The sequence below is a fragment of the Canis lupus genome, chromosome 7 (genome assembly GCF_003254725.2).
Source record: "Canis lupus dingo isolate Sandy chromosome 7, ASM325472v2, whole genome shotgun sequence".
NCBI classification, from domain to species: Eukaryota; Metazoa; Chordata; class Mammalia; order Carnivora; family Canidae; genus Canis; species Canis lupus.
The window spans coordinates 2,504,942-2,761,018 of record NC_064249.1 but is presented as its reverse complement, the minus strand read 5'-3'; the positions used below and the strand labels follow the sequence as shown (position 1 = coordinate 2,761,018).

At 45.1% G+C, this 256,077-nt stretch overlaps 2 protein-coding genes, 4 long non-coding RNA genes and 1 other non-coding gene across 21 annotated transcripts; 4 read left to right on the top strand and 3 right to left on the bottom strand.

Annotated features, from left to right (window-relative positions):
• The first annotated feature begins 22,420 nt into the window (after window positions 1-22,420).
• On the top strand, window positions 22,421-160,432 carry NR5A2 (nuclear receptor subfamily 5 group A member 2). 5 transcript variants are annotated; one of them, XR_004817455.2, is made up of 8 exons: window positions 34,099-34,255; window positions 38,161-38,279; window positions 39,837-39,978; window positions 42,826-43,472; window positions 95,506-95,625; window positions 105,744-105,891; window positions 157,032-158,621; window positions 160,251-160,432. XR_004817455.2 is itself a non-coding variant. In XM_025458635.3 (7 exons), exons 1-7 carry the CDS (start codon window positions 22,659-22,661, stop codon window positions 157,277-157,279), a joined length of 1,488 nt encoding a protein of 495 aa, XP_025314420.1. In that variant the 5' UTR covers window positions 22,421-22,658; the 3' UTR covers window positions 157,280-158,751. The 5 variants fall into 5 exon arrangements, 4 of the variants coding, with proteins under 4 accessions (XP_025314420.1, XP_025314419.1, XP_035575139.1 ...); XM_025458635.3 differs by lacking the exons at window positions 34,099-34,255; window positions 160,251-160,432 and adding an exon at window positions 22,421-22,722 and having other exon boundaries at window positions 157,032-158,751; XM_025458634.3 differs by lacking the exon at window positions 160,251-160,432 and having other exon boundaries at window positions 157,032-158,751.
• Window positions 50,155-66,881, bottom strand: LOC118355291 (uncharacterized). Its single transcript, XR_004817456.2, has 3 exons — window positions 66,826-66,881; window positions 62,985-63,061; window positions 50,155-50,659 (listed from the first exon to the last, which is right to left on the bottom strand). It is a non-coding gene; the product is annotated as an uncharacterized LOC118355291 (long non-coding RNA).
• On the top strand, window positions 69,098-71,012 carry LOC112667111 (uncharacterized). The gene is made up of 2 exons (XR_003141054.3): window positions 69,098-69,840; window positions 70,219-71,012. It is a non-coding gene; the product is annotated as an uncharacterized LOC112667111 (long non-coding RNA).
• Window positions 160,433-168,662: 8,230 nt separating the features above from the next.
• LOC112667109 (uncharacterized) lies at window positions 168,663-176,128 on the bottom strand. The gene is made up of 3 exons (XR_003141052.2): window positions 175,823-176,128; window positions 170,057-171,598; window positions 168,663-168,786 (listed from the first exon to the last, which is right to left on the bottom strand). It is a non-coding gene; the product is annotated as an uncharacterized LOC112667109 (long non-coding RNA).
• On the top strand, window positions 170,312-188,279 carry LOC112667107 (uncharacterized). 11 transcript variants are annotated; one of them, XR_004817559.2, is made up of 8 exons: window positions 176,722-176,982; window positions 177,154-177,279; window positions 177,668-177,921; window positions 179,286-179,497; window positions 180,234-180,551; window positions 180,683-180,759; window positions 181,339-181,483; window positions 182,140-183,901. XR_004817559.2 is itself a non-coding variant. In XM_025458627.3 (6 exons), the coding sequence occupies exons 4-6, from the start codon at window positions 180,248-180,250 to the stop codon at window positions 182,365-182,367; spliced, it is 609 nt and encodes a 202-aa protein (XP_025314412.1). In that variant the 5' UTR covers window positions 170,312-170,387; window positions 177,154-177,279; window positions 177,668-177,921; window positions 180,234-180,247; the 3' UTR covers window positions 182,368-183,915. The 11 variants fall into 11 exon arrangements, 5 of the variants coding, with proteins under 5 accessions (XP_025314412.1, XP_025314413.1, XP_025314414.1 ...); XR_007411750.1 differs by lacking the exon at window positions 179,286-179,497 and having other exon boundaries at window positions 176,724-176,982; window positions 180,234-180,507; window positions 182,140-182,502; XR_003141051.3 differs by lacking the exon at window positions 179,286-179,497 and having other exon boundaries at window positions 176,726-176,982; window positions 181,336-181,483; window positions 182,140-182,449.
• A 49,762-nt stretch (window positions 188,280-238,041) lies between these two features.
• On the bottom strand, window positions 238,042-249,244 carry LOC112667106 (uncharacterized). Its single transcript, XR_003141048.3, has 5 exons — window positions 249,109-249,244; window positions 242,199-242,384; window positions 240,459-240,616; window positions 239,258-239,658; window positions 238,042-238,335 (listed from the first exon to the last, which is right to left on the bottom strand). It is a non-coding gene; the product is annotated as an uncharacterized LOC112667106 (long non-coding RNA).
• A 5,501-nt stretch (window positions 249,245-254,745) lies between these two features.
• LOC112667128 (U6 spliceosomal RNA) lies at window positions 254,746-254,848 on the top strand. The gene has a single exon (XR_003141062.1). It is a non-coding gene; the product is annotated as a U6 spliceosomal RNA (small nuclear RNA).
• The last annotated feature ends 1,229 nt before the right edge of the window (window positions 254,849-256,077 follow it).

The window sequence follows — 256,077 nt, the reverse complement described above, 5'->3', positions numbered from 1 at the left end:
GGGGTGGAGGGGGATGCTCCTGGGTGGCTCAGTCAGCTACACATCCTACTCCTCATTTTGGCTCAGGTCATGATGTCAGGGTCATGGTCTCAGGGTTATGAGAAGGAGCCCCGCACAGGGCTCTAAGCTCAGTGGGGAGTCTGCTTGAGACTCTTTCTTTCACTCTCCCTCTGCCCCTTTCTCTGCTCTCTCTCTAAAATGAATAAATAAGTCTTTAAAAAAGAAAAGATTGGGATCCCTGGGTGGCACAGCAGTTTGGCACCTGCCTTTGGCCCAGGGCGCGATCCTGAAGACCCGGGATCGAATCCCACATTGGGCTCCCAGTGCATGGAGCCTGCTTCTCCCTCTGCCTGTGTCTCTGCCTCTCTCTCTCTCTCTCTCTGTGACTATCATAAATAAATAAAAATTTAAAAAATAATAATAAATAAAAATAAAAAAGAAAAGATTGAGGGTTCTGGATATGCTACAGTGTGCTGAGCTTTGTTCTCTATACAGACAACAAACATGGGCACTGGCATCTCCCTCTAGCTTGGCCTTATCTCAGAGAGAAAATGGGCCCAGCTATTAGCCAGTCTCTGGTGCCAAAAGACTCACTTGGGTCTCGAAGAACAAGAATAGGCACATGGTCTTCTCTTGTTTCTGTTTCTTTTCATGATAGAAAAATGAAAAGGAGAAATAATTTTTTAAAAAGATTTTATTTATTTATTCATGAGAGACACAGAGGAAGAGAGAGGCAGAGACACAGGTAGAGGGAGATGTAGGCTCCACGCAAGGAGCCCTATGTGGAACTTGATTGTGAGAATCTGGGATCCCGCCCTGGGCAGAGGGCAGATGCTCAACTGCTGAGCCACCCAAGCATCCCAGAAAATGAAAAATCTTTTTTTTTTTTTAAGATTTTATTTATTTATTCACGAGAGACAAAGAGAGAAGCAGGGACACAGGCAGAGGGAGAAGCAGGCTCCATGCAGGGAGCCCGACGTAGAACTCTATCCTGGGTCTCCAGGATCACACCCTGGGCTGAAGGCGGCGCTAAACTGCTGAGCCACCCGGGCTGCCCAAAAAGGAGAAATCTTAAACCAAATAGAACACCATGCTAATGTCTGCTAAAATGATTTGAGGATTTGGGGACTATGGGGTTACCATTAACAAATTGGAGGGGTCTTTCCCAAAAGCCTAATACTTGATATCTCAAACAATGATCCAAAGCCAAAAAAACCCCAAAAAGATCCATAGCACAGGCATAAAAGTGATATTTTTACTAAGAGAAAAGTTGAATCGCTTCAATGTATTAGTGCAGAGGGATTCTGTTTTTACAGGGTGGTTCTGGAACAGCAGATTTGATGGGAGTTGTCTGTTCTTTGAAAAATGTCAGGAGAGGACCTGCATTCACTGGCTTTCCGATGTGAAACAAGAAAAGACAATAACCAGGTTCTTAACATTAAGCCAGTGTAAACATGGATCAAATCGATTTCAGGCTCTGGGCCTTCCGTGTGGTGAGGCCGGCTTCTGGGAGGCCGTCACCTGGGGGTAGTCTTCCCCGGATCAGATTCAGAGGTGGCTGAATGTGGCCATTCCTCCTTCGGGGTCATCACTTTCACAATCTCAGGCCCGCTATTGATTTGTTACTCTGACTTTCACAACACAACCACTCATGCCTGAGTTTTTCCACCTCATTAAGTAATAATAGTAATAATAGTTGTCGTTACCTCATGGTAGGACGGGAGTGTCAATGAATGGAAGGGAAGTGTTGAAATCTTGGCAATCTAAAGAAGGCTGTTCCTCAGACTCCCTGGAACACACTTCAGAAGAAAGTATATACAACACATAGAAACCAAATCAACAAGCCATCCTGAGTAACATTAGGTGAGGTGTTATTCCAAAATTTAAAATAGGGGGAAAAAAGCAAGGATAAAAATTCAACACAAGCTTGTTTTCAAAGTGATAAAAATGTAAAATTTCAAGATAGAATTTTAAATGTTTTCAATACACACACACACACACACACCCGTGTGAGTCTGTAGCTATGTAATTAAGCTAAACCAAAAAGAGATTTACATTAAAATATTTAATGTAAATTACAAGAGCTATAAAGAAACATTCCTTGAAGTTATAAAGTATAACTTTTATGTTGAATGCACAAAGGTAATGAAATATTCCCTGATGGGCTCTGAAATCATTTTTCTCTACTATCCCTTCCAACGATCTGATAAGGTAGGTTTATAATTGCAACCAGTTTTTAGAGATGAGAGAACTAAAGTTGAATTAAAAAAAAAAAAAACCACATCTTCACAAAAAAGTTCAAATGCAAGCTCTTGAAATCCTATTCCCCGGTATTTAGGCACAACAAAAGAATTTGCTTTCAAATTGACAAGTTTATTGCAAATTGAACCAGAGGTTTTTAGATGTTTAGCTCGGGGTTCAAAAAGGTTTTAGAAAACTCTATTTCTTTAAGAAGCTGCATGTGAAAATTACATTTGAAATTATCTAATAAAACATTTAGAAAGTGTCAACATAATAGCAATTCCCATAAAACTTCAAAAGTTGTCAACACAATAGATCTTTTGTACCTCTTAGTGACTTTAGGACTCAGGCAGATCCTTCTAGTAATTCAAAATTGTCCAACCACCTTCTAGAACAATGAGTCATGCAGCTGAGGCTTAAGATGAGGTAAAAGTATTGTGAATCCCTAAATTGGGCCAACAGTTTTTTGGGGGAAGGGCATCTTTTGATGATGCTTTCACTGTTATCAAATAAGATAAAAACAAGAATGTCTTAATTTGTTATCAAGTTGCTTTGAAACTCATTCTTCAAGAAAATATTGTTAATCTTCTCACATGTGCAAGTATTTCTCAAAGAGTTTTCTGCCTGTCGCCTTCCACTTTTAAACTTAGGTAAATCTCACATGCTTCATTGATCACATAATTAAGGATGGGGATGTTCTATAGGACACATAACAACGGTATTTATAGATGTAAAATAGATGGAAGCCCACGATCCCTGAGGATGTCTTCTATGCTTTGCCAATCTCACCTAGTTCTCTCAAGCAAAGGCCAATCAGCAAAATCAATGACCCCACCACCCACCAAAAAAAGAAGGAAGGAAAGAAAGAAAGAAAGAAAGAAAGAAAGAAAGAAAGAAAGAAAGAAAGAAAGAAAGAGAAAGAAAGAAAGAGAAATTTCTAGAATCACCCCACTTCATTGCTTTCCCTACTTCATTTTATGCCATATCAACTTTGGTGTCAAAAGAAGGACTGCAAAGCAGCTTTTACCAAATGCAATTTCCAGCATGCTACCCAAGGAGATATTAGGATTTTGGTATTTTTTAAAATATAAATCTGTATGTAGGTTTTTAAAAAAAATATATTTATTTAGTTGAGAGAGAGAGCTCATGTGAGTGGGGAGACAGGCAGAAGGAGGAGAAAGAGAATCCCAAGCAGACTCCCTACTGAGCACAGAGCCTCACATGGGGGCTCAATCCCTCAACCCTGGGATGATGACCTGAGTTGAAATCAAGGGTCAGAAGCCCAGGGCAGTCCCGGTGGCGCAGCGGTTTAGCACTGCCTGCATCCCAGGGCATGATCCGGGAGACCCTGGATCGAGTCCCACGTCAGGCTCTCTGCATGGAGCCTGCTTGTCCCTCTGTCTGTGTCTCTGCCTTTCTCTCTCTGTGTGTCTATGAATAAATAAATAAAATCTTAAAAAAAAAAGGGTCAGAAGCCCAAATGACTGGTCACCCAGGCGCCCCATGATATATGTAGGTTCAGGATGAATAAATGATTGTTAGAATCAATTCAAATCAGGCTGCCTGGGTGGCTCAGTGGTTGAGCGTCTGCCTTTGACCCAGGGTGTGATTCCAGAGTTCTGGGGTCGAGTCCCACATCAGGACCTCTGCAAGGAGCCTGCCTATGTCTCTACCTTCTCTCTGTGTCTCTCATGAATGAATAAATAAAATCTTAAAAAAAATAATCAATTCAAATCAATATTTAATAATTTTCTAGAGCTAGTCAAAAACTTTGCCCTTGGAAGATGTGAGTGGTGAGCAAACAATGGGGAAAAAGTAATAACTAAAACACATTGTCACTATGTACCAGGCTTTCAGCATAATTAACTCAGTTAATCCTCACAATGACCCTAGAACAGAGGTGCAATTAATATCCTTATCCCATAGATGAGGAAATTGAGGCATAGAGAGGTTAAGTAACTTGCCCAAAGTCAGCTGAGCTTAAATCAATGCAGTTGGCCTGTGGAGCCTGCCCAGAAAACCCCAGCACTCGACTGCCTGTATTCACACTCACACTCACATATACACATACACATATATTTCTTTTTTTTTTAAACTTTATTTATTTATTCATGAGAGACACAGAGAGAGAGAGGCAGAGACATAGGCAGAGGGAGAAGCAGGCTCTGTGCAGGGAGCCCGATGCGGGACTTGATCCCAGGACCCTGGGGTTATGACCTGAGCCGAAGGCAGATGCTCAACCACTGAGCCACCCAGTGGTCCCGGCTTTAAAATAAAGTCAGCCCAACTGCTGAAACTTTCTGTGGCTGCTAGGAGTCCAGCCAGATAATCCAGATAACAGTCACAGTGTGGACAAGATAAGCTGGGACCAAGGAAATAGGATGTGACTACGGGGTTGCTTTTGTTGTAGTTACAATTTTTCATTATTTATTTCTTACGATGTTTTAGAAAATTTTTTTCTTATTTATTTATTTATTTATTTATTTATTTATTTATTTATTTATGTAAGTCATCTCTACACCCAATGTGAGGCTCAAACTCATGACCCCAGGATCAAGAATCATATGTTCTTCCAACTGACCCAGCCAGATACCCCATTGCAGCTAAAAATTTCTAGAACATTGTCCTGTGTCAGATGTATGGCTATCAGTCTTGGAAGAGTTACTCAAATAAGCACTTTGCGTGAATACGTGTGTGACTGAGCATAGAAAAAGTAAGTTGGAAAGGGATGGCAAATGGAAGAAGAGAAAGAGGAAAAACAGTCTACACCACAGCCTTGATATCCAAAATGGCAAACTTCAAAGTGGATCAATTGGGGAATAGGGTATCCACACTGCAAAAAACATTTTCCATTTTACAAAAGGAATATAAGTTTGCACTGAACAGCAAATACAGTGTTTTTATTTTGCTAAATTTGATTTACATCTAATTTTTTTTAAAGATTTCTTTATTTGAGAGAGAGCACGCGCACAGAGGCATGCGCGGCATGGTGATAGAGGTAGAGGCTGTTCAGGCCGACTTCCCACGAAGCATGGAGTTGGATGTGAGGCTCAATCTCACGACCCATGAGGTCATGACGCGAGCCAAAATCAAGAGTTGGATGCTCAACAGAGCCTCCCGGGCGCCCCTATATTTTTTAAAACAAATCTATCAAATAAAGCAAGCTGTGCCAATGCTTAATCACACTTGCAAATTTTGATCTGCATTATTTCCTGAGTTTTGGGAATTAGCCATCCCAGCTTCCAGGCTGTGGCCCGGTTTTATTGCTAAGTCATTTAGATATTAAGATTGACCTTTTCTAATTAAACATCTTTAGAATACAAGAATAAAAACACATTTGTGTGTTTAAGGGTATTCTAGGAAAACAGTGACTTAAGAGCTCAAATATAATCATCATTGCCTCTGTTATTCATTATCAGAAAGTACACACACACACACACACACACACACACACAACGTACATGTGTGATTTCTGGCTCTGTATTTGTCAGAGGTGTTGACCAGACTCTCTCTTGGATTTCCAATTTAAACGAAGGGGATGTTGTGAGATGCAAAATAATCATCAAAACAAAACCAAACAGAAAACCACTAGTGAGAAAACGAATAATCACAGAATTTTTTTTAACGTTCCCCGGTACTAAGGTTGAGTGAAACCACTTGATGAGGCAAAACTTTTATCAGAGGAGGCAGGTTCAAGCCTCCTGACAGAAGCAGGAGGGGGTAGTGGCTAAGGGCAAAGCCAATGAAACAGTTTTTTCCATTTACAATGTCCTCAGCCTCACGCAGCCTCACCAGGTGTCAGCTCCTCATCTCTGACATGGAAGTGATAAGAACTCACCTCACAAGCTTGTCGAACAAATGAGTTAATTCGTATTACGTCCTATCACAGCATCTAGACACGGCAGCTTGTACCTAAATGTTTACTCTTATTGCTGAGATAGAACATTGGAATGTTCAAGTGACATCGTACAGACCAAAGCCCCACATACGTTTTGGGTCTCCTCCCAGCCAGCTTCCCCCTGGATACTTTTTTTATTTTATTTTTTAAAGATTTTATTTATTTATTCATGAGACACACACACAGAGACAGAGACCCAGGCAGAGGGAGAAGCAGGCTCCCTGCGGGGACCCCAATGCAGGACTCGATCCCAGGACCCCAGGATCATGCCCTGAGCCAGAGGCAGATGCTCATCTGCTGAGCCCCCCAGGTGTCCCCAGGCTGGGCTTTCTTTTGCTTGCAGTTGAACTAAATCACGAGGGAATCAATATTCAAAAGGAGACTAACCTAAAGATATGCTGGAGAAAAGGGGGTGCAGGAAGGAGGGAGGGGGAGAGGACAGGAGTTGCTCAATGATGATTAATGATATATTTTCATCTATTTTTTAGTTGTAAGAAGAGCCTACTCTTGTACCTACATAAAAGCTGACAAACTTTGTATTGACAAGCTTTGTATGAAAATGTATTCATTTATTTATTTATTTATTTTATTTTGTGGGAAAAAATATTTAGTGCTCTCCAGACTATAGAATTGTGGACTTTTTCCATGGCAGAGACCAGAATCACTTCAATTTCTTTGTCAAATGCCTCAAGTTGACTGGATAGTCAAACTGGAAGTCAAATCTGGCATCGATCCCACCTTACAAAGTATGGAGCTTACCTTAGGCCTCACCATGAAAAGAAAATCAATGTCAATTGTTTAAACCACTGGTTCCCATTAACTGACACTCCTTTTTTTTTTTTTTAAGATTTTATTTATTTATTCATGAGAGACAGAGAGAGAGGGGCAGACACACAGGCCGAGGGAGAAGCAGGCCCCATGCAGGGAGCCTGATGCGGGACTTGATCCCAGGTCTCCAGGATCATGCCCTGGGCTGAAGGCGGTGCTAAACCACTGAGCCACCCGGGCTGCCCGTCACTGACACTTCAAATCTCTGACAATGATTAGCTGCAAACTACCCAAACCGGCCACAAGAACTCCCTATGAGCCTGAATTTGGGAGAGAACGTGAAAGTGTGTGTGCTTTTGATGAATGAAGGAGAAAACATTCCTCCAACCTTTCTCTAGTTGGGTGACCTCTTTGAAAGGGTCTAAAGTTCAGTCATGGGATGCCTGGGTGGCTCAGATGGTTAAGTGTCTGCATTCAGCTCAGGTCATGACCCCAGGACCCTGGGATCAAGTCCTGCATCGGGTTCTCTGCTCAGCAAGGAGCCTGCTTCTCCCTCTCCCTCTGCTCCTCCCCCTCCTTCTGTTCTCTCTTTCTCTCTCTGACAAGTAAATAAAATCTTAAGAAAAATAAAGCCCAATTTTATCAGAAATGGGAGGGCTGCAAAGCTATGATAAACCCCTAAAAATTCTATGCCCAACTCGGAATTCAGAGCTAAATAATGCAGAATCAGGGCCAGCAAGAAAGCACGAACATGTGGTGTTTGTAGATGCGCTGCAGTGAGCTGATCAAAATGCGCGGCCCCTGGGCATTACTGTAGCCCTGCAGTTAGAAAGCTCGGTGCCCTCAAGCTAAAAGCTGACATCTTGGGGCACCTGGGTGGTCCCGGTGGTTAAGCAGCCAACTCTCGGTTTGGGGCTCAGGTCATGATCCGGGTCATGAGATGGAGCCCGGCATCAGATTCCACACTAAAAGCAGAGTCTGCATGAGATTCTCCCTCTCCCTCTGCCCCTTCTGCTCACATGCACGCATGCACATGCTCTCTCTCTCTCTCTCTCTCTCTCTCCCAAAAATAAATAAATAAATCTCTAAAAATAAAATAAAAGCTCAAATCTTCATTTTAAAGCAGTCCTTTCATTCCTGGTACTCTAGACTGTGGCTTTCTCGAAGCTCACATATTTGGGATTTCAAAAATAGATTCTCAAGTGTTTTAACCTTTAGCTTCTCAACGTTTGAAGATTTCCAGATTCATAAGTCCGTTTAAAAATAAAATAGGTTTTGGTTTTGCTATTTCCCTTGTCAGAGTGTCCCTGCCTATTTCATCAACACTGCGCTACCCTCCACCACTGAACATAGGAAAATGCCATCTCTCATCCCACCTCTACTCGTGGCCCTCAATTTTCCTTTCTTTTCGCTGATGACTCCTAAGCCACGCGATGACAGATGTGACTGCAGATGGTGCAAGCCTCACGGCTCTGGATGAGAAAGGGCATGGCCGCTGCATCCCGTCAGCTCGGTCCACTGAAGCTGGGCTCTTCCCACCATCTCGCAGGGGGCAGTCTGACCTTCTCAACTTGGTTTCCTACTGCAGGGCTTTGTCTCCCCACAGATCACTGGATGGCCCCATAGAAGCGTCAATAACCATACGCCAGGCCACTGCAGGACAATACCGAGGGCCCAGCTGGCTCTGCAGTTCACCTTGGTGATTGACAGGACGCACTTGACCCTATTTGACAAATGCTGAAAGCAGGTCTGGTCCAAGCTCCGTAAAGGATTGGGGAAAGCAGGGATCCCTGGGTGGCGCAGCGGTTTGGCGCCTGCCTTTGGCCCAGGGCGCGATCCTGGAGACCCCGGATCGAATCCCACGTCAGGCTCCCGGTGCATGGAGCCTGCTTCTCCCTCTGCCTATGTCTCTGCCTCTCTCTCTCTCTCTCTCTATGTGACTATCATAAATAAATAAAATAAAAAAAAAAAATAAATAAAAATAAAAAAAAAAAAAAAAAAAAAGGATTGGGGAAAGCAGAGTGATGAGTGCGCAGGCCCTGGAACCAGACAGGCCCAGGAGTCAGGGCCCCATGCCTTACCAGCTGATGGGCCCTGGGCAAACAGTGCAACCTCACAATTCCCCAGTTTTCTCATCCTTAAAATAGTTCGGGGTGATATTTCCCCCAGGGAGGAATAAATGCACTTACACAGGGTGCTTGAAATGATTACATGAAAATCATATGAGACCTTAGTCCAGTAGCAGGGACTCAGAAGTTAGCCGCCAGTCGCCATGTAGACTGTCCCACCTTGCACTGTACCACCCAGGGAGCACCTCCTCCCTCTGATGTTTTTTTCCCCACTAAATAGTCACCCCAGTTCACACCACAGAGACCCTCACCAATTTCACTGCTCCTGTTTCTTCACATTATCTTCACTTTCTTCACCTTCTCTGTTTCCCTGACAGTTTAATCCCATTCCCCACCATCATTTTTCTTTGGTCTTTCCTTCTCTGTTGCCTCGAAGCACTTGCCTCGTAGGTTCTCCTTCTTGCTGCTATTCCTTCACCAGACATTAGCTGAGTGCCAACAGTGTGTGAGTCATCGGGTACTGGGGACAGTCACTGCACTGGGTCCTGGGGACACACACATACAGGACTCTCATCCTAGCAAACAAGTAAAGGAGACAATCCGTCATCACAATACAGAGAGGGAAGTCCTATGATAGAGTTAGATGCTGGATGCTGGGTGAACCAGAGGAGGAGCACTTTATTGAGACAGGAAAATGGACTGAGGGTCTGCTATGCGTCACATAGCACGTTAGCCCCTTGGAGCACATTTGTTAATACTCAACAACAGCGACAGGGGGGTACGTGCTGTCATCTTCATTTCTCCATTTTAGAAGAGAAGAAATGCTCATCCTGTTTAAAAGAGTTTCCCAAGAGTGAGCATTTCCTGAGTGCTCACCATGTGCCAGACTTAGCTATAAGCAAATATATTTCATTTTCTTTTTCTCAAGATTTTATTTATTCATGAGAGACACAGAGAGAGAGGCAGAGACACAGGCCAAGGGAGAAGCAGGCTCCATGCAGGGAGCCCAACGAGGGACTCAATCCCGGGTCACGCCCTGGGCTGAAGGCAGATGCTCAACCACTGAGCCCCCCAGCTGCCCAAGCAAATATATTTTAGTTTCTTTATTCATCACAACTCCCCTATACTAATACTATGTCCATTTTACTGAGGCACAAAAGATGAACAAAGTCAGTAAGTGACAAGATTATTTAAGTCAACAAAATACATATATACTGAATGTCCCACCACAGGAGAAGAAGTCATGAAGGAGCCATCTGAAGGACAGTGGCCCAAAATTAAAAAGCATATTTTAGAAAAACATATAACAAGATGGAAAAATATTAATTATATAATGTTTAATGTCTAAAAGGACAGAAAATGAAACTATCAATACGACACACCAATTTTGTCTCTATCTATATTTAAGTACTGCAAGACAGATGAAAAGATGAAAAAAATACTTCAAAATAAAATTTAAAATAATAATTAGGATCTCAAGATGTCAGGATTAGAGGTGATTTGTACATCTTTCCTGCATTTTCTGAGTTGTTTTAACCTCCTTATTTAATTTGTATACATATCCTCACGTACACGGATTTTTACGTAACTGCATAATGTGATGATATTCCCAAACTTTGTATTCTCCTTTGTGGCTTGGTTCTCCCACTCACATACCTACCTTGCTCTCTGCTCGTGCAACAGTAAATGCTTCACACAAATTCTTCCAAGCCGACCAATAAGGCTCTACGTAGCCAGTTTTAATGGCTGCATGATAGCCTATGAAGTGGAGATACTATGATATGGTTAGCCATTCCCCAATTGCTGGCCATTCCTTGTATTTTCATTTGTTTCCATTCGTGTGCCACTATTGGAGATGCACTTCAAGGGTGTATTTTAAAACACAAGCCTGGCTCAGCTCCAGCAGGATGAATGTGATTAGGTCATGGCACATGCCTTGGCCCCTCATGCTACCTGGGCCTCCTCCCAGGAATACCCTTGATACTTGGCAAACTCTAATTTGCCCTCAAAGATGTTCAAGCACCATTTCCTCTGGGGCGCTTCCTCTCACCTTTCACAGGATGGATTAGTGACCCCTGGGGGCTCCCCGGTGTCCTAAGTTCAGCTCTGATAAACAACTGTCATCATTTGTCTCTTTCTTCCAATGGAACGCCATGAGCTTGACTCTGTATCCCCAGGACTAACCACAGGCTCCAGCATATTTTAGTCGATGGAACAAATGGATGGGTGGATGAATGAACGAATGAAGAGATAAATAAAAAGGGGCATGAAACGTTATGATGTTTTGAGGAACTACAAGTAGTTTTTCGTAGCTAGAGCATACAGTGAATGTGAAAGTATGGAGATAGATCAGAGAATTTTTGCTTTTTTTTTTTAACGTCAGATCCTAAGGAGTTCTGTGTATTGGGGATCCCTGGGTGGCCCAGCGGTTTAGGGCCTGCCTTTGGCCCAGGGCATGATCCTGGAGTCCTGGGATCGAGTCCTGAGTCGGGCTCCCTGCGTGGAGCCTGCTTCTCCCTCTGCACGTGTCTCTGCCTCTCTCTCTCTCTGTCTCTCATGAATAAATAAATAAAATCTTAACAAAAAAAAGAGTTCTATCAAATTTAAAGAGTATGAGCTTGGGGTGCCTGGATGGCTCAGTGATTGAGCGTCTGCCTTCTGCTCAGGGTGAGATCCCAGGTCCTAGGATCCAGTCCCACATCAGGCTCCCCATAGGGAGCCTGCATCTCCCTCTGCCTGTGTCTCTGCTTCTCTCTGTGTGTCTCTCATGAATATAAATAAATAAATAAATAAATAAATAAATAAATAAATAAATAGTATGAGCTTTATCCTAAAGAGCATGACCATTGAAGAATTTGAAGCATCAAAATATCATTAATTTTTTAAAAAAAATTCTTCAGGCTGATTGTGGAAAAAAGCCTAGATTAAGCCAGAATAAAGACCAGGTATCATTAGAAAACAACAAAGTGAGAGACGATGAAGGCCATGGTACCAGTCGTTGGCCTAGACATGTCACATGTGTTTTCACTGAATTTTCTTATCATCCCAAGAGTCATGGTTCATGCTGGTCCCGTGCTAAGGAAATGATGTTAAAGGGGAGAGCTCACCAAGGGTCACCCTGTTAATCAATGATGTGCCCTGTCTGGACCTCAGGTTCCTCTGGCTCAAAGCCAGTAAGCTCTCGCTGTGGACGTTGCAAAGCAAAGGCACTGACGCTCCTAGAGGGGAGGGGATGCCAATGAAGATGTTAAGGAACATGAATGGACTAAGCTTGTCACCTGTATAGACACAGCAAGTAAATCAGAGGGAGATTTTAGAGTAACACCCACATTTCTGATGTAGTGGTGTCATTCATCAAAATTAAAAAAGGTGGGGCATTTGAAATGAAAGATAAGGAGTTCCATTTGGGACATGATGAAATTGAAAAGAACTAAAAAAAAAATCTAAAAATGTATTAGTATGTAAATAAATAATGCTCGAGAGCATAACTTGTTAGATTCATGGTAATGAAAATAACAGGTAAAAGTGAGATTACCTTTGAAACTCATTTTTGCTTTGCAGTTTCATAGAGAATAAGGTGACCTTTCTAAGAGCCTTCAACTTTTTTTGAGTAATCCTTTTGTTTTTTCTTTTTTAGGTTTTACCCTTTCTTTCTCAAAACATAATGAAAAATATAACATATGTGGGATGCCCAAGTAGCTCAGTGGTTGAGCACCTGCCTTCAGCCCAGGGCGTGATTCCGGAGTCCCAGGATCAAGTCCCAGAGTCCAAGGATTGAGTCCCACATCGGGCTCCCTGAGGGGAGCCTGCTTCTCTCTCTGGCTAGGTCTCTACCTCCCTCTCTGTGTCTCTCATGAATAAATAAATAAAGTCTTTAAAAGTATACATAATATATGTGCATTTATGCACCCTTTCCATTCTATCATTAAAAAAAAATTTTTTTAAGTCATCTCTATGCCCAATGCGGGGCTTAACTTCACAACCCTAAGATAAAGAGTTGCGCACCCCTACCTTATCATTTTTGATTAAACATTTTTTTTTCCACAAAAGGATTGAGAGGACAAAAAAACAATGTCTATTAAAATAACCGAAACACAATCAAGATAGGCTTATATGGCCACATAAAAGATTTAGCCATATAAAATATTTCATTCTAGGGGCACCTGGCTGGGTCAGTAAGTAGAGCACACAACTCTTGATATTGGGGTTGTAAGTTCCAGCCCTACGTTGGGTGTAGAGATTACTGAAAAAAATAAAATATTTTTTAAATTCCATTCTAAGGAACATCTATTGTTTGAAAAAAACGATTTCATTCACGTGATCTACCAGACAATGTTAGGTGATATATAACATTCAGTTCATGAATTAAGATCTATTTTGTGGCTCCTTTTTAAAAAAATAATTATTACATGATTCCTAGGGAAATCACTTGAAATGCTCTACAGATCCCTCTTCTAGAAAGTTTAGATAATTGAGTTATGTGCCTAAACGTTTTAAAAGGTTTTAAATGGAAACAAAATGGTACTGAGTTTACTTCATTTACTCTGAGTAAAGATATGAGCCATAAGTCATCAGACATAGATCTCAGATTGTGATAAACGTGGGGAACTCAACATAAGCCTACAGAAGAGTAAAGTCTTAAACATTTCAATTGCCAAAAGATTGACTAAGCCTCTGTTTAATTATTAGTGCTATAAAAAGTGAGTAATATTTACCTGGCCATAATAGTACTGCATAAAAGTCACTTATCTTTCCTGCCAGGTGCCACATTTCTCACAGTTATTAAAAATAATGAGAAGAAATCTTTTGTCACTTCTTTTCCAAATCTGCCATCTCACCGTCTTATATAATTTGGGAGTTAGGGGGTTGCTAAGGAAGCTGATTGAAAAAAAAAAAAAAGCACCAACTCAAGCCCAGATCCTACATGTAATCAGTGACAAATATCTTTGTTAGTGACAAATACAAGCAACGATGTACCAGTAAGCACTGGTTCCCAAGAACGACCCCATTCAGTATCTATGTCTTCTGTAAACACCTCAACACCTGGTGCCTCAGTCCACTTGAATGATTTGAATGAGTAATTTCGGGTGCTAGTTCTTAATAAACCCGAATCATAAACAAACTTGAAGGGCTTTTCTGGTATATGTTCATGTGCAATGCTCACCAGAAATCCCATTTTACAAGAATACCAGTTCCTAACAGACGTGTCATAATGTCTTGGAAGAGTATATTCAGGAAGTTTACAGAGACTGTAACTCATTAACTGAACTTTAACATCATCATGCAATATGGGTTCAGATGACATTGTTGAATGCCTTTTGGATTTTGGCAAAGATGCCTGGGGACTCATTAGTTATCTGTCAATCATTTACAAATCCTTTCTGAAATCAGTTAGCAAATAATGCTTTATCATTATAAACATGTATCTTTGAAAATGTGAGTCATTATAGGTACGCCATACTACCGAGTTGGGTGGGATACTGAGGTTAAGACAGAAAGCCCTCGTGGAAAATGCTCACATTTGCCAAAAGGAAATGGTTAGACTGGGACTTGATTGAGAAAAATAATGACCCCAAACTGAGGTTTTCATTTGTTTTTGTGTTTTTTCCCCAGCAGAGTCGGAATGTAAATTGCTTCTTAACTGTCACTGGGGCTGAGTACTGAGCACCTGTTATTGGTAACACACGTGAGTGTTACTCCATTCCCTCTTTCACAAAAATATGTTCATTTCTCACAAAGTACTGAGTATTTATTTCTATTTAATTGACCAGATAGATAAGCTTCAAAAGGCCAAAGTAACTCATTAATGTAATATTTCCTCTGCATGCCAGTAAGTTCTACAGAAAAGTAAGAGAGTGACAAATAGTAAATAATATTTTTTAAAGGTTCCTGTAGGAGTTATTGGGAACCTAGCGGTGCCATCCTCCTTCAACTTTTGAGTTTTTGTAAAACTCAAACATTTTGTAAAATAATTCTGTCCAATCAGAGGTGTGCCAACAAATCATAAAATTCAACCTTTTTGTGGTTACATGTTTTATGAGCCACATACAAAAAGGAAGAGAAAGCAAATCACTCTATGTTATTAAATTAGAAGAATCATATGAGATCTATAGGGAGTCAAGTAGTATCTGTGACCAGACGGAACAGGTGTCAAAGACAAAACGTGAATAAAGAAACTTGCAAAAATTCCATAATGAGGAGGCACCTGAGTGGCTCAGTGGTTGAGCATCTGCCTTCGGCTCAGGTGGTTGATCCCGGGTGCCAGGATCGAGTCCCGCCTCGGGCTCCCTGCAGGGAGCCTGCTTCTCCCTCTGCCTGTGTCTCTGCCTATCTCTCTCTCTCTCTCTCTCTCTCTCTCTCAGGAATAAATAAATAAAATCTTTTAAAATATAAATAAAATAAAGTTCCATAATGAAAGATATGTCTCTCCCCTAGGACTCTAAGTCACACGGTCCATACTGGTTTTTAAGGGCATTTAAATATGTATCGAGCTCTTTCTCTTTCCTAATCAGGACACTGAGCATTCTCATATGATCTCATTTTACTTCTCACAGCAACACTATTGGATTCTGTTGTCATTTTCACTTCTGAAGAATTTATAAGGCTTAAGGAAGTCAAGTATTACTTTGCCCCTGAGTAAAGGACAAAGCAGGGACAGGAGTTGTGAACTTTCTGATCCCAAGTCTCAGGTTCTTAACTACCACCTTCATTTATATCATGATCTCAGAATGTGTTCTCATGCTCAGATAGGTTGCATCCACCAAGTACAACTGCATGGTCTCCCAGGGAAACACAATTGCATCCTCAGAGTGTTGAGAAGCTGATGGACAATGCTAGTTTATGAATTGAACAATATGTTAAACATTTTGACATGTAGAAAAGAAGACCCATATATTTCCAAGTAGTTACAGGTATAAAATATGCTTATGAAAATATATGCCCCTTTTGAATTTTCTTTTTTTATTAAATATTTTATTTATTTATTCATGAGAGAGAGAGAGAGAGGAAAAGACATAGGAAGAGGGAGAAGCAGACTCCATGCAGGGAGCCTGATGCAGGACTCAAACTCAGGACCCCAGGATCACTCCCTGAGCCAAAGGCAGAGATGCTCAACCACTGAGTCGCCCAGGTGCCCCCGCCTTTCTGGATTTTCATCTAAAATTAGTAGTCATTGGTTGGGGCGCCGGGCTGCCTCAGTTGGTGGAGCATGTGAGTCTTGATCTCAAGGTTCTAGTTTGTTCCCCACGTTGGGTGTAGAGATTACTTAAAAATATGTAAAATTTTAAAGAAAAAATAGACAAAATAAAATTAATAGTCATGGACGTCAATAAAAATCATATTTTGAAATTCACTATATATTTAGCAGAAAAAATTAAATAATGCCTACCATGGTGTCAGTGCAAAGTAGACTGGGTTGGTTATGTGCACAAAAGAACTTAAAGCTCAGGGATCCCTGGGTGGCAGCAGCGGTTTAGCGCCTGCCTTTGGCCCAGGGCGCGATCCTGGAGACCCAGGATTGAATCCCACGTCGGGCTCCCGGTGCATGGAGCCTGCTTCTCCCTCTGCCTGTGTCTCTGCCTCTCTCTCTCTCTCTCTCTCTCTCTGTGTGTGACTATCATAAATAAATAAATTAAAAAATTAAAAAAAAAAAAGAACTTAAAGGTCAGAGGAAAAAACAGCGTGTTTACCAAATGCCTGCCCCACTGGCAGCCAGAGTCACCAATTTCCTCACTTCGTGTGAACCAGCACCAGTTTTAAACTACCCACATTCCATGAGCAGGTCTCTTCAACAAAATCTCACCTTGATGAGGCTGTGTGAATATTTAACTGGGGACACTTCCAGCACCCCTGAGGAGCACAGTCACGGCCTTGGCCACCGCTCACCCTGCCTTCCAGAATTCACCCAGACCTCAAGTCACCCAATCCCATACGGAGGGGAGTCTGCATCAGGCCGGGTTTGAGCCAACAACACAGCTAAAAGGCAGGGGACGGGGAGAGAGAGAAAGCCTTCTTTATTCTTATTTCCCTTCTATCTGGTCTCTCTCCACAAAGCATGTTTATCACTCGGAAGTTATATTCCAATATTTCAACTGAAATAAAGAAAGGCAAGAGGGAGAAATGAAAACATAACAGTACTCAGAATAAACAACAAAGAAAAAAGGGATCATAAAGTGTAACGTGAACCTTCAGACAGTGACCACTAAATCTATTCCATAATGTATGAAATTGTGTTACAACAAAAGTCCATATATGAAGTTATAAACTACCTGCATACACACATACACACCCCATTTGCTTAGTTCAAAAGAAGCGTTGATGTTAATATTGTTTAAAACCACCCGAAGGCTTGAAAATGTATCTGTGTGGCCTTTGATCACTGATAGAGGCAAATTCTCTACCCGAAACCTAAAAGAATAAAATAAAATCTAAAATTTAACAGTGAAACTCGCTAGAGGCATACGTTTATACTCTAAGTGACCCAGTAGCCTAATCCAATCGAGATTTCAGAGAAGGTCCCTTACCTCTTTACTGACCGTACAGTGACTGCAGGTGGCCGTCCCTTCCTAATCGAGGCCCTGCTCTCTCACTGCTAGCTGGAGAGAACAGGTGTCCGGGGGATCCTGCAAACGGCTTTTTCCTTTATGAAACTTTTTCTTCCATAGGAATGAAAAATTCGGACTTTCGCGTCATTGACACTCTGATTTAAGCAACTGATCTAATTAGATTATAATGTGGTCATTAAGGGAACATACATAGTCTCTTTAGATATATGTAGGCACCTTTCTATTCACTTACCTTTTCTTCTAGGGTCCTGGGCCAGAGATACAACTACGTGGGCACACCCCTCACCAACACCAAGTCTTTCTTTTTTTTTTCTTTTTTAAGTCTTTCCATCTAAAGAGTTTTTTTTTTTTTTAAGATTTTATTTATTTATTCATGAGAGACACAGAGAGAGAGAGAGGCAGAGACACAGGCAGAGGGAAAAGCAGGCTCCATGCAGGGAGCCTGATATGGGACTCGATCCCAGGACTCCAGGATCACATCCTGGGCCGAAGGCAGGCGCCCAACCGCTAGCCATCTAGGGATCCCCCTATCTAAAGAGTTTCAAGGGCTCAGAGAAACATTGTGGAGTTTTCCAACTTTATGGCCACGAAGACAATGAATAAAACTGTTCATCCAGAAACCAGTCTTCTAACCCACTGACAATGTATCCCCAAGGTACGTAGAGATATATTTTTAAATAATCTTGACATTTGTTTCAAAGAGATTAAAAGCCATAAGAACAGCTAAAAGCATAGGTTTCTGCGAGAAGGATCCAGTTCCCCCAGGTCCTGCGAATCCCTCACAATACACTGGGGACAGGCACCCCCAGTTGGGTATGGAGATGGGGAAGGGAGGGCCTATGAGAGGAAAAGTTTCTATTCACAGAGGAATCTCAATGTGCCTCTTTTTCAACATCCTGGGCTCATAGTATTTGACAAGAGGAGAAATCATCCATTTTAATTTAATTCCGATTTCTTCCATACCCACAATTTCACAGAAATATAAATACGAAAGTGTGTTTTTAAAACAGATGAAATTGGGGCACCCGGGGGGCTCAGCGGTTGGGCATCTGCCTTCAGCTCAGGCCATGACCGTGGGGTCCCAGGATCGAGTCCCACATCGGGCTTCCTACATGGAGCCTGCTTCTCCCTCTGCCTATGTCTCTGCCTCCCTCTCTCTCTGTCTCTCATGAATAAATAAAATTTTAAAATAAAATAATATTAAATTAAAAAAATAAAACAGATGAAATTAACAGACCATTTTGTTTTATGAAAAATTCCAAATGTTGTATTCTAACCATAGAACAACTAGGGCGTGAATATACGAGGTGGGTTGTAAAAGGCAATTACCACGTAACCCTTCAAGAAGACAGCTACTTCATAAAGCAAAACGCATCTCTAATCAAGCTGAGCCATAAGACGTGAATTTCTCCCTTAATGTACTGCTTGTAGTTCTTCAAGTTCTTCAAGTAACATTAAAGGCTCAAGTCAAAACATGATTGTTGATTCTAGGAAAAGTACCGATGTGATTGTTCAAATGGGGAGCTGACCTAGCTGCTTTTTAAAACGGAATGTTATTTTTACATTTTAAGAATGACAGACAGACAATCTGTGGTTATTTAGACATGAGTATGTTGGAGAAAATTCTCAAATATGAAGGAACCTGTTACTTCAAGAAAAAAAAAAAAACAGACTGATGGTACTTTTCCCTATTGATAAATTCAGGCTTACAAATGAAAATTTGGATTTAAGAAAATTTGTATATTCCGCTGTGAGTTTGACGACAGCTTTGCAGGATTTTAAAGACTTTTGATGAGATCACTAGTAATAATCACAAATAGAATTTTTGATACTCTATAACGAAATGTGTTTGTTGACATTTGGAAAGTTTGTCAGATTTGATGAACCTACATTTTCCAAATTACCAATGTAAGATGCAACAAAATCATGCATAGGTAAAGGGTGTATTTGAAGTATAAAATAAGTCAATGAATTTTAGAGTCATAGAGCACAGAAAGTTCACAATATGGTTTCAGATTCCACATTTCGACTAATCTTTAAGAAGATATTACTTGTGGAGTTTTGGTGTAGTTTTGAAGAAAAAAAATCCATAATTATCTGAAAAAATATTACAGTTATTGTAGTAGTCCTCCTTTTTCTTTTTTTTTATTATTTTTTTATTTATTTATTTTTAGTCCTCCTTTTTCTAACTTCATATCTTGAAGACCATATTTTCTAAATATACACTTCAACCAAGATAATATATTGCTAAGGACTGAACACAGAAGCAGATATGAGAACCAACTTTCTATAAGGTAGACATGAGGAGCGCGTGCGTGGCTCAATCAGCTAAGTGTCTGCCTTTGGCTCAGGTCATGATCCCGTAGTCCAGGATGAAGCTCTGCTTCTGGCTCCCTGCTCAGCAGAGAGCCTGCTTCTCCCTCTAGCTCTGCCCCTACCTCTGCTTGTGCTCTCTCTCCCTCTTTCTCTGTCAAATGAATAAATAAAACCTTAAAAAATATAGAGAGACATTAAAAAGACTTCTGAAAATGCTTTTTATGAATTATTTTATTTTGAAAAATGGTTATTTCTAATTCAGGGATCCCTGGGTGGCGCAGCGGTTTGGTGCCTGCCTTTTATTTAACATGTGTTATGCATATTAACATGTTTCAATAAAAATAAATTAGTATATTTATAAATCAATAACTTTTCACTTTCTCAATTTTAATTTTGAATACAATAAATACTCATAATTCACAGAAGTGAAAATATTTTGGGGTCCTCCTGTTAAGAGAAGAGCTGCTTTGCAGAGTCATATATCCTTTCATATATATCTATATATATTTTTTTTAATTTATGATAGTCACAGAGAGAGAGAGAGAGAGAGAAGCAGAGACATAGGCAGAGGGAGAAGCAGGCTCCATGCACCGGGAGCCCGACGTGGGATTCAATCCCGGGTCTCCAGGATCGCGCCCTGGGCCAAAGGCAGGCGCTAAACCGCTGCGCCACCCAGGGATCCCCTTTTCATACCTATATTATAGGTACATTTCTAGTATTGAGGTCATATTATTGTTTGATTATTCATTACTTTTTATAAATAATTTTTTATTTTAATTATTTTTTTTAAAGTAAGCTCTATACTCAACAACGTTAAGAGTCACATCCTCTACCCATTAAGCCAGCCAGGTGTCCCTGTTGTTTGATTATTTAAAAATAACAGCAGTGGTGCCTGAGTGGCTCAGTATGTTAAGCAGCTGACTCTTGGTTTCTGAGGACCATGAGATCATGGTCCTGGGATAGAGCCCAGAGTGGGGCTCTGCACTTACAGTGGGGTGGGCTTGAGATTCTCTCCCTTTCCTTCCATCCCTCCCCCTGTTCACTCTTTCTCTGTCTCTCTAAAATAATCAAATAAATAAATAAAACCTCTAAAAAAAAGAAAAAAGCAAAGAACTAACATGGATAATTATAATCGCCAAATCCTTTTTAGTTTGAAATGCTTGTACATCTAAAATACTTCACTTTCCAGCCTCCCCTGCAGCTAAAGGTAAGTATGTATCTGATTTCTGCATAGTGAGATATAAGCAAAGTGTTTATGTGGTACTTTCCTGAAATGTTCTTAAAAAGAAGTATGCGTTCTCTGCCCTTTCTACATACTGCTTCCTGGTATGGAATGATGGCTGGAATTCTAGCAGCCATTCTGAAACATGAAGACAAGAGATAAAGGATAGTAAAATGGAAGGAATCAGGTTCTGAACAACTTTGTAGAGCTATTGTACCATCCCTGGATTGTCTACATCTGACTTCTAAGAGAAAAATTAAGATTTTTTTTAAACCACTCTTATTCTGACTTTTCTATTATATGCAGTGAAATCTAATCCAAGAAAATATAATTTTGATGGGAAAAATGCTGTACATAAACATTTTGAGTTTTCTAAGTAGAATCTCTAAACAGAAAAATGCTGTACATAAACATTTTGAGTTTTTAAACTAGAATCTAAATACAATAGGAAAAATGTTTGCTTCATTCGAGAAATCAAAACAAACAAGAAAACACCAAACTGTTCCACAACATGGGAAAAGATATGCATTATTATAAGAATCCATAGTTTATTACCTTGAAGAACAATAAGGATCTTTAACAAGAACCTAAAACTACTGTTGGTCATTTTAGTAATAGTTCTTTCATGGCGAAGTAATCCAGATTTTTCCCTGTGGATTCAAGCAAAGAATAATAACTTGAAATCATGGAAAATGTATTTATACATTCATCACTTTGCCAGCACTAACCTCAAAGTATAAATTTTTTACTTTATTGGAGTAAAGAGATAGGCTGTCCTTTTCATCAACTGACCAGTGTACAAACAAGCCAAGATTAACTCTGCAGCTAATGAAGAGGTGTGATTAAAAAGTTGGTTGACAACACATGATTAAATAAATGACCATAAGATTGGAAATGCTACCTGTAGTATTTTAAAGTGTCAATCATATCTCTAGTCATCATTTAAAGAATTAATGTGTCCTAATGTTATCATCTAAAATATGTTTACAGAGGTCAGAAGAGCTACGCCTGTCCTCCTCTTTGCAAAGAGGTGATGACATCAAGAGGGTATGACACAAGCTTAAGTTTAGTTAGTAGATTTAAGTTGGTTTGGAGTTTTATCCACCAGGTATGATCTTCTGACCCCTCAGTTTTACAACTTTCCACTCTCTGTGCTGCATAGCACCTCTCCACTTGTGAGTTAATCATTTCTTTGCCATTATCTGCCAGGAGTTCTTATCTCTTTTGCTGTCACTTTATAACAGGGTCCTCTTATCAACTAGCATAGAGTCATGTGATACATCTAAGCCTATCAAAAGTTTCCATTCTTCTGATTAGAAACCATCATGTAACTGGATACATGGTTTACAGCAGGCCACTAATGCTGGAAAAAGTACAGAGTCCAGGGAAGGACTTACTTGTAACTTTTTGAATTCTTAGATTTCTTTTTTTTTTTTTTTTGCTACTTTTTTAACTTTCACTAAAGGTTACTGTAGTCTTGTGTGACCTCCCAAGGGCTACAAAATTTGACAAGCTGCACTTTTTCTTATACTCAATGATTTCTGCGTTAAACCAAAGGATCACCTATAATTTTACTAAGAATGTCTTCTAATTCGGATACTGGAAATTTGCAAGATTCTCTAAAGCACGGACTTACACCTATTGGTAAGTAGGAATTGCTCTATTTATCATCCATTTATTATTCTGCTACTACATTAATTCAAGTAATTTAAACTCATTGATGTATTTAGTACTATAAGCCATTGCTTCTCTTGTCTATTAAAAGCACATAAGCCCATGTATGTATCACACATTTATCTTTTTTTAAAAGATTTTATTTATTTATTCATGAGACACACACACACACACACACACACACACACACACACACACACACACAGAGGCAGAGATACAGGCAGAGGCAGAAGCAGGCTCCATGCAAGGAGCCCAAGATGGGACCGGATCCCGGGACTCCAGGATCATGCCCCGGGCCAAAGGCAGGCACCAAACCACTGAGCCACCCAGGGATCCCCCATTTATCTTGCTTAAAGTTAAAAAAAAGCAAATGGGTATTTCAATATTATTCATTATATCCACTGTTTTTGGACGTCCATTCATTAGTCTCTAACAGAAACAAAAATGCATAATATATATATTTCATCACTAATATTTTCTGATAATTTCTAATCAGAGATAATAAGCTACAATTTGAACAACTTGAAACGAGCTAACCATATGGAGGCATCATTGATCAAACGTTAACAAATAGCTTCAGATATTTGTAAAGCCTCAAGCCATACCACGCTATGGTGTCTCATTGATTGCAGACACTATAGAGTATCTTTTGTTTTTCTGATAAATAAAAGCCACGCAAAATCCACGTATTTTCAATATATGTATTTAATAAATAAATATATATGGAAATATATATGTATGTATATGCATGTGCACACACACACACCATCGTTAAGGATTAGAATTTAAGGGTTATTATCTGTTTCTCGAAATAATGGGCGTGGGTTGCTTTTATAAATGGAGGTAAATAAAGCTAATTTTCATTTCTAAGAAGAATAAAAAATATTAGTGTTACAGCAAGGATACATTCAATTAATCCTAAAAGTAAAGGACTAAAAGGAAGTGACTTCCAGTGGCCTGTAATTAATAGTCAGCTGGCAGTCAAGCCCTCCTTCCTTTCCCTTAGCGTTGGAAGGGCCTGTGCCCCTTCCTGTAGCACTTTCTTGGGCTTTGGAACTGGAATTTCCCTGCGAATTCGCAGGGGCCTGTCAGGAGCTCCCGAGTTCCAGCTCCGCTGCTGAAACAAGAAGCCAAATCAAGGCTTGGGCTTTTCCTCCTTCTCCCTTGATAACCAGCTGACTCCACTGAGTGCAGAGATTGCTTTTTTATGGGCCACTACACCCTATAGTATATCCATTGAGGAAATGGTAACTCCCCCCACCCACCCCCCAAAATATCTGTACTTACGAAAAAGAAAACACGAGGAAAGCAATCAGAGCGCAACAGAGAATCGGCTGCTCTGCAGATAAAAAGGAAATACGAGCACGAGCAGGGGAAAGAGAAACCCGAAGCATCTCAGATCTTTCTCGCCCGCAAACCCGCCGCGCGCGCTCACGCCCACCCCCTCCCGGCGGGACTGGCGGCGCGTTCCCGGGGCGAGAGCGCGCTGGAGCCGGGCGGGGGGGGCCTGGGGCTTGCGGGGGGTCTGCGGGGGGCTTGTGGGGCGGGGCCTGGGGCCTGCGGGGGCTCTGCGGGGGCGGGGCCTGGGGGGGTCTGCGGGGGGCTTGTGGGGCGGGGCATAGAGCCTGAGGGGCTGGGGCCTGCGGGGGGGGGCTAGTGGGGTGGGGCCTGCGGAGGCGGGGCCTGGGGCTGCGGGGGGTCTGCGGGGGGCGGGGCCTGGGACCTGCGGGGGGTCTGCGGGGGCGGGGCCTGGGGCTGCGGTGGGCTTGTGGGGCGGGGCCTGGGAGTTGCGGGGGCGGGACCTGCGGGGGGGCTAGTGGGGTGGGGCCTGGGGCCTGCGGAGGCGGGGCCTGGGGCTGCGGGGGGGGTAGTGGGGCGGGGCCTGGGGGCTGCGGGGTTGGAGCCTGGGGCTGCGCGGGGGGGGGGGCCTGCGAGGGGGCTTGTGGGGCGGGGCCTGGGGGCTGCGGGGCGGAGCCTGGGGAGCTGCGGGGCGGGGCCTGGAGGGCTGCACGGGGGGAGGAGCCTGGGGGCTGCGGGGGGGGGTCTGAGGGGCGGGGAGGGGGGCGCGGGGCCTGGGGGGCTGCGGGGCGGGGCTGGGGATCCCGAGGTGGCGCATCTGGTGGAGTTCCGCCGACTCCCCCCCCTCCACCCCCGGAGCTGCGGCGACCCGCGGAGGGCGACCCCGCCCCCGTCTCCGCGCCGCGTCCCAGGCACCGCGGGGGGCCCCAGGCCGCGGGGCCCGCTGAGGACGGAGGGCGGTGCGCCCCGGGCACGCGGAGGGCTGCAACCCACGGGCGTGGGGAGTCCGGGTCCCAGAGGGCCAGAACCTGCGCGACGTGGGCCCCCCCAGGGCCTGCTAAGTTCCGGGGGTGCGGCGCTCGGCGAGGCGATCCCCAAACCCTAAAGCTCCCGGCACTTCCCGGCCAGGTCCCGGGACGAGCAGATCCCAGCCAATTTTCCGGTCAAAGAAACCTCCTTCCGGAGCTGGTGCTCGGCCCGGGCCGGTCCAGACCCCGCGCTCTCCCTCTCCCAGTACCTGCGATTCCATCTGCGCCCGGGGTGGCCCCCAAGGTCATTCCTGGGGGCTTCTTGGCCAGACCAGGCACCCAACGGGCTGCCAGAGAAAGGGGACGTTGTGAGCCCTCAGTCTGAACAGTTGGGACTGACCCCGGCCCTAAGAGGAATTGCCTCTTGGATTCTGACTGGCCAGGGCAGGCCCGGCGACAGGAATCCGCAGGTGCAGCTGTAGAGGGTGCCGGTCTCTGCAGTGGCACTGAGGTGGCCCATCAGGATGGCGTGGGGAGGGGTTCACAAGACCGAGGCCAAGGCAGGTAGAGATCACTCAGGGTTCCCCACTCCACATTAATTCAGTTGTGTTGTACTAACAAATGTGCCTCTGTGCTGTCTCTGTGGGTCCTGGGTGGCCATGACATTCTCCTTCTCTGCGCACTGGTGGTTCCATGAAAACTGTGTACAGATGTCTGTACTCCTATAGAAAAGTGGGAATAAGACACCATTGCTCCCTCTGCCTACCTGCAAGATAGTCACAGTGTGGTGTAAAAGCAGCAGACTTCGGGTTATAACCAGATTGTTCCCTTAAAGTTAACTAGTTCTGGGACATTGTCCAAGTTCTTGGTTTCTGGCTTAGGTGGTTTTTTTTTTTTTCTTTTTCCCAAATGGGGCAATTTCACTGATGATATACAGTAGTAACATAAGAGAGCACAAGAGAGAAACAGAAAAAGAAAGAATAAAGTATTTGTCCATATTAACAAAAGAGCCAAATCTGAACGGCCTGAAAAATAACAAGTATTTAATGACTCTTCTGCAACGTGCTCAACATTATTGCTTTGATTTGTATTAAATTCACGTAATTCTTCAGATTAAGTGCATTTATGGACATTATACCCATTCAGGATGCTGTTGTATAATGTCCACAGGAAGTTGCGTCTGCATAGTTAGGAGTACATGATACACAATGCAAACACTCTTGAGACACTGTATAAAGTTGGTTATCTAGTCCTCTTAGCACTCTCAGAATCTGATTTTATTCCAGCAATAACCTCCAGTAAGCTCTGTGCCCATACTGATCTCTGAAAGTAGACATCATGCGGTAGAAAATGCCTGTTATGCCACCCCAAACTCTGGCCGGCTTTATTTGCAGTGCTGTTAGGAACCTCGGTCACCCAAATCCATGTTCTGATTCTTGCTGCTGGGCTTAGGCAGCCGGTTCCCTCCAGGAAGCTAAACTCTGATGCCTCTTCTCCTTCCCTGCCTCAGCCCAACTCCAACAGGGTGCTTCCCAAACTCTCCTTGCTGACCTTGATCTACAAGTTCTAACTGGAGCCAAAGGATTTCCTTAACATCACTTCTAATAAACCAAGAGAGACTTATGGAGGCAGAGAGGAGAGAGGGGCTTGGTAGAGCTTTTTTTCTTTTACTTAACGCCTCTCCCAAGACACAACGTCTAGGGTTATCTTAAATTCAGCCTTGAACTTGAGATGAGCTAGAGAAGGGCTCTGGGACAGACTCCCCCCTGAAGGCCCAGCTTCCCCAAGCACTTCCAGGGATGCTTTATGCAGGGCAGGAGTCAGACATCTTGCTCCTGAAGACTAGAACCTACCTCAGGATAAAGCTACTGCTTCGGGTTTCACTGCCCCACTCTCTACCTTATTGGAACAAAAACTTCTGTGAGAAATCCAGTTGGCTTCAAGGAGCTTTAGGAGTGTGGGGGCCTTGATGTTTGGGAAGGCCCCAAGGGAAGAGTTGAAATATAACCAGCGTGAGCTTGAGAGGTTAGGCCTGGAAGAACCAGGTGGACTCAACCTGACCAGACAAATTATTAAAGGCTGCCTCTTTTTAGTCTTTTGGGAAGCTCTGATATGAGTGTTTTTACGTAATAAGTAAGAAAAGACACACTTAACTTTTAAACTTCAAATAATCTGAATACAGGTGAACAGCAGCAGTTTGGTGAGCAGTTTTTTTTTTTTTTTTTTGGTGAGCAGTTTTATCTGAGGGTGTAATTAAGTCCCTGAGGACTATGTCAAGCGCTGCAGTTAAATTAGCAAGTACTTCCCACTGGAAGGATCTTATTTTAAATCGTTCTAGAATGGTTAGCGATTCCCTCCCTAGTTATTTTCCTTGCAGAAAGAGGAGTGTGGCTAAAGTTAGAGGAAAAGAGATGAATATAGAGGAGAACTGATATTTATTAACAGAATGATATGTTGCTTTACCGGCACTGTCTCATGCGATTATAAAGTTTGTTGACAATTTTACTGATGACAAAAGTGAATCAGAAAGGTCACGTGATTTGCCCAACATCACTTGCCCTGTCAGGGGAGTGAACTATAAACGGAGCTCGTGGATGTGATTCTGAAATCCATGCTCTTTCCTCAAAGTTGTGATGATTTGCCTTTGTTGACATAAAGGAATTATGATTAAAAACAATGTTTATCTACTCAGACTTTCTTCCAAAAGGCATCTTGGGTTTAAGAAGACGGTTTCGGAATTGGCTCTTTATCTTTCTTTTCACTGCACCGTGGAACTCAGATCCCAGCAGAATTCAGAAGGGTGGGATGGGGAGAGACGTAGGGGGCAGGGTGGAGCAGGGTGGGAGAAGAGAGCCTTGGGGCAGAGCTAAGCAGGTAGGAGGGCACCTTGGGTCTTGCGCTCTGGGTTCCTGGAGAGGACCTCTGGAGTCTGGGGGGGGGGGGGCGGGGAGTTTCGCTTGCAGTTATGGACTGTATGCTGGCAACTCCACAGCCGCTGACAGACCTGGGAATTGAGAGAACATTCGGGGAGCATCTATTTGTGATGGAGTTGGTGGGTCGGAGGAGGGCAGAGAAACCACTCAAAATGATTGACCGACTTCAGAGAGAAAAGGCCCTTTTCTTACCCTGAGGGCCAAACGGGATACTCTGAGCACACACAGCCACCCCCCCCCCCCCCGATTTTGGGTACTTTTGACAAACCGGGGCGTTTTCCTAGGGAGGTAGATGGTGGTCCCCGAGGCAGCGCCGGCTGCTGCAGTGGCTGCTGACCCGTGCCCCGACCTGGCCGTCCACAGCCTCGGCCCCCAAGCCCACCTGCTCCAGCGGCCACCTGCCCTGGACTGAATAGAAACCCCGTGGGAAGCCCGCACCAGGTGCCCCACACGCATCCCCAGTCTCCAGACGAGAAACCCTGGTGGTGGTGGTGGGGGGGGGACGGTCCCAAGCCTGTGTGATCGCGGGCCACCGCGTCCTATTCGTCACACTGGCCTTAGCTTGGGGGAGGTGCCGGCACCCCAAGCCTGCGACCGCGTAGCCCCCTCCTGGGGCCGCCTTCGCACCGCTGGCGGGAGGGCGAGCAGACCACCGCGAGCCCCCCCTTTCTTTTCGGGCCACCTGGGGTGGACAGACCCAGCTCCGCGCCCATCGATCCCAAGATCTGAAGCCCCAGCGCGGGGGCTTTCCCAAGCCCAGGGCCTCGACGGCGCTGAGCCCCTGCCCTCAGGTCCCCTGCAGTCCGGCCGGGCTCGCTGCAACGGTGGCCCTGAGGCCTCCGGGGCCCAGATCAGTTCCCAGTCCGGGTCGAGGCGGGGGCTTGGGGGGGGGGAACCCTGCATGCGCCCCCTCCGACCTGCAGAACACCGCTCCCGCACTGCGTGGTCCCCAGGACCTACGGGGTGGCTCCGACAGTGGCGTCTCGCAGTTTGGAGCTGGGCTGACCCACATCTCCATTTCAATGACAGAGGAAGAGCTAGATTAGATTGGACCACCTACCCAAGGGTATTTCCCCTCGCCAGCGCCCTGCTCCAGACCGGATCTGCCCGCCCACTTCGAGAAGGGCACCGGCTACACCAAAGCGGGGCGCGCCTGGACCCCTGGGTTGGGGCAATAGTCTCCAAAGAAAATGAAGCCAAAAAGTCTACTTGGGAAGCTCTTCTTTTTTACAGAGATGCAGATTACGATAATCCAGGCCCAACCCTCTGAAAACTTCACCTTTCCTTTAGGGCAAGGGTGGGAGGTAGGTTGGGGGAAGGGGCCGGAGGAGCCCAGATCACCTGGATAATTGCTTCACCTTGTCACTCCCCCCGTCAGTGAAGTTGGGACCACGATATATTGAGGTCCTCTCCTAGTGATCGTGAATCAATCCCCCTTTGGCTACCCCTAATCCACGTCTTTCCCGGGCTTGTGTGTCTAAATTGATGGCAATTTCTCCTCCTGCTCTCCCGGCTGGGGTGGATGAGGTCTCAAGTAGTTACTTACACATGTACCAGGAAAGGATCTTTTTTTTTTTTTTTTTTTTTTTTAACTAGGCAAGACTTCTCACCTATTCAAGTTTATTTTTTCAAAGCTTTGGCCAGTACGGTGCCCCTTGGTAATTTGTAGGTCTGTGCTGAAATTTAACCCCTCTCATCAAAGTGCTCTGGCCCCCGGCTGGGGGAGCCTGGAAAGGGGAGGGTGGGGGCGGATAGGCCAGCCCCCTGGGCTCAGGAGCGGGACTCTGGAACTCTAGCTAAACTTAATTTTCAGAGAAAGGCTAAAGTGGCTTCTGATGGGATTTTGTAGTGGGAGGGGCGGAGAAAATGAGGCCGAGCCCGAGTTTTCAGTAGGCTGATAAGCTCGCTTCTCTTTCACCTCTGGCTATCCGGGCCACTTGGTGGAGACTTTTTCGGAAAGCAAAAACAAAAAACAAAATCTAGGTTTACTTCTGAGGCTGAGAGTTAGACACATGCTACGAGAAGAGTAATGATGCTGGTTTCTTAAAAACACCAAAAAGTAGCAAAGGAGGAGGCCTTTGGAAATTGTCTCCAAGAATGCAGCTGTGCGAGTGCCCCCACCCCCACCCCCGACCCGGGCGCGCGGGATGAGTGGCACTTCTACGTGGGCACCTGTATTTTCCGAGCCCAGGGCACCCGAACCAGTCCTAAAAACCCGTGCCACTGCCCGCTCCCTTTGCAGCCTGCACGCGTTAAGCGCGGGGGCCGCCGGCAGTGCCCGGGTCAGGTCAAGGGCAGGCTGCTCCCGCTCGCTCTGAGATGCAGGCGCCGGGCAGAGGCGGCGGGTGACACGCCCGCGGGTGGGGGGTGCGGGCCGGCTGAGTGGGGCGCACGGCCCCGTAACGCTGAGCCTGGATAAAATATGCCAGGACTGCGCTCCTCGGGCTCATCAAGGCTGCGGGAGCCTCCCCGAGCCATCATCCTTTATAATTGCAACCGTCAATCAATGCTTTAAGACAAAGTCAGGACCGGGAAGGACGAGCCCCGGAGACCAGCCTCGTCGGAAGGAAGGGGGAGGCGCGGGGGAGGCGAGGGGCGAGGGGCGAGAAGTTTGCCAGAAGTTGGCAGAGGGATGCGGGGACGCAATCGGGAATGCGCACCGTGGCTGCGGCCGCAACCGCCTCCCCCGGCCCCCGGCCTCTGCTCGGTGGTCTGCGCCGCCAGCTAAGTCCCCCGCAGGGGTGGGGGGGGGTCCCTAAATGTGCGCCCACCGAGACGCCGGGTTAAGATGCCTCTGGCTGAGCGGGGGCGGGGGACTTCGGTGTTCCAAGCCGCTCGCGGGGCTGTCGGTGGGTCGGGACAGGGACAGGCCCCGCTCCCTGCTCCCACCTCGAATGCCTCCCCCCTCTCTCCGCCACTTGGCTCTTCTTCCTCGCTGCTGCCCCTGCAACCTAGCACCATCCTCAGGGGGCCCACCCGGGGCACCTCCTCCTGTCCCCCTCCTTCCGGGAGGGTGTTGTGGGGATGCCCAGGCCCATCCCGGGTCACCGCCAGGCTGTCGGGGGGCTCCGGTGCAGCCCGGCCCAGCAGGACTGGAGGGTCAGGGCCCCAGAACATTCAAAACGAGGGGACTGAGAGGGTGGGGGCAGGATGCACTTGCAGGGTGCAAGTGAGCTTGGTTGGTGCCGCCACCCCGCCCCCTGTGTCCTCCCCAGGGTAGGGGGTGCTTACTGCTCCCCTAAACTCCTTGAGGAGAAAACCGCTAAAAGGTGAGTTGTGCCCTCAGTCTCTGACTAGAACGGTTCCAGGGGGAGCTTTTCCGCCCTGTGCAGCGCAGACAGGGCTCTGGACGTCCCCAGGGGATCTGGGATAGGGTTGACCCTGGGGAACACTTCTCTCCCTGGAGCAGGAGGCCGGGAGCACCCACGTTTTCTCTCTGCTTGAGACCTCCTGCACTTTCCATGCCCCTTGGGTTCCCCGCCACAGCCTGGACGAGAGTCTCAGAACAATGCAAGGCGCCTGGGACCTGTCCTCTGTGATACAAGTGTGCATTACTTTTTTTAGAGGGTGGCTTTTTGAAACCGGCCCTTATGCACCCTCCCCCCTCCTCTGGTTTGGGGAGGGGATAAATGAACGTCAGCTGGCCCTTTGTCACCATCACTCCTGGTTTGGAGTGTGCGGGGTGAGACCAGACGGCCTTGGACTGAAAGGACGCTAGTAGGGTCTAAACACGCCCCTTCTGGGGCTGAAGCTGGGTTAGGAAGGTGATCACAAAGTTGGCCCTGGCTGGGTCAGGCTCTGCCTCAAGTCCAGGGGAGCATTTCACCATGCTGCAAATATACGTCAGGCCCTCTGTCTACTTTCAGCTCTCCTAACTTCTTCCTTCAGCTCTACCAACCAGAGGACTGTCCCTCTGGCACTGAGAGCCTGAAGCTTCTTCTGAGGTCCGAGAGTCTGGAGTCCCTCATAGCTGCCAGCCTGGTGTTTGTGAGGGTGCAACATAAATGTCCCCATAAGCTCTTTGACTGTAGTGAAGGGCACTCCTAAGACTTTCTAATAAACTGATTTTCAGAGTTCATCCGAATCCACAATGCACGGCACACAAATTGATTCTAGCCCTGAGAGTTAATTCCTTTCCTTTTCTGAACTATGTGCGTATTCGTATGTACATTTAATTCACGATGGTACTTAAAACAACTAGTAATATTGAAAATGGATCGACGGTGCTACTTGATACTATCACAGAAATCCCAGTGTCTCAAGGGTCACTAATTTTGGCAACTACAGCCCACTGCACTTTACAAACTCATGGACAGTCTGCCTCCTCCCAAGTCGAGACATTTTTATGAAGTTTGATGATGCCACAAAACTGAGATTTAAATAACTTAGCTTCTGAATATATATGGAAGAACAAAATGACAAAAAAAAAAAAGGGAGAAAAAAGAATTTAGAGAGCCAACAGCATCTGAATTGCCAGACACCAGTGGGTGACGAACAACTCATTTCATATAAAAGTGTAGATTAATCATGGCGATGATTGGAGTGTTTTTCAATTCATCAAATACTGGACTGGGCAGTTTGAATGTGTGATCTCTAGGCCATTCAAATAGAATAAATTCAGATCTTTTGAGATTCAAATTCACCCCCTTGTGGGTGGACTCTGATAATTACCCGATCTCACAGCAGACACTGCATAGGAGGCATTTCATATGCAGTCACGAGGCTGGAAAAAAAATGTTTTTCATCTTGTTGGGATGAGATCTGAAAACTTTGAAGATGTGGCTGGGCTGGTGGCCGAAGAGCTTACATAGCAGATGGTTCTTTAAAACTTTATTAAAGTCCTGGGCCTCTGGGCCTCATGTGGATTGTCCCACCAGAGACCCCAGAATGCAAAAGAGGAAAGCCTCGCGCCCCGGTCTTTGCACTGAACGTGGAAACACAGTTCAGCAAGATTCAGGCGGTCCGCCCGCCGCCTGCGCGCTGTTGGGCGGGAGGCGGCGGAGCGATTGCGGCGGAGCCGAGGGGCTGGCGGGGCTGCTGCGGCGGGAGAGGGCGCCGGGCTCGCGGCCGCGCGGCTGAGGTCTCCTCGGGGAGCCGGGCCGCGCGGCGCCCACGGCGGGGCCCTTGCGGACCGAAGGCCGAGGGGGTCCCGGAGCCGGGAGACCCCGGGGAGCAGGCCGGCTCTTTGGAGAGGCCACCCTGGGGCCGCGGAGGGCCGGCCCCGTCTCCCCGGGGGGTCCGAGCGGGTGTCTAAGCGGCCCTGCAGCCCCCGCCCCGCGCGCACCGCCCGCGTCCCTCCCGCGTCCCCCGCGCGCACGGGAACCTCGCGGGCCCGGCCTCCCCGCCTCCGCCGCGGCGCTCAGACAGAGGTCGCCTCGCGCCCGCGGGAAGAGCCGGCCGCCCGCACATCCCCCGCCCCAGGTCAGGGTGGGGCGGGAGGGGTTAGGGCGGGCTGCCCAGCTCGGGCCGGCGCGGGGCCGGGAGCGAGCGCCTCGTCCTCATTGGCTGGCGGCCGCTGTCCGACCGAGGCCGGAACCCGCGGCCCCGCTCCCCGGCATCCCCCCCCAGCCCGGCCCTCCCCGAGCCCCGGCTTCCTTACCTCCCCTGTCCTCCCCGGCTCGCCCCTGCCCTCGGGGCTGGGAGGACCGCTCTCGGGCGCGCGGGAGGAGGACGGGGGGCAGGAGAGGGAGGTCGGAACTTCGCGCAACTCCACACTTGCGACAGCGAGCGGGAGGGACGCGGAGAGCGGGGCAGGGGCGGGGGGAGGCGAGAGGGAGCGGGGGAGCGAGGGACCCCTGGCGATCCTGAGCCACAGGGCGGGCGCGGGGGGCGGGGGGGGAGGCGCCCGAGCCGTCCGGGAGCAGCGGCAGCCGCCGCGGCAGCAGGAGCGGCAGCAGGAGCAGCAGCAGCAGCAGCAGCAGCAGCAGCAGCAGCAGCTCCGCCGCCGCCTCCACCGCCCGCGCCCCGGGCAGCTGCGCCCTCCTCGCCGCCGCCCTCGCCGAGCCAGACAGAGGCTCCGGGACGCCGACCTCGCCGCGGCGCGTCTCCAGCCGTGCGCCCCCCGGCAGCTCGCCGGCGGCTCTGGGGCTGCGGGGCTGGACGCGGCTCGCGGGTCCTGAGCGGCCGCCCCGCGAGCACCCCCGGCGCCCCTCCGTCCCGCGTCCAGGTGCCGGGCCTCCGGACGGACGCCGACCCCCTGCCCCGCCCGCGGCCGCCTGGTCATGCTGCCCAAAGTGGAGACGGAAGCCCTGGGACTGGCGCGGTCGCATGGGGAACAGGGGCAGATGCCGGAGAACATGCAAGGTAAGGAGGCGCCGCGCCCCGCGCCCCCGAGCTGCGCGCTGCGCTCCCGGGCCCCCCACCCCCGGCGGCCGGCGTAAAAGTTTATGGCTCTTGAACAATGCGGGGCGGAGGTTTTCCAAGCCGAACCTAATTGGCCGCTTCTAATTAAGAAAAAAGCGAGGCTCCGAGCTCTATGGCAACCCGGGGTGCGGGGGTAGGGGTGGAGGTGGGGGGGGTAGCTTCGGGCTAAGCAGACTTCAGAATAAGAAGATCCTTCTGAGAAATGGAACGTCTTCCCGGAACCCGGAGCAGGTTCTCGGTCTCTGGGCGCAGGGGGACCGGCTCCCGTGTGCAGGGGAGCGCAGGGGCAGGACGCGGTGGCCCCCAGCGCCTCGGCTCCGCGGCGCCCGAACGCGCGTGGGCACCGCCAAGAGCCCGCGCGGTCGCTGGGACGCGCCGCAATTCGGGCAACTGGGGGACCGCGCGCAGGCCCGGGGGGGGGGTGGCGAGGCGACCCCAGGCGCGCCCTCTGCGCGAGCGTGGCCGAGGTGGTGGAGGGAGGCGCGGCCGCGGCGTGGCCTCGGGCCTCGGCTGCGGCCCGAGAGCGGGGAGGAGGATGCGGTCCTGCCTGTGTTCCCGGCTCCTCGCCGCTGACAGCGGCCGCCCCGAGCCAGCCGTGCTGGCGGAGCCGCGGCTGCAGCCCTGGAGGCCGAGCCCTTCGGAAGTTTCTCGCAGTTGCTCCGGGCCGGGGAGGGAACAATGCTAGGAAAAGTCACCGGCGCTCCTCCATCCTCGCCCCTGCCCGCGCTGCAGGATGTGCGGGCCGGCGGGCCTGGGAGCACGGGGGCTTCCTGCCATCCTCCCCCAACCCCCCGGAGCCGACTTGCAAGGGCCGGGGGCGGGGGGCGGGGGGCCGAGCCCCAGCCGGGGTTGGGTCGTGCGCCCCGCGGCGCGGGTGGGCGGCGCGCCTGCAGCGCTCGGGCCCGGGGCCCGGACGTCGCCCCGCGGGGCTGCGGCTCGGGGCTGGCGGCCGGCGGGGTCCCCGAGGCTCGCTCGAGGGCTGGCTGGCTGCTGGAGCAACCCGGCTGCCCCAAACGGGCACTGTCGCCCGCCCCTGGGGTTCCCGCGACGTGGGGACGCGGGGGACCCGGCGCCAGGGGCTCGGGCTGCGCACTCCGCGTCCGCGGCCGCGGAGGGGGACGGCCGGGGGAGACCGCCCTGGGGCGCCCGCGAGGCCGGCGCGAACTTGGGTCCAAAAGGAAAGTTTCTGCTCCTCTTTCCTGCGCGCGCGCGTTTCCGAGACACTCGGGGAGAGACGCTCAGAGAGACGCCGCATCCAGAAGTGGGGGAGGCCGCAGTGAGGGTCGCGGGGGCGGGGGCGGGGGCAGGGAAATGCCACCGCAGTCGTGTCCTTGCAAAGTCCGGGAGGGGCGTTCTGGACGCGACCTCCCGCCCCCAGGCAGCCAGGTGGCCTTCCGCGGTGCCCGGGCGCGGGACGAGGCAGCGGACGCTCGCTCAGCTCCGGGTTCGAAAACGGAGTGGGGAGGGAGGGCCGGGCGCGCCTGCCTCTCGGCCCCGCGGCCTGCACCCCGAGAGTGTCTGGGGACGCGGCCGTCACCCTGGCTCTGGCCTCCGCCGGGGACGCGCCCTGGTCCGAGCAGGAGGAGGACCCGCCACTGGGTTTCGGGACAGCGGAGCGCGCGCTGCTGGGGCGGGTTTCCCCGCTTGCCTCTCCGCGGCCTTGGCTTTACGAGGCCCCCCGTGTCCCCCAGTTCCTTAATTCAGGGACTCCTTTGCCCTGACGGATTCCGGGTACAGCACCTGGGAAACCGAAAGGTGCCCGGGTCTTGCACAGCGGCGAGTGCCCAGCCAGCCCCCCGGACTCTGTCTTTGTCCCAGAGGGTCCCCCGCCTCCAGGCCCGGTCCTTTTGGGGGTTGGATCCCCGCGGTGGGCACCACATCCTCCTGCACACGTTTGCCTCGCTGTGCCCCGTAGGTGCGAAGTTAGGAGTTTACTTTGTTGGGCGAAGGGGGAATAGAAAAGGACACAGAGTGCAGTTTTTCCCCCCAAGCCTAACACACGCAAGTTTGGGGGAGAGCTGGGGCTGCTCACCGAGTTCTGGAACCCTCAGCTCCTCCAAGCCCCGAGCTGCGCCAGCCCCGGGCGCGACCTCGTAGGGCAGGCTCGGCCGGGAGGACCGCGCCCAGCATCCCCGCACTTGCCTCGTTCGGAGCCCCAAGCGCCTGCTTCCACCGCAACATCTTTCACGGGGGACCCCTCCCCGTGTCCCCAAACTCGGGCTCACTCACGCGGGGTGAAGCCCCAGGCCAGGGCTCCGCGTCTCGGGAAGAGGCGTCTGGACTCGGCCGGTCGGTGCGCGACCTCAGCCTCCCGGTGGTGCCGGTGACCTCGCCTCTCCCGGGGCCCCTTCCGGAGGCCTGCAGAATCCATGAAGTGAAAAAGAACTTTATTATTATTTAAAGAAAAAAAGAAAAAAGGCACAGAAAAAGAAGGCGTCCTGGGCAAAGAGGCCGCATTACGGTGATGGAGTGGCCGGGAACTTCGGGGATGCGGTGGGGGCCACTTCTCTCTTTCCTTTTTGGTAAACAAATCAGAGGAAACTTCTGTCCGGCCGTCGGCTCCCCCTCCCCCCGGCCCCCCTCCGCCCCGCCCCCTGCAAATGCCACTGATTAACTTAAGCTGGGCCGTGCGTGTGTGCCTGTGTGTCGCCGAGCGAGGAGCGAGGGGCGAGAGGCGAGTGCACCCCGGGCTTCGCGGGACGGTGGCGGGGCGCGCGGACCTGCCCCAAGCCGCAGGTGCCTGCCGTCCGCGCTCCCAGACGGGGCCCCCGTGGGTCCCAGGAAGGGAATGGGGCGGGTGTTGGCCTGGGGTCTCCCGGCCACTGTCCTGGCCGCGCGGCTTACCCATCTTTCAGCTGCAAGGGCGCCTTGGCAGGGCTGCGTCCGGCGGAAGGCGGGCGCTGGGTCCCCTCCGCGGGCCGCGCGCGCGTCCGGAGGCCCCACCGCTGCGTAGCAGGGGTCTCGAGGTGTCGCCGGTTTGCACTGCTGATCCGCACCGTGGGAACTCTATCGCAGGGCCTGACTTGAGGGCGACGCAGGACCTGTCTACTTTGCACCAGACCCTCCTGTGCATCCTTCTCTTTTTTTCTCTGTCTTCCGGGCGCCCTCCCTTCTTCTCCTCCTTTATCATTATCCTTTTTTACAGATTTTCAAATGTGGAGAGATGAAAGTATGCAGAACAGCAGCCCTGTCCATGCGGAGCTGAAGGTTTCAATTAATCCAGCAGATTGGAACGTAGGGAGCGGCGGGCTGTGGTTCCAGGGCGGCCGCTGCAGGGAGGCAGGCGCCCGGGGCTTCAGGGCGCGCGGCGAGGCTTTGCAGGTCGCAGCCGAGGGCCTGCTGAGCCAGGGCTGGCAGCCTCGGACCCCCCCGCAGGGCCGGAGCGGGTGTGCCCGTTTCCCTCCTCCGGGCGCGGGGGACACTTTGGGGTCTTGACTTCAGGAGGCTTTAAGGGGAGTTCCAGGTTGTTCCCTTTCTGCCTTTTCGCGTTTCCACCCTGATTTGCTGCCTGGGGCGGTTGTGAAAGAAGGCGTTCCACAGTGGTCAGTTTGAAATTCTTAACAACAGAAGTTGGAATTCTTTTTAAGTTTAAAAAAAAAAAAAAAAAAAAAGAGAGAGAGAAGGAAGTGAAGTGCACGCTGGTGGAGTCCAAAAGATGTTTTATGTTCATTGCATAAAAATAGTTTTTCAGGGTGCCTAGGTGTTTTAAAAATATGTGTTTTTTATTTTATATTGTACCTGGGATGTTTGCCCACCAGTTAATTAACCAAAATGCTTTCTCACTGCAGGATTAAAACCTACCTAGTGAATTAATTAGCTATGTGTATACATTTCTTTTGTTTCAGTGTCTCAGTTTAAAATGGTGAATTACTCTTACGATGAAGATCTTGAAGAGCTCTGTCCGGTGTGTGGAGATAAAGTGTCTGGATACCATTATGGGCTCCTCACCTGTGAAAGCTGCAAGGTTTGCTTACACGTTGCTATGTGACAAATAGAAGGTTCAAAACCAAAATAAACCATTGGATTACTTTTTAGACCTAAATTTAGGCTGTCTTTTTTTGGACTCAATTAAAAATGAGAGAAAGAGTTAGTCTTAGGGAGATGATGTTTTGAAATATGTGTTTGATTTAATTCCAAAGGCAAAAAAAAAAAAAAATGTATGCTGTTTAGAAAACTTTGCCAGTCTCGTGGCTTTAAAATATTTTATGGTAGTAAAGTGATGTATCTGTAGAAAGACTTCTCTTTCTAACAGTCCTAAATATTGATTTTGCTTGACTTATATATATTTAAAGCACCGTTGTTCTTGAGAGGGAACATGACAAAGTATTTCCTAAATATATTTTAACTTCAGGGTATTCTGTGCTGCGAGTCTAAACATTTTTTATCCACAGATAAAAGTCTAAATTCTCAACCGTGTGATTTTTATCCTGATTTATTCCAAAAACAGTTTTTAAGATTTTTTGAAATTATATCATAAAGAATAAGAAACCACATCTCAGTTTATAGTAAGAGTGGCTTTCATAAATAAATTATATGACCTATTTAAATGCAAGAAGTTTTAACATGTAAAATGTACTTATATTGTTCATAATAATCTCAACCATAGATCAAGAATTTATCTTAGATCTTTTTGATATATTCCCAGTCAACTTGATACTTGGTATTTCTCAACATTTTTTAAAGTAGAAAGCTCAATTACAAATACTTAAACCATTGCCAGGAAAAATCCCTTCATTCTCTGTAACAAAGTAAGATCGTTTCACTTTATGGCTAGTAGGATAAACATAAAGAATGTACCATCCTGGTAAAGCTGTTATTGTATTATGAAGCTAACAAAATTTGTTTTTGATAAATTCTTTTGGGTGCAATACAAGAAAAGCACACTGCTAAAATTTAGCTCTCTGCTACACATGCTTTTCTTTGCCATTAGTTTCAACTTTTTTTTTTTTTTTACAGAGTTACAACTTGAATGTATTCCAATGGAATTATGAACACTTTCCCATTTTACTCTTTAAATCTTTTTGCTTTTAACATATCTAGTGCTGACATTTGTAAAAAAAAAAAAAAAAAAAAAAAAAATCTGGGGTGTTTTGCTATTCAGATTTTCCACTGGCATTTTACAATGGTTTGCCACTAAAATTCTATCACACTGCTTACAAACAGTACAGATCTCCATGAGCAACTTTCTGGAATATGAAGTTAATAAGAAAACAGATTTAAAAAGATACTGGTTAATATAGAATGTGTTTTTCTCTGACTGTTGAGATGAAATGGTATGTATCCAAATCTTCCTAAGATTTGTTGTAATTCTAGGAATATAACTCCAGTACTAGAAAAATCTCCACTTTGGCCCAGTGCTGTTTTGGAGGGTTGGTCTTGTTAAAGTGTAAGACAAACCACAGAGCCACGGAAGGGCTCATTGGTTCAATGAAAAGATTTATTGGTGATTTCCTTAAAATGAAACAATGGAAGAGACGGTGTTAGATTTATAATATGTCTCACTATTTTCTCTGTTTTGTAGGGATTTTTTAAGCGAACAGTCCAAAATAATAAAAGGTACACATGTATAGAAAACCAGAACTGCCAAATTGATAAAACACAGAGAAAGCGTTGTCCTTACTGTCGATTTCAAAAATGTCTAAGTGTTGGAATGAAACTAGAAGGTAAGTTTCTTCCAAAGACTACTGCCTGTTAAAATTCTCCAAGGACATAGGATTTAAAATAACATTGTACTTCCAATATGGTAACATTATTTTCCTAGTCTTTTAACACCATGGACAATAATGTAAGATATTTTTTTATGTTTTGTCAGCAGAACAGTCTGAGGATCATTTAAACACTGGTGAAGTCTACTAGGAAAAAAACTTATAAATATTGGAGTTTCCCTTCCCCCACCTTTAAAAAATTTTTAGTTTGGGGAGCAGATGGATTTGACACTAAAAAGGCCTGGTTAGGGATCCCTGGGTGGCTCAGCGGTTGAGCGCCTGCCTTCGGCCCAGGGTGTGATCCTGGAGTCCCAGGATCGAGTCCCACATCGGTCTCCCTGCATGTAGCCTGCTTCTCCGCCTCTCTCTGTCTCTCTGTGTCTTTCATGAATAAATGAATAAAATCTTTAAAAAAATAAAAAGGCCTGGTTAGATAAAAACAAGACTAAAGCTATTCAACTGAGAACAAATTTTTAAAATTTGCAAAACTTAAAAAAAAATACGTGACGTTTTCAAACCAAGGATGTTCTAGTAAAAAATCTAGTAGAAGTCTGATTTTAATCCTTTAAATTCTTCCCGTGTCACAATTGTTACTATTAATTTCATGACTCCTGGGCAAGAATTACAGCCTTTCATTGTGAAATGGAGTCTCTTGTGTGGAGAGTATCATTTTTGATAATGTGGGAAAACACGTTTCTTTTATTTTTTTTTTTAAGATAATGACGAAAGCTGCAAAATGAAGTTGAAAAGTAGGAAACATGAAAAATAATGAGCTATTAAATCAGTAACATTGGTTTTTTTTTTTTTTTTAAATTTTTTTTTTTTTTTTATGGTAGTCACAGAGAGAGAGAGAGAGAGAGAGAGAGGCAGAGACACAGGCAGAGGGAGAAGCAGGCCCCATGCACCGGGAGCCTGATGTGGGATTCGATCCCGGGTCTCCAGGATCGTGCCCTGGGCCAAAGGCAGGCGCCAAACTGCTGCGCCACCCAGGGATCCCAGTAACATTGGTTTGACAGGAATAAGATAGTGGTTCCCCAAAAGCCATGTTAAATTTTATGTTGTGAGAGTAGAACTGGTACTTACAATGTACAGATTGGCAGGGAGTAAAGTTATTATGTGATCACTGTAAATAATCTGTAGTTCATGGACTATTATGGTGTGTTGCTGTTTTTTAGCCTCCAGCCTACTGACTTTCCACAGATCAACTCTAGTGCAAATAAAAAATAATCAAGGATACACATCACTTATTTGCCACATACAAGCGTGCGTTTTATTTGATCATTGAGGCACAGGCTACTTTTGTTTGGAGCCTTCCTGTTATGTGGCTCTCAGACTTGATAGAAATGCTCAAAAGATTTCCGGCAAATCTGCTGAAGTGCTTGTAGATTCTTTCCCAATATAAGTAGCCACTTTGGTTATGATTAGAACTGTTAACTCTGTCTTGCTTTAGGAAGAGATTGAGAACAAGATCAAGAAAGAAATGCTCATTAATTTCTTTATTACCAATCACTTTATTATTTTCCAAACAGCCAAATATTGTGGGAGATGCATACTATAGTAGGAGACTCAAAAGGTAAAATGTCAAAGAATAAATATGGGATGCCTGGATGCCTCAGTGGGTAGAGCATGGGTCTCTTGATCTCACCGAGTTGTGAGTTCAAGCCCCACACTGGGCAGGGAGCCTACTGAAAAAAACAACACACACACAAGTAAATGTTGTGGTTTCAAATGGTGTCTCACTTGATTATTTCTTCTTCTTCTTCTTCTTCTTCTTCTTCTTCTTCTTCTTCTTCTTCTTCTTCTTCTTCTTTTTTTTTTAATGAGGGGAAAGGGTTGCATTTCTTTACCTTAAAAAGTATTAGTAATTGTAAGTCACTTGTGGGGCATAACTATAAACTATACTTCCTTAGCAGTAATATGGAACAGTTGAATATTCAATAAATTATCATCCAGATGAAAAACTTGCACAATATTCTAGATACCTAGCATTCACAATAAATTTTTAATAATAGACTAATCCTAAGATAAAAAGCACAAAAACTTAACCTCCAGCAATTTCAACACATCAGAAGCTGTCAGAAGTCACTGTTTTCTTTCTAATTGCCATTGGCCACTATGGGCTTGGAGACAACTGCTAACTCACTTATTAGACATGGTCCCAGAGTCCACGCAGCGCTGCAATGGTGGGCTTGTCTTGACAGCTTCTGAAATAAATTTGCTTTAATTATGTCCAGTCCTCCTTACCTTAGAAACAATAACTGGTGGTTATCTGATGTGTGCTCATCAAGTCCAGGTGAAAATGATTTTCCAGGAAGAGCATGTATTCAACCCTTTTGCAGCAAATTAGGCAAAACAGCTTTGAGGGAGGAAGATAGTCTAAGGGAGGCTATTCACAGTTGGATCCAGAAATGGGTTGATTTTGTCTTTTTTTCCTCTTAGCTGTTTGGGTTTCTGTAAAGAGAATTCTGGTAATAGAAACTGACACTCTTTCTTAGCAATCTGAAGTTATCTCCTGTGTGTAGGAAAGATTATGAAATTTAAAGGGTTACTATGTTCCTATGCATCCAAAATAATTTTTTTTTTTTTTTGATGACAAACACTTAAAGGAAAGAATTCATTAATAAAGAGGACTTGGCTTTTTGGGGAAGAAGGGGGAAGCTTTGTGGGCTTTTGTAATGCAACCACACACCTAACACCTGTGGTCAATTTTCAGCATTCCTAGATACTTGGAGAATGTTAATAATTTGCATCTTATTTATACCCTTACTCCTTTTATTTTTATTTTTATTTTTTATTTCCCCACAGCGGTAAGGGCTGACCGAATGCGTGGGGGAAGGAATAAATTTGGGCCAATGTACAAGAGAGACAGGGCCCTAAAGCAACAGAAGAAAGCCCTCATCCGAGCCAATGGACTTAAGCTAGAAGCCATGTCTCAGGTGATCCAAGCAATGCCCTCTGAGCTCACCATCTCTTCTGCAATTCAGAACATCCATTCTGCCTCCAAAGGCCTACCTCTGAACCACGCTGCCTTGCCTCCTACAGACTACGACAGAAGTCCCTTTGTAACATCCCCCATTAGCATGACAATGCCACCTCACGGCAGCCTGCAAGGTTACCAAACCTACAGTCACTTTCCTAGCCGGGCCATCAAGTCTGAGTACCCAGACCCCTACACCAGCTCACCAGAGTCCATAATGGGCTATTCCTACATGGATAGTTACCAGACAAGCTCCCCGGCAAGCATCCCCCATCTGATCCTGGAACTTCTGAAGTGTGAGCCAGATGAGCCTCAAGTCCAGGCCAAAATTATGGCCTATTTGCAGCAAGAGCAGGCCAACCGAAGCAAGCATGAAAAGCTGAGCACGTTTGGGCTTATGTGCAAAATGGCTGACCAAACCCTCTTCTCCATCGTCGAGTGGGCCAGGAGTAGTATCTTCTTCCGAGAACTTAAGGTATGTCACCAGCTGTTACCACTTAAAATCCCCTTTCAAGGGAGAGCTAACTCTGTTTCTACTTCATATGTTCTTGGTGTTAAAAATATGTTTTCCTTACTTTTCTCTGTATGACTTGCAGAGTAGAAGAATCTTAAGACCTTGACTTCAGGACTATTGCAGCTTCACTTTATGGGGTTTTTTATTCTACGTACCTCTTAGTTTTTTTGGGGGGGGCGTGGCATTTCATGTAAAGTACAGGAAATTTGTTTTTGTTTCTGAGTAGTGGAATGTCTTCACTTACTTCCTTTAACTCAGGTGGTTTACGGCTAGAAAGTTTAAGTCAGTGTGAACCAGCACCCAGTGAACTTTTTTTAAGAATTGCCAAGTAAAAAGCTGTATTATAATGATGCCGATTTAAAAGAAAAAATGCCGATGTTTAGTTGTGTTTAGACCCTAAAGAATGAAAATGATACCACTGGCTAGCAGTGTCAAATAGGTATTTACTACCTGTTTACCTTGACATTAGGTTGGTAAAGCCTTTGTTTTCAGAGCAGATTCCGATAGGATGTTTACTGTCATTGGATGGGGATTGGGCACATGGTGAGTGCTAGGCTACTTGGCTCGGGTTTTAGTTCTCATAATCTATGTCTGTCGTTGATTTTAATGGATTGGTACATTGTAAACACAGTACATGTTTGTATAAGGATCTCTGTTTAACTACATAATTATTTTATTTCCTGAAACTTAAGACTGAATTAATATGGGAAAGTGATATCGAAGTTCAGAACCTAAGAGTAGCTATCAAAGCATATTTGGTGGTCACCGGTTTCATTCTTGTTTTAAGAGCAAAGGTGAATCCTGGATTTGCTTTCTCAGTATATCTGTTACAAAATCAGTTTCTTCCTTTTACTGTCGTGGAGGCAGACACGGTGGCCAAAGATCTGTGGCTTCTGATCACCTAGGACTTTTGGAGGAGATTTAAAACTTCATTGAGAGAAGGACAATAATACAGAGCAGACTTTTAATGTATAGGGTGGCTGTTGGAAACTGCGTAGGTGGACTGGGGAGCACGAAAGGTGGGTGCAAATGGAGGATAGTGCTTTTCACGGCAATCTTTATTAAGCACCGCGATTTGTACAGGGAAACAAAAATGTTCTCTGAACAGATCCAAATAAGTTGATAGACTACTACCACCATGCTGTTAAGACTGTTAATGTATCCAGCTCTTTACTGTCTTGTCCTTTATCACTCCACTTAAAGATGACTGAGGGTGGAGACAGATACTGGGCTGCAGGGGATGCGCCGCATGCATCGAGTTAGCACAGTCAAGCCAGGTATTTTCTGGGCATATAACCACCCGATGATAATCAAAGCATTTTTCACTAAAAACAAAACAAACAAAACGTCCTGGTGTTCTTTCACTCCCAACTTTGTCCTTCCAGCCGGCTGGTAAGGCATTTGAAATGAAACGGAAAATGGTATAAAAATTTCAGATACAACTGAAAGTTGAAGAAATGTTAAAGTGAGAAAAGCACAACTGACCTTTGCAGGCAGATGGACTCACTTTGACTTATAGCTTTGCCATAACTCAATAACTGTGTCTTCATAGGCAGGATGTTGATCTTTAGGCCTAATTTTCTCATCTGTAAAATGTATTTGTGGTGTTTGTGGTTGCAGGGGGCATGGGGGGGGCATGACAATACTTTCATTGAAGAGGTTTTGCAAGGAATAAATGAGACTATGTGGGCAAAATATACTGGGAGCCTGGCATCTATTTAATACTCAACTAGTGTCATTTTTAAATTATTATTATTGTGATTTTATGACGAGTGTGTAGAGGCCTTACGTAATACTGTGATACTCCACATAAAAGCATCCAGTTGTGCTTTCTTCCTAGTTTGACAATGGGGAAACAATATTATCATATATGTTAATAAGAGTGATATAATTATATAATAAACAGTTATACCTACTACAAATTAAAGAGGTAAAATTTGCCAGAGAGTGAACTGGATCTAAGAGGAATGCAAAGTTGAGTAAGACCCAAAAATATTTCCTCTCAAGGATTTTGTGATAAGGCAGTTTCATAAATATCTATTTAAAAAAGAAAGACAGCTGAAGTTGTATTTCATCAATCCACAGGGAAAGAAATCATGCATATCGTTTACATGTCGAAAAGGAAACCTTTTGAGGGGAATATAGACAGCCACAGGTAGGATTTTTAAGAGTGCTAGGAAAGCCCTCTTCCTCTCCAAATGTCTCTTTTCCTCCCCCTGCAGCTAAATTCTACAAGATTCTTTTATAGGGCTTGAGGTTTCATATTTGGCTAAAATATAAATCCTTTGGGAAGGGAGCGTATTAAAGCATTATCATCATTTACATCGCTGCTTAGTGCCCTCGTCAGCCTGTCATGAAAAGACACTCTGAAAAAAGGAAAGGGAAAGAAAGTACAAACATTGGCGGGGCTGCTTCTAAGGGGTAGGAAGGTGCCCTCCAGGAAAGAAAGAGAAACTCGACCCACGTTCTGGTTTGCCTCGCACTTACTTTGAAAAGCGTGATTCAACCTACGTAGTCTTCGGAGAAGAAAAAGTAGAGCTCGGAAGAACTTAGGGGCAGTGTGAATACAGAACTGGAAGGTGACTGTTCACATGATTCCTTTTACTTTCGTTTATAAACTTACTTTGCCACAAAACAGAGCAAGTTGTTGGAAGGCAACACTGAGACATGGGCATTGCCATGCACTTACTTCTCCAGGGCGGTGGCTTTCAAGTTTGTAAACTGTGACCTGGGGTAAGAACGTATTTTACATTGGAGCTTGGTGTATCGAAACAGACCTCCGTCTCTATCTCTCTCTCACACACACACACACACACACACACACACACACACCCCGAACCGGAGTTTGACTAGACATTATGTGACCTCCTGCATGCCATGCACACTGATACCTTCTACTCTATTCTGCTTTTGTCTCATTTACCTCATGTTTTAAAAAATTTCCGGTCATCACTCCCTGAATTGGTTACATGACCCCCTAATGAGGCATGACCTGCAGTTCAAGCAACATTGCTCCGGAGAAGGGTTTGTGGGCCCTCCGTTGGGCGTGCCTACCTGGCATTGCTGAGAACAAGTCCTGAAAAGGCCTCTTTCCTCTGGCCTGGCCTCCAACACCTCCCTGGAACCTACAGCCCGTCCTTACCCTATCTTCTTACAAAAGTGGCGATTTTTAAATATTTGGGAAGATCGATGCTCCCCTTTAAACCTTGGTCTTTTTCTTGTTAACTTCACAGCAAAATGCCCATCAAGTGATATACTAATGGGACAGATTGCTTATACCTCTGTGACCCCAAGATGAAAAGTCCCATATTTGTTCCTGTAGAAGTAATAGGATAATAAGGACGTTTTGCAAATGACCTCTTGCACACTACAAGTTCCAAGTGGACAAGTTACACTCTCCACCAGGTATAAAAAGAGAGAACACAGGTTTCATCTGATTACTTTTGAAGGGGACAGAAGGCCAGAGTGAGTTTGATGGGTTGTTTGGGTTGTCGACATGCAAAAAAAGTGCAAGAAAGATATTCTGGTTCCTATTCAAAATATTGTAATGAGAAAGAGGAAATTACAGCTGCCAACTTCACAGTTAATGAAATGGCACATAAACAGCTCAAAAGAAAAAAAAAAAGACAGTCCACTCCTAGGAACTGTGCAGTTTAAGAGCTGGAAGATGATTGGGGGGGAGGGATGCAGGACACATCAGTGAGCTGTTTCGTTTTTCTGTACACCCGAAAGGGGCAATTCTAATTCCAATCCAAAATTCTGGCCTGATAAAGATGACACTGATACTATGAAACTAGTAGCTTTCTTTCTTTCTTTTTTTTGAAACTAGTAGCCTCCAAAACACGTGTGCATTGAAAAATATTCCATTCCCAGAAACCAGATTTTCCAGAGTCGGAAGACGTGGTGATCATTTGACCCACCTCCTGCTTTTACATAGTGAAGAAACTGAGGCAGGAATGGAACTGTGACTTGACCCAAGATGATACAGCTACTGCTAAGTGTCGGAATGGGGACTGGCCGATTCAGGCTCAGGAAAGCAGTACTTTGTCCACTCCCCCTCTCTACCCCCAAGACACACACACAAACAGGCAGTATAACCTTTGACTCTGAAAACACAGGCCTTTGCCAGGGAAGCTAAAGCAAATCTCTAGGTTATCAGAAAGTCCATCACTACCATCCAATTACTAAATCACTAATAATCAGTGAGACAGATTTTCTCAGAGCCCAGACGACCCCCTGGGAGTGAACTTTAGAAAGCTACAATAATTCTTTCGGCCTGCTGGGGCATCATTCAGGAGAGTGGACCTACCAGCTAGCACTTCTGAGCCTTGAAAGCGTGTCCGGAGCGTTCCTTACTACCTCGGCCTCTGCACAGAGTCTACACTCGCGACTCTGGTTCAGCAGCAGCGCATGGGCTGTGCTCCGCCCTTAAGGTGGCTAAATACGATTAGATCCTGGGTTCTGCTTGCTGCCGGCGGATGCGGCCTGGGCTACTTTTTAGGTCTATTTGTGAAAGGACAGCGAGACAGGGAACGGTGGGGGGTGTGCGGGGGCGGTCAGGCGGTGGACGAGCCCCTCATTACGGAGGTATTAGAAGTGTCTCCTTTTTTTTTTTTTTTTAAAGATTTTATTTATTTTTTTCATGACAGAGAGAGAGAGAGAGAGACCCAGGCAGAGGGTTAGAAGTGTCTTCTGAGGCCGTATCCTAAGTCCCATGCACCTTCCCATCCTTAAACCAAATCTGTCTTCTAATGGCCCATACTCCTGACTTTTTTTTCCTTGTCTTTTCCAAAATTAAGAGCAAATCCAGGACCTGCTCACACTGCTGAAAGGCCTGCCTTTGGGAGTCCAAGACGATCGTAGGTTTTCTTTGTTATTTCTCTCTCATCTCGGTCTTCAATATCTCACACACCCAGGAGCAGTGAGAAACTAATTCCCACTTTGTTGAACAACTAATGAATCTGGAGGATCTATTTGATCTTCTAATGAGACCAGATGTCTTAAGAGGATTCTGGGAATGGATATAGAAGAACTTCCCCTCGATGAATGATTCCGATACATGTAGGAAGAAAAAAAAAAATCTAAATTAATCCTGACTGAAACACATAACTAGCGTTTCTGTGGAAAATAGGTCTCAGAGACTCAGGGAGTTTGTGCCAAAGGAATTGAGCCTTGCCGAAGCCGGTTTCAGAGCGCGGCTTGGTCTAACGTGTGGAGGCTGGGGTAGGATTAAACCTTCCTTTTTCTCTGGTCCATCACACAAGCTTTCTGAGCAGAGTTTTTATTTATGTATTTTGAACATTTTAGAGCCCTTTTCCGGGCCTTTGTTCACCTCTCCCAGCCAATACAGGTTTGTAGTCTGAGATTTGATTGGATCTGCCCCAATTTCAAGGGTGTTCTTCAGTAAGCTTGCGGGGCCCTGTTCTGTGTGGGGGAGCAGGGTGGAGAAAGCGCCTACACAGGGTCCCCCCGTGTCCCCTGCTGTCCAGGCCCAGCACCCCCCACCCCCCCAGATGCTCCGGTGGCTTCCCAGAGTTGGACTCGGCCACTCCACGAACCTGGGTTCTCATCGCTCTGGATGCAAAGCACTTACTCCCGCAGGAACTGCAAAGCGATTTCACTCAAGAAGAGTCCTCTGTTTGCTTTCTCTCTGAAGGTGCATGAAAATGTTCATCACCATGTGACTTACTCATCAAAAGATAGCAGAATAGCATCTGTCTGTCCTACGTGGGTTGGCGAGGAAATGAGAAAGCCAGGTTTTCTTCCTTCCACCAGAGGGGTGGCACGGAACTCTTCTTCTGACTTTGTGAATTTGCAGAGAATATTAGACTTGGCGCTTTTGACTTGACAGCCAGGTCTCTTGGGGTGTCGGACATCTGCTTCCATGACTTTTTCCAGGCCGACCTGGTCTGGTTGATGGTGCGTTGTCTATTGTCACTTCAGGAATCCATTTTTTATTCTTTTAATTTTTATTTATTCATGAGAGACACAGAGAGAGAGGGGGCAGAGACACAGGCAGAGGGAGAAGCAGGCTCCCTGCTGGGAACCCGATGCGGGACTGGATCCCGGGACTCTGGAACCATGACCCGAGCCAAAGGCAGATGCCCAACCGCTGAGCCACCCAGGTGCCCCAGGAATCCATTATTTTAATCTTGTTCACTGTGCCCTGGATGAATCCACTTTTCTCCATCAATACCTGTTACTGCCATGGCTAGTTCTTTAGTGGGCAGATGAAAATGCCCACCTGACCGCAGAGGTAGGTATCCCTTACCTTCCCTGTCCTTTACAGGGACGTCCTGGAGGTACACCAGGCACCCTGAAACTGCTCTGTGTTAGTTCTTTCTATTAAGCTATGATTTCTATTCCCTGCCCTGACCCTTTAGTGTACAGTCAAATATAAAACAATCTATCACTTTCTCAGATCCCCCTGTTGTCCTTTGTAGTCAAGGGCCTCTCCCTACCCCATTCCTGCCAATCCCTGTCCTAATAGTTTGTGATGACTTTTTTTTTTAAAGTAAGCTCTACACTCAAACACGGGGCTCGAACTTACGACCCTGGGATCAAGAGTCGCGTGCTCTATTGACTGAGCCAGCCAGGCGCCCCAGTTTGTAGTTACTTTTTAAAAGTATTAACTTTGCTTTATTCCGTGAGCGTACGTCTATCAGCTGCAGACTCCGCTGAGACTCTTAAGTTCCTGAAGCTCGGTTTTAGTGCGGTGGTTGTACTTGGAGTTTCCACGCCAGCATCTCCCTCCACGGGAAGCCAGGGTGTTTGGTCGGAGCGTGGGGAGTGACGGTCATAGCTCCGTACTGGGTTTGCTTGTTCACACACAGATGAGCCTCCTGTTCCTATGAATCTATTCGTTACCTCCTAGAATCATGAGAAGAGGCCAACCTCTCATGAGGAGAGCATGAGAATAGCCAACCACACCTGAGAGATCCCACGTTTAGCTGCTGGGCCATCATCAGGTGTCTGAACACAAACCATGAGACTAGGAAGAAAATCGACACTGTGCTTGCTGTGCTCCAGGTCAGGTGGTGAAGGGCAAGAGAAGCCCCTTTTCTCTGTGCCGCTATTCGCCTGCCTATTCGCCTGCCGTAGCCCTGGGTGCTTTCAGGCCATCTTCTGGTTTGCTCCTTAGGACAGCCCTGTGAAGTGAGCACAGAATAAGGTCTCGCTTTGGTCAAAGAGTTTGAGTAAAGACTTGGACTATTGCTATCACACAGTGTGTTATTTGCAGAGGATGTGCCTGCCCAACCCTTGTCGTGCTTGGGGTCACAGTGGCCCACGGAGACATTGAGTTGCGTACTTGATTACTACAAATGTGCTGCCTTTATTTATCATTTTGGTGGGGAGGGGCAGAGGCAGAGGCAGAGGGAGAAAGAGAATCTTAAGCAGGCTCCAGGCACAGCACTGAGCCCAATGCGGGGCTCGATCTCACAACTCAGAGATCATCACCTGAGCCGATGTCGAGTCAGATGCTTAACCCATGGAGCCACCCAGGCCTCCCCCACCCCACCTTTTTTTTTTTTAAGATTTTATTTATTCATGAGAGACACAAGGAGAGAGGCAGAGATACAAGCAGAGGGAGAAGCAGGCTCCCTGCGGGGAGCCCCATGTGGGACATCCCGGACCCCGGGGTCATGCCCTGAGCCCAAGGCAGACGCTCAACCACAGAGCCCCCCTGCCAGGCGTCCTAAACATCTGACTCTTGATTTTGGCTTAGGGCATGATCTCAGGGTTGTGAGATCGAGCCCCACACCTAGCTGGACCTGGAGCCTGCTTCAGATCCTCTCTCTCTCCCTCTCTCTCTGTGTCCCTGCCCTCCCTCCCCTGCTCCCCCCAACTAGCATGCTCTCTCTTTCTCTAAAAAAAAGAAAAAAATTTCCAAATGCACATGGAAGTCTTTGGTAAACTGTAAAGTACTTTATGATTGTTGCCGTTATCATGGTGCCCAGATCTGTATACTCCATTACAATAGGTCTTAAAGGATCTCTCTTGCCCTTAAACTGTGCAGAACAGTTTATCTTAAATTGGCCCAAGGATACATAAATTCCTTTTCTTTTTCTTTCTCTTTATTTAAAAAAAAAATATATATATATATATTTTTAAAGATTTTATTTATTTATTCATGAAAGATACAGAGACAGAGAGAGGCAGAGACACAGGCAGAGGGAGAAGCAGGCTCCAGGCAGGAAGCCAGATGTGGGACTCGATCCCGGGACTCCAGGATCATGCCCTGGGCCGAAGGCAGGCGCTAAACCATTGAGCCACCCAGGGATCCCCCAAAAATATATTTTTTAAGATTTTATTTATTTATTTGTAAGAGACAGAGAGAGGCAGAGGCACAGGCAGAGGGAGAAGCAGGCTCCCTGTGGGGAGCCCGAAGTGGGATTCGATCCCAGGATCCCGGGGATCATGACCTGAGCTGAAGGCAGATGCTCAACCACTGAACCCCCCAGGCACCCCTATGATTTTATTTTTAAGTAATCTCTGCACCCGATGTGGCTTGAACTCAACACCAAGATTAAGAGTCACATACTCCAGCCACGGAGCCATCCAGGCCCTTCCCTCCCTCCCTCCCTTCCTTCCTTCCTTCCTTCCTTCCTTCCTTCCTTCCTTCCTTCCTTCCTTCCTTCCTTCCTTCCTTCTTCTTTATTAGAGGAGGACATTGTAGGAAGGAAAGTACTGAACAGTTCACTGAGTCGGTACCACAAGGGTGTCGGGCTGGCATGGGGGCAGAGACCTCCTCCTGGGCCTCTGAGGCCATTTGTGGCACCTGCCTGCAGGGGGCAAAGGATGAGGTGGTCAGACAGGCTGTGGCAGTGTGGTCTCCCACCTTGGGGGTACCTGGGGGTCCTAGGTTGGCCTGCCCAGTCCCCCCCTCCAGTGTCCAGCAGCAGCTCCTACTGCATAATCACTGGACACAGTTGCATCAGTTTGTCGGCTTGAAGCAGCTGCACCCCGTTTACAGAGAACAGCGGGGCCCTGCTCCCCACCTTACTTGCCCTCGCCCAGCAGGGTGCACAAATCGCTCCCAGATCTTGTGGAAAGTCTGCCCGGGTCAGTTCCTCATTGTTGGGGACATGGGGCTCCCTTGGTCCTTGGTCCGCGGGCCTCTTGGGTCCCTCTCTGCACGTGGTATCCACTGTCAAAGTCAGGTAATGGGTAAAAAAACTCTGGAAACATGACTCACGTGTGACACCCCTTAACACACTTTTGAAGGACTTTGCCCTCTGAACCTGTGAGGTAAAATTGGTCTTTTTATTTTCCAAGATAAGTGAAGAATGACTTTGCTCTGACTTATTCTTCTACAGCTTGGGAAGTAGATCATACAAAGCTTTGAGGGCTCAACATCCATTTGCAGAATGGCTGCATAGAAATGGGGCATTTCAGCTATTCTTCACTTTAAAGACATTCATCCTAACCCAAGAACACCACCCACACTCGGGAGCAGCGCCGCTCACTGCGTCGCCTCGTCCAGCAGCCGGGTCTCAAATGACCGATACTAAAAACCGGATTTCGTCTACACTTCCAGGTTCTCTGGGCACCAGGCTAAGCCCAATGGGGCCGGGCCGGCATCCCGGGGATGCTCTCCCTCTGTGTCCATTTCTTTGTTCTCCATTCCCCTTCATTCCATCCTTCCTTTTCTTTCTGTCCAGGCTCCTTTTCTCTTGCCTTTTTTTTTTCCTAAGATTTTATTCATTTATTTGAGAGAGAGAGTGAGCATGCACGGAGGGGAGGAGCAGAGGGACGGGGAGAAGCAGACTCTGCTGAGCAGGGAGCCCGCTGCGGAGCTGGATTCCGGGATCCTCCGGGATCCTCCGGGATCGGGACCTGAGCCCAAGGTAGACTCCTAACCGGCTGAGCCACCCAGGCTTCCTCTCTTCTCTTTTCTTATGCAATTTACTTTCTTCCTTCTCTTAAGCCTCTGGCTTCCTAAGGGCCATTACGGTAATTCCCCTTCCTTCCACCCTTCCTTGCAGGGGGTGTGATTCGAGACCCCCCAGTGGTTGCCTGACACTGCAGATAGTACCCAACCCTACATACACTACTTTTCCTACCTGGTAACATATAATATACAGACTAGGCACAGTGAGAGATTAACAACAAGTAATAGTAGGAGAACAATGGCAACGATGTACTGTAATAAAAGTTACGGGACTGTGGTCTCAATCTTACTGTGCCGTACTCCCTGCTCTTACTGTGCCGGAGGGAGAGCACAAAGTGCCTACGGGATGAGCTGAAGTGAGGGCAATGGCCTGGGCATCCTGGCATGGTTGACTGGAGAAAGCAAAACCGCAGAAAGCAAAACGATAGCTAAGGCGGGGGGGTGTTACTGTACTTTTTCGGGATTGTGGTTTGGAGACCATGTGGTTGCAAAGCCCCTGGCCTGGGCTATCTCTGCATTTTCCCTTCAAGTGAAATATGGAGCAAGGAGGACAACCTGAACGCCCAAGGTCCAAGGTTGGACAGAGAAAGCCAGAGAGAGTTGGGTAGATAGCTCTAGAATGGGGTGTCTTCAGTGGTACTAGTTGGGAGCTTCTCTCGGGTCCTCCCACGGTGCAAAGTGATTTCCACACGGTGGCATTTTCTTGGGGGGGGGGGGCAGGGTAGCAGGTCTGCTTAAATGGTCAGAAGAGACTGCTAGGCCCGCGTGTGCCCGTGCGTGTGCCCGTGCGTGTGCCCTGGGGCTCTCCCACAAGCACAGCTTAACGCTTCTGCTGCTGCCTAGTAGTAGGGAGGGCTTCTGTACAGGGCGAGGCGGTTCTGCTTGGGTTTTAGCCGCATCCCCGCAGTCCCACCGACTGTTGCCGGTCCTTGCCTCACTCTTAACCTCCTCCTTAGAAATCGACTTCGAGTGCGATGCTTCTGAGCTGCCCTGACCAGGTCTATGCATTTTTCATGTATGGTGTGCTCTGAAGGCACAGCCAGAAACCGTGTGCAGTTTGGGGTAGACACAACTATTGGGTCCTGCTGCTGTTCACGTCTCTCAGAAAACTTCAAAGAAAACCACATTATCTTGAATTATTTAGAAATGTCGCTAGGGTTACACAACATTCGGGATTAACTTTACAACCGAACTGGATCCAACTTCTAATTCGCTAAGAATGCCTTTTCTTTACACGACAGATAGAAAAATTGGCCAATAGGTCCAAAGTCTGTCCTTATTGTGCAATAAGAGCCTTGCAAAGGCGAAATGTAACCTCCCACCGGGGCCTCGGAGGGCGCTGGCCTCGGAGCGTGCATGTAGCTGGCCTTTCATCAGGGGTTCGTGGTGTTGGTTTTTAAAGTCTACAGCAAGACCCCCTCCTGGGAATTGACTATCCCGCTTCTAAATACCCTCCTGACGGAGTATTTTACCTGGGAGAGCAGTACAATTATTTCATTTTAAATTAAAAACATTTTTATGGGAATGAAACGTATAAAGACACAGGATACACGTTGAATTAATGCGCTCAAGACTCGGAGGGAGCCAGACTCCTCAGTGGGGAAGGCAGCACATAGGCATCGTGTCTTTACTTTTAAGCAGCATTAAATATATGTGTTTTTGGTAATCTGACAATCCTCAGAATGGTGTTTTAAATGCCGGTTCATTTCCTCTCGGTTCATCTTCCTGATTTTAGACAAGACACACCCTCATTCAGTCGCTAGAAAAGAATCCCATGCACCCAAGTGGTTCTCCCTGGCAGGTCTTGTGTGTATATATCACAGAGTTTTGAGGGCATATCCTGTTTTCAGACATGTTCTCTGAACTGTTGGCTCATTCGAAGGCCTGTTGTTTTATTTTGACCACTGTATCCTGCCTACACTGAAATCACCACAAATGTTTCTTTACCACACACATCCGATCATCACAGTTGTGCTTTTTTTTTTTTTGATCTGAAGTCGTGATGAACAAGAGGCTTTACTTGTTGCCTAATTAAAAAAAAAGAAACATACTAAATACTCCATTTCCCCTTGTAAAATAATGATAGAGATCAGTGTTTGTGCAGAAGTGTTGGCAATAGAATTCTTCAAAAGTTTTCCTTTGGGTGATGAAAAGCTGTTACATTATTTTCACTAGCTAATCAAATGTAATTGGGTAGCTTGAAGTGCCTTAGATTTTCCTTGTACAGTTATCAAAGTGGGAAATGTAACTCAGGGAGCTGATGAAAGGCGTCTCTCATGGCATTCTTTCAATTATAGATCTTACAGAGCGAATGAAAGAACAGGTCTGCTGCTAAAAAACTCAGACGCCTGAAATGCCTCTTAACGGTAACTGCTGTATTAGCTAGTTAACACGTTATTATATATTTTAATTGATTCTTGCTCCAGCTTTGGAGGAAAAAAAAAACCGTTCTGGATCCGTTAAAGTAAGGTGGAGGGGGATGCTTGGGCACAATCATATTGCTGTTTACATTAGGTTCAAATCGAGTCAGGCATTTACAGTGAAAAAAAAAATAGCCCTGGTTCACTTTCGTGGGGAATGACTTGCTTTAAAGGCATTCATATTTTGCACTCGTGTGTTGGGATTCATGGTTATGAGTGTTTTTAAAGGAGCCTTATTTGACCATCGAGAATTACTTTTATGGTTTTATCAATGAAATGTTGCAGTCTTGAAAACATAACTTCAGTGCAGCCATATATTTGAATGGGTGCAACTGAGGTAGTAGCTCTTGAAAAGCATCAAAACACACTATGTCTGCATTTCACCAGGAGGTTAGCATCTTTCTTTAGGGTTGAATCACACTCTCAGGCTGCCCCTAAAACACGTCTGGCATGAATAATTTGTTGTGATGTTGGATTAGGTCAGATTCCGGTTTTATATATTCATTAATTCACTTGTTCACTAGCTCATTCATCAAACATTTAGTGAGCCCCTACTGTGTGTCCATCGAGGCTAAATTGCTAGAGGTAAAAACCAAAGCAGTCCTCACTGGTTACACGTTAAGCCCTCCAGGGCACTTCTCTCAGTTGAAGTAGAATTCACTGGCGTTAATACAGCTCTAAAATACAATGGCAGATCCTACCCTGGAAATCGTGGGCAAGTCCTTGTGATGGGCATGCAAATGATCCTGACTCTGTTTAAACCAACGTTTAAGATTTTTTTTTTAATATTTATTTATTTATTATTTATGATAGACAGAGAGAGAGAGAGAGAGGCAGAGACACAGGAGGAGGGAGAAGCAGGCTCCACGCCAGGAGCCTGACGCGGGACTCGATCCTGGGACTCCAGGATCGCGCCCTGGGCCAAAGGCAGGTGCTAAACCCCTGAGCCACCCAGGGATCCCGTTAAGATTTTATTTAAACTGAAAAATACAATTTAATTCTCAAAGACAACAAATCGACCCTGGAGAAACCGGGCTTTAAGTCCCATAATGACTGAAACAGAGAGAGATTTGCCCAGAGTGTAGTGCAAGCTCTTTGGGAGGCACCAAATCCGGCCTGGGGTGGGAGGTGGGGGTATGATCTGGAAGGGGCGGTAACATCTAAGAGGAGTCTCCCAGTGGGGCCAGATGAGCAAGTGGGAGTAAGGGGGTCAGGGAGACGTTGCTGGCAGAGAACAGCTTGTGCAAAAATCGGAGGCCTTGGCATCATGCTTCTTGGGAACTGTGAATAACTCCAGTAGCTGAGGGCTGAGTGTGTGGGGAAGTGGCCTGAGGCACAGCTAGACCCCCTACCGCTAAGTGAGCAGGGCTACCCAGGTCTTCCTCCTCCCTGGGTTTTATTCAAGGCGGGGAAGCCACCAGCAGAGTAAGTACATGAGACCTGGGCGGATTGGAAATATTACACCATAGCGACTGTTGGACATATGTGAACTGTGTTATTTCCTGATTTTGGTTTTCGTCTAGATTCTCCTTTGTTCCCCAGAGTTTAGTTGGTAGTGCATTCCACTATTGTTTCTTCTAGGTGTCGCTTAAATTTTCTCGTCGTTGTTGCAAAGAAGGTACATGGTTGTTATCTTTCACATACTTATTATTCTTTCAAGTTGGCCTTTTGCCTCTAGGTGAATTTCAGTTATTGGTGACATGTATGTATTTGAGGTCTTGGTCTTTGTTTCATGTTTAATTTAAATAAACATGATGTTTTACTATTTCTTCAATATAACATATTTTTTTGACCAGGATGTTTTGTGGTTGTTTTTTTTTTTTTGAAGTTTAATCTCAGACTGATCTGTTGCTGTTTATGTCTTAGTCATTGATTTAATGGCATCAAGTTTATATATATAAATATATATTTATAATTGATATAATTAACATAATATATAATTAATATAATATATAATTATATTTATATATGAATATATATTTATATGTAAATATATATATTTTTAAATATATATTGAAGAGTTGAAGAGGGGCTGTCTGGCCCAATGTACTTAAAGTGATCACACACAAGCTTTTAAAATTCCTTATTCTTGGTCCTAGCTCCAACCTGATGAATCATTCCTTCCTTCGCTCAGCATATGTTCACTACATACCCACACTGCCAAGTCCTCTTCCAGACCAGGGGACATTGTAGTGAACAAGATAAACCAGGGTACCGCTTTTATTAGTGTTCACACTCTCGTGGAAGGGAAACAGATGATAAACAAGCCAATAAAAATAATGAGAACTGATAGCGTAAAAGAGTAAGTGGAGCATGGGGAGGGAGGGAGCTCTTCGTATCAGAGAAGTGATATGAAGAGCTGATACTTGAGCTAAAATCTCTAGCAGTAGAGAAGTAATGTTGCTAAATCTGGAGATACAGAAGTCCAGGTCCAGGAATAGCAAGTGCAAAAGCCCTGAGGTAGAAACTAGCTTGGTGTTTTCAAGAAGCATGAGGAGAGCCAAAGGGCATAGAAATCCGCGATTGAGGGGGAAAGTTCGTCTCGTAAGTAGGACAATTTCACGTGGTCCAGCTCATGGAGGGCTTAGATTTTTTTTTTTTCTGTTTGGAACAAGAAATTATAGGAGGATTTTAAGCAATGGACTGACTCCATCAAATCCTCATTATAAAAATGGTGCTCTGGTTGCAGGTGGGAAATAGGTTAAAGGGAAGTAGGGGATCCAGCAGGCCAGGAGAGCTATTATGATGGCTTAGAGAGGGCCGTGATAGTGGAGACGGGGAGAAGTGGATAGATTCAGGATATATGTTGGCACAAAGCTTCCAGAACATGCCAAAAAGGGTTTTGAGAGGAAAAGATGAGACAAGAAGATACCAGTTTTTGACTTAAGCCGTTGAGAGCCATTTCTTGAGAAAGGGAACCAGAATCTCTATTATCAAGGACTGCAGATGTTCTAGAGAGCTCCCTGAACACATAGTTTCAGATGCCAGAGTTGGTCCTTTGTTGTCCTCTTTGTGAATTACTGGTTTATTCTGATCCTTTATTTTTTTCTTAAGGTTTTATTTATTTATTTATCCATGAGAGACACAGAGAGACAGAGACACAGGCAGAGGGAGAAGCAGGCTCCCTGCGGGGACCCTGATGCAGGGACCCTGAGCCCAAGGCAGATGCTCAACCGCTGGGCCACCCAGGCATCCCCAGATCCCCATTTTTATTCAAGAGAACACAGCTAACCCACCCTATGCAGATAGAATTCAAGCTCTTCTGAAAGGGAGGGATTCTCTACCATCCTCGGCAATCTATTTCAGAGCTTAACAGACATTTTTTTATATACAACTTAAACCTTTTCTTGCTTATCACGTCACTCCCTCTGGGTCTGTCAATATGGTGAAAGCATGAGGTTACCCTCCACTTGATCCTAACCTTTTATTTAATTACTTGTTGAGTAGCTGCTAAATGAAAACCTAAAAATATTGTCATTAAGAGATCCAAACTTGTTTCAGTAATTCAGACAGAAGAGTCTTGTTCTGGTTTTGTTGTTAACAGTTGTCTTTTTTTTTTTTTTTAAAGATCTTATTTATTTATTCATGACAGAGAGAGAGGCAGAGACACAGGCAGAGGGAGAAGCAGGCTCCCTGCAAGGAGCCTGATGCGGGACTTGATCCCAGGTCTCCAGGATCATGCTCTGGGCTGAAGGTGGTGCTAAACCTCTTGAGCCACCCGGGCTGCCCAAGTTGTCTGTTCTTTTTAGGGAGAGAAGCGAGTGCCTAGGAGGGGTTTGGGAAGGAGAGAGAATCCTAAGCAGGCTCCGTGCTCAGTGTGGAGCCTGACACAGGGCTTGATCTCAGCTGATATCATGACCTGAGCCAAAACCAAGGGTCGACACTTAACTAGCAGAGCCATCCAGGCATCCCCAGACTTGTTAAGACTGGATCCCTGGGGCACCTGGGTGGCTTGGTTGGTTAAACGTCTGCCTTGCACTCAGGTCATGATCCCTGGGTCCTGGAATCAAGCCCTGCATTGGGCTCCCTGCTCAACTGGGAGTCTGCTTCTCCCTTTCCCTCTGCCCCTCCCCCTGCTCATACGCGTGCGTGCACGCTCTCTCAAATAAATAAAATCTTTTTTTTTTAAATGGATCTCTATGCTAATCAAACTGACCAGGTTGCAAAATTCGATCTGAGTGGCACACAGGGAAATTAATAGCTGAGAACATTTAGGGCTTGCCCCACATGACTTTTTTGTTCTAAGATTGGCTCTGAGCTGAAGGAAGATGGGAACTTTGGATCTCTTGTTTTAAAGGTGTAGAATGTGACCTTTAAAAGTATTTTGTCGGGATCCCTGGGTGGCGCAGCGGTTTGGCACCTGCCTTTGGCCCAGGGCGCGATCCTGGAGACCTGGGATCGAATCCCACATCAGGCTCCTGGTGCATGGAGCCTGCTTCTCCCTCTGCCTATGTCTCTGCCTCTCTCTCTCTCTCTCTCTGTGACTATCATAAATAAATAAAAATTAAAAAAAAATAAATAAAAGTATTTTGTCTTACCTTAGTATGGATTCTTTAGAAGAATTTGACCCAAAATTTGAGTCAGTGCCTGGACATAGGCCCAGTTTGTTTTCCTCCATAGTCCGTTTAATGAGGATAAAATTCCAATCCTTAAGTTGACTTTGTCCTTCTGAAAACTTTTCAACTTTCTCTCTATATTAACATCAACTACAGAAGGGATGGTCTTGTCAGTGCTTCTCTCTGCCCAGTGCAGAGCAGTGGGCAGTGTTTGGATTATCAGACAAATCCAGGGATTCAGGATGCTCGGGTGGCTCAACGGTTGTGCGCCTGCCTTCAGCTCAGGTTGTGATCCTGGGATTCCGGATCGAATCCCAAATCAGGCTCTGTGCAGGGAACCTGCTTCTCCCTCTGCCTGGGTCTCTGCCTCTCTCTCTCAGTCTGTGTGTCTCATGAATAAATAAATAAATAAATAAATAAATAAATACATAAATACATAAATACATAAATACATAATAAATAATAATCTTAAAAAAAATCCAGGGATTCATACAAAATTATAGATGAGCATGAATATGTCACACTAGAATTAATCACCCTGTTAATAGTAATGAGTGCTTTATCTATTAGAATCCTTCAATCTCCTGATATTCCAAAAGGTCTTGGTTTCCCATTACTTAGCGCCTTACTTACTTCTAGGCATTGGAGAAAAAAAAAGTGGTATTATTTTCTCTGATATCTTTGCAGTTGAAAAAACTTCTTGCCAGTTCATATATTAGCTCCAGTCAGTGGTCACTTGCCGCAGAGATAGACTCCAGCTCTATGGATCCTGAAGTTTACAGTTTAGGAAGTTTTTCTTTCTTTCTCTTTCTTTCTTTCTTTCTCTCTTTTTTCTTTCTTTCTTTCTTTCTTTCTTTCTTTCTTTCTTTCTTTCTTTCTCTCTCTCTCTCTCTCTCTCTCTCTCTTTCTTTCTTTCTTTCTTTCTTTCTTTCTTTCTTTCTTTCTTCTTCTTCCCTTCCTTCCTTCCTTCCTTCCTTCCTTCCTTCCTTCCTTCCTTCCTTCCTTTTTCTTTCTTATTTTGATTTTTTTTTGTTTTGTTTTAAAGATTTTATTTATTTATTCATGAGAGACACAGAGAGAGATGCAGAGACACAGGGAGAGGGAGAAGCAGGCTCCCTGCGGGGAGCCCGATGGAGGACTCGATCCTGGGTCTCCAGGATCACCTCCTGGTCCGAAGGCAGGTGCTAAACTACTGAAACACCCAGGGATCACCTAGGAAGTTTTTCTTGATGAAAGAGAATGTATGAATGTCTTCTATTTTGCAAATTTTGCAAACACAGATCTTGTGTGTACAATTGCTTGGATCCATGGAGACCCTAGAAAGTGCCCGAACACAGGAAGGTTTATGAAGCTGAAGCTTATTAGGTGCAGGTACAAGTCTTCTGATTTGCTCACATATACAAATACATGCACTTCTTTCATACCTATACATTTGTTGACTCATCACAATATGCACTTTAAATATTTTATGATTCTATGTCAGCCACTTTTCAATAAATAAATAAATAAATAAATAAATAAATATTGGCACCAAAGGAGTATGTGTTAATTTTTTTTAAAGATTTTATTTATTTATTCATGAGAGACACACACACAGAGAGAGAGAGAGGCAGAGACACAGGCAGAGGGAGAAGCAGGCTCCATGCAGGGAGCCCGACGTGGGACTCCTGCTAAACCGCTGAGCCACCGCGACTGCCTGAGTATGTGTTAATTAAATGAATGGACAGCAGAGCACCTTTGCGCAGACTTTTGGTGTGAAAAGTAGTGAGAGCTGGGATGCCTGGGTGGCTCAGCAGTTGAGTGTCTGCCTTGGGCCCAGGCTGTGACCCTGGGGTCCCGGGATCGAGTCCTGCATCACGCTCCCTGCATGGAGCCTGCTTCTCCCTCTGCCTGTGTCTCTGCCCGTCTCTATCTCATAAATAAATAAACCTAAAAAAAAAAATAGAAAAGTAATGAGAGCAAGAAGGCCGTCTCACAACTTCTAGGAACCAAGACGTATTTTTGCTAGTGTCTTGCGGTTTTTATTTGTAAGTAGTCTACAAGTCAAGAATATCCTTTCAATAAAATAATTAAGCAGAGATTTCTTTCTTTTTTTTTTTAAGATTTATTTATTTATGATAGACATAGAGTGAGAGAGAGAGAGAGAGAGGCAGAGACACAGGAGGAGGGAGAAGCAGGCTCCATGCCGGGAGCCTGATGTGGGACTCGATCCTGGGACTCCAGGATCGCACCCTGGGCCAAAGGCAGGCGCTAAACCTAGCTGAGCCACCCAGGGATCCTAAGCAGGAGATTTCATAGGTGCTTTCTGCATCATAACATTTAATAGAAACTGTTCTAAAAATTGAATGTATAAACAAGTGTGAATTAGAGCTGGTGTGAATTGCTGGGTTTTGCTCTGTGAGAAGCCCGCCTGATTAGGTATGAGCATGAGCAGAAATGAGGTTCAGCAGTGTCAGTCTGTGTGTTGGCCATCAAGTAAATGGGAGAATTCTGGAAGAATTTATAGGGAATGACGGAAACGTGGTGGCATACTTATCTTTTGAAATGAGAACCAAACTTCCTACTTTTCCTAGATAGATATCCTTTTATGAGGTGGACTACTTACCCAGATGGCTGACTGGTGAGAGTTTAGGGATCAGTGGCATCCTATGTAGAACCACTCTGATTAGTGTTCTTCGATTTCTAAATTAAATGTACCATACAAAACACTTTCAGAGAAGGGAACTCATATCCACAAAATACTATTTCAACTGCTTTTGAATTTTTGTTTTTTTTTTTTATAGCTTTGAGCCCTTATCCTACTTCACCTGAGGAAGTAGAAAAAAAAACCTTAATATATCAATAATTACCTTAGACTTGAAAGCACTTTGCTGCACAGATGCAATATTTCACAAAGGTTTCTGAAGTAAGGAGTATTTATTTAGCTTTAACTTTACCAAAACAAAACATTAGGTAAAAACACATTGAAAGGCACTTAAACTGACAACGGCACCCAGACTCTATTGTATTACATTTGAGTGTAGGGCAAATCCAGTTGTTAAATTATCCCATATTGAGAATTAGTGAATAAACATCTACATAATTGCCCCCACTTTCCCTGATCCTCTTAGTTGGATCAGTTGTAGAGCAGAGGAATAAAAAATATTTTTATTCAAAGAGAGCTTTTGAGATTGAATGCTATAATTAAATGCTGATTGTTTTTCTAAATAGACGATTTCAGATTTAAAAAAACCTAATTATCTCCATTCTAGTAGATTTTAAGGTTGTGATGAAAAGCTGAGCTGATATTCAATGAGACCAGAAGTGCCTGTACCACCTGTGTTACTCAGCATCTCACTCTGAGGTGGAGCCGATTAGAATGTTTAACAGATTTTTTCCCTGAAGATCTTAAAAGTTGATCGGCTTAAAAAATAGTCGATCAGTTTAAAAAACCATCTTCAGTTTGAATTTGTGATAAAACCGCATGTGCTGTGTAATAAAAGGCTGTATGGATATGGGATGTTGGTTGAGGTTGACAATATATATACTTTTTATTGCCTTAGATGTGGGGAAGATTTGCTCCGTATTTGGCATAACTGTTGATAAAGAAGTACTTACAAAGGGACAGGATGTAAGTAACTTATCAAAAATCAAGGTGAAGGAATAGCAGAAGTAAATGTGGCAAAATTAATCTTGCCACTTTTGGATGCTTCTTATACCAGAAAACCCATTAGCTTCAAAGCAGATTCCTAGGTATCACCACTTACTCTAGAAAGCAGTTTGGGGATGAGGGGAACAAAGTATGCATTTTTTAGCATTAAATTTTCTAACCATATTGCATAGTAATCAGATACCTTTTAAAATTATAGTCTATTGATTAATAAATAAACAGTAGATTAGCTATAATAGCAATTTTCCTTCAAAAGCAAGATGAAATTTGAGTGATTTGAGAATGTGCGAACCATGACACACATGAAAATCTTTTAATCAAAACACCCAAAGGTCAAATAATAAGTTTTCATATACAATTTTCGGGGAAACATTTTATGCCCCTCCCCCACGTTGAAATCTGTTTTTAGTTAATACGGAAATGGGAGTAAAATATTTTATCAAGCCTAAATATAGGCTTTTATATATTAAAAGAAAATCTATTTACAGGTAATTTGTTACTAAATAAAATCTTGGAGGAACACTTTAAATTACCAAAAAGGTAAGGTAACAATAAACACAGGAAATATAAATGAATAAAGTGTTCACAGAGTCATACTGCTTTCTGGACTATAAATAACCCCCCAACTCTGCCACTATTATTAGCATGTATGAACAAAAGAAGATTCCAGAAATAGAAAGGGGAAGAGCATCTCAGTGAGCCTTGTATTCCATGGCATAGGAAATGTTTCTAGCAAGCTCATGAATTTAGGGGGTTAATTGATTTTTAAAAAGGACATTTCCATGCTGTCTGTTTGCCAAGGAAATTCTTTTACTGGCATGTTTGTAAAATTGGCAGGCCGATGTTTCCTCTGGGTGACACAAGGTGTGATGAAGAATTTTATCTTTACTTCCTTACTAAAATCAGCACTGATGGCTTGCCTTTTTGTTAACTTATTTGGTTATTATCAGATGACATCTATGGATGATCAATCAGTGCGGTTCAAGTTGGAAGGTGGGGGGTACACGCTGGGCAGCCTGGTCTCAGTTTCACCGGGGCCACCAGTGAGCTCTATCTATGGCTTTGGTCAAAGCCTTTTATATGTAACCCTGAGCCACAGTTCCCTGATTGATGAATGTAGCAAACATACCTTGTCCCTGCTCACAAGCCACCCGTGGCAGGAGGGACAGGCTTGTGAACGCATAATCAGAATTTACAAAGAATGTATCATAGAGTTGATCCGTGCGAGAACACAGGGCAGAGGAGTTGTGTCTGTGTAACGGGCATTGGGGAAACATTTCTATTTTATTTTTTATAACAAGAGGACTCAACATGCATGAACATGACAGATCTACTTCGAGTTTCTGATTGTCTTATTCATTTGTTTCTGTTTGAGAACTAAATTATGAGTAAGATCATTTGAGAACCGATTATGAAACTAGTTGAAAGTGAGAGAAACACAAATTTCAAGTACTTTTGTTTTGTTTTTAATAGGTAGAGAGAGCAGAATTAATGAAGATTTACTCCTCCACATGTGAATATGTTTTCCCATAAGTAGTTACGGTAGTAATTATTTTTTAAATATAGTCATGGTTTGGTGATTTTCAGGATATGAAATTACACAGAAGTGGTATCTAGTAATAAGATTATTTTTTTTAAAAAAAAACATCAATTACTTATTCACAAGCTATAGGTGTATTCTGATGAAAGAGATCATCCTGTAGGGAAAATAAGTATTAGAATTGCCCCTCTCCAGTAGAAATTTATTATTTTCCAATGATCAGTGAGACAGCTCTGTGATTATTTCATTTAGCAATGTTTTTGTGGGCCTGCTATGTGCAATGTCAAACAAGACAAACAATATCTTCTAGAATATGTTCCAATGTCTGTTTAGAATGAAACGTTTAAAAAGTACACGCAAGTCAGATGTTGATTGCACATCCCACCTGGCACTTCCTAAATATGTGGCCCCATTTTTAACCACAGAAAAGAGGGAAGCCTCTTTGCTTCAGCAATATGCAAATTAATTTTGAGTGTGCAAGTAATTTGAGCAGACATTGATTTAGAATTACTGTTGTGGGTAATTTCCACTTCCATGATTGCTTTTGTTAAAAGTAAATGCCAATCAGAGAAAAAGTGTAAAATAGAGCAGAAATCTGTCCTATGCACTTGGTTATTGATGAGCTAGCATAAACCATATCCTTATACGTTCCACTGCAAAGGCAAAAGTCCCATGTCTATGTCCTGTGTCCACCTCTCCATTTATCCCATTCATATTAGCTTTTTCTCCAGCTGCTCTTTGCCTTCCTTTTTTTTTTTAAAATCATTTTGGACTAAGGTGAGGATATAACAGGAGTCTTTTTGAACCTTCTGTAACCAGGTTTTCAGAAAACATAAGCATGGTAGTTTGAATTTAGAACAAGTACAAGTGTATATAAAAGCTCTTCTGGTTTCATTTGATTTTTTTTTTTTTTTTGGTTAAGAAACAATAGTGTTTATTTACCCTGTTTGGCTTAGAATTTCTTTGGTATTCAGTTCTTTTAATTTTAAAAAGAAACTAAACTCAATAACATCTTTAAGAAACAAAGTAGTTTTCAGTTGAGGGTGGGTGAGGAAGTTATATGAAGATTGAGTGGGAACCTCAACCCAAGGACATAATAGACAAGAAACAATTTTTTTTCTCCCTTTTCTTCAGAAGTAGTCTTCCGCATGGTTTAATGTGCTAACATAACCCCGGTTCCAATATTTCAAAAGATACAGAACTTCCCAGCATGATGATAAAGTTTTCCTGTGTTCCAATAATAAAACCTCAACGTACCAGTGATTTCCAGTTCCTTTGTGGCTCAGCAACTTGTGAAGACCAACTAACTCCTAAGTACTCAGCCTGCAGTATCAGTGTGGGAGTCGGAAACAGATGTTCACGGGACAATGCCATTTGTTGTCACTGTCGATACTATGTGGCAACTTTCCCAAACGAAATTGTTTGTGGATGGAAAAGAATGTAAGCAGTGATTCATGCCCAGGAATTTTTTTTTTTTTTTTTTGGCTGCGGGCTAACCATATTTTATTTGTTTTAAATCATAGAACATTAGTGGATTAAAAGTTTTAGGATAACTTACTATTAGACTATCTTTTCCATTTTTTTTTTTTTTTTGGTCCAGCATTTCCTTCTAAAAGGAGTGCCTCATTTAGGTAGTTTACTGAAAATATTAAGTGTTTACTCTTAGTTGAGAATTCAGGTAAATGATTGACATGCCTTGTTAAGTATTTTTGTTCATAATTTGGAAGCATAGAGAATTTAAAATAATTAAACATTAAGTAGAAACACTTATGGATTAAAAAAAGAAACATTTATTGATAGGCAGTGCATGACCTTGGTTTGAAATTTTCATGAATATTACAAAGGAGAGTCCAATAACATAGAAGAGACGGTGGATTTATATGTACAAATGAAATACTAATTTATAGAGAAACTTAAAATGTGCTCCCAATGAAATAGGCACAATAAGCTACTTAAAAATTAGGCCCAGTGTATTATATGACACATACGCAAACCATCCTCTTCAGGAAGAAAACCTAACAAGAATTCAAAGCATAATATCTATCATTCTAGTGCCGTTTTTATAAAAACAAATTTTAATCCACAAATGAAAGTCTTTTAATGTTTATTCATAACAACAGATGCCTAAGGCCATAATTATAAAATGTTTTATGTTCCTTTAAATAACAGGTATCTCTTATAATTAGGTTTCTACATCACAGAAAAATTATTTTAAGAGACGTGAAACAAAATCTGACTTTTAAACAACAGCCAAAGGAAAGATTGCTATCACATGTAGTGGAAGGTTCCTAGACTAGGAAGCAAGAGTCTGGAGTTCTAGTTCCTCTAACTATCGCTTTAATAAATTGTGGTTTGTGCCTTTTTTCTCTTGCTTGGCCTTCTTTGTCTCACCTACAAGATGATGGGTCAGGCTGGATGGATGGTCTCTAGGATTCTTTCAGGCTCTCACAGTTTTTGATTCTTATTTAGTAATAAAACCTTTGAGACCTTCAATTTTACTTTCTAGCAGTCACTGTTAGGGATTTCTTTGGACCACAAACACCTTGGAGAATCCGATGAATGCTATTATTAATCTTGCCAGGAAAACTCATAAATAGAACATTTTGCATGCAATCCTAGGGCTTTGTAGACCCCTGGGAGTCTGGGGGTGGTCCCAGGTTAAGAACCCTGTGGCTCTCTAAAGAAGATTGGTATCCTCATGTTTCTGTGGCGATTGAAGACATATTTTAAAATGGTTCCAAACTTCAGCATCTGAACTTTGCAGTTATTTTTCTAAGGTCGATGGTTTTTACCTTCTAACCTTTCTAAGTTAGAAATTCGACATTGGTGTCAGCATGCTTGAAGAATGAAAACACACGTTAGTTGGCCAACGGAAGACCTGTAGAGTGCTTGAAAGAAATACTGTGTGCGCGCAGCTAGAGTATAGGGTTACAAAGGATGCCACTATATCCTGGCTAGAGTCCTTGCTTTGGGACAGGAAACAAGGAACTAAGGTATGCTTGCATCTCTAGCATCAGCAAACCCAAACTGGTTATTGTTGTGATTGTTGTTGTTTTTAATTGGTGAAGAATTCAAAAGTAAACACCCCTACCAAAGAAATAATAATGGGCCTGGGGAATACTGGAATACACAAAGTGACTGGAGAAAGTCATCATTTAAGTAATAAATACAAACAAGGGATGAGTTCTAATTCAGATTTAAGAATATGTGAATGGCTAATTTCCTTACCGTAGATCTCTCTCTCTATGTTTTTTAAACCATTCATGGGCAAGTCTACATTTTCCTAAATTATCATTTGGAGAAAGCTTTAGATTTTTAAAAGGACTTTCCTACACAGGAAAGTCATTTGCTCCTTCAGTTACTATCATTCTTTAATGCATAACACGTAACGAAACATGTGCGATTCATTTTAACGAATCGTGTTAAGTCTCAAGAATTTACTAAACCACTTATTTCACCTAGAATATGTAGGTGCTTTCGTAAAATTTCTTTTTTGCCTCCCTAAATTTTAAATTTTCGGGCTTTTAAATTCTCAAGCTGGAAATTCTTCATGGGCTCTCTTTCTCTTTCTATTCATTCTGTATTAAGGTCCAATTAGATAGATTTCTGTTGCCCATTTCTGGCCTTCACAGCAACTCTATGGCGTTACCGAGAAAACAGAAATCCTAATCCTGATGTTACAGGAAAGCCCCCAGTTCTACTTGACAGAAACGATTTCAATGAGGGAGTCCCGGGCCTACCTTTTCTATTTCACTAGAACAAATGTTCTTGGTATTAAGGGGAAATCCTTGGATACCAGATAACCCGCTCACACTCTGTGGAGCAGAGTTACTTAGAGCACTCTGAATCCCATCTTTGATCTCTGGCGATATTTTTCTCTGTTATGTCACAGAGGTCACCTGGCTCATGTGTGACAAACTGCCTGCATAAGTCACAGTGCCAGTGGCAGAGATTTGTAACCATGCCCCTGGTCCATTGCCTTTGAATTATTTCACAGGCCCGCTGCTTTACATTTACACTCTGTCGGAAGATGAACAGGGGAAGGGAGTAAAATCAAGGGCAGGGTCTCATCCTGAAGGACAAGAGGAAACAGGTGGAGGGTTAATGGCCCTGGAGCGATTCCACAAGCCTCTCAGGCTTGATATATGGGCCTCGGGCCTAAAACGGGCATTGGCTTTCAAAGATATATTATTTCATTTGAGGAGAGACATTCTGGAGTTCCTGCATTTGTCTGCTGATAGATGATCCTCTGTCCACAATTGGTTATGGCGTGTGAGTTTTCCTTGGGCCTGCTCCCGTACATAAAAATTTTGCTGAGCTCTCCAACCTTTCACATGCCTTTAAGAATGGGACGTGTGTAAGCCCGTTGGCAGGCTGTTGGATTTTTGTTGCTGCTATTTTAGTAGTTCCTTTTGAACCATGAGGCAAGTGGGGGATGAAAGACACTTCTGTTCATTCATACCTAACTTGATAAGAGTGGCCTTGCCCACCCAAAAAAAAAAGGGGGGGTGGGTGGGTGAAAGGGATATTGGGAATCAGATGTGTGTCATTCTGGTGAGATGAGCTCAGTAGGGTCTTCAGAAGTGGCTTCCATGAGAGATAGACACCACCAAACAGCTCTTGACTTTGTGTTTTGCCTTCTTCCTTAAGCTCTGCAGGGATGGCTTACTCCATTTTATTCTCGCCTTCAGAAAGTTTGAGGTGATTTGGGGTCGGGGGGTGCCAAGAGCTGGGGAAAGAAGCTTCGCAGAAAGAGATGATTGGTTTGCCCCCACATGAACCGCCGGGCAGCGCTACCAGAAATCTGTCTCACGGCTCCGACGTTACAGATGAATCGAATTGGTCACTAGATTGATGTGGAACCAGCCCCTCGAGTGAACCTCGTGTGGCCTTTAGAAAGTCGTCCCACGGAGTCGAAGACCGCAGGAGTCCCTCACGCCCCTGCTTCCACGTGTTCGTGCAGTGAACATCCGTGACAATCTTCGGAATTCTAGCGTGTCCTCGTGCAAGTGTTCTAAAGTCAGGGCTCAGCTGTGGCTCTGGGGTGTTTTTGTGAAACCTCTGACTTTATGGTTCCCGGGAATTGTTGCAGCAGCCCAGTCCGAAAGAGAATGCGTGTTTTTTTTGACAGGCCCCCAGTAAAGATGAGCCCGTGGCCCCCTGTCTGAGGCAGGGGAGCTCCCTCCCGGGGCCTTGGCGTGCGGGGAGCCCTCCCCACGCCATCTGCCTGTGGACACTTGTAACCAGAATAGCTTTGTCGAGGGCACACTCCTCACTTGGAGGAACTTTCCATTATCATTACGGACACGTCGGTGTTTATCGCAGTTGGTACTGGGCATGGGGTCTGCTAAGAGAGGCCCTGGTGCGCTTCCCAGGCCCAGCCCCCGCAGGAGGGTGCGGGGAGGCCTGGGGTCTGGCCATTGGCTCCTTAAAAGGCGCTTATCCTTTTCTTTTTCTCTGGAATATTGTAAAGCACAAGGTAAGCCAGCAGTGGAGACGAGAGAGGCGGGAGTACCTGCAGGAAGGAAATGGACCTGCTCTTCCTAAAGGGAAGGCTTCGGGTCACTCGTTCTGTAGGGAGCTCAGTGAGGACTGTTAGCAGGCAGGAGAATCTGCTTTTCCACTTGTTGCTGGGGTAAATGGATAAAAGGCTGCCAAGGACTTCAAGCCCCCAGTTGGGGGTCCCATGGATGAAATAATCCCGGCAGAAGGGCAAGTCCCAAACCACACGGGCAACGCTTTTCAATCCCAGAACGTAACGTGGTTGTTTTAGGCCTTTGTGCCTGTGACCCCCAAATACTTCGTTTTTCGTGTTTGAAAAGTTCCCAACTTTATACTTCGGTCGTATTTGCCCTTCTTCTGCGGTATTTCCCAGGCGGTAGACCAGGATCCTGTGGGTTATGTCATCTTTGCCTAAAGCAAAGATCCAATCAAAGGGTCTGACATAATGGAAGCTCATTCTGAATTAGTAAATAACGCCAGTGCCCTGCATCTGTCGGAGTGGCCCGGCTCAGATGGACACCTCCAGAAGCTGATCCATAGGAAGCCAAATACTTGCAAACAGTCTCTTAATTGCTCATTTGCAGTTGGACAAAATGCTAAACGCAGAAAGACTTCAAAGCCGATGGAATCTGCATTGAAAACAGGATCTCAATACACATAGTCGCTTATTGTTGCAAAATTAGAATAACAAATGTTCCCAGCGGGAAGCCAACATAAACTTGCCTGAGTATTATTCAACCTGAGACTTATTCAACTTTTTTTTTAAAACAGCAATAGAAGAGGCATACTTCTCTGTTTGCTATTCTATACCGTTCATTTTAATGATATATTTAAGTCTCCATCGCACTTTGTATTTTTACGTGTAATTACCCGTATTAAAAAAAACACTCATTAGTGTTCTGTTCCACTGACTTAATTATGCCCTTAATTAAATCTTGACTAACTGGGGGTCACTGCAGTGTCAGTGGGATTTGTCACTGTTCGTCAGCAGGTGTCTGGTTGCATCTATTTCGGGTTTTCCTATGGTTTGAATCTATTTAAGAGCTCGCCTTTTCCCTAAATGCCGGAGAAGGAGAGTTCTCATTGGAGGGAAGGAATAGCATATATTTGACAGGCAACTGCTCCTCAAAAGCCTGTTTGTAAGAAGACATTTTCGGTATTAGTTTAGGAAAATCTCTGGATTAGGGGAATGATGTTGGGTACAGCCGATGTACTTTTAAGAAAATCAACATGTTTACACCTCTAAAAATTATGATCATGTTTATGTATACAATTCTAAAAGTTCTTTAAAGAACAAAAAGTGGCTGTTTTGTTATGAGAATATCATATATGATGTTTTGTACCAGGCACCTTGTTAATGATGTGGTCGACATTTGTCACTGTAAAAATATAAAACAAATGCAAAAATAGGATTCGAGCTGAAACAGAAAAAATGTCTTTCATGTGTCTAATGTACACAGAAAAATCAATTCATTATTTGGAAGGAGTTTTAATAATATATTAAGACTGCTATACCTTCACATTTCACATTAGAATGTTTTAGACTCGTGATTTTAGCATTTACTTAGGAGAGATCTAATTCCCATGTTTATGAACATAATAGGCACCTAATGTTGATCTGAGTAATTGATTAGTCCAGTAAGGCTTTTATAATTAGTTGTCAGCTTTTCAACATAAGCCCTCAAAACACCTGCTGTGAATCTACAAAACTCTTACATTTATTAATCAGTTTTTAATCTAAAAATGTATTCAACCTACCTGAAAAGCATTAATTATTATTTTTTTTTTCTGGAATTAGGATGCCCCTTCTAACATAAGCCCTAAGAAACTCAACTCAGACTAGATGTCTCTGAGTTTTTCAGTCAAGAAAGTTTTAGAGTGTGAAATCCTCATTTTAAAAATAATAGCACTTGTTTTCACTTAAAGGTAAAAACTCACAATTTTTCTACCACTTGAGATGTTTTTCAAAACCCAGATTTTTAATAGTAACTTTAAATGAGACAATAGGTTACAGTTATCAGAATAAACAACGTACGATGGTATTGTGACCTTATTGTCATTGTATTTTATCACTGCCTGAACAATTTATTTTTTACTGGTTTACCTACAACCATGATAGGCCAGAGTCAGAAGGAATTTAAAAAGAAATGTGTACAATAGTTCACTTGACTATATTTATGAAATTCAAATCAATTCGTTTCATCCTAAACCATTAATTCCAGCTGTCTTCATCTTTTTTTTTTTCTTTTAGAGAGGGAGGGAGAGAGAGAGAGAGAGAGAGAGGGAGGGAGGAGGGCAGAGGGAGAATCCTAAGCAGGCTCTGTGCCCAGTGCAGAGCCCAAGTGGGGCTCCATCTCAACCCTGAGATCATGACCTGAACCCAAATCAAAAATCAGACACTTAACTGACTGAGCCACCCGGGCACCCCACCAGCTGTCTCTCCTTAAGTAACAAATATTCTCGTTTGTTATCCAGGGAATTCTCAGTGTGATTCTCATTTGACATTTCTTTTAAGTTTTCTTATCACTGTAAGTAATTTAAAATTGAAATATGTGAGTATATATGGTTTTTAAATGGATTCAAATGACAAGATGATAAGAATTTTTATGCATTCTATGGATTCCTGTATAGTCTTTTAAATGTCCCTGGAAAATGGGACACTGGGTCACATGTGTGATCACAAGTACCTACTGAAGCAACGTGACCTCTAGATTTCCTTATATCTATGCAGTTGATGTGATATATATACAGTTTAATTACCAGAGGATTGGTCAGGTATTTTTTTTAATGTGTTTATTTATTAGAGTTTGAGAGAATCTCTAGCAGACTCCTTGCCGACCGAGCACAGAGCCCAACATGGGGCTTGATCTCACCACTTGAGATTATGACTTAAGACAAAAGCGAGAGTAGGAAGCTTAACCAGCTGAACCACTCAGGGACCCCTGGTCAGGTATTTTTAAGATTCCTTCTCATTCAGTAAATACTTATCAAGTGTCAGTTTTGTGCCCGTTAACGTTTTAGGACTTGAGATTGTACACAAGGAGTATAGACAAAGCCTCTTCTCTCAAGGAGCATATTTTATTTTACATATATTGTAGTGATTATAAATGTTTTTAAAATAATTAGGCCAACATATAGGAAACATTTGTAATTTAGCAAACTAGCCTTGAAAACTGCAGGTGATGGAATATTTCTGCTCCTCCTTTAGAGCCTTCAGGAGACTTAACCAGTTCTACTCCACATATATCATGAGTTCAAGTCCATTCCCTGGTCATCTTCAAGGATTACTTTATCAGTTAGTGTTCCTTTCTGTAGCTCAGTCAAAGAAAAAAATGAACAAATATAAGGAGAATGATTTTTTTCAAAAACTTATGTAGGTAGTAACTTATGTAGGTAAACTAATCACGGAGAAGAGGTGGAAATCATATGAATAGACTGATTTTTAAGGCTCGATAGAATCTCTAAGAATCCTTTTTTCATATTACAGCTAAGTGATATAACCCATTTGTAGATTTTCAGTGAAGCTCATCTATGTGTGTAAATTTCATAGATGTACCATTTAATCTTAGGGAATTAATGAGTTAATCTTGTGCAGTTTCATTAAAAAAAATACACTAATCCTTCTGTAGTAACCTCTCAAATCCACTGATTTGATCGTGCAGTGATAGCAAACATTTTTGGCAGAACACCACAGAGTGTCATAGGGTACTCTACCCCTGAATACAAAATGTAACAGATAACATATAGACTCACCAAAAGAGGGTCCAGTTTTCTACCCACAAAATAGCGCTGTGGTTTCACACGGCTCAAATGTAGTATGTTAAGAATTGTGTCCCAGGGCCACACAGTGAGCAGTCTTACATGAGGTCAAAAGACGAGGAAGATGGGCTGGCGAAAGTGTCCAGGTTCTGTCCTGGGAGTAACACCCCCCTCTTGGGGGTGGCAGGAGGGCCAGAGCTGGTGGGGCCCGTCCCAGTTGGATGCTATTAGCTTCTTTAAGCTTCAGTCTCCTCATCTGTAGAACAGAGTGTCACTTATTTCTTTCAGAGGTTTTATGGGAGGTAAAGGATTTAACACAAATCAAGTTTCCGGGTGTCTATGTTTAGGAAATACCAATTTCTTCTTATCTTAATTGATGCTAGCTAGGCTACTGGCTGGCCACTGCTCTTAGGAAAGTGAATTACCTGTCATGTCCCTGTCTATGAAATAGGGAAGATGTATAATTTACACAGTATTTTTAAAATTAAGTGATAATTACAGAGTACATGGTCCCAGGACCTAATAAGAGATAAATTAGAAATGGTCTCTACCCAAGGGGCCAGGGTAGCTCAGTCACTTGAGCGTCTGACTCTTGATTTTAGCTGAGGTCATGGCCTCTCGGGGTTGTGAGATTGAGCCCCACTTGGGGCTCTACACAGGGCACAGAGTCTACTTGAGACTCTCTTTCTCTCTCCCTCTGCCCCCTGCCGTCACACACATGCACACTCTGTGTCTCTGGCTCGCTCTTTAAAAAAAAAAAAAAAAAAAAAGGAAATGGTCTCTATTCTCAAAGAGGAGGACATGTGTGTGAAAATACGTGTGACTATTCTGTTTTGGGGGGAAGATGCTAGAATGCTATTCCTTAACTTGGATCTCAACATTACCAAAAAGCAAGAATTATATTTCAGATACTCTACTCTGAAGAAACACCTGCTAAAGACCAACACAATTCATTGTTGAAACCAACAAATAGGTTTATTCTTGTGCATTTGATATTTGCTTTATAGTTAAATAGGATTTTATGAGACAGTTTTCTTTTTCCTTTTTTTTTTTAATGATGTTTTATTTTTAAGTCATCTCCATACTCAACATGGGGCTCGAGCTCACAACACAGAGATATAGAGTTGCACTCCAGCAGCTGAGCCATCCAGGCACCCCTGTCAGTTTTCTTAAGTCTCTATAACTCTCCCATTTCTCTTGGGCCTGACGTAAGGCTCCTTAATGCCTCATCATCAGCTGAAGATGAGGAAGGAGGAAGTAGATTGTGAGATGATCAGTGTCTCTAATCTGACTCTGATAAGGGTACTGAAGTGCTGGTTGGAGTCAGGATGGAGTCCTGTCCAATTCATGCACGTTTGTTCAGTGACTCTGTCTTCCTTCTATTGCTATGTCGCCTGAGGCTTATTTATGCCAAATAATTTTGTCTATTATTAATGGGAAGGTATGAGAGTGGAGAGAGAATGAGTTCTAGAAACTTTTTTAGAAAAAAAAAGACAAAACCCTCAGATAATTACATTAACAATATGATGAGTGCCTTAATAGAGGTCCCCAAAGGAGAGTAAAATCTCAACAATGTGAGTCTCCTTTTCTCTCTGTAACCCTGACCTGGGTTAAAATTTGGAACAAAGAAACAAATTTTGGGCAAACTTTAGTTTCTGAAGGAGCTGAAGGAGCTTCAGTCAGGTGATTTCTGACTGTGAGCTCTCACTTGCATCTGCCCTGTTTTTGCCACATCATACCCTTCCTCTTCCAATACAGATAACCCATGCACACATGAACACACTCCCTCCTGCACCAACACAGACACAGACTCCCTGCCATCAACACCTACTCCCTCTTCCACCCACACACATGCATGTGCGCACACACACTCATATCCCTCCTACACCAACACCTACTCCCTCCTGCCATAACACACAGCCACACAACCCTCTCAAGACCCATTCTCTCTCTCCCTCCCTTCCTCCCTGTCTTTCTTTGTTCCTTTCTTTCCTTTCTTTTCTTTCTTTCTTTCTTTCTTTCTTTCTTTCTTTCTTTCTTTCTTTCTTTCTTTCTTTTTCTTTCTTTCTCTTTCTTTCTTTCTTTCTTTCTTTCTTTCTTTCTTTCTTTCTTTCTTTCTTTCTTTCTCTTTCTTTCTTCTTATTCTATTTCAAGACCCATTCTCAAAAGAGGTCCAGATTTGTGCTGAGTTCAGTGCCCCTTCTGATGCATCTGCCTGGTTCAGACTGTTGATCTTGGGGTCGTTGGGTTTAAGCCCCATATTGGATGTGGAGCCTACTTTTAAGAAATAATGCCCTTCTTCTTATGGAGTCTGAGGGTTTCCTTCTCTTCCAATTTTCCCCCTTGAACTGCTCCTCTCACTTTCTCAATTCTATCATTGTTTTCATGCCATACTGGCATTTTATTCTTCCCTTTCCACTCAGTCCCATCCGTCACAGAGATGTGCAAGTCTCCCCTCCAACAAGGGTTAAAACCAGTGACCTGTAAGCAGGTCTCCTTGTCTTCACCATCCTGCTTTTTCCAACACGGTTCCTATGCCTTCTGCTCTACCTCCTCTTCATGGTGTCTCCAGGGCCAATCTTGTGTGGGGGATGGGGGATGGGGTGTGGGGAATGGGGGCTCTTAAATGGGGCCAGCAGGGAGGCTGTACTCCCACTTTCCATGGGAAACAGCTCTTTGGATTCTCAAACACTATGAGTAACCTCATCCATACGTTCTTTCTCAATCCTGCATCCTTGACATTCCTTCTGAAATAGACTTTTGGTCACTAATACTGTGTTTCTGATTTTTCCATGCAAGATTCCCTCATTGGCTCCTCTCCCTCTGGCCAACTTTTATGTATTTATGTACTTACTTACTTACTTACTTATTTATTTATTTATTTATTTATTTATTTATTTTTCCAAGAGAGAGATAGAAAGAGAGAGAGACAGAGAGGAGGAGCTGAGAGAGAGGGAGAATCCTAAGCAGACTCCACACCCAGTGCAGAGGCCAAGTGGGGCTCAGTCTTACAACCCGAGCTGAAATCAAGAATTGGATGCTTAACTGACTGAGCCACCTGGGTGCCCTCTACCCAACTTTTATTTATTTATTTATTTATTTATTTATTTATTTATTTATTTATTTATTTATCTATCTATCTATCTATCTATCTATCTATCTATCTATCTATCTGTCTATCTACCCAACTTTAAAATGGTATTTTTCTCTAATTCAGCTGCTGTTGTTTCCCTTCACTGCTCATGCTACACATTGTTTGAGATTTCACCATTATGCCCTACCTTCTCCCCAGACTCCACAGTAGCATTCTGAATTGCTTGCTGAACACATGGATGTCCATCACCAGCATTACCAACATCACCTCCAAGAGGCTTCTTTTCCTATCCTGTATTCTCCTAGAACACACTTCTTCCAGCTGTTACCCTAGGCTTTCTGATTTAATCAAGGAACTCTCAGCTTTTCACTGCATCTGCAGAAAAAGTTAAAGCTCTTCAGACAGTAACCCGTCACCATCACCTTTTCATCTCCCACTCCTTGACTACAGATGCATCAAACTAACTCATCTTTGCCCTCACTTCTTTGGCTCACCTTCTCTTTGCTTAGGTACCCTTCAGAACATTTATTGTACATGGCTGAGCTCAAATACCAATTCCAAGAAACTTCCTCAGTTGCTTGAGCCAGAATTAATCACTCTCTTTCCTATATTACTATAGCATTTTGTTCATTATTCTAATTTAGTGCATATATATATATATGTATATTTATTTATGTATTATATATAGAGAGAGAGATATCCATTCCACTACCACCAAACTCAAAGTCAGTGATTTGGGAAGTCAAAATGTAGTCATGGGATAACTTGAAATTAGGACTGTCTGACAAAATCTGGGACCTATGCTGATCTTAATACCCTCTTTCCTCCATGTTACTTGTTTATGTGTCTGTCTCTCCAGTTTGCCACCATCCCTTAACACTATTTTCTTCCCCAAACCCTAGCACAGAGTTCTGAACTCAGTAGTTATTCCATAAAATTGCTAACTTGTCAGAAATTCAATATGATATAATTGATATTGATTTTAAAGCACTGGTTCTAAAACTTTGATCTCAGGACTCTTTGCACTCTTGAAGACCTATAGTTTATGTGCGTGTTAACTATCAACATTAATGCAGCAGGAGTTAAAAAGGAGAAATGGGTAGAACACGAGAGTTCACAAGCACGCAATTCATTTGCCACCAAAGTGATGATGTCATTACATCCTGTAGCCTCTGTACAGTTTTGAGAGGTAGAGGGTCAAAAGGGTAAAATGGCAGCTTAGTGTAACTGGGAAAATAGTTTTAACCTCTTGGATCCTCTGACCACACTTGTAAAACCACTGATTTAAATATTGATGCCTTCATGGGTACTTACTCCTTCATAGGGATTAAAGCTTGAATGCCAACCAAATGCAATTCCCAAACTGGAATTTTCAAACCAGCAAGTAAGTGGAGTGTCAAGAGAGATGCACAAGATAGAAACCCTTGTCCGACTCCCAGTGGTTGTGAAGTTGCTCCCCTGGGCAGGGGTGGGGAATCAGCAGGGCTGGGGGCAGCACAGGTGTATGTGTTTATGTATGTATGGGGGTCACTGACAAACAGGCACACATTTTCCCCATGTGTGAAAATGGGGGCCCCTCACCGACATACATTCACACTCACTGGTGCCATCTGGGCTTTGGCCATTTTAAGTCACCACAAAAGGGCAGCTGGTTATCATTGTGCTCATCTTTTGAGGTCAGGATCTCTCTGGGCCTCCAGCAGCTACAGTTTCTGTCTGGTCACTCCTCAGCAGTAAGAAAATGAGCAGGGACACCACGTCCAAGCAAAAGTGTAGAGTTGTTGCTTTGATTTTCCTTTGGTGTTGAATTCTTTGTTCTATCACACTCCATCTGACTTTTTGTGGAAGAACAGTGATGTACTCTAATCATAGCTATTATTTATTGAACTCAAGCCTGTTTTAGGTTCTGTGTGTGTATTAGCTCGGTTAACTCTTACAACAAGGTGCAAAAACATTAAGTGTCAATATTAATCAGAATTTTCTGTTAAAGATTTATTTATTTATATTAGAGAGAGAGAAACAGCATGAGAGGTGAGGGGAGGAGCAGAGGGAGAATCTCAAACACACTCCCTGCTGAGTCCACCCCATGATCCTGAGATCATGACCTGAGCTAAAATCAAGAATTAGGCGCTTAACTGTGACTGAGCCACTCAGGTGCCCCAATGTTAATTAGAATTTGATTGAAGCTGGAATAAGACTCAAGGACTTAAATCATTTGCCCAAAGTTACATTTAATCTCTGGGCCTCTGATAGGCCTGGGTTTGCATCAAGTCTGTCTGATTCCAAAACTCTTACTCTCTGCCATTAGAATGATTATTCTCATACCAAATTCCTATGCCTAAAATATTGATGTGTGAGTGACACAATGTTTCTGCACACGCACATACACATGGGCTGGGCAGGGGGGATAGATATTTGTTGGAATTTACTAGAGCTTTTTATTGAAAGGGTGGTGTATTCAATCAGCATTGGCCTCACTGCTCAGCTTGTTAGGTGTGTAGAATCCTGGTCCCAGACCTGCTGAATCAGAACCTTCATTTTAACAAGACTCCCAGGTGAATTGTAGGCGTCTCCAAGTTCGAGAAGCATAGATCTTGAGCACAGTTGTATCTCCCTGAACTCTTAAGAGGGGATGAAATGAAGCCATTAGTAGGACATCCTGCTTGGAAAGATATACAGCACCATTAGCGAAAAGAATAAAAAAAAAAAAGAAAGAAAAGAAGAAAAGGAAACATGCTTTTTAAAGGAATATGCTTTGTTTTAAAAGCATGCATTTATGCTGTCTTGCTCCATAATTTCAAACATAATATACTAATTCTGCAAGACCTCCTACTCTGTACAGAAGTGCACTATAATTTTTGATAGTCCTCTTTGAGGTCTGCCTACAGTGTGCTTTATTAAAAGCAAGCCAAGACTGAAGGTCTCCATTCAAGAATGTGGTTTGTGGTGGAGTCTAATTTGTACCACTGGGCAAAGGTCATACAGAGGAGCTCGTTAATGCACTCACTCTGGGAGAAGATCAATCTCCATACTTCACCATATTGATCTGAGAGCTCATTGGCGCTTCCCTCCTTGAACTGATTAGCTCGTGTGTGAATGGAGATGGATAGCTCTCTGGGCCAGACGATTCCAGCAGGGCCACACCCATGGCAAGAGGTGGAGGTTTGAACATCCTCATTCAGGGAGTCCTGTGGTTCCTCGTGTTAGGATCTTCTGCTTGCTTATCAGTTTCTCTGTGAAAAGGGTTTTAAAAGAAATGGATTGCTTTTCTACTATGAAGAGTGGTGTTTTCCTTCTGTAGTTCTAATAAACCATGTGTGATCAACGTAGGGATTCTGTGTACGCGGTTGTAGGCAGATGCCTTGCTTTAAAGTGTAACAGTGACGTTACCAAGTTCATTTCTGAATTAAAAGACACCTGCTCAGTGTCATCTTTAGGACCTGGGAGTCACCCTGTGTTCCTTCTTGTCGAACTTGGCTTCCATTCCTATATATATATATATATACTCCTTTCATTGCAGAAGCACTGAGGAAGTAGGGGCTTGGTGAATCCAGCTCATAAAATGTCTATGTAACCTTTGTGTACTTCCTCCTTCAAGTAATGGGCCGTGTGAATTCAAGAAGTGAGGTAGAAGTAAGCCAACAAGCAATATTCACATTTTTTTTTTAAACGAGTAGATTCCAGATCAAGGCTGGACAGAAGCACAGTCAGAGTCCTCCAACTTCTAGACATGGTTTCCAAGAGAAACTGTGGGTATTGGGAAAACCGCAGCCCCCACGGCTCCCGACCTCATTATTTTCATTGCACTTGGTTGTAAGCTCCTTGAGAAGTGTTTCCTTTTCATCCCTGAATCCCTTCCAGCCCCAGCACAGTGCTTATGCACAGCAATGAGAGTTGGCTTTGCGCTCTGTAGACTTCCCTTAGACTTCATTTTCCTTATTTGCAAACCACATTTTGCCTTGAAAGAGCGAAGCTTGGTCTGAGGGAAGAAGACTTAGCCAAACTTTTGCAAAATGGAATTATGCTTCATTCTTTGGGTGGGCATTTCTAAAATTTACGTCTATGAAGTACCACTTTGAATGTTAAAATATAATAATTTTTTTCATATGAAAAATAGCCTCTTTAGAGCTTTGTAAAGATGACACATCTTAGGATATACCTCTCTGCCCCCTTCCTTTCTGAAGCCAGGTGGTCACAATAAGGAAGAGGGTACAGTTTTACCCCCTAGGCAGGCTCTGCGCGATCTCCTTTTGAGCAATTGAAATAGCAGTGAGACATCCAGACTGCTATGCCATGCCATGTTTAGCCTGCTAGTGAGAAATGAGCAGGCATTGCAGACCAAGTTGAATGGGGCCTCAGGGAACTGGAATAGGACAGTGCTGCACAAATCCAGCTAACCTTGAGCACCCGGCTAGACCCTGCATTGGTGGAAAATTTTAGGAATGCACAATGAATAAGTTATGATTATTATTTGGTATCTTCCAGCTTCCAAATTGCACTTAAGAAAGTTTTTAGAAATATTTTTTTGGCAGGCAAAAGTCCTAAATGGTCATAAAGAAATAATAGGAAAACAGTGCATGTTGGACCTGGAAACCCTTTGCTTTCTCACTTGTGTATAATGGCCAACATCATTAAGGGATGGACACGTGATGGACTAATTGAAAAAACTTATGCTCATGTTGCTGCATTTTTATTATTCCAATTATCGGGACTCCACCCACACCATAATACAGCTTTCTTAATACTAAACACAATACGGCACTAATTGTATGACCAGCTGTGTGAAAGCAGAACTGCTGTATGATTGATGTGTTGCAGTAACCCATCTCTAGGCCTGTATCTTTCTATACAATCTGGAAACTGTTGGCCTGTTCATTAAAAAATTAATCGGCTTCATGAGTTGGCTGAGTTACTTTCTTGTTTGATCTGAATCAGCCAGCCTACTACAGCAAAATAGTCAACGAGCTGACTCCGTAGACACAGCATGTCCTTGAACCGTCAAGAATGTGGTCTGTACGAGCAGATGCAGTTCTTCATCCAAAGAATATTCTCTCAAAGAACAGTGTTGTGTGTGGAAAATGTAAATCCTTTCTTCCTAGAACTATAAATAAATATTATGTCCACTTGCTGTGTGACCCAAACTTAATACTCAATTTAAGTAAATTCTGCTTGTGTTTTAGTTTGACTTATAGTCTGTGAAACCTAGAGGCAATGGAGATGGAATAGGGTTCCCTCATTCTCCCTTTTTTGAGGATGCTTACTTCCCCACCCTCTCTTAACCTCCATTAGAGAAGTTCTTCAATCCAAAAAGGTTTTCTCCCATTTTAACAACGAGCATAATGAAGAACGTGGAATTCAATACTTGGATTTCACATCTCAGTCACCTTTGCAGCAACTTCTAATCTGTGTTTCAGGATAACTGTGCTAGGCATCAAGTCTCTCAGATCTCAGTTTGCTGTCTTTCATCATTATATTCAGATAGAAACCCCAGAGTTGTAGAGTTTACTAAGAGTGATCAAAGGAAACACTATGTAAAGGGAAGACAGAAAGAGGTTGGCTTGGGACTGACCTAGAGAGTCCTGGCCTCATGGGGACATTTTCTTGCAGCTTGTGTAGGATGTTTATCCCTTGTATTTATTTATTTATTTTTTAAAGATTTATCCATTTATTTTAGGGGGGGGGGGGGAATGCACACGTGCTCTCCAGAGAGTTGTGGGTGGAGCAGAGGGAAAGAATCCCCAAGCCAACTTCCTACTGAGCATGGAGTCCAATGGAGGGCTCGATCCCACGACCAATGAAACCAGGATCTGAGCTGAAACCGAGTCGGGTACTCAACTGATCATGCCACCCAGGTGCCCCAAATGTTTACCCCTTTTAAATGGCCAGATCTGGGGAACTAAACAATTGATCAAAATTAGTACTGTATGATGTTGGTGAATAGTGTTTCCATGGCAATAATGTTCTTTGTTTCTAGGTTTCGGCCCTTTAGTGAGACTCAGGAGTCTTATACTCCACCCTGCCAAGCTGCAGGCAGTTGTAGTAGGGCACAAGCAACCAGGAGTTTTGCGATGGCCTTTGGTCTTCAGGGCCTGGGGCTAGGGCAGAAAATGGTCACCAAGCCTGTTCACTGATGACACACGGAGGCACCAAGAAGCTCGGTGCACCACTACAGGGCCAAAGGTTCTGAGGGAGGTTGTCCCAAATGCTGCTCCAGCAAGCACAACTGGGGGAAGGTGGTTTCCATGGGCTGCTGGCAGATTGCCACCCATTCTGTTGTGACCAAATGGACACATCCTGATAAAGTTATATGTGGGCTACTAGGAAAAAGGCCTTGGGATCAAATCAAATTAATATTTGCTTAAACAGCTTGAGAGAAAAATCTAGTCTATTGTATCATAATTTGTAGATTTTCCAAAATATTAAGGGCGTGTAATCTTATTTCTCTGGTTCCCTTCTCCATCTTGATTCTAGTTTACCCAGAAGAACCTCATTCTTACCTAATTCGGGGCATAAAACAGACCCCCGTGGAATTAAGTAAATGCCTGATCTTAACTCATCTTCCATCAAAGTCACCTTCACAGTCGTTCCCCCAAAATAGGAAAGATCATCTATCTAGATTTTATGTCCAGACAATTCCAAGGTTATATCATTCATTATTTATGTTTTTGTATTTCCAAAAGCCTTTATTTTTGAAGTCACAATCTTATTTAAGTTTGAAATAAGATTTAAAAAAAATATTTTATTTATTTATTCATGAGAGACACAGACAGAGAGGCAGAGGCAGAGGCAGAGGGAGAAGCAGGCTCCCTGTGGGGAGCCCGACACGGGACTTGATCCTGGGACCCCAGGATCATGACCTGAGCCAAAGGCAGGTGCTCAACCGCTAAGCCACCCAGGTGCCCCAAGTTTGAAATAAATCAAATCACCATTAATTTACTTCCTTGCAAGAAAGAAATGGAGACAGTGTTATTTAAAGAAATAAACTTCCAGAGAAAAAAAACACGATTGTCCTTCCTATGTGAAGAAAGCATAGTCATAGGGCACTGGGCTAGGATTCAGAATACCTGGATTCCTATTCTGTTTCTGGCACCTGAGTAACCTTATCTACATCACAGCCCACCTGGCCTGAGCTTCCTCTTCTGTAAAACAAAGTAGTTGAACTACAAATGGCTGCTAGGTCCTTTCAGCCTTGATCAAGCAAATATTACCTAAGCACCTACTGTCCTCCTAGGACCATGTAGGATTCAGACAGTATCAGTATGGGGGTGCCCTCAACTCAGTGGCAGGGGATGCCACTCCTAGGGCCCCAGACAGGACATCAGGTAGGAACTGTTAGTGTTGCTGGTGCACTGAGTTTGGAGCGCTGAAATGAGTATTTCCCTATATACACTATCGAGAGATTTTTCACGAAGCAGAAATTACTTGGTTTACCTAGCAATAACCCTCCCACACTGGGGGCTGACCCTTGACTCCTGGAGCTCTTTCCTCAACTGCTGCTGCACATCCTGTGAATCCATTTCTGAGTACCTCGGAAGGCATGGATTGACCTTACGCTGGGCTCTGTGACCTAAAGGGAGCGTGTAAATTGTGTGGAGAGAGTATGCTGTCCTCATGTCGCTGGGGGGCTGGGTGGAGGAACTCTCCCAGGAGCCTTTGTGCCCAGTGAGTTCCCATCACTGGATGGTCCTTAGGGACCTCCTTTTTGCCTCTGCCCTAATTTCAGTTGTATTTTTGGTGAGTGATATTCAGGCCACTTGGGTTCTTTCCTCCTTTCTTTGGCCAACTGCCTGATTGAAACAGCGAGCCACAAAGGACCCAAGGACATTTTAGCCTCTGACAACTCTTTTTCTGGCTTTGAAATGCAGTCTACAAAGGAAGAAGTTACGTTTAAGACCTTAAGGGAGTCACAGAACATGGTCACTAGAATATCCTCTGCTTTTCCGTTTCTTCCTCACACGTATTCATGCCAAGGATTTCAACACGTGCCCGTTTCACAAGGTGTGGGGCAGCCACAACGTTCCTCAACTTATGCCTTCATCACCCATGTCCAGATAATGGGCCCGCTGCATGCCTGGGGTTCTGTGGCTGGTGGCATTGTTGCCTTTAAGGCAGCGTCTGGACAATGAAGGATACGAATATTCCAAAAATGATAATCCTGTTCACGAATGCTTTCTGAACATTCCAACCAAGCTAAAAGAAAATATATTCATCCTTCAAGGCTTTTGTCTTCATTGCTTGAATAATATCCACCTGTGAGGACAGGACATGTGAGGAACATTGCCTTAATTATACAGAGGAGATTTCTGAGCTAGAGAACAGCAAACAGGTAGTGATCATAAATGAAACAACACCCAGCAAGAGAAAGCACTGGAAAATATTTCACATTAATGTGCCTTAAAATAATTTTCTTGTTCATCAACTTTTCCATCCCCTGAAATTTGTTCTTTTGCACTTCATTTTGCATCTCCTGTAGTTGACCTCCTTTTATGTATTTAGAGCTGGGTCCAACCAGCGTCATTAAGGTGTCTGCCTGCCGTGTGCCAGTCCCTGAGCGGGGCACATTCACAGCTTTATCGCTTAGCGAAAACGATGGCTGGGAGAGCAACCAAGGTTTAAGGAGCTTGAAATCTTTGCCAAAAGTCTCATGGCGAGAATGCCAAGAGAAGAACCTACATTTCCGAGCTGCAAAGCCCACACACTTCCTTCACGGGGTCTGATGGTCCTGAACTGTGCTATTAAGGAAGGGGCCTAAAATAAAGACATTCTCTCCGTTCTGGATTGTCTCAGGTTCTCTTTGGAAAACAGACCATCAGAAATTTGTGCTCTCTTGTGGCCTCTTAACGTTGCCATTGGCTTTAAAAGGAACTCTCTCTGTAAGGCTAAATATTGTGCGTGCTTGAGGATGTTGTCGGAGCCTCGCTGACTGCAGCACCTAGAATTCCTCCTCGGAATACCCACAGAGAAACTTCTCTCGGAGTCCAGTACGAAGATAGGCTGCTTTGCAAGGAACTGATTTTATCGCGTGCATTCTACAAATCATATTAGTAATGGTGCCTTGCCTGCAAGGAACCAAATTGTGGCCCATTTCCAATAACTGAAACAAGCTTTATGAAGCTGATTTTAGGGACTGAGCCTAGTCTTGGCTTCAGCTTGTTATCTTACCTTTATTTTCCTCTTATCTCCATTTTCTTATTTATTCCATTCACCTTTTATTATGTGTACATAAAAACTGCTTCAGATATTTTAAGGACATGTGACATTTTATACATACATCTGTAAGATAACTGAGTTATAATAAATCAATATAGTAAGTTGAGTTATATATATAACTCAAGTCGGTTGAACATCTGACCCCTGGTTTCAGCTCAGATCATGATATTGGGGTTTTGGACTCGAGCCCCAAGTGGGGCTCTGGGTTCAGGGGAGAGTGTGCTTGGGATTCTCTTTCTCCCTCCCCCTCTTTTCCTCCCCCTGCTCATACTAAATAAATAAATAAATAAATAAATAAATAAATAAAATCTTTAAAAAAAGCAGGAGAGATAAAAGCTGGGAAAATTTTATCCTTTGGTTTGACAAATTCTGAGACTATAGCTACTGTTCCATGCGAAAGAAATTGGCTGGATTCCATTATGTTGTCAGTGCGATACGTAATTCAAGTGATATTTAACATGTACATACACTGTGCAATATTATCTCCAAACCACAAAGATGTCTCCTATGTATGTAATCAGCTCACATTTATATAAATGAAAAAAACTCATATAGATTATCTGGCATTAGCACATCTTCGTACAAAATAATACCGCGTGTGGGGCGCCTGGGTGGCTCAGTCGGGTAAGCATGTCCCTTCGTCTCAGGTCCTGCTCTCAGGGTCCTGGGATCCAGTGCCACTCAGTGGGGAGTCTGCTGGTCCCTCTCCCTCCGCCCTTCCTCCCACACATGCTCTCTTTCAATCTCTCCCTCTCTCACTCAAAAGAAGAATAAAATAAAATAAAATAAAATAAAATAAAATAAAATAAAATAAATAAAATAAAAATACCGCATGTGACATCCCTGAGAAATAAGGTACGCCAGGCCTTTGAATGTTCTGGATAAATGAAACTTACCTTTGGATGCGTTAGACTGTGAAAGAAATAGAATTCGCGATGGAAGACCTCTAACACAAACCACACCATTCCCTGACTTCTTAAACAGCAGATTTGTTGAGCCTGTTTGTAATGACTCATCGTGGTTGAGAAGGCCTGCTGTTGGACCCTGGGTCACAGAGTGGGTCCCTTTGGGGTTCTATGGTTTGCGGCCTCTGACTGCCTTGCGGAGTGACTCCGGATTAAGTGGTCAAGAAGTAGAGGCCGGTCTGTTTTATTTTCCGTCTTCTCCCTGTGCTGACAGCTCTCTTACTCATTTCCCAACCGCACTCCACTCTTTCACTTGACCCCTAATTATGTGGAGGTGGGGCGGGTCTGAGGCGGCCCCACTCCCCAGGAGATTAGGGATGTCAGCTGTACGACAGCCATCGACCTCTCGTCACTCCCTCGGTTTCTGGACACCCCAGGCCTCCCTAGGCTGAAGGATCGGTGGGCACGTTGGTCGGTGACTGCTCCCCACGTGCACCGGTTAGGGAGGTCTGGTTTGGTGGCCATCTCAGAAGGGAAAAATCTAAGGAATTTGGAAGAGCTTCACGTCCAGGGATTTGTGTCTATGTGCTTCTCCCTTTCTGAAAGCAGTATCTGTGGTGACCGTGTATATGATGAATTAGAACAAAAGGGAGGAGCAAGGAGACTTACTGAGATCCTAGACTCTGTGGGCCGTTGGGCATGCCCAAGATGCAAGGTGCCCCGAGCGTAGATGGGAAGGGGTTGGTGGACGGAAAGCATGGGGCGGACGTCATACAGTGAAACCCCTCCGCCTCCTGCTTCCGTTACCTGCAAAGTTAGATCACAGGAGAGAGGAATCCTTGGCCTCTCCACTGGAGAAACACAGAAAGGGGCCGAGAGCCCTGGCTACATGCTGGCGGGCGCATCTCTGTGTCCTGGAGCCTCCGCAGCCCAGTTAGGAAGTGCACCGAGCGCGCTTGGTTCTCTCCAAGCAGAGGCAGCTCCTGGTCATAAATCTGTGGGGTATTGCAACAATTGACAGGGGAGTTTTACTGGCTGTTATTTCTCTTGTACAGTATTGTTTTTAGTGCTTGTTTAATCATTGCTAATGTGAAATCATTTCTTCTTGGACTTTGTAGCAGTTTATTACACAGGCTGCAGATAATCAGCAGTGTTCTTTATAAAAACAGTAAAGGATTAAAGTAGTTGTGTGTCAGCCTTGCCCAGAGCAGGTTCTCATTAAGATTTGGAAAGTTGATTTTGATTTGTCTTGGTTTTGATTTTTCTCTCCGTGCTTCTGAATAAACTTTTATAAATGCCACCAATTGTCATAAAAGGGAGCCTGAAAAAAAAAGGAGGTCCATTTAGAGGAATTTTTTTTTTCTTTTTGCCAGAAAGAAAAAAACAAAGCAAAACACGAAATAATAGCTGGACTTTATTTGTAATGATTGTGAAGAATCTTCACATCACTTAAAAATACTTTGTTCCAAGAGTTGTTCTATCAGGAGGTCCTGAGTTCAGTGATTCTACAAGGTTGAGTCCTGCATTTAAGTGTCCTTCTTCTCAGGGCACCTGGGAGGCTCAGCGGTTGGGCGTCTGCCTTTGGCTCAGGTTGTGATCCCGGGATCCTGGGATCGAGTCCCACATTGGGCTCCCTGCAGATTCCCTCTGGCTGTGTCTTCTGCTTCTCTCTCTCTCGTGAATAAATAAATAAAATGAATGAATAAATAAAAATGTTTTTAAAAAAAGAAAAAATAAGTGCCCTCTTCTGAGAAGCTTCCCTGACCCCCTAGGAGGTGAAGCAGGGTAAAGTGTTCCCCAGCTTCTTCTTGCACATGCAATTAGACAGACTTATCTTGACTTATACTTCCGCCTCCTGTCCTGGGGTGTGGGTTTCTTGAAGGCAGGGATTGTGTCCTAGTTGAACTCTGTGTCCCCTCAGTTTTTTCCACAAAGAACCCCAGACTTCATGATCAGAAGTAAGAAATGGTTTCCCTTCCACCGTTTTTTTTAAAGATTTTATTTATTTATTTATTTATGAGAGACAGAGAGAGAGAGAGAGAGAGAGAGAGAGACCTAAGCAGAGGGAGAAGCAGGCTCCATGCAGGGAGCCTGCTGTGGGACTCGATCCCGGGTCTCCAGGATCATGCACTGAGCCAAAGGCAGTGGCTCAACCTCTGAGCCACCAGGCATCCCTTCCCTTCCATTTTTATTTTTATTTTTTAAAGATTTTATTTATTCATTCATAGACACACAGAGAGAGAGGCAGAGACACAGGCAGAGGGAGAAGCAGGCTCCAGGCAGGGAGCCCGATGTGAGACTCGATCCCGGGTCTCCAGGATCACACCCCAGGCTGCAGGCGGCGCCCAACCACTGCGCCACCGGGGCTGCCCACCCTTCCACTTTTAAATCACCCATCCGTGTCAGTAGAACATGTCCCTAAGTATGTCTGTCTTCAAGTTTGACCACAGTGGTTCGTGATGTCAACTGTTCACACCCCCCACCCCTCTCCGCAGGAAGGAGATTGAAATCACGGGTTCAGTTGGCCAGACTCTTAAAAGCTAAAGGGGAGGGGGCAACAGAAAGGGTTTTGATAAGTCAAATGCCCGCTTGAGAAAGCTCTACACATTTTTCTTCTTCTAATTGTTTGCTCACACTCGCTGTTCTGATGAGAAAGCACGCGTTTCTAATGATTAACACACTCTGGGTGGTGGGAAGTGTGCTGCATTAACAATATGGGGCCTGTATACCTTTACACGCTCGTCGGTAACGAACGTCAAGATAAATAGTTTCTGCGATGAGTAACTAGGTTCCTGAGATAAGTCCTTCCTCCTATTATAGCTGATAACGCGGGACTGTCCGAGGCCGTGGGGCTGCCTGCGAGGGGTTTGGCCCCGATGGGAACGCGCCTCCGTGGGCCGCCCCAGGTGCTTTACCTGCAGCGCTAATACCTGGGGAGCCCTCTCCGAAGTGGTGGTTACTGCCCCTGCCACCGCCCAGCCTCTCATGTCAACAATAACTCTGTTTTCCAAAGGGGGAAAAAAAATACCTTGGAAATTGCAGCTCCTCTTCTCCCGAGGTGGGCCGGCCTCACCTGTCCTCTGGCGCCAGGGCCTGGGCTGCTGCACGCTCGCCAGTTGCGGGACGACGGGATGCAGGGCATGACCGAGTGTGGGGACTGATGAAGTGGCCCGTGGGAGGGGAGCCCCTCAGCGACGGCCAGAGCCAGGCATCCGGTGCCCGGGAGGAGGGGTAGCACGCCCGGCAGTCGGGGGCCGCCCCAGCCGTCGGGCCCTCGGGAAGGGGGGCTGCGGAGCCCCCGAGTCTGCACGGGCCGCAGAGTGCAGCGGGCCTGACCCCTCGGAGGCCGGGCGCCGCGGTGCTCAGGGGGCACGGGCAGACGCGACGGCAGCAAGCAGGTCTGAAAAAGCATCTTTAAAAAAAATTTTTTTTTTGCCGGGTGCTGTGGGAGGGCCTGTGGGAGCTCCAGCTGTAGGGTCCCCCCCCCACCCCGTCCCCACGGAGCACGGACGAGGCACAGGGATTACGGTACTTGGAGAAAACCGGGAGGTCACAGCAGCGGTCCTCGGTCAGACACCACCGAAGCCCCGATCCTCCGTCAGAGGCCTCAGAAGGCGGGGTTCTCCCTCAGACACCACGGAAGGCGCGGTCCTCCGTCAGGCACCTCGGAAGGCGCGGTCCTCCATCAGAGGCCTCGGAAGGCGCGGTCCTCCGTCAGCCACCACGGAAACCACGAGGAGGGCAACGGTACAAAATAAGAAACCACAAGCTACCAGCTCAATATAGGTAGTGGACACGTTCACCCATTCTTGCAATTCCTGAAGCAGCAGAGGAGCCAGGGAATATGCAGATTTAAAAGGCTTTCTATCTTCTTACTGCCTCTGGACGTAGGCAGCAGTGGACACAAGGGGGGGGATGAAAAAATATCGCACCTCTTAGTAAGAAAGGTGGAGAGGATGCGTGAAAACAGGACCTGCATTTCTTCTTGGCAGTTGGCCAGCACCCGTCTCTCTCTTTTTCTCTCTCTCTCTCTGTCTCTGTTTCTCTCTCTCTCTCTGTCTCTGTCTCTCTGTCTCTCTCTCTCTCTCTCTCACACACACACACACACACACACACACACACTGAGTTAGGCATAAAAATCTGAAAATGATACACCCCATTCTTTTTCTGACCACAAGACAAAATATAACCTTTGTTTGGAAGAAGTATCTTCAACATCCCCAAAGAGAAGAAGGCTGGAGAAGTCAAATTCTGTTTTAGGATTGGAACATGGCTTGGTGCTGGAAAACTGGGATATTTCTGTCATGTTCTAAATGAAAATAAAGGTGCATCATATGCAAACGAAGAGGAAGAAATCGCTTAATGAAATAGCTCCCAAAATTATGCTGGCCAGCAGATAATCCCCTGGCTCTTTCATCTTTCCAAAAGATGGGAGCAATAAATGCACTTTGAGGAGTCTGTATCCCCCCCACCCATTCTGAAATTGTTTGCAACATTAACGTGTATAATAATTGTTTTTGGGATCAGTCTCGGTGGGGGGAGGATTTTAGGTTTTCCTCAAAAGAGTGATAATTAAATGACCAAAACTTCCTCTCTCTCTCTTTCTCTCTCTCATACACACAAACCCAAAAAATGTACAGTGGAACCAAACTGCCATAACAGAGTGATCAGTTTAAAGCAAGATGCTGATCCTGTGTTTGCTGGAATGAAAATATGATAAAACCCAGTAGAGCAAAGTATACTTTGTTTAGCAATCACCCCAAGCATCTGCAGAGACAGTTCCTGGAATCTGCTCTGAGTGCTACAACATGTATGTTTTGGGGACATTTGCCCCAGCTCCTTGTGACAACAATTTATGGGGCACATTTAGGTGGATTTACATCAACTGCTGCCCAAAGCCTGACTTGTCACACCGCACAACACTGGAGATGTTCCCATAGAGAAGAACACGACCTCCTATTGTCACTAAACCACTAAGGAGTGTTGGGGTGAGCATTGTCCCCCGGGAGAGTAATTTTCACAAGGTAGAGCCTGCATTTGTCTTGTTCACCATTACGTCCCAGTCTGGCACTCATGCTCACCAAATAATCACTTCTTAAAAATTATCTATTTACTTAATGAGTGAAATACTTTTTTTTTTTTCGAATTTATTCATTTATTTTAGAGAAACAGAGGGAGAGAGTAGGAGGAGGGACAGAGGGAGAGAATCTTTAAGCTGACATCCACCGAGCGCAGAGTCTGACACGGGGCTCGATCCCACGACCCAGGAGATCATGACCTGAGCCAAAACCAAGAGTCAGCCACACAACTGAGCCACCCAGGTGCCCATGATTGAAATTCTTTTGGTCAGAAGAGACTAACTGGTTCAAATTCATTCTTTCTTTCTCAAGATTTATTTATTTATTTATTTATTATTTATTTATTTATTTATTTATTTGAGAGGCAGAGACACAGGCAGAGGGAGAAGCAGGCTCCATGCCAGGAGCCCAATGTGGGACTCGATCCTGGGACCCCAGGATTCGCCCTGGGCCAAAGGCAGACACCAAACCGCTGAGCTACCCAGGGATCCCCTCAAATTATTTCTAATGGAGATGTTGGAGGATGTGTTTTCCTGATCCCAGACCCTGATTGTAGTTTTGTGTAGTTTTAATACTCTTGCTTTTCTTCTTCTCCGCAGAAGCAATGTGGTATCACCAGGCAGGGGCCCTCTGTTTATTGTTTTTTCATTTGTGTGCTATTTTTTACTTTACAGAGGGGATTTCCCATCCACTCTCTTTATTTCATCCTCACAAAACCTATCTCATGTATTTTTAGGTGAGAAAATAAGTCTTAGAGAATTAAGTGGTTTGACCAAGCTCTCACAGCTGGAAAGTGTAGAAAACTGTGTCTTGAATCCTTCTTTGTACTATGAGTTCAATGCTCTCTTGACCACAATCACTATGTCCTGGACTCATAGAAATAAAGTTAGTCACAGGCTCCTATCACTGCTAATCAATGCTCAGCAGTTTAGCGCCGCCTTCCGTCCAGGGCCTGATCCTGGAGACCCAGGATCGAGTCCAGCATCGGGCTCCCTGTATGGAGCCTGCTTCTCCCTCTGCCTGTGTCTCTGCCTCTCTCTCTCTCTCTCTCTCTCTCTCTCTGTCTCTCATGCATAAATAAATAAAATCTTTAAAAAAAGATCGATGCGTGCTAACTTCCTAAGCATCAGCCAGCTATCCAGAGTTCCGTGGAATGGCCACTTAATTAATTTGTTAAAAGTAAGTCAAATTAATTTCATTTAGAAAATTCTCACACCTCTTGTAATTTGGAGATAGCCTAGAGCTTGAGAGAGAATTTTTTAGCCTGAGCCCTGTTTTCTCATCTATAAGTGGAAAAAATGGTACCAGTTCTGCTAACTTCAAAGACATGTTCTGTCCATCAAATCTAAGGCAAAATCCAAACATTTAGCAAACTACTACACAACATATCAACGTGAGGTGTTCTTTCTATAAATGAGTAGCGTAAATCTAAATATGGCCACCGCATGTGGAGAAAAACAGCGTCTTTGGCTGGTGGTTATTACAAAATGAAGAACGAACTGTTGTTACAAGTAGCCATGGCAATGGATCAATATGCTCTTCACATTCAGACCATCGATGATGTGAACTGTATGTGAAACGAGTGTGGTTTTTGTCACTGAAGAATGTGGTCCCCTGGAGAACGAGATGACATAAGAATAAAATGCTCACTATGACGCAGCACATTTCATTCTAATCCTCATGGCAGTCCTGTGAGGGAGGTCATGTTCTTGGTTCATTTTCCAGTTATGGAAATTGAACGTTTAGAGAGTTTGTGGGAAAATTGTCCAAATCATAAAGTAAATGTAGATTAGCCTCAAGACCATGGTTGATGATTGTTCAGTTCAAAGTCTAGCATAGTTTGGACTTCCAGTTAACTCTGATGACAAATAATGGCATGTGCCTCTATCTTTAGAAGCCATCGGTGCTGGCATGCTAATTGTCTTTTATATAAATCTTCTCAGTTTGGCAACTTGCTAGCTTGCTAATATCTATATACTATTTCAGCTGTGGGTCAATGTATTCAACTCTAGATACATAAGCATGGGCTATTTGGGGTCATTCTAATGGGGTCTACTGAGGACGGTGTGAGGCACCTGTACCTCCCACAAGCAAACTCTAATAGCGCTGTTAATGTCAGACCGATCTAATGGAGGGCCTTTTCCTAGCAGCTCATTGATTATAAATACTACTCTTAAGTATTCATATGTGGCCTAAAAAAGTATTTCTCCAAATGAAAATAATGATTTTCAGGAGCAGTGATGTAATTTCTGAGCATTTGCGCTATGACGACCATTGGCGGAGACTTCTTGCTCATAGTGAGTACTCTTAGGTAGAAAATTATGAAGAAGCAAAAAAAAAAAAAAAATGTAGCGAATAACAGTGTCATTCCTTTCTATTTCTTTTATAGGTTGATGACCAAATGAAGCTGCTCCAGAATTGCTGGAGTGAGCTCTTAATTCTCGACCACATTTACCGACAAGTGGTACATGGAAAAGAAGGGTCAATCTTCCTGGTTACTGGGCAACAAGTGAGTAGAGAGACCACCCCCGCCCCCCAAAAATGTCTTTTTATTAAGCATGTTCAGAATGGCAGGAATTTAACTAGGTCAGAAGCACTCTGGTGCTTTGAAAGGGAAAGATTGGCTGCAAATAATTTAGAAAAGCTGACTTGGTGCACTCTGTTCCTACACTGATGATTACGGTTAAACTTGTAAAAGCAAACATAATCACAAACATTCTGCTGCTTTCACTCTGCTGGGATTGAAAGTTGTGCTTTGAAGGGTCAAAACAACCGCTAAATCAGAATTCATGATTAGTACCCAGCATTTTTTCCTCACGTTTCTGCATCTACCACACTTGTTTTATCAGCTATTTAAAAAGCTTATAAATTGTGGAATCCTTACTATTTTGGCATCGTAGTGGTGGAAGAGACCGATTCAAATATCACATATAAACTAAATAGTTGGCAGCAAGGCAAGCAAGGGAAAAGGGATAAGAGTTCCAATTTTTAAGAGCCAGCCATTATTTAAAGGGAAAATAGAAAAAAAATTACTGTTAGTTCCTACTCCTTTCTGAGTAGATATCTGGTCAGCCAACAGATATTTATTGAATATCCAGTAGTGTTGCCCATCACTATTTTAGGGCTTTGGCGTGCACTAGTGAGCAACACAGAACAGGACGCTTCCCTCGTGACACTTAACATCGTAGCAGGGAGAAGCTGACTGTAACGAATAATTCCATAGCAAACCTATATATAAGACACGTATAATGTGTTAGAGGTCAAAGTGCTGTTGAAGAAAAGAAGAAAAGGGAAAAAGAGAAAGTGCCGTGTAAAATGGAATCAGCTCACATCCACGGGTGTATGTCGCATTGTGACCCAAGACTTTGTAGTGTAAATAAGAGTAGGTGGTTTCCTCTTATTGAGGAGGTGACCTTTTAACAAAGACTTGAAGGAGGAGAGATAGTTGTTGGCCTCATGGATAGCTGGGGAACAGAAAGTACTCAATGCGCCTAGGTCCAACTTTATAGGATTTTGGCATGTCCGTCCCATTTCTTAGCCTTCATTCGATAACTGATGTGTTATTAAAATAAATGCATGGAACATAGTGATTCCCTAAGTCCATTGGGTCATTTCTATTCAGGCATCGCTGCAGCGTTCAGTACTCCCGTACTTCAGTACTCGGGCACCGTGGTCTTTTACATCCAGCCGTAAATGTTTATGTGCTGTGAAACCACAGCAGTGCATATTTAAAAATGAAAGGCTGTCTCCACACCATTTGCTGTATTATTAATAAATCACATTTTCCCAATCAAATTAAAGGCAAGCGCGATCGCAGAGATTTTGCAAATTGGATCAATTCAACCATCGCCATCACTGTCTGGTCCCTGTTTTCTGTACATCTCATGAGAAAAGCCTTCTAGATGAGAAAATAAAGTCCCATGGGCTTGACTGCCTGTACTTTCAAATTTTTGTTTAGTGTTTTCGCCCAGTGACCCAAGTCTCGGGGAGGAAATGTACCCATTTCTAGAGTTTAGTCACTGGTGTGCCTCCCAGCCCCCTCCCCCAGCCACCCACCCCTGCCCAACGAGGAACTGCATTAGAAGGAGCCTCAGCCCACAAATTAATTTGATTTCATTTCCTTCTGAGTCTCAGAAATCAAATGGGTTTGTGCCGTTCTTTCTCCAAGCACTTCCATCCTTGCTCTTTAGAAATCTTCCTTATTTCACATTTCATTTTGCCTTAAGTGCTGTCCCCCGCTAAAGGTAATTACCATTTAAAAAGTAGAGAAAGTGCATTTCTTGTCTGTCTGATTTTCAAAACCAGGAACAGTCAGAAATAGATGGTATTTATCATCTTTAGTATCAATTATTGCTACTTCATGTTTTGCCATCACAGCAGAATAAAGAAGTCCCTAGTGGAGAACTAGTGCTTCCCTCACACCTCTCCCGCCCCCCAGCCTCTTCTAGCTCCCTCCTCTGCCCTTGTAGAGCAAGTCTCATTGTGATCAAACCCCTCCCCTACCTTTTTCCCTCCAATCCCATGGCTAGCCTAGTAATGATGCATTATAACCAGGCATTCTTATTTATGAAAATTATGGAACAAACCTTGTATTGTCTTTTGTGGAATAGGCTAGACAAAACATTTTGAATGTATCTCTGTGCTTCCTGTAATTAATTAATTTCTTTCTTTCTTTCTTTCTTTCTTTCATTGGCTTTATTAAGTGATTCATGAATTGGGCAGCATTCCATCTAGCAAGTAGGGAGATACTCCTACAATTTCTTTCTCTTTTCTTTTCTCTTCTTTTCTTTTTTGTGAAGGAGAGAGAGACTATTAAGCAGGCTTGATCTCAGGACCCTGAAATCATGACCTGAGCCCAAACCAAGAGTCCAATACTTAACTGACTGAGCCACCCAGGCACCCCCATTCTGCAATTTCTTTTCTTTTTTTTTTAAGATTTATTATTATTTTATTTATTTATTTATTTATTTATTTATTTATTTATTTATTCATGAGAGATACACAGAGAGGAGGGCAGGGACATTGGTAGAGGGAGAAGCAGGCTCCCTGCAGGGAGCCCGATGCAGGGACTCGATCCCGGGATCACGACCTGAGCCAAAAGCAGATGTTTGACCACTGAGCCACTCAGGTGCCCCCATCTTGCAATTTCTTAAATAAAAGTGAAAGAAGTACTATAAGGAAGACCTTTCAAAAACATGCAACCTTTGCAACAGAATGAGAAAGATATTTGAATGTGGAGTCCTAGACATAATTTACATCTCCATCTCCATGCCCCTATTTAGTGCTGAATATATTAGGCGCATGATAAATATTAGTTGCTGGTACTAAATTAGAACCATCCTATCCTAAGTTAAGAGCTTAATTAAAACAAGTTAACTTGGACTCCACACCCCAAGTATTCATCCCCAACGTGTTCCTACATCTCATCTGTACCTTCTTATACCTTCCCAGTTGCTTTCATGAGGCTGAGACACATTAAGAAGCTGCTTTTCACTGCAGTAGACGTGTACTGCTTCCCACCCCAAGATGCAGGGGGAGATATGTGAAAATGCTAGGTATAATCTTCTTAGAATGGTAAATACCTCTCTGATTGCAAGTGTGGGCAAACCTAGATTGTTGTTGTTGTTAAAACAACAATAACAGCAATAAATTATTTGAAGCATGCTAATTTTAGGAAGATGGTTAAAATAATGACGAGGACAGAAATGATTGTATGAAATGTAAGAGTAGAGCAATATTCTGGGGGGAGAGGAAAGATTCTCTTTTTTAAGATCTTATTTACTTATGAAAGAGAGAGCGTGTGAGAGCAGGGAGAGGAACAGAGGCAGAGGGAAAAGCAGACTTTGCATTGGTCTTAAAGCCCAGTGTGGGGCTCGATCTCAGTGCCCTGAGATCACGACCTGAGCTAACACCAAGAGTTGGTCGCACAACTGACTGAGCCTTCCAGGCACCCCGAGGGGGGTGAGGAGATATGATTTTTATTTTTTATTTTTTTTTAATTTTTATTTATTTATGATAGTCACACACAGAGAGAGAGAGAGAGAGAGAGAGGCAGAGACACAGGCAGAGGGAGAAGCAGGCTCCATGCACCGGGAGCCCGACGTGGGATTCGATCCCAGGTCTCCAGGATCGCGCCCCGGGCCAAAGGCAGGCGCTAAACCGCTGCGCCACCCAGGGATCCCGAGATATGATTTTTAAAAGGTAGTTAAAGAAAGCAAAAAAAAAAAAAAAAAAAAAAAAAAAAAAAAAAGGAGCAAACTTCTTTTACTTTATAGTCTAACAACAATCAAACTATAGGTGGAGTATATTTTCATTACCAGTGCAGGCTGCTTGCTCTCTGCTACGAAAATGGTGTCCACACGTGTGTGTGTGTAACACACATTAGTCTAGTTTAGAATCGAACTGACCTGTGTTCGAGCCCCCAGTCCACAGCTTACGAGCTCTGCCATCTGAGGAGCTGCCCTCACCTTTCAAGTTGCAGTGTCCTCACCTCTCCAGTGAGGGCTCTGGGAAATCTGCCTCTGAGAAGTGCGATGGGAATTACAAGGAATAGTTCTGTAAAGTGCGGACGTGAAGATAAGAAGCTGTCAAAACTAAGCTAACATGAAGCTGACATTTAGGACGTCAGCATCCCTATGAAGAAAGTGCTGTTTATTACTCTTATCATCCCCATTTTACAGATGAGGAATCGAGAACAAAGAGAGGTGAAGTAGGTGAGGCAAGGTCAAAGCACACCAATAAAAAAGGTAGAACTTTCTGATCGAGGCCACCTGGTGCCAAAGTTCGCATTTTTTTAAGACTTTATTTATTTATTTTAGAGAGAGAGAGAGAAAGAGCCAAGGGAGGAGCAGAGAGAGAGGGACAAGCAGACTCCACGCTGAGCACAGAGCCTGACACAGGGCTCGATCTCACCACCCTGAGAAACCAAGAGTCAGGTGATCATCCAGCTGAGCCATGCGGGCTTCCCAAAGTGTGTGTTCTTAACCAACGCACCATACTGCTTTTCCGTATGACTCTCAGATGCTGCAGAGCTTGCTTTCACCATAAGCTCCCAGTTTGGTCTTCACATAGTTTCTGTGCATGGCAGTTTCTGTGGAACTTCCAAGCAGAACATTCATTTCTTCTTTATTGAGCCTATATAAATATGAATTTTTTTAAAGATTTTATTTATTTATTTATTCATGAGAGACACAGAGAGAGAGGCAGAGACCCAGGCAGAGGGAGAAGCAGGCTCCATGCAGGAGCCCGATGCGGGACTCGATCCCAGGTCTCCAGGATCAGGCCCTGGGCTGAAGGCAGCGCCAAACCGCTGAGCCATCCAGGCTGCCCAAATGTTTTTGTTTTATTGATATATATGTATTTTTTGGTGTGACATTATAAACACATAATAAGAATAAATCACTAGAGATAGTTTAATGTGATTATCACTTAATGTTCTAAAATCATTTCTGCATTAAGAAAATGCTAGAAAGAAGAAAAAGGGTCATTCATAATGCCAACACCCTAAATCAACTGTTTCTGTTGAGTTTTCTTCCTAAATGCGAAGTTTTCTTACTTTTTTCCTAAATGAAATAGTCCATCTGCCACCGAAACACACTGACCTACTACCACAGATTTGTGCAGCGTGTGAACTTTGAGACAATGATATAGAGGCCTCGAGTCATGATGTGGATATCATGGTGAGAAAATTAAACAGCATTGTTTCAAAGGAACATGCAAAATACCCCAATGGCAGCTAAACGGTCCCCTAGAGGAGAAAAACAACCTGATTCATTTAATCTAGCAATATTTGCAAAGGCCTAATCATTGAAGGGACGTCAAAGATGGGGGGGGCAGTCTACACAGCCCTGCACTCAGTGGTGATAAGAGGAGTGATTTATCATCTAACGACTGAGCCTTGCCTAGTGCTGTGCACTGTGCACTTTCACAGGTAGGCCGCATGACACAGGTTCAGATAAGGTGGAAGGAAGGTTCAGAGGAGGAAGTGCAAAGGGAGTCAGATGGGCATTCCAAGCTGCCCAGATTCCATATCTAGAAGGAAGTGCCTTCTTTCTTTTTTTAAAAAATTGTTTACTTCTTTGTTCATGAGAGACAGAGAGAGAGGCAGAGACACAGGCAGAGGGAGAAGCAGGCTCCATGCAGGGAGCCCGACGTAGGACTCGATCCCGGGACTCCGAGGTCACGCCCTGAGCTGAAGGCAGACACTCAACTGCTGAGCCCCACAGCCGCCTGGAAGTGCCTTATTTCTAAAGTGACGGTGTTGGACCAAACTCTTTGCAGGTTGAGACAGACACCAGTGCTTAAATCCTTCTGGGGTTAGAGGAGCAGTGGACAAGGAATTTCTGGATAAAACTTTAAACTCCACCACCTTTTCCAGCCTCAACCAGAAGAAAAACACAGTACTCCCCAGTCATTCATTAGAAATTTCCAGGGTTGGGGATCCCTGGGTGGCGCAGTGGTTTGGCGCCTGCCTTTGACCCAGGGCGTGATCCTGGAGACCTGGGATCGAATCCCACATCGGGCTCCCGGTGCATGGAGCCTGCTTCTCCCTCTGCCTGTGTCTCTGCCTCTCTCTCTCTCTCTCTCTCTCTCTCTGTGACTATCATAAATAAATAAAACAAAACAAAAAAAATTAAAAAAAAAAAAAGAAATTTCCAGGGTTGCTTATAGAATTTTCCCAACTGCCCGGTGTGATGATTTCTTCTAGAATAAATGAGAATGTTTATGCTGAGCATTTTAAGGTTAAGAAGTAGCAATATTAAATATGCTTCCGTCCATATTATCAGCACTAGAGTCCTGGCTCAGGGTCAGCCTGAGCATGCACGTAGTGTTCGCACAATGCTTGAAAGCAACTTTGCCAGCCAGGGTAAGGAATGCAATGCCCCAGGTGCTGCTTGGCCCAGTATTCTGACATTTTCCTCCTGAATGCAGCTCATAGTAAATAACGTGATGCGTTTATTATGACAGAGAAGGAAGAAAGAGAGTAGACACATTTTTTTTTTAAATGAGGAGGATCTCCAGGGAACCGCTACTTGGAGCTTGAAGAGAAAGAAAAAAGTTAAGACAAAATAGCACAACTTTTCTCAAAAGTCCAGTGGCTAGTGTGGTGCCCAGCACATTATGTCGGCTCAATAAATGTTTGCAGAATTGGGTCCCTTCATAGTTCATCGAGAACTAGAGTAATTGAAATAATCCCACTACAAAGAACAGCCCGGGGCACCACTACCTAGCATTAAAATGAGGATTTGGTGCTTCACACCAAATTTCCTACTTACACTTGAGGTCAGCTACAATGCTTTCATTATGTCTTTTAATCAGACATCTGTATAAGCCTATGTTAAATAATCTTGTTAAGCAAAAAGGGAATAATGATTATCAGTAATATTACTAATAGTGTTATCAGTAACCTACTTAATAATTAGTATTAATATTATCAGGAATATCAAATTGATTCTGCATTTTTAATATATTCAAATTATAACAAGAATTCATTTCTCTCCAGTATTTTTAAAGTAACATGCACATAAAATATACATGTGTATGTGTATATATAGATACTTATATATATTTATATCTATATAGATACATATATATCTATATATACACACATAAAATAACAACAGAGTTTTGAAGTGGGATCACTTTAGTATTTGCATATTGTAGCTAATTAACAGCCACTGTAACATCATCCTAAGGGAAAGGTCTACTGGCAACTTATTCATTATCTCCTATTATTGTGTATCATATTAAAATGACAGGCATCTTACAATGTACAAGTCATCAAAAATTTCAGTTATTAGAACTAAAAGCAATTTAGCTAAAACTGTTTCTACCTTCATGATGAGTGAAATTTATCCAAAGGGGACATCGGCTTATAGTATTTCTTCAATATCTGCCTTGAATTTAATGGCACAAAGATTACATGTAAGAGAGCAATAAATTAATTTTACTAAGTACATAAAAGACAAGGCCAGCTGCTCCTGAAATGAGCACAAACTCTGCATTCAACAATGAAAATATAATTATGTTTGTAATAAAATATAAGGAAGTTGCAGATCTGTGTGCTGTATCAGGAATAAATCACCTATCCTCCTTCAGAGCCATGCAATCTGATAAATTATCCTTGAAGGAAATGTTATCGGGGCTCCCATTTAATAAGCATGTTTGAGCTTTCAAATTAGCATGTAAATAAATGTATAGCTATAAAGTTGTTGGTATGCCAATTGATTTCCTGAAGTTCATCTCACTAGAGAGCTCACTAAATAGAATCTTACGAAACAATTTCAGTTCCTTTCGGGGATCGTGCACTCTATTTTCAAGTATAAAGTTCTAGGACTTGCACTTATTACGACACACCTGTTGGAACCGCATACATATCGAATTTAAATTAACCCATCTTTTAAAACCTGAGGTTCTGGTTAACGATGTACCACATTTTTTGAGCCTGAAATTCTAGGATTTGAACTTACTGCATACTTGTTAGAGCTATACATATATCAAAACTCAGTTAACTTTATCCTAAGACAAATTTATTAATGCCAGCATATTTGTGGTTTATTTAAGTGCACTTTCCTGTTTGAAGGCTTCACTTCACTGATTTTGACTAACGTGTCCTGCGTGCATTCTGAGCTACCGCTGCAGTGCTTGCAACAAGTGATTCCAAGCTTAAATTGGTAGTATTATCCCAAGTACTGCCATTTCCTGATAATCCCAGAAGGGGGGTGGGGGCACCTTATTATCCTCTAGCTTAACTACTTTATTTAAAGATCAGGGCACTAAGGAATGGAGACTCCACATGACTTGCCCAAGATGCTCTGCTTGTAAGTGGCCGCCTTGGCCCAGATCTCCTCCTGTGTTGTCCCAATTTTCTTCGGCCTCCATGACCCTGTAGGGTCTTCCTGCTGTCATCCACTTACCTATCCTGTTTGCCTCTGTAGGATTTCTATTATTCTTATCCGGGGGCAGTTAGACCATGTATAGTTTCTAAAGAATTTAGGGCTCGGGCACCACTTTCAACTAAGAAGAACTAACCTGGCATAGGTAGTGCTCCTGTAAGAGAACTGGCAAAAGGATAGTTGAGACACCCCTTTGGGGGCTACCGGGCCATCTTAATGTGTGCCACAGTGTTCATCTGCTTGTCCCCAGCAAGGGGTCAGGTTGCTTGTGTATTGGGCCTTTCTTTCACATATTCTGGAACAGAAACCAAAGGCATTCTTAGAGCGCTTGATGTTTGAATTCAGTGGACAGATGCCGGCACCTGGACAAAGCAGGTAGGACAGTGCTGTGTGCTTGATACAAGAGCAAACCTAGAACACACACTAACTGTGGCTTTTTCATGCATAGTTGACTCTATATAAACTGATTGACACCTTTGGGGGTCGTCTTTCCACTGACTCATAATTTTTCTCACTCTTGGAAAAGGTTTCTGTACACCCAGTATTCTCTAGTTAAAGCCGAAAATTCAACTCATCATATTTACACAATAAAAAAAAAATCCATTCTGCCTTGTTTTTAATTGCAAATTCTACTCTAGGGACTAGTTCTCCTGCTTAGGAGGCAGCCCTGTGCCTTCTCCTAGAGAAGCAAGTGCAGTCAATTATGGTAATGAAATGTCAATAAATATAAAAATTTAATACAGTCTGCTCCGGGTGAGTGGCAGATGAGGACTTGCCTCCCAGACAAATTTGCTGCTGCTGCAAATATTAAATGCACCTAAAAGAGTATCTGGTTGCCTGAGAGCTCTCCAGTACAAAAAGGATGGGAGCATCAGGTACCAACTGGGCTTTCCCATTATGCTATAATTGCAGCAGCAAAGCCAGTACCATCATTGACAGCCATCCCAACATCTTAACTTATTATTATAAGCTGAACTTTTTATGTCCCCATGAATAATCTAAGATTGGTGCATTGCAGCACATTTTCTTTGAAATGAAGGAGAAAATAAGCCCTTTTTTGTTATGTTTTCCAAATCGAGAAATTCTTCTTCTTCTTAATAACATCATTGCTGTCTTCCGAGAGAAATGTGTTAATAATCAATATGAAAATAGTTAGTAGTTGTTGCTTTTCAGGAAGCAGCCAGCTAAAGAATAATCTAAATGCGAGTCTTTCATCATCCACAAGCATGCATTCTTCAACAATGACTGCTTTAAAATACGGTCTCTTAAGAAAATAAAAATGGAAACCCATCTCTGCCTTCACTTCCCTCACGCACAAGGTGATGTCATCATGTGTGCATAGAATGCCGTTCTGGATTCACTTCTTATGGATAGTATAGTTGTTTTTTTTAAAAACTTATTTTGTGAGAGTTAAAAATCTTAACCTTACACCATAATGTGATTTCACAGTTAAAAAAGATGAAGGTACATATACCTGTAAAATTTAGGTAGCCAAAATCTGTTCCCTACACAGCTTATCGAAATGATTAGATTTATCAGAATAATTGTGATATGTTTTAGAATGACAGCATGTCTCAAACTATTGTCATGGGGGATATCCCCTCCATTCCAAATCTAAAGTGCCATCCGGTTTTACCCACAATTCCTAAAAGTTTCAAATAAAAATATTGGTTTCTGATTCTTTTGTTCGTTTCTGATTCTGACAGTCCTTAAAACTGATTCTGTGTTGCAGGTGGACTATTCTATAATAGCATCCCAAGCCGGGGCCACCCTCAACAATCTCATGAGTCATGCACAGGAGTTAGTGGCAAAGCTTCGCTCTCTACAGTTTGATCAACGAGAGTTTGTGTGTCTGAAATTCTTGGTGCTCTTTAGTTTAGGTAAGGAATCCTTTTCTCATACTATAAACAACCAACTGTTACTAGATGGTGCCAAACTCTGAGTGTCTTGAAGTCCATACGTGCTTTTGTTCTACCAAGGTAATGCCTTCCTTTTCAAATCGCAAAATCTTCAAATGTGAATATATTTTTACGCATATATTTCGCCATGACTCATCGCCCGGGAGTACGTGGGTTGGGCCATGGAAAAGGAGTTATTGGCCTGGGGTCCTGAAGTTTCTCCCATAATGGACATAATGAGAAGGCAGCAGCCATAGAAAGCTGTGGCCCAAGGGGGAATGGAGCTCGCTTAGGAAAGACGCATGGTATCAAATTGTCGCCGTCCTTTCTGCTCTTGATGGTTTCTCTGTGCCTTTTCTTTTGTTAGAGCTTGCAAGCTACTGCTGTTTTTATTGTAAAATATGGATAGTAATTAAAAACCTGTTTCTTAAATCTCTATAAGGATTAACCAGAGAATGTTTGTAACCAGATGCATCACTATGCGAGTATAAAAGATGATGGTTGTCAAGGGGAAAGGATGCTTCTTTAGGAAAGCTTTGGAGAAGAAAGATAACTAAGCAAGACAGATTGGCTAAATCAAGGTTCTCAGTGAGTCAGTTGAGAAAAATCACCACTGCTTGGAATAAAAAAAGGATTAAGGAGATGGATTTTTATTGACTTCAAAGGAACAGATTTTTCTGCCTGTCCCATACTTGATTTCTGCATTTTGTTGGCTTAATAAAGCCAACTTAAATAAACTTTTTGCCAAGTCCATTTATTACGTATTGGCAGACAGCTGAGGGAGGCAACTTCCCCTGAATGAAAAAAAAATCCAGAAATCAGATTTACCAACATATGTTTTTTCTTTAGTCTTCAGTTATAAGATAGTTGTGAATTCATAGCCTAAGAAATAAAACAATAAAACAAACTGCAAAGTAAAACAGATGTGTCTACTCTCCAAATTTGGTACTTTCGTTTTAAAATTCCTCTTGACAGCACCGCACAACTGTTGCTAATAAAGGGATAGTTTGAAGTAATAGAACCAGAGTTAATTTTTCACATGTAGTCAACATTTAAAATAAAAAGAACGTTTTCATATTTTGGAAAATGTGATAAATATAGCAAAGAGAAATGTTACTGAAAATTTGAAAAGACAACAGAATTTCATAGATGTAGTGTTCAAAGGTTTACAATGCCAGGACTGGATCCTGTGTGGTTTCTGTACTAACCACTATAAATAGGAAAGTTCTATTCAAGTAAGTCTACATCTTTTCCTCATGAACAGTTTTTTAGAAAATCAAGAGGAAGATAGCACAGACCTACTTGCTATAATCTCAAAAATCATTCTGATTTATGGCAAGACCTTAGTCTTTTTTCAACTGGCACGTTTGATCAGTAATTAAATGGAAAAAGTGGTAATATATGTGTAAGAAATCTTACAGCATCTCAGTGATAAAATATTTAAAGAGAGCCATCTCACTTCAATGGTATTTTAAATTAGTTGGATAACTGCATTACATTTGAAGATGTAGACATTAACCATGGGCCATGTTTCGCTTTCATCACTTTTATCTTCCCTTTGTCATTTTTCAAAATTATCATGTTCTCTGCCAATACTATGGAAGTAGGAACTTGGGTGGGGGTTCTGAAGTGCTTTCAATCTGTGAACCTCACAAATTAGCATCCCGAGCCATGTATTTCATCCTGAATCATGTATTTACCAGAACCTCCTCAACCGCACACTCTTCTTATTTGAGTGTGTTGACTGTGTCAGGAGCCTGGGGACCACTGAGTAACAAACTCCACATCCCTTACAACTATGCCTGTTTATTGTCTAAGGAAATTATTAGTTCCTTATTATTTTATTATTTATTAATTATTATATAATAATATAATAATTATAATATAATATATATAATATTATAATTATTATATAATTAATTATTATTTTTTCTAAGGAAAAAAGAAAGCATAGCTTTCATATCAGAGGTAAACAGAGTTTGGGCCAAGAGTTTGTTTATCAAGAGTTTATGTTTAAAGTTCAGGGAGTTTCCAATTTGCATATGGAAAATACCCCCCTCCCAAGCGACAAATAACCTTTTGGGGGACAACTTTATTGAGATATGTGGGTAATTAACTATCAGGTCCCCAAACACCTGTTTGGCCTGTAATGGAACTGGAATCACAGCACAGCCACCCTTGAAAGCTGAGCCCAAGTCCAGAATCAGAACCTGTTGTCTCAACTGCTCATGAGCTTTGCACTGATCTCCCTCCAAGTTTGAAAACTGATGCGTTCTGATCCCTGCCCCCGCCTTGAGCCTCTTTGATCCTGGAGGGAAATGAGGACTTGTGGGATGATCAGAGATCAGGGGCTGCAATGAGAGAGGACTGTAGCAGTATCCTCTTGGTGGGAGATGAGACCGTGTTTACTTTACAGATGGAGTTGGTGAGAGCAAGTAGGACGTGAGCCCTCAGGGGACAACACTCTCAGCTGGAAGAATGGCTGGTGCAAAAGCATGAAGGCAAGAGAGAGCTAGACGAGGTCTAGAGTAGGAGGGGATCAACATGGTTGGAGGGAAGCCTCTAGTGTGGCCTGATGGCAGGAGGGGTGGGCAGGAGCCTGGCACGGAGGGCCTCAAGGCATTCTACAAACATGTACGGAGCACTTACCATGTGTCCGGTGCTGAGGCTCTGGGGACGCAGTGGTTCACAGGAGGAGGGGCTGTGATCTTCACTCTGTAGGCACTTGGCAGGTAGAGCCAGATGCTTTTTTAAAAAGGAGTGAGGTGTGGGTAACATTTGTTGATTTGCTTTTCTGGTAGTGATGTGGTAGTGATGTGGAAAGTGGACTGGAGGTAAACAAGGCTGGAAACTCTGTGTTTTGGGGTGGTTTTAACACTCCACGGGGATAGGAATGTGCTGACATAAACAAATCAGACGATGCAAGCCACGGGGTGTGACAGAGGTAGGAGGAAGAGGTCCTGCATGAGTCTCAGATTTCTGGGTGCTTGAACCAGGAGAGAAAACTCTAGAGGAGCAGTAGCCCATTAGTTGAGCCAAATCAAATTCTGGTAACAATCTTCCTCCCTTTCCTCCTAAAAGTCATTCTTCTCCATAGCTGATTTCTGATTCCATGAAAAGCTAATGATAGGACTAAAACTACATGTATGGTTGACTAAACATTTTCCATTCCATGGCCTGATTTTTTTTTTTTTTCTTCCTCGAATTGTATCCAGGAACAGATATCAATTGCTTAAGCTGGTTGTAAAAAGAAGAAAAAGTAGAAAAATGTCCCCTCTTTCAGAATGTTTCTGTATATAGTATAGTAGGCTCTGGGGGCCCAGTCTGCTAGTAATATTTTCTTAAAGTCCTATTAAACTTATATAAATTATAATATGTATATATTTATTTATATATATAATTTAAAATTTTTTCTTAATTATGAGAATATATAATTTGAGCCCTTTGATAACTTGGTAAAGAAGGATCTATTCTACATTGGCTTATCACTAACAAGGCAGAAATAAATCTCATAGAGGTATGTGGAATCATGATCCTCAAATAATGTCATTATTGCATGCGTTAAAAGCTGAACGGCATTCCCACAAACTTGATCTGAAAACAAATGCAGAACTGGGAAGTGGTGACCTGGCTTTGAGCTGCAACATCCTGAGTAGCATCATTCCACCTTAAGGCCCACCAGGAAAATTAGTGTGGCCTAAGTGCTCAAAGCAGCGAGTCATGAGAATGTGCCAACTAAGATGTTACTCTGGCCTTTGGATTATCTCAGCCTACAGACTCAGTGGCCAGATGCCGCTGGACTTGTTATACCCCAGGTGGCAAGAGGAAGGACTATAGGAATATTGTATCTTATTTCTCCTAATGAATGTCCTTGATTTGTTGTAAATTTTTCTCTTCTCTGACTTGCCAGTGTTTCTCAAACCATTCTTTTATGTTCAGCTGAGTTAAAGAGATTGTTACTCTCTTTGAGGGGATTTTTCCAGACTAAAAAGCAGCTAATATTTGCCCCAAGTATAGGCCCTCTCAGTGCACTGAAATGGGTGGAAGATGCTACTCTGCTCTGCTTCTGTGTGGACGGTGCTCTAGACTGGGTCTCCGTTGGGGTTAGAAATTGCCCTTCACTTTTCTCTGTATCCCAGGTCTCTGCCACCTTGCACAGTAGAAGCTTAACAAAATATTACTGATGAGAAAGGGTACATAAATGGATTTACTTAATTTTAAATTCAAAACAAAACTTTCACCAAAGTAGCTTGTGATGTGGTTGTCAATAGTAGGTTGTCGTATCTTAAGTGCAGGTTAGTTTTCTGAGGCTGGTTTTTTTCCAGAGAACTCTAGCTGATACTTCCTCAAAATTAAATCATTTCTGTTATCAGTTTGCATTCTCCCAGTGTATAAGGGGAGATGTTCATTTGTTAGCTCTTCGGGAAAGTGAACTTGCAGAAAAACTAGAAAGACTATTCACGACTAACAGTAGGTGATGAATGGCATATCTGTTCCAAGCAGAATGCAAGATCATAGGTTTTCAGCCCCTGGGAGCTGATAGTAGTTGGGGAATGTTGTACAACTTCTTGATAGTGATGGAATCCTGTCTACGCTAAAATGGCCGGATAAAATCAGATCATTGTTCATCGTGGTAGCTCTTTGTTTCACATCAAATTTCCAAATTTTGAATTTTGATCACACATCCAGGCAAGAGTCCTCCTCATGGAGGCAAACCCAGGGAAGATGAGTGGTGTTTGCCTTGGGGGAAATGGCTCAACTGGGAAAACCACTGTCTACGAGCTGCCCTACCAAACTGCCACCTGAGCCTTTTCGATAGAGAAGCACTGAATGTGCAATGGGCATTAAGTCGAGAACAAAACTCACTGCAGAGTTGTTTGATTCATCTCCAGATTTCATTCAGGCATTCTTCAGTGTCAGGCCACAACTCCTTGACTTTAAAAAAAGTTAAACATGTTATCTCCAATGTAAATTAACATCCAAGCAATTGGTGTAATGTCCCAGGACAAAACGATCTATTTGTGACTCGATCCACAAACTGGGAGGGGTTTTGAAAATGGAAGGATAACATTTTCAGGCCTTAAAAATCATGATTTGAAATCATGATTTGGAAGGAGAAAATGAAATACTTCTAAGGCAGAACAAAGTATGTTTCCCTGTGTCTGTTGTAGCTACTTTAAATATCTAAGGCTTACACTTAAAAAAAAAGCTCTACAGTCGTTCTTGTACTTTTAATGAAGCAAAGACTTTTTATCTATCAGATTAATAAACTAGAATGTCCATGAACACAGGAACTATATCTGTTTTCCTCCTAGCATACCACCTGACATATAAGTTTTTAATAAATATTTATTACAGGGCACCTGCGGGGGTGCTCGATGGTTGAGCGTCTGCCTTCAGCTCAGGTCGTGATCCCGGGGTCTTGGGATTGAGTCCTGCATTGGGCTCCCTGCATGGAGCCTCTGCCTGTGTCTCAGCCTTTCTCTCTGTCTCTCATGAATAAATAAATAAAATCTTTAAGAAAAAAAATAGAAATATGACCTCTCTGTGGTCACACTGCCTGTAATAATAAATAAATAAATAAATAAATAAATAAATAAATAAATAAATAAATATTTATTGCATTCATGAATGAAAGAAGGCTTCTCATTCAAACTTCTAAGTTAAGAGAAAGGTAATGGGAACTGGAAAAATTAGTAGCAACAACAAAAATACAGGCACAAAATTTGAAGAAACAGGTTAGCAAATGGATCCTATGGATAGGTATTAGAGAATTTATCTTTTTTAAAGAAAGTAAGGATATGTCCTCACATTATGAAAGATTCTTATAAAGAAAATAGAGACCAAACAGAGTCTTCCTTTGTGAATGAAATAATGAGTGGATTAGGTACTGATGATAGGCATTTAGGTTCTATTCGAATTAAAACACTCAAGAGTGTCTGATACCTTCTACGGCTTATCGATACCAATCAGCCGTAGAAGGAAGTGGAAGCAGTGCTTTTCTTTGATAGTGTTAATAAAACATCTGCTGGTGGGTAAATCCCTTAGTTTCTCTCTTAACCTTAGAGATGGTCTCCCTCCCATTTTGTAGTTGTAAAAACTAGGTAATTTGCCCAACATTTTAAGGCAGCACCAGATCTAGAACTAACATCCCCAAATGCTAGGCTGTGTTTTCTCTGTGACATCACATTGTCTTCTTCAGAGACATTTGAACTCATCAACCAAGTATTTTCAAAATACTACATAAATACTATATAGGCAAAATGATGTAGAGAACTAGGACAATTACTGGAGGAATATAGACCCCCCCCAAAAAAAAACCCAAAAAACAAAACCCAAACTCTCTTGGATAAGAACAGGAACCACTTAATGTGAATTTCTAATCTTCACTGAATATACTAATTATAAAACTTTTAATTATAAAAAACTTTTTTAATTATAAAACTTTTTACATTGCTTGGCTTTGAAATATATCATAAGTTGTTTTTGTTTCATGACAACATGAACTCTGGGTTTCAGGGATTTAGGAAGTTTGTAGAAAGCATTTGTCTCATAACTTCAGTACCTCTCTCTCCAAAGAATTCCTCCTTATGGTTTATTGTTGAGTTTTGGCATTTTCTTTGGCTTATTCGCCGGACTTTAGGAAAGTTAACTGATCATAAGCCTTCATTTACTAGTTTGCCTGTTTTGTCATCTATTTGAGCTCCTTATAATGTTAAAAGGAAAAAAATGAACAAACGTAACTCGATGATCATCCTCTTCCCTTTTGGTGGTTATTGGGCAATAAAAACCCTAAGATAGAAAAAGAAGAGCCAAAGGTGTCCATGAGGTCTGGGAGATAAAGCTCCTTGGTGGGGAGAGTTGGTCAATTCTGCTTTCAGGTAGAACTTTCCACTCTGCTGAAGGACCTCACCATACTCTGCTCATGCATTATGATGTTGACATTTTTAATACTAAATAAAATCGCCATGTCTACTGGCTGGAAAATGTGATGAATTTAGTCTTCTAGGTGAAGAAATTTGTTTTCAGCGATTGACTTTCCAATAGGCTTTGTTTTTTATATCATCGGTAGTTTTTTCTTTATTTGAATTTTTTTTCTGGGACACCTGGGTGGCTCAGTGGTTGAGTGTCTGCCTTCGGCTCAGGGCATGATTCTGGGGTCCCGGGCACTCAACCCCTGAGCCACCTAGGTGTCCCTTGTTTTCCTTTTTCTAAGTGTAATATTTCTCCTCCTGGCTTTCAGTATCAGAACCTGGCCAAGACACAGTGTCAGAGCTCCCTGCAGAGGTGCCTGGGTGGCACAGCCAGTTGAGTGCCTGACTCTTGGTTTTGGCTCAGGTTGTGATCTTGGGGCGATGAGATTGAGCCATTGTGGGGTCCTGCACCCAGCCCAGAGTGTCCTTAAAACTCTCTCTTCTTCCCCCTCTCAAATAAATCAGTAAATCTTTTTTTTTCCTTAAAGTTCCCTGCAGAGTAGTTGGTAAAGCAAAATGGCAACAGGGAAATGGGCTTTGCGTGAACCAAGCCCAAGTTCCCACCTCTGTACAGAGCTTAAGGCTGGATCACAATCCCTTGTGGGGAACTGTCTCCGCTGTGAGCACTGGCATACATACATATACACTTCGTTTGAAAAATGAAGGTTTTGAGATACCTGGGTGGCTCCGTGGTTGAACCATGGTTCTGCTTTTGGCTCAGGGCGTGACCCCAGGGTCCTGGGATCGAGTCCCAGGTCGGGTTCCCCATAGGGAGCCTGCTTTTCCCTCTGCCTGGGTCTCTGCCTCTCTCTCTGTGTGTGTCTCATGAATAAATAAATAGAATCTTAAAAAAAAAGAAAGAAAGAAAAAGAAAAATGAAGGTTTTATACATGGGTAAAGAATTGCAGAGCACCTATTGATCTCACATCTCACAATAATAAGAGACAACAAGGACCTGTAGGAATATTAAACACGCGGTCACTAAGGATGGCATATAAAAGTTTCTATGTTAAAATAACCCTGAAAGCATGGCAGTTTGGTCAGGGTGCCTCAAGGGAAGACTCTGCTTTCAGCAAGAGAGACGGTGATGGGGCACGATGGGGCGCATGGGTGGCTCAGTAGGTTAAGTGTCTGCTTTGGGCTCAGGTCCTGACCCCTGGGTCCTGGGATGTGAGTCCTGCATCGGGCTCCCTGCTCAGCTGGGAGCCTGCTTCTCCCTCTGCCCCTCCCCACTTGTTCTCCATCTATCTCTCAAGTAAATAAATAAAATCTTTTAAGAAAGAAAAAAAAAAAGAAGGAAAGACTATGATGACGCTACTGCCAGGCCTAATTAGTGTATCCTGTCTTGTGCTGAGGGAGCCTGCTCCGTGCATCCCCTCCTCAGCCCGGCTCGGCTGTTCGGCTGTTCGCAGCTGCAGCTCCGGGGAAGGCTCGCATCACGCCGAGGAGTGGGAAGGAAAACTGGTTGCCTAAACTACAGTTCCACCCACGAACCCCAGGCCAGTTGTTAGCGTGGCTTTGCAGTGTCAATCACAACAAGGTTTTTCAAAATCCACGTCCTGTGCCGAGGAAGTGCTTTCGCAGGATTGCTTGGTGTTCGGCCAGTTACGAGGTGGTCCTGTGCAAGAAAACCCCTTCTGGTCCGGCCTGGGCTGTCTCTCGACTCCCCTGCCCACTCCCCTGCCCGACTCCCCTGCCCACCCTTCCTGAGCTACAGACCCCTAGAGGGAGTGCGCGTGTCCACATCCTCCTGCTCCCTCCCCTCCGGCTTCTGCAGGAGCCCAGAGATGTCCTAGAACACACCCCAGGGATGTCCTAAAACACACCCCAGGAATGTCCTAGAACACACCCCAGAGATGTCCTAAAACACACCCCAGGGATGTCCTAAAACACACCATGGGAGAAGGGAATGTAGGATGTCGCAAAAAGAAAGAGGATAAATATTTCTGCCCACTTCTCCAGAGGCCCAGCAACTCATTGGGTCTGAGGTTTCTTGCCATCAGACCGTGTCTCCGTTCGTGTGAGGGGTGGGGGTTGCCTGCGACAGCAGGGTTCTAAGCAAAACAACAGGAGCAGAGGGGAAAAATGAATTTGCCTTTTTGCTCTTTTGCAATGTGCAAGCCAGTTAATGAAAGAGGCTTCCAATTCCAGCAGAGAACTCTGATCACACTGATCAGACGGTGTTTACGGTGCCTAAAGCAAAATGGACTGGTCGCTTTATAAGTCAGGATGGGGGCACGGGTACGGGTGGCTACAACGCAAGCCTACAGGTGACCTGGAGAAGCGACAGGGGCGTTCCCTTGCCTTAGTCTACCGCCTCCCTCCAGGAAAACTTCAGAAGGGTGGGACACTAACAGAAAATTGTACTTGTGCATTGCGATGTGTGTCCAGATATGAATTCGAGTTTTGAACCAGCACAACAGTGTGCGTAAGGGGTGGTCTTCACGCCACAAACATCGGTCTTCCCATTATGGGGTAATTGTCCTTCCTGAGATTGCTCACGGTATTTGCTTCATTCTCCCCTTCTTCTCAGTGCGATCCTACACCCACATGGCCTACTGCAGCCGCTCGGATTCATACACCGGTGCGTGTGCCGCCCACACACACGCGCGCACACACACACCCGCCCGCGCTCCCCGGCCTGCCTAGGGATGCGGTGCATTCATCTCACATCTTCACCCAAGTGCATTGGTTAAATTGTTGCTCATGAAGTCAGATGAGCAAAAGAGGCATCCCAGGGTTCTTTTGACAATTAGCATGCGGTCTCAGCTCTTACCTCCTTATATATGATATTCTAATTTAGGAAAACACTCACTAGACACTTGTCAAAAAACTATGCATATCTTCATACTAATGCCTGGCTGATATATATGCAGCTGAGGGTAATGCCGGCAAATAAGCATTTCCTAAAATTTATGTAATCATTTGAAATTCAGAGAAGATTGATTAGCATTCAGGGGATGCCACCGTTCAATATTTACACCATAGAGATTTGGCAGAAGCAAATAATGGCATATAAAGTTGATGCTTGTCTTAATTAAATGCAGTATAATAGGTGTTGTGTGGATTTTTTTTTTTTCTTTCAGTGAGCAAAGCAGTTTAGCAATGACCAGATATAATTCATTTTGGAGTTCTAACTTTGAACTTAATCAATACGTATTTACAGCGGTGGAAGAGGTGATTATCATTTGTTATCTGCTGGCCCAGGAATATAATTGCCCAAATAGCATTTATTTAGGCGTATTTCTGAATAGCTTCTGCCGAAAAATATTTATTATTTTTTAGCTGTTAATGCTAATATTGTCATTTTGCTAACTACTGCTATTTAGCGAGATGGTTTTTCAGAGATGTATTGGCCTGGCAGTCTGGGGCCAGCCAACAAGGAAGGTGACGTGACTGCTGACTGCTCTGGTTGACGCCCCTCCCTGCCTGAACCAGTGCCAGGTGCTCTAACATCGTGGAATGAAGTGGCTGTCCTAGTGCACGCTCAGAAGAGCCTAGTTAGGTAATGTAGTCCTCGCAGATCCTACACACCAGTGAACTGGACAGACACCCCAGGGCCTCTGGGTATTTTCTAGAATGGAGTCACTCAGTGACTCCAATATGAGGAATTTGTTACACCTTCTTTCTAGCTTCCTGGTAAAATCCAGTGAGTCCAGTCTTGAGTTCTGGCCGTGTTTGGTTAAGAGGGTTACGTTCCAAACAGACCAATTCATGCCAGGAAACAGGAACAAATAGGAAGTTTAAAGACCTTTCGGGTCAGTTTGAAATAGTGAATTCCCCAACATCTGAGTGTCCACTTGGCACTCTGGGTCCTCCTCTTCCAGAAGAGGTACAGTGCATCAAGTAGGGAGTCTAAAACACGACGCGCCATTGCAGCGCTGCATGATGAATAGGCCACTGCTTCTCTTCTCTTCCTTTCTCTTCTTTTCCCTCTTTCCCCCGAACCAATGCATGCTCCATATACATATTAGTCTCATCTCTCCTATTTTGTCAATGAAAAAGTCTTTCTTGGGGCACTTGGCTGACTCATCAGTAGAGTGTGTGACTCGTGATCTCTGGGATGTAAGTTCGAGCCCCATGTGTAGAGATTATGTAAACATTAGGGGAAAAAAAAAACCTTCCCGGGGATCCCTGGGTGGCGCAGCGGTTTGGCGCCTGCCTTTGGCCCAGGGCGCAATCCTGGAGACCCGGGATCGAATCCCGCATCGGGCTCCCGGTGCATGGAGCCTGCTTCTCCCTCTGCCTACTATGTCTCTGCCTCTCTCTCTCGCTGTGACTATCATAAATAAATAAAAATTGGAAAAAAAAAAAAAAAAAAAACCTTCCCAACCCTCGTGTTCTACAAATCTAACAGTGATCAGAGGCATGAAAAGAGTTGGGACACTGTGTGTGGGGTCCTCGGTAGGGGCTCTGGCACCTAACCCTCATGCCCGGGCTACCCAGGTTTTTTTTGTTTTTGTTTTTGTTTTAATTTTTATTTATTTATGATAGTCACAGAGAGAGAGAGAGAGAGAGAGAGGCAGAGACACAGGCAGAGGGAGAAGCGGACTCCATGCACCGGGAGCCCGATGTGGGATTCGATCCCGGGTCTCCAGGATCGCACCCTGGGCCAAAGGCAGGTGCCAAACCGCTGCGCCACTCAGGGATCCCGGTTTTGTTGGTTTTTTAAAGATTTCATTTATTTTATTTATTCATGAGAGACAGAGAGAGAAAGAGAGAGGCAGAGGGAGAAGCAGGCTCCGTGCAGGGAGCCTGACGTGGGACTCGATTCCAAGACCTTTGGTGGCACTAAACCGCTGAGCCACCCGGACTGCCCGCTACCCAGGTTTTTGACAGAAACTTTGGCCTCAGCCTTGAACAGACACCAAATCCTAGAATTTTAGCAACCACCTCTTGCTTCTGAATAAGGAAACTGAGACTAACAGACACCGAGTGACCTGCGCATAGTCCTGTGGAGCCAGGGCTCGCGCTGCAGTGCTTAGACCCCGCACACAGGAACAGAGCACAGACGTGGATCTCAGTAATTACTGAAACGGCAGTTTTGCATCACTTTTAAGATTAGATGTAGTTTGGGAGGGGCTGGGCATCCTTTTCCACTAAATCTAAAAATGTTATCATTGTGATGCATAAAGATAATTTCCCAGAAGAGCCAAGCATGCACATTGCGTTTTAGCATGTCAGGGCTCCGCCGCCCGTGCGGTGTCTGGGTGCCTTGAACTTTGGAGGAGGACATCTGGCCCGCAGTTGCTCACACTCGGATTCTCTCAGCTGCACTGGGGTCATGGTGCTCTGTGCCATCCAGAGAGGTCAGTGTGACCTGAGTGACCATGCCATCCCCACCTTGGACAGTGTGGCCTCATCCCTGTGGGGCACGGCCACATTCTAGTTCTGTGTTCCTGTCTTGGTAATAAATAAGAATTGATAACGTACTTGAAATAATCCTTTCTCTCTGCTATTTGTCCTAAGAGAAAATGACTATTACGCCGGTATTATTATCCATGTACGACTTCTTTTTCTAAGATTTTTTCATTTATTTTTCAAAGTTGTAGTAAAATAAATATAACATGAAATAAACCATTTTACCCATTTTACCATTTTACCCGTTTTTTTAGTGTACAGCTCAGTGACATTAAGTACATTCGCACTGTTTTACAACCATCACCATCATCCATCTCCAGAATTTCTTTCATCTTCCAGCATGAAAACTGCACCCATTAAATAATAACTTTCCATCCCCCTCCCATACCCCTGCAACTGCCGTTCTCTGATTTACTTGCAGAAATTTTTATTTAGAAAGTACTCTTTAGGGCTCCTGGATGGCTCGGTTGGTTATGTGTCTACCTTCGCCTAGCTCATGATTCTGGGGTCCTGGGATCAAGCCCTGCATGGGCTCCCTGCTCAGTGGGGAACTTGCTTCTCCCTCCTTCCCTCCCCCTGCCCATGCTCACTCACTCTCTCTCTCTCAAATAAATAAAAATCTTTAAGAAAAAAGAAAATATTTTTTACATATAATCTTAAAAGTTACAGTAATTTTACGGAACATGGCTAGATTCAGAATTTGGCTGATGTGCCCAAGGAGTGGGTAGGAGGAGTCTGGGCCCATGCTCCAGGCTGGGTTTTCTGATTCCAGACTTGTCGTCTCTCCGTACCACACAGGAAAGGAGGAAGTCTTAGAGCTTGGATCTAGGAGAATAATACATGGTAGCAAGAGAGGAAAAGGGGAGGCATTCAGAACTAGTTTCCTACTGTCCATATGGCTCAGTGACAAAGATGGCAGGCTTGAATTTAGCTTTTTTTTTTTTTTCCCTATTTGCATTCTTAGGTAACTTAGGTCACCTTGGTTTTCCCATCAGTAACATTGAAATAATAATGGCCTACCTAAAGATTGTCGGGAGAGGTTACATGCAGTAGTTGCTGTGAAGAACTTAGCACGACATCAAGCACATGGTATCAATAAATTATTATCATTCAAAGCATCCGTATTTATATCAGCTGACGTCCTAAAGGGAGGGTCCCTTATTGGAAAATATGTCTTCTCAGTTATGATCTTCAGTGTACAGATTATATGAAAAAGGCCTTCCTTGTGTCAGCAATAGCTGTTATATTAATTCAGTACCAAGTCATTGTTTAAAATCTTTGATCTACTAACCAAAGGAGCCATTATTGCCTTTGATATCTTGAAATATGTCAGAGGAAGCCAACTCAAGCCACTTCCCTTTATTTCATCTACCTCGAATCCCAAGATCAAACCAAAGTCAAATAATAAGTAATGAGTTCTCTTTCTAGGCTGGGGAGGCCCTAGATGATGATGAAGACCTGACAAGGTGGAGTGGCCAGGTGGACACCTGCCCCCTGGAGAACGTTTATGCCAGAAATTCTGCAACTCTTTCCCTTTAATTCTCTGGAATCGTAAATGTTCTAGAGTTAACCTTACCTTAAAAAGTTCAAGTTTTTATTTTTAAACTAATACACAGTCTCTAATGATTAAATAGAAATTATGACTTCAAACATCCAGAACGGAAGGTTTCACTCAGAGGAGGTGTCTACTTCTTTGGGAACTGACGTCCTGGGGTGACTTAATCTTTCCAAGGCGATTGTTGGAATGTGAGAACTGCAAACTTTTAGAGAAATTAATTTTGTACTTTATTTAACACACTTTCAGCAAAACAATATGATGCGTGATTAAAATAATAATTAGTAATTATATCATAATAATAACATTAGCAGATTCCCCCCTCCCTCCTATTACTGGTTTTAAACTCAAGGGACTGAAAGGTGGGAAAAGGAGTGAATACTGAAGCGTGAACTTGTGCGTGTTTAAAATGTTTGCACAGTTCTAAGATGGGGCACTTTGAGTCCAGAGTTCTAGGTTCTACCCCCTAGAAGTGGGGTAACAGGCACGGGGAGGGCTCAGCCAAGCACCTTCTCCAGGTTGTCTTCATCCTTACAGGGCAAACCTTAGACAAGCAGGTAGCCCTTCCTATTTTACTTCCCTTCTCGGAGAACAGAGATGTCCAACCTACACGAAATCCCCCGGCCAGGAAATAGTAGAACAGGGACTCCCACACTTCCGACTCCAAACTCCAGCTGTTCTCCACTACTCCACTTTTTTTTTTTTTAGAAAGATAATTTATTATAGGGAAAAATCCATAATTACCTAACATATGAAAAACTCCAGCTAATGAACTAGTTTCAGGAACAGGAGGGCATCACCTGGCTGCTCCGGTCACTCTTCAGCGAAGGCTGGGAGCAGATGTGCGCAGTGGCCTATAGGTAGGCACAGAGCCGCTCCAGCTGCCCACTGCTGCTTTTTTGATGAAGTGATTCAGTCTGCAAACCATCAAGCACTATACAGATGCTTGTCATTTATAAGGGAAACAACCCATTCTAAGTAGACCTCTTAGGAACCTGGAGGAAACCTGATCATTCTAGATCTTTCTTGAACGTCCCTTCTTAATGGTTAGCAGCGATGCCCTCTCACCAGCATCCCACTCAAGACTGCCCAGGGTGGTTTCATCCATGACTGCTTTCTCTTTACCAGTTTTGGGAATGGGATTGCAAGTTTTATCACCATAAAGTCAGAAAGCACTGTTGAAATTATAGGTACTTAACCGTTCATGCTGACTCCATGCAGATTGTAATGTGAAGAAGCATCTGGTGTCCAAATTCCTATCTTCTTACACATCTTTACTATGAACAGAATCTGATAATTTATCGGAGATGCTCAGCTTGGATTACTAACAGATTCTCCATTTTTTTTCTTTTTCATATTGCTAGCTTCAAACTAAAAGGACGAGGCTTAATATAATGAAAGAATAGGAAACGGAACAAATTTAACGATGAATTTGTGCATGTTTTTAAGTATTTTAGGAACGCCCAAATAAAAGTTTCAGCATGTAATCTTTAGTATGTTCTTGATACTTATGGTTAGGATAGAGTTTTACTAATTAGCAATTTCTTTTAAAATTACTTGAAAAGTTATTATTAGTCCTCACCACAAGAAACTGTAGGACAAATTGGATAACCACATGTGCTGGCATTTCTCCAGGATGACCCATATCAAAAGGAATCAGGGTCCCATGAATACTGTAACAGTATCATTTCTAATTATAACTTCAAGGAACTTCCTCCTACAAAGAGGTAGCTGCAGAAACTTATCTTACCTAAGAATAAGGCTTTTTAGGATTAAAAGACATCTTAATTTACCTTTCTTTGCTCCATGTTCTGTTTTCCAGATTTCTAGTTTGATTCACGTAGCCCTGAATTCCTTAAGAAATCCAGAGCCTGAATCATCATTTTCACTGATCCGTAGTATTTCATTATATGATGAAATCCACAATGTATTGATTCATTCTCCAGTCGATGGGTATTTATTATGTAAACAATGCTGAGGGAACATTTTTCTACATGTCTTCCTGTCCATACATTTCTGGGTAATCTTTTTTTGAATTCTAGAAATAGCCGAATTGTTTTCCACAGTGGCTGTGCCAAATTACATTCCTGTCCACAGTAACTGAGGGTCCCCAGTATCCTCATCAATACTATAAGTAAATCTATTATTATTCTGTCTTAATTTGCCTTCTGATTACCAGTGAGATTAAGGATTTTTTTGTTTCTCTGAAGTACTACCCACTCATGTCCTTTGCCCATTGGGATGTATGTCTTCTCTTACCGATTTGAAGGGACCTCTTCAATAGGTAGGTAGATAGCTAGGTAGGTAGGCAGGTAGATGGAAAGAAAAGATAATTGGCTTTTCATTTCATTTTCCTATGTATCTTTTCCATCAACAGAAGTAGCTGCATTCATCAATATTTTCCTTTTTGTTTGTTGCTTTTTGTAGCCTTTTCTTTTAATTGGTTTCAGGTACACAACATAATGATTTGAATGTGTATATTGCAAAATGATCACCACAATAAATCCAGTTAACATCCATCTCCATATATAGTTACAATATTTTTCTTGTAAGAAGATCTACTTATAATAAGATCTACTCTCTTAGTAGTTTTCAAATACACAATACAGCATTATTATCTAGAGCTATCATGCTGTACATTGTATACCCAGGACTTGTTTATTTTACATTTGTAGCTTCTTTAAGGAATCCTTTCTTATCTTTGAGATCATAAAATAGATCCACCTGTAGTTTTTTTTCAGATATATCAAAACCTTGCTTTTCAAATTTAGATCATTCATGTGCCCAGAATTTATTTTTGTGTCTACTATGAGGGAGAGATCTGGTTTTTATTTTATTGTGGTTTTTATTTTGTCTTATTTTCCTCACAGGTAGTCAGTGCGCTTGTCTTTCCCACTATCTTTAATGCCACATTTCGTATATACGCAACATCTCTATGTGTGTGGGTCTCTTCTTGGACTGTATTTTATTCCACTGGTCTATTTAATTGTCACCATGCTCATTCTACATGTTTTAAGTATTCTCATAAATCTTGATATCTGGTTGAGCATTTGTTCCACTTTGCATTTCAAAATAATGATTTCTGTGCTTTTGCTTTTCCATATGAACTTTAGGATTGGCTTGCTGTACTTCTAGAAAGAAGCTAAATAGGCGATTTGAATAGAATTCACCGTATTTAGAGGTTAGTGTGGGGAGCATTATTATCTTCACAGAATTGAGTTCTTCCCCTCCAAGAACATAGTTTATCTTTCCTTTAGTCATGTGCACTTAAGTACAGCTGCTTCAATAATGCCTTGTCATGTTCTTCCCGAGATATCATTTGTTATTAATTTATTCTAATTACTTTATAGAATTTGTTATGAGTGCAAACTTATTTCTAGGTATATCTTACAATTGGTTAATATACATATAAGTAATTTTTTGAATACATATTTAACTTGTGTTTAACAAACTTGCTGAGTTCTCTCATTTGAACTACTTCCCTTGGGCCTTGGACAACCATAGTCACAAATTCAGATTTATCGTTTGTCTTCCTGATTTCCTTTCCCTGTCTTATTTTGTTGACTAGACAGTATTGACTTGAAGCAGTGACAAGCACTCTTGCCTTATTCCAGTCTCCAATGGGAATTCTTCTAAATTCTCACAACTTACTATGAAAAGTTTTGTCTATTTTAACTAGTCTTCTTTTTAAACAAAAAACTATTGGCCCTGGTGATCCTTTATTTTTTCTTTGCCTTCCATTTCAATAAATGCTGTTCTTCATCACTCACTTTTCTCTTCTCATTCTAGCTTCTTGAGTTGAGTCAGCCCTTAAAATTGAGCAGTTCACAGCTAACAGTCCTATTTGGTGACCTATATTCAGTTCTAAATATTCTGCGATCTCTGTTGTGATTAGTTTTCTTAAACCATCATTCATTTAATGGTTTTAAAATTTAATGGGTCTTTAAATTTCTAAACAACTGGTCAGTTAGACTATCTTCATTTTTGGATTCTACATTAATTGCAGTTTAAGGCTGTGCATATTATTAATTCTTTGAAATAATCATATTAGAACTTCCTTTGTGGTGTTATCTTCAGTTAATTTTCATAAATGTGGTCTATGTACTAAGAAAAAACAATCTCAGGAGCCAAGTTTTATTTACTTGTATTATTCTTGATAATGTAATATCATCTTGGTGGATTATTTCTTATATTACTATAGTGTCTCTCTTTTCCCTTTTAATTCTCTTATCTTAAAATTGGCTGTCTGATATTAAGAGAGTTTTAACAGCTTTTTGAAATGAATATTGGCATGTTTTTTTCCTGATCTCTTTATTTTCAGCTTACTCACTTGAGTCAGTTGAGTTTCTTGTTTTCTATGATTTGGGTGGGTTTCCATATGACTAGAATTTGTGTGGGGTTTTGTTTGCTTTTTCTTTTAATCCAGTCTATAATCTCTTTTTAATTTCTAATTTTGACATTATTATAGACATACAGGAAGTTGCCAAAAAAGAAAAGTTGTACAAAGAGGTCCCACATTCCTTTCATCCAGTTTCCCTAATAGTAATGTCTTATATAACTACAGTCAATATAGAAACTGGGAAAATGACACTAGTAGAATCCATAGAGCTTACTCATTATTCAGTTTGCTTATATCACCAGTTTTACATGCACTCATTTGTGCTTGTGTTCGTCTGTAGTTTTTGCAGTTTTATCACATGTATAGATTTGTATAGCTACCAACACAGTTGGTGTTGATCTATCACCAACTGTGACCACAACCACCAGTTGTGGTCTATCACCACAAAACTCTTTGGCACTCTCTTTATAGCCACACCAGCCTTTTTCTCCTTTCTTAACCCCTGGCAGCCACTAATCTGTTCTCCATCTCTGGAATTTTGATATTTCAAGAACATCATATATAATCATACAGTTTGTAACCTTTTGCAATTGGCTTTTTTCACTCAACAATATTCCCTTGAGATCCATCCATGAGTGTATCTGTAGTTTTCTCCTTTTTATAACTGTATTGTATTCCATGGTATGGGTGTCCTACAGTTTGTTTAACTCTTCATCTGTTGAAGGATATTTGGGTTTTCTAGTTTGGAGCTATTACAAATAAATGTTCTATAAAGATCATGAACAGGTTTTATAAGTTTTCATTTCTCTGGGTAAATGCCCCGGAATGCATTTGTATGGTGGTATAACAAGCACATATTAATGATCTGTTTTTTAAGAGGTGAGTTTGATCTGTTTGGTTTTTTTTTGTAAAAGATTTCATTTATTTATTTATTTATTTATTTATTTATTTATTTATTTATTCATTCATTCATTCATTCATTCATGAGAGACACACATGCAGAGAGAGAGGCAGAGACATAGGCAGAGGGAGAAGCAGGCTCCATGCAGGGAGCCCGATGGAGGACTTGATCCCAGGATTCCGGGATCATGCCCTGAGCCAAAGGCAGACACTCAACCACTGAGCCACCCAGGCATCTTGCGAGTTTGATCTGTTTGCTGATTCTTTATTTGAAAATGATTACAATTTTGTCTCATCTTGAATGATAGTTTAGTTGGATATAAAACTTCAGGGTGACAGTATCTTCTCTGAACACTTGAGAGGTCTACTAAACGTCTACTGCCATTTCTTCCCAATGACTTTTAGGCTTTTCTCTTTATTGCTGATATCTTATACTTTCAGTACAAGCTGTCTAGGTATAGATTTATTCCAGAAGTACACATTTTTTTGGAGGATACTGGGATATTCTGTTATTCTGTTCTCATATTCTGCGTAAACTGCTCTGCTAACTCTTGTTTGACATGTTGGAGCCTCTCAATCTGTCTTCTGTGGTGCCCTTTTTTATGCCTCTCACCCCACCACCCTCATCTTAATGTGCTGCTTTTTGTGTTAATAACATTTTCTAGGGGTACTTGGCTGGCTCAGTCAGTAGAGCATTAGACTCTTGATCTCAAGGTTGTGGGTTCAAATCTCATATTGGGCATGGAGCATACCTTAAAAAGATTCACTCTTCAACTATATCTAGTCTAATATATATATATATATGTGTATATATATATATATAGTCTAACATATGTTACATATGTACATATATATCCCATCAATTAATTTTTGTATGAATAATTATTGTTTTGTTTTAAAAATTTCTATCAGGTTGTCATATGTACCTATTAGTGTTTAATTTTTGCTTGTGCAGTTACATAATTTATTTTTCTTTTTAATGAATAGTGTCCCTTTATCTCTTGAACATTATTTTTTTTTAAGATTTTATTTTTAAATTATCTCTACACCCAACATGGGACTTGAACTTACAACCCAGAGATCTAGAGGCACGTTCTCTACTGATGGAGCCAGCCAGGTGCCCCTATATATCTACTGAATATTCTGAGCAGACTAATTTTGAAGTTTGCATCCAAATCTTCCATAGAAACAATTTCTTCTGGAGTAAACTGAGGTCTTAATTGTTCTGTTGGCTTCTTCCTTAGCAGTATACATTTTGATGATTTTTCACATAATGATGTGCAAACTTGTATTGAGTGAGATTTTTGGTGGCTGTTAGTGTCCTTGTGTCTTTGTTTTGTTGCTTTTGTATCTCATTCCTTTTTATTCAGCATTTTGGTATTTGCTTCCATCTAACACAACAAGGTTCTGAGGTCAGAGTCAGGCCTTTATAATGGCATTTAGCGCTCTGCACTGTGGTGATTTTGGAGATAGGTAAGATCAGGTCACAGAGACAGCAGGCCACCTGCCTCAGTGCCAATCCAGGGATATATGTTTGCCCTGCCCCTTCCCTAGTTCTATGGTTTACCAAAAATAGGTAACTCAGATAGTAGATTAGGAAGAGTTTCTCTTTTTTTGTAGCTTTCTTTCACAAAAGGGGCAGAGGAATAGAATGCCTGCTATAGCCTTGCTCTCTACCTTGACTTCAAGCCAGTGCTACTTCTGGTTGCCTGATGCACAACCCTCTAGAAGATGGACTCCAGCTCCCATTCAGCATGACAACCTTGGCCACTGCCCTGCATCAATCTCCTGTTTCTTGCACAAATGTTGTTTTGGGGCCTGACTATCATTATTTTCTCTCTTTATGGTTTTCTGTCATTGATGTGTTTGGAACAGAAAGGGTGTGCCACAACGTTAACTCCTAAGACATCTCGACTGAAGCCCACCAGATCTCCTCTCTTTCTAAAGATCCTGGCAAGCCCACAGTCCTCCACTGCACACACGCACGCACACATGTGCACACACAGCTACAGAAGGCCGTAGCCCTATACGGTGAGATTCCAGCTCGCCTTTCCAGTTCATGTCCCACCGTCCTCTACTCCCTCCCTCCTCAGCATGTTGTTTTCTGAAGCAAACTCGACCCTTTGATATGCCTAGAACCTGTGTTGCGTCTTACTGTCTTACTCTTCCCCTTTTCCAGAAATGTCATTCAAAGCTTTCCACTGATGTTTCAAGCTCTGACAAACCCATTCTTTTCTCAGGGAGAAACTTTCCCAACTCCCTATTTGGGAAATCATTTTTCTCTCCTATTACCCCTTTGTGTTTTTCAACCTCTACTGTCCATCTGCCATAATCTAAAATGCCATTGTAGAACATCGTACCCAGTCTCAAAGACTTAGAGTATTTTTTCTTAAGAAACTACTGTGCCAGAAGGTGCCCACTGTGTACTTTAGTTACGTCGCAATCAATATGTAATTCCTCCAGTAATTATGATGTGAGCTAAAATTGGCTCATTTCATAGCTGAGGAAATTGAACTTGAGTAAGTTCCATAGGGTCAGCTAGTGGCCAATCTGGCTCACTCCATAGCCCAGGTTCTAGCCACCATCCCACATTGTTACACACATTTCGTATACCGAGGACTTGTGTAAATGCTGTTTTTGTTACTATGATGTGTAGTACGATGTTACTTTAGGCCACCACCGTTCATGGACCACCTGCCTCAGTATCACCTGGGTCCTTATGAAAAGAGCGAGTTCCAGGAGCCTCTTTCAGACCTACTGAATAGGAATATCTAAGGATAAAGCCCAAGAATCTGCATTTTGACCATCTCTTTAGGTGATTCTCAAGCATGTTGAGTTTTATTTATGTATTTATTTTTAAAAGATTTTATTTACTTATTCATGAGAGACACAGAGAGAGAGGCGGAGAAGCAGGCTTTCTGCAGGGAGCCTGGTGTGGGACTCGATCCCAGGATCCTGGGACCACAACCTGAGCCAAAGACAGATGCTCACCCACTGAGCCATCCAGGTGCTCCAGCATGTTAGATTTTAAAAGTAATTTCTAAACTTAGATGGCTCATTAAAGTTGTCAAGGAGGTGTGGTGTGGATAATAATGGCCAGAATTTCCTGAATAATGTCACTATTTTAACAACTTTTCAGATGAGTCTGGAGCAGTTATTTCACCACACTTTGTCTGAAAAATACTAAACTATTTAAATGTCTTAAACAGGTGGCCCATTAATAAAATTTGGACCTTTTTTTTTTTTTTAAGAAGATGCTCTAACTTCTAAAATTAAGAGAACCACTATCAAATGCAAATTTCAGTTCCCTCTAGAAATTTGGAATGTTTTATCACACTAGGTCCCCCTGTTACAGGTTTCTGAGTGACTTGATGCCCCAAATAATGGAAGTGACTGCAAGTAGGGCCTGAGCATATATCTTCTAGTATATGCTATACTAGAAGAACACAGTTTACCAAACAGATAAGGATGTCTGTCCCACTTTCAGAAGTTTGAACTTTCAAAACACATACATTTATGGGATAAATATACTGCATAAATGATTATAAGCTTTACTAAAGATCATTATCAGATATAATTTCATTCTTCAGGAATTTATTGAATATACTTTATGTAAACCCACACATACAAAACCTTGTGCTTTAATAAACAACACAATAAAAATATAAATGAAATGAAATTATAAATTTACTCAAATCTAAGATTTTATATTACTGTGTATTAATAAGGTTGTTGATTTTGTTTCTCTTTCTTCTTTTTTTTTTTTTAAGAGAGAAAGAGGGTGGGGAGAGGCAGAGAGAGAATCTTAAGCGCTAGGCATGGAGCCCAATGTGGGCTTATCTCACAACCCTGAGATCATGACCTGAGCTGAAATCAAGAGTCAGATGCTGACCTGACTGAGCCACCGAGGCACACCAAGGTTGCTGAATATTAACAATGAATTTCCTGTGTTCTTAATTTACTTCTAGAAGTACATCCGTGAGGTTTGCACTGGTATACAGAGAATTCTTCAGTCAATATGAGCTATCTACAACACTCCAAATGTAAATAAGGGAAAAGAATGGTTTGCCTTTCTGAATCCCTCCTCAATGGAGACTGTTGCTCTGAACGCTTAACTGAGACTACTTTAGGAAATATTCTGTGGAGACAGGCAAAAGGCTCTATTGTGTGTTTGCTTTAACATGATACAGCTGTAATTTTTAACAGTCTATATAAATAGCCATCAGTAGGTAGTATTTGAAACCACCTGCCATTCTTTAGCTCTGTCTCAAAGTATGAGAGCTTTTCTAAAGCAACTTAGGATATTATTTAAGATGTAATTTTTAATCATAAAAAAAAAATCCTTCGGGCTTTTAGATATCAAATATAATTAAACTAGGGAATAGTTAAGTCACTACTGTATGCAAATTGCTGGTGGATCTCTGAGAATCATGGTTCCCAAATTGGAGCTGAAACTCAATTAATGATCAAACTGCCCAAAATATTGTTAATACTTTCAAAAATTCATTGTAAAATTGCATATGTGTCTACAATAAGGTTGTAAATGCAAAATAACACAAAATTTCTTTAGTCTTTACATAGCTGTAACAAGTCAATACGCCTACCAGTAGTTGCCTCATGCTGAATAGATATCTGATTGGCAGTTATATATGTTTTGATTGGATATAAAAATGAGAAGTTGATTAATTACTTATTTATTAATCATGTTAGAAAAAAAGATTTTAAAAATGGGGGGAGAAAGCAGTACTATAGAGTTGAAAAAAAAAACAGGGAAGCACTGATCTATAAGGGGAAAGATCTGAATCAAAAATGGAGAAAATACATGAACTGTAAAGTTAAGCAAAAAAAAAAAACCCTACAATTTTTAAAAATGAAAACCTGATAACGTTTATTTTTTTTATTTTTAATTTTTTTTCCTGATAACGTTTATTAAAATCAGTTTCTGCATGAGTATTTTTTCCCCTTTTTTAATACATTTTATTTACCTCAATAAATAATCTATAAAAATTGATCATCAGGTACAGGAGAAAGTGGAAGTGAAGCCTCTTCACTTCTAATTATGACCCATCAAGTCAATCTGTCACCCACTGAGTCACGGGTATTTCCCAGCAGCCCTCAGCTCAGCACCCTCTCCTTCAACACATCGGAAAGTACCAGAGAGAAGATAAGTTTAAGGAAGAAGGACCTTTCTATGAGGGAGAGGTCCATGCTCAGAAGCCCCTAGCACTTGTCAGGAGTAGCATCCGAGGCCATTGATAGCAATATAATGGTGCATACTGAGAAAATCACACCTGCTGGCAGTGTGCATGTACCTTAACGCTAGAAGGGCAGATACCACGAGCCTCTCAGTGAAACGAAGCCCATTCAGCATTGCGTTTACATTCCCTCTATTACTTAATATAATACTAACCATACCATACTTACCCCTGCCTATATAACTTAACCTGTTTCTACCTGTGAACTCCTTTGATCATTTAGGGCCTGTCTAAATGTTGCCTCTCAGGCCACCCAGGTGGCTCAGTCAGCTAAGCATCTGCCTTCAGCTGAGGTCATGATCCCAGGGTCCTGGGATCAAGCCCCGTATTGGGCTTGCTATTCAGCAGGAGGTGTGCTCTCTCTCTCCCTCTGCCCTCCGCCCACCCCTAGCTCATGATTGTTCTGTCTCTCTCTCAAATAAAATCTTAAAAAAAATTTTTTTAAATAAATGTTGCTTATTTGAAGATGCTTGCTGCATTTCCCTATGCCGTTTTAATACTTACCTCCATGTAGTAATTGCCATGTGATTATCTATACTAGAATTTGCACCATTTGTTTAAAATCCATAACCCCAAAGCTTGGCTCACCATAGATATTCAAGCAACACAGGATGGTCAGATGGATGGATGGATGGACGGATGGACGGATGGAAGGAAGGAAGGAAGGAAAGAAGGAATATTCATTAATTAGAAGCCCTGTTAAGCAATTTGAAGAATTCTTTTCCATACTTTTTTTGTTATCCCAATTCACCCAGTCCCTAGAATGACACCTAAAAGGGAACGAAAATCAAATGGAAAACTAAGAAGTGGGGGATCCCTGGGTGGCTCAGTGGTTTAGCACCTGCCTTTGGCCCAGGGCATGATCCTGGAGACCCGGGATCAAGTCCCACATCAGGCTCCCTGCATGGAGCCTGCTTCTCCCTCTGCCTGTGTCTCAGCCTCTCTCTCTCTGTGTGTGTCTCTCATAAATAAATAAATAAAATCTTTTTTTTTTTTTTTTTAAAGAAAACTAAGAAGTCAAGCCACATTTTGTCATCTTTGGTAGATACTTAGTGGAGGAAATAAATGAAATTGTGCTATTCATACAAAGAGTTAATAGATAAACCGATTTATCCATCGCTAGCTTGTTTTTAGAGCATCAGTCTGGTGTAAAGAGAAAAACAATCCTGGACACTAGTAAGTATCATTTATATTTAATGCCTCTATGTTTATAGCAGTAAAACTCTAAATGATCATCAGCACCACTTAAAAATATGGCTCCTTGTTAAATAATTAATACATTTGATGGGGGCGAGCTTCCAACAATGCTCAAAGCTCCAGTAATTAATGGGCAGGTTATAAGATGCTTGTAAAATGGCTTAAACACTAGAAGTACGGCAGGGGTGTAACTGCTTCAGGGTTAACACTGGGTACGAATGCGGGGAAGGCCTCAGTAAGGAAGGCGGAGGTGGGAGGAGAGGGAGAGACATCTCAGGATGGCACACCAGTTGGCAGGTCTTAGTTCTTGATTTAAGGTTCTTTTAAAGGCTTTGTAAGGCAGATTGCAGGCGTTCCTGGTGCCCGAAACATTTTTCAGGGAACCTTTAATCACCTAAGAGCATCGGCCACGAGCCGTAGACTCTTGGTAACTTTTTAGAAGGCAGCAATTGCTGCCGGCAAAGGCCTCGTTTGCACCCTGACCCCAGACCCCAGACCCCAGACCCAGAGCACTCCCGCTCCCGACGCCCAAGTCCCCCTGGAGTCCACTCTTTCATTCCAGGCCCTTGGGAGTTCAGGGTTAATGGTAGCTCGTTTTACCCCTATTGTTTGCTGTTCTCAGAAAGGACCTATGCTCTGAGCTTTCTTGAGTCTATGACATTTCAGCTCTAGAAAGAGGAGGGAGGAGGAAAATGGTCTTCTGACTGCAAACCACCTGGCTGAAAGGTCCCCCGCTCACTCTCTCCGGGAGGGGAAAAAAAGAGAGAGAGAGAGAGAGAGAGCATTCTTTAGAAGATGAAACATTGTCTTGTGTCCTTTAGCCCTATTCTGGGCAGTCAGTCTGTTAGGACATATCGGGCGATTATAGGACAGTCTTTTTCAGGAAAGCCATGGGTTTCAAGTTAGCAGTAACCATCTATCAACTCCTAAGATTATGCCATGATTTACTGTCAGGGCATCATGTATTCTCTGATTTTCTGCCTCCCATGAAACATTGTGCTTTCCTTTTCTATTGATGTATCAACTATAATAGTTACAAGCAGCTACAGAAAAATCAATAGCGAGCTTTCATTACTGTGTACATCAAGTAAAGAGCCCAGGCGGCCTGCGCGCACCTTGTTAGATGCTCACCCGTGGCAGGTGCACAGCACGTGACCGGCTCTTTGCAGACTAAATGACAAATGGTGGAATTCGACAAACCAAGTGTAGGGAGTTTAAAAAATCTGACTCAATGTGAAATGGAAGAACCCAGAGGCGGGGGAGCGATCACGGGGCACAGACGCGAGGCCTAATCATGGTTCGGGCGGGGAGCAGCTTTTCGGGGCGCTGCGCCTGGCCCTTGCCCTCCTGAGGCCCTTTGGATGGTCACTGTCGCACTGGCTCCCCAGCTACTAGATGGTCTGTTCACAGAACATGTACCCCACCCCCATCACCTGCACTCCCCACCCAGCCGGGAAAGGGGGCTGCGGCCAAAGCCTGCATCAGACCCAGGAGTCCTAGATGCACAGATCCGCGGAGTTTAATTTTCTTTCAAAGCACATGTTGGAAAAAAAAAGACACACACACACACACAGGATTTTAAAGCAACAAATACCTTTATCTGCCTTTGGGAGCACATTAGCTACCAATTAGTGCATGTAAATCAAGAATGCTGAAAAACAAAACTTTGAGCCGATAGTCTGGGGGCTGTCAAGGCCTCAGGACTTGTCTAGCATTTCAGCATCAATTTGGAGGACGCCAAGAAGAGATTGCCAATGCGCATCCTAACAGGTCTGAATCCGAACCACGTGAGATCGTAAATCCCACTGAATTCCCAAAACCTACACACGGTGAAATGTATCCGGGTATGTAGGTAAAGTGTTGGCTGCTTACTGAGGGTAAAGAGTTCCGCAAAGGTTTTTTTTTTTTTTTTTAAGATTTTATTTATTCATGAGAGACAGAGAGAGAGGCAGAGACACAGGCAGAGGGAGAAGCAGGCTCCATGCAGGGAGCCCGATGCGGGACTCGATCCTGGGACCTCAGGGTCACGCCCTGGGCTGGAGACGGCGCCAAACCGATGAGCCACCCGGGAATCCCCTGCAAAGGTTTTTCACTGCTCACTATTACGATCCAGTTCCAAACCCCAGTTATAAAAGTTGTCTTGAGACGTGATATATTTAGCAAGAAAGGAGAAACTTGGGCCTTGATAATTTTTGCATTCGTGTGAGAGTCTTCATGAACTACAAAATATTTTTGGAAATATCACAACAATATTAAACAAAGAAAATAACCTTAAACAGCAAGACATACCCCCCCACCCCACCCCACCCCCCAGACAAAACCAGTTAAAAAGACTGATGAATCTGAGCAAGTGGTTTGACTTCTTTGGGGTTTCTTTGTTTTGGGGGAGGACTATGTCAATGACGAGCTTCTCAAATATTGTTTTCTTTCCTATTTTTCCCAATTAAAAAAAAATGTTTTTGCCTTCCGTGTTTTCCTGCAACCAGGAATGATGTAAGCATTTTTAATTTCCCTTTGCCGTTCTGACAAAAGAGTGAACTGTCATTCAGCTACAGGCGCTACATTCAGTGTTTGATGTTCAGAAAGGTTTGCTCCACGAGGACTGTGAAAAGATTAGTTAGCCAGAGGACACTGAGAAACGAGCAACAGGCTCGCTCCCCTTCTGCTCCACTGCCCCAGAGGAAGATCCGCCTCTCCCCAGCTACTCAGACAGCAGCTCCATCCACCAGGTTGGCCTTTTTATTTGCCAATATCCCTAACGATTAAAACTGTCTAGATAATACATATAATGCCAATCTCTAATTACATCCTTGCTTTCATTTATTTCTTTTTCCACTTTCCTGGTTGATGTTTTGCATATCATTTACATGAGGTGTTTCTTTTCTTTCCTCCTTTTTTTTAACCTACTTCAGATGTGGTTGTCCTAACTATAATTGGAGGTCTAAAAATAATAGGATATCATTTGGATGGTTTTCAACCAGGCATGATTACAGAGTCTCTGTGAACTAAGCTAACACTTCCCTGTGTGGCTCACTCGTGTTCTTTTTAATGGTTCTGTCATCTGGCAGCAGAAGCGCATTCTTTCCGCATATTTTGTCTTCCATAGTTAGAAAGAAATCCTTTCGTGACACTTTGAACCTTAATGCCGAACAACCTGGTGCTTTCCCTGAGCTGCCGAGGAGGATGTTGGCTCTGTGGTCATTGCAGTGGCCCAGTGCTGCCCTGGCACCCCACAGACCGAGCGGGAACTCCAGCAGGAAAGCCCAGAGCAGGATATTACGCACAGTAGGGGGCTTTCCAACCTTGCCATCCTAAGCCCTGTAGGGTCAAATTAATGGGGAAATCCAGAATGACAGCAAATTTGCCCGTCAACTCATACGGCTCCCCCATCAAGAGGTTGCTGGTCAGACATTTCTATACGTGTCCTAGGTGTTCAGTACATTCTTTAAATATGTATGATGAACGAATACATTTTAATCAGGAATTGAGAGTGTAGGAAGAATGAAGTAGCGATGTGTGGGGAAATAAAAGAAAGGGGGAGAGTATAAAGAAAAGAAAAACAAAGGAAGGAAGAAAGAAGGAAGGAAAGAAAAAGAAAGGTTAGTAGCAGAACATCAAACACTAAGCAAAGACAACTGTGATCATAGTTATTTTCTTCTCTAATCATAGAAGATTTGAATTTTCTTCCTAATTAAGAAAAAATGAAAGAAGTCCATGAGTCAAAAAATCTGTTCCAGAATTACACTGGCAATAAATATTCTATGATCCCGTTGCATCCCAAAATGGGTACATTATTGATGCAAATTATTGATGCATAATATTTTCTATTAAAGAAAGCATAATTGTGGATAGTTTTATTATTTCACAAGTGTATTTATACCTTCTGCTGCATTATTCCAGAAATACCTTTGCATCCGCAGGGGCTCCTGTCTGCTCTTGCCTCCTTCAGCTCCCCGGTGTGTAGTCCCTTCATTTTTGTCGCACAGTCCCGAGGCTGTTCGTGTGGAAGCACGATGAAGAGTCCTTGGTGCTGCGGGAGTGTTCTGTGACCCGCCTCACGGGTGGTGGCATTTCCTGTCCCTGACTTCCCACTCACCGGTGGCTGGTGGGCTCCCACGGCAGATTCAGGGAGGACACAGGCCTGTACTCAGGCAGAGTAACAGCCTCCAGCCCACAACAGCTGAAAGCCTTGCAGCGTGGGAGGGAACCTTCTGGCCTTGCACTGTTTTACCAAATAGTAGTAAACATTGGCCCACGTGAGTCACCACGGAGCAGTGGGTGACACCCGAGAGCCCAAGGGATCTACCCACACTTGGAAATAGGGAAGTTGATCATTAAAGACTCGGTTGCAACCAAACACTTAGGGAGGGTCTTAGAAATGGTCATGGACACGTGGTTGGGAGCTGCTTGGTCCATGCGCCAATGCCCATGTGGGTTGTCTCTGAGCGCACCCACACCCTCACCGTCGGGGTCTCTGCCTGGGTGATGGGAAGCTTTTTCAGAAGTTTAAACAGATGTCTTATTTTACTGACCCATCAGTGTTTCTGCACATCTGCGCATCTCAGAGGGACTTGCTTGGTAGACTGGGCTTTAGAGAGATACGTACCTTCATATCTCTGGAAGCGAGACTCAGCAGAGCTTCAGGAGGGTGGAAGGAAGTGCAGCCCGGGAGCTTTCTCCCCAACCTCCACTCCCGCCCAAAGTGCAGTCTCCAGAACACAAAACGGGTGTTACGGGCATGGAGAGCACAACTTTAGAATCCAGTGGACCTGGATTCTAATCCAGTCTCCAGTTCTGCCATCAACCAGCACAAAACTGGGAATAGTAAAAAAAGCAGTATCAACCCCACCAGATTGTCTTATGTACTAAATGAAATAGCAGGAAGACACTGAAAAAATGTTCATTGCGGAGGCACCTGTCTGGCTCAGCCAGTAGACCTGTGACTCTTGATCATGAGTTGAAGGCCCCATATTGGACATTGGGCATAGAATTTACTTAAAAAAATGAAGGTCTTAGCTGACATTATTGGTTAGTAGGCCATCAGTAATAATATAAGTGCCCCCTAGTTCACAAACTCAAAATGCTTAGGCAGCTGTTGCAAGATCACATATATTTTTGTACATCCAGCTGACCTCTTTTCTCCACTGTTTTTTTTTTTAAAGGTTTTATTTATTTATTCATGAGAATACACAGAGAGAGAGTGAGAGAGAGAGGCAGAGGCAGAGACACAGGCAGAGGGAGAAGCAGGCTCCATGCAGGGGGCCCGACGTGGGACTCGATCCCGGGACCCCAGGGTCAGGCCCTGGGCTGAAGGCAGCGCTAAACCACTGAGCCACCCGGGCTGCCCTGACTTTTGTTTTAATCAGAGAAATAAGTGTTCTTGGTTACGTACCAATTGGATGATGAGGGACTTGTTTGCTTTGAAATGGTGTCAGGAAAGGTAAACAGTTGCTCTGTTCACCTCATGCAATCTAAGATTTAGGCATCTTTAAAAGAAATATTCCTAGGGGCCCCTGGGGAACTCCGTGGGTTAAGCGTCTGTCTTCGGCTGAGGTCATGATCCCGGGATCCTGAGATCGAGCCCCGCATCAGGCTCCCTGCTCAGCGGGCAGTCTGCTTCTCCTTCTCCCTCCACCCTCTCCCCCCTGCTTGAGCTCTCTCTCTCTCTCAAATAAATAAATAAAATCTTATTTTAAAAAAATAGAAATATTTTTATATCCCAATGACATTCATAGAGTTTAAAGTGAACCTCAAAAGATACTATTTTCACTTATTATTAATTATGCAATAGTCTGGGAAAAAGACAGCCAAGTATATCAAGAATCTTTTTTTTTTTAAGATGTGTTTAATGCTTTGAAGAAATGTTTATTTTAAAATTTGAGAAATGGAAGCCCCTTGGTTTCCTCACAACCACAACGGGAGCCTCACTCTGGTTTGTCCACAGAAGAACCTCCCATAAAAGTGGGGGGACTCTGAAGCCATCGCTGACCGATCGCTGCAAATTGGCAAATATCACTGTGTTGGAGCTTAAAACAGTTATCTCTGACTTTCTCTGTTAGTGAGAGCTTAAGGACCATACTGAATCTACAGATGATCCAAAAATCCAGTTTTGAACATGTTTTTAAAAATCCTCAACTTCACAAAATGACAGCTGTTTGAATACCGACTGCATTTTGGGAAAGTAGGAGAGGTCCAGGGCTATTCTTAAGCTTGATGTGGGTCTCCTCGTTGAGCCACCATGAGGCTCCCATGAAGGGCATTTGGTGTTTTGTCTCTCGTCCTGGATATTGAAGTTTGAAAATCCCCAGGAGACAGTCAGGGTCCTGCAGGCAGATTCCAGCGAGGGCCTCCTAGCGGGCATGCAGCGGTACCCTGCGCTGCGGGAACGTCCGAGGACCGTAGTGCTCTCAGGGCGCCTTGGGTATTAACACCGTTCCTCGGGGGTGTGCGTAACCCCGCAGAGGCTTCGTGCCCGGGAAGAACCATAGCTGAGCTTTCTGTTACAGTAGCACTAGGTGGGTGGAGAGATTTCATGTTCAACAAAGTCCTCACCAGAGGAAGATGAGATAACTCATGAAGCAGACGCACTGTCCTACTTCACAATAATTACTGTGTGTGCTGTGTATACATATTTAGCTTAAGACTTCATTTTTAAATTTTTTAATTTATCAATTAATTAATTTTTAAAAGATTTTATTTATTTATTCATGAGAGACACACAGAGAGAAGCAGAGACACAGGCAGAGGGAGAAGCAGGCTCCATGCAGGGGGCCCAACACGGAACTCGATCCCAGGAACCCAGGATCAGTTCCTGAGCCAAAGGCAGATGCTCAACCACTGAGCCACCCAGGCGTCCCAAATTTTTTAAATTTAAATTCAATTTAATTAACATACAGTATATTATTAGGTTCAGGGTAGAATTTAGTGATTCATCCATTGCATATAACACCCAGTGCTCATTATGTCAAGCGTCCTCCTTAATGCTCCTCACCCAGTGAACATCCTCCCACCCGCCTCCCCTCCAGCAGCCCAGTTTCCCAGACTTAAGGATCTATATATTATTGGCTTGCCTTCCTCTCTGTTTTCATCTTATTTTATTTTTCCTTCCCTTATGTTCATCTGTTTTACTTCTTAAATTCCACAAATGAGTGAAATCATATGGTATTTGTCTTTCTTTGATTTGCCATAATACCTTCTAGCTTCATCCACATTGTTGCAGATAGCAAAATTTCATTCTTTCTTGATGGCTGAGTAATATTCCATCATATATGTGTACACACACACACTCCACATCTTTATCTACTCATCTGTTAATGGACATCTGGGCTCTTTCTATATTTTGGCTATTGTAGACATTGCTGCTAGAAATACATGCACATGAGGTGCATGTGCCCCTTTGAATCACTACGTTTGTATCTTTTGGATAAATACCTAGTAATGAAGTTGTTGGATCACAGCGTAGCTCTATTTTTAACCTTTCAAGGAAACTCCCATGTTGTTTTCCAGAGTGGAAAACCAGTTTGCACCAGTTTGCATCTCCACCAGCAGTCTAAGAGGGCTTCCCCTTTCTCCGCATGCTCCCCGACATTTGTTGTTTCCTGACTTGTTAATTTTCCCCATTCTCACTGGTGTGAGGTGGGATCTCATTGTGGTTTTGATGTGTATTTCTCTGATGGCCAGTGATGCGGAGCATTTTCTCATGTGCTTGTTGGCCATGTGTCTGTCTCCTTTGGAGAAATGTCTATTCATGTCTTCTGCCCATTTCTTGACCTGATATCTTGTTTTTTGGGGTGTTGAGTTTGATAAGTTCTTTATAGATTTTGGATACTAGCCCTTTATCCGATATGTCATTTGCAAATATCTTCTCCCATTCTGTAGGTTGCCTTTTAAGTATGTTGACTGTTTCCTTTACGGTGTAAAAGCTTTTTATCCTGATGAAGTTGCAATAGTTCGTTTTTGTTTTTGTTTCTCTTGCCTTTGGAAATGCACCTCCCCCCCCCAAAATACATTTTAAAAGATGAGGAAACTGACACTAAGAGCAGTTTCCTCATTCCAAGGTCAGTTGACTAGCACAGTATTCACAGATCTAAAATCACCTCTTTTCATTTCTTCCAACTGTGGAAATTCAAGAATCAGTAATTCCCCTAAATAATCAAGAGTTTGCTATAATGCGACTGTGAGAGCGTAAACATTTTCTGACTGCTAAGTTAATGATATCTGGGTGTGAAAGGGTATTCCTATTTCCTTTCCTACACAGGGCTTAGAATTGAGTATAGCATTTCATAAAACAAATAGGATCAGATCTGAGATATTTTAGTATCATTACTATCTGACTTAGCAAAATCCACAGTTGCACTTCAAAGAAAGATGACTTCCTTTGCAAAATATTTGAAGCTCTTGAAAGTTCTTAGACTAATCTTGCCTGTTATTTTCTCTGCCACATGGTTAAGCAAATACAAAACAAATTGGTAATATGGATTTTCTGTCTTTCATATACAAATACATATCCCTGAGCAATTGGATGAATTATTAATTTATGTCCTCCAAATTGATAAGTATTTGGTTTTAATGATCTTGTTGGGTCATCAGTTTCCCTTACGTCTTAGTTCTTCACCCCAAAGACCTCCCTTTCTTTTTATAGTCCAAATAATTCAAAATAAGTATTGGTCATCTGAATGATTTTTCCCCCCTTCATTTCAATTTCTGATCTTACTGAGCAGGATATTAATAAGCCAAGGGAAATGATGTAATAATAAGTAACTAGTGTATCTAGATCTTGCAGAGTAGTCTTGGATATTAGAACAGGCATATATAACCAATGATTCTCATGAGCATAGAGCTGCAAGAATTTTAATAATTGTGATGTTACGTTTTAGTACAAGTGGAAACAGAACAACACAGAGCCTACAATAAATCTCTCTAATTCAGAACAATTCAACTTGGCAACAAAAAAAGCTGAATTTAACATGTATTTAAAATTGTAATATTCAATAAGCCTACATTATTATATAGGCCTTAAAAGGCCTTAAAACGTTTGAAACTTGGACTTTAAAATAAACGACACATTAATAATACTGTTAATTTCCTGAATTTCTGCTTCTGCTGCTGGTTTTAGGCAGAATTTCTCATGAGTTCTCAGAGTGTGAAACAGACAAACATCTGTAAACTTCCAATCAAAACTAAAACCTCGATACAGTGTCTGAGTTAGCCTAGAAGTCAAGTGTTGAGTTTTAATTAGTGAACCAACAATAAACACCGTAGAACATTGTGGTAATGTTTTCCATATTCGATATTTCTTGCTGCTTGGGAGGCAAACTTTCATACTCTGTATACATCCTTGTATTGACTTGACTATAATGTGTTTCATTCTTTTCAAATAATCAATACTTACTCTTTAAAATGACACGCATATTATATTCCTATCTCGGTTTCAAAGTTCTGTTGAAATGAGTGAAATTAGACCCGGGGAGGCCCTGGTTCTCCGGTTGTTGACTTCATTCGTATCTGATCATACCAGGTACGTGTCCATAGGTGGTATTACAAGCAACTCATTGCAAAGATGCCCTGCCCCCCTACCCCCCAAAGAGTGACATTACCCAGGGGATTTGGGATAGGGAGCACAGCAGGACAGTGATGGCCACATCGGCATCATTTTGGCACTAGGGAGTCCTACCATTTCATGGCCTTGGTGCCAGAGGACTGAGTTCACCGAAAGATACTATGAAGTTTCCTGTCCGATCCACAATGTGCATCAAGGGATAAGTCCTAGAAGTTGTATACAATAAACTGACCATTTGGTAGAGACTGTTGAATGCCTCTTCTCAATAATTCTGTTTTGAAAATATTTTTTTTAAAAGATTTAATTTATTTCTTCATGAGAGACACATAGAGAGAGGCAGAGACACACCCAGAGGGAGGAGCAGGGTCCCTGCGGGGAGCCTGATGTGGGACTCAATCCCGGGCCCAGTGAGCCGAATGCAGATGCTCAACCGCTGAGCCCCCAGGAGCCCAGGTGTCCCTTGAAAAGAGTTTTCAAGAGTGTTCTGCTCCTCTTTAGCTTCCCATAAACCTTTCCCCTTCTCAGCCCTGTCCCTCTTCTGCGTGGGCAGTATCCCCCCGTGCCCTCCGGGACCTGGAGGACAGGCCCTGCCCGCCTCCCTGGGCAGCAAAGCCGACCGCCGAGCCGCTCCGGGCAATGCAACTGCACTGCGGCCTGTGGACCACCAGCCGTAGCCTTAAAGAAAAGGATTTATCTCAGATGCTGAATTATGAAGGAGTATTGATTGTAGGAGTGGAAATATCTAGACGATTATATCTTTTTTTTTCTTCTGGACAAATGCTACAGCGTGGAGAAAGGCTTCACCTATTTATTTTGAATACAGTACCTTGTGTACGCCGCGTGCATGCAAACTCTTAAATGTTACCTTTTTTTCACCCCTTAGAAATAATAATCTCGGGAAAGTCAATAAGAAAGTTGTAGATCATGACCGACGCTAAGTAAGTCGAACTGCATTGGGCGCTCAGCCACGCTCACACAAAATAATATTTTAATTGGCTAAGCTAATATTTGATCCAAGTTCATAAAAGTTTGAAGTCAAATAATTAAATGCAAATACAGTCTTCATCCCAAAGACGATAAGAATGCCTTTAAGCTAATATTTTTAACAAGAACTGTTCGACAGCGTTCTCTTGTAAATTTTATCATACCTGAGGCAGTTTTCCTCATTCGATTAGCTGGAAAGCTGAATTTATCCCGAGGCAAACCAGACATCTAGTACGGGCTAAATTCAACAACTGGAGCTTAAATTTGGCTTAATATATCCCCACTTGGATCTGCCTGTTTAATTCTCTTTCATATGATAACGTTGGTTTATTCATAGTCTTCACTTGCCACCTGAACAAACTGAACCTCATATCTTATTCTCAGAGAATAAGAAAACTTTGCAAAAACCACAAAAGTCCCTGGATGGAAATCAAATGCAAACTTAGGAATCAAAAAACTGTGTCAGGACGTGACTACAAGAACGGAGGGAAGAGCTTTCCTCGCAGAAGGACTGCTTTTTATGAATGTGGACATTTTATATTCTGAGGGGACAGATGGTCCTAAAACCAGAGAAGGACCCTGGCCTGCAAGGCCGGCCGGGGCAGCTGCACCTGTGGGTGTCACGCGCTGCAAAAGCTACCTATTGCCAAACGTTGTATATATTTGCCCTTAGTAGTAAGTCGGTTTTGACACCAGCTTCATTTGAAATTGCGGGGGAGCCAGACCATTGCCTCATCCCAGGCCCCTTCAAATGTTGTTTCCCTGACTCCAAATATTCAAGCAGTTCCCAGCCAGAGACCTTATATTTTGCCTTTCATTCTCCAAGCGGTTTAATGTGGTTTTTGCGATCATCTGCTATGGAGAGGTTGATGAAACCTAGGATCTATTTTAATTCATGTTTTTAAAATAACTCTTTTTAGTAGAGCCTTCCTTCCTCATCTTTATCCCCAAGACTTTTGGAAAACAAACTGCAAATTCATACTTAGGAGGAACATGTGAAGATGTCCGCTGTCCGCTGAGGCGGCCCCTCCACACGGGACAGCCTGACAGGTGCAGAGTACCGCTCCGTAACACCAGACAAACCCCGTGGTTCCCCTTCTAAGTCCTTCAACTCCATTTTGAATCAAATTAGACTTTTTTTTTTTTTAAGATTTTATTTATTTATTCATGAGAGAGACAGAGGCAGAGGGAGAAGCAGGCTCCATGCAGGGAGCCCGACGTGGGACTCGATCCCGGGACTCCAGGATCGCGCCCTAGGCCAAAGGCAGGCGCCAAACCGCTGAGCCACCCGAGGATCCCTTTTTTCTAGAGATAAATTATGGGAAATGTGTTCTCCTGTTCCGTTGGACGTTGGTTACGAATGTGACAAGGTGAGGAACTCTAAAACTACTTAAGCGTTGAATAGCTGGGACTGTTGGCACATATAAGGGCTCAGTATCTTGGGGGGGGGGGTTAATTTGCATATGCTTTATATTCATGGGAGCTTCATTCACATTAGCAAGCCTAACAGTACATGTACTGGGCGACTCGTGCACGTGGTGCTGGACTCACGTGCTTGGGAGATAAACGTGGGACGGGATCACTGCATTTCGAGGGACCACAGCCCAGTGGGGCACGCGGGGTGCACACCAGTGCCCGGAGGAGCTTGCAGAGCCAGAGGGGAAGATTGATGTGTGGATAGTGTGACAGCACGTTCTTTCATTCGACCAGTGTGAAACAGCGTCTAGGCACTGGGCGAAGCCTGGGCAGGAGGTGGGGGTCACCGTTAACAAGGTAGACCTGTCCCTGCTCTCAGAACTGACCGCCGGACGACCTCTGGGATAGGCAAACAGAGTGTGCTACACGACCAACCGACGGGCTCCCAGGGGGGCTTCCTGGAGGCAGCGATGTACTGGCTCCTGAGAGATGCGGGCCCAGTGATCGGCGTAGGGTTTTTTTTTTTTTGTCATAAAAACGTGAATTTTTTTTTCTTTTACAATGGTCCCAAAAATATCTTTATTTTTTTCCAATTCAGGATTCAATCAAAGAGAGTACATTACATTTACTTGTTATATGCTTGCTTGTAACCTTTAATCTACAGTAATAACCTCATGTCTCTTTAAATGACATTATATGACATACTCCAGTAAAGCCATCAAGGTATACAAATTTCTTTTTGTGAAGGTTTTTAATTACAGATTCAATTTCTTTCAGTCAAATATTCAGATTGTCTAGTTCCTCTTTTGGCAATTTTAGTCATTTTTGTCATCTTAGTGCTCTGAATCTGTCAAAAGCTCTTCTCTTCTTCTCATTCTCCTCTTCTCCATCCAGCTTTCCTCTTCTGGAATGGACAGTCACCTCTAGGAAAAAGTGGCCCAAACACCAGAATCACATTTTCTGGGTTTACTTATGCTTCCAGGTCTCAACCCCATAATTCTTCATTGCTTTGGTAGACTCTATTTGTTTTGCAGCCTGCAATATATCGTTTAAGTCTTCATTTACACTTTGTATCTCACTCTTCTCCAGTTTTTCATTCAAAAATTTTACTATCTTCTTCCACGTCACGTCCAAATCTAGAATTTGTTCATGAAGTTTAGACCACTTCACCTTTAAGTCAGCCACTTCTTCATTATAATTATCTTGCTTGGTGACATTTGAAAAGGAGCACAAAGTCCTAGGAAAAGAACTAGGCCAGGAGAACGAAGAGGGGCACCGTGGCTCAGGACTTGAGTGTCTGCCTCCAGCCCAGGCCGTGACCCTGGGGTCCTGGGATTGAGTCCCGTACTAGGCTCCCTGCAGGGAGCCTGCTTCTCTCTCGGCCTGTGTCTCTGCCTCCCTCCCTGTGTCTCCCACAAATAAGTGAATAAAATCTTTTAAAAAATAAAGAAAATGAAAACTGGAAAGACTGAGCTCAGTTTTAGACATGGGGAGTTTGAGATGCCCACTCGCCCCGGGGAAGAGCGGCCCAGTTCGCAGCTGTGTCGACAGCACCGGAGCGATTCTGCAGCCCTCAGTATGGGTCGCTGAGGGAGCTGGCGAATGTGTGAAACGTAGTTAAAGGTCCTACACATAGAAAAGTCCACATGATTCAAGAAAAACAGGCAGGCTTGGCACTACAGTCAGAGCACGCAGCCAAAATTCCCTTTTGAATCTTTCCCAAGAAAACACAATACATAATGGACTTGGTGCTTTTTGCTCACTGTTGTGAAATAATTCCACGAGAAATAAAAATAAAGTCTGCCGTGAATTTGCTACGGAAGAAGAGTAGTATGTCAAAGGCAAAAAAAGAGAGAGAGAGAGAGAAAACAAAAAGAAAAAAAGTTTTGGTTTAGGGCAAAGTGGCTTTTAATCAAGAAAACTGTTCATTCCTCACATGTTTACCGGGGTCCCGCCCACCCCTGATCCATGGGGGGAAGTGTTCTGAGACCCCTAGACGTGAATGCTGCAAACTATGGATAGTACCAAACCCTTACATATACTACATTTTTTTCTAAAAATGCATACCCGTGATAATGTTTCATTTCCAAATTAGGCGCAGTAAGGGATAAACAACAATAGCTAATGATAAAGTGGAATAATTCCAACAATACACGGCCGTCAAAGTCGTGTGACTGGGGTCTTCCTCCGTCTCAAAATACCATGCGGCTCCCGGTCGCCCTTCTTCCCGCGACGATGCGGGGTGATGCAGGTGTCGGGGGGACATGCGAGGTGGCCGGCACGGGGACACTGCTGTCGCAGGAGCTGTAGGATGATGCAGCACCCAGGTGACGGGACGCGAGGTGGTCAGCACGGGGACACTGCTGTTGCAGGAGCTGCGGCGGGCAAGGAGCCACCTGCTTCCAGGCCGTGGCCCACTGCGGAGCAGAGCCTCGGAGGCCGGGGAAGGCCCAGGGCCCGACGCTCGGAGGTAGCCGGCAGTTTGAGAAATTCGAAGAATCCACAGTCCAGTCCCTAAACGAGCAGCGGGGAGGCCGCCGGGCTTAGGGAGGGAGGGGAGCGGAGCCTGGGTCGTGCCCTGGCTGGGCCGCGGGCCGCGGGCGTCCCGGGTGGATGCGCTGGCAGCCTGCGGCCTGTTGCCCCGGGTGGCCTGCCTGTTGCCTCAGTGCTGCTGCCCGAGCCTTCATTGTACCGAGTCGAAACCCTCACGGCCTGTACTCCGGTTAACATTTTTTAATTGTGGTGAGGGGCACCCGGGGTTCTGGGGCTGAGCGTCTGCCTGCGGCCCAAGCCGTGACCCCGGGTCCCAGGATCGAGTCCTACGTTGGGCTCCCGCAGGGGGCCTGCTTCTCCCTCGGCCTGGGGCTCTGCCTCGCTCTGTGTGTCTCTCGTGAATAAATAGGTAAAATCTTAATTTTTTTTTTATTTTTAAATTGCATTGAAATACACATAACAGAAAGTGTATTATCTTAACCACCTGCCAGCGTACAGTTCAGGAGTGTTCAGTACATTTACGTTCTTGTGCAGCCAACCTCCCCAACGCTTTTCACCTTTGCAGAACCAAGACTCTGTACTTCATAAGCAACAACCCCCATTTCCCCCGCCCACCCCCCACCCCCAGGTCCTGGCAATCGCCATCCTACTTTCTATGAATTTAACTCTCAGGTGCCTCAGACAAGTGGAATCACATGGTATTTTTCTTTTTGCGACTGGCTTATTTCACAAAGCACGATGTCCTTGCAGCATCTGTTAGAATTTCCCTCCTTCTTAAGGCTTCTTAGTATTTTGTTGGATGTGTAGACCACGTCTTGTTTAGCCATCCTTTGGCCAAAGCTTCTTTCTGCCTTTTGGCCATTGTCAACAATGCTGCTATGAACCAATATCGGAATACAAATATCTCTTTGATATATTATATACATTTTATTTTATTTATTTTAAAGATTTTATTTATTTATTCATGAGAGACACACAGAGAGACAGAGACACAGGCAGAGGGAGAAGCAGGCTCCCTGTGGGGAGCCTGGTGTGGGACTCGATCCCAGAACCCTGGGGTCACGCCCTGAGCCACACAGGCATCCCTATCATATATATTTTAGAGAAAAATAAGGCAGAGTGAGGACACAGAGTGTGATAGAGTGAGGCAGAGCTTTTGCAGAGGGAGTGGCCAGCAAAGACTTCTTTGAGGCCAAAGTGTAGCGAAGCCATAAGTCCTGCACCGGGGGAAGAAGCATGCAGAATAAGGAAACAGCAGGTGCAAAGGTCCTACGGCAGAAGGAAGTCGCGGTATTGAAGAACAGCAAGACGACCAGTGTGGCGGGAGAGGAGTGAGGCAGGCAGGTAAGGAGGGTTCCCGAGGTAGGCGAGGATAAAGGATCTTGGTTTCCTTCTGAGGAGGAACTGTGTGTAAACTCACGGACCAGCGTTTTGTTCAAAGTAGGTAAGTACGGCCTGGGTCTTCAGTTCCATGTTATGTGCACCCAGGGATGGACGCCTGGCGCGTGTCGGGCTGCAGGAGTTGGTTGCACACTTGAGCCAGCTTTGCTCCCGTGCGTGCAGCAGCTCCGTCATTCCTCGTGAAGGAGGGAGCTGCTTTAACGTCCATGAGTTCGGTGCTGTGTTTCTTTGGGCGCGTTGTGTCAAAGCCTAGCTGTGTACTGAACAACGTTTGAAATGATTAGTCGGGGGATGCCTGGGTGGCTCAGCGGTTTAGCGCCTGCCTTTGGCCCAAGACGCAATCCTGGAGTCCTGTGATCGAGTCCTGCGTGGGGCTCCCTGCGTGGAGCCTGCTTCTCCCTCCTCCTGTGTCTCTGCCTCTCTCTCTCTATATCTATCATAAATAAATAAATCTTAAAAAAAAAAAAAGAAAGAAAGAAAGAGAAAGAAGAAAGAAAAGAAAGAAAGAAAGAAAGAAAAAAAGAAAGAAAGAAAGAAAGAAAGAAAAAGAAAGAAAGAAAAGAAAGAAAAGAAAGAAAAATGATTGGTCACTTGGGCCCAAAGCCACCTTGGAGAATTGACATACTTTGCAGACGTTGAGCAGAAAAGCTGGTGATGGCCTAATGGGGTGATTGCAGGGTACTGCCTGTGCCTGTTGGTTGACGATCCAGTATCTTCCTTTCATGGTCACCCACTCGCGGGCTGTTAGGGCTGTTAGAGCCACGGGTGACAGTAGAGACCATGGCCCACTTGAAGTTCCCAGGTGAGGAAGACGTGAGGCCCCAAATAGTGACACGCTCATGATCTCACAGAGACAGAATTGAGACCCAAAATAAAGACATTTAATTAGGGAGAAATTTAAATGTTCTCTGCCTCTTGGGGATGACATAGCATGAACAAAAAAAATTGACAAAAGGGCAGGCACTGCTCCAGGTGACATCCTTGATGGGACGATATTTCCCGAGCCTGCGCTTCTCTGGCAACCATGTGTGAGGCTGGGGAAACTGGACTTCGAAATCAGTACAACCGAATGAAAATTCTTTATCTGAAATTTCAGAATCGGTTCCATTTTCTGGAATATTCTTTGTGATTGAGGGTGGAATAAACTTCCAAGTAGTCGCTGTGCCTTCCATTAATTTTGGAAAATTGCAGCGTCAGAGATGGTTCTTTCCATGAAACTTCATGGCAGGGAAGATGAGCAGATGGCTGTTTGGGATGCATACTGGAAGCAAATGGATTAATCCGCAAACTTTAAGATTTTATCAGTATGTTTTATTGGTAAAATTTTCAGATTTTATCATTAAAATGCTAAGAAATAATGCCTTGTGTGAGTATGTAATACTTGTACATGTTTAAAGTTTATTTGTGTTTAATTCATATTTTACTTTTCCGGGATCCTAAGAGACTAAGAGAATTATTTCCCATATTTTGCAGATAGAAACACAGGCATGGAGGGATTGAATGACTTGCTTGACAGGGCTGGTCAATGAGATTAAATCAGTCCAAATTCCTTTTGAATGATATTATTATAATCACAAAACCAAGTGCTTCTTTAACTATGTAAATGGAACCCTACTGAACCCTTTTTCCAAAATGCCAGCTATGAAGCAGAAAGACACTGTTATTTCTTAGCGCCTCCACCTCAGAGTCCCAGTGGAAAGGGCGGCGCAGGGATTGCCCAGAAAAGACCCCATGACACTCAGTCGTACCCTGCCTCCGTGGCAACTGCGATTTATAACAATGATCTGTGGCACTGAAGATGTTAGAATTCCTTCAGCATCATCAAGGATAAATTAAGGGATGAGCCATATCGATATAAATGTCAATAGCATATTATTTCGTCCTAATTCTCTGGAAACCGCTCATGTATTATGAGACCCTTTAGAAAATGAACTGTTTGATTAACCAGGACATCCCATTCTCCATCCTCAGCAGGTGGCAGATCCCGGCAGGACTGGCCCCAGGGTTCGAGAGCTCTAGAGCCAGGGAGCCGGTTACGATTCCGGATCTGCGTCTTAGTAGCTGAGGACGGAGTTACGTGACCTGTGTAAATCTGTTTCTTTATCTGGACAGTGAGGAGAACACTACCTTCCCAACAAGATCCTTTACGGTGTTAAATGAGGAAACACGTAGAAAAGCCTGTGCACATTGACCAGGGCTTGGAAATGGTAGCTTCTCCCTCCCCGCGTCTGGCTTACTTTGAGATCTTAGAAAAGCTATTTAATCTCTGAGTCTTCATATCAAAACACCTGTAATACCTTCTCAAGAAAGAATCTTTTAAAAGTTAGCCTTCTCCAGAATCCCACCACTAGGCCCCTTTCTCTCTCTAAACATTTTCTCACCAACCCCTAGAATTTCATCCTACCCTGGTCCGTTGAGGAGTCCCGAATCCAGGCCACCAGCCAGGCCTCTCTGCTGAGATCTGGACCCTCACTTCCTGCCGTTTCCTCCGTATCTACTAGTTGCCTAAAGTTCAACATGGCTTTACCTAGACTTTTTTTTTTTAATGTTTTTAATTTTATATAAGTCTTTATTCATTTATGAAAGATACACGGGGGTGGGGGGCAGAACACAGGCAGAGGGAGAAGCAGGCCCCATGCAGGGAGCCCAATGCGAGACTCGGTCCCGGGTCTCCAGGATCACGCCCTGGGCCGAAGGCAGATGCTAAGCTGCTGACCCAGGCGTCCCTTTACCTAGACTTTAAATACCGCCCTCTCATAGGCTCTTGTGCCTCTTGCCAAAAGGAAAGCCACCACCCTCCTCCCTTGACAGACACTCAGAAGTCACCCAGGACCTTCACTGTCTTCCCACTCTCGATTAATACGAGGCCAGCAAGCCCCGATGTGCCAGCCATCGCTGCTGCCTTTCGAGTCCATCCCAGCCCCACGGCCCAGTGGGCTTCTCCCCTCGATTCCTGGGACAGCCTCCTGACTGGCCCTGCCATGAACTGCCGCCCCTGCCCCTCCTGCCTATACCAACCCCTTCTCCACACCTGGGAGAGCACTCTTTCTAAATCAGAGGGCTGACCGTTCCCTTCTTAAAGTCATTCAGGGCTTCTGTGTTGCTTTCAGAACAAAATGCAGCCTCTTTGTGACATGTGATGTCCTTCCATCTGGAGCTCTATGGCCCACCCTTATCCCGCCCCTCTACTCTCCTCCTGCCCCGCAGTTAAGTCCCTTTACCGTGTTCCAAGAACCTCTTTGTGCTCCCCGTCCCTGAAGCTTTGCCTGTAGGAAACTTCCTGCCCCACATCCCTGGCCTTTTCCTCCATGTGCTGCCCAACGCACTCTGATTCATTTCTCAAGACCCCTCAGTTGTGACTTCCCCCCGGGAACCCTTCTTATCCCTCAGGCCCTGGGTCAGGTGCTCATCCTGAGTGTGCCCAGGGCACCCACTGCTTCCTCTAGTACATGAAATAAACTACTTGACACAGAGATCGTGGGTTTTATTACCACACGGGTGCCCGTGTCTTTAATACCCGGCACAGGGCTGTCACGGTGAATGGATGAGCGAATGAATGGATGAGTGAATGAATGAATCCATATACTGCACATACATAAAGGTGTAAGATGATCAATAATGCATGTTAGCGTGCCTTGGAAGCTCCGAAGCACCCGGAGTTGTAAGGGCTTGTTCTTTCTGTGTACATAAATAATGCATATGCTACTTGTCCGCAGTCCTGCACGCGGCTCCTGCCAAAGAGTTGCATTTTCTTGTTAGCAGTTTGCATATGAAGGCACTGAATCATATATATTCTGGTTGCTAAAAATAGCTCTCGGGTTAATCAGCATACGTGCACAAGCACGTTGTTGGAGGGGACTTAGCAGTGATGAATTTAAAATCCTGAGTTGGACGTTTTGCTGCAAACAGGATAGAATTTAATCTTGGACATCAGCACTAAAAACACCTTGTCCTTGCTTCTCCAACCCCTACAGGGCCCTCACTCTTTTGTCAAGTGAACTTTGTTCATGGGAAAAGAATTGGCAGATTGCTCTCAAAGTTCTTACGAAATTAGGCGTATAAATTATTTAAAGAGAGCCCTTTAAAGCATAATTTTAAAAATTAATCCCTCACAGAAAAATCCTTTCCTTTCTCTGTTCCTGGCTTATCAAAGGAGGAGGGTCTTCTGAGGACAAAGTGTATACCAATTTACGGATCGTCCTCCTTCCACAAGCCTCAAGGAAAAGAAGCGTTCTCCAGGTGCAAAGTGGTACCTCTTTTCCCCCCACATTCGTATCTTTTAAAGGGCAAGATAAAATTGTTTTCCCATATGTGGAAAATTAACAAAGGTAATTATCTTCTCCGCAAAAGACAGAACACTCCATTTGAGCCCCCAGCGCCCCCAACTCCCCGGCCCCCTTGCTCTGCAAAGGACCCATCCCTGGGAAAAAAAAAAAAAAGTGCTGAACAGGAAGATTTACAGGCTGTGCCATGTGGCAGGTTCCAGAGAGGCAGAAATCAGTATCCTCCGCTTCAGAGTGTTGTGTATGACTGAGAAGCCAGCACTGTAATATATTCAAGAAGACCTAAGGGTTTACTTTCCAATAAGGGTGGAAAAAATCTGAGCATGCCACTGTGAGCTTATCGTAATGCTGCTTCATATAAAAAGTTGGTAATTAGTCCCTGAGTGAATAAAGTAGAATAGATGATAAGAGATTGATACTTAGAGGAGGAGCACAAAATGCTTTTGCTGGTCATCAAAATTTAAAGGCCATAGAGAAAGGGTTGGGGAGGCCTCTGTCTGTTTACCTACAATTTCTGACTCTGAATTTGCCATGATAGAGTTCATTAACTTGTATATTTTAAATTGCATTAAAATGCAGCTTATATAAATTTCAGCGGAGAATCTGGAGGGTCAAATCTGCCTCTCTGGTACCTGCCACATGGACTTTTTTGAGATCCAGCCTAAGACACCTCAGAAGAACTGGTGCGAAATTTGGTTTCCCGGCAATCTTCCCTCTTCCAGCTGAGTCTCTTTCTAAAATCCGAATATGGTACAAACGGTGTTCAATATGGGAACTGAACAGCATATCTCAAAAACATATCTCCAGATAATGGAGGGCTCCAGAATATGTAGCAATTTTTCCAAATTCTGATTTCTCATATAATTTAATATCCGTTCATTCTTGAATTTTTGGTGTTATAGATGAATTTAGACTCCTAAGTATGCTGGCCGCCATTCATTACTTACTGTGGAATAGGGCTTGATTTATAGGAGGAACATCCCAGAGAAAGTGCTTAAGATTTTAAATGTATTTCATGCGTGAATTTTCACAAAAGGACATGACTAAGCGTAAAAACTAGTTTCATGAGGTGCCTGGGTGACTCGGTTGGTGAAGCATCTGACACCTGATTTCAGTTCAGGTCATGATCTCAGGGTTGTGAGATCAAGCTCTGAGTTGGGATCCGTGCTCAGTACGGAGTCTGCTTGAGACTTCCCCCTCCCCCATTCTCTCTCAATCAATCAGTGAATCAAATCTTGTTAAAAAACGAATTCCATGAGTATTGTGAGAGCACACTTTACTTTCTGGACTCTTGCTAAAAAGTAAATACAAGTGAACTACAGAAAAGAGGAATTTGGCACTTACCTTCTCTATTGCTTTTAAGGCCTTAGGAACCATCTCGACCTTAGTAGAGAAACTAAGGTCCGCCTCCCAGGCCAAAGATGAAGTGCAGGAGCTCAGGATTCCAAATCCACATGAGGACGTGGGCGCATTTCCCTCAAAGCTAAACTGACCAGTAAAAATCCTCATTGGCAAAACATGTAAATTAAGGCTTGATTATTCAGACCGCAGAAGGATTCACGCAGGATTCTTTAAATAGAAAACACTATCCCATTTTAAATATTTTATTTCAGGGAGAAATCTATTGTATAAATCAATTTTTGAAAGCCAGTTTTGAATTAGAAAAAGGCAGGGAATTGGCTCATAGGATACTTAACAATTTAAATGTAATAGGTAATGTCACAGTGATATCAATCTTGGACAAATACATCAATAATATAAAGCAAACATTAATCGGAGAACTCTCCGGGGATGCTTTGGCTAATACAGAGTCCTCACGCCAAGATGCCCACAGTCTACTAGGGAAATGGACTAAAGCAGTGCAAAATGCAGCGAGAGGAATTGAGCGCTGAAAGTAGAGTCAACTGGCGGAGCAATGATCCGTCAGTAAATGGGAGTAATTCAATAAGAATCTTTTTCTTTTTTTTTTTTTTAAACCTTATATAGCTTAGACATCAGGATCGTTGATAACCAAATTACTACAAATTGTCTCTATAGACCGAGAAACAAAATAGACATTCACTAAGTACCTTTGGGGCAATTAGCAGCATAACTTTTGTTAGATTCAGTGAGAAATTCTTAGAAGTAGCTTAATGGGGGCAGCCCGGGTGGCTCAGCGGTTTAAGGCCGCCTTCAGCCCAGGGCGTGATCCTGGAGACCCAGGATCGAGTCCCACGTTGGGTTCCCTGCATGGAGCCTGCTTCTCCCTCTGCCTGTGTCTCTGCCTCTCTCTCTCTGTGTCTCTCATGAATAAATAAATAAAATCTTTTTTAAAAATAGCTTATGGGAAAATTAAATCAGTCGTGTGAATTAAACTCTGATGAACTTTAGAGGAAAATTATATATAGGGCCAGAATATGGGACTCCTGTATACTTATTCCAGAAAGAAAATGGCATATATTTTAAAACTTTTAGGGGAAAGGTACCAGTTTGGGCCAGCGTTTATAGAAATTACCCGGCACATGCTAATCTGAAGACTTTAAATGATCATTCTGTGATAACTGTAAACACATAAACAAGGACTAATGATCTAACCTTTATTTTATGTTTTTTAACAGGTTTCTTTTTCTTAACAGAGTGGCATGATTTACCACAGAAGGTAGAACCTAGTTCTCAAAAAATACATTTATTGCAAAAAGAAAGTTTCAAAAACAACTTTCTAAAAAGACTGTTACTCATTTATCTTCCATTTCTATACTGTGCAAATTCCTACATCCTCCCTATTAATCTCTATGACTGTTGTTGGCTTTCCTTGCTTGTGAGAGTGTCTTTCACTGTAGCATAAAGTAATGCTCCACTCCAGTGGTTTTGCTGGACTTGGGTTTAATTCACTCTAATACAGAAAGGTGCTTGTTTTCCTTTTCAACTTCTAGTCGTATGTCAGAGAGAAAGGTGAGTTCTCTTTTCAAGCTTGGGTGAAGGGTCAAAAGAAAAAGCATCAAGAAATTTTGCCAGAATTTAGATGAACAATTTTTATCTTTTTAAAGATTTTATTTATTTTATTATTTGACAGAGGGGAAGAGAGAGAGTGAGAGCGCGAGCACAAGCAGGGAGAGTGGCAGGCAGAGGGAGAAGCAGGGTCCCCGCGGAGCAAGGAGCCCGATGTGATGCTGGGCTCGATCCCAGGACCCTGGGGTCATGACCTGAGCCGAAGACAGCCGCTTAACTCACTGAGCCACGCGGGTGCCCCCAGATGAGCTATTTAAAAATTCTATTAGCTCTCTGCCGTGAGCCTTTACAAAGGACCTGTACCCACAACCAGAATGTGAGCCCGTGAGACAACATGCACCATGGGGGACAGAGCTGGCGAGAAGCTAAATTCTGTCCTAGAGACTGGCGGTGCTGTTTTTCCAATTGCTGACATTTTGTGATTCTGAACCGAATGTAATTATCAGTACTTCTAATAATTTATCAGGACTTCTAAATAATTTAAGATCATTCTTAAAATCTTTTAAACCCGATGGAAAGTGTTAACTGTAAAGTGGGACGTATGTAAAAAAAAAAAAAAGAAAGAAAGTTGGGTGGACAGCCTGCCTGCCGGTTTAAAGGCTGCAAGAAGGCTCGGTTCCAAATAAAGCAGCATTGCCTGTTGGTACAGCTCGTTAACCATCACTTTTTTTTTTTTTTTTTTTAATTCACCCATTGCACTTTGAAATAGATTGTGGTATCCAGTGCTCACACTATGTACCTATTTCAGTACGAATTCCTCACTGTTTTTAATTTGGGACAGAGACTTGGGGGGATGGGGAAGGGGACATGTGTTTAATGCAAAGTTATGGCTCCGAATATAAACACTAAAATCATCCCAGACATGTTTAAATACTAAATCCGAGGTAACCATTTCGTGTGGGTTTCCTTTTTTTTTTACTTTTTTATTTGAGTATAGGCGTGCAACTAAAAGTATTTGCAGAGGGGCACCGGGGGGCTCAGCGGTGGAGCGTCTGCCTGTGGCCCAGGCCGTGACCCCGGGGTCCCGAGATCAAGTCCCGCATCGGGCTCCCCACAGGGAGCCTGCTTCTCCCTCGCCCTGTGTCTCGGCCTCCCTCTCTGTGACTCTCGTAGATAAATAAATAAAATCTTAAAAAATAAAAAAAGTATTCGGAGATCCCAAAGTGGACACGCACATTTGTGCAGGCTACATCGAACCGCCACGTTGAGAGCCAGAAGTATCGGGTGTGAGTTACTATGGTAACTAGTAACAGAGTTTAGTGCGCTTAACCTTTTAATCATGGTATTATGTGGTTTTCTTCAGAATCACTCTTATTTATTTTTGTCCAATTAGAAAGTAAAACAGGGCCGGAGGGGTGCTGCATCTGTTTACTTTCCTAGCATGGATGGATGTAAACACGTGTATCTATCTGTTTTTTTCCGGAGTCTTCTATATACACACTATGTAAAAGTCGTAGTTAACATTAAATAAACTCCAGAAGAGAAAGGTCCAACATAACCGGTTTCCCGTGTTCATTGTCTGTGTATGGATTTGTGTATGTGTCAGTCTGTCCGCTTTTGACTCTGTGTTTCCCCCTCATTCAATATTTATGAGGACCTCTAGGGCAGATGACCTAAAACAGCTGGATGATCACCGGAGTTAGGCTGAATGAATCGCCCACGTCCCTCTTCTCTGGATGAGGGACCCCAGACCAGAAGAAAAACGAGGAAAGGAAAGTGTCAGACCCTCCGTTCAGGTTAAAGGGCACCGGCCATCCTGGCGCGGATTCTGGCAAAAGGACAAGGCTTTCATTTGATAAAGATCATTAGTCACTGAGATATATATTTTAGAGGGTTCCCAGTAGCGAATATTCTTCGGCAGTCACTGGAGTGTACCAGATGGTTCATTAGCATAGGCTAGACAAGTCAAAGGCTTTCAGAATCATTTAGAAAATGTCAAACAGAAACAAGAACCCTGTCACTTTTTATTAGAATTAACTACATCATACCCTGGACACAGATTTCACCTTGGGTCAGAAAAATTAATACAGAATTATATGAATTGTGTAATATACTGGGTTAAGATAGGTCTTTCTCTAGGGACTCATTTGCTGGCAATATATTATGATCCCTCTACTTTAGGAATCCTCAAACCTTCCCTTTTGTAAGATATGAAAAGAGTTGACCTTGCTCGAAATCCATTGGTGTCTAATTGATTTGAGGTATATGCAGAATTTCAACAAGACATTCTCCTAAAGCCCTTTTGTGATCCTTTTCCCAGGAAGCTTGGTGAGTGGGGCTTACTGAATATTCAGCAGCATATAAAGTATGCTTTATGTCAGGAGGAAAATATATCCATTAATTGAACACACTGCTGTGGTAAACAGGAATTAAAATGCCATTAAAATAGCGTGCCTTTTTTTTTTTTTTAAATCCAGATGTCAAAAACCTTGAGAACTTCCAGCTGGTAGAAGGTGTCCAGGAACAAGTCAATGCCGCCCTGCTGGACTATACAATGTGCAACTACCCACAGCAAACAGAGAAATTTGGGCAGCTACTTCTTCGATTACCTGAAATCCGGGCCATCAGCATGCAGGCTGAAGAATACCTCTACTATAAGCACCTGAACGGGGATGTGCCCTATAACAACCTCCTCATTGAAATGTTGCATGCAAAAAGAGCTTAGGTTGCCAGCCCTCAAAGCTCTGCTTTCAAAACGAAAAAGATATTGGAAGGGAGGGAAGAGGAACAGGAAGAAAGACAGAAAGGAAAAAAAAAAAAAAAAAAAGAAGGAAACAATACTCTGAACTGCTCCAAGCAACACTAATTAAAGACTTGGTGTAAGGATATTGAGTTTAAAAAGGCATAATAATCAAATACTTAATAGCAAGTAAATGACGTATCAGGGTATTTGTATCTGCAAACTGTGAATCAAAAGCTTCACATCCCCAAAGGATTCCACATAAAAGACATTGTGACTGGAGTGGATTGAACTCACGGGTGGATACCGACACAATAGCAGAATAACAATGGACGGAACTATTCTTGTATATTTAAACCGATCTCCGCTGTGAAGAAATTTAGGAACTGATCTGTGTTATTAATTAGGCTTATACAGCAGGGGATTCGAGCTTACAGAAATGCCTCCATGGTTAAGCTGAACCAAACTCAAAAACCCATCAGCTGCACCTGTACTAGCCCTTCCTTCCCTCTTCCTTTCAAGGACCCAGCACCTTCTGTCCTGTGATCATGGGCTTGTGCTCAGCCACACCCACTAGTAGCTCCACCAAATCATGAAAAGCCTAATTTTGAATGTCTGTGTCTTAGACCTGCAAACAGCTGATAAGAACAGTCTAGAATAGGTTAGCTTGCCATTTTAAGTATGTTCTGGTTTGTTTTGTCATGTGTTCATAATGTCAAAAAAAAATAAATTAGAAGCAGGCAGTATCCCTCTTCTGATCTTATAGAAGCATTAATCAATATTAAGGGAAAGGACTACAAACCTAAAGCAAATGCTCCATAGCTAAGGCACGCTAGACCTTAATTTCTGCTACTGTTACTGAGACGTGGCTTTGGCGTCGTCCGACTTCATAGAAATCTCTTGCCGGAAGGCTTGTTAGGGTACCTCCGTCTTTTTAGCCATCGACGTTTGTAGTTCATTTAGAAAGAAAACCCAAAATGTATTTTACTGGGATGTCAAGTAGTCACCGTGCTAAGTAGTTTAAAGCTGAAGCATGTTAAGCTATGCAAAAGGAAAGGAAAGGGTGAGCTAATAAACTGCCCCAAGTCTCCTTGCTTGTTGGCGATTGAACGTACCCTAGGCGTAGAACGGCAGCAGTGATGCTCACATATGGACTTGGAAGGATGCTAAAGCAGTTCCCACCTTCCCCGAAAGGGAAAGGAAGAGCGTGATACTGACCTGAGTCCTAGACCAAAGTCTGCTCTAGAACAAACACTGAAGGACAAAGAATTGCAAAACCAATCCTCCAAAACAACGTTAGCAGTATTATTGACACGCAATGCCACAGGTATGGAAGTCTTGCCTTATTTCACAATTCCGAGAGGTAGCTGTGCAGATGTGGATCAACATTGGTTTGAAATAAAGTATTAATACTTTAAAGTCAAATAAAAGATAGTGTTTACATTCTTTAGGTCCTGTGGGGCGGTGGGGGGGGGGGGAGGGCGGGGAACCGTGATATGACAAAAAATAGCGAAAGCAGTAATTTCCTTAATGTTATTTTTCTGATCGGTAATTATTTTTAACAGTACTTAATTATTGTATGTCGTGAGACACTAAAATCAACAGTGGGAATCTCATTTAGACTTTGATTTCTTTGAGATTATCAGCGGCACAATCACTTGTTGTAAAAACTGTAAAAACTAAAAGTATCTCCTAGTCCCTTAATTCTTTTCATAAATGTTTCGGGCTTTTGAATAGTTTATTTATATTGTATATCATAGTTTCAACTGTAGACAATTACGATGCTAATTTATTGTTCCTTGGTTTCACCTTTGTATAAGATATAGCCAAGACCGAAGAAACCAAATATATGTGTTTACTGTAGCATGTCTTCAAGTTAGTGGAACATAGTTCAGGGACAGAGAAGGGTCTTAATGAATTAAAAGAATCATTCACTTGATTAAATGTCTGTAAATCTTCATAATTCTTGCTGTAGTTTATTTAATATCTATTGTAAATTATGTGACTCGGAGTTTCCTCTGTTTTCAAGTAAATTTACCAAGGGTGGAGTCTTACCTGGTTTCCTTTACAAGCGTTGTAAGTTGTATACCAAAGATATTAGTTACTACGTCTGTGTGTACAAAAAGGATTATTTTATTATTATTTTTTAATCGCCTCTAATATTCGTCCGCGTGAAGGGTACACATTCGCTAAGCTGAAGTGTCCACAGCTCCTCGTGCAAAATCTCAGTCACCTGTAACCGTGGCTCAAAGGACAATGAAACACAGCTGATCAGAGTCCGTGTCCAAAGCATTCAGTAGACTGGCAGCCTCCTTAGTCTCCCCAGTTAAAACCCCGCGCTGGCCAGAAGACCCGTGGAGGGGAATGGCTGTTGTCGACAGTTACCGAAAGTGGCGTCCTCTATGTGGAACATGGGTGGCGGCAATTATGAGATTCGTGGAATAGTTATCTGGAGGGTCTTTAGCTTTGCAAAAAAACCCATAAAACAAAAACAAAAAAACCCACCCCTAAATAGGTTGATTCTGAAAGTCCGTGTTTTCTTATTTTAAATAATAACTGTAGTACTCTCCGCTGAATATTAAACCTAAGTAATGTCAAACATACTGGTATGTTGATGACCCAGCAAATTCCATCCTGAGTAGGCCTAGAAAGACGGGCAACTCGGAGAGTCGCATCCACACTCCTGGTGACATCAAGATCGGAAGTCGATAAAAACAGGAACGCACCTCGGCCACCGGGCTGTGGCCCATCCAAAGTTGGCAAATGAAATTTCTCTAGTGTCCATTGTTAAACCAGTCTGGAATGAGACATTTTCCTTAGCAACTGCCTTATCAATCACGGGATTTATTAGTAAAAGCAGACTCAGATAGAAGCGTTTTCGGCTTAGCCTGGTTTATTATAGTTGGTCTATGTTTGTAAACAGACAATCTGTAATGTCTGAACGTTTGTATTACAGATCTGCAGCTACCTTGGACCTGAATCCACGCAATGTTTAGAGTGTGAAGTCGGTTACTTGTTGGCGTTTTCTTACTGTATCAGTGAAATACATATTGTCATGTCAGTTCTTGCCAGGAATTTCTCGACAAAATGGATTTTTTTTCAGTATTTCAATAAATATTGATATGCCCAGCCTGATAATTTTTAAAAGTTTATATGCTGTCCTCATTCTACGAGAGACTGAAGCTCCCGAGCAGTTAAAATACTTGACTAGGCGTGGAGTCCAAAGAATTCCACAGGAACAGACCACGTTACCCTCTCTAGATAGTAGCTAGGGTAGTTGTGCCCTTGGTTGGATAGTCGAAGCATTAAACAGTCTGTGCATTCCTCTCTCTACACACCAAATAAGGCATTTTACATTATTTACTGTGGTAACGGATTGGCAGGAAAATCTTTTTTGTTTTTTTGGCAGGAAAATCTTAAAGACACTTAGCTTTTTGTCTACCCTGTGCCCTAAAAACTACCGAGGGATCTTCAGAACAGCTCTATCTGGTATTAGTATGATCTTCTTAGGGTTTCTTGCTCAGAGTGAGAAACTAGCCAGTGATGGAGCAGGGATTTCAACCCAGGTATTTTGGCTCCAGAATCCACAATCTAAAATGCTTACACCACACTGTCTCTAAACCAGGGTGACACTTAGGATTTGCTTCAAAAGGAAAAGACGGTGGATAAAATCAGGCATTGAATCACAGCTAAGTGTACAAATACTGGTAACGTGGAAGCCTAAAAGCCTTTATGTTTTCTGGAGTTTAACCCTAAAAAGTAACATGTCTATGTCCTAGAAATTAGCCTTCTTCGGCACCATTGAGTCCTTTGGGGATGTTTAAAACAAGAGAATACATACAAAATCCATTTGGAAATAAATAAATACCTCGATTACAAAAGTATAGAGAGAGGCAGAGACACAGGCAGAGGGAGAAGCAGGCTCCATGCAGGGAGCCCGACGCGGGACTCGATCACGGGTCTCCAGGATCACGCCCTGGGCTGAAGGCGGCGCTAAACCCCTGAGCCACCCGGGCTGCCCAGAAAATAATAATATATAATTGTATATTTTGATTCTGCAATTTGGCAAGAGCCACAAGACAATATGCTTATGAAACACTGTGATGCAGGGAAAGCTATCTTCTCTCCCGCCACGTCTGCCGTCCCCAGCTAAGCAGGAGTCCTCCTCCCTCTGCCACGAAGGCGCTGATTTTTCTTAGGGTCCATCAAAAAGATACCAAGGAGTCGGATTCAAAACACCCCACTTAGGGTCTGCTAGATGACGAAACTAAGGCTTTGAAGAAACTAATGAGTGGCCTATAAAACGCATCTCCCTCATCAACCTCTTACCAGGAAGAACTTTATTTAAAAAAAAATGCTTGCTGACATTCCATGGAATATGAAAACACGTGTTCATGTTTACTTGAGCTACAACTTACATGCAGAAAAGTGCACATTTAGATGCATTCTTACATACGCATAGCCCAGGTAATCATCGCAGGCCCACGTCCAGCAAGAATAGAACGTCAGTTTTTTAAATGTTTTTAGAAGTGGTTATACACATTTTTTTTTAAGATTCTATTTATTTATTCCTGAGAGACACAGAGAGAGAGAGGCAGAGACACAGGCAGAGGGAGAAGCAGGCTCCCTGTGGGGAACCCGGTGCGGGACTCGATCCCAGGACCCCGGGGTCACGCCCTGAGCCAAAGGCAGATGCTCAACCACTGGGCCACCCAGGCGTCCCAGTTATACATACTTTTTAAAAATTTTGTGGAGACGGAGTTTCCCCAAAGCCCAATCCAGCAGCCAGTAGAGGTCATCCCGATGAGAGCAGAGGCCCCACTCCGTCACCTAGAATAACACTCACGAAGTTGCTAAATCCATCAGTATGCTGGAGCCTCTAAGAAAAAAGTGGCCCACGCTGATGGGCGTTTGATTGTTATATTTGATATTCACAATAACTTTGAAGAGGTTTATACCTTTAACTAAGTTTGACATCCAGTTTGAAACCATCTCTGATGTATATTTTTATGAGAAACATGTGGAGAGTTTGCTCGACATAACACAGGTCAAAATGCTACGATACTTAGCGATCTTGACATTTCCCTGGAATAATAAGGACCAATTTTCCTTAACACTGAACAGGAAGTGTATAGTTGAGTCACTCAAAATAAATACTCTTGCACTCCTTTAACTGCTGCACATAAGCATTTGTTATATGTTAAGTTAGGAATTAATAATTTGGTGACATGTCAGGCAGTAATTGTGGTTGGTTTGTAGAAAAACTTAAGAACCAATCTATGAAATGTTGCGTGTTTGATTGTTGCTGGAAAAGAGGCAAAAAGAAGTGTAATTAGACTAATTACTGAGTGTCCCTGATAAGAGTTTGACACTAAACCACCAAGAAACTGGTAGACTCGGGTGTGCTGGACCCTCTACACCGACTCAAGCTGAGGCCCGTGTCCTCCAGATCTCAGGCTGCCCGGGACGGACGGTGGAGGCCAGGCCAGAGGCCCTGGGACCCCGGATCTGAAACTGTCCTCAGGACCGTACCAGTCAGGGACCCCCGGGGGGCTGGGCCCAGGGAGTGACCCCAAGGTCCCGGGATCGAGTCCCGCACCGGGCTCCCTGCAGAGAGCCTGTGTCTCTGCCTCTCTCTGTGTGTCTCTTGTGAATAAATTTAAAAAAAAAAAAAGAAAGAAAAAGGACCACCCCAGTCAGAAAGGGCCAGAAGGAGACCACGTGTTGAGACTTGATTTGCACCTGGTTCTTGAGCTTGATGGGCCGCAGATGGCGACCCTGGCCTCGCCCTATCCCGCAGCGGCCTGCGCCCCTGTCGCCCCGGCTCAGCTCCGGGGGCCTCAGGTCTGCGGGACCCAGGCCTCCAGCACTTGAGGCGCTGGGCTCGAAGCTGCCCAGGTTCCCCACAAGCTGGGCCAGGCCTGCTCTCCTCCTGCCCCTCTGCCCGGACCCCCCCGATGGGCCCTCTCCTCCCGGCCCTGCAGGTGAGGTCAGGCCTCGAGCTCCACGGCCTCCGGTGACCCCCAGGCGCCCCCCTCAACGCCCTGCAGGCTTGCGCCCCAGCGCCAGCGCCCCCAGGGCCAAGCTCGTGGCCCCCTGGCCTCCAGGCCTCTGAGGCCCACTGTCTTCAGGAAGAATGTCCAGCCTGCCCGCTCAGAACCCCCCCTCGGGCCTTTTGGGACGCGGCACCCCCTTCCCTACTCTGTTCCCCAAGCGCACCAACCGCCCTGAGCTACTTGCCGCCCGGACACAGCCTGCTCCTTCCTGCCGGGGAGCTTCTAGGGCGTCCCCCGGAGCCTTGGCAAACTCACAGCGGCGTGGAGAGAGCTTCCCGCTGCCCCAACCCTTCGAGGCCCCTCCCCAGCCAAGCCCAGAGACCCCATTTCTAGGCCCGACGCCTCTGACGTTTCTCTGCCAGGGTCGCCCCTGTCCACGGTGAGCCTGGGGCAAGGGCAGTGCCTGGAACAGCTCGAAGCCACCGGCCCGGGCCGGAGAAGAGAGCAAGGCCGCACAGGGGCTCCGGGGGAGACTGGGGACAGCGCTCCCGTCTGTCTCCTTGACCCCAGACGTTTGGGTGGGGCCCAGACCGAGATCACCTAGCGCCCCTCCAACACGCTCATCCACCCAAGCTCCGTGTCGCTGATGAGTTCCGTGTGTCCCGCAGGGATGGCTGGCACGTGTGACTAGGCCTCGACTGCCGTCCCGAGCGAGTGGTCAATCCAAGGACGGAGGCAGCGAGGGTGGCATTACCCCCTCGGCCCAGGCGCTCGGGTCGTGGACACCATCGGAGGGAAGAGCGGCAAGAGGCAGAGGAAGCGGGGCCTGCGGCCCCAGGGAGCAGGCCCGGGGTAGCTGAATGGGTAGGGGTGCAGAGCGAGAGCTGGGCACGATGCGAAGAAGAAAAAGGTCTAGAGTCAAAGCTTTCCAAAAACGAAGCCGACTCCATCAGGGGCTGTCGTTCCCCAGAAGCCGTTCCCCCTAAAGCTGGATTGACGGCGGTGTGGGGGCCCGGGGTCCCCTCCAGGGACGCTCCACAACTGACAGCGGGGCGATCCAGCTGCCCCTCCAAACAGCCCGGCCCAGGGCTTCGGGAAGGCTCTTTCTCCTCACTTCCTCCCCCCTCCGGGAAAATGCGCTTGTGTGTCTGGAGTCCGGGCGCATGAGGAGATCCTGACGGGCAAGATCCAGCGGCTCCGGGGCCCCCGGCATGTGCCACAGGAATGCACGACGCTCACTGGAGTGTTTAGGTCTGAGGCCACGGAGAAATCCCAGCCTGCCAAGCACGTGAGACCAGCTCGTCCTCGCGGCAGGCGGTGGCTGGCGTCCTGAGAAAGGAAGTGGCTACTTTTGGAGAAATGCTATCCGCACACCCCAGGCTCCTCCACCCCTGCCGTGGAGCTCGTGGCCGTGGAGGTGCTGCTTGTGCCGCGTCCGCCTCCTCCGGGCGGCAAGGGGCCCTCGGGCCAGCCGGGCTCAGCCTCCGGCCTGGCTGGGCCTCGCTCCCCCGCCCCGTGCTTCCCGCTCTCCCCGCCATCGGGCGGAAGGGAGCAGATGGAAGAGGCCTCACCAGAAAAGCCCAGCGCAGCCATAAAAAAAAAAAAAAAATGTGTGGGAAATATCAGAAAGGGAGACAGAACATGAAGACTCCTAACTCTGGGAAACGAACTAGGGGTGGGGGAAGGGTGGGGGTGGGCGGGGGGTGGGGGTGACTGGGTGACGGGCACTGAGGGGGCACTTGACGGGATGAGCACTGGGTGTTATTCTATATGTGGGCAAATTGAACACCAATAAAAATAACTTTATAAAAATTAAAAAAAAATCTTAATTGGAAGAAAAACAATTTTTGATTTTTTAAAATTCAAATGCAATTAATTAACACAGAGAATGTATTATTGGTTTCAGAGGCAGAGCTGCGTGGCCCAGCAGGCCCGTGCAACAGCCGGTGCCCACGCCCTCACGAGCCCTCCCGCATGCCGGGCACCCACTTACCCCACCCTCCCAGCCCCCCTCCCAACAATTTATTTATTAATCCAGTATTTCTCACCTGAAAAATAGCAGCTGAGCCTCTACTATGTGCCAGGCAATGATCTAGTTAAGGAAATGCATTCAAAGGACACATACGAGGGGGCCTGGGTGGCTCGCTCAATTAAGTGTCCGCGTCTTGATTTCGGCTTCGGTCACAATCTCCGGATGGTGAGACCGACCCCACGTCAGGCTCCAAGCTCGGCTGGGAGTCTGCCTCTCTCCCTCACCCTCTGCCCCAACCCCAGTTCACTGTGTGCACGAGCGCTCTCCCTCCCTCTGTCCCTCTCTCTCAAATAAATAAATACATCTTTCTTTAAAAGAATAATTCATGAAAACAGCAGCCTCTGCTTACGTGCTACCTGGCATGACACACTTGAGAGCCATCTTGTCGCCCCAACATCCTTCCCGGACACGTGGCCACCAGTTAGAGGCTACATTTCCCTCCCTTCTGAGCGAGGTGTGGCCCTGCGACCTGGACTTTGGCCCTTATCCACCTCCCCCCCCAGCTGGAGGCCAAGTGAGGCAGCAATCCTGACCCCCAGGGGACCGAGGAGCAAGAGGGTAGGAGGACCTGGGTCCCTCGGGGGCCTGCTGAGTGGCATCCGGCGACGAGACTTACATAAGAGAGAAACACACTGTTCTTAGTTAAGCCACCGTACTTTGGGGTCTTTTTTGTTTCAGAAGCTTCACATTTACCCTAACACACAAAAACGATTTCATTTAATCCTCAGGACGACCCTGCTTATGACCAAGGACCCTGAAACTCACAGCAGTCGAACAGCGTGGCCCAAGTCCTAACGCTGCTGAGGGCCAGTGTGGGGGTCCACGCAGCTCTGCGGGGCCGGACCCTGATGGTGAACCTCTTTCTTAGCAATCGGGCCTTCCTGAAAGCACAGACCCAGACATGTTGCAAGATTGACATTCATCCCACAACAGGAGCATTCTCTTTAGCGTTCAAAAGAAACAATGGGGGGATCCCTGGGGGGCTCAGTGGTCTAGTGCTGCCTTCAGCCCAGGGCGTGATCCTGGAGACCCGGGATCGAGTCCCACGTCGGGCTCCCTGCATGGGGCCTGCTTCTCCCTCTGCCTGTGTCTCTGCCTCTCTGTCTCTCAGGGATGAATGAATAAAATAAAAAAAAAAAAAAAAAAAGAAAGAAGGAAGGAAGGAAAGAAAGAAAGAAAGAAAGAAGAAAGAAAGAAAGAAAGAAAGAAAGAAAGAAAGAAAGAAAGAAAGAAAGAAAGAAGAAAGAAACGATGGTGGCAAACACTTTATTTTTTTTTTAATTATGGCACCAAAATCAAAACATTTTTCTTTTCTCAAGAGCCTGAAGAATCCCGGTTCTAACCGCCAAGAGCTGAAACAGGTGTTGAGAGCTCAATGCCTGGGGAACAGCCTCCACCTAAACATTGTTTGAGTCTCACAGAAATGAGAACTTAGGGTGAAAACTTTTTTCTGTACACCATCTTTAAAAAAAAAAAAAAGATTTTATTTATTTATTTATTTATTTATTTATTTATTTATTCATGAGACACACAGAGGGAGAGAGGCAGAGACACAGGCAGAGGGAGAAGCAGGCTCCATGTGGGGAGCCTGATGCGGGACTCGATCCTGGGACCCGGGGGTCACGCCCTGAGCCGAGGGCAGACGCTCCACCGCTGAGCCACCAGGTGTCCCAACACCTTCAGCCTCCTGTGTAGGAATTCGTCACCCCTCATGTTTGTACACAGTAAAATACGTAGACATTTAGACGTCATATTCACTTCCTCACCCCAGGCGCCCCCATTCTGCAAACCACCTTGACAGGAAACCTCCTCATAATCACCACCTCTTGCCCAAATTTTAGTCCTGACCGTGTTGTAACTTGAAGGGCTACCCTAATTTTCTTAGAACAACGTTTCACTGGTAGCTTACTCTTTATTTTATCACAAAACGACTCAAAAGACATCCTATGTGCATTCATTTTGGAGGATTGTGTGACTCCAAAGCAATAATGTTTATGAAGAAAAAAACATTCCATGCTTGACATTTCTACTCACACCCCACGGCCGAAGGCCCAGTTACAAAAGCATTCACTGTTGAAGGGGAAAAAAAAATCTCGTCAACTAAATTCAACTTAAAAATTATGACAAAGAAAAAAAAAATCTTGGGGCTCCTGGGTGGCTCAGCCAGTGAAGCATCCGACTCTTGGTTTTGGCTCAGGTTGTGATCTCAGAGTCGTGAGATTGAGCCTTGTGTCAGGTGGAGCCTTCTTCTTTCTTTTTTTTTTCTTACATTATTATTATTATTATTATTATTATTATTTAATTTGACTTCAATTAATCAACAAATAGTGTATTATTAGTTTTGGAGGGAGAGGTCAGTGATTCAGCACTTGCACCGAGCACCCGGCCCATTGTACGACGTGCCCTCCCAGATGGGCACCCGCTTCTGCACCCCTCTGTTTCCTACTATCAAGAGTCTCTTATGGTTTGTGTCCCTCTCTGACTTCGTCTTGTTTTATCTGTTCCTTCCTTTCCCCTATGATCCTCTGTTTTGTTTCTTAAATTCTCATCTGAGTGAGATCAATGATAATTGTCTTTCTCTGATTGACTTATTTCACCGAACATGACACCCTCTCGGTCCATGTGGAGCCTTCTGAAGATTCTCCCTCCCCATCTGCCCGTCCCCTCCTGCCCCTAAAAACAAACAAACAAACAAACAAAACAACAACAACAACAAAAATACACTTGTCCAAGGATTTTCCCCAGAAACAAATCAGGATTAGCAAAAGCTCTCTGCTCTGGAGGTGGAGTGAGCTGCTATAAATAAGTGTGGAAACACGTGTGCCATTGCCTCCGAGTGTTGCCGTAACAGGTTCTATCCCCCCCCCCCGCCCCCCTCCCCACCGTGGCCTTGTATTATTCGAGTGTCAAATGTTCCTCTGGCCATTGTGTGGCCTGGATTCAAGCCAGGCTCCCTGGGCACTGCCGGCCGGGGCGCCCTCAGCCTCCCCCTCCCTTAAGGGAGCCTGAAAGTGTGTGACCCCCTGTGGGATGTGACCCCCCGTGGGACGAAGAGGAGCCCGCCCCTCTCCTGACTCGGCTGCCCACACACAACCCCCCAACCCCCAGTGTCATTATGAGAATCGGGCCAAGGAGGCCTAACGAAGAAGGCCCCGTGCGGAGCGCTGGGCCCTCGCCAGTGAACGCTGCCCTGTCTGCACGCCCCAGCCCTGCAACGTGGCCCGAGTGGGTGGCAGGGTGCGTGCTGCACGCCTCCTAAGGCCTCACAGCTGACCAGTGGCTGCGTCAGGACCCAGCCCAGCGCCGCCTGAACGCAAAGCCCGGCCATTCAACCACAGAGCCATGTATTTTATTTTGGATTCATACAGAATCTATGAAAATGTGGAGAGAGGAACGACCGAAGTTCGTGTCGACTTCATCAGCATAACTGCCCGACTCTTTGAGGCCAGTCTCCCTTTTCTCAACTTTAGGTGAAATAGATTTATAAAGAAAAGGCAAGGAAACAAAGTTAGCACGTGATTATTTCACATCTTTAAAAATAATCACATTGGGGCGCAGCTGGGGGGCTCAGCCAGTTAAGCATCTGCCTTCGGCTCAGGTCATGATCTCAGGGTCCTGGGATCGAGTTCCACACACATCGGGCTCCCTGCTCAGTGGGGAGCCTGCTTCTCCGTCTCCTGCTCCCCATTTGTGCTTGTGCTCCCTCATTCTGTCTCAAATAAATAAATAAATAAATACAGATCTAAATAATAATAATGATCATTTCTTGCGGGGGGGGGAGGGCAGTGCCTGCATGGCTCTGTCAGTTAAGCTTTGGACCCTTGATCTGCGCCCAGGTCTCAATGGTAGGGCTGTGAGTTCAAGCCAGGTATTGGGCTCCGCACTGGCTGTGGAGCCTACCAAACTAAAATGAAATAAAATAAGTGAAAATGATCCCTTTGGCATAACCAAGCACAAAAATGAAAGTAGCTCAGTGGTATCTACTTCTCATCCCTAGTTTTCTGTTTGTTTACTTTTGCTTCATTTCATTTTCATTTTATTTATTTATTTATTTTTTCATTTCATTTTAATGTAAAGAGAAGTCAAAGGAGGATCTGGTGGGGTTTATCCTTAAAATAAGAATATTTTATTCTTATTTATTCTTATTTATTAAATAAGAATGTTTTATTCTTATTTATTAAATAAGAATGTTTTATTCTTATTTATTTTATTCCATATATTTTATTCTTATAAATATAAGAGAGAGAGAGGAAAAGTGGGGGGGGAGAGGGAGAGGCAGGTTCCCCTCTGAGCAGGGAGCAGGTGGCCTGAAGCACCCGGGCGCCCCCCTGGTTTATTTTCAACACCACAAGGCAGACGCCGTATCCAGCTATGCTGGTACCTGAAATGTTCTAGTCGATGAGAATTTTAGGGAAGGGGCAACATTTAAATTTGGACGCCACTTACGAAGGTCTAAGAGGCTGAGCAGTAGGGGACTACTGACAGGTGCAAAGTGGCAACTAGTGAGCCAGGGGAGATTCACAGGACACATCAGAGACCAGAAAACAAGGGCATCGAAGGGACAACAGTACGAGCTCAAAACATGGAGGGATTTGGAAAAAGGAGGAGAAAAAAAAAAAAGAGGTGGGATGAGGCCTTTACACTGAATAAAGAAAAACATGTCATCTAGGGTCAGCCAGATAACGATAAGAAGTGTCATTCTGTTTCCTAACATTACAGCTGTCATTGTATTACCTCATTCTGTGGAAAACTGTGGCCAAATAAGGTATCAATGTGTTGGGAGTTGATATCAAGTGATTTTATATATATGTAATTTTTTTTTTAGCCCTGCAGAAGCATCCTCAGAACTTCCTGCGTTTATTTTCACGAGGTGCGCAGGAGCTTAGCTGGCACTCAGCAAGTCAGAAGAGGGGGGTTTCCATCCAACTTTGATTTACGATCCACAGAGATGCCAATTTCCTGTTTTTGAAGCGCTGCGGAAAACTTTCCCAAATATAATCTGATAGGCAACAAAGCCTCCTAACAGATGTGAAGATTCGAGGAAGGATCCAAAGCACAACGGTGGGTAAGCACTGTTTTCATCTTAAGGAAGGGACTTCAGTGAAAATTGGGACTACAGATATTTTTATGTTTGAGTGTCATTCATCATAATTGCAGGGGAATGGGGAAACTCAAAGCCTGCTTATTTTATAATCCGTTGGTAAAATACTTGTTATTAATCCTGTATGTTTGCTTCTGAGCTCTCCAAGCAGGATAAAGGCACCTTGTCCCCCCCTCTGTCTCTCCGTCAGGGAGTTCTCGAGGGGTCAGGGGTCACAGTAGCTCTTGTCATCCCATCAGGGCCTACAAGGGAGTCTGTGACTTCAGGGCATGGGGGTCAGGGCTTCCTTCAGCCCCTGGCTCTGAATGTGGATGTGGGTACGGGGCCACCATGGGCTGAGGAGCTCGTCTGCCACTTGCATATCTGGGGACACCCCAGAGAAACCATCAGGCTCCCCGGGATGGAGGGTGATGGGGGGGAGAGGGCAGCAAGGAAGGCTCCCACCTCTCCCCGCTGCCCATCCCCACTTCCCACTGTGTTGCCAACCACCCGAAAATCAGGTTACCCCACTCCCCGCACCAGCTAGGACCTGGCCCCCGGTTGCTGAATCTTGCTCTGCATCTCTGAACAATTTCAGACGTGCACTTTCTTGAGCAGAGGAGAGTAAATAAGTAGGTGCTTTATCCAGCCCGGGGCAGGGGCTGCGGGCGCGATGCGGGGGTGCAGGCCCCCCGAAGGCAGCGATCTTTCCTTCCTCCCTCCTTACTTTCTTTGAGTGAACAGCTCACCAAAGATCAGTGACAAAGCTCCCAGCGGCCTGGGAGGGTGATGCAAGGGCTCCAGTGCATTGAAAAGGAACGAGAAGCCTACTAAAGGCTCCCTGTGTCTTCCATCATGAAGTTTTGGGGGGCCACGGTCTCCACCAGGGACCCCAGCCTGCTCACGGCTTGAGCTTCTTTTAACTCCGTACCTACTCACAGTAGGTGCTCGGTAAACGTTTCCTGGATTGAGTCAAATACTTAATTCCTTTTCTTGGGATTGATGTATATTTGAAAACACAAATAATTGGAAAAGCAGTACTGATGGTCTATCTTTCCCCTTGAAGAAGGAATACGTGTCCTGATTTGTATGAAAGTCTTCCTCTTGGCTTTTCCTGTAACTGCTTTCAAAGACAGTCTAACAATCAAAAATTGCCCTTTTGCGGATAATTTCAGCGTCAACAGGTTCTTGATTATCTGGAACAAAGAAAATATGATTTAGGAAACGTTTTGAAGGCCATTATCACCCAAAACACGAAACCCTACCTGACTTTTTATTATTAATTCACCGTGAATGTTCGCATCGTTTGAAAGTTAAAGCCTCGCACCTAAGATACAGATACTATTAGCTTCGTGAGCCCTTGTACTTCTTACATCCTAAGCAACCCAGCTCTTGCCTAAGTGAGTATGTTCTTTGGTCATTCTATGACCTGAGCGTGCAAGTGAAAAATACCCTATTTCTTCAAATTTAATATCAAATCATCACACATAAATTGTGAGACACACTGTCATTTTACGTGCCACTGGAAAGGAAACACGCCTCCGATATCACTGTAGGACATATCTTGACTTGAAAGAAGTTTAGCTGTGAAGAGATATGTCTCAGGAGTGATGATATGAAGTGTCACTTGCCTGCCTAACAGATTTGTCATTCAAGTGCTGGAACCCCAAATCCTTGGACCGTGGAAGGACCACGCACCAAGCACACCACCTGTCACGAGCCTCATCCAATATAAAATTACCAATGGAGTTGTCTTAGGGCTTATGTATTTATTTCTGTATTTAACAGATATTACTTTGTACCTAAGATATGTATTAGAGACCACTCGTGCCTTCAAGGACTTACAGTCTAAAGCACATGACTTAGGGTTAAGCCAGGGGGCAGCTCACCATGGCCCTCAATCCAGCAGGCCTGTTTTTGTAAACTTCTGTTGCAACACATCCACGCAGATTTAGGCATTACCTGCCTTCACGCTATAGTGGCTGTGTAGTGGCAACAAAGACCACACGTTATCTGAAGGGCCTGAAACATTTACCATCTAGTCTTTTAGAAAACGTTGGCTGATCCCTGGTTTAGGCTAACGGTTTTGTACACAGGCCTGGGTCACTTAAAAAAAAAAAAAAAAAAAAAAAAAACAACTTTCACGTTTCCGACAAATAGCCTATCAGTTCAAGCTGGCACAGACTCCAAAGTCTAAAAAGGAAAACGGGAGAGAAAGTGAATAAACAGAGGATATAATCATAAAGAGAACAAACAAAGGGATCCTTGGGGGTGGGGGCTCAGCGGTTGAGCGCCTGCCTTCGGCTCAGGGCGTAATCCTGGGGTCCCGGGATCGAGTTCCGCATCGGGCTCCCTGCGTGGAGCCTGCTTCTGCCTCTCTCTGTGTGTCTCTCATGAATAAATAAAATCTTAAAAAAGAGAGAGAGAGAGAACAAATAATTACTTAAGAACTATCTGCTCTCTTCTCGCTTCTCACATGTGGTCTTCTGAGTAATCCGACATTGGTAAGGAAAGAAAAGACCTATTCGTCTGACAATGTTGCAGTTTATTAGCAACGCTGGCATTCAATTTTGCAAAGAAAGAGTTGAGCACGCGTAGGTAACGTCAGGTATGATGACCATGGACTCGAGCCGTGCCCCAATAATTTACCCATGACACCCCTCGATGCCTGCTTTTTGCGCTGTCATTCATCCTCATTCACCCAATATTTACTAAGCAATTATTATGTGCTAGTTTGTTCCAGCGACGAGGTTTATTGCCATGAACAGAACAAATCCTTTACTTTTATGGAGTTTGAATTTGAGTAGGAAGAGACAAAAATAGGTCAAATGATAAATGTGTACTATGTCAGGGAATGGTGCTGAGCACCGAGCTGAAACTGGGCAGGGTGGGAGAGGTGGGCCGTGCGCAGTCGCCACGGCCATTTGCGACAAACCCCGGGAGAGCAGGATCAAGCCATCCGGAAAGGCGGCCTGGGGGAAAGGATCCGCGCAAAGGCCCTGAGGCAGAGGCATTGCAGGCTGGGCTCGGGAGGCAGCCACGTGGCCTCTGCGGAGGCCCAAAGTGAACAGAACAGGGAGCAAGAAGGAATTAGGTTGGAGAGCATGGAAGGGTTTCATAGGCCGTGCCGGAGACTGCAGGGTCCCTCAGAGGGAGACGAGAAGCCGTCAGGGGATCTGGGGCAGCGGATGGCGTGACCTGACAGCTGAGTGGAGAACCCGCTGATGGTGGTCATGGGAAGTGGGCAAATGGGGGTGGGGGGAGCGGGCGGCTCTTGTACCAATTCAGGCAGGAGAGGAAGGTGGCTTGGGTTAGAACTGTCCTGGGAGGGGCCCCTGGGTGGCTCGGTGTTTGAGCCTCTGCCTACGGTTCAGGCCGTGACCCTGGGGTCCTGGGATCGAGTCCCCTGTGGGCCATCTGCTTCTCCCTCTGCTTGTGTCTCTGCCTCTCTCTGGGTCTCTCATGAATCAATAGATAAAATCTTTTTAAAAATCCCACAAAAACAGTACTGGGAAGGGGCACTGGGCTAGTTTAGCCAGTAGACCAAGTGATTCTTGATGCTGGGTGTCATGAGTTCAAGCCCCATGTTAGTTAAAAAAAAAAAAAAAAAAAAAGCAGTATTGGGAAAAGTGGTGAGACACAGTCAGGTCCTGGATACCTTCCAGAGGTAATGCCTGGAGGATTTGATGGTGGATTGGATGTGAGGTTTTACAGGAAAAAAAAAAAAAAAAGGTAAGGAAATTAACTCATTCCTTGTTATGAACAACTGACATTTCCTTAATCCTTTATAAAACGTAGATAAATGTTATCTTTCGAAAAATAATATGCTAACTTGGTAACATAATCTAAGCAAAAGTATGTGCTGTCATACAGATAAAATTTCAAGACAAATTGTCTAGCCTCCTTTTCCAATCAGCAGCCTTCCTTAGGCCGCTCCTGGGAAGAAACTTGGTTTATTTGTTATACTTTACTCACCCGTGTGGTCTCATGTCCTTTTTTACAGACAGAGATTTCCTATATCTGCAATAGTATCAGTTATCAATGATAATCTATATTTTTCATTAAAAACTACTCCTAAATTTAGCATATTACAGCTTTAGTAAAAGACTATTTTTACAAAATAGCTTACAGTAGTATCCTGTTATTCCAGGTGAAGGGTTAAAAATCTAAATTCCAGGAGTGTTTTAAAAGAAACAAAATTGCGCTACTTTGGGTGGTCTTGGGCAGTGCTTTTGAAACACAAAGGTGCAAACAGTCACCTGGAGATCTTACTGAAAATGCAGATTCTGATTCACAGGTTCGGGATGGGGCGGCCACTCTGCATTTCTACCAAGCTGCCAGCGGATGCAGGGGCTACTGCCCTGGGGTCTCACTCCGAGGAGTGGAGCCCTGGCACCTCAGAACCTGGGCTAGGAGGCGATGAGCTAGAAGATGTCCTCTGTAGGTCAAGTGTAGAAACTAGGTAGGAATGGTCTATTCAAGAAACATTCATTGAGGGCTTGTAGAGGATCCCACCGTGGACTCCATGCTGGGGTTCAGAGAGGGAAGCCAGCTCCACTTGTGATGAATCTTCCAGACTGATAGGGAGCAACTAGATAAATGAGCAATTACAGCAGCCACGGTGCAGTGGCACGTAGGCCCCTCTGGACGGAGGAAGGGTGGGGAGGGGAGCTGTGAGTTCCCTGGGGGGTACACACAAGGAAGAGGACACGGAGGCAGAGACGTTCTGGAAGGAAGTGCAGGGCACAGGCGCAGGCCTGGTAGCTCGTAAATCCCTCTGTAATTGCAAACTGTTGGGGGTGACTGGATGCCAGAGGCGGTGGGGGAGGTGGAGGGGGAGGGGGAGGGCGCCATGGTGGGGAGGCTGGGGGTTGGGGGCTTGGGGCGGGGAGCAGGGCTCTGAGGAGCCGCAGCAGCCCGGGAGCTTCTTTCCGATTTGGGACTTGAACGTACACATTTTTTCTTTTTAAGATTTTATGTATTTATTCCCGAGAAACCCAGAGAGAGAGGCAGAGACCCAGGCAGAGGGAGAAGCAGGCTCCTGCGGGGAGTGGATGCGGGACTCGATCTCAGGACCCCGGGGTCACGGCCTGGGCGCAAGGCAGGGGCCCCACCGCTGAGCCCGAGGTCACACGGGGAGGTCTGCGGGCATCGGGGACCGTGGGGAGGAGCAGACCCGCACCTGCCCGGGCCCCCACGACGCTGACCTCCCAGGACCGTAGTGTCCGCGCTGCCGCAGGTCACGCGCCCGGTAAGACCGTGATGCCCAAATGCAAAAGCACCGCTGCCCTAAAAATCACAACTTCCAAACGGATAGAACAATTCACGGGGATGCAAAGCCGGTCCTCCTGGCTGCCTCCTGCAGGTGCGGGGGGTAAAGAGGGGGCAGGTGCCAGCAGGTGAGCCCCGGGGACCCACACCTGCTGCGCTGAGACCCTGTTGACGCTTCTGGCGCAGTTGGAATCCCTGTGAGTCTCCGGCGTGATGCGTGCACAGGAGGGCAAATAATTCTGATTTCCAACGCGGAAGCCGCCTCTAAATTGGAAGTGAAAGACCAATTCGGCCTCCATTCGCAGAGGAGCCAGTAAAATGAACCTGCAGGCTGGCGGGCAGTATCCCGGGGTGGTGCAATTTGTCAGGGGCCGAGGGAGCAGCGCGGGAGGGGGAGCACCACTGGAGGGGGGGCAGCGCGGGAGGGGAGCACCACGGGAAGGGGGAGCACCACGGGAAGGGGGAGCACCGCGGGAGGGGGAGCACCGCGGGAGGGGAGCACCGCGGGAGGGGAGCAGTGCTGGACGGGGAGCAGCGCTGGAGGGGGAGCACCGCGGGAGGGGAGCAGCGCTGGAGAGGGAGCAGCACGGGAGGGGGAGCACTGCAGGAGGGGGCGCAGCGTGGGAGGGGGAACAGCGCGGGAGGGGGAGCAGCGCGGGAGGGGAGCAGTGCTGGAGGGGGAGCAGCACGGGAGGGGAGCACTGCGGGAGGGGAGCAGCGCTGGAGGTGGAGCAGCATGGGAGGGGGAGCACTGCAGGAGGGGAGCAGCGCTGGAGGGGGAGCAGCGCGGGGGGGGGGCAGTGCGGGAGGGGGAGCAGCGGAGGAGGGGAAGGACTGAGGGAGGGGGAGCAGCGCGGGAGGGGAAGCACTGCGGGAGGGGGGGCAGCGCGGGAGGGGAAGCAGCCCTGGAGGGGAGCAGCCCCGCCCCGGCCCCTGAGGCTCCGTCACAAACCGCTGTGTGGCCCTCGTGGCAAAAAAGCGGCCACCCCGGGCTTTAGTGCAGCAGGGCGGGGCTCAGGCTGCGGAGGGCGGGCGGGCGGGATAAGCACCAGCCGCGGAGGGCGGGCGGGTCGAGGCTGCCTTGCGTTTGGAGGCTCCGCAAAGGAGGAGAATGACAATTTAAACAATCCCAAGCCTCTGGCAGCGCCCCCCCCACCCCCCACCCCCGCCAGGTTGCGGTAACGGCTCCTAGTAAATGGCTTTGCTCTTGCTCCTTTGCTCTGCTTCCCGTAATACCCTGAATCCTTCAGGAAGCAGTCGTCTCCCCACTTTACAGACAAGAAAACTGAGGTCCAGAGCCCAGAAGCGTGTATGCATCGCCCAAGGGTGCTGCTTTTTGATTCCCTGTGTTCGTGGCTCTGACACTTGGTCCTTGCACGCCGCGGGCAGATGCCCACTCGGGAGCAAGCTGGTACTGTCAGAGCATCAGCACACTGAGGCGGCCAGGGATCCGGGTGATTTTACTTGTGTTTCCCCCCAGGTGGCGGTTCCTGCTTCCAGCCGGTGGCTTCCACTCTCCACTTCCTTTGGGAATCGCAGCAGGGTTGGCGAGAGCTGGCGAACAATTTAGAAAGTCACTGTAAAAACACAGCCCTCCGGCAAGGAAGTAAGTAGTACAGAAATATGAGGGCACAGCCGGTGGAAGTATCTAGAACACGGAAGGGCTGGGGGGTGGCCCAGTGCAGGGCATTGGGCCGCTGCCAGGCCCCACTGTTCTACTTCCCTACCCCCAGAGGAGGGGGCCCTGAACACAGCCCCCATCTCCCAGGGGCCACCCTGGACTCGGACTCCCCTGTGGGTGGCAGGAAGAAGGGGGGGACTGGGGCGTGGCCCCGGGGACCTGGGCTCCCTGCATGGAGCTTGCTTCTCCCTCTGCCTGTGTCTCTGCCTCTGTGTGTCTCTCATGGGTAAATAATCTTAAAAAAAAAAAAAAAGCGGGGGGGGGGGGCATGTGGTCTCCAAAGCCATAAGAGCCCTTTTCCTTCTCCGCTCAGGCTTTTCCGGGTTGCAAACCCTTCTTCTAGACCTTCTAGAAAAGCCAGTAACCAGCGCCCTCCCCGAGTCCTCACACTTAGCACAGTCCTTCCTCCGTGTGTCCTGGACACCTTGGGGTCCCCCACTTCAGGCACAGCTGGCTGTGAAGGGCCTTTGTCGATGTGAACGTGCAGCAGCAGCAGCAGCAGCCTGGGGGTTAGGACGCTGTCCCTCCACGCGGGGGGCTTCGACCTGACCGCGAGGGGCCTTAACTGTAAGTACAAGGTTGTGGGGGGGAGAAAATCCTGCCTCAAGGCCGCCGTGTCACCTCCTGCCTGAGCTCCCCGCTGCCAGCCTGCTCTACAAATGCCAGGCTTGAAATACAACCTACAAAAAAGAAAAGAAAGAGGGAGAGAAAGGAAAGGAAAGAAGGAGAGGAGAGGAGAGGAGAGGAGAGGAGAGGAGAGGAGAGGAGAGGAGAGGAGAGGAGAGGAGAGGAGAGGAGAGGAGAGGAGAGGAGAGGAGAGGAGAGGAGAGGAGAGGAGAGGAGGAAGGGAGGGAAGGGAAGGGAAGGGAAGGGAAGGGAAGGGAAGGGAAGGGAAGGGAAGGGAAGGGAAGGGAAGGGAAGGGAAGAGAAAGACCCTGTACAGGTGCACGCGTGCTTCTTGCCGCCCCCGCCCCGCGGGCCTCTGTGTGGGGAGGGAGGGCCCGGTGCCACCTCCACCGCTGACGCATCCATGGCCCTGTCACGCGTGCAGACACACCAGGAAGATACGGGGCCCAGACACGTGCAGGTAGGTCTATGCAGTCTGTGCAGCCCAGCCTGGGCGGGGGGTGTCCGCTGGCCGCCCGGCCACCCCGGCCTGGGGGGTGCCCAGCGCAGGGACCCCGGCCTCGCTGCACAGGCCTGCCTGCCTCCGCCCGCACCGTCAGCTCCTGAGCACCCCCACGCAGGGTGTACGAATCCGGGGGACGCGGCCCTGCCTCCCCCTGGGTTCCCACCCAGAGTTCCCAGTCCACGGTGTGGCGCCCACCCAGCTGGTCGTCGCAGCCACAGGGGAAAGGGCACTGAGGCGCCCTCCCCGCCATCTCCGTGTCTCCGGGTCATCACCGAGATTTTCTTAAATATCTCTCAAATGTGCCTCTCCATCTTCCCGCCACCGCCCCGGTTTGGACGACCGGAGGCTCGCATCTAGACCATTCCAAACTGCTTCCTTCGCTACAAAGACGCCAGAATCCTCTTTTCAAAATGCAAATCTGAGCATCTTCTCTGATTAAAATCCTTTAGTGGGTTTTCTTGAAGGGAAAAGGCCCTCCCTCCCCCTCTGGGTCACCCCGCACCGCGCTTCCCTTCCACCCCGCCGAACACGCTGGCACCCCCACCCCGGGGAGGGGACTCGCCCTGCCATCCGTCCTCCCTCAATGTCTCCGTCTCCCTCCCTGGCTTCATGGCCTCCACTGGGGCCTTAGGTCGGCCTGCTTAGGTCCTCAGGGAGGCCGATGCCGAGACGGATTGGGAAGGGCAGGAGATTCCCGGGGGAGCTTCTGTGAGGGAGAAAGGGGAGAAAAGCAGGCATAAAGTGGAAAAGCTTTTTTTTAAAAAAAAAGATTTTATTTATTTATTCATGACACACACAGAGAGAGAGATTGAGAGGCAGAGACACAGGCAGAGGGAGAAGCAGGCTCCCTGCAGGGAGCCCGACGTGGGACTCGATCCCGGGTCTCCAGGATCAAGCCCTGGGCTGAAGGCAGGTGCTAAACCGCTGAGCCACCAGGGCTGCCCTGGAAAAGCTTTTTGAGCAGAACAAGGGTCTGACATCTGTGGAAGAACAGAGGGAAGGAAAAACTGGGTAAGAATATTCTCGAACTGCAGTGTAGCGTCTGCTCCGAGAAAGCCTCAACCAGGTCACCAGGCCGAGCGGTCTGGGGAGTCAGGGGCCTTGGCGTGAACATTAGGTTGGATCCCAAAGGGGCAGCAGCCGGAGGCCGTCGGCCAACTGCTCTTCCTTCAACGAGCTCTCTCTCGAAGGGAGTGCGACGTGCCGTGCCTCTACGACAGCCACAGATCTCTGTGCAAACTCTGTGCATTTTTCGGCAAAAAAATATTTTCCTGTATCAAGGTTGATTCCTCAGATTATTATAGATTACCAGAGCAAGATAGACCAACATTTTAAAGATTCTTGACTCATCACAGATTCCCAATCACAAATAAATAAATAAATAAATAAATAAATAAATAAATAAATAAATACTGAATTACTTTCACTCTCCTAGGTTTAATAAGATACGAAATTGTACCAATATATTTTATGACATTTTGAAGAACAAAGTTAGAAGGAATGTTAAGGGAGGGGAGCCTTTGGAAGTAACAATAAATTGAGAAAAAGAAAATTTAGTAACCTATTTTCTAAATAGTCTGTAAAATATCAGTTTGATTGCAGAAATAGGAGAGTTATAAATACATGTGGTCGCTGTTAAACGGAACTCCTCTCTTTTCCATTCAGTTTGCCTTGTAAATAACCACCCCAAGCTAGAGATTGACACTGACTCCGAAAAAATAACTCTTATTTTATGTTTCTTGAAAAGGTGAAAAGATAAGTATGACACAGTTCCTACCCTTGGGAAGTTCACATCCTAGCCAGAGAAAAAGACTTGTAATAACGGACCACATACCACCACCCGGTGCGGATTATAATGAAGTGAACAGAGACGAGAGAGGACTTTATTCAGCCACCATGGAGAGAGAAAGAAGAAACCGATTCAGACAACTGACCTACGAACTGGACTTTGAGGAACGAAGAGGAGTTTTCCAAACGGAAGATATTACCAATACAGGATTCGTGCTTGCAGGGGCGTGGAGGTATGACAGTGCGGACAACGTTAGAGGCAGTGATCGCACGCAAGGTTGGTGTTAAAGACGGGGTATCAGGGCTTGTCCTGGCGTGCTAAGGCATGTGTGTTCTCCTCTGTAAACATGGCAAGGGTGGAAAAGGTTTTCAAGGTTTTTTTTCTTTTTCTTTTTAATTGGAATACAGCTGCCGTACAACACTACACTGGCTTCAGTGTAGAACAGAAGTTCAACAATTACATCCTTTACAAAATGCTCATCTCGGTAAGTATAGTTGCCATCTGTCACCATACAAGATTATTACAATATTATTGACTCTATTTCCTATACTGTACTTTTTCATTCCTGCCTGTACCACACTTATTTTATTTTTTTTAGAGATTTATTTCATTTATTTATGATAGACATAGAGAGAGAGAGAGAGAGAGAGAGAGGCAGAGACCCAGGCAGAGGGAGGAGCAGGAGTCCCGACGTGGGACTCGATCCCGGGACTCCAGCAACATGCCCTAGGCTGAAGGCAGGCGCTAAACCGCTGAGCCACCCAGGCATCCCCACACTTATTTTATAAGTAGAAGTTTGTACCTCTTTTTTTTTTTTTTTTAAGTTTGTACCTCTTAATCCCCTCCACCTGTTTTCCCATCCTCCGCCTTCTCCCTTTTGGCAACCATCAGTTTGTTCTTTGCATTTACGAGTCTGTTTTCTTGTTGCTGTTAGTTTGTTTTGTTATTTGTTTATTCACTTGTTTTTTTTAAATAAATTTATTTTTTATTGGTGTTCAATTTACCAACATATAGAATAACACCCAGTGCTCATCCTGTCAAATATTCACTTGTTTTTAAGTAGGCTCCACAGCCAGCATGGGGCCCAACACAAGGCCCGGACTCATGACCCTGAGACCAAGACCCGAGCTGAGGTCAAGAGTAAGACCAACTTAGCCAACTGAGCCGCCCAGATGCCCCTAGATTCCACATAAAGGTGAAATCATATGGTACTTGTCATTCTCTCTGTGGCTTATTTCATTTAGCATAACGCCCTCTGTGTCCATCCACGTTATCGTGAGTGACAAAATCTCGTTCATTTTTATGGCTGAGTAATATTCCATGTGTACATACATTTCATCTTCTTCATCCATTCATCTATCAATGCACACTTAGGTTGCTTCCATATATTAACTATCATAAATAATATTTATGATTTTTGAGTAGGGAAATGTCATATCCAGAGCTGTGTTTTATTTTATTTTATTTTTTGGTTTAAGATTTTATTTATTTATTCATGAGAAACATAAAGAGAGAGAGAAGCAGAGACAGAGGCAGAGGGAGAAGCAGGCCCCATGCAGGGAGCCCGATGTGGGACTCGATCCCGGGTCTCCAGGATCACGCCCTGGGCTGAAGGCAGACACCAAAACGCTGAGCCACCCAGGGATCCTCTAGAGCTGTGTCTTAGAAAGATCATGCTGGCAGCAAGGAGGAGGGATTGGAGATGAGACTAGAGGCAGAGAGGCCAGTTCAACTATTGCAATAGTCAAAGTCAGGAAGTGTCACGGGCATGGGGATAAATCTGAGAGCAGTAGCAATGGGAAAATGTGAAGATGGACAGAATCAAGAAACTTTTGGAATATAAGGTCTAAGTCTTGGTCTCTAGGTTCCGTGGTTCAGCCTTTACGTGGAGTACACACAGCTGATATCCCGGAAAACAATACCTGGAGAAGGATCATCTTTCCGAGATACCATGAAAGCATCTGACAGCTTGTCTTCAGCTAGTCCAGGCCTTACAAGAGTTAACGTAATCTTCCTGGTTGACGCCAATAAACATCCTCAGATCTTACAATGGTCCATTGAACATTGGGTTCATAGCATGAAATCTTTTTAATGATTTATTGGATTTATTAATTTTTGGAATAGGATTCTTGTCATTTTCATAAATAGTTAGCCGAGGTATGTTGTAATAGGAAGAGTGAGAAGTGGACACGATCGTTCCCAAATGTGGAGCATCTGGCTCTCAAACCAGAGTTATTCTTCACCTCTCCCCGCTTTTTGTTCCAAAGATGTCATTTCCTTCTCATTTAGGTATATGATTCAGATTCAGCCACTCTGCTATTTTCAAAACGAACAAAATTAATCAACTTATTCCAAGAAAAGAATCTCAGAATGAGATTATGATCTAGAAATTATGGTCAAATTATGTGACGGCGGAGCTCAGTTAAATATGACCCGTGGTCATTATCATTAAGCAGATTGTGTGGATGGCAGGGACACCCCACAAGAGATGGCTTTTTAGAAAGCGCAACAAACATGGAAGACTCAAACCAATGGTTTTAAGGAATCGCCCACCCTCAGCTTTGAGGAGCTTTTTATGGGTAATAGAGATACATGCGTCGTTCCACCGCACATTTGCATATGTGATCGCTGACGGACACCTCTACCTGGGGTGTCTCACTGGCCTCCCAAAGTCGACATGGAATCATTTTGCTCCTAGGGTCAACTCTTCCTACCATATCATATCTCTGTGACTCCTGACAGCCCATCCCTGGCAGCCCTCATCCATCTTTCTTTTTTTTTTTTCCTCCCCCACCATACACACGAGTCCATTCCCCAGCTACCCCCTTAGGTCCTCCTATTCCAGCCTCTTCTTTTGTCTTCCTACTGTCACCAGGAGGTTTTTGTTCCCGCTTCCTCTCCCCTGGAGGAGCCCTCTAACAAGCCGCAGCCTTCAAATCTCCTCGTATTCCTGTCCATTCGGTTTATGGTACCCAAATTAACCTTTCTAAAGCAGAGCTTCCAAGGCAGAACTTTAGAATGTTCAAAAATGGTTTAATGGTTTTACTTTCTCTACCAAATAAATTCCGTACTCTTTAGTCTGATAGTTTCAGGCCCTGCAAGTCTGGCTCCAAACCACCCCTACCCCCACCCCCACCCTGAATGTGAACCCAAAGTGCACAACTATTTATGAGTCAGATCCTACAATCCTTTCTGGATCCATGACCCTGTTAAACCATTACTCTGCTGAAAATTTTTCTGCCCTCTCCACCCGTCAAAATCTGTGAACTCCTTCCATGATGTAATGTTAACAAAACAAAGAAACAAAAAGAATATATTCTATATTATACACTGATACAATCATACTCATTATTCTCTCTCTCTCTCTCTCTCTCTCTCTCTCTCCATTTATCTACCCATCACTCTATCTAGAAAAAGGAAATCAGGTTTTAAAAGATATATATCAAGTTGTTAAAAGGAGACTGCTCTCTGTGGCACAATTCTGGGTGGATTTTCCCCCCTTTTTATTATTAAATTCGAATTTTTCTGCAGAGAACATGTATTATTTTAGTAAGAAATATATCGGGTTTTTTTTTTAAGATTTTATTTATTTATTCATGAGAGATACAGAGAGAGAGAAAGGCAGAGACACAGGCAGAGGGAAAAGCAGGCTCCATGCAGGGAGCCCAACGTGGGACTCGATCCCTGGTCTCCAGGATCACACCCTGGGCTGAAGGCGGCGCTAAACCGCTGAGCCACCCAGGCTGCCCTATATCAAATTTTAAAACAATAATTTAAATGGAAAAAAAAAAAGCCTGTCCACATTTTAAGGCATTCCTCACATCTAACCTTTTTACTAAACTTTCTTTGATGATTAAAGGTGTATATATGAGCACCCCTACTTCAACTTGCTCTGCACACACCTACACATACACATACACAGAGTCATTGAAAAGTCACAAGAAAGAGCATAAGCTTTGAAATAAAAAAGAAAAAAATCACTTTTGGGTTTTTTAATTTTTTTTGGTGGGGGGGAGGTGTCATGTAGGTTCCATGCTGAGCGTGGAGCCCAAGGCAGGGCTTGAACTCACAACCCTGAGATTAAGACCTGAGCTGAGATCAAGAGTCAGACCCCTAACCAACTGAGCCATGCAGGTGCCCCAGATTCACTTTTGATTGTCACTTTGGATCCATTCCTGACCCCACTATTCCACACCTTGCCCACTGGGGCCCCAGTGACACCACCCACGGTCAGGCTCAGCCTAGTTGATCTCACCATCGCCACGGGCAATACGGTGCAGCACACTGGCTTTTAATTTTACAATACTGTACATTTTAAACGGATAATTGTTGATCAAAAAAAACATTTAAGAACAAACTTTTGGTTGCACTTCCAGTTAAATAACAGCACTCTCCCGCCGTGCCCCTGCCTTTAAAAAAGAAAAGAAAGCCTGCAGAAGAGAGAAGAGCATACATTTCCCTTAGCGAGGGTCCCCTGGCACCCTTACCCAACACCTTGGTTGCCTTGACTTACCCGACAGTACATAATTCCCTTCCAGCTTTACCTCTGTTTGTGGGGACTCAAAGCCCCCCCCCCGCCCCCGCCCGGCCCGTATTTTGGATTTCCCCATTGTCTTCAATCAGTGACAGCTCTCAGTTGTCAGCACCTTGATAAATCTGGCCACTGGGAGTTTCTTGGAGGGAGGGAAGAGTAACTAATAGGGATATTTCTACAACTTTGTCTTAAGTGTTTTGGTGGCAGAAACCACAATTCCCAGGTCAGCTCTTCAGTCTTTGTGGCTCTGTCCCTAAGAAGCAGCCCAGGAGAGCGGTGCCCGATTCCCTTGCTTCATCCAGCCTCAGCCTTAGCTTTTTCATCAGAAATCAGCTCTCTTGGGATCCCTGGGTGGCTCAGCGATTTAGCACCTGCCTTCAGCCCAGGGCGTGATCCTGGAGACCGGGGATCGAGTCCCACGTCGGGCTCCCTGCATGGAGCCTGCTTCTCCCTCTGCCTGTGTCTCTGCCTTTCTCTGTGTGTCTCTCATGAATAAATAAATAAAATCTTTAAAAAAAAACGAAAGAAATCAGCTCTCTTGAATATGTATTAAAAACACTCCATCTTTGCCTCCATTTTCATAGAAAGTTAACTTCTGAAAGCAAGAACATTTTTTGTTGGTACTTTAAAAAGCTAGTTCCAAATTGCATTTAGCTGAAGCCAAAGGTAGCATTCAATTTATTTAAATGCAATTTCTTATGAGTGTACTTGGAGAGAAGGTCAATAAAAGAGTGCCAGGAGAATTTCCCTCATCTCCATTATGCCTGCTTCCCTTTGCCCACGCAGAAGTCAAGAAATTTCAAGCAGTAGGACAGAATGTTCAGCTTTTCAATAATTAGCTGAACATAACCTGGAAATAAAAAAGGGAGGAAAAAAAAATAAAACGACTCTTCCAAAAAACAGAAATAGTACACTTAGGCCCCTCAGTACGGAGTCCCAGCTGAACTACAGTCTGAGCTTGGACATTTGGCTGAAAAAAAAAAAGTTGAGACTACATACTGAAGCATTTTCTATTAATTATAGTATTTAAAATACACACATATCTTATTTCTATATTTGAACTTCACTTTTTTTTTTTTTTTTTTTTTTTGCTTCCTAATATAGATGACTTGGTAATACATAGTTTAAGTCGCTTGGTAGTTGCCGGTTGTTTTTGCCTTGTTCCATTCTTTTCTTCAAAATCATATCTTTTCCATCAATTGGAAAATTATATCAATAGCTTCATAGCTGATAGATTATAAATTCTTTAAATAAAAAAATTAGTTAAAAAATATTTTTTTAAATTTTATTTGCACAAGCAGGGAAAGTGGCAGAAAGAGAGAGAGAGAGAGAGAGAAGCAGACGCCCACTGAGCAAGGAGCCCAATGTGGGGCTCGATCCCTGGATCCTGGGATCATGACCTGGGCTGAAAACAGATGCTTAACTGACTGAGCCACCCAGGTTGCCCCTAAAAAAAATTCATTTAAGAAGAGAAGACCAAGATGTACTTAAATTATAAGAATAATAGAAAGTTGTATTTCTTCAATATGGGAAAAAAAAAAACAAGGTGGTGTACACTTTACTGGGAACAGTGAAGCCTGGGACCTATGTACTTAGGGTACTTTAGTTTAAAGTCTATGCCAGACCAATTCTCATCTTTAAGTTCTCCTAATGACAAACTCAGATTTTAGTAATTGTTTAAAAGTCCCAAAAGGAATATTGGGGGCGCTTGGGTGGCCCAGCTGGCGAAGCATCTGCCTTTGGCTCAGGTCAGGATCCCCGGGTCCTGGGATGCAGCCCCGCATCGGGCTCCCTGCTCGGCTCCCTGCTTGGCTCCTTGCCCTGCCTCCACCCGCCACTCTTCCTGCTTGGGCTTGCTCTCCCTCTCTCTCTGTCAAATCAATAAATTAAATCTTTTTTTTTTTAAAGATAAACTTCGAAATCCAAGATTGAAATTAAGGGGGTACAACTTCATGAGGAATCTGGGATAGCTCTGGAAAGAGGAGAACACATTACAGAGTTTTAGAAGGTTTTGTTCCTGTGACTATTTAATTATATTATTCGATTCAGGAAAACTGTAAGAGAAGGCAGGAGTGAGACTTGATTTTCCCAGCTGCTTTGTCGGGAGTTGGGGTCACTGAGCGTGAGGAGCCCCCCTTCCCTGAGCCGCTCACTGGCAGGAGCAGGTTTTCCTGCGAGGCTTCAACGGCGCTGGGGCCCACGGACAGCCGCGGAGACCAGGACCCGTCAGGTGCTCCCGGCCGATGGCCCGCGCTTACAGCCCTAAGAAGCTCTTGGGGACCTTAGGAGATAGATCCCCGCCAGCGCTTTTGGGTAGCGACCGAGTGCCCCATGCGGTTCAGCAGCAGGATCCAAACCTGGGGGACACCGCAGGCGCCAGTGCTCTGGGGTTGACCTGCTCCCTCGTCGGCGACGATGCATTTTGCCTCCCCAGCCCTGTTTGTTCACCTGCAGGTGACACTGGAGGGACGCGGTGATCGCGGCCGCCTGGCAGCTCTAACCTGGGACCAGGGCCCGGCGACGCTCTGCGGATCGTGTCACAGGACCAGAGTGAGTGAGCGGTGACAGGGAAACGCATCGGAAGTCCCCTAACCACTCGTGTTCTCCTGCAAGGACGAAGGATGGATGTTAGGGCGCCTGGGGGGCTCCGTGTGCCTCCGGCCCAGGTCATGATCCAGGAGCCCCCCGGGGGGCTCCCCTGCTCCTCACCCGCTCTGCTTGCTCACTCTCAAATAAATACATAAATCAAATCTCTAAAAAACAAAAAGAACAGATTTTAAGTTCACAGAAATTAAACAGAAATGGCTAAACATAGGAAAAGATGCTCAGCTTCATTTCTGATTGATTGATTGATTGATTGATTCATGAGAGACCCAGAGAGAGGCAGGGACACAGGTTCTCTGCAGGGAGCCCGACGTGGGACTCGATCCGGGATCTCAGGATCACGCCCTGGGCCGAAGGCGGGCGCCCAACCGCTGAGCCACCCCGGCGGCCCCCTTCATTTCTAATTTTAAGATGCAAATAAAAACAACGGTATACCACTTTCACCCGTCAGATTAGGAAAAATGAAAGATGAAATGTTTTGCCACCCGGGGGTGACTGAGTGGCGGGAAACTGGTCCTCTCTTAATGCTGTTGGTGTGAACGAAGCAGGTGCAGCCTCCTCAGAAGTCACTCGGCCCATCAGTGGCCAAATCAACCCAGTTTCGTGCATTTACTCGCCGAGCAAACAATTTCACTCCTAAGGATTTAGCTTACAGATATACTTGCAAAAGCACGCTCAGCTGTGTGTACAGGAATGCTCAATACAGAATTGTTTGAAATACAACCGTGAATGTAACATAAATGTCCATTAAAGGGAAAATGGTTAAATAAATCATGCATAGTGCATCATCCATTTAATGAGATATTATACAGCTCTAAAAAAAAATCTGTGCTGAAATGGAAAGATGCTAAGAATGTTATTAAGCGTTGGAGACGCTTATGCATATCCTATACTTTGTTTAAAAATAAAGGAAAAATTCAATATTTGTATATCAATTTTCTAGAAACCCTCTAGAATGCTGTACAATTTGGGTCACCCTAGGGACGAAGGATTTGGTGGTCAGGGGATGAGAGACAGATCTTTCCTTCCATTTTATAAATTCATTTTATCATGGTCATTTACATTTATAATTTTTTAAAATATTTTATTTATTTATTCATGAGAGAGGCAGAGACACAGGCAGAGGGAGAAGCAGGCTCCCTACGGGGAGGCCCATATGGGACTCGATCCCAGGACCCCGGGGTCATGCCCTGAGCCAAAAGCAGAGGCTCAACCACTGAGCCACCCAAGGGCCCCTACATTTATAATTTTTTACAAACCTACTTAAAACAAGAAATAGCTTTAAGAAACTGTAGGGAAGGAATACCACGGAACGACAGTGTGTGCAGCCTGACGCCTGGGGGATGGCACCCCGTGGCCAGCCTGCACCGTGGCTGTGGGTGTGGAGATTACCAGACCCGTGGAGTGAGGACGCTGGTTCACGACTGCTCTTTTCACCTGCCCAGAATCCCCTTCCCCTTCTTTGGGTAGCAGGACTTACTTTGTGGGGAAGGGGGACCACCGTCCTCCCACCCCTCAGTCCCTACGTTGCAGGTGCAGGCTGGGGAACTGGACATTTGGCTCCAATTCCAAGTGTGGACACTGAGCCTGGCCTGGCCAGGAACCGTCATGATGGCTTCGCTGGGCCACGCATGGGCCCCGAGAGCATCCCCAGGCCTTCTGCCAGGGCTCCAGAGGGCCAGCCCTTCCCCGTCTGAATGCAGAGCTCCTGGAACAAACGTCTCGAACTGCTGTGGCCATTGCTGCCACCAACTGGGTGGAGATTTGTCTGAAAAATGAAACAAAAATAGAGGAAATCAGAACTTCTGTGATGAGAGACAGGTTCCTGTGGACACGAGCACCTGGACCAGCCACGGAGAAGCCTTTCCAATTGCCTTTCTGTAGTCTTAGACTTTCCATGAGCTGATAAAATCCATCCTTCCTCTTGCTGATTTCAGTTAAGCTTCTATCAGTTTCGACCAAAAGTCCTGGCAGATGGAAGCACCTTAGGCTTCTCTGCAACAGGCAGCGGTGCCCATGCTGCCTTCGAAGCCAGTGCCCAGCAGTGTGCATGCCCAGGCAGCGGTACTTTTATTTTTCACAATTCTCCTGCCTATAATTTCCATATCCTCCGACCGCTGTCCCAGCAGGGAGTAGAAGCTCAGTGACATTTCTGGGGCATGAGGCAATCACTCTAATTTTCAATATCCCAGCAGTGTCTCTGTAAAACATAGCACCTTGTGCCCATTTTTTTTTTTCTTGCATTTTGGGCCTCTTCAATGGTTAAGACTTCGGGATGGAAAACCTGAAACCACAGATTCCTGAGCCCCAACCAACCCTTCTCCATATGGCGGCTTTTGCAAAACCTAAAAGATTGGGGTGCCTGGATAGTGCAGTGGGCTAAGCGGCCTGCTCTTGCTGTCCGCTCCGGTCATGATCTCAGGGTCCTGGGATCGACCTCTGTTCGGGCTGGTGCTCAGCCCAGAGTCTGCTTCAGGATTCTCTCTCTCTCTCTCTCCCTCTGTCCCCGCCCCTGCTCTCTCTCTCTCTCTCTCTCTCTTTCTCTCATAAATAGATAGATCTTAAATTTTTTTTAAAACAAATCTTAGAGACACCTGAGTGGCTCAGTGGTTGAGCATCTGCCTTTGACTCAGAGTGTGATCCGGGGTCCAGGATCGAGTCCTGCGTCGGGCTCCCTGTGGGGGGCCTGCTTCTCCCTCTGCATATGTCTGCTTCTCTCTCTCTTTCGCTCTCTCTCTGTCTCTCATGAATAAATAAAATAAAATCTTTAAAAAACAATAATAATTTTTTTAAAAAGCCCAAGAGACCACAGTCAGAACTCCACAGCAGAACCACACAGACCCTTACTGAACTCTGTTATTCAAACACTTGATTTTTTCCTATTTACTAGAATAGGACAGGTATTGGAAGGATGAAAGAATTCCAAGTGATCAGCCCCGTTTCTTTTCTTTTCTTTATTTCCCTTGTTCTTCATTTTTAAAAAAATATGTTAACAACTTCTTTAAGCGACTTCTGCGGCCTAAAGGGCTTTAGAATCTTAAACACGTGCCAATGGCTCGTCCTCTCAAGGTCTCCTTTTCTGTTCTCAGTTCTACGAGCCGTCTCACTCCTCTGTTGGACACGCAGCAAGTGCGCTCCGAGGCCCCCCAAGTGGAGCTCGGGCCACTTCGCCATCACCGCCCAGGAGCCAGCCTCATCTGACACAGGACTCTGCACCTGGGTCACGGCCGTCCTCTAAGCGGGTACCCATCACCCCACTGCCTGCGAGTCGGGGTGCTCGGTGCTCATCACTCCACGGGAGCTCCTAACCCACCCACGGACCCGGTGTGCCTGGAGTGCGGCTGGAGGAGGTGACCTCAGGGACCCCCGGGCCACCGATCACACGCGAGGCTCGCTGACACACTGAGCACCCCAGGGCCCCATCACTCGGCGTGGCCCGGGGCATCCTGCGCAGGCCTCTCGCTCGCTCTCTGCACGTGCACTGCAGCCCCACTCCTCCAACAGTTCACAAACCTTGGGGGAGTTGGGGCCCCCTGGTCCCCCCCAGGACACACCGGTCTCCCTTGCCGCACCCGCCGCAGACTCAGGCCCGCCAACAGGGCTCGAGTCCGAAGGTGACGATGACAACGAGACCCGTGCATGCAGCGTGCCCAGGTCACCGGGAATGGCACCGCGCGTCACTGGGGCTGGACACGCCTCCCGCCACGACCCGCACACAGCGACCGGCTGGCCGCGACCCGAGGCAGGGGCACCGGCTGTCACACCGTGTGGGCTCCCGGGAACCTCGGTGCCTGCAGGCTGCGCGGCTCCGGGTAGCACCCGGCGGCCTATGTACCCTCAACGGCAGGTGCAAAATTAAGGAATCGGAAAACCCAGAAGAAAAGTAGCACTAGCGTCCCTGCCGACGCTCCTCCTCTTGCCCGCGACATCCCTGCCAGCCCCACGGCCCCAAGGAGGAGCTTCGGGGACTGTGTGGACCTCATGGTCCGGTTATCACGAGGGCCGTGTGGTTCAGAGCGACGTTTCCTTGGGTTCTCTCTGATGTTCCCTGAACCCATGGCCCCGACCGTGTAGCCCTGACCCCCTGCTGCCCGGGTTCCCTCCCGCGGCCCACCCGCTCCGTCCCACCTGAACAGCCACTCACCGAGTCCATGGGGTTTGGAATCAGGGAGACTTAGAATCAATCACCTAATCTTCCTCAAAAGATAAAATGCGGGCTTAGGATGACGGGCAGACGTGGTGAGAGCACAAAAAGAACATATATATGTATTTATATTATTCGAATGATTCCTTATTGTCTGCAGGATAAAAAAACAAAACAAAACAAAAAAACAAAAAAAAAACCTAGAAGCCGCTTAGCCCTCCTCTCCCCAGACTCCTTATTACTCACAAAATGCCCATTCTAAGCAAACTGGCTCAGTTGGCTCTCTCAGTAGCACGGCGGTTTGTACTATTCCATCTTCTGCCAAACTTGCTCGACTTTTATTTCTATCACTGTTAGACTGAAAGTATCTTGAAGGCAGAAATCATTTTCTATCACTGTAGCCCGAGGCTAGATAAAATATAAACACGTGACCTATAAAATAGTGCATGATTACTTGAATTCATCACTTGTCTTCAGTCCCATAAGACACAACTCAAAGCCTATCATTTCCATCGAGTCCCCCCAGCCTTTTCTCCTACAGAAATCCTCTCCTCGGGGAGCCCGGGGGGCTCAGGGGTTGAGCGTCTGCGTGTGGCCCGGGGCATGACCCTGGGTCCCGGGATCGAGTCCCACATCGGGCTCCCCACAGGGAGCCTGCTTCTCCCTCTGTCTGTGTCTCTGCCTCTCTCTCTGGGTCTCTCAGGAATAAATGAATAAAATCCTAAAAAAAAAAAAAAAAAAAAAAAAGAAAAGAAAAGAAAGAAAAGAAAAGAAAAGAAAAGAAAAGAAAAGAAAAGAAAAGAAAAGAAAAGAAAAAGACATCCTCTCCTCCTATGAAGCCCCCAGCATCTATTACCTGTGTAATTCATTTAGCAGCCAACCACGACATTCAATTCTTTTGCCAAATTTCTTGCACTCTCCTTCTATTTCCATGAGTTTTATGCTTTATCTCTTCAGGAATCATGCCCTTACCCCACACAACCCCCACCACCTCTGAGCTCCTAAATAGTCCCCTCGATAAGCACAAATAATTATTCATTTGGTTTATTTACCAAAGTGAACTCCAATTGTATATATTGCACAAGCAATTGCTATTCATTGTTAATTAAGGCTGGCTAGGTTTTTTCAAAGCACACTAGAATTTTGCGACTTTCTTATTTTACAAAAAAGTCAAGCCTTTTCTCTACATCTTGCAATAATTGTAAACGACACATAAAACATGATCATTTAACCATGACCAGTAGTAAACTAGGAAATTGAAGTGTGACTCCTAAAGACATAACTTTTAGAGGAAAATAGGTAAGTTGTCCAATTGCATTTTCCATGCACGTGTGAGGTGTACACGTCATGTCTCCACCTTGTATGGCTACCGATTTCCAGGATGGTGCCCAGTGATTCTTGCCTCTGGGTCTCGAGCTCCAGGGAGCCTCTGGTCTCCTCCTACATTGACAGGGCTCAACTGTGCAACCGGTAGGTTATTGTAGAAATATACATTGTAGAAATGAAGGCGTGAGGCTTGCCAGGCTAAATTGTAAGACACTGCAGTTACCCCTTGTTCTCTTGGGCCATTCACTTTGGGGGCAGCCAGCTGTCATGTTGTAAGGACACTCCAGCCGCTCTGTAGGGTGGCCCATGTGACCAAGAACTGAGCCTCCCTCCTCCAGCCCCAGTCAAGCCTTCAGCTACTGCAGCCCAACTGACATCTTGACTTCAATTCCTTGAGGGAATTTGAGCCAGGACCTCAGCCTCTCCCATGTTCCTAATCTGCAAGAAGCTATCGGAGATAACAAATGCTCACTATTATTTTGAACTACCAAGTTTTGGGGTGATTTTGTTATGTGTCAGTATGTGTAACCAATACATCTTAACATGGACATTTTTTATGTAATATAAACAATAAAAAGAGAATTTAAAAAAATATTATTTATTTATTCATGAGAGACACAGGGAGAGGGAGAAGCAGGCTTCCTGTGGGGAACCCATGTGGGACTCGATCCCAGGACTCCAGGATCACATCCTGAGCTGAAGGCAGGTGCTCAACCATGGAGCCACCCAGGTGTTCTTCTTTTTTTTCTTTTTTCTTTTTAAGATTTTATTTATTTACTTGAGAGAGAGAGAGCACAGAGGGAGAGGGTGAAGCAGACTCTGCCGAGCAGGGAGCCCGACATGGGACTCGATTCCCAGACCCCAGGATCATGACCTGAGCCAAAGGCAGACGCTTAACCAACTGAGCCACTCAGGTGCCTCAAAAAGAGAATTTCTATGATGAACCAGGCAATTGTAAGTAATATTAAAAGATGAAATATTGTGTGGGGAAAAGTGAGATAAATCAAATGAACTTTATTTGAAATATGGAGAAAATATTATAACACTTAACCAGAAGTATTCTGGTTAAGAAAACAGTATTTAAATCCTCACTATTTTAGGCTTACTGACTGTCAGGTTTAGGAAAGAGTCTGGGACACACAGAAACACGGTGACGTGTAACAAAATGAAGAGAAAGGGGTTGTCTGAGTCACCTTCCTTGTGCAAGCCAGTGTCATCTCTCACCTAAACTACAATAGGAGCCTCCATCTAGTCTCCCTATGACCTCTCTGTCCCCCGTATGTTCTGACTGAACTTGGAACAAACTTTTTGGCATTCAGATCGTATGATATCATCATTGCTTTAAAACTCTTCATAAAATATCCCCTTGTTCCCAAGATGAACCCCCCAAGCCTTGAGCACGTTGGCCCTGCCTTCTCCCACAGCCCCACTCTACAACGGTTGCCGGGTCGTCTCCATGCCCTCTAGCTACACGGGCTCTCTTGAAATCCCCAAGCTTACCATGCCTCCTCCCACCTCTGGGCCTTTGCACATGCTCTGTGCCCTCTGTCTGGTGCCCTTCTCAAGTCTCACACCTACCCCAGATCTGCCCTCTTGCCCCTCAGGCTCTCCCCTTTCTCATTCTTCAAATCTCAGTGTCAGGGTCGACCTTTCAGGGAGCCCTTACTGATGCCCCAGTGCAGGCAAGGTTCTTGGTCACATGAACCTCTACTTTTGCCTCCAAGCCTTGGCTCAGTGTATAGTTGTTTGATTCATGTGCTTTGTGTAGCTGTGAACGGAGCCACTGCTACTGTGTTTGTGTTGTGCACAAAGGAACCTGGCCCAGGGCCCCTGACAAAGAAAATCTTGTCTGCACTCTGTCTGCCAAGCTGTGTCTAGGTCTGCACTATCTTGGTCCTTCATCTGCAGAGGGAGAGGTGGGGCGGGGGGAGGGATTTCCCTGCAGGTACCATGAGAACAGAGACGGCTTCGGATGTGCATCACCATTAAATCTCCAAAAGTTAGCACATGGAAGACACTCAACAAATATTGGCTTGATTAGTTAATTTATTAATTAAGAGCCAGTTCAATCAAGACCTGCCTTAATTTGAGAGGGCTGTCTGGCTGCTTCTTGCGTTCCCCTTCTAATGATCACCCCTTGAGGACTGCCCTAACCACAAATACCTCTGGGAAGGGTGATATACTATATCAGTAACATCTTATGTGAGTTCATTCATCCAAGATTAAGAAGTGGATTGCTTTACAGGACCCCAAGAAAATAGGACAAGGGACAGATGACTTGCAAAGGAGAAGAAAGTTCCAGAAACTTCTTATTTTTTTCACAGGCTCTGACCTCTTTCTCTAACAAGAAATAGTTATAATAAGTTACCAGAAAAACCCCATAACCGTTCCTTTCCATTGTAAAAGGAAAGGGTTACTTAACGTTAATTATTTTCTACCATCTGGACTGGTCAAGATATCCGTATACAACCATACTCTTCTTTCCCATTCTAAGTTTTCTATAATACCCTTTCAGCCAGAGGTGGATCTACGTTTTGGGAGCCCGAAGCTAACACAGCTTAGGGGCTCTTATTTAAGACAAGCATGTAAACGTACAAATACAGAACACCCCTGATTCTTATAAATAGGAAGTATCTACAGCTCTTCCAACATCATCCAACCTGAGAAGTGTGAGTGGTGGCAGTTAAAATTTCTCACTTTTCCAAATTCTGCACAAATATACGACCGTCTGAACCCAACGTGATATAATCCCGTATGACACCATGACACATGCCTCCCAGAGGCACGGAGTGGGTCATGCATGGACGAAGGCCTGCACTTTGGTGGATGGTCTGCCTTGACTTTCAGCAAATACTAGTCCAGCGTTTTTTCCTAACTGCCGTAGAGAGGGCCCATTTCTTAGTTCAAGAGTTGTTGTTTCAAGAGTTGTTTGGGTTGTTTCAAGAGTCTCCCTCAGCCCCTTGATGTATTGTTATGATCTACTTCTTTTTCCCTTAGCCCTGTACCACCTCCTCTTTGAAACTCCTCACCAATAGTGTCTTCCCTGTTGGTTAATCCATCAATAACCATACAGTCTTTGGTTTGGGTCATTGTTATTGAACACTTCTTGTATGCCAAGCTCTGTCCTAGGCTCTGGGTTCCTGGCTGGGGTTACAGCCAGGAACACAAGAAGCAAAGCCTAGACTTTCTCCACGGGGGAGTTCCAGGAGAGAGACAATAAACGGATAAGTAAACAATCAAATATTGGGGTGTGAGAAGATGGGAACGGTAGGGAAATGTGGTAAAGGGTGACGGGCTGATCCAAGAGAGCCTCCCTCTAAAGGGGCAGCTCACGAGAAATAACCAGCCATTCCAAGTTGGTTAAGATCAGCTAAAACCCTAAGGCAGCACCAAGTCCATTGAGGAGAGAAAGAAGATCGGTGCAGCCCTACCAGTGTCCGGGCTTCAGGACCCAGGGTTATGAGTTCAATTTTTATTCTAAGAGTAGAGGGAAGCCCTTGCAGAGAACTAAGTAAAATGGTGACGTGATAGGGTTTGCATTTTAAAGTAATCACTCTGGCTACTGCGTAAAGGATAGTGGGAGCAAGAGTAGAAGCCTGGAAGCCGGGGAGGAGGCTATCGAGTAGAACGAAGAGGCAAAGCCAAGCTTTTGGTCACTAGCAGAACCACCCTCCCGGGCCATTCCTCCCTCCACCATGGATCAGCCATTTGGCAGGACCCTGAGAAAAAAAGACAGCTGCCAAGGGCCTATCGAGCCTTGCCTAAGCCTTTCCAAATGCCTTGTCTCGAACTTGGAGAGACAGGGGGATGGAGGGTAAGGAGGGTGAAAGGGGAAGATGGGAAGAGAGCTCATGCTCTAATTTCCCTTTAGAAATAGAAAAAAATAAGTCCCCTGAGCCAAGCTTGCAAAATCAGAATGAACCCACCCAACCCAGCTCTAGAGTTAGGCCGACATGGACTCGCATCCTGGCTCGGCCACCTCTTAGCTATGTGACCTCACTTTGCTTCTCTAACCTCAGTTTCCTGATCTCTAAAATCAAGTTAATAATATCCTATAGCATTTCAGTGGGGATTAAATGAGATTATGCAACGAAAGCACATGGCTAGTTGCTAGGCAAAACATAGGCCTGTTCTTCTTCCCCCTTGTGAAAACTTGGCCCCGGGCACAGGTTCCTAATGTAGGCAGAGCAGATGTCTTTACTGCCCTTCACTTGCAATTCAACGCCACCACTCTTGAGTGAACCTTTGAAGCCTATCCAATCTTACAGAACTGCTTTTGTGGGTGAGACATCTCTGAGAAGTTCAATTGCGTTTTGGTCCAAAATCATTTGCCATTCTCCTGTCCCTAACACACAAGTCCCTGTGTGTTGATCTAACCAATTGGTAGTGTTTTGAGTAATACATCATGGGGCCAATGGCGCCTTAACGATGTATTACATTAATATATCATCAAAGCCGTGGCATTGTTATGATATATTACTTTAATACATCATTGGAGTGCCATGGCTTTAATGATATATTACTCCAAACCATAGCAACAGCTAGAAAGATCAAGATAAGTTTTGTATTTTTTAAACTTATTCTCTGTAAATACGATTTTTTTAGGCTTCCACAGTAAAATATGTGTTTAAAGGAAATACGAGGATGCAAGTTCTCCTGATAAGCCCCAAGATGTTTCCTTGGTTGTCCTTCCTCCACTATTTACTATACGCCTTGCTCCTAAGTTAATTTTAAAGTGCCTTATCCAAATCTCACAAAAAATTATATCATTGCCGAATGCACGATTCTGTAAGTTTTGCAAGGATCTCCAGTCTAACGTTATATAATTGCACACGTGTAGGTTGGTTTGTTGGTGTTGGTTATTTTTTGTTTTTGTTTTCCTAATGGTCATTCAAGCATTTTCTACCCAACTTTCCTAAGAATCCTAGACCCGCCCCGGGGCACTTTGTTGTCCTTCAGTAAACTTATGGGCAAGTTCACTTTATTAAACGTGATGTATGAACTGCCTGCATCTCTGCCTTCTCCTCCTCCTCAGGGTGTGTGTGTGTTGCATATAAGATGTAGGTTCTCCATGAGACAGTTCCAACACGTCAGAGGGATTGAAATCTAAATCTCAAAACTTCCACCTGGCCGCCTTGCCGGCCTTCACTATTTTTAGCACAATGAGTTTGGCAAAGAAGTGAGTTTAGCACAATGAGTTTGGCAATGGCAGTGTGCCCATTGCAACAATCACTGAATCAATAACCAGAAAATCTTTTAATCCAGAGCCTCATGGCAAATCCCAACTCTCTACCAAGAGTTCTGCTCACTTGGGATTGGTCTGAAGAGCAAACATGCCCTTATGTGAACACACACACACACACACACACACACACAGCGGGGGAATAGACATTGGAACCGAAGAGCTGACCCCAAAGCAGACCTTCTTAAGTGGACCCTGATACCCTAATACCCACAGGCCCTTGAATTCAACGTTTCAAATTCAGTCCTTAAGAAACTCCAGAACTGATGTCATTTAGAGAGGGGAAACTCAGGTCTGGGCTGAGGTGGGGACATATTTCTGAAATTTCTCTACTCTCAGTGTTTGGCATGTCGTGAAATCTAGAAGCATCCGGTCCGCTTCTGCAGAGGGGAGCTCTTGCTCCTTACACAGCACTGGCTGCGATCTGTCCTGCCAGGCCCTCGGAGCACCTCTCGGGCAGGAAGGCCTTCTCTCCTTTCAAGTGCCTGACTCCGGGTTTGAATGCGCTTTCTCTCTTCATCCCGGCTGAAGGCCTGCGAGGGAGCCAGCTGTGGGAGAACAGATTAGGCCCGAAACGATGAGTCAGCAGCCGCCGCTTCCTGCCCTGCGCTAAATGATCATTTCATCTCAATCAGCAGATAGAGAAAGAAAAGGCCTGGAGAAGAGACGAGAAGATTCGCACCGGACAGGGGAAGAACGACGGAGATCCGCCGCTCAGAAATGTGAGATCTGTGATAAGATTGCGCTGACCACAGCCTGGACCAAATGTGTTTTTGTAGTTTGTTCTAGTGAAAGAGAGCCTGGATACTCATCAACCACAATTAACCATCAAGCTACCGGGGGCCTCAGAGGCTAGAGACCGACCCCTGGTTTTAGGAATGAGGCTCCTGAAGTGCGGAGCAGTGCCTGCAGCTCCTGAGCACCTTGGGAGGGGCTCGTTATCGCATGGGGGGCGCCCCTCGGCCCAGACTGGCTTCCCCTTCGTCTTGGCCACGGGGCCAAGTCCTGCTGCTTCTTTAAAAGCCAAGACCTGGGGGGCTCAGTGGTTGAGCTTCCACCTTTGGCTCAGGGCGTGACCCCGGGGTCTCGGGATCGAGTCCCACCTCAGGCTCCCCACATGGAGCCTGCTTCTCCCTCTGCCTGTGTCTCTGCCTCTCTCTCTCTCTCTCTCATGAATAAATAAATAAAATTTTAAAAAAGCCAAGCCCCCCAAAATAAAATAAAATAAAATAAAAGCGCAAGTTCCCCTTCCTCCAGGAAGCCTTCCTGACCTCCCACAGCCTGTGGTGATTTTCCCTCACCTGAGGCTGACTCTCCCTTGGCTTTTGTCGCTTGCTACTTCGCATTGTCACTCGCCACTTCGCATTGTCACTCGCCCTTTCTAAGGTTTGCCCTAGAACTTCAGCTTCAGGTACTTCGGACGCCCCCTGGGCACATCTGAATGTGCTCCAGGCAGCGCCGGGAGCTGGGGGGGGGGGGTGCGACAGTGGAGCCTGGGGCCCAGGAGCCGCCCCCACGGGGAGCCTGAGCTTCTCTTGCACAACCTTCCACAACGCGGCTGATCGACGGAGCGCCCATGGCCATTCGACGGTGGAAAGCCTAATGGGTTGTGAAGATCGAAGATGGTCTCGGGCCGGACGTGCATCGGCCGGTGTCCTGACGTCATGCGCGGCCCAGGCCGGTGGGTCGCAGAGACGGAGGCAGCTCTGCTACCCAGGCCCCTCATCAGGTGACGAAATAATCAGGCTCTTTCCATGAGCCCACGGTAATCATTTCTTCTAATGTTTTGAGTTGAATCAATAGAGAAACAGTATTATTTTTATAGGGTTAGATAATATGAAGTGGTGGTCACGCTTAGAATGGTATGTGCAGATTCTCCTAATGGCAGAGAACCTGCACACCGTTTGGATTTTTTTTTTTAAGATTTTATTTAAAAAATAATAAAATAAAAAAATAATAAAAAATATTTTATTTGTCTGTTTGAGAGGGAAGGAGGGAGAGGAGCAGCAGGGGGAGCAGGCTCCTGTGCTGAGCAGGGAGCCCGAGGAGGGCTCGGCCCCAGGACCCGGGTCACGACCCAGCGTGAGGGCCGCCGCTTCACCAACGGAGCCCCTGGGCACGTCAAGGCTGCACAAGGCGTGAAACACATGCACAAATAACAGCTGCAAGACACTTGGTCATTTTCATCTGGATTCTTATGAGAAAGATGTCTAGGAATCAGGGACGCATCGGAATCTGTACGGAGCCCCCTTGTCGCGCAGGCTCCCGAGCGTCTGGCGCCCCGCACGCAGCCCGAGCCCCTGCTGCCTCCCCATGTCGCTGGGCCTCGAGCTCCCCAAGGCCTCCGGGGCCGGGGGCAGCTGAACTTCCACGGCGCGAGAGGACGCACGTTGGCTGCTCAGCATCCACCCTTCACGCGGCCAAACCGCGTCCTCAGGAGGGGACATCTCAGGGACGGTACCCCACGATTCCGCTGGAACCCATCACCTGTTTCTAGAAGGTTAGATACCCATCTAACCAGACGCACAAGGAAGCGGGCTCCACTGGGCCCGTTGGGTCGCCTTCCCCGGGCCTGGTCGCCTGCACTCAGGCTCCACGAGGACAGCACACTCACACACACACACGCTCACACACACACACACACACACACACACACACACACACACACACACGGGCTTCCCGTCAGGGTCAGGATGTCGCCTTTCGCTCCATGTACGAGGAACGGATCCCTTTCCTTTCTCACTTTCCAACGCCGGCCCACCGCCCACCGCCCACCGCGTGGGGCCCAGCAAACAATAGCAGCCCGCCGGCGCTTGGGGTCGGGCACAGCCACGTGACGCTTTCCTGAGGCACAATACTTGTCCCCAGGAAAAAAGAGATGTGGTCAGGCCCTCTACGTTTCCCCGGCCACGCTAGTCTCTCCTTGACCTTCCTTCCTGCGGCCCTGGTGTCCTTTGTTACCAAGATAACTTGTTTACAGAAGCGCCGCGATCAGTTACTGAAAACAAGGGCCACAGGCCCGGGAAGCACCAGGGTCCCCCGGGAGCCACAGTCCCCTCCCTCCGACCCTAAACATTGGCCACTCGGATACAGTAACCCACCCCCCCACTCCGCCCGCCCCGGGATAAAACTACCGAGATTGCACGCTCCTTTCCCCTCCGGTTCCCTAATCCTTCCTGACATCCGCTATGCTGTTTCTCAAAGTTGAAAACGTCTCCGTGCAGGTGACGGGTATGAACTAGATCCTTGGTGTCCAGCATTTGCAAGGTGCACGAATGCCACCGCCTGCCTGAAGCTCCCGTGTCACACGGGGCCGGGGAGCGCCGGGCTTCAGGACAAAGTCGGCGTCGCTTTACCGGGTCATGGGGCACATCCCGCTCCCCGCCCCCCCCAGCCCCCCGCCGGGCTGTAGCCACCGCACAGTGACGTGCAGCCCCGGCCAAGCCTCGCTGTCCCGCGACTCCCGACCTTCCGTCACCGAGGCCCGGCACCTGGAACAGCCTCCTACCAACCTTTGCCTGGCCAGACGCTGCTCGTACCTCGAATTTCTTTCTTTCTTTTTAAGGATTTTATTTATTTATTCATGAGAAACACAGAGAGACAGAGACTCAGGCAGAGGGAGAAGCAGGCTCCCCGTGGGGAGCCCGAGTCAGGACTCGATCCCGCGACCCCGGGGTCACGCCCTGGGCCGAAGGCAGACGCTCCACCGCTGAGCCCCCCAGGCGTCCCATCGTACCTCGAGTTTCAAATTAGGCTTCATTTACCCCACGGAGCCCCCTGGGAGGGCCCACCCCGTTATTAGGACACACGCTGCTCCCTGTGTTCCCACCTCCTGCTGCGCTTCCCGTCGTCACACCACTGGCCACACGGTGCTCCAACGTCTGTGTCCTCCCCAGGCCCCTTCCCAAGACCGAGATGGGCGCTCCATCTTTTCACCAGCGCAGCCGGCACCCAGTAGCGCTCGGCCCACAGTAGATGCCTCACCACACCTTTGTGGAATGAGCAAGTGAATACGACGTCTAAATGTCTACGTATTTTACTGTGTACACAGATGAGGGGCGATGAATTCCTACACAGGAGGCTGAAGGTGGGGGGATGCCGGGTGGCTCAGTGGGTGAGGGGCTGCCTTTGGCCCACGGCGTGACCCCGGGGCCCTGGGATTGAGCCCCGCATCTGGCTCCCCGCAGGGAGCCTGCTTCTCCCTCCTCCTCTCTCTCTCTCTGTGTATCTCTCATGAATAACTAAATAAACTCTTAAAATAAAAATAAAAAATAAAAATAAAATCAGCTAGAAAAATCGCTAGGTTTACTTACTACTGATCGACACATCATTCATTTGTGTTTTTTGTTCACCCAACCACCCTGGACTACCCCAGGGCATGACACCCCAGGAGGAGGAAACAGACTCGACGTGACACTCAGCACGTACAGGTGATGGTCCAGGAGCTGGCCGGGCGGAGGCGGAGCGCTCCTTGGAGAAGGGATCCTGCACCTGCACCTGCACCTGCACCTGCGCGCAGAACGACCCGGGGGGGCGGGGGGCAGCCCCAGTGGCGTGAGGCAGCTCCCGCTTCTGTAGGCGATCAGCGCCCACGACGGGCAAGAAGGTCTCGGCAAAAAGAGCTCCGGACGAGAGGCCGAGTTCTTAGGAGACCCAGGGGGACTTGAATTTCTCCACGGCGTCTGGAATCACCGGCAAGTTCGGATCTCGGCACCTCAGCCATTTCCTGGAGCTAATGAGGCAGAAACCCGACATCCGAATAAATAGGCTTCCCGCGAGGCAGACATGAGGAAACCCCAGGATCACCTGCGGGGCCTAAGCCCCCGAGAGCGGTGCTCGGCACACGCACTGCTGCGAAACCCCTGCTCTCAGGACACTCTTCGATCAAAAGTGCAAAACACTCTTTTAGAGCTTAGAGGCATCGTGCCTCCGTCCTTCTGGGATCACGGAATACCCTTGAGAGCTCCAGGGTCCAGGAGAAATCACAGTCACACTGAGCCCCCAAACTAACAACGGATGTCTTAGGCATCGCAGACGAAGACGAGGGAGACTGCACTGGCCAACCTAGGTTGGAATCCAGCCTCCCCCACCTGTTAACTGTGTGGCCTCGGGCAACTTCCTTAACCTCTCTGAGCTACTGTTTTTTCCATGTGTTAAAAAATAATGGACTAGGGCAGCCCAGGTGGCTCAGCGGTTTAGCGCCGCCTTCGGCCCAGGGCGTGATCCCAAAGACCCAGGATCGAGTCCCACGTCGGGCTCCCTGCACGGAGCCTCCTTCTCCCTCTGCCTGTGTCTCTGCCTCTGTGTGTGTGTGTGTGTGTGTGTGTGTGTGTGTGTCATGAATAAATAAATAAAATATTTTTTAAAAAATGGACTAATAGTACCTCAAAATTTCGGGCAGGGCTAAATGAGCTACGATATATAAAGCACTGCGCAATAAGAGAAGGTTCAGTAATGATTGGCTCTTGTCACTATTATTGTCATTAGTAAATAAAAGTCGTTGTTACAGAGATACAAATGTCACAAGGCAGGGAATTGTGGCTCAGAATTTTTAGTTACGTGGATCCATTTACAAAAGGGTTAGCACAGGATAGTTCAAAGTCCAAGGCTCAGATCGCTACATGCTGGTTCTTTGCCATGCCCCCTTTTAAGAAACCTCTTTGAAACTTTGGGTATATAAGCTAATATGGCATGGTATTAACAACATGTTATTGCTTCTCTAAAAGGAATTATATTGTATATCCGCAGGATGAGACTCACCACTCTTGGGCTATAATTAGTTCGTGTCCATTAAATAGTGGTTGCACAACTTCCTAGTAATTTACTGGTATCCTAAATTATAAGGCTGCTTTCTGAAAATGTTTTTGCCTGCATCATTTTTCCCTCTTGGTCTCATTTAGGTCCGGGTCTCTTAAACCAGAATGGGAACTAGCTGCTCTGTGCATATCAGAGACAAGCTTCTAAAATCATCCATCTAACTCAATCCTAAATTTCGTCCACAAGGGAAAGGAAAAATTCTCGTGGCAATTGAGAAAGTAATAGGGCCAAATGAACCTTAAATTAATTCTAATGTTAAAGTCTGTCTTTTCTGGGCCTCTTCAGAAACATAGTCGTAAGGAATATCATTAGTTTGTGATATTCCATGATGTTCAATTGATTACAAACAGATTGATTAGATGGAGTGTGCACTGTTGAGCAAGAAAATTTAAATCAATGGCAGATACTATCCAGAGGTCTTTAAGGAGATCATGGCTTTTTAATAATGATGATGATGGTGACGATGATGATGATGATGCTAGAGTTGGTATCATTTCTAAAGCTACTGCAGGAACACAGACTTTGAAAATCTTAAATGAAGGTATATTCTGAAAGTGAAAAAGCAGAGCCATCATTTGAGAGAGATAGCATCTCACACAAAAATGAAATAAATTTGCATTGATTTAGAAAATTTAAAGTAAATCAATACTACATAAATTACTGGAAATTGAGCAGCTGATTTTCAAAAAAAAAAAGAAAAGAAAAGAAAAGAAAGATAACCTACAGTATCCTTCATTTTGGTATGAAACAACATAACCCAAAACACGACCTGGAAATGGAGGCAGATACAAAGCGCACTGATTGTCCTATCTTATCCGCATTCCTAAAATGTATCTGATCAACTTAAATGGTATTCAAATAACTAGTGGCTCACAGAATGTATTCAGTCCTCAGTGACAAGGGGTTGACTAGGGGGTCAGCTGTCTACTTAGGAAAATGCCACCCGAATGGTGAAGGGGGTACTGGTTCTCATTATTCTCCCATTATCTCCGCTGCACGATACAAGTCTCATTCCCATTTTCTTATCCAATTACATCTTGCTCAGTTCCTCACTAAAATTTATAGCAAACTTTGCAAAGCTTTTGACCTGTATCGTCTTATTAAACTTTTATGAAAAATCAATGGAGTTCCATCACATCATGGGGCTGTTCCTCACACAGTTGTCAGTGGGGAGTGGAGAAGTCTATTTATGCCCAAATCTGATGAGAGACATTTGAACTGCAAGAAGTTCTCATTTTATAAGCTAAGGTGCAATAAATAGGAAATTCCCTGGTTTTTTTTTTTTTTCTAAAATATGGTATTTCGAGAATTGCAACCTTTTGAACAGAAGCCTAGAAGGAACACAAAAGAGTGAGCCTTTGATCATTTGTCTTGTTGCTGTCGTTCTCGTTGGCTTTGCCCAGAGTGATGCATCAGTCCTGGACCACAGAGGACCCAGGACGCCTCCAGGCCTAAGCCGCCGAGCAGCTCAAGAGAAAGACAGGCCTGCACAGCTGTGTCAAGAAGAGAAAGGAGCTGTCGCGGTGCCTGAGCGACATGCCCCCCTCAGCAAGTCAGACACACGTGTTCCTAACCTCTCACCCACCACCTCCTCGTCGGGGCTTTTGTCATGATTCACATTTTTAAAGCAATGCCAGAAGGTGCCTCCTCACGTCGCCAACCAGCAACGCAACCCATTCTCTTCTTCGGCTTTGCTCCCCAAACGGCACCACATTAGGTTCCAGAATTGTTTTTTTTTTAAGATTTTATTTATTTATTCATGAGAGACAGAGAGAGAAACAGGCTCCATGCAGGGAGCCCGACGTGGGGCTCGATCCCAGGACTCCAGGATCACACCCTGGGCTGAAGGCAGCGCTAAACCGCTGAGCCACCGGGGCTGCCCAGGTTCCAGAAATTTTTAAGTGAAAACCTCAAGCCCAATTCAAGACCTGAGCAGGAGCTAGTGTCAGAGACGGCCCCATCGTGCCCTGATTCGCCGTGTAGGACGCACCAGGCCCAGTGCTTTCTCTCCTGCCCTCTGCCCTGAGCCTGGGGCCTGTGTATCCAGCCGCCCACAGGTCACCTCCACCTGGCTGCCCGCTGGGTTCTTCCAAATCAGTGTGTCCAAACTCAGTCGTACCGTCCTCGTGCTCTACAGCTACATAAATCTTGTTAGGTCACGTATTAAAGCTAATCAGCATTTACTGAGCTCTCCCTCCATGCTGGGTTCCGTGCGTGTGAGGTTCTCGTGGAGGCTGCCCAGGAGCCACTGTGGGTCACGCCCTCTGACGAGTGTCACCATTCACAGGTGAGGAGGCTAAGGCTCCCTGAGATTACATAGGTAGCGGGGCTTCACGCTCAGTAAGTGGCACACAGGGGCCTGAACCTAAGTCTCTCGGCCGCCAACACGTGCTCCTCAGCACTCCTGAGGCAGGTCCAGGCCCTTAGGATCGCCTGCATCTTACTAACTCTGATTTCTCCGGAGACTTTGCCTTCAGCCAACTTTAGAGTATGTGGGCTGATGACGACCTGTTGGCGGACCTGCTAGGCATTATTCTTTTCCGCACAGCTGTCTCTTCCTCAGAAAGGTCATTGGCAGCCCTACGGTCAACGGGGAGAGAGGAACCATTGGCCAAAGAAGGATGGTGTGTGGGTTTCAGAGTCTCTTGTGATTTGTTACCATGTGTTCAATCACAACAGAAACCACACTAACGTGGCCAGACGCTGGACTTCTTGAGGGAGACATTTTTATGAGAAGTCTGTGAGTCCATGTGTTTGACCAGAGCTTTTATTTTATTGTTTAAAAGATTTTATTTATTTATTCATGAGAGACACAGAGAGAGGCAGAGACACAGGCAGAGGGAGAAGCAGGCTCCACGCAGGGAGCCTGACGCGGTACTCGATCCCGGGACCCTGGGACGCTCAACCACTGAGCCCCCCAAGGTGCCCCTTTGGGACATTGTTGAATGTGCCCGTGAATGAGGCCCGGAGCTGACGGAGCCTTTGGCCATTAGTCAGGGGAGAAGACCATGTGGAAGCAGGCAGAGGCCACAGCATGTCAGAGAAGCCAGTTTGGAGCCTCACAAGAAACAAACCTCACTCTTCTTTCAGACTTTTTGACTTTTCCAAGCTAATAAATCTCTTCTGATTTTTGAGTCATTTTGAGTTGGATTTCTGCAGTTACTTGCAGCCCAAAGTATTTGAACTTCCCCATGTGCTTTCAGTTGCCACCTAGAAGCTCAAACTGCCCTCTTTAGCAAGAAACTCCTTCCTATGCTTAGACCCACATGTCTGGATGCTTAATGAGGCACCACCAATGCTTCAAAGGTAAATGGGATTCCCTAACTTCCTTCAAACCCCTGCCCCCCACCCCCATATTCTCCATCTCAGTTGCTGAATACCACTACCAGTCCAAACAGCTTTGCCAGAATTCTGAGCCATCCTCGTCCCCTCCCTCTCTTCCAAGAGATCCTTGCCTCATTCTTACCTTGTTCAGTCGGTCACCATATCCTGCTGCTTTTCCTTCCAAATCCCCATAATGTACCCTTCTTCCTTCCCCATTCCACTGCCTTAATTCATACCTCCATCATTTATCCCCTGGATTAACATAAAAGAGTGGTTAGCTTCCTGCCCCAGGTTGTCCCCATCCAATCCAGAGTTAAAACAATAACAAATCCTGAGCATGTATTGAGCACGTGTACTAGGAACTACTAAAGCATGTTCCACGTGTTAACTCCTTTAATCCTCACGACAACCTTTTGAGTCAGAGTTATTCCTAGACAGGAAAACAGAGGCATTCAAGGTGACGAGGAAAGGACTCAAACCCACGGAGTATAGTTCTTACTGCACCTTTCTAATCATGTCATGTGATCACCTAAAACCCTTTAGAAGCTATGTATTTTGCCTAAGTAGCCTTCACGGTCCAGGGCCCCCCATACTGGCCGACCCCTTTCTCCCTCCTCTCCCACGTGCACTGTGGTTCGTTCCTTAAACTGCCCTCTCACCTTCATATCCTAAGACTCAGCCAAGTTTCACTTTCTCCCTGACTTTTCCAGATATTAAAAGCCAGCCCTTTCTAGCTCATCTTGCTTTTCACGACTATAATATGAATGTTTGTTGCCTCCCTATGAAATACTAGGCTCCTTAAACTGTGACATACTCCATGTCTCCAATGAATGGCACAAAATAAGCCTAAATAAGTACTTGTGGACCACATGAATTCATCAAAATGCGTGGCTGTCCAAAGGGCAAAGAGTGCCCCATGTTACAAGCAAGGGTGGGAGAACCGAGCATTCATAAGAATTGACCTCTGAATGTTAAAATTATTTTACAGCTTCTAGCACATTAGCAAATCAGTAAAAAAAAAAAAAGTGTGGAAATTGTGAGTCCTGAACAATTAAATCTTATAATAATCTTTATAACGAGCAACTGAAAAAAGATAATGTATAATAATAAAAGAAATAGTAGACCGCTGCCTCCATGCAAAAGTTATTAGAAGTCAAGATTTTCTCAAGAAAAGAATCAACAAGCATGTTGGCAGTGAATCAGGAAAGTCAAATTTAGTTAAAGTGATATTATCATAGAAAGGAATTGATCCAGTAGGTTACTCTTCTAAAACTATTGAGCTCATCTGGATGGACCCACTGAAGGGAATATAATTTTTCTCTGACTTTCACCTTGATTACCATGGGGAAAAGCCTTAAATGGGATGTTCTTTCAGTGATAGATAAAACATGTGTGCTGATGCGTCGCACAACGCGAGCACAATTCTCCAAGGATTTAAGTGTTTAGTCATTCTATGGCCAACAGAATATCATGCCCTATTTTTATGAAGCTATGTTTATAAATATGGCTGATTGTGAAGCACGTGCTTAGCTCTTGAATTTTTACTGCCTCTTCATCAATTAGCCATATCACACAGAACTGGAACAATTCAGGAAATTTTTCGTTCAGAAAAGAAAAGGGGGAGGGGGCGGGCAGCGTAGGTAGGCAGGATTGTCCAGTATTGTAAATGTCAATAGCTTCAAGCTGTTGATAATGAGGAAAAGTTGGTCCAACACAGACACATGGAAAGAGACTGTGTATATCTGAAGATGAAGCAGAAGAAATTTGAGAAAGTAACCAAGTCACATGATGTTAGAACCAGAAGACCCCTTACAGATCTCCAGATTTTGATTACTGTGTTCCCAAGGCCCCGTAAAATCCATGACGAAGTGCAATAATATTCCAGCTACAAGCTTCTCAATCCTGTAAAGTCTTACATTTAGATTTGGATCTGTGTCAGCCTTAATCAGGTAAGTAAGTGCTGTATTTTTAATTCTTTACAAAGCCACAAAGTCTTTTTTTTTTTTTTTTTTAAATTACACTGGGGTATACTCCCTTGACTTTTTATTACATGTTTACTGGTATCACACCATATATCAGGTGTGTTATAGGGAAACCTAGTGTCAGATTAATCCAATCTTCCAACTTTAATCTTGTGCTCTTTTATAAATCAGAGTGCAACGTGTTGAAAGATTTCTCCATCAATTACTATAACGCAAAATTATTCCTCTTTAGTGTATAAGGAAGGCGGAAGCTACAAATAACTGTTGCAAATGTTATAGAATCAAAAGCATTAATAAGCAACCGTCTTCAGCTAGAATGTTCATGTGTGTCAGCTTTTCAACAAGACCTATCACCATTTATTTTCTACATTTTATACTTTTATTCCTCCAATAGTTGAGTGACGTTTGATGTCCTTGACACCGACGGCCCGCTGACGGGCATAATAAATGAACCGGGGAAATTTGGAAACTCGGTGGCACTTAAGTTTTTTTGCTTAAACACAGGGACTTCTTTAAAAGTCAGTAACATTTAAAACAATATAAAATTCACAGAAGTGGTTTTACGATTTTTAACATGTTGGAAAAGATATGTGTGTTTTAGGAAGAATAAGAAGAAAAAGAAAGTAAGATGTCCTTTCTGTTGTGATAGAATTAAGAAATAAGGTCTCCAGATTTACAGAGGAAAAAATAGACTTCTTAGTACAGAAGTCTAAACTTTGCTTCTAAATTGGAATTTTTTTTTAAAAGGTATACCGCACGACCTGCTAAACACAAGAGAATACAAAATAGATCTGACTGTGGAGAAACAATGTTTTGGTTGACACGGTGACAGGGCACTGGGGAGGTTCTGGATGCCCCCGGAAATCTCTCTCCCACAAGGTTAGCTGAAGCCTAAAATTCCAGATTTGTATTTCCTTAGCTTAGAATCTTAGCTTACATGAAAATACAAACAGCCCTAGGAAAGGTCGACTATTATGTCAACTGTCGTTTATACCGGAGCGTGAACTAGTTTACGGTCACACTAGAAGGGCTGATGGGGGTGGATAGCGAAGATTCTGGACACGTGGGAGGTAGAAGGTAGCAAAACCCATGAGGATGACGTGAGCGAAACTGCAGCTGGTTCAGGATTTGGCTGAAGCTACAGACACCCCTCGATTTTGACCAGGGAGTGGAGTTTCTTCAAATAACCAGGCAGGTTCTCCTCGCTGTTCACCTCAGGCCTGGAAGCTGACAAGCTTGGCACCCATCTTTTCTATTTCCTAGACTCCTGACCAGGTTTGTTTTGCAAAGGTCACTTAATTAGTAGTGTGGGCAACAGCTACGAGTTAACATTACCTTCTCCTAGATAATGATAGCATTTTGCATGTGCTGAGTAAAACAGGAATTAACAAAATTCCAATGGCTTACTTAAATGATAAATAATGAGCCATTTTAAGGAAAAGATCTCCTGGGGGGTGCGGAAAAACCTGCCGCTGGAGGCAAGCTCCCGGATGTGGAACTCTGCACACGCATAAACAGGAAACGGAGCAGCTCGCCTTTGGACTGACAGGCAGGCCCGAGTGGCTCGTTCAAAGTGGGCAAGGCGCTTGACCCTTGGCAAAGCCGAAGCTCTTGTTTTGTTACACTTTTTATCTTCACATCTGTCCCATCCGTATTTTTCAGACTCCTATCCAGTCACCCCCAGACATCCGCGAGAAACACGTGCGCCCCGACAGCCACTAAAACTGTCTTCGAATCCCAAGTTATAGAGGCGCGGATGATTTTTTCGTTGTTTTCAAGCTGCCTTCTCGACACAGCTTTTTTTAAAAAAAATATTTTATTTATTTATTCATGAGAGCCACAGAGAGAGAGGCAGAGACACAGGCAGAGGGAGAAGCAGGCTCCATGCAGGGAGCCCAACACGGGACTCGATCCCGGGTCTCCAGGATCATACCCTGGGCTGAAGGCAGATGCTCAACCGCTGAGCCACCCAGGTGTCCCTCGACACAGCTTTTAGCGACACTATTGTCAGTGACGAGTCTCCAACTCTTGAGAGCTCGCCAGAGGAGGGCCTTCATGTGTCTTGCGTGTTTGTGTCACTGTGTACGTGAAATATACTGTTCCACATTAACTTTTTATGGGCAATATATTTTTCTTTCCACTTAGACATGGGAGCCAAAACTTTGAATTTCATGTGATCGTGTAAAGGAGGTCTATAACCCCATAAAAATACAGAAGATCAAAACCTGTTCCTTATCAAATTTATTGAAATGATCTGATTTACCAGGACAATCGTGGAGAGAAAAGCGTTTCCACGCAGCAGAGGTGAACCCATCTTTCCTGTGTTCGTAATGGCCCCGTATCAATCTTTCTTTGAGGACGTTACATGCCATCAGTAAAATTCAGTCCTGTGTCATGCCACATGACAGCGTTTGAAACTCATCTTGATCTTAATTTCTGAAGGAAATAGGCCAACAAATCATATTTTCTTAAACACTTGAGTTTAATCATTTATGAGCTCGCTCGTCTTTAAAAATACATCAGAAACTTTGAGGCGCGGTAACTTGGAGATGACACAACAAACGATGTTTAACTATTTTCTAAACGTATAAAACTGAAGCCAAACACAGTATCAAATTGTGTTAGGATCACCTACTTATGTAAAAACGATTATTTGAATCCATCGCGGAGCTTGCCCATGTGAGGGTCTTTTCAGGCCTTTCTATGCTTTGAATTCTAAGGCAAATTAATAAGCGGCATGGTTTTAGGATTTGCTTATGTTTTAGCTATGTCATGACAAGAGAAATTGGTAGTGATGAACGAACCTAAATATCGGGACAGTCTTCCCAGATTCTTCTTTAACAAGAAAGAAGCTGGACATGCTTCATATTAGTACCATTATTAATGGCAACACAACAAATCGTCAACAAGGCGGGCGGCACGTCTGGAATCTGTAAAGGGGATGCCGTCAAGAGGTCAAAGGAAGAAGACGGAGAACTGTTGGTCTCTGCCTCGGGAGTATTAATCCCCCTAAGACAGGACCCGGTACCACAGCATCCCAGAGGAAGAAAGCAGAAGAGCCGCAGTGAGGAGCCAGCGAGGCAGAGGCCCGGCCCGGGCAGGAGCGCACGACTGTCCCTGCAGGGCCGCCCAGCCGACAGGAGGGGCTGCTTGGGGTCTATGGGGTCTGGGCCCGAGGCTGCGAGAGGCGATCGGGAGCACGGGACTGGGGGCGAGGCCCTGCAAGGCCCGAAACGGCCCGGGGGCTGCAGGCCTCGGCCTCGAGACGTGGGGCCGGGCCACAGCGCCGGGCAGCAGGCGGCTCTGGGAGGCCGGGGCCCAGCACCTCCGCCGGTGACACAATATAAACTTCACTCCATGAAATCCTGGAAGTTGATGTAAACAGCTTTTAATAGCAGCGAACATTTGTTCGCTTTGTTTAGGCCATCTGGATGTCCCATTGTGTTTGGTCCGCCGCTGCCTGCCGCCGGTGACAGCTGATCGATGGGGACACGGGCAAGCGGGCCGCTCGGGCCTCCCGGCCGCGGGGTGCTCAGTGGAAGATTCTGTGAGATCGCAGCCCGGGCGCCTGCATCCTTCGTGGCTCCGCGCCAAAGGCCTCCGGCTTTTTTCTTTTTAAATCAAAGGAGAGTTTTGCCCTGTTTGAAAGGTTAGGGGAACTATGCCAGAGTCCCTGCAGGCAGCCCGGTTGGCGGTTGGGAGGCGAGAAGAGAGGCGGCCGCGGGCTCGGCTCCTCTCACAGGCCGCGTGGCCGCCCACAAGCCGGGAAAGCCCCACGCGAGAACCCCCCGCTGCACACACACAGCCCGAGCACGCGGGGCCACGTGCCACCGCACATGCCCTGGGCGAGCCCTTCCCAAGACCCCCTCACCCCGGGCCCCGAGCCCCTGCAGCCCTGCACCCCTGCAGCTGTGGCCGCGGCCTTGCACGGGCCACAGGTCAAAACTCTGCTTCAGCGTTGCTGTTCATTTAGACCGTGTCACTTTAAAACGGTTTGGTGAGTGGAATTTCACGTCCCTGCAGATGACACAGAAACCACATAATGTAAGCGTCGTGACTTGATCTCCTGTGCTCCCGTTGGACACCTACGGATACCCTCTCGGGGCCCCCCGGGGGCTCAGTTGGTTAGGCGTCCGCCTCCGGCTCAGGTCGTGATCCCGGGGTCATGGGGTCGAGTCCCGCATCGGGCTCCTTGCTCGGGGGGAGAGTCTGCTTCTCCCCCTGCCCCTGGCTGCACTCCCCTTGCTTGTGTACGCTCTCTTCCTCTCCGTCCAATTACAATCTTTAAAAAAAAAAAAATACAATCTTAAAAAAGAAAAGATACCCTCTCACGTGTGGGATACTGCCAGAGTGCAGTGAACAGGAGAAACGAGGGGCAGAAATTCTATGCGTTTAAGTGAAATCTATAATTTCTTTTTTTTTTTTAATTCATAATTTCTATAACCCGGGACACATGATCTAGATAATATGGGGTTCTAGCAAGTTCCACAGAGGCTGCACTTTCCTGCTTTATCCTACGTGGTGCGATACAGGTAGGGAGAAGCCTGTAGCAAAAGAAATACTGATGAGCAGAGACGGGCTGACCTGTGGAATGGGGAAGTAACACATCGGCACAGTTTGTCTAAGGACCAAAGGACATCATGCTTGCAACGATGCCCACCACAAGGTAACATATTTCAACAGATGGTGCCAGGAAAACCATCCTTCAAAAACCTCTTCTGAAAAATTGATAGTATGGGGTTGCTATCTTGGCAAATAAGGACCCACAACAGGAGTTTTAAACATGCATTAATAAAGGGCTAAACACATTATTTTTTTGGACAGAGATCACTATGTTTTAGTGAGCAATTCATACCAAACATTCTAAGTTTCATTATTATTATGCTTTATGGATTCATTATGCACAAGAGCAAGATAAAACTTCCAGTAGCTTCCAAAAGTTGCCTTAACCTCCTAATTCTTTTCATGATTACAAATTAAACAAAGGGACCCAGGCAGCCCGGGTGGCTCAGCGGTTTAACGCCCACCTTCAGCCCAGGGTGTGGTCTTGGAGGCCCAGGATCGAGTCCTATGTCGGGCTCCCTGCATGGAGCCTGCTTTTCCCTCTGCCTGTGTCTCTGCCTCTCTCCCTCTGTGTGTGTCTCTCATGAATAAATAAATAAATAAAAATAATAAAAATAAAATAAAATCTTCTAAAAATAAATAAATAAATAAACCAAGGGACCCTTTTCAACAGTTCAAAGGAAAAGACCACAGAGAAGTGTATTACGTTAGTTAAATAAAATTTATACTTACATAACCATGTACTTCACAGGTAACAGTCTGAAAAAACCATCTTGAAGTGCCTAGAACAGTGCCTGGCACGTTGCTCTGGAAGCACAGTAAGTATTCACTGAATGAAGGAGAGAACGCTTGAAGATCCCGAACACGTAATTCCACAACACACAGCAATCTCAACTTTCAGCAAACATCGAGTACGATTGCCACGGCAAATGACACTGTGAGTTTCTAAGGAAACAACAGCAACAATGAGAATGGACCAAATAGCTAGAATTTTCTGAAACAGTGCGGCTCCTTTTCATCAGAACTTAACTGATTTTCAAAGGATGGTGAGGCAGATATTAATGAAAAAATTATTATTGTTACTGTTATCTTTTTAATCTATGCTTTTTCTTTCCCATTGTGTCCGTCATTAGAGATTATAGATTTCAAAGTGCTTTCTTTTTTTTTTTTATTAAAGGTTTTATTTATTTATTTGTGAGAGATGCAGAGAGAGAGAGGCAGAGACACAGGCAGAGGGAGAAGCAGGCTCCCCATGGGGAGCCTGATGCGGAACTCGATCCCAGGACCCCGGGGTCACGCCCTGAGCCGAAGGCAGACGCTCAACTGCTGGGCCACCAAGCGTCCCTCAAAGTGCTTTCATTCTATCATATCATTAAAAAGTATACTTCTTGGGATGCCTGGGTGGCTTCTTCAGTTGAGCGTCTACTCGTGATTTCGAATCAGTTCATGATCTCTGGGTCATAAGATCCAGCCCCGTGTTGGGCTCCACGCCCAGCATAGAGTCTGCTTGAGCTTTGCTCTCTCCCTCTTCCTCTGTCCAACCCCCCCAACCCCAACTCTCTGTCTCTAAATAAATAAATAAAGTCTTTAATTTCCTTCCTTATGCCCTTTTCTCTGAAATAAAACACAAAGCATATTGTTTAAGGCATAACTACAGATAAATTCTTAGACTCTTTTTGGATTTTCCATTTACTTTTTATTGGTCAGACCATAGTCAAAATCATATCTGTCACAAATAAGGGATTGAACAAGTGGTTTCTGTGGCAAACTGCGTCCTCCAGAGACGGCCACATCTCTCAGTCCACAAGCTCTTCTGACGCTCTTCGCTTCAAGGGAACCTCAGCAAACCTCTCCTTGAACCTAAGCAGACCCCTCTGACTACCTCAGCCAAGAATATGGTGGGAGCAACACTATGTGACTTCTAAGGATAGAATTTTAATTTTTATTATTTATTTATTTTTAGGATAGAATTTTTAAATGCCGTGTGCTTCTGCCTTATTGTCTCATGACACCTGCCCATGGAACCCAGCAACCATGCTGGAAGGTGACCCAAGCAGGCTCCGAGGAGGTCCACAAGGAGAAGCCTCTGGCCCGAGGCCCCCGGTAAGCTCCTCAGATGACAACTCGTGCCACCTCACAAGCCGTCTGCATGAGCCATCTGGAGAGCAGATCCTTGGGATGCCTGGGTGGCTCACCGGTTGAGCATCTGCCTTGGGCCCAGGTCATGACCCCGGGGTCCCGGGATCGAGTCCCACATCGGGCTCTCCGCATGGAGCCTGCTTCTCCTTCTGCCTGGGTCTCTGCCTCTCTCTCTGTGTCTCTCAGGAATAAATAAATAAAATCTGAAAGAAGAAAGAAGAAGAAAGAAAGAAAGAAAGAAAGAAAGAGAAGAGAAAGAGAAGGAAGGAAGGAAGGAAGGAAGGAAGGAAGGAAGGAAGGAAGGAAGGAAGGAAAGAAGGAAGGAAGGAAAGAAAGAAAGAAAGAAAGAAAGAAAGAAAGAAAGAAAGAAAGAAAGAAAGAAAGAAAGAAAATCTCGAGCTCCTAAGGCCACCTGCCCCGGCTGATGAACCCACGCCTCTCAAACTGAAGACTCATGAACAAAATAAGTAATTTCTTTGTTTTAGACCATTAGGTTGGGGGTAGCTTATTATGTAGAAATAAGCAGGTATTTTTCTAACGTTAGAATTCTAAGATCCTGCAAAGCTGTTTCATGTTTATTATTCATAATATTTTGCTTAAATGGTTGGTAGAGTATAGTTACTATTTGTGGGACTTGTTAGAAATAGTGGATTGGGGTTTTTAGTACTAATGGACTATATCGAAGCTCTTATATGCACTTCATATCCGCCCCCCTCCCCAAATCTACAAAATACAAGGAATAGCTTAGGATTTACTTATGCTTTCCAGAAGCTATCCATAACGGGCTAGGAAACAACAACATAGCTTCAAAGAATTAAAACATATAAATATTATTAAGTCAGTTGAGTAAACTGAGCCAGAGATTCATTTAAAAAATTATAAAACATTTTCCTGAGATATAAAACTTGATTGTTGATCAAATGAAAAAAATATAAACAGAAAAGCGCTTTGTAAACCCTGAAGTATTCTACGGCGAGAAGTTGAGATTTAAAAGGAAAAAGAACAACAACCCACATCATTTCAAAGCCTAACGGTTAGCTCCAGTTAGATATACATGATCAGAACATTTTAAATAATACATTTATAAATTCATTAATCCTTTTTAAAATTCCAGACTAATGAAAAATAGTGCATTTTTAAACAGCTACTTTGGCAGCAGGGGATTGGATTAGATGACCTTTTAAAGTTCTTTTCAGGGCCTATGAATCTGAGAAATACAAGCTGCCTTGCTATATATAGATGCCAGATCCCAGAGTATTTGAAAGCTAATTTCAATGACTTAAATTCCGTGCATTACAACAAAAATGAAAAAGCTCCGCCTCAATGCCTATATTGATGAAATAATAGTAATTAAATCAAGCTTCGTAAGAAACAGCATTAATGTAAAGATCATCTGTTTCTAAAAAACATGAATATTATTGACCTCGGTTTTATAAATTACCACGGGGTATTTTTAATTTTTAAAATATAGCAATCTTATAATCGCGATTATAAATTAACAGACTGTAGGCTTCGAGAGAGCATATTCCTCCTAAGCGGTCGTATTTCATACGGGTCCCAAAAACAAGTAGTAAAATGTTTCTTCAGATCGTGTTGAAGGTATCTTTCTGAGGGGATTTCTAAAGTGTTAAATGGAATCGTATTAATATTCATGGCCTCATCTGCATAAGCACTGGAAGAGCCTTATTTGATTCCTCAATTTTCCGTATAAATATGTGTTTAAGTATTTGCTGCCTTGGAAACAAAAACAGCAACTCATTAGATATTGAAAAAAATCAAAGCAAAACATAAGAAGCACGTTTTGATCGAATGTAGTGGTGGGAGGGAGCCAATAATTCCGAAGCATCTGTACTATAACATGTAATGTCACCTAGTTTTTTAAAAAGTGAAGATGCTAATTCTGCTGATGAAGATATTGTTTTTCCCCTCTTGTGCCCTATTCATTATGCAAGGCTGCAGAATATGAAGTGTAGACGTGTGATCCGGGCGATCTAATGATCTCCCACACCTGCTCATCTGGTACAATTTTAATTAACACTCCAAGGAGGTTTGTCAAGAGTAATCAAAAACATTGTCGCTTATAAAGCTGTGGCAAGAAATCAATAGTTTTCATCAGAAAAGGTAAGGTCTGGCATAACTGGACCATTTAATTGCTTCATTCCAATAAACAAAAACTGCACATTTTAATGACTTGATTCGGCGGATCAATATCTAACCACATATTGCATTAAACAGCAACATGTGGTGGGATATTCACAGTCATTTCCATTCCGAGAGCAGCATCCCTCTTTTTTATTTCATCCCGAGTGGCAATAGGTTGCTGCGCCTATGCGGTGCTGTGATTTATACCGAACGAGTGACCTCTAGGGCCATAAGACTAGAACGGGTGACTAGTTCTCAATGGTAAGCTACTGGCACTTGACAAAGTGCCCGGAGCAGAATGAATTTACTTCTCTTTTCCTCAATCATCAACAGGCTCTGCCCTGACCCCCGTTCTGACTCCTATAACAAGATCTCCTGTCGCTGCCTGAAAAATTTACTGTCGCCTCCAGTTCTCATTGAGCCCGAGTGAGTACTTCTGTCACCTTCAGCGAACTGAGTCTGCGGGAGATTTAACTAAACACCAGCCTGAGCCCAGAGACCAAGTGCGGGTGGGAGTCCCCGAGGGAGCGGGAGGCGTCACGGGCGGCGTCCCCAAGGGCCTGAGTTGCCTGAGGAGTCCCACCTTTCTTGGGGCCCCGGGACTCCTGGGTTCTCGGCCAGACCAGGGCCCCAGAGGGCCCTCTGTTGGCGTGGGGCCGTGATCGGGGACCGCTCGGGCAGCCGGGGGCCTCCTGGGAAGCAGGAGCTCCGGGTCCCTGGCCGGGCCTGCGGGTGACAGCGGGGACCACCGTGGCCGGCCGCCGGCGGGAGATGGAGACATCAGCCTACGCCCACCCGCCCGCCCGGCCACGCGTCCCCCTTCAGAGACAGACTTTTAAATCCGTTGTCACTGGACCTTTAAACGTATATTGTCCGTAGACTTTTCCACAGTGACTTCCGAACTCCCCGGTCGCCAGGGGTCGGCGCCCCGCTGCCCTTGCTGCCAAGACAGGCACGCACAGCACCAGCCCGCATCTACGGGGCTGTGCGATTTCCACAATCACCTTAAAATCCTCCGGCTCCAGACGAACATCCGCAAACCCCCGAGCCAACGGCGAGGCAATTAAAAGCCTGACGTTTGATGGTTTATTCCATCTCGCCGGAGCCTTACGCAAAATTTCCCCTCCCTCTTTAATTTTCCATCCTTCCACCCTCCCTGCTTCACAGCTCCTGGCTATTGGCTTTTACAATCTGTCCCTAGGGAGCGAGGAGTTATTACCCCTGTCGATGGAAGAGAAAGGGATGTTATTCCCTTGTCAGCCTCTCCGGCGCGGCAGGCCCCGGGCGCTGATGGATGGCCTTCATTGGGGAAAGCGGCCGGGCCGCTCGTAGTCCTCGGCCTGTCCGATCCATCTACCTGTGCCACCGGCATTACTTACTGGAGTCACAGTGACACTCGGTGTCCCCAGAGTCGACCGAAACGCTCGAGGAGCGCGGGCTCCCGGGCCCTTCTGTTGTCGTGCAGCAAATACCGGGCCACGGGCCCCGGCCTCTCAGCGGAAAGGGCGCTGCACCCTCGCACCTTCGCATCACGGCAGATGCAGCAGTTCAGGGCGACACCTCCCCGAGGGCACCAGGCTTCCTGCGGGGCGCGGGGTGCACGACTGAATATTGCGGGGACTCACGAGAAAGCGGAGGGGGGCCAATTCAAAATGTCTGGGGTGCTGTCCCACTTGTTCGCGCGTCTTTCAATCCTTGGGTTCTCCCCACAGTTGTGATTTCATCTTTACGTGGTGTCAGTGAATAGACGGGAAATCTCGATTTAATTCCTAGTGTTCAGACCCACGCTTCTCTCTCACCGTCTCCTTTCTCATAACCAATATATGAATGACTGCTTCCATTGATTGTCAAACAATCATTATTGAAAACATGATTTTTCTTTATTAAAAAAAAAAATGTGTTTAAGTGAACTCTCTCGCCCCCCACCCAAGGATTGAACTCAGGAACCCGAGATCAAGAGTCGTGAACTCTACGGAATGAGCCAGCCAGATGCCCCTAAAACGTGATTTAAAAATTTTTATTATCGAAAAAATATATTTTACAGGGCTAAAAAATAAATACAAATTTCTAGATTTCTGCCATTAGTTCCCCATCCGAAGAAATGTCTACTGGGGCTGTAGGCCATGAGACTTTTCTTCCAAAAGGAAATAGAACCTTTCATTCTGTCTGGTTTGTATGTCACATCTGTCCTTCTCCCCACCTCTCTTTAACCTAGGGTGGTCATCAAGGGAGCTCAGAAAAGTCTCCCCACGTGGAACCTGCCCTGACCTGTCCGGTGAGTCAGGAGGCCCACATCCTGACCCGGTCAATGTCAGAGTCACTATGGCCTGATGTGGTGGATTCCCTAATCCTCTGATCACAAGCTTTTATCAGGAAAACACTTTGGAGCCTAAACCCTCAACTTATGTATATTTATTCATCTATAAATCATATACGACCATGGGTCCCAAATCCTCATCCAAAATCCTCAGAACCAAATGCGCTTCTGGATTTGTCTGATTTTGGCAAGGTGCTAGAGTAAACACACCTACCTTATGCAATGTCCCCAGTGGAGGGCCTAGGACAGCACCCCATAGGGGAACACATCAAGACGTCTGCACAGAATGGCTCATCTTCTGATGATTTGAAGTCGTGCTAAATAAGAGCTATACATGGCCTCCTATCGATTCAGGTCAGTGCGGGCTGAGTCCTCAACTGAATTACAAAATAACTTCTGGATTTCGGAGCTTTCTGGACATCAGGGATGTGGATAAGGGATGGCAAACCTCTACCACGAGGCTAGGTACGGCCTAAAACACAAGCAAGCAAAATAGATAAAACGGGGAAGAGACAAAAATAGAAAAGGAAGCTCACATTTTCCTTTTGCAGGCCCGCAGCGGCACACTCTTCACTTGGGAGACCAGCCGATGGCAGCAGACCCCCTGTTCCCAGGAAGGCTACAAGGGTATATGCACAGTTGGAAACTACCCAAGCAGAACGAGCTAAGGCAGGGCTCCGGAACCAGTCCCACAGCTCTTCTTCCTCTGCCGACAGAAAACGCAAGACTTGGCATCATCTACGGCTACCAGCCAACGCTCAAGCCAGTCCTCTGCCTCCTTAAGGATACACAGCGCCTTTGTAGGTAGACTTATTTATTATCAGGAAGAAAGAAAGGAGGTCACAACTTGCCCAGAATCATGGCGAATTGGAGAAAACCATTTTTCTGCTGAAGGCATTTGTTTAGTAGTGATTGCGGAACACGCTAACATTGCTTAAATTTTGTGTTTCTGAAAACTCTTCCAAGTGACTGGGATTCACACCAGTTTCCTTTCACTGGAACTGACCCAGGCTGACCATTTCTGGTAGGAGTATTTCAGTACGAGTCAATAATCTATTTCTCAGAGTGACCTCTGTTGCCCCCAGGGGGCCAGGTGATTTGAGGAGCAAAAAAGGCTGAAGCCCATGGATCAAGTATACGTTGTAGGCTTGAAATCCTCAGTGAAGTAAGTTTAAAATTGTAACATAAAGCACTTTCCACAAAGAGCTACCATTCATCATAAGCGGTTCTTCCCCGAGTCTGACGGTCAAGTCCTAGTTCGCTCTTATTCGTGGTTTTCTTTTAATGAGAAGCACCGTAAGGAGGCCAAATGAAAGATTAGTGATGTCAGGGAACACCTAGATTACTCCTCGTAGGTGTTATAATCTCCTCTCCTCTACGTTTTTCCTTTGGCTCCTATTTATTGCGCTTCCGCTGGGACCATAAGGACTGAGCTTTTCCCATCAATGATTGATAACCCAGCGACCAAACGAAGAACTCAAACAGACAGCAGACCCTACCCACCCGCCACCCCTCACCCCTTCCCTCCGGCTTCCACCTCGTGTAGGGCTCCGCGCCGGATGGGCCAAAAAAAGCATCTTTGTTGATGAACGCAGGAAGTTTTGGAAGTTCGCACCAGCTATGTTCTTATTCATAAGTCCCTTAGTTTGACCCTCGCAAGTACCAATTAAAGTAGCGATATTACCAAAGCTGCTCTAACTCTAGTCAATACCACAGGCCCGGAGGAACTCTACTTGCATATAATTTGTGCTTGCTTCATATCAGCATTCATCAAAACGTCCTGAGCCTCTTTCTCTTTCCAACAAAGAAAGGCTTTTTACACCCAGAATTTTGAGAGATTCCCTGGAGACCTGATCAATCGTAGGTCCAAGTGCAACAACTGCTCCGAATGCAGATTGTCCGGAATGGCAAGGAATATGAAGATCTAAATTCTCCAACAAGATTTCTCCTAAAAAAACAGTGAGCTGGGTCGATATCTGTCTTGGCCTCCGCTGTTTGCTGTATTTCCTAGCTTATATTTTGGTCTCTCGTTCGTGTCATAGATTTAGCAAAAAAAAAAATTCCTCACAGTGTAAAGACAATGTCTGGTTTAAACTGGATGGTCCTGGGCAGCCAGGGTGGCTCAGCGGTTGAACGCTGCCTTCCACCCAGGGTGTGATCCTGGAGACCCGGGATCAAGTCCCACATCAGGCTCCCTGCATGGAGCCTGCTTCTCCCACTGCCTGTGTCTCTGCCTCTCTCTGTGTGTATCTCTCATGAATAAATAAATAAAATCTTTATAAATAAATAACTAAATAAAGTGGATGGTCCACGGATGCCCGGGGGGCTCAGCAGATGAGCGTCTGCTTTTGGCCCAGGGCATGAACCCGGAGTCCTGGGATCGAGTCCCACGTCAGGCTCCCTGCAGGGAGCCTGCTTCTCCCTCTACCAATGTCTCTGCCTCTATCTGCATCTCTCATGAATAAAAAAAATCTTTAAAAAAATAAAATAAACTGATGGCCCAGGAGAATTAGAGTTCGTGGGCCTCCAAAGCGTCAGGCCCGTTCCAGCCACATTTCCAATAAGTAATTCCGTCCCTTTCACTAGCAGCCAGGTGTACAAATAAGTCCCTTCAGCTGTGGTGGTGCCTTAAGTTCCAGAGCCACACTGTCCAAGAGAAATATACCAGTGACATACATAATATTAAACTTTCTTATAGCCACATTAAAAAAAAAAAGGTAAAAAGAAACAGACAAGATGTTACATTGTATTTTATTTAATCCAAAATATTATTTCAACAGGGATTTATATTAAAAATAATTCACGGAGTATTTTATGATTTTTTATACCAAGTCTTGAAAGTCTATTGTGTATTTTGTTATTTTTATTTTATTTTATGTTTTTAAAGATTTTATTTATTTATTCATGAGAGACACAGAGAGAGAGGCAGAGACACAGGCAGAGGGAGAAGGAGGCTCCATGCAGGGAGCCCGAGGTGGGACTCGATCTCGGGACCCCAGGATCACGCCCTGGGCCGAAGGCAGGCTCCAAACCGCTGAGCCACCCGGGCTGCCCACTGTTGTGTATTTTAGGCTCAAAATCTGTCTCGAACTATCAACTTTCATCAGAAATTATGCATATGTATTTAGGTCTCATAAAACTTGAAGCTGAGGTGTAGATCCATGTACTCAGGTTGTTCTGAACCATACTGGAAGGTTTGCCAGTAACAGACTCGAGTTCCCAGTTTTTTAAATTCTAACTTTCATCTTAGTCCGTTAAAATCAACTAAAACTTAAAATTCAGTTTTCTAGTCACAACAGCCACTTTTTGAGAGCCCTATGAGCTCATGAGGCCAGCAGGTCCTGAGCCCCGAGGGCAGGCCGGGGCGTCTCGCCGTGGGCCCTTCACCTCGGGCCTCCATGGCGGCCCCGCCACGCTCGCTCGCGTCCTTCACTCTGTGGGAGGGATTCCCAGCCATCGCGCCAACTGGGGGGATGTTTGTGGGATGACTTCAGACCGTGCCACACGATGCCCCCGTAGCAGGCTCCGTCCCCGTGAGCCTCGGGTCAGGAAACAACCCGGTGAGAGACGCCACGAGCGCCAAGGCCGGCCGGACAGGCCGCACCAGGCGCTTCTGGACGCCAGACACCTCGCGCACCCGGAGCCAGGCGGGAAGCGCAGCTGGTGGAGAATCCCGCGAGGCCTCTCTGGACCCGTTCTTGTCCTCTCAGCTGGTCGGAGACACAAGCGCTGCCGCGGAAGGGAGGAGGGCGGCCTGGGCCGGAGCCCGCTGGCAGCAAGGCCCGCCCCTCCCCGCACCCGGCTCTGCTGACCTACAGAGGGTAAGGGCGGTTGGTTCATTTTTACCCTGAAAATCTCGCACCACTTTCAGCCAGTTCCACCTAGAGCCACACAGGGAAGAGGGCGCCGGCCTCGCCAAGATGACACGAGCACAAAACACGACAGACTCCATGAAGTTCTTCTCAGCTCTCAAGATGGAGTGTTTCTCCTTCTTCTTCTCCTTCTTCTTCTTCTTCTTCTTCTTCTTCTTCTTCTTCTTCTTCTTCTTCTTCTTCTTCTTCTTCTGTATATTTTTTTTAATTGGAGTTCCTTTGCCAACATATAGCATAACACCCAGTGGTCATCCGTCAAGTGCCCCCCTCAGTGCCCGTCACCCAGTCACCCCATCCCCCTGCCCACCTCCCCTTCTACTACCCTTTGTTTCCTAGAGTTAGGTGTCTCTCATGTCCTGTCTCCCTCTCTGATATTTCCCCCTCATTTTCCCTATAATCCCTTTCACTATTTCTTATATTCCCCGTATGAGTGAGACCATGTGATGTTTGTCCTTCTCCGATTGACTGACTTCACTCAGCATAATACCCTCCAGGTCCATCCACCTCGAAGCAAATGGTGGGTATTTGTCATTTCTAATGGCTGAGGAATATCCCATTGTCTACACAGACCACAGCTTCTTTATCCACTCATCTTTTGATGGACACTGAGGCTCCTTCCACAGTGTGGCTATTGTGGACATTGCTGCTAGAAACATCGGGGTGCAGGTGTCCCGGCGTTTCACTGCATCTGTATCTTTGGGGTAAATCCCCAGCAGTGCAATTGCTGGGTCGTACGGCAGCTCTACTTTTCACTCTGAGGACCCTCCACACAGTTCTCCAGAGTGTCTGCACCAGGTCACATTCCCACCAACAGTGCAGAGGGTTCCCCTTTCTCCACATCCTCTCCAACATTTGTTATTTCCTGTCTTGTTAATTTTCCCCATTCTCACTGGTGTGAGGTGGGATCTCATGGTGGTTTTGATGTGTATTTCCCTGATGCCTAGTGATGCGTTTTCTCATGTGCTTGTTGGCCATGTCTATGTCTTCTTTGGTGAAATTTCTGTTCATGTCTTTTGCCCATTTCATGATTGGATTGTTTGTTTCTTTGCTGTTGAGTTTAATAAGTTCTTTATAGATCTTGGATACCAGCCCTTTACCTGATAGGTCACGGAGTAAAGGAAATAGTTTGCTTTTTGTCGTGCACACCATGGATCACTGAAGTGATCGTTGTTCTCTGCCAGGAGGCTCTGAGCCGCATTTGCAGACTACTTCTCGCAAGGGTGTGGATGGACTACGATACATGCATTTTGCATGCTAACCTCCCAGCTTGATTTTATTTTTCTAGTTGCCCTCTCTTCTTTCATGTATTCCTTTTATACTGTGATGTATATGTACAAGTCATCCGAAATGATTTTTGACAGGGAAAGTATATAAATAAATGGACGGTGGAAAAGTACAGAGAGATGGACAGATGAACGGCTGGATCTGAACGCAACTCCCTCTGACCCCATGACCACTGGGGTTGCAGTTCTCCTGGAAATATGACTGGTTCCATGGGTGTTTCAGGATGGCTGTGCCTAAAATGGAGCCCGTCCCACCCTCACCTGCACATTTACTCTCTGTTATATCATGCTGTTTCCTTCAGAGCTCTTACCACAACCTGAATAACACATTCAATTATTGCCTATTACTTATTTATCTCTGCCTGTCTGGTTGACTGCTGACTGCCCAGAACTAGCACAAAGTTGGTTCTCAATACCCATGGGATGAACGAATTAATGAGTGACTAAGCAACTGGTCAATTAATACATAAATATCCAATGTTTACTTTTAAAATAACCTATAATTTGATGTCCTATCTGAAATAATTTACCACTAATAATTTTTTAAAAAAGGAGTTTGGAGGGCAAGGGATGGGTCTTGCAAGGAGGGGGAGGAGCATGTTCAGTCTATTTTACTTTTTTTAATAACATATTTTATTTTTAAGTAATCTCTACACCCACATGGGGCTCAAACTCATTACCTTGAGATCAAGAGTCACTTGCTCTGCCAACTGAGCCAGCCAGGTGCCCCCAGCCTATTTTACTTTTTTTAATTGTTTAGGCAAATAGTTTTCCCTACCTCCTCTCACCAGACAAAGAGATGTCAGAGTTTCTGTGAACATGTATGCTTATACCATTATCCCATTCTTCTACTGAGTATGAGGAATACCGGGCCCACTGGGGGGTCTACTTGTACCCAGCCTGCACTGTTGGGGCCAATCCCATTCCCATCCAATTCTTTTAACAGAGAAATAAAAAATGGAGTCTGAGGAACCCGGAAATGCTTTCACAAATCATGTTTGCCATTCACATCAATTCGTTTTTTAAAGGAAATTGTAATATTCCTTTTCTTTATTGGGAACACAGAATCAAGGTCTTCAGAAGTTTCTAGAAAGTATCACAAGAAGATTAGTACCTGTTTTTAATTGCATCTAACTTTCACATCAAACATTACCCTGACCCATGGGATATACCACAAAATAAACAATCTGAGAATATTTGCACTAAGATCAACATGTTTTTTTTAAAAAATCAGGGATCCCTGGGTGGCGCAGCGGTTTGGCGCCTGCCTTTGGCCCAGGGCGCGATCCTGGAGACCCAGGATCGAATCCCACGTCGGGCTCCCGGTGCATGGAGCCTGCTTCTCCCTCTGCCTGTGTCTCTGCCTCTCTCTCTCTCTGTGTGTGACTATCATAAAAAAAAAAAAAAAAAAAAAAAAAGATATCAACAAAAAAATAAAAAAATAAAAAAAAATAAAAAATCTTTTAAAAATGTATCTGTAGGGCTACAGGGTGGCTCAGTGGTTTAGCACCGCCTTCAGCCCAGGGCATGATCCTGGAGACCTGGGATCGAGTCCCACGTCGGGCTCCCTGCATGGAGCCCGCTTCTCCCTTGGCCTGTGTCTCTGCCTCTCTTTGTGTCTCTCTGTCTCTCATGAATAAATAAAAAGTCTTTAAAAAAAAATAAAAGTGTATCTGTGAAAGCATTTGAAAAATTGTATGATTTTTGTCATACAAAAATTTTTGTCATACAAAAATCATACAATTGTATGAGTGTCAAGTCTCTAGAATGGTCAAACTAAAGAGACAAATTAGAATGGTGGTTGTCAGGGCCTGGAGGGAAGAGAGAACAGAAGTTAATGTTTCATGGGGACAGAGCTTCAGTTGGGGACCATGAGACAGTTCTCAAGATGGATGGTGGTGACGTTGCATAACAATGTGAACGTACTTAAGGCCACTGAACTTACAACACCTAAAAGGAGTTAAAACGGTAAATCTTATGTAATGCATAGTTTACCACCAAAAAAAAATGTGGGTAGTGAATGGGTCTGCCTCAGTACACTTGATGGACTTAACACTGCTCTTACACCACGGGACCCCGGATCGTCACCCAGAATACACATCTGGGGCCCGGTCCCTGGAACTTGGGAATATGAGTGTAAATCTGTAAAACGGACGTTGCAGAGGCACCTCAACTAAGGATGTCAGATGGGGAGATAGCCCTGGATTGTCCATGTGGTCTCAAAATGGAATAACAAGAGTTCTCCTAAGAGGGAGATAAAGGGAAATTTGACACAGACAAGAAGAAAGCCATGTGACTGAAGAAGGAAGCAAAGTCAGAGACCGTGGATGCTGTCCTGCTGGTTTTGAAGATGCCAGGAGGGGGACACGAGCCAAGGAATGTAGCTCAAGAAAGCTGGAAAAGGCAAGGAAGTGGATGGTGCCTTAGAGCCTTGGAGAAAGCTGAACTCTGCTGGCACCTTGATCTTGGTCCAGTGAAACTGATTTTAGACAGTGACCTCCAGAACTGTAACAGAATAAATACGTATTGTTTTTAAAACACCAAGTTTGTGGTATTTAGTTACAGTAGTCACAGGAAACTAATACGTACATGAATATACGAGGCCCATATGTTTATGTAATAAATGTCTTTCCTGGCAATACGGTGTTATTAACCATAGTCCCTGTATTGTACACACTGTACATCCCATGGCTTATCTACTTTATAACTGGAAGGTTGTGCCTCATTTTTTAATAATAACCTACCTTAAGAGTAAAACTACATTTTTGACACAAAATGCCTTATATGTTAGAAATGTTACCATTTTTTATCTTAAAAGGCTTTTTTCAAAGGTTTTATGTTAAGTGGTATTGTGGTATTGGTGTCTCTGAATTACAATTAAATCACTCTATTTGAAATTTCAGTTTTTAAAATGCTCAGGAAAAGCCTACCAGAAGCAAAGTATTCCTACCTGCTTATCACCTGAAATATTCTAATATTTCCCCACAGGCATTTAAAACCAGAAACAGATGTTCTTTACGTGGAGGAGGTGAACAGAATACATTTAAACTCCCTTAAATTTGTATTCATTCTGGGTGTCGAATACGCACCTAGGTTAGAACAGCTTCTAAGACTAGGGAACATTAAGTGAACAGAAGTTTAGTTCCCAGAGAAGGGCCTAATACCCTCCTAAACCTTGGAAAAGCAACAGGAAATCCATCCTCAATCACCGTGGGAGGGCCCAGCACCGAAGACATCCTTCAAGCTTATTCAGTATTCTCCATGCTAAGTCCTCGATCCCTTCATGGAAATTTTAAATGATAATATTTCAAAGATGGTTAAAGCTTTCAGTACCTGAACTGTGAAGTGTCATACACTTAACACTTGTCAAGTTCCTATTTCCAAGTGGTGACCACTGGTGCAAACCCAAAATGCGGTCCACCCGGTCACTGACTTCCTTCAAGGCCTCTGGTGCCAGGCTTCACTCATAGGTGAACAGTCTTTTCTCAGTCCTCAGAAGAGGAGTTGCTGAACCAGAAGGCCATGCCTTCCTCTGAGCTCTGGGGCTTCACGGGGAAGCCAACACGGGGATTGCACAGATAGATGTGAAATGTTGATATTCAACAGAGAAGCTAATAAATAATACAAAGGGTCTCTATTAAATCATTACCCTGGGCAGCCCGGGTGGCTCAGTGGTTTAGCGCCGCCTTCGGCCCAGGGTGTGATCCTGGAGACCCAGGATCGAGTCCCTCATCGGGCTCCCTGCATGGAGCCTGCCTCTCCCTCTGCCTGTGTCTGTGCCTCTCTCTCTCTCTCTCTCTCTCTATGTCTCTCATTAATAAATAAATAAAATCTTAAAAAAAAATCATTACCCTGCAGATTTTATCCCCTATTATCATTCAAATATACCCCCTTCTCTTCATGTCCATGCTCATCACTCTAGCCTGTTAGCATCATTTCACACCTGGTTTATTGCAAGATCCCCCTCTTACTGATTTCCCTTCACTGCCCTCCCACCTCCCACCCTTAGGCCCTTTCAGTCCATTCTTCATTCAACAGCTGGAATTCTCTGTACTCGAGTCTAACCTGATTATATCACCCATTCCACGTCCTACCTAAAACCCTTCAGTGACTTTCTCGCTCTTCTCAGCAGTAAGATCAAAGTCCTTAGCAAGGCCCATAGAGGATTCCACAGCTGACTCTTCACCCCACCATCTTATCTCATCCCAGGGGCTCTCTGCCCACGTGTGCCTTTCAGACACCCAGATGTGCCACGCTCGCACCTGTTCCAAGGCCCTTCCTCATGATGTTTCTTCAGTCTGAGGACCTGGCCACAGCTACCACTCCTATTTTTTGCTGGGCTAATAACCAACAAGAGGAACCATGAGGACTCAGTAAGTCCATATTTCTAAAGCCTTCACAGCAGGCTCCAGTCACAAATGGGCTCTTTTGAAATATTTATTATTGGGGCACCTGGGTGGCTCAATGGTTAAGAACCTGCCCTCGGCTCAGGTCATGATCCTAAAGTCCCTGGATGGAGCCCATCATCAGGCTCCCTGCTCAGTGGGGAGCCTGCCTCTTCTTTTCCCTCTGCTGTTCCCCCTGTTTGTGCATGCTCTCTCTCTCTCTCTTTCAAATAAATAAATAAAAATATTATTTAAAAAGAGAAATATTAAAAAAGAGAAATATTTATTATTGGTATTACCAGGAGTATTATTGTTATCACTCATCCTTTAGATCTCATGTCCATGATTCTCAAGTAGACCTTCAGACCTGCAGTGTAGCTCAGGTTTTCTTGTTTATGAACCTGCAGAACTGAGTTCAAAGGATTTTACCTCAAATTTGTAATTATGCAATTTATTTATATGGTCACTTTTTAAAAAGATTTTATTCATTTATTCATGAGAGAGAGAGAGAGAGAGAGAGGCTGGGACACAGGCAGAGGGAGAAGCAGGCTCCATGCAGGGAGCCCAGTGTGGGACTCGATCCTGGGACTCCAGGATCACGTCCTGGGCTGAAGGCAGGTGCCAAACTGCTGAGCTGCCCAGGGATCCCCTATATGGTCATTTAAGTCCATTCTCCACATTAGGGTTTAAAGTTTAAGAGCTCAGGAGCTATGCTTTTTATCACTCTTACATCCATGGTGCTTGGCCCTAATGAAGGTTTGATATGATATGTGTTGTATAAATTCATAGTGCTATATCGTAAAAAGTGGCTAAACTAATTTAAAATATAGCCTTATTGGGGCACCTGGGTGGTTCAGTTGGTTAAGTGTCTGACTCCTGATTTTGGCTCAGGTCATGATCTCAGAGTCGTGGTGAGATCCAGCCCTACATCAGGCTCCACACTGGATGTGGAACCTGCTTAAGATTCTCTCTCTCTCTTCCTCTGCTTCCTCTGCCCGTCCCTGCTCCTTCTCTAAAAAAAATGAACAAAAAAAGTTATGCAGACTCTGACATATACAACATTTTCTCAGAGGAGCCTTGGTTGAGGACCATCAGGCACAGTTAATTTAGTCAGCTCTTGTCACCATAACGCTATAAAACAGACTCAGTGCCCTCGGACAGCTGAGTTTGAGGAGTCTAGGCTAGGCTCCGTTAAGTGAGTCTTCTATAGCCACAGGTCACCTGCACTGGGCTGTTGTTGGGCACAGAGCTGTTCCACATGTGTCTCATCCTCCCCAGCTGTGCGGTCATCCAGGGTGTGTACTTCTCAGAGTGGCTCTCTGCAGCCCGGGATCCAGGTCGGGCATGTAGGCACACGTAAGGCCCCAGCTGGTGCCACATCTACTATGATCCTTCAGCCAAAGCCAGTCACGTGGCCAAGTCCAGGATCAGTGAGATAGGGAGGTGCACTCTGCCCAGAGTCGGAGAGGCGGGAGCAAATGCTAGCTGAACCATCACTTAAACTATTACAGCTGGTCGTGCTTTAGAGCGATTGGGTCTAAGGTAAAGTGAGGGGCCAGGGCCACCCAGCTTGAGGAGACTCACCAAGCTACTGCGAACACAGAAGGCAAACAATGGTATCAAACATAAAGCCCCCAATTCAAAGTCACAAATGAGAACCACCACTGAAAATTGATTTACAGTTGAGATGCTTCCCATTTTGGCAACTCCTTAGCATGCTCCAGGGTGAGTAACAGCTGGGATTTATTTAAGCCATGATTAATGAATGCCAAGGAAGCCTCACACCACCACTGGGACTCTGTGGGAAATGAATATGCAAGGAGGAAAAGAATGCAAAAAAAGAAGGAAGAGAGAAGAACGTTAGTTAAAGCGATAAAATTGCAGGTATTGTTTTTCTTTGAGCATCCTGTTTTGAAATTTTTTTTACTATGGTTTTAGATTGTCTCAAGTCAAGGAAAATAGGTTGGTAGGTTTGGGGTTTTTAGATATTTCCCATGCCTGTACAGCCAACTACCCAACCAATTCTCCTGCCTGCAACCACAGTGATTATGTGAATATGTAAATCTGATCATGCCCCCCCATTCCCCCCCCCCCCCCCCCCCCCCCCGCCCGACTAAAAACTTTTCAAAGGCTTCCAATTGTGCCCTGGGGTTAAAATCCAATCTCTTTTCAGATGGTTTCCTACAACCCTCTCCACTGCCCCAGCCTACCTCTCTCACCAGCCTCATCTCTCAGCCACCTTAGGCCACTATCAACATTTTTGTTTTTAATAAAATGTCTCATCTTATCTCTAGGCCTTTGCTTGTGTTGTTTCCTCTTCCTGAGAAACTCATCACTCACCATTGCTTCCTCCAGGAAGGCTTCCACGACCTACCCCTGCTGTGTGCAACCAGAGCGCCCTACGCTTCCCCTAACAGTCCTCCCACTTTTCTGATTGGTGTCCCGTTTTCCTCGAGTTCTCGTTGACCCACGAAGGCAAGGACCACGTGTCTGACCTACTCCCTAAGACAGCCTACGAAGTCATGATGCCCACCATGTTCGTTGGAATCCTTTGTTCTCAACAACTGCTAACTCCAATACCAGAGTTTCCACTGCCGAAGAAACACTATTGCACTATTGAAGCTTTTTAAGACACTATCAGGATATCAGTGGTAACAAGCACTTTCTCTCCCGCCTCTACTCCTTCAGAATTCAGCTCAGACATCACCACTTCCAGGAAGCCCCCCCCCCCCCCAACGAGTTGCCGCCGTCCTCTCCAGGCTGGGCCGTCGAGCCCTCCCTCGAGCTCGCAGCGAGAGCTCTGCATGCTTTTGTCTTAACGATGACCATAGTCCGCATACCGGGTTCTCAAGAAGCATGCGCTGACTTCAGGGGGACTGAACATGACAAGTGACACAGGTGGGGCCTGTGACCCTTCCTTGCCCGTCAGGTGCTTCTGGGATTCGCAGCCAACTCCTTCTTGGAGAGCAACGCGGTCCCTCCCAACTGACCGAAGCATCAGCCGCTGTTCCCGGCCCTTACCTGCCTCACGGGGGTGCTATGGAGACACAGGACGCTGCTACCCGCACGTAAAATGCCATTTCCAGGGTAAGCATCGCATCAGTACGCGGGTGCTTGCCACACATGAACTCATTTAACCTCCACTGTCACAACCATCGCCTTCCTATAAGGTAGAACCACTCCCAGCATCCCCACGTTGCACATAAGGAAACTGAGGCAAAGAGACGTTAAGTAACATGACCCGAGACCTACAGCTACTAAATGGCAGAGTCAGGTGGAAACCCTAACCATCTGGCTCGAGTCTGTGCTCTAAACCACTGTGCTGCCACCGTCATGGTGCATTTACCTCTACATTGAGGACTTTTCAGCTCTTGATATGAATGATAAGGTCATTTGGGGGCGCCTGGGTGCCTCAGTCGGTTGAGCACCTGACTCTTGAGCTCAGGTCATGAGTTCAAGCCCCATGTCGGCCCAGCATGGAGCCTACTTTAAAGATATCTAGATAGATAGATAAATAGATATTTTTTTTAAATAGTAAGCACATAATCATGAGGGGGTAGATGCAGTATCATTTTTTTTTTGGATGCAGTATCATTTATAATCAATGAGAAACAAAATGTTATTTTAAAAAATACAAATTCAATTTAAAAGGTGTTATGGACTGGGGGTGCCTGGCTGGCTGAGCCAGCTGAGCACGGACTCTTGGTTTTGGCTCAGGTCATGATCTCGGGGTCCTGAGACATGGCCAAGCAGGGCTCTGTGCTCCGTGAGGCCTCGGCCTGAGGATTCTCTCCTTCTCCCTCTACCCCTCCTCCTGCTCCTTCACTCTCACGCTTTCTGTCTCGAATAAATAATGTGTTGTTTTTTTTTAAAAAGGTGTTATGGACTGAACTGTGTTCCCCCTAAAATTCCCACATTAACCCCCCAATGTGACTGTATTTGGAGACAGGACTTTAAAGAAATCATTAGGGTTAACTCAAGTCATAAGGGAGGGGACCCGATCTGATGAGAGTGGTGTCCTTGGAAGAAGAGGAGGAGACACCAGAGAGTTCTCTCCCTCTGCAGCCATCTACGAGCTAGGAAGAAGCCTGCCAACCCTGCTGGCGCTCTGACGGTGGCCCTCCAGCCTCCAGAACGGGGACAAAATAAATGTCTCTTGTTTAAGTCACCCAGGTTGTGGCACCGTCTTCCGGCAGCCCAAGTGGACTAATAAGAAAGGCCAGGTGCAAGTAAGCCTCCCATTTCCAACACTATTTCCAGCAAGCAGAAGATCAAGCGGTCAAGAGTCCTATGAAGATTATCAGGAACTCGTTGGGTCAAACCAAACAATTTTGTCAGGGACTCCTCCATCCTGAAATCCATCGGCCTCTTGACATCAACAGGAAGTATTTGCCTAGTGTCTACCAATTCTGCACCCGGGAAGTCCCTGGTCTGTGCGGTCAGGAAGCCACGACGACGCGTATTCACCTGAATGGGGGCAGGGGGCTGGCAAGGCCCTTGGTGTGCGCAGGGGAAGGTTCACGTCGACAATAGCCTCCAGAGTCCTTTAGAGGATTTGATGCTCTTCAGGAAGAGAGAACAGGGTGAAAATACAGTTGTGTGGAGTAAGACACGCTCCACAGGGCGGCGGCGCCCACAGAGCCTCAGAGGCCGAGGTACAGGCCTAAGCGCAGGCATCCAGGGCCACAGTGGAAAGGCAAGCGCACGCTTCTGAAGAATTTTGAACCACCAGTTTGTTTTTTAAAGACTTTATTTATTTATTCATGAGAGGCACAGAGAGAGAAAGAGAGAGAGAGAGAGAGGCAGAGACCCAGGCAGAGGGAGAAGCAGGCTCCTTGCAGGGAGCCCGACATGGGACTCGATTCCGGATCTCCAGGATCACACCCTGAGTCGAAGGTGTCGATCACACCTGCTGAGCCACCTGGGCTGCCCTGAACCACCAGTTTTGTTAGGTTCGAATTTAGACTCCAGTGGGGTGGCTGGATGGGGGGAGGAATGCAGGCAAAGACACATTCAGGAAGATGATTCTGGAAGCTGAGTGTGGTGGAGGAGACGGTGAGGGGAGAATGTGAAGGCGGGAAGACCAGCTGGCAGGTGGGGCAATAACCCAAAGTTGCGTTCTAGGATCTCGGTTAGGCTGGTGGCCCGAGGGGCATAAGGAGCCCACGTGAATGACACCGACAACCAGATAAACCCCCTTCCTTCATCCTCCCTCTCGGCCTCCTCCTCCTCTCAGCAGGTGACACCCACTCACCCAAGGGGGCCTGTGGCTCAGGGCAGCTGTTTGGGACTTAAACCCTACGACGCCCCACCATCAGGGGTGTGTCGGAGCAGGCTGGCATCAGCTCTTGAAAACCAATCGCTACATCTTCAAAAATTTAATGGGCTGGCTGTTGGATCCGGCTACCATTCAAATAAAACCAGTTCTTCGACAGCTAGTCTTGAAAACGAAGGTAATGAGAACTCACAACGCATCAGCCCCTTTACCACGCTCTACGCTCACCTCCTGCTACCTCAGGGCTCCAGGTCGTTCGGCTCCCGCTGTGGCCACAGGTTGGCAATATCCCAGAGCGGGGGGCTTCCGGGCGTGACCCCCGACCCGCGGCTGGGCCCTGAGGGAGCGTTCACACTGTGCGAATTGCTCAGGGCTCCACTGATGGCTTCGCTGAATGACCAGACCTAAGAAAGTGAAGAAGGGACAGTTAATAGCGCAGACTAAACGTCAGACAGAACCTGGGAGAGCTGTCATCTCGAGGAGTCTAATCCGTGCAGCGCAATAGAGTTCTGGGACAGCTCATAGGTGGGTGCAATGACCGACTTACTGGGAAGAGAGTTAATGGATTGGGATACAATTTCTTTTTCTAAAAAAGATTTTATTTATTTATTTGAGAGATAGATGGCGAACAAGTGGGGAGAGGGGCAGAGGGAGAAGCAGACTCCCCGCTGAGCAGGGAGCCCGATGTCTGGCTCGATCCCAGGACCCCAGGACCATGATCTCATCCAAAGGCTGATGCTTAACTGACTGAGCCACCCAAGCACCTCTTGGGATACAATTCCTATTGCTAAACCATAAGCTGGCTCCAGATACAGGGGTTTTGCAAAAATTCATGATAGCACTCAGTGAAAACCAACTGTGTGGAATTTATAATAAATAGAGCATTAATATTATCTGTCACAAATTGTGTGCTACACATCCTTTATATCAGCAAGCTTTATTTTTTATCAGCAAACTTTTTTTTTTTTTAAGGATTTGATTTATTTATTCATGAGAGACAGAGACACAGGCAGAGGAAGAAGCAGGCTCCATGCAGGGAGCCTGATGTGAGACTCGATCCCGGGGCCTCAGGGTCATGACCTGAGCCTAAAGCAGACGCTCAACCACTAAGCCACCCGGGTGCCCCCTAGGATGATTTCTCCAATGGCAGCTGACTCTCCCTACAATGAATAAGCAAGATGGACACTATAGCTTTCTCTAACCTAATCTCAGAAATGAAGGCCCATCTCTTCTGCCACCCTCTGCTGGTCACACAGACTAGCCGGGTCCAATATGGCGATGAGGTCGGGACTCATTGGTAGCCATGTTGGAGTTCTTTAAAAAAAAAAAAAAAAAAAAAAAAAAAAAAGATTGTTTTTTATTGTGGCAAAATATATATAACATAAACTTGACCATTTTAACCATTTTTGAGTCTACAAAGACATTAAGTGCGTTCACATTGTTGTGCACTCCATCACCATCATCCATATCCAGAACTTTTTTCAGCTACCTGAACTGAAACACTATATCCATTAAACAAAAATTCCCCATTTCCCCCTCCCCCCAGCCCCTGACCACCACCCTTCTACTTTCTGTCTCTGTGAATTTGATTACTCTAGGACGAGAGTACTCTTAAGTACTCTAAGTACTTCATATAAATGGAATAATATAGTATTTGTCCTTTGGTGACTGGCTTATTTGGCATAATGTCTTCAAGGTTCATCTGTGTAGCATGTGTCAGAATGTCATTCCCTTTCAGGGCTGCATAATATTCCAGTGCACACATATGCCTCATTCTGTTTATCCACACATCCATTGATGGATACTTGGGTTGTTTCTACCCTTTGGCTCTTATGAATAATGCTGTTATGAACATGGGTGTACAAATATTTGTTCGAATCTCTGCTTTCAATTCTTTTAGGTCTATACCCAGAAGCAGAATTGCTGGATCATGTGGTAATTCTAAGTTTAACTTTTTTGAGGAAAAATCAGACTGTTTTCCACAGTGGATGCACCATTTTACATTCCCATCATCAGTGTACAAGGGTTCCAGTCTTTCAACATTCTTGCCAACACTTGCTGTTTTCTTTTGTTAGTTTTGGAATTGTTTATTTTATTTTATTTATTTTATTTTATTTTGGAATTGAACAACATCCACATCCAACATGGAGCTCAAACTCATGACCCTGAGATCAAGAGTCACATGCTCAACCTACTGAGCCAGCCAGGTGCCCCAACATTAACTGTTTTCTGATTTAAAAAAATAATAATAATAATAGCCATCCTAATGAGTGTGAGGTAGTATCTTATTTTGGTGTGTGTTTTTTTAATTTTTTAAAGATTTTATTTATTTATTCATTAGAGACAGATAGAGAGAGAGAGAGAGAGAAAGAGAGAGAGAGAGAGACAGGCAGGGGGAGAAGCAGGCTCCATGCAGGGAGCCTGTGGGACTCAATCCTGGGTCTCCAGGATCACGCCCTGGGCTGAAGGCGGCGCTAAACCGCTTATTTTGGCTGCCCTCTTATTTTGGTTTTGATTTACATTTCCCAAATGATCCATGATGTTGAGCATCTTTTCATATGCCTATTGGCCTTTTATATATCTTCTTTGGAGAAGTGTCTGTTCAAGTCCTTTGCCCATTTTTCAATCAGATTGTTTGATTTATTATTGTTGAGTCCTAAACATTCTTCGTGTATTCTGGATCCCAATCCATTATCAGAGATAATGATTTGAAAATATTTAGTTCTGTTCTGTGGGTTGCCTTTTCACTCTATTGATAGTGTCCTTTGATTCACAAAAGTTTTAAATTTTGATATAGTCTAATTTATCTATTTTTCCTTTGTTGTCTTTTTTTTTTTTTTTTTTTTTGTCCAAGAAATCATTGCCCGGTCAAATGTCAGGAATCGTTTCCCCTATTGAGGGTTTTTTAATCCCATCTTTTTCATCATTTGGTCTTGCCCTCAGGATCAAGTCTCGACTTGTCATGACACTTAGGGCTCCTCATGCCTCTGATGAAAATGTATTTTCTTATTTGTTCATTGAGTGATTCAATATCTATTTGTTGGATATGACCATGTTGTAGGCATTGGAAACAAAAGAGATGAAAAGCTTTGTTCTTGTGGGTCTCACAATCTAGTAAGAGAACAAAGAAAACAGAGTAAATATGTAAATCAATTATACTTTTTTGTAAAGTCATGTAACAGGGTAGATATTAACATTCTTGGCCATCAGTGGGTGACAACTGCCATGTGGGGGGAAAAAAGATCAGGGGTTCTTGGGCAGAAGGCTGCTGTGCAATCTAAGAAAGGTAGTTATAGTAGGCCTCTGAGAGGGAGACATTTGACATAAAAACTTGAAGTGATGAGAGCATGAGTCATATGGGTATCTGAGGACAAGCCTCTGCAAAGGCCCTGAGGTGGGAATGCGTCCATGCAGTCAAAGACTAGCAGAGAAGCTGGTGCAGCTAGGATATTTGGAATGAGCGGGTGGTGGATGGAGAAGTAGGGTGTGAGGTCACTCTGTGGCACCTCATAGGCCACTTAAAGACTGCGTGAAGTGCAGAGCCTAGCAGTGTCACGATCTGACTTGACATTTGTAAAGGCTGACTCTGGGCCTGGGGTAAGAATTCTGTGTGAGGGGAAGGGGTGGAAGCGGTGTAATCTGTGAGGAGATGATGGCAAGAATCTAGGTAGGGGACAGCAGTGGTTTGGATCAAAGGGCTAGCCTAGGAAGTGTGAGGAGGGAAGGGTGCCCGGTACTGAAGCCATAACTCTAAAATCCCATTTCTTTTCAAAGTTGAGGTGCCGGTCTATGGCTTCATATGGCACACACGTTGTCGCTAATGTCACAGCCCTAGGAAGAAAATCCATTTCCATATCACTAACTGATTAATAAAGTATCTCTTACATCTAGAGGTTAGATTACTTGTTAGCGAAAACCTCTGCAGCCAAAGGTCCTCTCTGGGAAAAGTGTTAGTTCTCCGAGGACGTTGAGCTGCACAGTTTTTGACCTCTCCCGTCCCTTCAAAACAAGAGGGAAATACACTTGTACGTACTTGTGTATGCAGCTGCGGTATCGGGTGTTGGGAGCTGGGGTGGAGGAGGCTGGGAGCGTCGATCATAACTCATTGGCTTTGTAATTAAACTCTCCTGTTATTAAAGCAGAGATTCTTAAAGACTCCTGCTGTGTGGGACTGAGAATTATTTATCACAGGAATTCAGGCTGCTTTGCCATAAAAATGTTGCTGTGCTATTGTGTTCCTGAGATCCAGAAGCTCCGATTTTGAAATATCCATAGGTATGGATATACAGACATCGTTTCAACTTTCTCACTCACGTCCAGTTTATTGAGGTTTCTATGGGCATGTGTGTGTGACTAACGTCTTGGCCTTTCTTTGCTTAATCTCCCTTTTTTGAAGCACGAAGTCGGTGTGTCAGACTCAGGGGAGCAGTTAGCCTGAGGGACGAAAAGAATATGTAAGCATCACTTATCTCTGCTCTGGCCGGTGCACATCTGTCCGGCGCACATCTTTACAAGTTCCTAGCGTCCTGATGAAGGCAGCACCCATCAGCTAAATAAACCATCAGTTCTACGGGTGGCCTCGGCATGGGGGCACCCACCCTGTTACTCAAAACTGAGGGACTTTGCCGATGGAGCCAGAGATGAGAATTAGCCAGGGACTTTCTCAATCGGAGAAGGACAATCATCACATGGTCTCGCTCACCCGGGGAATATAAGAAAGAGTGAAAGGGATCATAAGGGAAAGGAGGGAAACTGAGTGGGAAAAAATAGAGAGGGAGACAAACCATGAGAGACCCCTGACTCTGGGAAACCCACACAGGGCTGCAGAAGGGGAGGCAGGTGGGGGGGATGGGGTGACTGGGTGCCGGGCACTGAGGAGGGCACGTGATGGGATGAGCACTGGGGGTTATACTATAGTTGGCAAATCAAACTTAAATATAAACAAATGAAAAAAAAAAAAAAACCCAAAACAATGATTTTTCTCCTCCAATGTGGGGTCAGTTATCAAGTGACACATGTGAAACTGAGACAACTGCACATTAAAATGTAATAAAAACAATCTATTTAAAAAAAAACTATCTATTTTAAATAAAAACATGTTAGGGGTGCCTGGTTGGCTCAGTTGGAAGAGCATGGGACTCCTGATCTCAGGGTGGTGGGTCTCAGCCCCACAATGGGTGTAGAGAGCAAACAGATAAACAAGCAAACAAACTTAAAAATAAATAAAGGGGCACCTGCGTGGCTCCGTCGGTTGAGCGTCTGGCTCTTGATTTTGGCTCAGGTCATAATCTCTGGGTCCTGAGATTCGAGTCGTGCATCGGGCTCTGCTCTGGGCTTGGAGTTGGCTTGAGGTCTCTACCTTCCCTCTGCCCCACTCACACACACTCTCTTTCTAAAATAAATAAATAAATCTTTAAAAAACAACAATAATAAATAGAAACACGTTAAATGGCGGTCAGTGTCATTGTTACTTATACTTTTCGCATGAATTTCTACTATGACCCTGATTGGAGCTTTTAGTATGATTGGATTCAAGTCTCCCATCTTTGTTTTGATTTGTCCCACCTGTTCTTTGTCCCTTTCTTCCTCCTTTCTTGCCTTCTTTTGGTTCAATTGAGTATTCTTTAGTATTTTATTTTGTCTCCTCTGTTGACACACACTCCTCATTGTGTGTGTGTGTGTGTGTGTGTGTACGTGTGTTCATTTTAGAGATTATAATATGCAATTTTAACTTATCACCGTCTACCTTAAAATAACATTATGCTACTTTTTTACCATCACTTTAGTTAATTTTTTCGTATGATCATGAGGGAAAAAAAATCAATGCGATCCCTATTATATTTATGTGAAGATTAGCTGTATTCAGATTTGCATTTTAAAATCAATGTGGGTGCAGAGCTCTCCTCCGCCTAATCACAGAATTGATTATGCAGCTCACAGATGTTTGTGCGGTTGTTGGTTGCGGGCTTACCTGGGTGTTTCATTCCTTCAGAGACAAATAGCTCTCTGTTTTTCTCTTTTGAAAGAGCTAATGTAAATTAAGAAAACCAAAGGAAACATTTAGCAGAAATCTTTCTTTAAAGAGAAGATGAAGGAGGCTTGGTGGAGTACAGGCCGTGGTGTAATAACCCTCTTTTTTCACATTGAAGTTTTTGTTGCTCAGACGTTGGAACCACTTTCTTGGGGTTGAGTTGACTAACTTCACAGTCTCAGAATGTGAATGGACCTGAGACCCCGTTGAAGAGACAAAGCCCTTTGGGGTTCATCTTCTGGTCTTTTACGGATGAACCCCTTCTTGCCTCCCTGCATGACGCATGTGCCCCATCCCATTTAGCCTTTCTGTGTCCATCACAGAGTTAGTTAGGGCAGTGAGTCAGCCCCTGGCATCTGGAGGTGCGAACTGCTTATAATCAACTATTGGCCTGAAGGAGGCCACGATGGCAGCCGGGTTGATTGAGGCACCCTGTGCAGACTGGCTGTCTCTGGAAATTAATTTTCTTGATTACCAAAGGAACGATTTTTTAAAAAACATTAGGAGCCTTTACCAATAGTATGGTGAAATATTGCCCTTGCTTACAACATCACTGGTTTTGAACTTCAAATGTTGAATCCTGTAGAATTCCATCTGTTACTATTTTACAGTGTACAGGAGTTCATGTTACGTATCAGCATGTGCATTTAATTTTCAAAATTGCATGTCATACCTCATAGTAGGTTATGCATGAGTGGTTATTTTAGCTGATTAGCAATATTAATGGGTAGAAAGAGGTGTGGTTGTGATAATTCAGAAAGGGAAAGAAGGCATGCTGCATTACTCCGAATTACCTTCCAAGTATTTTTGCCTGTTTAATATGCACATGCACATCCAGGTAACCCTCATCTGGTAACTCTTCTGCTTTTACCCAGCTACCTGGAAGAGCTGCTTTCCAGGTTCTTATCAGGAAATATCATCTCAGACTCACGGCCATTAATACCTTTCGCAAGCTCTGCAGAGAGAAACAATATTTATGGAGCATTGCCTGAAGTATTTGCTGTCCATCCATTTTTTAGATAAGTCATCGCCAACCTGTTGTCTTCCAGACCCCTGGGGGAGCGTGGAGTTATTGCAAGGTTGCCTGCAAATCCTCTATTAAAGGTATTATGGTCGCTGTCATTGTTATCTGTAAGGACACAACAGTGACATTGAATAGCTTGTTTAAAGGAATAGAGCCTTTTCCAACATCCAGGTCTCTACCTGGAAGAAAGTCATGTGATGAATGAAGTCAGTAATGGGATATGGAGCTAGAGTTGCCCCGCTTTGAGCTTAACCACTTGTGGTTTCACACACCACCTTAGCTTCGCCTGATCTGAAACATTAGCGTGGGGAAGGACCTACCCCCATCCTTGGCTCAGGTGAGTCGTGCACTTCTGCTGGCCCAGGACAGGCAGCGTGAAGGCTGGGAGGGAGTGGGGGCATGTGGCTCTGCGGGGCGCGGGAGTTGACCACCTGAGAGGTGGCGGGGCACCCGCTTTCAATACTGGCTTTTACCACCTTAGTAAAGAAAATGAGTTTTCCAAATTGCCCCCTTTGAAATGCAACGGCAGGAGTAGCATCAAAGGGCGCCCAGGACTGGGGGGCAAGCTGGGCACCCTGCTGTGGCCCCCCGAGGAGCGAGAGGGGGTGAGGCAGAAGGAGCAGCTCTGGAAAAAGGAAGATGATAAGAAAGCACAAAAATGATACTAATTCTGCTGATTTATCTCAAGATGCTCTTCATTAAATCTGTAAACTGCATTAATCTGATCTGAATTCTAATACGCACACCAGGATGCTTCTGGTTTTCAAAAGCCAGTGGCAAAAGAGGGAAAGGTGATGATATCCAACTTAGCTCTCCGTTTATGGAGAATTAAAACTACCCGCGTGAGCCCCGTGGAAGCCCTCGCAGACAGTGGCGTGAAACTTTCTTTCTTAGCTTGTCATTCCGAAATAAAGCAGATGATAAGAATAACTAATTTTAGTGCAGACTATAAGAATTCCAAACATCCGGCCTCGAAGGCAGTTTTTAATCTGTATTAGGTGTGGTTAAGTTTATTCATCATATTTAATGTACATTTTGTCCCCAAATCAAACATAAATCGATAGTTTAAATTTTGTCATCAAATCACGTTTTTCGTTATAAGTGCCTTAACAACGTAAGTTAAGCATGTGACTTATTAATGGGAAAATGTCAAGTTTTATAGTTACATAATGCATATCTTTACATATAATGTTTAAATACTGTTTAGTAATCTGTAACCAACACAAAATATTTTTTTCTTACTTAAAAATCTCTCCTTAATCAGATTTCTCACAAAGGGGACACCATTAAAAAATTCCAGAGGGGATGTAGAAAACTGTGAAATGGGTTTGAAAGTCCTGAGTTCTTGGAAATACCAATTGAGATTATATTTTAAGAAAGCAAGATGAAAGGAAAGAGCAGGTACGAGGACAATACGGATTGTTGTATAAAAGGTAAACAAACAAAATAAATCGGAAGCGAAAAGCTGAGGCGGTGGCGGAGAGAATGTGTCTCTTGGATCTTCTATGGCAGAGAGGTGATTGACCCATGATCCCAGAGAGGTGACTGACCCATGATCCCAGCTGCTATCCCCTGAATCCATCCCTGCTGAGTGTGTCTGGGCTGCATTTCCCATGAGCTGCTCCCACCCAGGGATTATATTGGGGATGTCGGGAGAGTGGGTATGGGAAGGAGATACTAAGGTAGGGCTGTTAGGGAAAATGATACTAATTTTCCCTAGAAAATTGACAGGGAAAACTCTTAAAACTGTACCACAGCTTATGATCTCTTCCTTCCCTTCATCCTTCCTGCCCTTCCCTCGTCCCCCAGCATCTCAGTGTAACTTTTCCAGCATTTCCCAGCTCCCTCCATCCTTCCTTATGGTGCTTCCCCCTCCCCAGTCTAACATTAAGCTTTTTTTTTTTTAAGATTTTATTTATTTATTCACAAGAGACACACAGAGAAAGGCAGAGAACCAGGCAGAGGGAGAAGCAGGCTCCCTGCAGGGAGCCCGACGTGGGACTCGATCCCGGGACCCCAGGGTCATGACCTGAGCCAAAGGGAGATGCTCAACTGCTGAGCCACCCAGGCGGCCTAACATAAAGCTTTAAAAAAGAAAGTTAATTACACTGAAGATTGCTGGTGTCCTGGCGGCGGCCACCAGGGGAGACGGGCCTTTTACACTGAGCTCTCTCTGGAGATTTCCAATATATCTAATGATATCTAATGTTTAGGCCCTCGGGAATGCTTTATTCATCCATTGATCAAGATACTTAATATACAAATATTAAATGAGTAAATGCAATTTAAAACCTTTGAAGAAGGTTAACACCCAAAATTTGTGAAGGGAAAGAAAGTATTAACCATTGCTCTTAAAGGTAATTGTGAATATTCTTCATTTTCTAAGGAAAATAAGAAGATATGAGGTCGTTTTTAAAACTTAAGGAAAACATAGCGGGATCCCAGGAGTAACAGGGCTGGATCCCTGCTGGATGCAGACAGAGATGGGGAGTGGGGACCCAGCAGGATGCCCGGGCTCCTGACACGGTCCCTGGTTACACAGCGAGTCCCTGGGAGGTAGACGGAGACTGAGCCCCGCGGCGAGCACACTCTAAGCTGTCCTCCCCACAGCTCGAGGCTGCCCCCCGCCTGACACGGGCAGGGTTCATCATTCTTTCCTCTCTGCCCCGGTGCATATTCACCTGCTTCCAGGGCTTTGCAGTTACTGGTTTTTACTTCTATCACCTCTGATGGATGGATGTTCATCCTTGAGGGAGAAATCTGCCTTTTCAATCTTATACCCTCTGGCCCTTGCACACAGTAAGTGCTCAATACATGTTGGACGGGAAAATGAGGGAACAAAATAACAGCTCCACTCCACCCACCAACACACTGATTGGGCCACATCGCCCCAAAGACAATTTCCTTACGCCAGCATTTTATACTCCTCCGCCCAGAACGCCATGCCCAAGACAACTAAGCGTTCCTTCCCACGTTCCTGACGTGGAGCCTGGTAGTCCAGAATGATCGGCGCTTACCATGGACCAAGGCAGCCTTTTGGGCAGACAGACCAGAGTAACAGAAAATGAGGAAAAGTCTGCAGCAGGTGAGAAGGACAGTGCATCTGATCATCAGGAACCTACATTCTAACCAAAAAGTGTTTTTTTTTTTTTTTTTGCCTGTCTCCCTTTTTAGGTTTAAAATGATAAACCCCAGGACGCCTGGGAGGCTCAACGGTTGTGTCTGCCTTCGGCTCAGGGCATGACCCTGGGGTCCTGGGTTCGAGTCCCACATCGGGCTCCCTGCATGAAGCCTGCTTCTCCCTCTGCCTGTCTCTGCCTCTCTCTCTGTGTCTCTCATGAATAAATAAATAAAATATTTAAAAAATAAGAAAATAAAATGATAAATCCCATTGCCTAAAAGGTCAAGTCCCGTGAGATGTAAGGTTTATAATTCCTTGCCCCCGTGGTAGGTCTACTTCTCTTGGACAAATAATTCATCCCCCCAACAGTATGTCCTGAGTGCTTACTATGTGTTAGAGACCTGACAGCTGAGGGCAACCTAAGAGACTGTTCTGCTTCTTTCTTCAGAAGTTTCAAAGAGTCTACAGAGATAGGAACATGTCCCAAGGTCATTGCAAGGAGCAGAAGCAGCATACAAAATGTTCAATTTGTAAGATAATCCCAGTGTTGCCCATAGGTACCCGTGTGTGTCCACCCGTGTCTGTGTATGTATAGACAGAAGCACACACACATATGTAGTGGCACACACCCACACACGGAGGCCCGGCCGCCCCGTAGCACCCCGGAACATTAACAGGTCATATATGCCTGAGATCTTCCATAGGGAAAACTGAAAGATTACATTGACAGCGGTACCTGGCATTAAAAGCGAGCATCATTTTCTTTGTACTTTTCTGGTTATCCCAAGTTAACTGCAATAAAGATAGTATCTCATGTCATCTAAAACGACATCCAATAGGGAAAGAAATATAACAAGTGATTAACCGTAGTTGCAGCTATGAGAGAGGAAAAGGCCAGAGAGTGAGCTCTTTTTACTTCCTTCTCATCGTCACCTGTTTTTTTCCCAAATGCTCTATGGGAAGCATGTGTTTTATTTTATTTTATTTTATTTTATTTTATTTTATTTTATTTTATTTTATTTTATTTTATATATATTTTTTTTGGGGGGGGGGAGCATGTATTTTAAAATTGGGAAGTGGAAGCTACTTGAAAATGTAATCAGCCAGGTGGCTCAGCGGTTGAGCGCCTCCCTTCAGCCCAGGGTGTGATCCTGGGGTCCTGGGATCGAGTCCCGCGTCGGGCTCCCTGCGTGGAGCCTGCTTCTCCCTCGGCCTGTGTCTCTGCCTCTCTCTCTGTCTCTCTCTGTCTCTCATGAATAAATAAATAAAATCTTTTTAAAAAAAAAGAAAGAAAATGTAATTAGCACGAACACGTTATGGGCTGAATGTTCATGTTCCCTAGAATCCATCCGTCAAAGCCCTAAGTCCCCAGGGTGATGGTCCTTGGGGTGCAGCCTATGGGAGGTTGAAGTCCTGAGGTAGGACACCACAGTGGAGTTGACGGCCCTGCTACAGGAGGCCAGAATCCCCCTGCTCGCCCCATGGGGGGGCCCAGTGAGAGGCAGCGGGGTGGCTCACCGGACCCTCAGTCGGCCCACACGTCGATCTGGGACCTCTCGGCCCCCGGCCCCGTGGAGATGGATGTCTGCTATTTCCCAGTTTATCGTATATTGCATCACCCTCTGAACCGACCAAGACAACCGAAGCAACAGACGTCGGAGAACATAAATGTGTTCTCTACGACGGCTCTGAATGGCAGCAGCCGGTGCTCCCGAATAAATGACTGTGTGACTCTTCTTTCTGTACTAGAATGCTTCTTCACATGAGATTGTTCAACACGCAGATTTAGACTTTAAACTCTCAGTTAGGTTGGGACCCTCCTGCTAAGGGCATCTTCCATGTCTTCAGATGTACAAGGGACCGGGAGCGTCCCCCCCCGGAGCCAGACCAGCACCTCCTCAGAAGGACATCGGTGAACGGGCAAAGGAGCAACCTAACCTCCCAGTCCTTCCAAACCTGGGCCTGGGATTTGGGTCCTCAGTCATTCCAGGTTTCCGTTTTGACTCCAGCACCTCTTACCCCAAAAAGCTAGCAGAAGGTATGAGGAGTCCGGGTCCTGACATTACCACCTTTCTATTTTTGCAGTCTCAGAAGCTCCCAGACCTAGCGTAGGTCTGCACGGCCCAGACAGGCCATCGCCGCTCCTTCGTCAGGCCCTCCTCTGCAAGCTGACCCAGGACCCCTCAGCCCTCCAGGGCTGCTGACACCCCCTCATCGTCTGGGCACCACAGGACTCTGGGCCTCTCACTGCCATAGAACTTTAAGGGGGAACTCCATAGAGTTCTCACGTCCCTGGGGTTCCATATTTGTAATCCCGTTAGGTTCCCTCCTTCCCTCCCTTTTTAAAATTATTTTTTATTATTTATTTATTTTCAGGAGCCCCCTTCATTGATTTTTTTAAAGTAAACTCTACTCCCAATGTGGGGCTCGAACTCACAACCCCAAGATCAAGAGTCACATGTTATACTGACTGAGCCAGCCAGGTGTCCTCGTAATCTTCTTTTCTTTTATTTATTTAGTTTTTAAGATTTTTATTTGTTCCTGAGACACACAGAGAGAGGCAGAGACCCAGGCAGAGGGAGAAGCAGGTTCCCCGCAGGGAGCCCGATGCGGGACTGGATCCCGGGACCCGGGGTCACGGCCTGAGCTGAAGGCAGACGCTCACCCGCTGCGCCCCCAGGCGCCCCTGCAACCTTGTAAAGCAGAAAGCCCGCCTGGGTTTGTAGGCCTCTCAGGCCGAGCCCCTTAGGCCAGGAAGACAAACAGAACCGGCCCGGGCCTGGAGGATACTGATGGCTCTTCTCGGAGCCTAGGCTCCTTAGGTATTGGGATGAACTGGAATCCTTCATGGACCCCACTGGAAAATGCGGGGCTTCCCGGCTACCTTGCCCTTGTGAGTTGGGCAGCTAAGAAGGTGTAGGGGACTGTCTGCCCCCCAGTAGCCAGGCCCAGGTACTGCAGAGCCCAGGGGGGCCCTGGGGCTCCCGAGCTGCCTCCTCTACCTCTGCCCCTCGGACTACTGGTCCCAACGTGCCCGCAGGTCTCCCTCTTGCAGCCGTCCCCACTTCATCTGCATTTCTCAGAGATCCTCTTGTCTCTGGCAATGTTTTACTGACACCAATTAGAGTTATTGCCCAATTTGATTTTTTTGAAGTTTATTTATTTATTTTATGTGATCTCTACACCCAACGTGGGGCTTGAACTCATCACCTGGAGATTAAGAGTCACATGTTCGCCTGACTGAGCCAGCCAGGTGCCCCCAATTTGATTTTGAAGAAGAAGAAGAAGAAAAGGAGAGGATTTCTAGTTCCTAAACACGTTCCCTTGGGTCTGCCACCCGCATGGGCAGCACCACCCCGGCCCACCCCAGCAACATTAGAGCAAAAGCACTGGCGGGGCTGTCGCCTGTTACTGGAGTTTCAGGCTGAGACAAATTATTGTTATTACCAGGTTATAAACCCTAAAAAAAAAAAAAAAATCCCATAATGGAAATGCTAACAGCTCATTAACTCTAATGAGCGCCATCACATAGGACGCGGTCCGGCAGAGGGATGGCAACTGTGTCAACTGGTCTTGCAGCGACCCGGGGAGCTCAGGCCCAGGGTTGGGACCAACCACTGGGCGGCAGGTGTGACTCCTCCCCGCCCGCCCCCCCCGGCCCCATCAGGCCTGGGCGAACCCCGTTCGTGTGCACGACCTGACTTGTACCTTGAGACGAGGCACCGCATCTGTGGGACGGTTGACAAAGCGGGGACGTCGGCTCCCGGCGCCCGCCGACGTGAGAGCATTAGGCTCAGACATCGGCCGGCAGGCAGGGCCTGTTATCACAAACAAGCTGTTTGCTCGCAGCTCCAATCTATTTCTGGAAACTGTTTACCTAAATGAAACTACTGATCCGCTGGGGCATGGTTCAAAGCTCAAAAGAGAAGTGCAGTCGGCTGCTGGAAAGACGCAAGCCCGGGAGAACATGACGGGAAGAACGAAGTTAGATTAATCCTAGGGAAAAAGAGACTCGATGCTGTAAAAATTACGTGGCGTTCTGTTAGACCATCAATTAATTTGAATTCCAAAAGTTCAAAGCCACTATTTAAGGGCACTAATTAATAGCTAATATCCTCCCCAGAGTGATCGCCCAGAAAGTTCGGGAGAGCCGGCCCGCCAAGAGGCTGAGGGCTCCGTGCCCCGCTGGTCACGACGAGCGGACCAGGCCCTGGCGCGAGGCTGGGGACTCCGTGCCCGGGATATGAGCGACACTCAGCAGGTCTCCCTCGGACGCCTCCTGAACCTCAGGCCCCGCTGGTCTGGGGCTTTGGCTCCCTGAGGTCAACTTTGAATTATGCTCTGTGGAAACGTGGACCCTAACGTCCAAGATTGGAGCCTAATCGTGTGGGTTCTTCCCATCAGCCCCTCTGGGGGCAAGTTCTGATTTGACTGTTTGACCCCAGGTGCAGAGGGTCGAGTTCACTTCAGCCTCATTTTATGGCAAATCATTATCCCTGGCCCCACCCCCGTCCCCTCTCCTCAATTTTTGTAAATCCACCCTGGACCTCTCTGCTCGCCCCCACCTTCCACTCCTCCCACCCGCAGGCAGTGAGCCGAAGCTACTCACTGTTTATTTCCTGTGCTTGGATATCGAAACATTGCTGTTTGGTGTCCGTATTTTTTTCTTTCTGCTCCTAATCCCCTCACTCAGATTTTCTTCTATTCTTGTCACAGTCTGGTCTTTGTCCATTTGCATTTTCATTGTTTGCACCTTGGAAGTGACCTCAGAGATAGTCTTTGTGTCCTAATTTTTTACTTGACATTTTTATGATGGAACTTTTTTTCCTAGTCTTTGATAGTCTTTTTTTTTTTTTTTTTTCTTATCTCCCTGCACCCCCAGCAGGTGATGACTGCTAACAGCAGGGATAGGGTCTATCACCACATTATTTCTCCAGGGTCATTCAAACCCCTACACTAGTGGATGCATGTGTGTGTGTGTGTGTGTGTGTGTGTGTGAGAGAGAGAGAGAGAGAGAGAGAGAGAGAGATTAACTAATGAAAATGGATTCAAATCCACCTCCCTGTAGTTTGCTTTTCTTTTTTAAGAATAGGTGGTGGTCATCCTTCCAAGTTAGTAGATGCAGCTGTGATGCATTCTTTTTAATAGCTGCGTAATACTTCATGGGATAGGTGTTCAGGGATTCATTCAACCATTCTTTACTGATGGGCATTTCGGTTGTGCTCAGTTTTTTGCGTGTGTGTGTGTGTGTGTGTGTTTTAAGGGTTAGTTACTTATTCATGAGAGACACAGAGAGAGAGAAAAGCAGAGACACAGGCAGAGGGAGAAGCAGGCTCCCTATGGGGAGCCCGACGTGGGATTCGATCCCGGGACCCCGGGGTCACGCCCTGAGCCGAAGGCAGTCTCTCAACTGCTGAGCCCCCCAGGTACCCCTGTGCTGTTTTTTATGACTTTTTATGACAAATGAAGCTGCAAAGAGTATTTGTGTGCATGAATCCAACATACGGGTGCTTCTATTGCTATAGCATGAATTCCTAGCAACGTGCATGTATTTTTACCTATATAAATAGCATTAGGTTATATACTACATTCTATTTCTTTTTTTTTAAAGTTTTTAAAAATTTTTTATTTATTTATGATAGTCACAGAGAGAGAGAGAGGCAGAGACAGAAGCAGGCTCCATGCACTAGGAGCCCGACATGGGATTCGATCCCGGGTCTCCAGGATCGCGCCCTGGGCCAAAGGCAGGCGCTAAACCGCTGCACCACCCAGGGATCCCCATTCTATTTCTTACTTTTTTACTATGCTCTGTGTGTCTGAGATCTGTCAGTGTTATAATCCGGAGGCCTAATCTGTTGGTTCTAACAGCTGCATTAATCTCCATAGTAAGCTCCCATTTCACTCCAACTATCACTCTCTAGCTGACTGAGCATAACAGCAGCACAACGTTTAAGTACTTCAAAAACACTACTGAGGGATTAATAGAAAATAAATAATTCCAGGTTTTTCAAACTCTCCATACATCTGACTTTGGAAAACTGTTACGGCCAACCAGGGCACAGAGAGCAGGGGGGGATTGGAAGGGTTGCGGTGGGGGGAGGTCTCATTTGTTAAGAATCTACTATTCATCAGGCACTTTATAAAAGTCCTATTTGGCACTCAACACAAACATTCGAAGTAATATTTTACCACTGATTGGATGAGGAAGCTGAGGGATAGAAGGGTTGAGCGCATTCCTCACACTAAGGTGGGGCTGGGATTCAAGGCCACATCCACCAAGCTCCAGAGCCGCAGCCCCCCTCACTACTCCAGTTTCACCCCAGGCTAACTTCTGGCTTTTTAGACTAGTAAGTGGCAGGGAGGAGGGTGGGGGGAGGCACATGTAGGATCATAAGATCTTCATCTGCAGTTTTATCCAAGGATTTCAGAACACTGTGTGCTGTCGTTGGGGCGGCGCCAGGGGGGCAAGACCTGGGGGGCGGGGGGCGCGGGGCCCGAAGGGGCACCTTCCATGGAGCACAAGCCCTTGGACGCACCGCAGCGGGGCGGGGGCAGGGGCACAGGGGGAATCGGGCAGCCCGGGGGGCTCAGAGGTTTAGCACCTTCCTTCGGCCCAGGCCGTGACCCTGGGGTCCCAGGATCAAGTCCCACATCGGGCTCCCTGCATGGAGCCTGCTTCTCCCTCTGCCTGTGTCTCTGCCTCTGTGTGTGTGTGTGTCTCATGCATAAATAAATAAAATCTTAAAAATAAATAAATAAAAGCCAGGAATCTTTCCTTGAGGCCGAGGAGTGACTTAGGCGGGCATAGGGTTGGTGAGAGAGACGCAGGGAGGCAGGAGGCAGGTCGGAGTCCGTGCCTGGGGGATGGGGTGGGAGGGCCCAGATCCCAGAGGAGGTGGCAGCCCTCTGCCTCCCGGGCCAGCAGCAGCTCCCGTGGGCGGAGGTGGCGTCCTCTCCCTTAGCTTTGGGGCGTGACTTGCTGCGCCCCCGGGAATGTGGGGACAGTGACTACGCACCACTCTCAGCAGAGGCCTGGAGAGGCCTGGAGGGGCCTGGAGGGATGTGGAGGGACGTGGAGGGATGTGGAGGGACATAGAGGGACCTGGAGGGATGTGGAGGGGCCTGGAGGGATGTGGAGGGGCCTGGAGGGGCCTAGAGGGACATGGAGGGACCTGGAAGGACGTGGAGGGACGTGGAGGGACATGGAGGGACCTGGAGGGACCTGGAGGGACATGAAGGGGCCTGGAAGGGCCTGGAGGGACGTGGAGGGACATGGAGGGACCTGGAGGGGTCTGGAGAGACGTGGAAGGATGTGGAGGGGCCTGGAGGGACGTGGAGGGATGTGGAGGGACATGGAGGGACCTGGAGGGATGTGGAGGGGCCTGGAGGGGCCTGGAGGGACATGGAGGGACCTGGAAGGACCTGGAGGGACGTGTAGGGACATGGAGGGACCTGGAGGGACATGGAGGGGCCTGGAGGGGCCTGGAGAGACGTGGAGGGATGTGGAGGGGCCTGGAGGGACATGGAGGGATGTGGAGGGACATGGAGGGACCTGGAGGGATGTGGAGGGATGTGGAGGGGCCTGGAGGGGCCTGGAGGGATGTGGAGGGACGTGGAGGGGCCTGGAGAGATGTGGAGGGATGTGGAGGGGCCTGGAGGGACCTGGAGGGGCCTGGAGGGACGTGGAGGGACGTGGAGGGGCTTGGAGAGATGTGGAGGGATGTGGAGGGGCCTGGAGGGACCTGGAGGGATGTGGAGGGACATGGAAGGACCTGGAGGGGCCTGGAGGGACCTGGAGGGATGTGGAGGGACATGGAAGGACCTGGAGGGGCCTGGAGGGACGTGGAGGGACTGCTCCCTTGGCACATCTGCCCTCCACCGTGAGAACACTGGGGCCCTGGCAGCAGGTGCCCATCAGCCTGGGACCCCAGCGAGGCCAGTGGCACAGACCCGACCAGACCCGCCGCCTGGAGCTGAGCCACAGCAAAAGCCAACTGACAGCCTGCAGGGGGGAGTCATGTGTCATGGAAGGGTCCAGGGCCACTGCTCTCTCAGCAACAGGAGGGGAAGCCGAGAGGGATGAATAGATGAAAACACATGTTTGCAAGTGGAAGGAAGGGAAACTGAGGCACTTCTCACCTGAAGCTCTGTTACTGGGCCATCGGGGGAGGGCAGTGCAGAACGTGGCGTCAGGGGAAGGGCACCAGCCTAGGGCTCGGGGGAGGCGCAGGTGCCACTGGAGGCCTGAGAAGGACGCCCGGCGTCACAGGGCACCTGACTAAACCCAGGCTCACAAATGCACAAATGCCCTGGACAAGAGGAGGAGAGGCAAAGGATCCCCCTCCAGGTGGCTTCAAAAATGGAGTGGAAGGAAGATGTGGGAGGAAGTTTCCTAAGCTCAAAATTCGAAGCAAAACGCCAAAGTATCCCTTTTGCCATGTCAGGGACACACCTGAAGGTCAACGTCATGGGCCTCCCAATATTGGGTTTCACCGATGACGACGGAAAAGAACTTGGCCGTCGATGGCAACGTGCCCTTCCTCCTCGCTTATCACCATCTCTGCTATTGCTCCGAGCCACCTGCTTGTAACCGCCAGCCTGAGAGAAGAACGGCAGCAAAGGGACCATGGTCCAGGTCCCCAGGTGTCCCGTTACTGGGGAAACCCATGTCCGACCGCTTCCTTACTCTCTCTCTCTGAACTTCGCTGCAAAATTTCAAAACTTACTACAAGACCTTTCAAGCTGCTGCTACAGTTTTTATACTATTGTAAGTTCCCAGGCAGTCTAGAAACTCCAAAAATAGCTCAACGGTGACAATAGTCAAAAAAGAAGAAATCAAAGATTTCTTATGACATAATACGATCTCTCTAAAAGACACCTCTTTGGTTGTCTATCCAGAGAATTTTGTTTGTTTGCAAAGTTAGTGTAGCTTGATGGCAATAAGCTAGAAAGCAGATGCGGCTCCTGGGGGGTCAGTCAGCGAAGTGTCTGACTCTTGACTGCAGCTCAGGTCATGATGTCAGGGTCGTGAGATCGAGCCCTGCATCGGGCTCTGTGCTCAGTGTAAAGGCAGCTTGAGATTCTCTCTCTGTGTCTCCCTCTGCCCCTCTCCTGCTTGGGCTCTCTCTCTCTCTCTTTTCCCTCTCTTTTAAATAAATAAAATTGGGATGCCTGGGTGGCTCAGCAGTTGAGCATTTGCCTTTGGCTCATCAAGTCATGACCCCGGGGTCCTGGGATCGAGTCCCGCATCATGATCCCTGTGGGAGCCTCTGCATCTCTGCCTCTCTCTGTGTGTCTCTCATGAATAAATACATAACATCTTAAATAAACAAACAAAAAATACATGTGCTTCGGCAGCACATATACTAAAATTGGAACGATACAGAGAAGATTAGCATGGCCCCTGCGCAAGGATGACACGCAAATTCGTGAAGCGTTCCATATTTTTGAGAACTCTTCTGTATAGATTAGTAAGGTATTGATGGCTTTTAGCTTTGGCTCTGCTTTTGACTGCTGGAATATCAAGGAGCTTTCTATGCCACAGGTGATGACATGATATGGAGGAGTTAATTTAACATCTACACTGTGCCGAAAACCCCCAGTTTGGGGGTAGCAGGTGCAGGTAAAGTGGGGATGGATGAAATTGCTATTATATGTAGGCCCACTAGTATTGAGGTCTTAATCAGTTATTTCATAATTGGTAGATACCTGTGGTAGGTGTGTGGGTGATCCTGGTACGTTCTTTTCTGGGGCCCACTTGGGTCTGTCCCCTCTCACACAGAAAAAAAAAAAAAATCTTAAAAAAAACAACAACAGAAAACATAAAGTAGAGCTTGGCCAGAGACCAAGCAGTGTGGTAATTGAGAATATAACCTCTGGGGCTAAGAGCCTGAGTTTGAATCCAGGATCTGCCGAAGTGTGTAATTTTGAGCAAGTTGCTTGATCATACTGTGATCAATAATAATCCCTCAATACATCTTATCTCTGACACTTACCAGCTGTGACCTTGGGCAAGTCACTTATTTCTCTGTGCCTCAATTTTCTTCTCTGTATAATGTGGATAATAATAGCACCCACTGCATAGGGTTGTTACGAGATGTGCGTTAATGCACATAAAACAAAGCAGTGCCTGGTACGTAGTAAGTGCCACATAAGTGATAGCTATGACTTTCCTTCTTTTTAATTACGGACAAGCAACCTATGCAGTTACCAAAAAAAAATCTCTGTTTGTCATTTCCCTAGTGATCCCAACCATTTCAAACCTAATCTCTTAAGATAACAAAGATTTTTAGGTCTCTGTATCATCCTCCAATGTAACTCATGGATAAAATAGCCAACCTATACACATAATTTCAGAAAAATATACACTGTTCTAATAGTACCCTAAAGCACTTAGAACAAAATAAAATATATTTTAGTATTAAAATGCAGAGCTGCATAACTACATGAGAAGATACAATGATTCCGATGCTTGCCCCTACTTAAACCGAGTAAGTTTGTATGTAAGAGAATATAAGCCAGCACCTGGCTGGCTCCGTTGGTTGAGCATCTGACTCTTGATCTCAAGGTTGTGAGTTCAAGCCCCACGTTGGGCATAGAGTTTACTTGGGGGGAAAAAAGAGCGAGAAAGCATAAGAAGCCAATTGATACAAGACACAGGATGGTGAAGACGCAGAG

What these genes read in the sequence shown, in the direction of transcription:
- NR5A2 (XM_025458634.3), top strand. Translation starts at nt 34,174, where the DNA reads ATGCTGCCCAAAGTGGAGACGGAAGCCCTGGGACTGGCGCGGTCGCAT. An exon ending in GATGCCGGAGAACATGCAAG is followed by an intron (nt 34,256 to 38,160) that starts GTAAGGAGGCGC and finishes CTTTTGTTTCAG; the next exon opens with TGTCTCAGTTTAAAATGGTG. An exon ending in TCACCTGTGAAAGCTGCAAG is followed by an intron (nt 38,280 to 39,836) that starts GTTTGCTTACAC and finishes TCTGTTTTGTAG; the next exon opens with GGATTTTTTAAGCGAACAGT.
- LOC112667107 (XM_025458627.3), top strand. Translation starts at nt 180,248, where the DNA reads ATGACACAGTTCCTACCCTTGGGAAGTTCACATCCTAGCCAGAGAAAA. An exon ending in AGGCAGTGATCGCACGCAAG is followed by an intron (nt 180,552 to 180,682) that starts GTTGGTGTTAAA and finishes ATTGGAATACAG; the next exon opens with CTGCCGTACAACACTACACT. An exon ending in TTTACAAAATGCTCATCTCG is followed by an intron (nt 180,760 to 182,139) that starts GTAAGTATAGTT and finishes CTTGGTCTCTAG; the next exon opens with GTTCCGTGGTTCAGCCTTTA.